General features: G+C 46.9%; 8 protein-coding genes, 1 long non-coding RNA gene and 2 other non-coding genes across 22 annotated transcripts; 6 read left to right on the forward strand and 5 right to left on the reverse strand.

The window, feature by feature from the left end:
• Positions 1-4,343: 4,343 nt before the first annotated feature.
• Dnal4 (dynein axonemal light chain 4) lies at positions 4,344-24,872 on the forward strand. Of its 5 annotated transcripts, XR_013440254.1 has the most exons (7): positions 4,344-4,463; positions 11,591-11,772; positions 13,253-13,336; positions 14,590-14,688; positions 22,101-22,184; positions 23,669-24,363; positions 24,662-24,872. XR_013440254.1 is itself a non-coding variant. In XM_021724412.3 (5 exons), the coding sequence occupies exons 2-5, from the start codon at positions 11,704-11,706 to the stop codon at positions 19,280-19,282; spliced, it is 288 nt and encodes a 95-aa protein (XP_021580087.1). In that variant the 5' UTR covers positions 4,344-4,463; positions 11,591-11,703; the 3' UTR covers positions 19,283-20,305. The 5 variants fall into 5 exon arrangements, 3 of the variants coding, with proteins under 3 accessions (XP_021580087.1, XP_005322302.1, XP_077908850.1); XR_013440253.1 differs by having other exon boundaries at positions 22,101-24,363; XM_021724412.3 differs by lacking the exons at positions 22,101-22,184; positions 23,669-24,363; positions 24,662-24,872 and adding an exon at positions 19,247-20,305.
• Positions 24,873-34,437: 9,565 nt separating this feature from the next.
• Sun2 (Sad1 and UNC84 domain containing 2) lies at positions 34,438-51,557 on the forward strand. 5 transcript variants are annotated; one of them, XM_013357310.4, is made up of 18 exons: positions 34,438-34,722; positions 37,277-37,472; positions 38,260-38,450; positions 38,603-38,740; positions 39,496-39,591; positions 39,839-39,944; positions 40,894-40,964; positions 42,617-42,744; positions 44,758-45,012; positions 45,588-45,665; positions 46,063-46,106; positions 46,501-46,666; positions 46,998-47,219; positions 47,503-47,587; positions 47,936-48,051; positions 48,153-48,320; positions 48,658-48,750; positions 50,205-51,557. In XM_013357310.4, the coding sequence occupies exons 2-18, from the start codon at positions 37,351-37,353 to the stop codon at positions 50,316-50,318; spliced, it is 2,193 nt and encodes a 730-aa protein (XP_013212764.1). In that variant the 5' UTR covers positions 34,438-34,722; positions 37,277-37,350; the 3' UTR covers positions 50,319-51,557. The 5 variants fall into 5 exon arrangements, with proteins under 5 accessions (XP_013212764.1, XP_077908845.1, XP_013212765.1 ...); XM_078052719.1 differs by having other exon boundaries at positions 37,282-37,472; XM_013357311.4 differs by having other exon boundaries at positions 37,317-37,472.
• Trnaa-cgc (transfer RNA alanine (anticodon CGC)) lies at positions 43,528-43,601 on the reverse strand. The gene has a single exon. It is a non-coding gene; the product is annotated as a tRNA-Ala (tRNA).
• A 1,330-nt stretch (positions 51,558-52,887) lies between the features above and the next one.
• Gtpbp1 (GTP binding protein 1) lies at positions 52,888-76,059 on the reverse strand. Of its 3 annotated transcripts, none has more exons than XM_078052721.1 (12): positions 75,837-76,059; positions 73,056-73,167; positions 66,432-66,612; positions 65,549-65,897; positions 62,046-62,169; positions 60,986-61,100; positions 58,637-58,781; positions 58,337-58,519; positions 57,496-57,631; positions 56,693-56,871; positions 55,237-55,437; positions 52,888-54,451 (listed from the first exon to the last, which is right to left on the reverse strand). In XM_078052721.1, exons 1-12 carry the CDS (start codon positions 76,026-76,028, stop codon positions 54,359-54,361), a joined length of 2,010 nt encoding a protein of 669 aa, XP_077908847.1. In that variant the 5' UTR covers positions 76,029-76,059; the 3' UTR covers positions 52,888-54,358. The 3 variants fall into 3 exon arrangements, with proteins under 3 accessions (XP_077908847.1, XP_013212777.3, XP_077908848.1); XM_013357323.4 differs by lacking the exon at positions 75,837-76,059 and adding an exon at positions 75,444-75,465; XM_078052722.1 differs by lacking the exon at positions 73,056-73,167 and having other exon boundaries at positions 75,837-75,976.
• A 5,139-nt stretch (positions 76,060-81,198) lies between these two features.
• Josd1 (Josephin domain containing 1) lies at positions 81,199-94,477 on the forward strand. 2 transcript variants are annotated; one of them, XM_005322248.5, is made up of 5 exons: positions 81,199-81,339; positions 81,593-82,406; positions 91,359-91,487; positions 91,610-91,804; positions 92,421-94,477. In XM_005322248.5, exons 2-5 carry the CDS (start codon positions 82,222-82,224, stop codon positions 92,518-92,520), a joined length of 609 nt encoding a protein of 202 aa, XP_005322305.1. In that variant the 5' UTR covers positions 81,199-81,339; positions 81,593-82,221; the 3' UTR covers positions 92,521-94,477. The 2 variants fall into 2 exon arrangements, with proteins under 2 accessions (XP_005322305.1, XP_021580088.1); XM_021724413.3 differs by having other exon boundaries at positions 81,219-81,357.
• Positions 94,478-95,418: 941 nt separating this feature from the next.
• Tomm22 (translocase of outer mitochondrial membrane 22) lies at positions 95,419-97,412 on the reverse strand. The gene is made up of 4 exons (XM_005322249.5): positions 97,254-97,412; positions 96,910-97,028; positions 96,368-96,485; positions 95,419-96,148 (listed from the first exon to the last, which is right to left on the reverse strand). Exons 1-4 carry the CDS (start codon positions 97,371-97,373, stop codon positions 96,074-96,076), a joined length of 432 nt encoding a protein of 143 aa, XP_005322306.1. The 5' UTR covers positions 97,374-97,412; the 3' UTR covers positions 95,419-96,073.
• LOC144378513 (uncharacterized) lies at positions 97,381-105,006 on the forward strand. Its single transcript, XR_013440255.1, has 2 exons — positions 97,381-97,836; positions 104,735-105,006. It is a non-coding gene; the product is annotated as an uncharacterized LOC144378513 (long non-coding RNA).
• On the reverse strand, positions 102,433-111,383 carry Cby1 (chibby 1, beta catenin antagonist). Its single transcript, XM_078052725.1, has 5 exons — positions 111,259-111,383; positions 106,303-106,418; positions 104,331-104,436; positions 104,127-104,245; positions 102,433-103,116 (listed from the first exon to the last, which is right to left on the reverse strand). The coding sequence occupies exons 2-5, from the start codon at positions 106,378-106,380 to the stop codon at positions 103,036-103,038; spliced, it is 384 nt and encodes a 127-aa protein (XP_077908851.1). The 5' UTR covers positions 106,381-106,418; positions 111,259-111,383; the 3' UTR covers positions 102,433-103,035.
• Trnap-agg (transfer RNA proline (anticodon AGG)) lies at positions 108,392-108,463 on the reverse strand. Its single transcript has one exon. It is a non-coding gene; the product is annotated as a tRNA-Pro (tRNA).
• Positions 111,384-111,479: 96 nt separating the features above from the next.
• Fam227a (family with sequence similarity 227 member A) lies at positions 111,480-167,170 on the forward strand. The gene is made up of 18 exons (XM_078052727.1): positions 111,480-111,909; positions 115,419-115,654; positions 118,288-118,370; positions 126,208-126,283; positions 126,852-126,928; positions 130,554-130,700; positions 132,960-133,061; positions 133,532-133,636; positions 135,908-136,031; positions 138,353-138,460; positions 140,143-140,207; positions 147,227-147,314; positions 150,263-150,354; positions 153,173-153,330; positions 154,868-155,020; positions 155,980-156,117; positions 160,908-161,027; positions 164,470-167,170. The coding sequence occupies exons 2-18, from the start codon at positions 115,513-115,515 to the stop codon at positions 164,597-164,599; spliced, it is 1,908 nt and encodes a 635-aa protein (XP_077908853.1). The 5' UTR covers positions 111,480-111,909; positions 115,419-115,512; the 3' UTR covers positions 164,600-167,170.
• An 11,726-nt stretch (positions 167,171-178,896) lies between these two features.
• Positions 178,897-214,840, forward strand: Dmc1 (DNA meiotic recombinase 1). The gene is made up of 14 exons (XM_021724371.3): positions 178,897-179,095; positions 180,449-180,511; positions 181,227-181,271; positions 182,806-182,952; positions 184,817-184,899; positions 190,283-190,335; positions 191,781-191,822; positions 193,358-193,430; positions 195,222-195,313; positions 196,278-196,351; positions 196,479-196,593; positions 197,240-197,300; positions 208,690-208,806; positions 213,546-214,840. The coding sequence occupies exons 2-14, from the start codon at positions 180,461-180,463 to the stop codon at positions 213,613-213,615; spliced, it is 1,023 nt and encodes a 340-aa protein (XP_021580046.1). The 5' UTR covers positions 178,897-179,095; positions 180,449-180,460; the 3' UTR covers positions 213,616-214,840.
• Positions 214,841-227,146: the final 12,306 nt, after the last annotated feature.

A 227,146-nucleotide genomic window follows, 5' to 3' on the forward strand; every position in this document is an offset into this window, starting at 1 on the left:
TCCTTTGCAATTTCACAGGGAAAATTTACTGATTATGACAGGACAAAATAATACCTCCTTCCCAAAGAGCACCACACCCTAATCCCCAGAGACTGTCACTATGTCACAAGGCATCTGGGTTTGGATATTAATCGTCCCCCGAAAGGCTGATGTGTTGAAGACTTGGTGTCCAGCTGAGGGTACTATTGGGAGCTGCGGGAGAGGTGGAGGAAGGAGGGCATTGGGGGCGCATCCTTGAAGGGTGCTTCTTGTCCCCAATCCCTTCTGCAGCTCTCTCTGTTTCCTGGCCACCCTGAGGTGAGCAGTTCCGCCATGTTGCTTCTGCCTCACCACAGACCTAAGAGCAATGCAGTCAGATGACCATGGGCTGAAACTTCTGAAACCAAAATAAAGCTTTCTCTTTACATAGTTTTTCTCAGAAATTTTGTCACGGAATGGAAAGCTTAGTGACAGGCAATGGCAAAGGAAATTAAGGCTGCAGATGGAATTACTGTGGCTAATCAGAGGAAACAGGATCCTGGATTGTCCAGATGGCCCCAACGTCATCACGCGTGTGCTTAGACACGGAGGAGGAAGGCGGAAGAGCCCGTGTCAGAGAGAGGCAATTGGAGACTCAACCAGTGGTTGCTGGCTTTGAGATGGATGGCGCCATGACCCAAGAAGGAACCCCTGGAAGCTGGAAAAGCAAGGAAACAAGAGTCTCTCTTAGGAGGGATGCAGCCCTGGGGACACTGATTGTGGCTCAACAGGACCATCACAGACGACAAGTTTGTGTGGAGTCACTAAGTCTGCTATAATTTGTGTGGCAGCAGCAGGAAGCTAAGGCACAGCTGATTGTATGCCAGATGAAAGCAAGTTTCAATAAACTCTAGAGAATGAAAGCACACGGGGTGCGAAGCCAGATATCAATAATAGAAGAAGCTACATGACGCCCAGATGTTCACAAACGAAGCCAAACACAAATGACTCACCGATCCATGAATGTGGATCAAGGAAGGGACCTCCTTGATTAGACCATTTGAGCCAGATGACAACGAAAATATGGAATACCAAAACGTGTGCGATGCAGAGGGAAATTTTTATGCTGAGAGGGAAATTTTTAGCCTAGAAAGTGTATGTTGGGAAACAGGAAAACAAACAAAAAGAAGGAAATAATAAAGATAATAGCAGAAACCAATAAAATAGAAAATGAAAAAATACTATAAAGAGAATAACATCAAAAGTTGGCTCTTTAGAAACAAGGAATCAGAATGGTTAAATTTCAGTGAACAGGGCAGGAGGAACAGGCAGGGAGAAAGTTCTGGGACCATGAAGTAGGCTACTTAGGGGGCTGAGCCAGATTGGGAGCCACCAAGAATGAGCCCCAGGGAGTTGTGACACAGATTTGTCACAGCTAGCATGGAGCCAGCTCTGCTCTGGGAAAGGACACAAGCCATGAGCTGAGTCACACGTCCCACCATGAAGCATAAAGGGGCCTCGAGAGCCTGCTGTCTGTTGGGTCCTGTGAGGAACACAGGGTGGAAAGATGAAGAGGACTAGGTCCTGCTCTCCTGAGGAGGAGGCAGAATTAAACCACAGGGAACAGAGGGGAAGGACAGTGACAGAAACATGCACCACATCAGGCGGGAACACAAAGGGCTCTTCTGGTTACACATGATGGGATCCCAACGTGGCAAAAGCTTATGAACTCCTCGAACAAAAGGAGGGTGAAGGAGGAGCAGGGGCAGGGTGTAAGCAGGGAGGTGAGAACAGCCTGGAGGGTGGGGAGAGGAGGGAGAGTCGGCGTCTGGGGCACAAAGCTCACAGGACAGAGCAGCAAGAGGAGATACAGCAACCAAGAGAATGAGAAGGTAAACTCCACTTCATATGATGTGTCAAGACGCATTCCACTGTCCTGTATGACTAATTAGAACAAATGAAAAAGAGAGAGATGTGGGTACCACGGCCCACACGAGGGGCCTTGACTGCCAGGTCACGGCTCGTGGATGTCACTTAGCAAGCGCTGGGGCTCTGTGGAGGAGGGAAGTTGTTAAACAGGTGGGACTGGTATGGAGAATGATTAGACAGAGCACAGCCAGGATCGTGGTGTGGTGCCTGTGGGGAGGGCCCCGAGTGTGGCCAGGAGGGCCTGTACTGGGAGACAGGAGTCAGACCTAGCAGATGTGACTGGCCAGAGGTGGGCTATGTTTATCAGCTTTGGGCTGTGACAAAATACCTGACAAGAAGAGCTTAGAAGAGGAAAAGTTCATTTTGGCTCATGGTCTCAGAGGTTCAATCAATGGTCAATTGATTCCATTGCTCTGGGCCCAGCTGAGGCGGACATCAAGGAGGAAGGGTGTGGCAGAGGTGCGCTGCCCACCACGTGGTGGCCAGGAAGCAGGGATGGAGGGGAAAGGACCAGAGGAAAGACCCACACTTCCAGGGCCCACCCCTAGTGACTCACCTCCTCCAGCTAAATCCCACCTGCTTACAGGTACCACTCAATCCGTCCATTCAAATCAGGATGACTGGGGAATGAGATGGAAGGAAACCCTGCTATCGAGGAGTAGGTGATTCGAGGTAGCAAGAGATTTGAGAGCGCTGGTGAAGCACAGAGGGCAAAGGAAGAAAAGCCCCAGAAAGGGGCCAAAGGGAGGGAGGTCTGTGGAGATGCAGGAGAGGGTGTCAGGATGGAGCAGCAACTCTCAACCGTGGGTGTGCACCCATGTGCCTGGGAAGGTCCATGTTCCTGCCCCTCACCATTCTGGTGCAGTGGGGCCTGGAATCTGCACTGTAGAGTTCTACAGGCGCTGCCTCCATGCTAGAGCTGCCTGAGAGGGTCATGGAGAGCAGATTCCAGCCTACAGGGTGATGGAGGCAGGAACGTAAAGCTGGAAAGTGGGGCTTTCAGATCCCACGGCTCAGGAGGTCACTGGCAACTGTGAAAGAGGCAATTTGGGTGGTGTTGTGGGAGTGGAAGCCAGATTGCAACAGGCTGAAGACTGAAGGGGAGGTGAGAACGAAGACAGCAGATGTGGACCCCCTGCCGGAGGAGTCTGGGTGAGAGGCGGAAGTGAGAGCATCATCTCACTCAAAGGCCACCTTCCATCTCCCAGAGCGAGCTGGCAAAGAGGACTAAGGAGGCTGAGTGACACATTCCATGGACCCTCACAACGTGCCAGGGCTGCAAGCTGGGAACAGCAAGGACCTAGTGCACTTCAAGCTGCCAAGTCTCAAAACCAAAATCATTGTAGCTGCCTTCTGTCTACACCCTCCAAATTTAGCCCACTGTCCTCACCACCCAAGTACTCTTCTTGGATCTTAAATAAGACTTGTTACTGCCCTGCCTGAAATCCTCCAACAGCCAATATCCCCCTCACTTGGGGGAGGACTGGAGTTCCTGAACCCAGCATCTGAACACCTTCTGTCTACTCCTACTTCCTTCTGGATCCTCACTCCCCTGGCCTCCCACCTGCACTACATTTGCTCTACATCCAAGCTTCACGGGAGCCTCCAATAGTCCCCCATGAACTATTCTGTCTCTTGGGCTGAGGATATGGCTCAGTTGGTGGAGTGCACGCCTCACATGCACAAGGCCCTGGGTTCAAGCCCCAGCCCCACACTAGCAAAAGAAAGAATTGTTCTGTCCCTACTGATCTGTGCCTTTGGTGGAATCAAGGTGCTCATCTTGCTCCTCTCTGAATCACTAACACCTGGCCATGGCTGAGCTCCCAGTAACTGCCAGGGACAATAGGGGTTCAACCCCAAAGTAAGCATGAAGTAAATGTTTAAAATTATGGAGTCCCTCACGCACCCTTTGATCCGCCCAATGTAATCTGCAATGTAATCTTCTGGCTCTTCCTCCTCCCCTTCTCCTAATTTTCGTTAATTGTCCTCCCGAGAGAGCGACCAGGACTGGGCGACCTTGGAGGAGGGTGTGGCGCGATGGAAAGAGCACCTGGGTTCTTCTCCAGCGTCATTATCTTGTTTCGTTTAAGTGGTTCCTTAGCTTCACTTTAGTTCGGGAGGGAACGTGGATCCTACCACCTGAAAGTACTGAGGTGAGAACTGAGTAGGCTTCTGAGAGCCTAATAAAGTAGCAGCTCAGTGTCACGACGCCAACAAAATTTGCATTTGTTATTTCAAATATCGAAAAAAGCCCAAGGTAATACCGCTTCTCCCAGTTCGTCCGAACCGAGAACTTCTGTCTGTCCCTGGCTCCTCGGGCACACTTAAGACGACTATAAGCGAAGCCCCGCCTCCCTAGCCTGTAAGTCACGCCCCCTTCCGTGCAAACCCGTGCGTCGTAGGTCCCTTCCACATGATTGACACTTTTATACGCCAATAACAAGTGAAATTCCTGTCAACGTCCGGTGAGGGGGCAGGACTTCCTTGCTGGTTGCTAAGACACTCTTGTTTGCTCCTTGACAACCCTGGCGGGGGTGCGCTGGCTGCGGCCCCGGCTCCGGCCCCCGCGGGAGCAGGTGAGGCCCCGGGGCGCGGCGGGCAGCCAGGCGGGGAGGGCTGGCCTGGAGGGAGGGCGGGAGGCAACGCGGGGCGGACGAGGCCTCGCCCACCGCCGAGGCCCCACCTCAGTCTCCTGCCTGCTGTTCCCCAGCCCCAGGACCTCCCCCCTCCTCCCCGCAAACCCACCAGGGGGACCTGCGTGCTGGGTCGCGACAGATTCGCCGTCGCGACTGTGCAGGCCGCCTCTCCCCACTACCCGGCGCCCCGTCCAGCTTTGGGCTCGCTCAGCCTCTCTGATCCGACTCCCCCAGCACCGCGATTCCCCAACCTTTCGCGAAGTAATCCACCTTCCGCGTCTGGGCTGATGGTCACCTTCGCCTCGGCCCAAGACTGCTTGGCTTGGAGAGTTGGCAACTAGTGGGACTCTGGACTGGTCATTACTCTTTTGGGGACGCAGTCTCCCCATCTGTAAATGAGAACTGGGTTTGAATGATCTCGAAAGGCCTCTTGGACTTGGCGTCCAAGGATATTATTCTTAGACCCCGCTGTAGGTTTTCCTGAGGATGCTTTCTCCGCGGGAGGTAGTGTGTGTGATGCGGAGAACTGGCCAACCTACTTTAGATTCCTACTTGCAGGACCCTTGCAAGTTACCTAACCTCCCTGGGCACCAGTCTGTGCATATATAAAGCCAGCGCATCTCCTTTGGGAATTCTGAGGATATGAATTGAAGTACAGAGTCCCGCCCAATGTAGAGTCAGTATTTGTTTCTCTTCCCTCCCCACATTTCCCCCGCTCGGGGAAGTATGAACCAATTTCCAACAGCATCAGCTGTCATTTCTCCAGTTGATTCTCGGATCCGCATCTCCAGTTTTGATCGTTTGCCTGTGCTTTGCAGTTAGGGATACGGATGAGGAGGCAGGAAGCAATTAATACAGTGATGCACCGGGTGGGACTCAGTGGCTTCCCTTCTGCCTCTGGTCATCCACGATTCAGCGATTTCCTACTCGTGACTAGATTCTGCCATTTGCACATCTTGTCAGCGACTTAAACCTAATATTCTAAAATCAAGCTGGACTGCTCTCCCATCCCTCTGCTGGTTTCCCTGGTGTCTGTCAGTAGCGTACTCATCCTTCTAGGGCATCCGCAGTCACTCTACTGTGCCCATGCCACTTGGGCAATTCTCAGGTTATTCTGAACCTGTCATCCTCTCCATTCCTTAAGCCACCACCCTGGCTCAGGTCTTTAATGTCTGCCACCTGGGCTTCCTGACTGCTGTCACTAACTCCTCTCTCCACAGATGAGATGGTGACAGCAACACACAACCCACCAAAACACACAGCCCTGACACCAACCACCAAGGACACTCTAAAGGGCTTCCCATTACCCGCCAAAAAAAAAAAAAAAAAAAAAAGCTATTTCTTAAGCCTGGGTTTTAGGGTCTTTTACATTTCCACAACCCAACCCTAGCCTATTTCTTTCTTTTTGGCCAAATTCTATACTGCAGTCAAATTGGACTATTGCATTTCCCCAGAAAATGCTTTGCACTTTCTGCCTAGGTGCCACTGTTCGGTCCTCTCACTGCCTGGAAGGCTTCTCACCTGCCCACCTGTCAGGATCTCACTTACCTTTGAAGACCTGACTCCAGTGCTGCCACTGCCCCCATCCCCAAGCTTTTCTTGCTGTCCTCTCTTAGCCTCCTTCTCCCCCTCCAGAATTTTCTTCCCTCTTCTCTACATCTGTCTGGTGGCCCTTTCTGGAACAGTGAGCCATAACTCCTTGAGGCATGCATGTTGGTCTGTTCGACTTTAAACTCCTTGAAGGAAGGGGCTCTCTTGCTTAAAGTAGCTGAAGTCATATATACCTGGGTTGGAATCCCAACTCCTCCATTTATCATCTGGGTAAAGGATCTCCTTTACTCAGGCTCTGTGCTCCTCAGTAGAATAGGAATAATGGTGCCTGCCAGGTAGTTCCTGAGGGAATAAGAGATCCTGTGTGTAGAATGCCCCTCCTGGTACCTGGCTTAAGGTCAGTTTCCTTAAATGTGATTGGATAGCTTTGATAGGTCCTCTCCCTTCTCAGAGGCTAATGAAATATAATTTTTGTGTGTGTGGTGCTAGGGATTGAATCCAGGCCCTTTTGCAAGTGAGGCAAGCACTCTACCAAGTGAACTATATCCCCAGCTCCTGAAATATAATGTAATTTCAATATTCATATTTCTTGGACTTCTGCCATGTGGTCTTTGTGCTCTGGGACATCTAGAAGAGACCAGATGATGTCCCTCAGCCTCAGGGAACTGTCTGGACTCACGAGGCTTGGCCAAGTCGTGATTGGTTGTGAGATGTCACCGGCAATTAGCAATTGTGAATGAGTTTTTAAGAAATAAATCAGTGCTGGCTGAGTCCAATTTCTTTCTGTGATAATGTCATTCTTAGTCCCTTGCGTTCAAATCTGTTCCACCAAGTGGGAAGGACGAGGGGCGGGGGAACTGCCGCCTGCACGCAGCTGCTCTCGCTCGGCGCTGGTGGCTGCATGGCCGTGACTTTCTGTATCTTGACAAAAGTGTTTGGGATTTCATCCAAATTTGGGTATGTCCACGAGGAGGTACCACCCCAGTCAGTGTCATTTATCACATGGTGTTAGACACAATAGCTGTGGGAACTGAACCTCTACTAGTCGACAGATGTCCCCTCCCTCCCCCACCTCTCACCCCGCTTCTTTCCCTTATTCTCTTCCTCCTCCCTCTCATGTCTAAGGCACATGCAGTTTTCACTGGACCTCAGTAAAGTGAGAAAACTGAAGGACAGTGTTAACAAAACAAGACAGAACAGCCTGTGTGTGTGAGAAAGGTGGCGTCTTTCCTCGAGAGGAGCTGACCTTCCTTCTGCAGTCGACTCCTTCTTCCCCTCACATCTCCGTCTTGTGCGGCAGGCGACGTGCTTAATGCTCTTACTTAGCAAAATGAAGACTGGCCCCCTGGGTTTGCCCCCACTCAGCTGGTCTGAGAGCCCCAGGCCTCTGGGAAGCTCAGCCTTTCACCCTGACCTGCTGTGGCCCTTCCTCCTCACCTCCCAGCTTTGTTTGTTTGCTAGAAGGCGCAGCACAGGTGAGTCAGGAAAAGGATGTGCGTGACCAAGGTGCACATGTGTGCATCCAGGCCAAGGCTGGGAGCAGGAGGCAGGCCTACACAGATGGCAGCACCCGTGGCTGCCGATACCAGAATGACAAGGGAGAAAACAGAGAAGGAAGTAGTCAGAAAATAGATCCTGGCTCGGCCCTTGCTGACCGTGTACCTTGGGCCAGCCACAGCCTCCGAGCCCAGGTGCCTGGTCTGAGAGTCGGGTGCTCATACTTTGCTCGTACTTCCCTCGTAGGCCTCACGAGGTGGAAGGGAGAAAATGTGTGTAAAGGCACAAAGTGACCACACCCTGCCACCTGGGCCTGCACCTTGTGACCTTCCTCCTCCAACACTAACACGGTGGTTTGCACACAGTAGGAACTTGGGAAATGTTGGTTTGCTGGGCTGAATGTTTCGAAGTGTGAGTGCTAGTCTATGAAGAAGGATATGGAAGGTTCCCATCAGTGACGGAGCTGCTCCCTCTGGGAGGGAGAGGCCCCTCTTACTCCTGGTCCCAGCTGAGAGCACCAAGGCCGGGAGCAGTGGGCAGTTGTCTGACCTTCCTTCTGCAGATCCGAGATGTGAATCAGACCTGCCCTGGAGGCTGCTCTCGGAACCACCATGACAAGCTGGTGGCCTGCGGTCTCTCAGATGCATTGTAGGCCTTAGATCGTGGAAAGCTATGATTAAGGCCGGGAGTGACTGGGCTCCCCCGCCCATCGAGCCGGCAGATACATTTGGCCTATTTCCCAGAGCCCACTCATTTCCCCACCCCTCCCACGCACCCTGGCCCTCTTATGTGTTCTCCATAAAGGCTTCAGAAGCAAAATAAAAAATGGTGACTGAGGTCAGTGCCACACAAGAACAGGCTTGGTGACGCGGGGGAGCCCTGCCTGCGCCTCTAGGCAAGGCCGCGAGAGGAACCTGGGAGAGCAAGGCTGTCCCTGGCTTGGTGTGTCACTTGGGACCAGGTGGCAAGGGGCCGAGCTTCAGCACCTAGCACACTCGAGTCCCATGGCGTGGACACACTTACATTATTAAAAGGCTCTTTCCAGCCTGACATGACTTCTCTCAGGCACGTGCTCATTCACAGGGGAGATTGATAAGGTCATTAAAACGCCTAGTCCTGCTATTTTGGGTAGCATCCTTTCAGCAGGGTTCTCCAACCATGGCTGAATGACTGCAGCTGGACTATCATAATACAGTGTCATAAAAAATCCTCGTGCCTTTCTGTACTTGAAAACACAGGCTCTCCAACCACACATTTTAACCCTGTAAGTCCCATCCCTTGTACACAATAGAAGTATATGTAGTATAGGAAAAGGCTATTTAAAATAATAAATCACAGTCCTTAATAAAGTTGAGCGAGACTTGGCCAGTAATAAGGTGGTGATCACAGAGAACAGGCCAAGAGCAGCGCAGAGAGCTTGAACGTCTATAATCTCCTGCACACGAGGTGGACCTGCATCAGCTTTCTGAACATGAGAAGGCGGGAATCAGTTTCCTGTTTCACAGAGCAGACCAAGGCCTAGGTAAATTACTTGCCGAAGGTCAGAGAGCCAGGAAGTGGGAAGAATTGGACTTCCTGGAGGGCTTGCCTAACATGCACAAGGCCCTGGGTTCAATCCCCAGCACCACAGGAAAAAAAAAAAAGAATTGGACTTCCCTTCTGGAACCGGCTTCCAGACCTCCATGTTCTGACTTGTGGGCCAAAGCAGTCCTCTCCTCTGGGCCCGGCCCCACACCTGTCCTGGGGCTTTTCCCTCTTTGGTTCCTGAAGAGTGGGCTCAGGTAGGCCCCTGAGATCCCGTGGGCTTCCGCAGGACTCTGTAGGTAGAACAGGATGTGAGCAGCTGCCCAGACCCTGCCCACCTGGGTTGGCGCGCACAGTGGCTCTCAAGTCCCTCCGGCCTCCTGCTTCTGGCACTTTAGCTCCAAGGATGAATTGAACTGAATTGAAATGTTTAGGTGGAAGATGCCTCAGAAGCTGCTTCCACATTTGAAATCATTCCCACTTGAACTTCCCAGAGAGCCCTGGGACACTTTCATTATCAAAGTAGCCACCGGCTCTGTCACCCCTTGAGGAGGGTGGAGGAGGGGGCAATACAATGGCCATCCTAAAACTGCCAGGACAGGGCGGGACTGGAGAAGGGCCTTAGCGTGATGAGCAAAGGTAAACCTGACCAGAAAGTCCAACGGGATGGAGCTGGTGATCTGCCAGCAATGCAGAGACAAAGACTGCTAATATCAGAGTGGCTCAAATGCCCAGAATTATGAGATAAGAGGAGCCATCTGTCCCCTGGGAATCAGAAAATACCAGTGTAGTGGGGCGGCAGAGCTGGTGCCAGGCTGCCAGCCTCGCCTAGGAAAGCCAAGGGAGGTGCTGTGGGCTTCGGAAGCATCAGAGAGCCCAGCCCAGAAGGGAAAGCATGCCCAGGAAACTGTGCTTGGCACCCAAGGGTCACGGTCACCTTAGAATGCTGGACACTGAAAGGGAAGATCAGAAACTCACATCACTGTGGGACACTTGAGCTACACTAGTGGCCAGGCGCGAGCGTGCTAAAAATGCCACGGCTTGTGAAGCCAGGAGGCCCAAAGAATAAAGCTGCAGAGTGCTCGTGCCAGGGTAGCACCTGGATGCCATCCTGCCTCTGCTGCTGCCCAGCTGGCTGGCCTCAGCGGCATGTGAGGCCTCCTGCCTCCATTCACCCAGGCCCTGACTTCCGGGTCATCATCGTGATGAGCTGCATAAATGCACGTGGAGCACTTGGCACGGTGGCTGGAACACAGCACATCACCTGTGACTATCTACCTGTTAGCCAGGCATAATAGCACCCACCTACAGTCCCAGCTACTCAGGAGGCTGAGGCAGGAGGTCCCTTGAGTCCAGGAGTCTAGGGCCAACCTGAGCAAGATGAGGCCCTGACTTAAAAAAATGTTTTTTAATAAAATATTTACACCTACCAGTTAGCCTGTGGCAGGCATCTCTGAGTTGAGTAGCGGTGCAGTAAAAGTAAATTTATTTGGGAAAGTGAGACATGCTGTAATGTTGTTTGGCTGGATTTGTTCAATATAGATTATTAAAATAGTTCCACTGTCTCAGTGATCTGTGCTCGTGTGTCGGTACCGCTTCTGGGATTACAAAGCCCTTTGAATTGATACATTGATAAGGATAAATCAAAACATCCAGACATGCAGCAGTGCGCCCGGTCATTTCGGACTCAGGCCCATCTCTTTAGGAAAGGCCCCTTCTGTTATTGATACTAGATTTGGTGGGGGCCCTGCGTGGGTATAAGTTTTATAACTTCCTGTCATTCCCAGTCTCTCCCTTGGTCTCCCTGGGAAGCAGGTGGAGAGAATGACACATACCGCCACGTGCCTGGCGTTGCTTTCTGTGCCTTGTCTCACTGAGTTCTCGTGGTGGCCCCTTTCTCATTGTGAGTGAGACGTGACTGGCCCTGGGTTGCTGATGGGGAATCTGAAGCCCAGGCTACTCTGCTGGTCAGTGCAAACCATCACCAGCACCCAGTCTGCCCAATTCTGGGCCAGCCAGAGAGGACTCAGTGACCTGAGAGGGACAGCCAGGGACGGCAATGGACCTGGTGTGCCAGGGAAGGTACTGCGTGGCACTGTCCAGGTCCTCACAGATCAGGCCCTGCAGGGAGGACCCCTCACTTGGCAGTAATCCTAGATTGACAGTTGTCACCTGAACATTTAACTTCCTGCCCACGTCTGCTGGAAAGAAAAGCCGGTGTGTCGTGGGCACAAGGAGAAGCCGCGTTTGTTGATTGCTAGCTTGAGGCTCCATCCTGGGCCTGGCCCGCAGTCAGCATCTATCTTGACAATGACAGTGTGTTCTTACAGCATCTCACGTTGACTCACCCTCCGTCTGCAGACTTGCTGGCCATTTGGGAAAGGATGTGGGGGAGTTAAGATGGGGAGGTGTCAAATTGTTACTGAGACGTTTCTAATTTGTGATGTGTGGTTCTAAAGCCAAGTCTCCTCTCCTGGTTTTCCTGTTTTCTACAGCACCCCTTGGGGAAAGACAAGTTGGCAGGGCGTGCTTCCTGAGTCTCCTAGGCGTCCTCGTTGCCAGTGCCGGCACCTTCTGAGAGCCCCACTCTCTCCTCCCGGGAAGGATCATGGGAGAAACAGAAGGGAAGAAGGATGAGGCGGACTATAAGCGCCTGCAGACCTTCCCTCTGGTCAGGGTAAGCCCTGCGGGAGGGAGACACAGCCCAGGGCCCTTGCAGCCTGGAGAGAGGTGGGTGGAGCGCGTCCCCTGCAGGATGGCAGTGCCAAGAGGAGGAGGCTCTGCTGGCTCAATCTAAACATCCAGGGGGCAACAGTGATTCATCCTTTCATTCATTCATTCATTTGCCAAGTATATATTTAGGCCTCTTGCTATATGCCGGACATGGTTCTGGGCACTGTGGAGAGGGTGGTATGTGAGACAGATGTCCCTGGCCCACATGAAAGGAATGTTTAAAGGACACGGTTGTAGACAGTAAGTGCTACAAAGGAACACAGAGCCGGTGTGCAGGGCGAGCAGGCAGAGGCCAGCATTTTTGGAGAAGCTCCTCCATCGGAGACCAGAATGGAGTTAGAGAGTAGGCCTCGCAGAGTTGCGGGGGAGGACATTCCCAGCAGAGAAACAGCAGGCCCAGGAGGCCCAGGAGGCCCAGGTGGGATGGGCACAGCGTCCTGGAGCAGCAGAGGAAAAGGCCCCATGGCTGGCCCGGCGGGCAGGACATCAGGACATGGGGGTCAGTGTGACGGAGGAGCAGACTGGACAGGCCTGGCGGGGCTGCAGGAAGGACTGCGGCTAGGCATGCGGGTGCGTCCTGAGGTCAGGGAAGCAGGAGAGGGCCTAAGCCGAGGTGTGATGGGATCGCTTTTTAAGATTACTCGAGCTGTGGCAAGAACGTGGGCTTGGGACGCCAGGAGGCAGCGGGAAAGCAGGGAGGCCCAGACAGAGCAGCAGCTGGGCAGGGCCTGGAGGAGGCCTGGAGGCAGCAGGGCTCATGGGGGAGGGGCCCGAGTGAGGGGAGGAGGGTTGAGGACTGTTCCCAGAGTGACCAAGGAAGGGAAGATGTAGGAAGAGTAGGTTTGTGGGGAAAAGTGACTTTTCAGACATCTAAATGAGGTTGTCAAAGGGACAGTTGGACATGGGAATCCAGAGCCCAAGGAAGAGGTTAGCGCTGGGGAAGAAGGTGCGGAAAGCCTCTCCCTGTATAGAGGACACAGACGAAGTCCCCGGGAGGAGAGAGTGGGCACGGCCAGCCTTCCTGCAGCTGGGAGGAGGAGGCCAGCAAGCTAATTAAGAGAGCAGCCGGAGAGGCGCGGGAGGCACAGGAGCCCTCGGAGTGGCCAGGCTGTGCCTTCTGGCTCTGAGATGTCTGATGGGAAGTCACACCACCGCTGCCCCCAGGCCCGGCCCGCCTTCTCCCCTTGTCCTGGCTGGGCCTAGGCACCTCGCAGGGCACCTAGGCTCCAGAGCACCTGGACTCCACTCTATGCCACACCCCTTGGCCTCAACTGCAGGCCTGTCAGGAGTTGAGTCCCCTGCCGGAGGCTGTGCCAGGGAAGTCACCTGGTGTCCGTGCCTTAAGCATGAAACGGAGAGGCCAGCCAGGGAGGCCAGGCCGTGGGCTAAGAAGCCTCTCTTTGTTTGTCCCCTGCCCTCTCTAGCACTCGGACATGCCAGAGGAGATGCGAGTGGAAACCATGGAGCTGTGTGTCACAGCCTGTGAGAAATTCTCCAACAACAACGAGGTACTGCCACCAGCACAGGCGGCCCCTCGTGTCTCTGCTGACCCTGCGTGTGAACAGAGTGGCCCCCGACCCCTGTAGCCAGCGCCAAAGGGTCCTGCTAAGACTAGGCCCAAGGCTTCCTGGGATTCAGTCAGTCTGGAGGCCAGGGAGAGAAGAGGCTGCTGCTGCCCGGGCACCGAGGGTCACGCCCAGCCTAGAGGGAGAGAAGCCGGAGGGTCTCTGCAGCCCTGCCCCAGGCCCTCAGGTGGCTGGCCCGGGCAGTCCCCAGGGCTCCATCTCAGTGGCCAGCGGAGGCTCGCCCAGACATTCATCCACGCATCCATTCATCCATCCAGAGGAGCGAGGGCCCTCTCCATTGCCAGGGACTGTCACCGTGGCCAGGATGTAACCAGTGGGCTTGTTTCCAGGGGTGGTGGGAAGGAGCCCGTGTCGCACAGTGGTGGGAGGCAGACCCTGGGCACGTGGCTCTGGCCGAGCAGGCCAAGTCCCTGTCCCATCTCGGCCCCTCCTGCTCCCTACTCTCAGGCCGCCCTTTCTCATCTCTGAGCCCAGCGACCTCGTCTGTTAGTTCAGGACGGTGGCCACGGCTCCTTACTGGGCAGCCTTGGTTTACTTACTGAGCTATGGGGACAGAGGGCTCGGCGTGCGCCTGTCACGGTGGTGGGTGATCCTGGTACACAGCGATGCCGGAGCATGGGCCGCACCCTGCAAGACGGGTGCTCTGCCCCTCGCCAGACCTGCTCTTCCTGCTGGGGAAGCTTCCCGAGACAGCCTGCACTGAAGGCAGTGGGCTGCCACCTTGACTAGGACAAGCAGTCTGGCCTCTCCCTGAGCCCCGTTAGGGAAAAGCCTGTCACCCAGGCCCCACGGGACAATGACAATCCCTTACAGTCTGCAAACTGCTCTCATGTCTGCCATTTCACGTGGTCCCAAGATCAGCTTTGTGCCCCATCCTGTCAGCTCACAGCCGAGGACTTGGTGGCCTGGCCCAGGAGCCAGCCCTGAGCACAGAGGCTGACTCAGCCCGGGGGCTGCCCTCAGCCCGAGCCCTCCCCCGCCCTCGCTGGTTCCCTCCTGGCAGGTGAGGGAGCGTCTGGCTTTGCTGTGTGATGGCCCTGGCAGGAGGTGGCCTGTGGGGAGGCCCTTCCTGACGGTTCTAGGAGCAGGAGAGCAGCAGAAATGGTGCCCCAGGACCGTAGTGCCAGCTGATGCCTGCCCCCGCTGCCCCCTCACGAGCTCCCTCTCCCTTCCAGAGCGCCGCCAAGATGATCAAAGAGACCATGGACAAGAAGTTCGGCTCCTCCTGGCACGTGGTGATCGGCGAGGGCTTCGGGTTTGAGATCACTCACGAGGTGAAGAACCTCCTCTACCTGTACTTCGGGGGCACGCTGGCCGTGTGTGTCTGGAAGTGCTCCTGACACTCTGTCCCCTGCAGGGCTTTGTCCTGCCCCTGCTCTGGGATGGGGAGCAGCTCCAGGCAGGTCCTGGCTTTTTCCAAGGAGTCTGGGGTCTTTTATTTTCGTCCTGTGTACCAGTGTCTTGAGCCACGCCCAGTGTGTGAATTTGCTGACGTCGCCACTCCCGGCTCTCAGCCCTCCCCCGTCCCAAGCTACCGGTGGGGCTGAGGCAGCCCTCTCCCTGTAGGGAGGGGGGCAGTGACGGTGGCAGGGTAGGGAGTGGGTTTCTCCACAGGACACGCCATCCTACCTTTCTCCAGGATGGCTGTCCCCTGGCATCCCTGGAGCCCGCTGCCTTCCATCCCTGTGCTACTGGGAAATGCCCACTGTCCTTGTCAGTAGTGGCCATATGAAAGTGGCCCCAAGAAGGAGCCTGTCCTCTCAAGGGACACGGGCAGCTTCTTGTCCTCTGGGGAAGTGGTGACCACCCCCCATGAAGAAGCCCCTTCCCAGCTGGACCCCAGGTGCACAAGCCACCACATCCCACTGGACCTGCTCTCCTGGCCCGGCCTTGGCTGAGGACCAAGCAGTCCTCCCATCCTCCCCTCCCCGCCCCAGGCTGCATGACCCTTGTATGCTGCCTCCACCAACCGCGCAGTCGCAGTCGAGAGCGGGGCCTCGAGGTGTCACTGAGCCTCGGGTGAGACGCCTGGGCCAGGAGTGCTCTCACCGCAAGGCCGCTTTAGCAGGGAACCTGGCCTGCAGTGGCTTTCATCAGGGACCGCATGCTGATTTGTACTTCGTATCTCTGCTGGGTTTTCTATATTCTTTCTGAGTGTGGGGAGAAGGGTTTAGTAGAAGGGACGAATCATATTTTACACAGCGGTCTTATTTATATGAATGTTTTGGTTTTTACAATTAAAATGACCAAAAACTGACCCTGGTCTGCAGCCTCTTAAGGTTAGATGGGATCCGTGTCTTCAGGCTTGGCAGGTCCCGGGGGCCTAGGGAAGGTTCTGGCTAAATGCAAAGCCCTGTGCCACGCTCGGCCACTCACCTTGGCCCTGCCCTTCTCACCCATACTTCGTGTTCAGGGGTGGTCAGGGGCGAAGGCTGTTGGGTGGAGCCAGACCAAGCTCTGAAAGGACGTTTCCAGGCCACATAATGGCGCTCAGCTCAACGGTTGTGTATTCAAAAGCCGTAGGTGCCAGGCCCCGGGAGTTGGGGCTGCAAAGATGGAGACCCTCTGGCAGGGCGAGGCCTGAAGCCTACCTGATCCACCAGGGTGAGGGCTACAGCGCGGTGGGGGACAGCGGAGTAAACCCACGGACAAGGAGCGGTTGGGAACGGGAGCCACGTTTCAGAGCCAGGAAGTCCCTTCAGTCCAGGACCAGAGAACACCAGGCATGGCAGCCTGTCTTCCCCTTGCCCACAGGTGCCCCCGAGATGGTGCAGCCAAACGCAAGCCCGGAGCCTAGGGCCTTGGCCGGGTCCTGCCCTTCTCAGGCCATGTGTCCAGTTGTAGCAAGATCTGTCACCAGATCTGGCAGATAGCATCGCAAGGAAGACCAGTGGAATGAGGAGGGACCTTGCGGCTGTGCTGGGTCCTGAGCTGAGTGCAGAGGGACAGCCAGGAGCAGGAAGGAGGAGCAGGAGTTGCTGCCTCAAGGCCAACCCTCCTGCCAGGGGCTTGCCATCCTGGGGGCTTGCCTAACTCCGCAGGCCCTGGCCCTCCAGACTTGGTGGTGGGCAGCTTCTCGACCCAGGCAGCTCACTGGCAGGCTGGATTCCTGGGCCTCACCAGGTGCTGCTGGAGAGATGGGCACGTGTGCAGATGGCAATAGAGGAGTGAGGCAGGGGTGGCGCCGGGGGTGGGAGGGGGCCGCGGCCTGGAATAGCCGCGGATCCACCGCCTGCTTTGCATCTGTTCTGCTGCATGTGGGAGCCCGCAAGTGAGGCTGGCTCAGCCTGGCAGGGTGGCGGGTGGCGCGGTGGCCCCAGGAGTGTAGACCCAACCTCCCCAGGTCTGGCCGGGCTCAGCCTTGCTCCTAGGGCTTCCGCGCCTCCCCTGTGGCCTGTGGAGTGGAACGGGAAGCGCCTGCCTCCCAAGCCCTAACCCGCAGTGGGCTGTGGCTGCTGGGCACTCCTGCCAGCCCCCAGGACTGGGCCGAGCTCACGAGATGGGGCTTGTGCAGTGCCCCTCCCTCGCAACAGAGCAGTGGTGCCACTGGTGGGAAGCCCCCCCGACCAGTCACATCCCTCTGCGGCAGACCCTCCTGCTCCCAGGGCGGCATGGCCACTGTTACATAAGTGACCAGGGCCCATGGCAGCTGCGTTCCCATGGAGGCCTATGACAGCCAGTTGCCCTGGCCTCCCCCACAGGCTGCTGGAAGAGGGAGGGACATGACCACAAGGAAGCAGCCATTTTGCTGGCTGATGGCCCACAGTCTAGTGAGGGAAGGGACCTAGGGACGGAAGGGCAGCGCACAGCCTCTCAGGAAAGTGAGGCAGGAGGATGGTGGGTTCGCAGCCGGCCTCGGCAACCTAGTGAGACCCTTCTCAGAATAAACAGAAAGGGCTGGGGTGGGGAGGTGACTCCGAGGCAGAGCGCCCCTGGGGGGGGCGGGGAGCCCGCCGAAGTAACTTTTTAGTAGAGAGCAGGTGGGGTTCAGGGAGTCCTGGGCTCCGGGAAGGGAGGAGGCCGATCATTAGAGGCTGGGGAGGCTTCCCCAGGGAGGTGGTGTGGAAAGAGGCCTCGGCATTTCCTGGGGCAGGTGAGCAGGGGGGTCCCCACCACTGGAGGAGAGGGGCTCCCCTGGGGCTGGAGGAGGGGGGCAATCTGGCACAGGGTCCAGCTGGGAGGCACCTCCACAGCTGTCCACCTCGCAGCAGCCGCTGCCCCTCTCAGAGCACAGGGCCGTCCTGGGTCTGCCTGACACCAGGTCCCCACGCCTGGTGCGCCCCGTCCACGTGAGGGCCCTGACGCCTCCCTTGAGTAGCCGCGTGCGCCAGGACACTGAGGCCAGGACATTGAGGCCGCCAGCGTGAGGAGACGAAGGGCCAGGACTTGGGGACCAAGAGGTGGCCTGCTGCCTGCCCCGAGGTGGGGACCACCTTTGAAGCTCGTGGGGCTGGTGGGAATCTCGGGGAGACGTTTAGTGTCGCCGTGGAAGTGCACAGAGCAACCCAGCATCTCATTCAACCCCCCTGCAGCCTCTCCAGAGGACTGGCCCAGCAGGCAGCCGTGTCTGGGGGTTGTGGGTGCCAGCCTGGCCACTGTCACCACCCTGCTCCCAGGGTCCTCCGCTGAGCAGACTCCTTCCTAGCTCTGCGCCCTGGGTCTGGGAGGGGAGGGTGGCTTGGCCACAGCAGCACCCAGTCCCATTTTCCTTTGTTCTACTATTTAAGGCAGCCTCCTCCCACCGCCAGCTGCCGCTTCAATCCCTGGAAAGGCGGCGGGGGCGGCAGGGGCGGGAGATGGGAGTATTAATAACGTCCCCAGACGGCGCTGCCCCCGCCAGGCGGCACCCATTGATCCGCCCTGTCGGGTTTACTTCTGTCCCTTTGGTGAGGATGCCACTGTGTCCCCTCTTCAGGTGAGTGGAAGGGATTTGGTGGCAGAGCCGGGTTCACTGGGGGCCGGCACCTGAGCCCCCTTCAAAGCCTCTCAGCAGGCTGCCCGCTGGCTGGGACAGGCCACCTTGCTCCTCTGCGCCCAGAGTCCCACCTGCAAAGTAGGACCCACAGCTCCGCCTGCCTCCCCCCAGGGTTGACTGTAGGGCCCGGGGGGACGGGCGGTGGCCATGAATGTGCCAGTGCCTTGAAGTTGCCAGGGCTGGTGGAAGACTGGGGTCAGGGCCAGGGTGCAAACCACCCCCTGGTCCTGGGGTGAGGCGTGGGCTCTGGAAGGCTGGGCTGAGGGACAGGTAGGGCACTGCTTCCCGGCCCCTGGGCCCCCCCAGAGCCACAGCAGGGGAGCCGGTGGCCACATGGGCACACCCAGTGACCAGCACCCACACGACTGGGACCAGATGATGATGTTCATTCTGAGCAGGAGAGTCCCAACAGCAAGCGCACCTGGGGACCGTGCTGTGACCAAGCAGTGGCCCTACCGTGTGTGCTTCCAGCCTCTCCAGGACACCAGCCCCATGGCACCCCAGACATGCATCCAGTCATTTGTGTCACTACTGGGCTGTGTCCGGTGTCCACCCCTGCTGCCCCTCAGAAACTCAGTGGCTGGGACTGTGTCCTGTCTACCTGTGCTTCCCCACGGCCTGGCACAGCCCTTTCTAGAGCCTCCCCTGACCACCGTGGGCACAGAACCTCCCTGCTTTTGGCTGCTCTGGAGGTCTGGGGCCTGTAGGAGCAGAGGGGCCTGGCAAGCTCCTCTGTGGCACTTAGCTCAGGGTTGCGTACACTTCTGGCGCTCAATAAATGGTTATTGAGTGACCGTCCTTGTCATCCATCATCAGAACTTCCTGCCAATTTTTTTTTTTTTTTTTTTTTTTGCCAGATTCTGCTGGGACCAGGGACACAGGACCCAGGGTAACATGACAGTTACCCTGTGTACTACAGTCAGGCCTCTGGGGGAGCCAACAGGGTCACGAGTGTCCCGGGGGGCAGGCACCAAGGAGGCACCTTGAACGGCATCTATTTTATTTATTTTGGTGCTGGGGATGGAACTCAGAGATGCTCTACCGCTGAGGTCCATCCCCAGCCTTCTTAAGACAGGGTCTCACTAAGTTGCCGAGGGTCTTGCTAAGTAGCTGAAGCTGGCCTCCAACTTGCAATCCCCCTGCCTCAGCCTCCCAAGTTGCTGGGATTACATCAAATGTGCCTAAGAGGCAGGAGAAAGGCTTAAAACAGGCACAAAGGAAATTTGGGCCCCCTGTGGTTCAGGTCTCCGTGGAGCAGGGCTGAGAAACTACAGGCACAAGCCAGGCCATCCAGGTCAGGTAGACCTGTGTTCGCAGAAAAACAGTGGGACGTGTGTTGCCTCTACCCAGACCCCCACCAAACAGAGGCACTGATCAGGCAACCTGATGGGACCAAAGGGCACGCCTCCGATGACTGATGACATCGAGCACCTTCTCAGTGTGAAGTGTGTGAAGAGCTCCGACACTGAGGGCCTCACCCAGCACCGGGCTGGGGGCTAGCTTCCTTAACCCTGTAGATTCACATGAGCCCCGGGCGAGAGGCCACTCTCCGGGATCCCTGTCTTGGGGTCTTGCGACCTCCCACCGCCCCTTTGGGAGCTATGCTTTCTATTACTTTGGTTTTTTAATATTCTTTTTCTTGTTTATTATTATTATTATTATTATTATTATTGGTACCAGGGATTGAACCCAAGGATGCTTAAAAACTGAGCCATGTCCCCAGAACTTTTCATTTTTTATTTTTGATACCAGATCTCGCTAGGTTGCTCAGGCTCTCACTAAGTTGCTTAGGGCCTTTCTAAATTGCTGAGGCTGGCCTTGAACTTGTGATCCTCCTGCCTCAGCCTCCCAAGTCGTTGTGCCACCGCACCCGGCCTTTTCCTATTACTCTAATAAATCCTGTCACTTTGCTGTCACCCTGTGTCTATGGAGTTCATTCTTCACAAGACAGAGACCCCAACCCTGTGCTCCGTCCTGCACCACTGCGCCTGCTGTGAACTGCCTCTTCAGGAAGGACGTGGAGCTGAACCCAGAGGGGGCCTGAGGCAGAGCAGGAGTGCGGGCACAGTAAGGAGGACGACAGAGCAGGGCAGTTTCCAAGGACAAGGCCTGGGCACAGCCAGAGTGAGGGGGCCCAGTGGGTGACAGTGAGAGGGCTCTGGGGAAGCTGGCAGGGGGGGATTTTGTGGGCCTCATTCGCTGAGGTGAGTAGAAATGTGGTAGTGAAGGGGGTGATGGTGTCCATGGCAGGTCTGGCTGCCACACAGGGGGAGGTGACAGTGTGCTCCACTGAACGTTGGAAGCCAGGTGTGGGGAGAGGGCCTGGGGACACCTGATGGTCCGGCTCTCTCGACGCCCCACCCTGGGCTCAGGGGCCTGTGGAAGGGGCCAGTGCCGCCCTGGAGATGCAGCAGTATCTTGAGGCTTGTCCAGGGCGGATGGGCCTCTGTCACCGAGCAACTGGAGCCGGCCCTGCCTTCTCCAGCCCGGTCCTGCAGGTCAGAAGCAGGATGCGGCTGTGTGCTGGGGAGAGGCCCGTCCCTCCGCCTCCCCATCAGAGTGAGCTCGGACCCTCGGGACTCCAGGACAGGCCCCGGCTGGTTCTCTAGGCCCTCTGGGCCTCTCTGACCCACGCTCCGTCCTCCCTCCCCCTCCATTCCTCTCACCAGGAGCTTCATGTGCTGTGGGCCCTGCCATTGAGCAGCACTGCCTACTGCCAAGGTCTTGGACAAACCTGGCTAGAGGGGTGGTGGTTCCCGTGGGCTGGAGGTGCGGGGAGCCCCGAGGAGGGGGGCCTCAAGGCCAGTACTGGCCTGCAGACTTCTGAGAGGAGGTGTCTGAGCTGGGCCTGGAAAGGATTTCAGAAGGTGGCCCGGGAAGGTGCGGGAGGGCAGGGAGGGGCTCACTGGAGAGGGGGGGCTCGCCCATATTACTGGACCAGTGTCAGGAGCCGGGCAGGCGGCCTGTGGGACCGTCACACCACAGATCAGGGCCTTAGAAACTCAGGCCTCTTCTCCCAGCTCTGAGCCAAGGGCATCCTCTAGCCCAGGACAGAGCTGGGCCTCGAGCTACACCACAGGCACAGGAAAGCAGTGGCCTCCTCCCAGTCCCACTCCGTCTCACCCGCAGTCAGCAGAGCGCCATGTTGTAAGCTCGGCTCAAACTCACTGCCCCTGGACGACACTGAAATCTTGAACCTGTCCTCAGGGTCCAACCCGTCCTGGTCCCACCACCTCTCGCTAGGGCCGGTGTGCTGGACATCCAGAGATTGGGTCTGCAGGCCCAGGGTCAGCGAGGTCCAAGCCAACTGGGCCATGTGGTACCTCAGGAAGAGCCAGTTTCACCCCCATGCCCACACCCCACGATCCTCCCCAGCCTGCCCTCTCCAATCTCATCTGCACCGTGCTGCAGCCTAAAATCCAGGGCAACCCCCCTCAAGCTCCTCGTGTGTGCCCCAACCATGGGAAGACCCTGTACAAGGCAGGAGGTGAGGACCTGGGCGGGAACACACTCTCTGCTCCACCGCAAGGTAGCTGTGTGTTCTTGGGGCCAGCCATACCCTCTCTGGACCTATCTCTCCTTTGTGTTCCAAGGGCCCCGTTTTCAAAATGCCGGTCAGTTGACACCATCCCCGACCCGGGGCTCATGCAGCCCTGACCTCCAGAGAGTCAATTCTCCATCCTTACCCAGTTCATCCTGCTTTTTCCACAGGATGAGCTCCTTCCTCTGATCCCTGTGCAAGGCTTGTCTAGCTGCTGCTGACAGTGCGGGGCGACCTCTTGTGGTCACGTGTGGGTATGGCATGGTTCACCTGCTCCTGCCCTGGTGGTGGCATGGTGGGGGGGCCGTGCTGGGGGCAGGAGAGGATAGGACAGGCTGGAGGGCAAAACGGCCCTCGAAGATCGACCTCCACACCACACTGCCACTTCCTCCAAAGAGTCATTCCCAGGTTCCTGCCTAGGATCCAAACCCCAATCCCTGAGCGCCTCCCTCCACACCGGGCACCTCCCTGGAGCTCCGGGGGAGGTGCAGTGACCCAGACTCCCCCCAGAGGACCAGGTACGCAGCTGGTTGAGATGCTTGTAATAAGGGTCCTTGTGCAGATCGGGGGCCATCCCAGAATTTCCTTTCTCAGCCCTTCTGGGCTTTTCTGAGGTTTGCCTGCTGGTCTACCTAGGGGACAGACACTGCTCTTTAGCCACCCACCGGCAACCTGGGACGGCCACCCTCAGCCCCAGAGGAAATGCAGGCAGGGCCAGTCCCCTCAGCCAGCTCAGTCTTCCCGAAAGTCAGCAGACACCCTAGGAGCACCTCACCCTGTGGCCTGCCTCCCCAGCTTACAGTCTCCCTGGGAACAGCTCCTCGCCCTGTTCTGCACGCCCAAAATAACCCCTTCCCAGAGCGTTCCTCCTCCACCCCCGCTCACATCTGTGAGGACAAGGTGAGGAACCTGAAGCCCAGAGAAGTTCAGTGCCCTGACCCGGGTCACACAGCCTAGGGAGGCTGTGCCAAGCAGTGTTCTTGAGAGACCCACTTTCCTGGACCTCTGCCCTTGATTCTGGAATGGCTAGCCCAGGACTGTATGGAAGGGAGCCAGATAGGAGGGGAGGGTTCCTTTAAGTTCAAGGCCTTCTAATTCCATCCTTCCCAGAGTCCTTCGAGGCAGATGTCATCATCCCACTTTTAACAGTTGCAGAAACCAAGGCCCAGGGAGGCGAGGCCACGCCCTGGTCACCTGGCTGCCTCCCAAGTGGGGGAGAGAGGCCGGGGCTGCTCCCTCCACCAGGACCAGCCGTGGCCGCCTCTGGGCTAGCGTGGCACTCCCCAGGCATCCCCAGTTCCCGGGACCGTGGGGTGGAGGGCCCCTAGGGAATGGGCCGTGCGCCTAAGTGGGTGACCAGTTCCGGGCAGAGGGAGGGCAAGAGCGAGGCCAAGGCAGACAAGGTGGAAGGACCTCCCGCTGCTGGAGAGATCCAGGAAGCAGCCCTCTCCCCGCGGAGGAGGCTGAGCCAATCCTTCCCTGAGTGAAAGGAGCAGGTTGAGCCCAGGTCCAAGTCTGCTGGGACCCCCGCGGCCCTTTCCATGACGCCCCAAGCCCGTCAGGCAGTGCCTCCCTCCTGGGCGGCCTGGCCTGGCCATCGCGCCTTGCTGGGGCAGCAGGGGCCAGACTTGCCCTCCCTTGCCTGGCACGGCTCAGCCGGGAGATGCACCCGGACGAGGGGGCCTGGGCCCAGCGCTCCGCCTGCTCAGCCTCACTGACACGACAGTCCTCGACTCAGGTACCAGCCCTGCGGCCAGGTCAGTTCTCTTCATCGTCACCACTGTCATCGCCGATGTCATCTCAGCAGAATACTCATCTTCAAATACTTGCTCAGGGAATCCCCGGGGTCAAGCCAACAGAGAGGAGCAGCTGTCGTTGCAGTGGGACAGTGGACAGGGAGCCTCTCCTCAGATCTTGGGAACATTCTAGCAAACTGTTGCATGGGCCGAGGTCACAGCAGCTGCTCAGCTTGGGTGGCACCCAGGCCCACCTGCTCTTGGTGGGGAGCGGGTAGGGCTGCTCTGGAACTCGGTCAAGGCCAGACTGCTGAGTCCCTCCTTAGTGGTGGACCCTGAAGACTACAGCCTCCCCATTCCTGAGCACCCACGGGCCCCACCATTGTTCCTTATGGCCCCTCACTGGGGCTTGGAGGGCTTTCCTGGACCTGGGCATCCCCAGGGTGGCAGTGGCTTCAAGGGTTAAGTGGGCAACCCTACACCCTTGTACCCCGTGTGTCCTAGGGGAGCCCCTTCCCCCGAGCCTGCCTACCTTGTCCCCAGGGTCCCCTTGGGGCCTTACCACATCCTTCATCTCTTCCCTCCCATTTCTTACCCCAGGGACCTGGATCAGCATCAGAACACGTTCAAAAGTCTGGTAATGAAGGTGGTGCTCGCCTGCAATCCCAGCAACTCAGGAGGTTGAGGCAAGAGGAAGGCAAGTCCAAGGCAACCTCAGCAACTTAGTGGGACCCTGTCTCAAAAAGTGGGGGTGTAGCTCAGTGGTAGAGTGCCTCTGGGTTCCGTCCCCAGTATGGAAAAAAGAAAAAGTCTGGCCATGGCACCTCCCTACTCCACCTGGAGAGCAGGTGGGGGCGGCCAGGACCCACAGGGTGACTATGTGTTGTCCATGTTTCCTTGCAACTTTGTGTGTCTCTGTGCCTGTCTGTCTCTGCGGCCTTGTGTGCCCATGTGTCTGTATGCCTGAGTGTCTTGAACCTGCTTCATCTCTCCAGGTGCTGACAGAGCAGTGAAGGCCACCCAGGCTGTTTGCCTGTCACTTCTGTGACCCAGCACAAGTGAGGCTCCCTGGACTTCAGGCCGAGCCTGGACCTGGGCACCCAGGGCCCCAGTCCTTCCTGATCTAAAATGTGCAGCCCAGATTCATTAATTAATTCATATTAGATTATTTTTAATGATTAAAAAAATCATTTGAAATTAAAATCACTTCATTTGACCCTTGCAATAACCATACAAAATATCATCGTCCTCTGAGATGGGAGGTGTCTGACAAGGTCTCACAATGACTAAGGTGGGGCACCTGAGGCCTGGCGGGTGGGCTCGGCCACCACCTCACCCAGGGATGGTTGCCTTTTGGTCCTCACTAGAATAAGGGGTCCTGAGGGTGAGCCCAGGGTAGCTCCATTTCCAGCCTTGGTGACCCCGCCTCCCTCCTGGGTTGGGACAGCAGTGACTGTCGCAAGGGCTGGAGGACCGGGGCATTTCTAACAGGCAAAGCCAGAGTGTGTTCCAGCCCCTCCCTGGCTGCCCAGTCGGTGTCTTTGCCATCAGCACAAGAGTGTGGTAGGAGGGGGTGTCCCTGGCCCCTGTCCAGCAGGGAGTGTTGTCACCTAGATGTGGGCCAGACCAGGTCTTCTGCCAGCTGCCACCAGCCTGACACAGGCGTACCTCACTGCGATGGCGGGGGCCTCCCACCACACCGTGCCAAAGAGAAGCGGTCGTTCACAGCACGCTCAAGAGGCTTGAAGCCCAGAGGCTGCAGAAGACAGGAGGACCTCAGCTCCTCTGGAGATGCTTTCAAGGAATGGCCCCAGTGACACGGATTCTCGTGTCTCACTAACCCAGGCCTGAGCCCACCTGGGCAGCTCGTGAGCACCCAGCCGCGTGGGCTCAGTGGCCAGGCTCAGACTCGCGAAGGTCCCCAGCCGCCATCCCATTTGCGCCCCCCAAGCCCTCCTCCCTCTGGTGGGCTTTGATTTCTGCAGGCTGCTGACAGAACAGGGACAAGTTCTCCATCCTGGTCCCCACCCCCAGAGATCCCTGCCAAGAGACCCCAGGAATCAGGGCAGGGATCCCCCAACCCTGGTACATCTCGACCCTGGAATCCCTGCAGCAGTGATAAAATGTCTCTGCCAAGTGTGCAGATGCCCCTGAGCCTTCTCCAACGGGCAGCTCTGGCAAAGTCCCACTGCCTGAGTCACGTCAGGTGGAGCCTCTGACCCCCCAGGCCCTGGAGACCCCGGGCCGGCAGCTGCCCGCGCTGCTGGACAGGATGCACAGGTGTGCAGACGGGACCCTCAGTTGCTGGCCAAGGGGCGCCACAGCCTGGCAGGGCCGAGCAGATGGGCACCTTAGCCTCCGCAGCCCTGCCCCGCCCCACTGCGTGCCACTAAGGCCGGCCACCCGCCTCCCCACACCTGAAGGGTGGCCAGCAACAAGTAATGTCCCTAAAAAAATGGGCAGTGGGAGAGGAAGAAAGGAGAACTGAGTGAACCAGGGCCCAGATCAAGATGCTGTCGGCAACCGGGTGCAGCAGCGCAGACCTGTAATCCCAGGGACCCCGCAGAGGGAGGCAGGAGAGGGTTCAAGGTCAGCCTGGGGGACTCAGCAAGACCCTGCCTCAAAATACAAAATAATAAAGGGCTGGGGATGGAGCTCAGTGGTAAGGAGCCTGGGTTCCATCCTTAGTACCATAAAAAAAAAAATTTAAAAGGATGCACCCAGCCATGGTCAAGGGCCCACCTGCTGGACAGCCTCCGTGGGGACTCAGCAGGACACCCCTGGGTGCTCAGTGCTGCTCCCTCTGATGCCCACGCCTGCCCTGGAAAGCGGCCACGCCCCAATTACATTGCTGCCCGAGGCAAGAAGCATCAGCTCCCTGGGTCCTTCTCCCCGGCCCTGGAGGACTTCAGCCTTGCCTCCTCCTCTGACCCCACAGCCACCGGGTGGGGAAGGGGAGGGGACGATTACTCTCCCCTTTCTGCAGGCGGGAAGCCGTGGCTGAGTGAAGGGGCGTGCTGCAGCCCCAGAGGAGGAGCTGGAGGAGCTGGAGGCTGGCACCGGGGTATCTGGATTGCTCCCGGCCGCCCAGCTCTGCCCAGAGGCAGAGGCGACAGTTCCAGGTTGCAGTGGGCCTGTCCATCGGGCAGCCGCCCGTGAGCTGGGCAACTCCCTGCTGTTTCCCGTCGGTTCTTCTAGCCCTGGGATGGTTTCCTCTGGCCGCTTCTCTGATTCCCCGAGCAGGTAGGACAGTCGGGGCAGCTCAACTCTCCATAACACACAGGAGCTCTGCCAGGGCCCAGGAACTTTTAGAGACCAGTGGAAATGTTGTGATTATTATTTCTTACCAGAAGGAAAAAATGAATCCCATCAGGCCCAAATTATGTTTGCCTTTATACTAACACAGCTGCAGATTATAATTTTTAATATCTTTATGGTAGGAGGGAAACTTTTTCAAAAAAAAAAATTGTGGCATGAAAACATACGGAATCCCTGGTCACACGGGGGATCCTTAGGACTCTGCATCCCCCCGGGGCCTGTGTCTCACCTGGGTCCGGGTCCAAGCTCCTATGAGGCAGACATGTTAATGTCCCCATTTTACAGACGAGGACATTGAGGCTGTGAAAGGTTAATCACCTGCCAAGTTGTTCACCAGGACTGTCCGAGTCTCAAACCTGTCTGCACCACTAGCCCAGAAATGTCCCCAGAGAAGTGGAGTCTCTGGTGAATGTGTCAAGAGATAGTGACAGTTTCCAGGAGGGGTGGCCTCTCACAGGGGCGTCAGGCAAGCTGGCCATGCAGCCCCTGAGTTCTGACCTGCAGCTCCTTCAGAGGCCCAGCCCTGCCCCCTTTCTTTTGAGGGCTCAACCCACCCAGGCCATTCCTCCCTGTGGCCACAGAGCCAGGCATTGTCTGGGGTGGCAGTTTAATCCCTGTGACGTCCTCTGGGTCTGTAGACAAGTACTCTTTTTCCTTTCCCCTACCCCCTCTGGTGCTCCACAACTGAGCTCTTTTGTTTTTCATTTTGAGACAGGATCTCACTAAGTTGCTGGGGCTGGCCTCAAACTTTCGATCCTCCTACCTCAGCCTCCTGAGTTGCTGGGATAGCAGCATCTGGCTCGTGGACATGGATTCTTCCCATCCTAGGGGACAGATGGTGGGGAACTGAGGCAGATGTCCGTGTGGATCAAAGCCTAGAACTTGGGCTAGGAAACCTCAGGGAAGAAGAGACACGGAGCCTGTCCCCGAATGGTTAGCAGGACTTCATCAGGCAGAGAAACGGAGAAGGGCTCTGCAGGCCATGAGGCACCCTGACCAAGGGCTCTGTGGTAACAGAGGCCATAGGCGGGGCCCTGGGAGGGAAGGAGGCCAGCAGGAGGTCTGCACCTGAAGCCACCTGGAGGCCACACCTGGGGTCAGGTAATTGAAGCCTGGGACTGCACACCGTGGAGCATTTCTTAGGAGCCAGGCCCTGTACTCGGCATGGCGGGGGATGGCGGTGACTAAGGCATAGTCATCCGTGAGTCGGGGCCATCTCTGTGCCCTGTGGTCACGGACCCACACTGTCGCTGGCGCACCAGCTGACCCAGTGACCGGGAGGCTGCCCCTCCTTGGGCAGGACCTCCTCCATAAAACAAGCTGAGCAGAGCTGGCCTCCTGGGGACGGGCTCCTTGAGCTCTCCATGAAAGAGTCTATAAATCCGCCCCTAGCAGACCGGGCAGCTAGAGGAGCAAGCCCACATCAATCCTGGGGAGGCAGAGGAACAGCCCCTGGGAGCTGGGGCCACCAGGCTCCTCTGAGGTTACCGCCCACTGAGAGCTGCTGCCAGGAGCCTGACATGAAAGTCCCCGCCCCCGCCAGGGCCTCCCGTGATGGCGAAATGACAGACGCCAACATCCCGGCTGCTGACTGACGCTGAGAGCGAGCGGGGAGGGGAAGTGGAGGTGACTCTGGTTGCTGCAGGAGGTGGCTGGAGACTCTCACAGCATGCCAGGCACCGACTGTGGACCTGCCATGTGTCCCTGGGGGAGGCAGAGAGGAACTGCCACCGGGGAGGGGGGGGGGACAGGGAGGCCCTGTCTCCAGAAGCACAGAGAATCCACTTGACCTTGACTATGGGTCCAGAACACACCAGGAGCCTCATCTCCCTCCTCACACCCAAGACCACGCGTGTAGGTGGGCAGTAATTGGACGTCTATGTCCCTTTCCTCACTTGAACTCACACCTGAGAAAATGCAGGCCAGAGAATCCGGTTGGCTTGTCCAAGATCACAGAGCCAACTGGTGTGGCAGGCAGATAGGACAGCTGTGATTATTAGTTAGTTGCATTTTCTGAATAAGGAAAACGGCTCAGAGAGGTTAAGTAACTCAGCCACAGTCACAGAGTGAGCAAGTAGCGCACTTGGCCTACATCAGGGCTGTGGGTTCCTTGTCCTCAAGTGCATTCACAGCCTCCCTGGAGTGGGACCTCCTTGCTGTGCTCATGATTGTGCCAGGGCCCTCCCTGTCTCGTGACCATCCTCACTGACACCCCCATCAGACTTCCTCTGGACACTCAGACCCACCTCCCACCCTCCTGCCCCTCTTCCCTCCTGGTCCACACGCTCGGCATCTGCTCCCCCAGGCTCTTCTCTCTGCCCTACAGTCTGCTTCGCACCGTCCTAACAGGAGCCACGGTGCTTGGGTGGCCTCTGCAGGCAGTGGCTGGAGAGGGAGCGATTGGGGCCCACTGCCAACCTTTCTCCTGGGCGTGGCACCTGAGCTTTAGGGGCCCACGAAATATTTTCATCTTGATTTCTTGTACACCAGGAGAACCGAGCATGGCGCACACCTGTAATCCCAAGCAACTTGGGAGCCTGAATCGGGATGACCTGGAGTGCAAGATGAGCCCGGGCAGCTGAGAGCCCCCAACTCAAAACCAACCAAGAAGCATTTTTCCCAAGAGCACAAATCCATTTTAGTTTATTTGGCATTAATTGAAATCCTTGAAGGGACAGCATGACACAGACTCTGCATCGCATGGCCTTAGCAGAAAAGTTGCTTCCTCATGGGGCTTGAACTGTCCACTGTTTCCATGGACACGAGTCACCTTCCCCCAGATTACTCGGGTTTGGCTTGCCACCAGGAGTCACTGTGCTGTTTTTTGCTTTGTACACAGAAGCACAACTGTGGGAGGCCGCCTGCCCACGAGCTAAGCACCCCCTCAGCCCTGAGTAAAGGGGCTGTCCGCCTGGCACCGCAGCGCTGTGCGAAGCCAGTGGCCTTCACCTTGGCTGGGCAAAGAAGTATGCTTCAGCTCTGGTCTTGGGCGTTACCCAGTGGGATTGGACAACCCCCTTTGAAACCTTATCACCTGCCTTATTTGGTGAAGAACATTCTGTTGAAACTCCTTTGTGTGTCCCCCCTGTAAAAATAGAGTCCAGGTGCACGCACTCTTTTGCAGCACCTTCCAGCGTGAAGCTGATCCTTAAGGTCGCAGAGCCATCCCACCCTGGATACGAGGACTACTTCTGTGTCCTGTGCTTTCTTTTCTTAGCTGAATGCTGTGGCCAGCTCTTTTGAACCCAGCTCATCTCGTCAGCACAGGTCTCTGGTGAGACACATCTGTGCCCAGGTAGAATGAGTTCTATCTCTGACATCAATGCCTTCAACTTTAAGGGGGGCTGTGTGTGTTCCCTTTGGCTCCAGAGACCTCTCCCACAGCCAGCTAACTTGGCCCTGCATCCCGCCTGCTGACAGGTTGCCTTCTGAACGTCCTATTCCCAGCAGGCTCCACAGGCTCCAAGTAAAATTTAAAAAATGGACTGGGGATGTAGCTCAGTGGTAGAGCACTGGCTTGGTATGCACAAGCCCTGGGTCCAATCCTCAGTTAAAAAAAAAAGAAAGAGAAATATTAAATATAATGGAACTAGGGTTGTGGCTCAGTGGTAGTGCGCTCGCCTAGCACACAGTGTTTGATTCTCAGCACCACATAAAAATGAAATAAAGATACTGTGTCCACCTACGACTAAAAAATAAAGTATCAAGTTTAGGGCATAGCCATCTTTGTACCAATATAACTTTAAATTATATATTTATTTTTTGGTACTGAGATGGAACCCAAGGTCCTGTGCATGCTGAGCACCTGCTCTACTACTGAGCTACACCCCCAGTCCCTAATTCTGTCCTTTTGTTCTTTTGGTTTTTGTTTTGTTTTAATGAAGGAAGGGGCCAGAAAGGTCTAATGCCGAGCAACCAGGCAAGTTATCATGTGGTTCTGCTCTGAGGAGCACAGTTGTCACTGATATCCTGCTCTGGTTGGGGCAAAGCTGTCCCCTCCCCACCACGGTTTATGAAATCATGATGAGAGAAAAATGGAGCAAGAACAGAGCAAACGGGAGAGGAAAAGGGCCGCAGAGAGAAGAGCCTGGAAGGGAAGAGACGCTGAGTTTGCAGAGGAGGGGAGGCATGTGATGAACCCAGCCTGATTCCATCTTCAGATTGGGAGCCATCTCGTCACAAGTGATGAAAAGTTCATTTCTGTTTTATTATAAAATACTATGATTTCTATTTGTCCTGACAACCTGATGTTTAAACTTGTTTGAAATTCCTGCCCGGGCTCCAAACTCACCCATGCCTGGCTCTCCCTGACCAGATAACAACCCTCCCTAAACCTCAGTGGCACCTCAAAATTATGAAGTTGGAATCTCAATTTACTCCCTACCTTAAAATGTTACGCCATGTACATCATTACCCTGCTCTCTGCCTCCGTATTATGCTTGCCAGAATCCTGTTAGCTGTACGTTCCCAAGACACCCCCCCCCCTTTTAACTTTTCATGCTATAAAGCCTTTTACCTGGAGAGCTGGGGCTGATCTCTAGCCCGGCTTTGGGAGAGACAGTCGCGGTCCTGCTTTTGTGTACACAGTACAACCTTGCTTTCATTTGATTTAAAATTGGAGTTGGTGGTCTTTTTTTTGCTTCCTGGTTCAACTCATGAGGTGGGAGGGGTCAGGAGACAAAGAGTGGTGTCCTGCAGGAAGTCCAATGGGAGTGTCAAGTGAGGATGGTCAGGACAAGGGGAAGGTCCTGGCACAATTATGAGAACCTTGAATGCCAAGGCCAAGAATTTTCCAAGGGCCATTTGTCTTCTGTAGATTTGCTTTTACAAATCTCCACAAATTTGGTGACTTAAAGCAACAGAAATGTATTCTCGCACAGTTCTAGAGACCAGAATTGGAAATAGGTAGCATAAGGTCACAAACAACGTGTCCTCTTCTCTGTGTCCCTATAAAAAGAATGTTTGGAATTGCATTAGGGCCCGCCCTGATCATCCGGGGTAATCTCTCCCTTCAAACCTTAATCTCATCTGCAAAGACTTTCCATTCAGGTGACAGTCACAGATTCCAGGATTAGTACCTGACAATCTGTGGGGACCACTATTCCACATACTGAAGGTTCACAGAGGCAGCCTGTGGCCCGAGCCTGGCATTCACAAACCAGGACCCTCTGGGGAGCAGTTCACTCTGCCCAGGCCGTTGGTATAGAGGGGAGCAGGTTCTGCAGTGGGGGGGTGGGAGTGTGGGGAGGAAAGCACTGGGGAGCACCCTGGTGATGGGGAGTTGAGAGGGCCCCTCTCCTACTTGGATGCCGTGGCTAATCTGAGTTCTCACTTTATTTTTTTTAATCCATTAGTTCCAGGTGGAGTTTATTTAAGAAATGTAGTCCACTTCAACATCAGTAACTTAATAATCCACTATATGATAATAGACATTCAGAATAAACAAAAATCACTTTTCATTTTAAATGCACTTGATAACATTTAACATGGATTAAAAGTAAGGATGCTGCAATAATCAGAGGTCTAAAGAAATTACATAAAAGAAATAAAAGGCTACTCCAAATTCTAGAAATAACATACCAGCCCTGATGAACAACTAAAGAATATTAAGTAAATATTAAGTGAATAACATTATTATATAATATTAAGTGAATAACAATGGCTATTATTACTCTAGTACTTATCATTGACTTAACATTTTTTATTTGATAAAAAATTAGCAGGAAAATTACAAGATAAGCTTAGAAAAGAAGTGAAACTGTACTTTTGCTGTTATTAATGTTGTTATATAACTTAAAAGCGTAAAAACTTACTTAAGTAATATACTTTGATATAAGTGTAATAAAGAATAGCTTTTCCTCTAGATTAGCAATAACTACCCAGAAATACAAAACGAAAAATTTATAGTAGAAATATTAAATACAAAATAATTAAAAGGAGGAAAGACTATCAATACATGAAATGAAATTACTATAACATTTTCAGTTTACAGAATATTAATATATCGAGTTCTCCCTTTAATCTGCTGTTCAGTACATAATCAGAGAGCAGCCAGCCCTGATCCTCAGCAAGCTCCAGGTCTAAGCCCAGGAGCAACAATGGCATTGTCCTAAGGTACCCTAAGGGCAGATGACACCACCCTTTTCAGGTGGGACAATGGAAGCCCAGAAAGGGGGGCTGCTTTTATCCAGAGTTGGGCTGGAGCCAACTCAGCAGGAGACCCTCAGTTTCCTCTGTTCCCTACCCCAGCACCTTCCTGCACCAACAATTGGTCCACAATTTGGTCATCTGTCTTGTTTCCTCTCTGCATTTCAAAAAAAGTGAAATAGCAGCACTCAGTTTCATCTTAAAAGAGCTTGTACAGGGGCTGGGGTTGTGGCTCAGTGGCAGAGCACTCATCCAGTATGTGGCAGGCCCTGGGTTCCACCCTCAGCACCACATAAAAATAAATAAATAAAATAAAGATATATATTAAAAAAAAAAAAAAAAGAGCTTGTACAGGAAGTGTCTGTCCCCAGTTGTGGTATCTGTAGAGCTGGCAGGTGGGACCCAAGAGGAAAGACCCCTGGAATCAGAGGGCACTGTTGCTCATTCAGTATCAAGCACTCATTCCAGGTTGGAGAAAGGTGGAACAGATACCAGCTCTGCCCTCTGGGGCACCAACCGTGGCAAGCTCCTTCCTTAAAACAGAAGAGCTGCTGTGAAACTCTGGGGCTCTGAAAGATGGGGAGCCTCCTGCTAGGCCTGGGATCCCAAAGCCAACGCTGAAACGGAAAAACAAAACAATAAAATGGGCTTGGACGTGGAGGGACCTTCTAGTCTCAAATTTGCTTCTTTCTGTGTGGTTTTATGCAAGAAACTCAATACCTCTATTAGCCTATTTCCTTGTCTTTAAAATGGGTGTAGAAACAGCTGGCGTTAAAATGGGTGTAGAAATAGCTGGCGAAGAGGACAATTACTCAAGTGCCCTGGCGTTTAGCAAGCCTTCCCTGACGATCTTTACATGGAACCTGCTCTGAGCTAACAGCGCCAGCTCCCAGGGCGGGCCCGGAGCCAGGGTCTTCGGCCCCCACCACTCCCGCGGGCCATCTTCCCGGGCCTGTGCCTCTCCAAACCTAACGTCCCTAGGGCCCGGGCACCGCAGACAGGGAGGTGTTCGTGGAGTGAGGCGCACTCGGCGCGATCTCTGGCATCCTGGGCCACCAGACCGCGACTTCCGTCCACAGACACCCGGGTGAGCCCCAGCCCCAGAGCGGGCTCCCACCGCCGGCTACCCAGGCCTGGTTTGCACCTGCCGGTGCCTCCCACGCGCGAACTGAGGGGCTGAGCGCGCAGAGCGGCCCGGCCCACGCGGAGGGCGGGGCGAGCCGGGGCCTTTGTGTTCAAACCGGCCAATGGGTGGCGACGGTGGGCGGAGACGGCCGGCGGAGTCTGACCAATGAGCTTCGGCCTGTCAGCGTTGACTGACGGGCGCACACATACACACTCGGCCACGCGCGCGCCGCCCGGCCCCACTCGCGCAGCGCGGGCCTCCGCCGGCCGCATTGTCCGCTTGCCTGCCGGTCACGGTCCGGCCCCGCGACACTGCTCCGTACCCGCCGAAGCCCCGGGCCCCGCCGCTGTGTCGGACCTGCGCGGGGCGCCGCCCGCGAGATCCCGACGCAGGAAAGGGGCGCGCCCCGGCGGCGCGACGGGCCTCGGACGCCCGCGGCCCGGTACGGAGCAACCGCGGCAGCAGGTAACCAGGGTGGTGGGTCCGCCTACCCTCGGCCCTGGGCAGGGCTGACCGCCGAGCCACGGCCGGGTCGCTCCCGCCCGGGCAGAGCTGCCAGGCCTGCTTCTTCCTCTCGGGGCCGAGCTGGGCCAGGCTCCAACCCCGCCGGGCGCACGCCCCTGGGCTGTCGGGCAGGGCCGGCGTGGAGCCAAGGCCAGCGCCCTGACTCATCCTGCCCGCCGGCCCCCGCCCCCAGGGCTGGCCGCCCCACTGGTCAGCCGGGAGGGCGGTGTCTCCGGGCGGGACTTCCCCGCGCAGCGTCCCGGGAGGAGGAGAGCAGAGACCCGGCGGCCCCAAACCGGCCCAGGGCAGTGCCAGAGAGGCCAGGTCCAGGGACTGGCAGTTCCCGGCCTGTGACGCCTGTCAGAACTCTGGGAATAGGAAGGAGGCCGGTAGTGCTCGGTTCTAAAACAAAAACAAAACAGCCAGTGTGGGGGGCGGGGGCGGGGGCGGGGCGGGGTGTGACTTCAGTGAGCCCACCTTCTTCCCTGGTGCGGGCTGGGCGTGTGGGGCGTGAAGGCAGACGACAGTGAGCGCCCCGAGCGCCTTGCGTCCCAGTGTAAATGGAGTGTGAATAAACAGGGGAGTGAAAACGTCAGGTGCAAGATGTCCCAGATCTAGGTTAAATCTCAAGATCGGATGGATATTGCCTTTTACATTTGTGATGGGGGCAGAACTGAGAAAAGAATGTAATTCTGCTCAGAAGTGTGGAATGGAGTTTTATTTGAGGGCTTCTTAACTGGTTGTATATGAGGGGAGTGTTGATAGGTAAAAGATTTGGACTCCTAGAGGCTCACCTCTCCTTTGGGAGGATGGGGTCTTGACCTTTTCTATCTTGTGAAATCCAAACTGAAGGGTAGAGTGTTCGGTGATGGCAGGAAAGGCTTGCAGTTTTTAGCTTTTAAGCGTGCCCCTTGCCTGGCAGTCAGAATGTGAAGATTCTTGCCAAGCGAGTCTGGGTACTATATAAACATGTGGTTTTGTGTCTGCCCCCGAGCTGGAGGCTTCACCCTGCAGCAGAGCAGGGGTTAAGAGGAGGAGCTCCTGTGAGCTGTCAGGTGGGGGAGGGCACTGTGGGGTGGAACTACCTTATAAGGAGTGGAATACAGCCCAGGACCCAGGCCAGCTTCCTGCTTTGGCTACAACCAGTTGGTTACTTTACCAACACCAGCCAAAGCCAGGGATGGTGCCAGATGGGCATCCCATCTGGGAAGATGCCCATTAGCCCAGACAGGAAGCTGCTTGTTTTTCAAAAGAGGAGGTCCTAACTGGACAGACCTGATCTTCTGGTTTACACAGTCAGAGTTGGGGTGTGTTAGTGTATGCCCACCATGTGGCCCAGAGAACTAGTGATTTTGGTGTGAACCAGGAACATCAGAAGTGACAAAATGTCACAAGTACTATGAGCTGTCCAGTGGGTTTGGGATATTAACAGTTACTTTGTAGTCCTGCCTGCCAAGAGGCTATGTTGGAACTCCTCACTTCAGTAATCCAAGATTTGGAATCTGGGTGTCCAGAGCTGAGAGCCTTAATCTTGCTCATGTGGTGGAATGCCCTCTGGCCAGCCTTGCCACTTTGACCTCTTTTGTCCTCATTATCAGCTTCTGAGCCTTGCTTTCAGCCTCACATGGCCCGAAAACTGGGACTGAATGTAATGCCATCCTGTGGTGCCACTTCCCCCTGTGTCGTTAGTTTGAATATTTGTTGTGTAATCATGCAGTTTACAGCCTGTTCTGAGTGTATATGGGGCTATGGAAGATTCTAGTTGGAAGACACAAAACATTCTTAAAATAACCTGCAAACTTTTTGGTGGAGTAGAAAGACCCAGGCCCTATGACCTGTCAGGTCTAGCTCAGATCTTCTCTGTCACTTGTAAGCTGGGTGACTGGGGCAAGTTACCCATCATCTTAGCGTCCCAGGTTCCCCCCTTGATAGGTGGGAGTGATGATACCCACCTCCCTTGTGGGATCACAAAGGGAGACTGGTGCTGAGGAGGCATTTTTCAAAAAATCTTATCGTGTCACATCAGGAAGAGGGGCATGTCATGCCTGGAGAGGTGGAGCGTGAGCAGTCGCAATGGGAGGCTCTACTGGAGTGGGCTTTTTGGAGTCAGGAATGACCAGCGACTCAATAGTGTGGCTAAGGGGGAGCCCCCTCTGGAGGGAATCAGTGAGCCTGAAGCCAGACCCGCTCCAGGGAGAGGGGGCAGCTGGGCTGGAAGCGCCAGGGAGCCCAGCACCTGGCTGGTGCCTGCCCTGTGCCAAGTTCTCTGCTGCATGTCGGAGGCTGAGGAGGCCCAGTTCTGGCTGTGTTCTGCCGAGCGTCAAGGAGGATCAAGGGAAACTGTACAAAGGCATAAAGCCCTGTGGAAGTTACGGGGGAGGCCCCAGGACGGCCCAGGGAGCCCCGAGGCAGGGCACAGTGACCACTGTGTCTTGGCCACACTGCAGGGCCTTCGCCTGAATGCAGGAGGCTCTGTCCTTCATGGTGAGACAGCACCTGTTTCTCTTCCCCCAAGGACAGCCCTGAGTGTCACGTGCCATCCTTTCTTTCCCAAGACTTCTTCAAGGGACAGGCACATCCCCCCTCGCCATGTCCCGACGAAGCCAGCGCCTCACTCGCTACTCCCAGGGCGATGACGATGGCAGCAGCAGCAGTGGAGGGAGCTCGGTGGCAGGGAGCCGGAGTGCCCTGTTTAGGGACGGTCCTCTCAGGTAGGGCGCAAAGGGCTGCACGGCCCTGTCCAGGGCATGGCCCCCAGAGCAGGCAGCTCTTCCTGCTGCAGCCTTCAGGGTGGCAGATGCCCATGTGTGTGTCAGGGGTTCTGCCCTCTCCACCCATGTGAGAGGTGCTGCTGCCCCGCTGGCTAGTAACAGGAAGTGGGGAGAGGCAGCTTCAAGCATAAGCCAGGCCGGAAACCCCAAAAGTGCAGGCAGGGCTCACGGCACCCCTCCACCCTGGAAGGGTGTGGCAGGCTGGCCATCCTTCTCGCACCCACACCCACGCGTCTCGCCACCTGCAGGGCCTCAGCAGCTGCCTGACAACTCAGGAGCAATGACTGCCTGCCTTGTCCTGCCCCTTACCATCAGGGCCCCGAGGCTCTGGGCTGCTCTAGGAGGCCGGGCGGGGCCTGTCGGGTTTGGGGCGGGCTCGGGAAAGAACTTTGACTTTGAAGTTAGAGATCTGGCTCCGTTCTCACTGATGCACTTGCCTGTCTCCTGTGAAATTCAGAGCTAACAGGAGCAAAGACAGTACCTAGGGTTGGGGGTGTGGTGGCTCCGTGGTAGAGTGCTTGCCCAACATGTAGGCCCAGGTTCTAGCCCCCATTGCCAAAAAAAAACCAGGTGACAAAGACGGAAGGAAAAGACAACACTCGAGTGAGTCAGCTGCCCCCGAACAAGGCTGCCCTGGGGAGAGGAGGCGCCAGGGTTGTGGCTTCGTCTGGAGTTCTGGCTGGGCTCACCACCCTGCTCCCTGCTTTCCCCTCATGGTTGTCCCCAGGACCGTGAAGAGGAAATCCAGCAACATGAAGCGCCTGTCCCCAGCACCACAGCTGGGCCCCTCCTCTGACGCCCACACCTCCTACTACAGCGAGTCCGTGGTCCGGGAGTCCTACATCGGCAGCCCCCGGGCGGCCTCCCTGGCCAGGAGCGCCCTTCTTGACGACCACCTGCACAGTGAGCCCTACTGGAGTGAGTGTCCCAAACCTTCCTCCTGGGGCTTTGCTTCCTCCCAGCTCCCCCCTAGTGTCCCCACATGGGACACGCTTGTTGAAGCACCCTCTGCGCAGCCCAACGTGCTAAGGCACTGCGAGGCCTAGAAGAGCCCATTCCTCCCTGGGCAGGTGGGGACCTGCGGGTGAGGAGGAGGAGAGGCACCGGAGGCACCGAGAGCAGCCAAGTCAACGGGCTGGCAGAGAGCAAGGTCTCTGAGGACTTCCTGGGCTCCTCCTCCGGCTACTCCTCTGAGGACGATTTTGTGGGTAGGTGGGGCCTCCAAAGGAAGCTGGGCAGGGGACACCCTGACAGCACGAGGGGGTGTGGTGTGGGGCACCCCTCTTGCGCCCAGCACTCCCTGAACCTGTCTGGGGTGGCCCCTCATGCGCTGGGCCATGCACTTTGTCCCACCCCCACTGCTGTGTGAGCAACCCAAGGCCAACGGCTCTGTGTTGTGCCCGTGTCAGCAGTTCAGTGTGAGCCCTGCACATAGTGGGTACTTCATAATATTTGTTAGATGCATGAGTGTCCCTTTTGTCTAGTTCTGAACAACAGAGTGAGGGATTGTGGGTGAGGAGAGGCCGCCAATCAGAAAGCTCTGGTGGGAGAGAAATGTCAGAAGCCTCCCATGCCACTCCTCCCACAAGCATTTCCCCACCTACTGTGAGCAGGCCCGTGTGATGCTCTGGGGATGTGAAGGAGATGGCTCAAGTAGATGGTCAGGCTCCATATCCCCAGAGGAGGCTCTTAAAAGGGCCCAGGAGCTGGGCAAGATGGTACATTCCTGTAATCCCAGCAGCTCAGGAGGCTGAGGCCAGAGAATTGTGAGTTTAAAGCCAGCCTCAGCAATTTAGCAAGGCCCTGAGCAACTAACTTAGCAAGATTCTGTCTCTAAATAAAATGTTTAAAAAGGGCTGGGGATGTGGCTCAGTGGTTAAGCTCCCCTGGGTTCAATCCCTGGCACCAAGGGGAAAAAAAGTGCCCAGGAGCTGAGCTGGTTTCCTCCTGTGTTCCCCTGCAGGCTACTCGGACACAGACCAGCATAGTTCGGGGTCTCGGTTGAGGAGTGCTATCTCTCAGGCCGGCTCCTTTGTCTGGACAGTGGTCACTTTTCCAGGTGGGTGCCAGCTGAGTGTGCTCAGCGCCTCCTGCTCTCCACGGCAGTGACTTCATGCTGGGCACCAGGCCCGACAGAGACAGGTCATTCTAGGATAGTTACTGGGGGCCAAAAGACCTTGGGACAGGGGGTGTGGAGCAGCAGCAAAGCAGAAGAGGGTGCACTAGTATGGGGTGTGGGGGCGGCAGGGGACCACAGACAGAAAGGGTGAAGTGCCGCACACGGCCTCAAGTCTTAGGCTCCGTAGCTGCTTTTTTAGGCCGGATCTTCGGACTTCTCTACTGGTGGGTTGGCACCACCTGGTACCGCCTGACGACAGCTGCGTCCCTCCTCGATGTCTTCGTTTTAACCAGGTGAGCGAGTCTCCAGCCTTGACAGTGAATCAGAATGCCCTGGGACTGAAGGAGCAATGCCCCATCTTAACCCAGGCCTGGCGATCCCCCAGTTTACCTGTAGCTTTCATCTGGGAGCAGGAAGTGCCCCCCAGAGCCCAGGACTGCCAGAAATGGATGGTGCACAGAGGCAGGTTTTGTTCCTTCGGGACAAAACTGTAAAACACAGATTCTTGTATCCTGGACACGTCCTACTAAGTGGCACCCCTCCAGCCGCTTCTGATATATTTGTTAGATGCACGAGTGAGTCCTGAGAAGGCTTGTGCTGGTGATGCCTTGAGGCGCTAGCTCAGCCGTGAGGTTCCCAGATAGTCCAGCTCCCCTTTGGGGCCTCTGACAGTCCAGACAGGTTGGCCTGCGAGTGTTCAGAAGCCACAAAGAGATGGTGCCTGAGGATGCTGTGGGTCCTCCCTCAAGTTGCCAGACCAGCAGGACCACGGTTTGGAAACTTGTCCCCCTTGGCAGAGGAAAGAAAATTGGACCAGAATCAGGATCCTTCTGTCCATGATCAGGTCAGGGCAGGCAGCCAGCAATGCCAGAAGAGGGCCAAGGACTGGTGCATGTCACCAATAAAGGTTCCTTGTTCTAGAAGAAAATATTTTTGTATAGGGAGTTACATATTATTTTCTATATTTGCTTGCTTACAGGGTCTCCCTTTACAAAAATGTTTATAGATGTCTCAGACCCACACTATTTATTGTCGGTAACATCCATAAGATTCCTAGAGTCAAAATTGTCCTCATCATCATGACCAGTGGATAAGGCTGGTGTCCAGTCTGACCCTGACCCCATGAGAAGCTCACGGGTTGCTCACCTCAACCCTAGTTCAGGGTTCAGAAAGCCTCCGGGCTGTCTGGGGGTCGGAGGCCCACTCCTAATGCTTCCCTCCGTCTGCCTGCCCACCGCCCAGGCGCTTCTCCTCCCTGAGGACTTTCCTCTGGTTCCTGCTGCTGCTGCTGCTCCTGACAGGCCTGACCTATGGTGAGTCAGGGTGGCAAGTGCCAGGGGGCGGGGCAGAGCATGGCAGATGCTGGGCTAGTGGCCAGTGTGCCAGGCAGGGACTGGGCAGAGCTCTGGGCCTGAGACCCTTCTCTCCCGGCCTCCACCATGTCCTCCACTGACCCGTGCTGCCCCTTCGTGGGGTGTCCCAGGCAAAGGGAAGAGGCCCAGTCTACTGATCTTGCGCTAAATTGGGACAGCTACATGGCAGCTCAGGGTGCCTTGAGAACATCGCCCTTGGCAGAACACACCCAGGACAGCTGTGCTTGGGTGCAGCAGGAGCTCGGGGCTTTTATTATTAGCAGTCACTGCTCCTCCTGTCCGGGCAGGACAGAGCCATGCAAGCAGACCCTTCTCACAAGACCAGGCTAGGGCTTTAGCTATCCTGAAGGTAAGAACAAAGCAGTACACTGTGGTGTAGCCACTTGGTCACTTACGTGGGACTCTGCAGGTTCCAGTCTTGGCCATGGGACTGTCCCATTCACGTTGCATTTTGTGTGGGCAATTTTACCTGAGTTTCCTGATTTCACAGGACTTACCTATGTGGTCTGAGACTCACTTTTTTTTTAGTTGTAGATGGACACAACACCTTTATTCTTATGTGGTGCTGAGGATCCAACCCAGCGCCCTCCACTGAGGCGAGCTCTCCACCACTGAGCCCCAGCCCCAGCCCGAGACTCACTCTTAATGACTGTGTCAACTTCTAAATATTTTTTAGAGTTGGTTTGATAGGTTTAGCATCTATTCAACTTGTCTTTCTTTTATTAATATCAGGCAGAACATTTTCCCACCATGTTTTCTCTTTGCTTCCTGTTGCAAGAACAGCTTGGGCATACCCAGTGGGGCCTGGGCATTACCCTAAAAATAACCATGGTCCTTGGTAATCGCGTACCACTTTACCTGGAGAACCTTTCCCCAGACACCATCTCCCTGTCACGTGGAGATGCAGGTGGAGAGGGGCGCATGTCTGAGTGACACATGTCCACCTGGGACTTCAAGCCAAGAGGTCATGTGCTTCCTCTCAGCCGCTCGCAGCTGATGACTGAGCTGCCAGCGTGGACTGACCAGGTCGGACACTTCTCAGCCACTGACATCTTCAGGCTCACACTCCCCACCCAGCCCCCACTACTCAGGAGTCAACACGTCACAGAGAGGCCACCCCCAAAGTCAGCAGGTGTTTCTGTGGCTGCAGCTGTGTGAGCAGCTGATGCCTCCTGTCCTCCTAGTGTCGTGGTGCCCAGCCTGACAGCCTGGTCACCTGGGGAGCTTCTCAAACATACCCTCCCGGGGCCCTGACAGCAGCTAACTCCCCCTGGAGGGGGCAGCCAGGTGCTGGGTGTTTGAAGGCTCCTGGGTGATGAGGCTGTTGGGCCAGACCCAGAACCACTGTCAGGCTCTACCCTGGATCCTCCCTAACTGGCCAGAGCCATTTTGAGTTTTGCTATCGACAGAATAGATGAAGGACCTCTGAGGAGGCCGCGAAGATGAGGATGAGCCTCATGCTGAGGCTCGAGGAGGAAGTGCAGCCTCCAGCAGAGCAGGGCTCCCTCGAGTAACACAGGTCACCATGCCCAAGGTGAGGCCGCCTCTTGCTGCTGGCCCCAGCCTGGGTGACCGTCTTCGCCCTGTGCCAGGTGCTTGGTATTTCTACCCCTACGGGCTGCAGACGTTCCACCCCGCTGTGGTTTCCTGGTGGGCAGCGAAGGACAGCAGGAGGCAGCCTGAGGTGTGGGACTCCAGAGGCTCTTCCCCACAGTTCCAGGTGAGTGCGGGGCTGCGCAGACCTCCCCCACCTGCCTCTGCACTTGACCTCGCCCCACGCCCCTCTGTGTTCTGACCCCCCTTTCCCTGCTGTCTGGGGCACAGGTGTTAGGGTGGGGTGGCCTGCACACCAGTATGACTCAAAAGTGTCCAAAATGTAGTTGCAGCCTAAGGACAGAAAACAGAAGGAAAAGTAACCAGCAAATTGCCACCTGTCTTATTCCTTTTCAATACAATGCCACCGTGTTGCCTGCTCAAAGGAGCGGCAGCAGACTGGTCTGCAATGGCGACTGGCTGGCCTCAGCCCTTGCGGGGAAGGCCATCCCACTGCACCTTGCTGGCTGTCCCAGGCTTGCTCTCTCAGTAGCTGGGCAGGGTTCCAAGGATGCTGGCCAGACTGCAGGGACCTGTCGGAGGCCACACACTGTCACTTCCATTCTTTTGGTGATGCAGAGCTCAGGGACAGTCCAGATTCAAGGAGACAGAAGAGGAAGACTCTTGACGGAGAAGTAGCAGGGTGCGCTGTAGAGGGCAGGCCCAGGGAGAAGCGAGGGTTTGTTGCCAGTTTTATAATTGCCAGTGTATGAAGATGGACAGGCCCAGGCTGTGCCCTCAGTCTGCAGTCAGTCAACGGGGACAGGAGGATGTGCAGCCAGAACATGGTGTGAGCGTGGGTTGCTTAGGATTCTCTGTCCCCATTGGTTGCTGTGGCACTTGCCCACAGTCCCAGTGATAGGAGGCTGAGGCAGGAGGATCCGAAGTTTTTTTTTTTTTTTTTTTTTTAATGTGATGCTGGGGATTGAACCCAGGGCCTTGTGCAAGCGAGGCAAACACTCTACCAACTGAGCTACACCCCCAGCCCCAGGATCCCAAGTTTAAGGCCAGCCTGGGCAACTCAGTGAGACCCTGTCCCAAAAAGAAAAGGGCTGAGATGTAGCTCAGTAGTTGAGCTGCGGGTTCAGTCTCTAGTACCAAAACAAAACAACACGGTCCCCACTATAGTTACTCAAACTTTGCTTACACCTCGCTGACTTTATTTTATATCACATTTTAATCATATATATCCATGGACACTGCTTTCCTCAACATAATTTATTAATTTATAAAATGATGACATATTCTGTCATCTATGACTTCCTTTTTAATTATCAAAGATCACTTTTTCTGCAAAAAGGGGAAGTGAAGCTTGAACACAGCTTCACCTTTGCTTATATTTGAACAAAGACAGCAGATGGGGCCGGACGGGCGGCCAGGCCGGGCAGGCGGGGAGAGCTCTGCTTTTATTGGTTTTTTTGAGGCCCATGAACACGCTGCTATGTAAGATGGAACTTCTAAAAGTCAGAAGCTCTTCCACCCGTCTGTGAGCCTCTTGCCATTTAACTGATGTTTGACAGATTGCATTTCATAATCTCTCTTGCAAAGATTTTGTTTTGTCAACAATATTCTCAAAATTTGTAACACACTATCAAATGCCACCCTCTGGCCCAAATGACCATTACTCCGCCTTCAGCTTCCCAGTGGGACACCCAGCTAAAGAGGAGAAGGGAAGGGCTCACTCCCTGGTAGCTAGGGGAGCGGTGGCGCTGAGCACCACTGTGGCTGGAGCTTGCAGTGCTCATCTCTCCCACCTACACACCTGCCTGGCGGAGGGGACCGGGCAGTGGGCCCAGCAGGTCACTCAGGCCACCCCACCCACACTGACGCCTACCACAGCTTCCCATCCTTTATTTGGACCAACCCTACTCTCTAGTCCCCTCCCCTGCCCCCTGCACCTCCTTGGGCTCTGATTCCTGCAGCTCTCCCTGGGGCCCGCCCTGGGGACCCCCGCCTTCCTATCTGGGAACACCTGCCTCTCCCTGGCATGTACCCCAGCCACAGTCCCAGCCTGAGCTTGGTCACAGTCTTCCTGGGGCTCTCTTCCCTCTCCGCTGGTCACAGTAGCGTGTGCAGGAAGTGTCCTTGTGGGTGCTCCTGGGTCCCTCACCTCTGTTCCTGCCCTGCCCCGCCCCACCAGGCGGAGCAGCGCATCCTGTCCCAGGTGCACTCCCTGGAGCGGCGGCTGGAGGCTCTTGCTGCTGAGTTTTCCTCCAACTGGCAGAAGGAGGCCATAAGGCTGGAGCGCCTGGAGCTGCGGCAGGGTACCACTGGCCAGGGGGGCAGCAGTGGCCTGAGCCACGAGGACACCCTGGCACTCCTGGAGGGGCTGGTGAGCCGCCGAGAGGCCGCCCTGAAGGAGGACATCCGCAGGGATACCGCCACTCTCCTCCAGGTGGGGAGCAGAGCTGCCCAAGGGTGGGAACTCGGGACCGTGGGCATTTGGGGTGGAGGGGCCCCTGCAGGGTGAGAGAATGAGCACTGATAGGGTCAGCCAGCTCTGCCACTTGGCAGCTTCTCTGTCTAAGCCTCAGTCACAAATAGAAACTGTCCTGGTGGAGGCACCTGGAGCACCAGCCCCTCAGGAGACCTGTCTCAAAGTAAATAGTTCAAAAGGCGGGGGTGCAGCTCAGTGAGGGGGCGCCCCGGGTTCCATTCCCAGGACAGCAAAACACATTTTAAAATATTGCTTTAAAGAGAAACATGCAGACGCCTGTCTTCTCTTCCCCCAAGCTGTGAGGGGTGTGATGTGGAGCGTGGCCCGGTGCCTGACGCCACAGGTGTGGTGTGCCGTAGAGATCAGGCGGGACTCTTGCCTGTTTCAGAGAAGCACGGTGGCCTATGGCCAAGAGCCGAAGCCCGGGAACCAGAGCCCTGGTTCGAATCCCGGTTAGAACACCTCCTAGTGGCAAGCGCCCCTCCAGCGCTGCTGTCCAATCTTCAGTCCTCCCCTCGTGTCTGATCTGACAGGAAGAACTGGTCACTCTGAGGGCAGAACATCACCAAGACTCGGAAGACCTCTTCAAGAAGATTGTCCAGGCCTCCCAGGTTGGTGGGCCGGGGCACGTGGGCCTCTGCTGGGGTCCTGACCAGTTCCACAGCTCTTCTTGATCTGAGAGACTCTTGGGACCCCTGGTCCTTGCAGGGACACTGCTGGGTGTACGTGGGAAGCACGAGGTCTCCTGCCTTACCTGTGTGAGCGGAACTCACCCTCCACGGGGAGCACGCTCAGGACCAGGACGGCTGTCCCTGGTTGTGCCCGTGCCGAGGGCATGGGGACGTGGAAATAGGAGGGTGTGTCAGATGTGGGCGAGACTCTCAGGACTCTGGCCAAGTGGCCAGTTTGACCTTTGCTGTGAGGAACCCTGGGGCAGAGATGTGGTCAAGTAGGTGCCCAGTGGAGGCCACGCTCCTCTCTGAGCTCACTGTTTCTTGTGTCCCTCAGGAGTCGGAGGCTCACATCCAGCAGCTGAGGTCAGAGTGGCAAAGGTAAAGTCCCAGCCATCTGCTCCCCTCCCGCCCAGCCCCAGGTCAGGACCTCTGTGTGCAGCCTGTCTGAGGGGCGGTGCTTAGTAGGGGCTGCTCATGGTGAGAGGTGCCTCTGCAGCAGGACCAAGGTGTGTGGGCTGCCTGCAGCCAGCGTCCTTTCTGCCTCGCGCAGGCCGCCGCCTCACAGCCCACCGTCCACAGTTGGCGAGGCGAGAGGCTGCACCAGAGGGGTCATGGGATCAGATCTGAATTAGCTCTGGGACAGGGATGCCACCCTCTGGCTTCTGGGCTGTGTCCTGCGAGCCACTCTCTAAGAGCAGGCCCTGCTTAGTGGGCACCACCGTATGACAGAAGCCGACCAAGGGTTGCTCTTTCTTCCTCTCTCTGGGACTAGGATGACCCAGGAGGCCTTCCAGGAGAAGGCGATGAAGGAGCTGGGGCGGCTGGAGGCCCAGTTAGCCAGCCTGAGGCAGGAGCTGGCCGCTATGTCCCTGAAGCAGAGCATTGTGGCAGATGAAGTGGACCTGCTGCCCCAGAAGATTCAGGCTGCACGCGACGACGTGAGTTGGAACCATCTGAGGGCCCTGCCAAGCACCCTCTGCTCTGAGTCCATCTGCCCTGGGGTCTGCACAGCAGGAGCCTCCTGTCCCGGCCTGTTATCTCCAGGGTACCACTGCAGAGCTGGACTCGGCACAGGCCTGGGCCTGCCTGGCCCGAGTGCCTGCTTCTCCTGGATGCCCAGGGATTGTGGTTCATCAGCCTTTCCTCCAAGGGCCTCCCTCCCGCCCAGCCCTGCTCCCCAGCTAACTACCACCCCGCCTGGCCTGGCTTTGCCACAGCAGCCTCTGCTACTCCTGCAAGCCTCTTAGTAACACCATGTTTTGTCCCTAGGTGGAATCTCAGTTCCCTGCCTGGGTCAGTCAGTTCCTTCTCCGAGGTGGAGGCACCCGCGCTGGCCTCCTCCAGAGAGAGGAGATGCAAGTTCAGCTGCAGGAGCTGGAGAGCAAGATCCTCTCCCACATGGCGGAGATGCAGGGCAAGTCAGCCCGGGAAGCCGTGGCCTCCCTGGGACTGACGCTGCAGAAGGAAGGCATGGTCGGGGTCACAGAGGAGGTGAGGAGCAGGCACCCCATAGACACACTGCTGTTCTCACTGGGAGCTGGAGGACTGGGAGGTCTCAGACCCCAGCTCCTCACTTCCAGGACATAAGTGGCATGAGGAAGCTCCGACATTTGCCTTGGGCCCAGTGGAGGTGGGTGGAGATAGCACCCATACCTGCCTGAGTGCCAGCATGGCACAAGCCTAGAGGGTCAGTCCACAGTGCCCAGCCTATGGCAGCAGGATGGGGCAGGCTCATCTCCTTCGCATGGTGACTGTGTCCTGGGCCGTGCTTTAGCAGGTGCACCGGATCGTGAAGCAGGCCCTGCAGCGCTACAGCGAGGATCGCATTGGGATGGTGGACTACGCCCTGGAATCAGGAGGTGTGTGCGCCACCTCCTCCACGTTCCTTGTCATGGTCCCCACCCACAATAGCTGGGCCCCAAATCAGCACATGTCACCCAACACAGACTCTTCACCAAGGAAGGGATGGCCCAGGGAAGCAGGAGGTACCCAGGCAGCAGAGGGGCGGTATCTCAGCTGCTCCCTGGGTCTGGGCTAGGGCAAAGCCTGGGCCTAGGCACCTTCCCTGTCCTCAGTGAGGAGACAGGCAGTGGCAGCCTCTCCTGGCGGCTCCAGCCTTCATGCCAGGCTCCTGTGGCTGGCAGCCTGAGCTGGTCGTCTGGGTCTTCCCCTCCAGACACCCACCCTGTCCTTCTTTCCTGTTTCAGGGGCCAGTGTCATCAGCACCCGATGCTCCGAGACCTATGAGACCAAGACAGCCCTCCTCAGCCTCTTCGGCATCCCCCTGTGGTACCACTCCCAGTCACCCCGTGTCATTCTTCAGGTAGGCAACAGGGCTCAGGGCACGTTGGGACATGGCCCGCTTCTCCAGTCAGCCAAATTAGACTTGGGGCCTCATACTGATTTATCTTCTCTCCACTCCAGCCAGATGTGCACCCCGGTAACTGCTGGGCCTTCCAGGGGCCCCAGGGCTTTGCCGTGGTCCGCCTCTCTGCACGCATCCGTCCCACAGCTGTTACCTTAGAGCATGTACCCAAGGCACTGTCACCCAATAGCACCATCTCCAGTGCCCCCAAGGACTTTGCCATCTTCGTGAGTATCAACCAGTGTGGGGCTGGAAGGGTTGTAGGAGTGTCCTGTGGGTATCTGCCGAGATTCCAGCTGGGGTCACCGGCTGGGAGGCAGGGAGTGGACTTGGAAGAAGTGGAGCCAGGGACGGCACGTCAGTCCCAGTTATCTCAGGCTAGAGGAAGAAACCATGGCATGTGCTATTAAGTGATCATCACTGGTTACAGAGAAGTCCTGTGGTAGCCATTTCCAGTGCCCAGGCCCCTTGCAGCTCCTGGGGGATCCTGTCTGACCTGCAGAGTGGGAGGGAGTCACACTCTCACTCCCTGCCTCTCCCCTCCATCCTGTCACCCTCTTGCAGGGGTTTGATGAAGATCTGCAGCAAGAGGGGACGCTTCTGGGCACATTCACCTATGACCAGGATGGGGAGCCCATTCAGACCTTCTACTTCCAGGTACAGACCCATGAACTAGTGGGTGCAGCAGATGTCTCCCTGGCACTTACTCTGCCAGGCATAGGGTTCAGAGAGAGATGCAGTCCCTGTTCTGTCCTCCTCAGATCAGGCAGCAGAAGTGGAGAAGACCAACTTTGTAGATGGCATAGGGGAGGGTCCCCTCTGGAAGGGCACGTCAGGGAAGCTTCCTGAAACGGGGCACTAATGAGGCAAGTTTATGAAAGAAAGATTGGGTTGCCAGGAAAGACAACTGAAGGGCATTCTAGGAGAGAGCAGGGCATGGCCAGCTAGGCTCAGACAGGACCTGTGTCTTAAACTCAAGTGAGCATCAGATCTCCCAGGACCCTTAGGAACAGATTCCAGCCTCCACCCCAGCAGTCTGATTTCTTAGGGCTGATGGGCCCCAGGGACCCAAGTTCAAACACAGCATCCAGTGAATTCAAGAAAAGTGAAGAATTAGGTGGGTGAGGGATTGTGAGAGGGGAGAGAGGGGTAAGAGGCAGGAAGAATGGCCTCAGAGAGGCCCTCAGGGCCAGGGGGTGGGTGAGGATGGCATTGCTGTAGTAACAGTATGATGTGCATTTTTGTTAAGGTCTAAATAGTGACTCCAAGGAAGGCCAGCCTGGAGCCAGGGATCTAATTCAGGAAGTGGTGGTGGGGAACATGCCAGAACTGATCAGGTCTGCACAGGGTGTCGGGGTGAGGATGAGGCAGTGGGAAGGCCCCCAAGCTCAGGCTGGGGGAGAACAGGGGGCAGAGGCAGAGCAGGGGACAATTTACAGGTTACCAGCATTAAGGGTCTAGGAGCTGGTACCCAGAGGGGCTAATGCAGAGTGGGGAGTGGGTTTGCCTACTGTTTTCCCAGTTGCTGTTGAAGGACTAGATGTGAGATGGTTGTCATCAGTTTGGGGATGATGATGGGGTCTTTGCAGGGGCTGGGTTTCTCAGGGTACGGGAGAGGCCAGGGAGAGGATGGGCAGAAGGCACCACACCTGTGGCATCAGGCAGGCGAGATATGCTACAGATGCTGCCTCAAACATTGTGGCTTTGAAGCACAAAGACAGGCTGATGGGCACTTGAGAAGGCCCACACCATCATGCACCAGGGTCTCCACGATGGGACAAAGCAACTGCAGAACTCATCCAGCTCTTGACTGAACTGTGCTGTTCCTCAGCACCAAGACCACTTATATGTGGTCTGAGGGCAGGGCTTAGTGCAGCTCACATGGGTCAGTTGATGGCCAGTGTAGAATCTTGGTGTCCCAGAGGGCCCTTGGCCCTTGGCCCTTGGGCTGCACTCTGTGCCAGGAGGCTGAAGACAGGCACATAAGAAGCCAGAGACTCAGGGGAGAGGAGGGGTCTCTGGTCCTAAGGGTGATCATGCCCCCTACCTACCCTCTGTCAGTGAGGTCTCAACAGACTCTCTGACACCATCAACCCTTCCTCTCTACCCAGGCTACTAAAATGGCCACCTACCAGGTGGTGGAGCTGCGGATCCTTACCAACTGGGGCCATCCCGAGTACACCTGCATCTACCGCTTCCGGGTGCACGGGGAGCCTGCTCACTAGCCCTGTGAAGCTTCTCATGCCTGCTGCCAGCCATCTGGGAGGCTTGCCCCTCCCACATGCACCCCTACTCTAGGAGTGCGTGTGCAGCACCCCACCTCCAACCCCACAAGCTTGATCAGCGCTCTGACTTCCAGGAGCAAGAAAGAAGAGCCCTGGCCCTGGGGAGATGAGAAAGAATGTGCAGGGTTTTGCCAGGCAGCGGGCAGCCCACAGTGGCCAGCAGGTTCCAGTGCTTCCAGCACCCTTCCTTCTCCAGACTGGGCTGGCACCATGGGGTGTACATAGCATACCAGGGGGGTGGGGAGGCAGGAGGCAGGGCCACCACCCAGAGAGCTCCTGGTGGGGGTAAAGCAGGTGGGAAGCGGTGGTGGGCCCCGCCTGACCCGGGGGAGGAGGTTGCTCAGTATCCAACTGCTGTGCTCTGCCCGCGAGGCTAGTGTCACTGATTGGCCCACGGGGATCCCAAGGGGCTTCTTCAGAGGCTTATTTTATCTTAGGTAGAGGTGGGCCACGGGCTTCTTACACCCTGGCAGGGACTGCTCCTGTGCACCTCTTAAGGCTACTGCCTGTGCCACCTGTGCCAGCCTGTTGGAGTCCCCTGTGCTGGAGGCAACCACGGCTTTTTCTCCCCTGATGCCAGGGCAAAGCTTGCTCTGCCCCCCATTCCTGCTAGGGCCCGCCTGTGTCCCAGAGCAAGCTTCCCACATTCTCCAGCTGCAGGGGCCTAGGTCTACCTTTGGGGTCATTAGCATTTGGGGTTACCTAAGAGGGAGGGGACAGGAGACCTCCTTGTCCAGTGGTAATGACCGTGACAGTGCCATATGACCCAACAGTGCCATTCAGGGTGTCAGGTGGGAGGAGGGCTGTCTGCAATGAGGAGAGGGGCTTTAGACCCACGGACGGCCCTGCTGAACAATGTATATATTTTTCAAGGTCTGTTTTTTTAACTTCAAAGCTAAGGGCTTGATTCCTAGCCCCGTTCTGTGGGGCATTGGGTGGTTCTCAGTGGGGCTTGGTCCTGGCCTGTGGGGAGAGGGCAGGACCTGACTTGGCTCTGAGGCTCAGGTGACGATGAAGTAGTGGCCCCTGCACAGCCCTGCCCCTGCCCCGAGACAACCAAGTCTCGTTCTGCGCTCTCCTGTCACAGATGCTGCACTGTTGGTTTTTAATTTTTTTATCTTCAGATTCTAATTTATGGCTATGCAAAAATAAATAAATAAAAGGATGCCAGGATCAGCAGAGCGTGGCTTTTCTCTGGCTGCCGCCCAGGCAGCTACTCTTGGGGAAATGGGGCAATGAATTCTTTGTCACATCAGTGTCCCCGAAGGCTTACTCCTGAAATCTGGAAACCCAGGGCATTTGGTCAAAACCCAGTTGTGACGGGGTTGGGACACAAGGCAAGATCCTCTCCAGTGTTTCTGGGCTCAAGGGCTGTCAGGAGAAAAAAAAAATGGCTTCAGGAGCCGTCACTAATACTCCATGCAGAAGAGGCCTTTCCTGTCTGTCCCGCTGGGATAGGCTCCTGCTGCTTCACCTCTAAGGTGTCAGTGAGCAGGTGGACCCATCTACAAAGTGGTCATCTAGCCATCTCCATCCACATGCCATCCTAGGACCTTGCTCCTGGTAAAGATCCCACAAATACCTGCTCAACTACAGAAGGGTCAGGCCACTGATTTGAGATCAATGGATCAACAACTTTATTCTTCATCAACTACAAATGGGCTGGTGTTCTGTTCCAAAGGGACACATGGGAAGGCTAAGACCTGAAGAGACCTGTCAATGACAGTAAACACTGAATTCAGTTAACTCCCTGCTGGCAGGTGTGGGACTGGGGACCAGAGCCACCCTCCCAAGTGAAGGCAGGGGCCAGGGTCATAGCTAGAGCTCCTGAGCACACAGAATGGCTTTGGCATCCACCACTGCTTATAGGGGCAAAGAGGTTAAAAAAAGAAAGTTTGGCCATGGCTAGAGCCCTGCCCTGCCTGGCCCGCCCCAGAGCCTCATCAAGAAGGCACCAGGCCAGAGCCAGCAAAGCTGATGGGAATCAGCAACACACAGAGATGGCAAGAGCCCAAGGACAAGCCAGGCAGCCAGTGGGGAGAGCCGCAGGGCAGTCGCTGGTGCAGGCCGTACTCAACATCCACCGTGCTCACCCCCACCAGCTTGTTTCCTCAACTAGGAAACCAGAGCTAACAATGTCTACCTCAGAGACGGTAGCCATGTATATCCACGGCCATGTGCATGTGAACCCACCTGGCAGTCCTGGCCACTCAGCAGACACCCCAGTGCCATGCTTCTCTCCAGCTGCCCAAGGCGCCGGGACTCACGCATGCACTCAACCCACATAACCCCTGATGCAAGATCTGCTGCTTGCAGATGAGGAAACAAAACAAGGGTAGAAACGTCCCGTGTGACAGAGTTGGCTAAGGAGCCTCACCTGCCTGGAGGGAAGCAGGGTTCTTGGTGGCCAGCCCTGCTGGGCTGCCACCAGGCACTGAGGAACAGGCAGATCCACAGTGTCCCTGTGGCAGCATCTCCACACAAGGGCCAGACAGGGAACAGGACACTGTCAAGTTGGAACAAACTTTTATTGTGAATGCTGGTCTGGTCAGTCCAGGGCCACGGGGCAGTGGTAACTAGAAACAGCTAGGAGGGAGGAAAGGACAGGAGAGGGCTGGGGACAGGAAAGAGGCAAGGCTGAAGGACCTAGCCCACCGGGTGTCTGCCCTGGCTAGAAAAGACCCCTTGTCCTTCTTACCCTAAATGAAGGGCTATAGAACAGCTCAGTGCTGGCAGGACGGGGCCATGGCACTGTCTGGTCTGGGCAGCCTTACTTCCCAATGCTTCGCAAGGGCAAAATGCTCTGTGCTGGGCCTGACAGTCCTTCTCACTGCCCCACATGCCCTCCCTGTGCCCTAACTGGGGTTCAAACCCTGGGGCTCAAGCCCTTCACTGCTGTGCTCCAGGAGCTGCCCTGCTGGGTAGACACGGCGGGACGGGGGAGTTCCAGTCCTAGTCCCACTTACAGCAATGCCCCTTTCCCCAACAACAGGCGGCGCTAGAAAATGGGATCCTGAGCAGGTCCAGACCCAGCCTTGTACCAGTGCCCAAAGGCCAAAGTCCAAGCAGGAGGTGGCTCTGTGGGCAAGAGACCCTCCAGACTGGGCAGACTGGCAAAAGCCAGGAACAGCCGGGCCAGCCCAGGCAAGCACAGGATTGTCTCCAAGGGGAAGCCATCAGGTCTTTGGATCCACGGCAAGGGCCAGAGTTAGGGGAGAGTCCTACAGTCCAGTCGCCATTCCTTCTACACGTCACAAGTATGACTGAAGAGTTTTTGTCATTACCTGTTTGAGGGCTTAAGGGGAAAAAGAGGGACAGAAAAGGGAAACCACTACTTTCTCCCTGTTAAAATCCCCAGGATTGAGGATGCCCTGCTCTGGCAATGGAAGACACCAAATCCCAGAAGCCCCTGCCCTGAGGTCAGTCTGGTGGAGAGGCTGCCAGTGCCCAGAGGAGCAGTGAGCTGAGGCTGTGGTGGCTCCGTGACTCCTGCCATCCCCTAAAGGCTCTGAGGCTCTCACCAAGACAGACACGTGGATGGAGGGACAGATGGTTAGTCTGGCAGCCAGCTCCTGGAGGCTGGTGGCCAGCCTCGGAGGAGAAAAGGGGAGAGACTGACAAGGCCCTGGTGGGCCTCACTCCTGCAAAACACACACACGCATACTCACACACACTCACACACACACACACAATCACTGAGAGAGATATAATAAAAAGAATAAAAACTAAGGGCCAGATGTACAAAAGACACATGAGTGAGGAAGGAGGCAGGGAAGGGCAGGAGACGGTCAGTCCTCAGGAAGCCTGGCCACCTTCCTCAGCTTATAAATTACAACCCCCTGGAAAACAGGGGTGGGCAGCGAGGAGGCTCTGGCTGGGGCCTGGGGTGGGCGGGTGGCGATCAGAGCTGCTGTGCCCAGCTGGTGAGCAGTGGCCAGAGAGTGAGAATCCCTGGGTGGTAGGAATGAGCCAGGGAAGATTCAGCAGCCGCTGGCAGGAGTCACACAGGCCCCCTGGGACTTCACCTTGTGGCGCTGGCCCCCTCGTCGCCGACCCCCACTGCCGGGCTTGGGCTGAAAGAGAGAAGAAGAATTTGAGAAGCACTGGTCCCTCAGGAACAGGGCAGCAGAGGGGCAGTGGGCAGGCCAGGGAGCCTAGCCCCAGCCTAGCCAGGAGTTTATGAGGTGACCATGCACAGGACCTCCTGTCTGTAAAATGGAGCTATTTAGAGAAACAGTCAAACACGAGTGGACATTTACCACCTCTGAGATGGTGACAGGTGGACAGGGACAGAAAAGAAGGAATAAGAGAGGCTCAATGAGGAGCGGGGGGTGTGAAAGCATGGGGGGCACACAGACCCAGGAGAAGCCTCCTCTGCTGGTCAGAGGAGAAAGACACTAGAGAGGTGTACAAGGGTGCCCGTCCTGGCGGCACACACAGCTTCTGAAGAGGCAGCCACAAGCAGGTGCCAGCACCTGCTACACAGAACATCCAAGGCCACCTCCCCTCACTCTGGCAAGGGACAAAGGAGGACCTCTAAGGCAGCATTCCTCAAACTTGCTGGACTGCTGTACACACACATCACCCACACAAGGAATATTCACTCTTACAATGAACCTAAACCCTGCCCTCGGTCCACTCTATTTCATTAAAACCAAATGCTAGTCAGGACCAATTAAATTGGCTTTCTGAGGGCCAGCCATGTCTCTCAGTTTGGAAAACAACTTTGATGTTACCCATATGCCAGGAGCTGTGGAAGTGCTCCTCTCCGTGCATGGGCTCTCCTGTGGTCCCCCTCTACCCAATCAGCCACACCCTTTCCTGCCACCCTGCCCAAGGCCACAAGAGGCCCGCTCACCTGTGGCTGGAGACTGCTGGCTGCGGCTGCCTGCCCCGTGGCTAGAGAGGTAGCCTCATCTCCAGGCAGGGCTGCCCCTACTGCCAGCCCACCAGATGGGCCCCCTTCTTCTCGTTTGGTCAGAGGTCCTTTTTTTGTTGACTGCATTTTAATCTGCTGGGGCTTGGAGTTCATTGGCGAGTTGTTAGTGGTCTGGAGGAGCTGTGAGAGACATGGGAATGAGGGTGAGGCCAGAGCTGAAGGGCAGCATAAGTTTAGCAGCCTGTACCATGTCCCTGTCCCTGCTCCATTCTAAGGGACTTCTCATGGCTTGGCTAGCTTGGCTGGTCCCAAACAAGGCCGATGATAGAAGGACCATGCCAGGAGGTGGAGTCAACAGATCTTTCCATCCTTATTCTACTATGGACTACTATAACCTCAGGACTGTCATGTCATCTCCTGCCTCTGTGCACCCAGAAAACTCCCAGTCCAGCTGTCATTCCTGCAGAGAACTTTCTGAACCTCTTTGCCACCTTGTACTCAATCAGCTCCTTGGCTGGAATCTAGCCTGGTCAGTCTGCTCTGGGCCAAATTTTAACTTCAAGCCTCCCAAAGAGGCCAAGTGGATTCCTTATCAGCTGGAAATATTTGCAGCATATCAGAAATTGTAAAAGCTACCACCCTGACACAGAAGCTTCCCCTGTGACCAAGTTCAATCTCAAAAATAGCAGGGAAGAAGCCTACTAAGTCCCAGAGAGTACTACATGTATGCTGTAGTCTCTGCCAAACTCTCAGATAGCCCCAGAGGCAAGCAGGCCTTTAAGGAAAAGAAGCCCCAAAGTCCCCATGGAGGGCCTGAGGAAGGCCATTTGGGAGGAAGGGCTAGTCTGGCTGATTCCAAGATCTTGGATTTGTGGAGACCACTTCTTCCTCTGAATAAACAGGGGTCAAACTCTTCATCAAATGTCCATGGCCATGGGTAAGGTCTGCAGAGGGCAAAAGGTGGGCTCTGAGACACACGAACAGCTCCTGCCCCAAGGGACTGCACACCCATGTACCCTGAGCTGTTCAGCACTCATTCCAATAGGACTTGCTACCCTTGTCCCTCAGGTATAGCCCCAACCAGGCCAAGAGATACTCTGCCCACTGTTGCCCACAGGAGAACATCATGCCTTAAGGCCAGCTCCTCTTCTCCAATGTCATCACCAAAGCCTGGGATGGGAAGCCAGAGACACTTCTTATGGGAGCGAGAACCCTGGGCACCCCCAGGGTTCTTAAAAGGATCCTGTGGGGGCTGGGGCTGTGAATCAGCTGTAGCGTGCTCACCTAGCGCGTGCGAGGCCATGGGTTTGATCCTCAGCACCATATAAAAATAAATAAGTAAAAACAAAAGTATTGTGTCCAAAAAAAAAAAGGGATCTTGTGGTGCTCACAATCACTAAGCTGGAGTGGCAGGCCAGGTCTGCCTCAGGCGTACCTTGGTGATGGTGCCCACGGCCTTGGTACGGCCTTCCCGGAACACCAGCCGCTGGTCTATGTGTAGATACTCAGGAGTCTTAATGAAGCGGAAGTGGACAGTGGCCTTGTCCCCAGTGCGCAGGCAGTCCTTGTCCATGCTCAGTATGGTGGCTGTCTGCCTGATGCTCCCACAGTGCACTGCCAAGGGAGCCAGGAGGTCAGGATAGGTTGGAGGCACCCTGGGGCCTCAGGACAGGGAGGCAGTAAGCGAAGGCATGAGACACACCTGAGTTCAGCATGAGGGGTGGGGCTGAGTCAAGGGCATCGGATGCCTGGAAGCTGAGTGCACCAGGGCAGGCTGGAGGTCACCTCCGCCTCCCTCACCCACACTCTTCTCACCTCCCCTGTGGTTAACCACCTGCCCCCACCTAGGCCCGCACAGCCAGGGGCCCCAAGCTCCTGGGATTCTATGGACTGTGAGCGCCTGGAGGGATGGGCCCTCGCTGGTGCCTCTGTGGTCCTAGCCCCTCAGCAACACCACTGGGCACAGCAGCAGCACTCAGCAGTCATGCATTTAGGGAGGAACATAAGGTCCTCACAGACAGGTCTGGAAGCCCCCAAGTCCCCATGGAGGGGACTTCAGTGAGCCTCTGCAGGACCTGTAAATGAGGTAGGTGGCTCAAAGGTAGGACTAAGGGAATGGCTTCTTAGGACAGGATGGAAACCTGTTAGAGCTGGAATAATGGGGCCTGGGTCAGCAGAACACCTCTTGTGGGGAACTGGAGTGGGGCCTCCTAGGCTGGCAGAGCATTAGACACCTACCCATGGCCTGGTAGCGTGGGCTAATCGTAGTAGGATGGTGAAGTACAAGAATCTCGGCCTCAAATTCCCAGGAAGCTTGGGGATTCAAGCGTGGGGAAACCATCACCATGCCCTTCCGGATAGATGAGCGCTTGATCTGAAAGAAAGGAAGAACCGCAGATCTTAGGGATGATGGGGGCTCGGGTTCTAGTCCCGGGTCTTAGAGAATCAGGAATCTAAGTATAGAATCACCCACCCAGCCCTGCCCATCATCACCTTCTGGGGGGACAGCACATGGCAGGCTTATTGCCATATGGGAAGCTAAGCATCGTTCTGTCGGGTCAAGAAAGGCTCCATGCAGGAGCCGAGATTTCAGTTAGCGGCCTGGGAGGAAGGCGAGAAAGGACAGGCGAGCACTTAGGTGAAAGGAAGAGAGTGAGCATGACTCGACCACTGGAGAGAAAAGGCAAAGGGCCAATCTTTCTGGTTAATTTGATTGGTGGGAAAAGTAGGTGACCCCAGAGCTGGCAGGCACTCCAAATCCCAGGAGTCAGAACACCAAAGGGGAAGAGGTCTGGCCTAGGGACGCTCCTGTCTGACTTCATCATTAGCTTGTGGCACCTGCTCAGGCACCAGGAGGACCAAGAGGCAGGCAGACCTGGGATCAAGTCCTGGTTCTGGATTTTACTGGTTTTGTGTCTTGGGCAAGTCATTGGGGTCTGAGCCTCAGTTTCTTCATCTATGAAAATAAGGTTGGTAATCCCCACCTTGCAGAGCAGACAGAGGGCCAGAAATGGGAGGTAAGCACCTGGCTTATCTGTGACACAGCCCATGGGGAGATTTTGGAACTACCCACACTCACCTTCTTCAGTGCAAAGGAGGCTGTCTGGCCCCCCCGCACCTCCTTGACAGGCATGCGCTTGCGATGAATCGACTTGACGGCAATGGAGAGGAAGTTGCCCAGGGGATCTGGGCCCAGCAACAGCGTGTCATTCAGCTTAATCAGACCCCTCAGTGTTGTCCCTGACACCACTGTCCCCACACCCTGCCAAGGAAAGACCCAAATTAGTGAGTTCATCCCCATCACAGAACCATTCCCTGATGCCCCTGGAGGAAATGCCCACCAGCCACCCTCCTGCCCAGTCCACCTGAGGCCGCTCACCGGAACAGAGTATGTGTCATCAATCTGGAACTCAGCAGGCTCCTCCTCCCTGTAGCTGGTGCGAGGGGACAAGAGGTTGAGGAACATCTTCAGGAGATCCAGGTTCTCACCTGTAACGTTGGAGATCTGGAATATCGGGCACATCCTAAGTGGAGGGGGAGGAGAAGGAAGAAGGGACACAGAGCTCAGGTGGCAGCTCCTGCCTTGCCGACTAATGGCCACCTCTGCCTCATCCGCCTCCAGAGGCTCAACCCTTCTACCCTCAGTCTAGTAACTCCTAGCCCCTGCAGCCCCAAGGCCTTTTCTGATTTATTTTGTCTCCGAAACCTATCCCCTCCTGCCCACTGCTGGCCCATGTTGGAACCTCACACCTGCCTCTTCTTCCTCCAGCATATGTGCTTGCTTAAAATCCCTAACCCTCATCAGCCAAGCACCTTCTCCCAGCACTCACAGCCCCTCATGCTCGGGCTTGTTGCCACCTCTGCAGATTCACTTCACCCAGGATCCTATATTACAGCCAGACCATAGGACCATCCCTTCTTCTAAAGCTGGCTACTTCCTGGTCCCACAGATATGCTCACTCTGACCCTCCTTCCCGAGTTCCTGCCCTCTTATCAATTTACCAGACTCTTCACATCCTCCAGAGTTCATTTCAAATACCACTTCCTCCTTGAAACCCTTCCTGGACAGACACTCTTCAACTTCCCGAGGCTCTGAGAGAGCTTTTGGTGTCTGTCATTCATGATGACATCTGATTTCCCATCGTAGTCATCTAAATGGCTGCTATCTCCTATTCAGGGAAAATTAAGCTCCCTGAGATCATGAATTACATATTCCCCAAAGCTCCTGCAATAGTGTCTACACAGACTAGAAAAAACCAAAATGAATGGGGTGGAGCTGGGTTCCCTGAAACGTGCCCCCTCTACTGGCCAACTGGTGACACTGAAGACAGCACCAGGCTGGAGGAAAAGGAAAAAGCCCTGGCTGCTCAGGGTCCTTTATATAGACCAAGCCAGGAGATAGACGGCTCCCAAGAAGGCCCAAGGCTCTGGACTGAGTTAACCAAGTTCACTGTTACCAAGAAAGTATCTCCAACCAAGAAGCTGAACGCCTTGAGGATCACGCTCAACCATCTCTGAATCCTTAATGTCTGGATGAAGAGCCTGAGAACAAACATCTAATAAATATGGTTTTGTTTTTTTGCCCTGTGGCACTGGGGATCAAATCCAAGGGGCCCCGTACCATTGAGCTATGTCCCCAGCCCTTTTTTTATTTTGAGACAGATTCTTACTAAGCTGCTTAAGACCCACCTATCTCAGCTTCCCGAGTAGATGGGATTAAAGGCATGTGTACCACTATGCCTGGCTCCAATAAATATTTATGGAATGAAAGGATACAGTAAGGAGGAATTGCCAAAAACCAATCTGTGATTAGAGAGCTTTTGAGAAACAGTATAAAAAAGAAAGCTGGGCATGGTGGGCAGGCGTAATCCCAACTTCTCAGGATGCTGAGGCAGGAGGCTAACAAATTCAAGGCCAGCCTGGGCAACTTAGTGAGAACCTGTCTCAAAATAAAATTTTTTTAAAAAGAGCTGGAACACTGAAGTCAGTGGCATATGCCTGTAATCCCAGTGACTTAGGAAGCTGAGATAAGATTGCAAATTCAAAGCCAGCCTCAGAAAAAAGCGAGGCACTAGGCAACTCAGTGAGACCCTGTCTGTAAGTAAATTATAAAATAGGGCTGAGGATGTGGCTCAGTGGTCGAGTGCCCCTTAGTTCAGCCCCTGGTACCCCACATCAAAAGAGGAGGGCTGGAGCTGTAATTCTAGAGACTTGGGAGGCTAAGGCAGGAGGATCACAAGTTTGAGGCTAGCTGTGGCAATCTGGTAAGATCCCATCTCAAATAAAAAATAAAAGGGGTAGGATATAGCTCAGAGGTAGAGTAACACTGGGTCTAATCCCCAGTATTGCAAAAATAAATAAATAATCAAAAAATAAGATACAAAACAATCATAAAAATGGTTGTATATCTATCATACACCAAGCCAGACCCAGAGCTAAGTGCCTTACATATACATCACTTCCAACACTCACAAGAGTTCTGTGAGGAAGCTAATATTGTTCCCATTTCACAGCTAAGAACAATGAAGTCTCAGCTGGGATTTCAACCTAAATGAGGCCAACATTTCAGAATCTGAGCCACACTGGTCATGGGAGCTATACAGCAACCTTCTGTTTCCTCCCATCTCTGAATAACAAGTGTCTATGAGACCTTATGCCTGGACAGACTGCCATTTCAGGCCTGCTGCTCCCCATGGCCCTGCAGACACACACACTCCCCACCCATTACCTCTCAGAGCTGAAGTTGGAGGCAGTAACAATCACGTCATCCTTGCTCTGCACCAGCACAGGGATCTTCCGGCAGCCTGGTGACTTCAGCAGGCGCTGCAATAGCTTCAGGGTTTCTTAAAGAGTAAAATGGAACAAAATTAAGGGATATACCCATCTCTTTGGCCAGGCTTCCAGGGCAGAAAGGTCCATCATTACTGATGCAAGGAGACAGACAGACAGATGAACCAGTGTTAAGTGCCTCATGCCTGAAGATACAAAAAGAAGGATCAAAACTTTGGGTGGGTACATTTTTACTTATGTAGAAAGGGCACAGATGGAGTCTCTTCTAGACTGAGTCTAAAACCTGGCAGATTTCTCCAGTCTCTTAGAAGATCCACATCCCACAGACAAGTGATTCGGGAAACCCCAAAGACAATGTTCTCCCCAGAATGTTCTGATTCCTAGATAAAAATCTCATCTGACCAAAGGATCTCCTGGTCATTCAGAATTCTGCAGAGACCATTATTAAGCGGCTTTCTAACAAGACAGAGTCTACTTATCTTTCTAAAATTTGTAAGTGAGGAAAAGGTGCACAGAGAACTCGTCCTGCAAACCTGGTTGGACACTTTGATGGTAAAAAGCCACCAGGCCCTCTGTTCAGATTCCTCCATATATATTCAGCACTGATGGCAGAGCCCAATACCTGCTGCCAAGGGTCTTATGAAAAAAGGAGCCAGATGAGGGACCTTAAAAATCTGGGGCTGGGGATTTAGTTTAGTTGGTAGAGTGCTGGCCTCGCATGCATAAGGCCATGGGATCAATCCCTAGCACCACACACACACACACACACAAAAAGAATTCTGCAACTGGAACCAAAAGTGACAAAGAGAGGAAAAATCTAGGCTGTGCTCAGATCAAGAGCTAAATAGAGGAGGAATAAGCAAAAAGGTTCTGGGCTGATAGAAATTCAGGTTAAGGTCTGAGCACATATAAGGAAACAGAAGATTCTGGGCTGAAGTCCTGGTAGCAGAGGTACAGTTGGTGAGAGGCTACCACCAGCTGGAGGAGACTTCACTTACCTTGTAGGATGTTGGCAGGACACATGTCAATTTTGGTGACTACTACAAAGACGGGTACATTGAGTGCCAATGCCAAGCCCAGATGCTCCTTGGTCATTCCCACAATGCCAGCATTGCTGCCCACCTGCCCCAACACAGAAAGAAACTGTCAGGACAAGGAAGACAGAAGATGCCCTGGGTGGGCACGGGGGCTCAAAGAAGGCTATCAGTCCTCAAATTGGATCTGGCTTAACATCTCCAGCCCTCTGTTTTTCTTGGTTACAATAACAGTAGATTACCCATACTTTTATAAGTTATATGCTCAAGTATTTGAGGTAAAGAGTCACTGTCTTCAAGATACTTTCAAATGATTAAGTCAAAAAAGGAAAAAAAAAATACATGTACCCATATGTATCTATCACATTAATTATTACTGAATCTAAATGGTGGGTTTATAATATTCATTTTACTGCTCTTTCAACTTTGCTCAATGTTTGAAATTAGAGGGAGAGAATATATACATATTTGCTAATATAAATATAAAGTGTCTCTGGCAAGTTCACAAAAGAACTAGAAACACTGGTTGCTTCTGGTAGGAAAGTGGAGAGGGGAGGAAGAGACTCCTCCCATCCCCTCACAGCCTCACACATACTGGGCAAGCACTCTGCCATTGAGCTGCACCTCCAGCCTGGAGACTTGTCACCATAAGCATTTTGGTGCCCTTAACTTTTGTACCACATGAACGTATTACTCACTGAAACAAAATTAGGAGAGCAGCTGCCATGATGTGTCTGCTTGGTGCTTTGCACACTCCCAGGTGTCCTCTCTACCAGGCCCTGGTAAAATACCCCTGCTTGAGGGGACGTCGCCACCCACTGCTGCACGGGGCCTGACTGTTCCTTTCCCCTTTATCAGGTCACTTCCAAGTCTTCTTCCTGATTGTCCCATCCCCTTTGCAATCCAACTCAGACTTTGTTCTTCTCAAGCTGGATTAGGAAGTATTCTATCACTCTATTATTGATATATTTTAAGTGTTTTTCTTTCCCCTAAGAAACCATTGCCATTGAACCGTTATGAAGTATTTCACTGTTCTCTATAGAAGTTTTAATATTTGAAACATGGCCTAAAAGCCAGACATGAACATTCCATCTGGGGTGAAAATAACTCCATCCACTGTCTTTCTGTAGCTTAGTTAGAAAAGCTTATTTTTATTTTATGAAGAATTAAAAGAGGAAGTCTCCAAACAAAGAAATGATGAGGGCTGGGGAAACAGCTCAGGGGTGGAATGTTTGCCTCACCTCTGCAAAGCCCTGCATTTAATCCTTAGCACCACAAAAGAGGAGGAGGAAATGGTAAGGAGAAGGAAATGCTAATTACCTGATTTCATGGGTACACATTTTACACATGTATTGAAATACCATACTACGCCGGGCATGGTGGCGTATGCCTATAATCCCAGCAGCTCAGGAGGCTGAGACAGGAGAATCACAAGTTCAAAGTCAGCCTCAGCAACAGCAAGGTACTAAGCAACTCAGTGAGTCCCTGTCTCTAAATAAAAATAGGGCTGGGGATGTGGCTCAGTGGTCAAGTATCCCTGAGTTCAATCTCTTATACCTGCCCCCCTATAAAAAGAAACACCACACTACTCTACCTCCATAAATTTGTACAATTATTACATAGTCATCAAAAATTTTAAAAAGAGGGGCTAGGGGGCTGGGGATATGGCTTAAGCAGTAGCGCGCTCCCCTGGCATGCGTGTGGCCCGGGTTTGATCCTCAGCACCACATACAAACAAAGATGTTGTGTCCACTGAAAACTAAAAAATAAATATTAAAATTCTCTCTCTCTCTCTCTCTCAAAAAAAAGGGGGGGGGCTAGGGTTGTGGCTCAGTGGTAAAGCTCTTGCCTAGCATGTGTGAGGCACTGGGTTCGATTCTCAGCACCACATATAAATAAGTAAAGGTCCATCAACAACTAATAGAATTTTTTTTGAGAGAGAGAGAGAATTTTTTAATATTTATTTTTTAGTTTTCGGTGGACACAACATCTTTATTTTTATGTGGTGCTGAGGATCAAACCCAGCGTCCCCTGTAGGCCAGGCGAGCGTGCTACCGCTTGAGCCACATCCCCAGCCCCTAATAGAATATATATATATATTTTTTAAAAGCTATTTTTAAAAAATTTTTAAACAAAAACAAAAATGTGGGTTTTTTGGTGGTGCTAGACATCAAACCCAGGGTCTTGGACTTACCTCTGAGTAACATCCCAGTCCAATTTTTTTTTTTTTTTTTTTGTGTGTGTGTGTGTGTGTGTGAGGGTAGGCATTGAACCTAGGGGTGCTCTATACCCCAAGCCCTTTCTATTTTTTGAGTCAAGTTCTTGCTAAGTGGCCCTGCTGGCCTTGAGAATTTGCAATCCTCCCTCAAACTCCTGTGTAGCTGGGATTACAGGCATTCACCACCATGCCTGGCTCCAGTGCTTATTCTAAACTGTTTTTTATACACGCCTTAATAGCAGCTGCCTCAAATATGCTCTATGGATCTTCCACTGGGATCTCTTCCTCTAGCAGCTTTTCTTACCCAGTCAAGACAGTTGGTGATGGTCCTTTGCAATGTTCAAAGAAATGAGAGATGAAATCACGTTGAGATCCCAAGAACCTCAGGCACAGAGCCGACTAGTGTTCACACAACATGCTCCACCTCTCTACTCCTCTCCAGTTTGTGGAGTTGGCCTGAGAACCTGTGTTTGTGGGGCAACTTCAGCAAGCTTGCCAGGAGCAGATGCTTGTGTTTACCACACTTATTAACACACACAGCTGAGGAACTGGGAATGGGGAAGGACTCTGGAAGGACTTGCCAAAGGGAACCTTGCTCGCTCATGTGCTCACACGCATTCCTCCCTCTCCCTCTGTGAAGACCAAAGCTGTGCACAGGTTGCAGTCCTTAGCACCTCCACCCCATCCAGGGAGGAAGCTCAGGGGTCATACACACAGCATGGTGATAAGATTCAACTTGGGGCCCTCTTCTCTCTCTCCTTTTCAGTGAATCTACATAATGAGTTGCTCAAAAATCAATCATGCCACACTAAGCTCTCTGGGAGCCCAGGATAGCCTGTCACTGGGCGGCGAGCACAGTGTCAGGCACACACTCCTCCCTGCTAGGCCTCCTCATGTGAGGCACTCCCCTCTACCCTGCCTAAGCCTCCCCTCTTTGAGGGAGCCACCCAGAACACCTACTCAAAGTATCCCATGCTTTGAAGAAAACATTACTGAAGGCAATCAAGAAAGCTCAGGAGACCCCTAGGCCCCTCTAAAAAATAAGAGACATCAAATGACACCATTTCTTAACCAAGAAGACCCCTCCTGATCTAACATAGAGGAGATCAAGGTCCACCCCTTGAGAAGACTATAGAGCTTGCCAAACTTACCAACCTTACCCATCAGAGCCCCAAATCAACAGGCCTTCTAAACTCTTGCACATGACCCCCAGCACCCCAGAAGCCCCTCCTGAGCACATCACACTTACCATGAGCATGCAGAAGTCAGGCAAGTGGCCAGTCATGCCAAACACAGTGGTCTTCAGGTACTTCTCATGGCCAGCCAAGTCAATGAAGGTGATCACCTTAGTGGATTTCTCACAAATCTTTGTCCACTCCAGGCTGCCACCGTGGCTGTCAGGCTTGTTCACCACATTGCCTTCACTGTCAAAACCCAGAATGTCATTGCCCACACTGCTGGTGCGACCAGATTCAATCTCATGTTTGTGGCGGAAAAGCTTCTGGCGGGCAAAGCCACGGCCATTGTCCAGTTCCCCATGTGTCAGGACCCCCAGGAGCGTGCTTTTGCCGGCATCCACGTTGCCCACGACTGCTACCCTGTGTACACAAACCCACACAGCATGCGAGAATCAGTTAAGAGAAAACTCAGAGCCCAGAAACTTGATCCCTGAGACCAGACTTGCCCCATGCCCCTTGAGTTCAGAGCTTTTCCTGTTCCTGGATAGGCATGAGCTAAATTCAGGGAGTAAAAAGTTACCAGAAGGTCCTGGGCTCCCTCAACAGCTATTTCCCCAAACTTCTACCACTGGGAAGAGCCCCAAAGCTACCAGAGGCACAAAATGCTCTCCTGCAACTTGGGCTTCTAGCATCTCAGACTGATGGAGCAGCTACAGGAGGCATGGCTGGGCCCCGCCCACTCTCCCCATATGGAAATATTTAGGGATGGGAAGTACAGAAATCAGGTAGAGCTCTCATGACCCTGGGCATTCTTTCCTTGCCTCAGGAAAGGACAGGAGGGAATGAGCAGAGCCAACACATCAAGTGTCACAGGCTCCATCACTGTTCTCTGCAAAGTCCTAGCCCCCAAGGTCTTGCAGGATGGACCTCTGCACTGTATTGAGGCCTCCTCACCTGACCTCCAGGAAGTCATTGTCTCCTACTCGTTTTCGGACCAGATAATCACGCACACGGCCACCAGCTTCCTGACGCTCCCGCAGGAGGATGACATCAGCTTCTATCTGTTCCGCCATGCTCTTCACAGTGGCGTAGGAGGCCTCCATGTCAGCTTCACTCAGCCCATACTCAGACCCATCTGAAGACAAGAGCCCAGACATCAGCAGGAGAGGGAGTCCTGACCAAGCAGCCTCCTAACCAGCTAGCCAGTCTAGCACACCTAACAAAGGCCCCGCCAGGCACTGGGAGGACACGTACCCTACCCCAAAGAAAACTCAGGCACACAAAGAGTTAAGGTGTGACAGTGCCCAGGGCTCTCCCACCAAGCAGAGCAGTAGGTAACTCATTCAAGACAATCACTGAGACTCTCCTAGGATTTATGCCAAGCCTCCTGCTGGGTGCTGGGAATACATGTGCCCTTAGTGAGCTCACAGGCCTGCAGGAGAAACAGACAGGAAATTAATTAATGGCAAGATACTTCAGTGCTGTGCTGAAGAGCTGGACAGAGAGAAGTCAAGCCCAGCCTAGGAAGCAGAGGGCAGCTGTGCAGGTGCCAACCCCAAGCTGGGTCTCCAAGGCTGGGAACTGAGCCCACACAGAAAAGAGGAAGGATGTTCTGCCAGAGGAGCAAAGCATGGAGCATGGTATGTCATGGCACACTCAGGGACCAAGAAGTTGCTACGTGTTAGGGAACAGAACAGGGACATAGGATGGCAGAACACATGAGAGGAAGAAGTTGATACAGCAGACGTCCACAAAATAACTTTTGTACCAGATCACAGGGAACCTGGGGGTCACGCAGGGGAGTAACATGATCAGATCAAGGTAGGTTGGAAGATCTCCTGGGCAGCAAGTGAGGGTCTAGAAAGGGGAGCATAGTAAGGAAGAAATTCTAACAATCAAGGCAAGTGATGAGGACAGGAAGATGGGGAAACGGGAGAGATTTGGGGATCGCTGTAGATATAGATTTTTAACTGAGCTAAATGTGTGACAAACAGCTGGAACAGACAGGGGAGGGGGAGGAAGGGAGGCAGATAGCAGGGATAGGCCAAATCAACCACTTGTCACTGAGCACCTATGTGACAACAGCTGTAGTTGATTTTAATTCCCACCATCGCTGCCTCAGTTGGTCAGGAGGGAGGGCAGAGCCAACACATCAAGTGTTGCATGGCTGAGAACCCTCTAGTAGGGCAGCTTCTCTTTCACCACTGAAAAAAACCCTTGCTGCACCAAGCATGCTCCTCTCTCCTTCTCTCCTCCACCCTGTGCCTTTGTCCCCTACAAACTAGCCTCTGACCCCTAAACTAAGAAAAGAAAATCACCCTTTTCCCTTACCCTTGTCCATCTCCTGAGCTACCATCTCCCGTTCTTCCTTGACCACCAAACAGCTGAAAATAGTCAACCCTTGCTGACTGTCCCCACTTCCTCTGAATCAACCCTTCCTGAAGAACTGCAGTTTTCAAATGTCTTCAATGGCTTTCCAGCTCTTCAATACCCCATGCCCTTCTCTTGACACCTAGAGCACTCACTGCCTGTCCTTCTGGATGTCCCTCTTTCCCTGGCTGCCAATCCCCTGACCTCTCTTGATGTCCTCCCTACCCTTTCTCCCCTGCTCCTGTCCCCTGAAAGTCAGTCTTTTCTCATTCTATGGCTTCAGTTATCACTTTGAAACACTCATTTCTAGCACTGCTGCTTCCCTGAGCTCCATACTGCATTTCCAATGGTCTGGAAGCTAACTCCTAGAAGTCTGAAGTCCAAACTCAAGCTCCAGCTACCCTCCTCTTTTATTTATTTATTTGCAGGTCTAAGGCTTCAACCCAGGATGGCCTACCACTGAACTACATCCACAGCTCTTTCATTTTGAGGATAAGGTCTCACTAAATTGCCCAGGTTGGCTTCAAACTTGCAATCTTCTTGCATTAGCCTCCCAAGAATTACAGGCATATGTCACTCACTATACCTGGCAAATATCATATTTTATTATTTATTTATTTAATATTTTTAGTTTTAGATGGACACAATATCTTTATTTTAATGTGGTGCTGAGAATTGAACCAGGTGTCTCATACATGCTAGGCCAGTGCTCTATTACTGGCTACAACCCCAGCCCAAATATCACACTTTAAAATAATCAGCATTCATAAAGCTCGGGGTCTTCACTATAGACCCAGGAAGTAAGTATTTTTGCTCCTTTTTTTTTTTTTCTTTTTTTGCTACTGGGATTGAACCCAAGAATGTTTTAACCAGTAAACTACACTGCCAGTCCTTTTTAAATTTTTGTGAATTTTGAGACATGGTCTCACTAAGTTGCTAAGTGGCTGAGGCTGTCCTTGAACTTGTGATCCTCCTGCCTCAGCCTCCCGAGTTGCTGGGATTACAGGCTGTAACATCACCCCCCCACCCCATCCCCCACCCCCCCTTTCCCTGTTCTAATGATGACAATACCATCCTTCCAGTCACCCAAGTTTAACACTCATCGGTCCAGGCCAGTTGATCCAAGTTCTTTATCTTGCCTTTCATCCTCTGCTTACCCTTTGGCCAATCCACTGCCACCAGCCTGATTCCTTATTTTACCCAAATCACCACAATACACTCCAACTGATCTTAGCAAATTGGGACTCTATTCCTTCCGTCCATCCTGCATAGACCCACACATTTAAGCTAAATAAACCACAGCTCTGAGATTGTCACTTCCAGATTAAAATCTCTGGCTTTCCAGACCCAGCAGCATTTCATCCTAATTCCCTAAGAGCCTCCCCAACTTATTTTATACCCCCTCCTCTGTCTACCCTGCAAGTTCTGTCCCAGCGCAAGTGGCCCAGTCACCAGTTCTCATGGGTTCCCGTGTGTCCAGCTCTATGTCTTTGCTCGTGGATTTTCTTTCCCAGACAGTTAAATCAGTACACCTCCTTCTGCAAGATTTGAACCAGTCTACTCAGAGGCCCCACAAACAGCTGTCTTCTCTATAGCATTTGCCGTGTACTACCCTGTGCAGTGCTGTCTTAGGACACACCTTCCCCTCCCCATGCATCTTAAGGATAGGGATCACATCTCAACCATTCTCTGATGCCCTACAAGCAGTATTCATTTTACATTTTACAAACATTTGTCAAGTCTTCAAATGTCTGTAAAATGTAAAACAAATAAACCAAGAGAGCACAGCTGTGACAAAGAGTTTCTAAATGCATGGGCAAGTGAGCCCAAAACCCCTTCTGGGTTAGAGAAGGGCTTGGAGCAAGTGTTACTAAGGGGAGGCTGCTGAACTCTGCCATTCTCACTGGACTCCAATTCTATCCAGCTTTCCCTGCCTCCATATAATTAATAGTAGTGCTTTCAGGTCCTGTTTTATACCAGGAGCCACCACCAATGTCACCTTGTCCATCAGGGCTTTCAGTAGGTCACATTACTACTCTCCAGCATGCATCACATTCCCCACCCTGGAGTGGAGACAAAGGCCAAGGAGAAAAGCCACAGAGGACCAATTACTAAAGGCCACTTAGTCAGCCATGCCCGACCCTAATCAGATTTCTGTCCTGCCAGCTTATTGACCTTTCCTATAAGCATTCTTCTGCTCAATGTGCTGCAGTGCTTTCCAGACTTTTGGGAGAGTAACCTCTACGGCATGGCATTCAAGAATCCTCAGGACTGGGCCCTGCCTACCTGTGTGGCCTCCCCTCCTGACCTCACACCATCGACTCCAACCTCACTAGATTATTTCTGGTCCACTGAACAGTGGTCTCTGGTGCCTCCAGGCCTCAGGGTATGTGGTACCTTTGCCCACTTGTCACTCTTCCCTTTACCTGGACAATTCCTGCTCATTCTCAAGAAGCGGCTCCTCTGTGTGGCCTTTCCAGACTCCCCACGAACACCTACAACACGTCTATATCCCTTGTATTCTCAATACAGCACAAGGCTCTTTTGTCAGACTTAGTATCTGATAAGCAAATAAGTTTTTTTTGTTTGTTTCTTGCAATGCCAATCGAACCTAGGGCCTTGCACAAGCTAGAAGAGTTCTCTACCACTGAGCTACAAGCCCTGCTCCACAAAGTTGTTTTTGAAAGAAATCTCATAGTCAATCAATAGCATAGGATCTTGAAAATATTACTACTGCAACTACTAATAATTATTTTCATTTAATGCTCACTATTTCACCACGTGATAGGTTTTATTATTATTCATATTTTAAGAGAAGGAAAATTATTATTCATATTTTAAGAGAACCCAGACTCGATTAGAAATTTTTTCTTTCTTTTCTTTCTTTTTTTTTTTGGCGGGTATGTACTGGATTGAACCCAGGGGCATCTCTACCACTGAGCCACATCCCCAGCCCTATTCTGTATTTTATTTAGAGACAGGGTCTTACTGAGTTACTTAGCGGCTCGTCATTGGTAATGCTGGCTTTGAACTCATGATTCTCCTGTCTCAGCCTCCCAAGTCATTGGGATTAAGGTGTATGCCACCCCACCTAGCCCTTTTTAAATTTTGACACAAGGTCTTGCTAAATTGTCAAGGCTGGCCTTGAACTTGCAATACTGCGCCTTGGCCTCCTGAGTGGTTAGGATTACAGGCGTCACCCACGCCCAGCTTCATTAGAATTTTTTAATGTCTAATCTATCCATACAAAATTTCTTGGAGGTTGGGTAGGGAAGGTGTCATTACCCCCACTTAACAGATGACCGATGTGATAAACATGTGAAGCACCTAGGACACCCAAGAAGAAATGATGAGGCCGACCGACGCCTGGAGGCCATGCATCTGGCTTAGTCCTCTAATGTTCAACTTGTTTAACTAGTTCTAACTCCTTCTGCCTCTAAAGAAGTCCAGCAGGAAGGAGTCACTATGAATCTAATAGCATCCAATTGATCGATGCAAGGATGATGCTCGGGCTGATGATTGTTTGACATCTTCTCACGCTTTGCCATGGGAGGGTTACTTAGTTGTGAACTGTCAAGGCCTGGTGAAATTCAGAGTCCACATTAAAGGACAAGAGGAAAGAGGGGGTCTTAAGAATCTAGGTCTTTGAAGACCAATCCCAACACATGTCAAATTGACCTTTGTGTGGTTTCTGAAATTTCATAAGCATGAAGTGATCTTTGAGTAGTTCATCTTACTGAAGCAGGTCAGATGTGCATCTGACAAGCTTTCAAAAGGCTATCAATGATTTCTTAGTCACCAAGTTAAATGGCCTTTTCTGAACCTGGCATGATCAGCTGCCTACGTACAATTAGACAATGCTGTCCAACTCCCTCCATCTCTTGATATGCATCCTGTTGGTTGCCTATCTTTCTGACCATGCCTCCTTTCAGGTGATAAGACCCACAACTGGGGAGGTGGCAGTAAAAAATGGAAAGGAAAGATAGGAGAGACGTTTCAAAATAAGGCACAGCAGTATTTGGAGATCAAATTTTTCTTTTAGTCACTCTTGTAGCATTTCAGAACACTGCTTTATACCAAAGGTATTTGTGTACAAACCATCTTTGCTCCTTGGGGCAGGAACAAGATTTTTGGTTTTTTTCCTCTGCAGTTCTGGGGATCAAGCCCAGGTACTTGCACAAGCTAAGCAAGCACTCTAGCACTGAGCTACATCCCCAACCCGGGGAACAGATTTTAAGTATCCAAAAGAGTTTTGTAACAGTATCAAGCCTTAGAAGATATTTGATAGATATGTCAAATAGTTAAAGAATGATTTTGAGATCTCAATCTGAAACTCAGACTATAAAAAAATTATCACCTGCCTTTAAAAGCCTACATTGAGTCAAGGGAACTGTTCCCTTAATAATGTATCCAGGCCCATTCTGGGCATCCTGCAGATAACAGAGACAAGTGCTGGTACAGGTTGAATTCATAATCCTCAACAACAGCAGCTGTCATTTCAGGAAAGATGTCATAGTGAAGATGAAGGTAAGAAGGCCTTGTATTGAGGGTATAAACTGGGAGTGACCAGGAAAATAAAAACCCACAATACAATCTGGAATTCTGTACTGGGGGCTGACTTCCTCCAAAACAGAGATCTCATTTCAATGAATAAGCAGGTTGAAGGACAATAACCAGAATGAATCACAAGTTTACTGTCTGACAAGATCTAGTGGGGAGAGAAGGGACCTCTGTTATTATAGCTATCGAAACTGAATGGTCAGTGTTCTAGGCCAAGGCAGGGAATATTGGGCATTTCCTCACTGACATCAAGAAGAATCACAGAGGTTCTCAGCTTAGCAGGAAATGGATAGCAATGGGATCCACATACAGGGTTTGGAGGGGGAAGATCTGATGCTAGCCCGGACAGGCTTAATTCTAGACCTAACCATGACTTGCTCCACTACCTTAGACCAGAAGTTTCCTTGCTTTGTGTTTCATTTTCTCTTATGCAAGTGGGAGTACTGAGGTACAAAGGAAGCATCTATAGAACGCTTGGAAAGGGAATTTTAGAGCCAAGTACGATGTGACCACTAAAGTGGGAATTGCCCTCCTAACAGTTTTGCAGCTACTAAAGCATCAATGCAACCAAGACACATGAGCAGTTAACAAAGAGGGAAAATGTGCTCTAAATAATTGTTGAAAATAAATGAAAGGAAAACTGCTCACCTGATCCCTGCCCAATGACATATATGGTCTCTCCGCATCCCTCGTCCATCCTCTCCCACATCTGCCGAAGTAGGCTGTCATACTGCTCTGATGTAGGGCTCACTAGAACCAGCTAGAAGAGAAACCAACAGCCTTAGGACCACACTTGCTAGAGAGCACCACAGCCAAAGCCAATCGACAAACAGCCTAACCAAAGACACTGACTGAACCCCACAGTGTCCTAATCGAAAATAGCTACACACTCCCCACATGCCCTGTCTCCTCGGATAGCATTATATGACCCAGATGATGTACTACAATGACTCTGAGCCACAGCTTGGAATCATCAGAAACTGTACAGAGGGCATGGCACCTGCCTCCTGCTGCTCCCCAGGAGTGGCAGGACCCAACCAACCGAGAGTTGGGTCCCTTAATAATGTATCCAGGCCCATCCTGGATACAGTGCTCTACACCTAGATGCCAGCCTCCTACCTGCAGTTTGCATCCGGAAATCAAGGACCGGGATCTCATACTGCCATGCCCTCCACCCAGAGGCCAATGACTCCCAAAATGGCAAAATAATTCTGTCCACCTTGTCGTATCTTAATTATTTGGGAAACAACAGTGAAAATTGCTTACAATACTCATTTTCATCAACAGAACACCCCCAACACTAAGGCGAGTATCAGCACCACCACTGTGCAAATTTCTGTCAGTAACATTAAAGTATCAACTCTTATTTGGGGAGGCCATTCATCAATAAACATGTCAGACTTCATTCTGAAACCATTCCTGTGTGACCTTGGACAAAGAATTTAACCTCTCTGAATCTCAGTTTTTTCAATCTGTAAAATAGAAATAATACTACCTTGTATCTTAAGACCACTGTAAAGGCCAAATATAATAACATGTAAAGCATCTAGTTCACAGCTCAATAAATGGTCATAACAAAGTTTTCTCCACTTGGTCATTTCTAAAAAAAAAAAAAAAAAAAAAAAACTTGAGGAAACTCAGCCACCACTGTTCACTAATTGTTTCTCCCTTTGTAAACTCTTAGAGCCTTAAATCTTCAAAGTCAATTGTAGTAATGAAATAGATGTCTAGTGTCATCTTTTCAGGATTCAAATCTATTCAACCCAACCCTTTTCTCCTCCACATTGTGTTTTTCTCTTTTCAATATCATCAATATTTACATACATATAGCTTTTCAACTTCAAAATCATGAGACTTTCCCCAGCTACTTCAGTAATGAAGTGACACTTCCCTAACCATGAACTTTAAATAAGCTGGTCAGGAAATAAGGCAATGTCTTCTTGGCAACTTCCTACTGTGTTTTCAGGTTTCTTCAGCACCTTGACTGTCTAATGACACCCAACTTGTCCAGTTTTGAGTCAGGTGCCTATCATACAACTTCCTGAGTTGACTCATCAGAGGTTGTAATCGTAACCTGAATGGTACCTGGGTCACACTGCCTGATACATTCTCTCTATCTCTCCCAGAGCTTGGCCACCCTCATTATGGCATTAGAGATACCATAGGGGACTACTGTAACAAACAAAAACTAGCTGGTTTCCAAGTGCTCAACTGAGACAAGAAGAAGAAGGAACAGTTGAAAAATTGCTTCTTTGGGCTGAAGGGAAAGTTCTCTCTAGTTTAGGGCCAAGTTTCAAGCACTTTTGCCACTGTAAGCTATGCCAAAGATACAAACATTTTCAAAGATTGATAAAAATCTCTACTGTAACTATCCTACAACCAGTAGGAAGTGTGTTGGTGTTCTATCTTCCATCAGCTGCTATTTAAGCTGCACAGGGAATTATGGGACACAATCACTGAGTCTCTAGTATGGATCCAACACTATACTAGACATCTTAACATACACTTTAAATTTTTGCAGTGTATCTGACTTTCTTAAGATGAGGTAGCCACAACACGGAGAGGTTAAGAAACTCTTCCAAGGTCACAGGGTCTTTCCAATGGCAGAGCAGGAAAGGGAAGCCAGCCCCCTTTGATTCCCAAGTTGGCATTCTTTTAGCGATGCTAAGCACCTTAGAAACAACAGTCACATCTAACACTTTATTTTCCACAATGCTAAGCAGATGGTGAGCCCTTAATTCCTGCCTATCTTCTCAACAACTCAGAAAACACTATTTAAAACGCCCTCCATTATTCCACTCATACAAGATGAGGATCCACTCCCAGATGGCGAGATTCTGGGTCATGCCCATCTTTGGGTCATGCCCATTTTGTTTTGGTGGACTCGAAAGTGGATATTCCTCTCCCTGCCTGAGCGGCTACTTTCTGTTTCCTCTACCGAGACCAGGAAAGGAGCGAGACCAGGAAGGGAGCGGGGGCCACCCCTGCCTCCCCTCGGGCTACCTGTCTGCGCACCCCGCCCCCTGCCCGAGCCACCTGGACCCTCAGCGTCCTGGACGTTCCGGGTCCCCTCACAGGTGCGAGAAGAGGGGTTGGCGGCGCCGCACGGGGACCCGCGTCGCGCAGAGCGCTTCAGGCGCCGGGGCATCGGGGCACCGCGTTCCACGTGGCGGAGCCGGGGGCTGCGATCTCGGCGGGAGCCCCGAGCGCGGGAGGCCAGGTCCGCGCAGCCGGGGAACCGAGGCTGCTTCCAGGGACCGGGAATGGCCCCGGCCCGCGCACGTCCCGGGGACCGGCAGGTGGCGGGTTCCGGCCCCTCCCCGCGTCCCTGCCGCCCCGCGACTGGACGGCCGGCTGCCCGTCGTCGCCTCGGAGACGGCTCGGCCCTCCAGGGTCCCCTCAGCGCCCGCCGCCGCCGCCCGGGCCTACCTTGCTGGTGAGGTCCAGCTCCGGCTCACCGTTGAGCGCCTCGCCGTCCTCGCTGCAGTCCGACTCGAAGCCGCCATGGAGGCGGGCGGCGGCCGCCGCGGCCCTGACCGCCCCCGGGGAGCTGGGCTCGGGGGCAAACATAGAGGCCGGCACCGGCGAGTCCATCGGGGAGCGACTCCGCTCCGCCGCCATCTTTAATAACTTAGGCTAATTCGCAGCCGGCTGCCCTCCCTCCCCGGCTCATTTGACTAATCTATGCGTGGCCCCGCCCCCACCTTATCGGAATAATTTATGCGAAGCCTCTCCCGCCGCGCAGAGAGTGACACGTATCTCTAGCTAAGACACAATCGACCAGGCCTCGCAGCCACCAATCGCTGCAGCCCTTTCAAGTACCTAATGAATAATTAATGAGACCAAAACCCCAACAACAAATGTCTGGGACGTCAGGCGCCCGGGAGGGAACAGCACCGTGTCCACACTACCTGCCTGGAGCCTTCCCGCCAACAGAAGCAGTACAGGGTATGACTGATTCGGCAGCCAACCAATGAGGAGAGAAATTCAAAGAGCATTTCCCGCGCACCGCCCCTTCACTCCTGCTTTCCAGAGGCGGGGCTCAGCTCCCAAATCTTACTGCAAAACAGTCGCGGCAAAGAGCTTTCCAGTGATAGACAGGGACCAGACCCAATCCAGTCCTCCGTAGGTCCCGCGCCTCCGGCTGCCTCTCACAGATAGTAAACTGCAAAACGAGCCTCCCACTCTATCCAGTGACTGAGGCGGTCGCTGGAACGCCGAGTCTGACGTGCTGGCATGCTCCAGGCAGTTTAATAGTAGGATCGATGCTGTATATCCCAAGAGTTGTAATACTATAGTAGCCGGGGGAAGGCGATTAATTCAACGCTGACCTTGCTGGGCACCGCGGCGTTCGCTTATCATTTCAGCGATTCGGGAGACTGAAGCAAGTTCGAGGCCAGCCTCAGCAATTTAGCGGGACCCTGTCTCAAAACAAAGATCGGGGAAAAAAAAAAAGTCCTGGGATTTGGCTCAGCTGTTGAGCGCCTGTAGGTTCAATTCCTAGTACCACCCAAAGGGCGGGGTGCGCGGGGTGGGGGGGAGGACACGCAGACCTTCAGGAAAATTCTGCATTCACTGCCTCTGCGTAGAGAGCAGTTTACACGAACAAAAGGAAGCAGAAAAATATAGTCAAAACACCCTCCCACATTTCATTTCTGGTGAATAATTATGTCAAGATTTAAGGTCTGTTAAAGCAAATTGCAAGTTCGAGGCCAGCCTTGGCAATTAATTTAAGGAGCCCCTGTCTCATTAAAAAATAAATAAATAAAAAAGGACTGGGGATGCAATTTAGTGGCAGAGCGTCCCTGGGTTCAATCTCCAGTACCACTGAAATAAATAAATAAAACGCTGACCTTAGGGAGAATTTTCCATTCATTGCCTCTGCTGAGAGGGCAACTATACAAACAAAAACAAAGGCCAGTAGCGGAAAGATAAGCCAAAAAGCATAGGAGCGCGCGCGCGCGCGCACACACACACACACACGCACACACACACACACACACACACACACACACTCTCTCTCTCTCTTCTGGTGAACAGCTACCCCAAAATCTAGGGTCTGTTAAGGTAGTTTCCTTCAGATTTTTTTTCCCTACTGTCATCAGCTGTGGAAAGCCCCAATCCAAAATGTCATCCAAAATGCACCAATTTTAATGTCTTAAGTTTCCATTTCAAACATCAGAAAAACCTTAGAATTTTACTGGTAGGTGAAAAGAAGGATTAACCCAAGATCTAATGCTGGCTGGCCTTGGCCACTCATCCTAAGCAGTAGGTGAGAAAGGACAATCATTTGAGAAGTTATTCCAGTTTTAGGGTTTGAATTGCAAGATTTAATGAGCAACAGACAGGGTTAAATACATAACTGAGCATAGTGTGCTGGTGCAAGCCTGTAATCCCAGAGGCAAGGGGTTGAGACAGGAGGATCACAAGTTCAAAGCCGGCCATAGCAAAGGCAAGGCACTAAGCAACCTGGTGAGCCCCTGTCTCTAAAACAAAATAGGACTGGGGATGTGACTCAGTGGTCAAGTGCCCCTCAGTTCAATCCCTGGTACCAAAAAAAAAAAAAAAAAAAAAAAAAAAAAGGCCTTGTTAGTCGCAGGGATCTATCTACCTGAAAGAGTCTCATCTTGTTTCTGTTTTAAAGTAGGAAAGTAGGTATCATCAAGTCTTGTTTGTACAAACACAGCTGGGCAGCTGGGAATCTGGAACAAGAAGTCATTAAACTGCAATGGTCGTGATAATAGTTCCTTTGATATGTTTTTTTCTTCTTCCTGGCCAAATTGTTCACCAGCATCCTACAACCCTATCTGGTCCCAAAATACTAAAATCTTAGTTAGCAAAGCTAAATACTGTCAGGCATGGTGGTGAATGCCTGTATTCCCAGTGATTCAGGAGGTGAGGCAGAAGTATCCCAAGTTTGAGGCTAGCCTGGGTAATTTAAGTTTGACCCTGTGTCAAATTAAAAAATAAAAAGCATTGGTAGTATAGTTCAGTGGCCAATCCCAGGACCACAAGACATACAAAAACTGAATATTAAGACACTATATTCTACAATAATTTGTGCCTATGTTAAATGGCATAATTATTCAGTCTTCATTGCAATTCCTGTTATGAAGTTTCTAAATCATTGGCATCTCCCAAGTGATTGATGCTTTTTTGTTTTTTTATCATACTGATTGGACACAGGTGCACTTAATCACTGAGCCACAACCCCAGGCCTCTTTATTTTTGAGTCAGGGTCTCAATAAATTGCCAAGACTAGCCTCAAACTTGCAATCCTCCTGCCTCAGCTTCCTGAGTCTCTGGGATTATAGGTGTGCACCACAGCAACTGGCAGTGACCAATGTTTTCTTGTATACTAGTAAATCAACTGACAGAGACTGGTTACAGAAAGACAAAAATCAAGGGTTGAGAGTTCAGGCCTATCCCCCAATTACTGGGGATCAAAGAAGAACTGAAGTTTAAGTTGATTATTAATGACGAATTATTTAATCAAGTCTATATGATTAAGTTTCCATGAAACCAGAAAAAGACCAAGTCTGGGGGTCTTCCAGAGACATGAATGTCTCTGAAGGCTTGTACATGCCCTCTGCATGGCAGCTCCATGCCCTTCCCACACACCTTGGTGCAAGTCTTTTCCATCTAGCTGTTCATCTACATCCTCTGCAGTATCCTCTATAATAAACTGTCAAACTTAAAGAGTTTGCCAGAGTTCTCTGAGCTGCTCTAGCAGATTAATCAGACCAAAGAGGGACTCATGGGAACCCTGATTAATAGAGTTGGTCTGCCAAAGTTCCAGAGGTCCAGACTTGCATCCAGCATCTGAAAATGAGAGGCAGTCTTGTAGAACTCCGCCCTTAACCTGTGGATCTGATGCTCTCCCTAGGTAGTCAGAGTCCAACTGAATTGTCAGGTACAGTGGCACATGCCCATAATCCCAGTGACTCAGGAGGCTGGGGCAGGAGGATGGAGGATTCAAAGCCAACTTTAGAAACTTGGCAAGGCCCTAAGCAACTCAGCAAGACACTGTCTCTAGAGAGAATTTTTTTGTTAATATTTATTTTTTAGTTCTTGGTGGACACAACATCTTTGTTTGTATGTGGTGCTGAGGGTCGAACCCTGGGCCGCACGCATGCCAGGCAAGCGCGCTACCCCTTGAGCCACATCCCCAACCCCAAGACACTGTCTCTAAATAAAAATAAAAATAAAGGCTGAGGATGTGGCTCAGAAGTTAAATGCCTGGGGGTTCAATCTCCAATACAAAAAAAAAAAAATCCAACTGAATTAAAGGAAATTCACCTGGTGTCTACTGCAGAACTGATTGGTTTCTTGGCAGGGGGTGCAGGGGGGTGCGGTCCACATTTTGGTGACCAAAAGTGCTGTGTTGTATTAACTCCATTGCTCAGACCAACATTTAACATCTTAACAATTGGGTCTTCAGAAAGAGTTCAAGTTTGAAATGTGCTGACACCTGATAGCAGACTAAACAATATGCTTTTCCCACTATAGGACTTTGCCTAGAAAAGATACTCTCAGAGCAGATGCTTCATGAATTGAATGGGAAAGTCTAAAGCAACATTTTAGAGGGAATTCCCTACCCATCTTATATCCTCTTTCTGAAGACAGGCTAGCCTCCGTTCAAATCCTGAATCCAAGACAGACTTAGGTGACTTCCAGTACTTACTTAACTTCTTTGTGCGGCAGTTTTCTCCTAAGTCAGAGGGATCTAATAGGATAACTGGCAGTAAATATGTTAATATACGTAAAGCACTTAGGACAGTGCCATGCACAGCAAGCCTTTTAAGTACACCATTATCCCGTAGGCCGCTTTCAAACGACAAAAGTTTAAGATAATTTAAAAGTAGTCTGAATAGAGGACCACACTCAAAATCTTCAGTCGAATTGAAGCATGGTCAAAAAACAAAACAAAACAAAACAAAACAATCAAACCAAAACAAAACAAAAAAAAAACTGAATTAGAGGTGTGACTTATTTTTTATTGTTTTACCCATTTTCTTAACAAAAAATTCAAAAGGCGAGCAGCCAAGGTGGATAACGACGCCTTTCACAGCCCCAGGAGTAAAGGGAGGAAAAGCTAAGCCCACTTGGGTCTGCAAGTAGTTTGCTTCTGACACACACAATCACTCAGCTGGGCCCTGAGAAAGCACCAAAGAGCCCGTGGACACTGTTAGTGTGGAGAGAACCGAAATACGACACCACGGAGCTGGAAGAAGATCCCACTTTTCACTTGAAATGTGACCCCCGGTGAGGCGCACACCCTCTATGCTCCTGGTAAAGCTCGAGGCGGTCGGGCTCTGTAACCAAGAGATTTGCGCGCGACCGCGTCCGTAAGGTGTGTTAAGACCACCTGGTGAAAGGCGCACTAGGCAAACAAAAAAAACGGTCAGCGCAGGAATCGCAGTCCAGGTTCGAGAAAGCACTTTGCCCAGAGACGGGAGGGGTGGGCAGGGCCGCACGCAGCGGCTGGCAGGGTCGCCGCCCCGGAACGGTGGCGCCGCGGCCGCCTGAAGGAGGAACGGGCGTCGAGGCGGGACTCCCCGCCTGGAGCGGGGCCGCCGAAGCCAGACGACCGCCCTACACATCCAGTGCCCTGCGTTCCCGCACCCAGCGACACGCGAGCCTAGCAAACCCCCAGACAGCTCCGCGCGGCCGGACTCTCGCCAAGGCGCCGCGTCCGCGGCTCCACAGCTGGCGCCGCTGACGTCAGGCTGACGTCAGGCATGACGCCGCGGCGGGGAGGGCGGGGACGGCGCGGGAGGGCGTTTCCGGAGCGCGCGCCGGTTGAGGGGCGCTGACGTCGGGCTCAGGTGCGCGCGCCCGTCCGTGCGCGGCCCAGGTGGCGGCTAGCAGCTCTAGGTGGCGATCCGCGGCGGAGAGGGGGCGACCCACGGCGCGAATCCAAGCTGTCCCGGTGCGGCCGGGAGCCGGGGTAGGGGGCGCGGCGGGAGGGCGCCCGGGCTTGCACGTGACGGGCGGGGAGGTCAGGGCCGAGGCGGCGAGCCGGGTGGCCCGGGGCCCCGGAGGGTGAGGCGAGTGTCCGGCCCCACCCCTCCGGGCCTGCCCGGCGCCGCGCAGGACCGTCCCGCGGGCAGGGGCCCGGCCCGCCGCGCCCCTTCCCCAGCCCGCCCGCCGGGCGGAGCTGACCAGAGCTGTCTCCTCCGCAGGGCCGCGGCGGGAGGACGAGAGCCCGCGCTTCCCGAGGAGCTGTGCCCGCCTCGCCACCGTGCTCGGGAGGATGGAGGGCTGCCCCCGAGGCCCCAGCGCGACCCGCGATCCCACGCTGGCCGGCCCTCGCTAGCTGCTCCGGTTGTGCGTTTTATCCACCACCCAGGCCTTGTCTCCTGAATCTGTGGCGTCGTGATTCGAAAGAAATGGAAGAAAAGGAACGATGTGACCGATTGTTTTTGGTCTTCCTGCTTTGAGGCCTGGTGGCATTTTCAGCGAGGAAAGAAAATACTGCAAGGAAATTGTGTCTTTTAGGAGCAGGGAGGGCGGGGAGGGTGGGAAAAGGGCAACAGGATCTTACATTTTATATGAGTTTTTAAAAATTCTGCACTTTGACAGTGATGGTGAAATAAACTAATCCAAAAGCTATTTTTCTATTGAGAAGAGAGAAGAGGTGGCTTTTCCCCACTTTTGATTTCAACCTTTTCTCCCAGTGTCAAAGCATAAATCATGGACACCAGAGAATAAAGTGGACCTCAGGAATCCTGGAAAGACTGAGAAGTTTACATCTTCCTCAGGAGGGAATTGTGGCTGTTTTCAACCCTCTTTGGAACCTCAAACGAAAAACATGAGTTGCATGCCATGGAAAGGAGACAAGGCCAAATCTGAATCCTTGGAGCTGCCCCAGGCAGCACCCCCACAAATCTACCATGAGAAACAACGCAGGGAGCTTTGTGCCCTCCATGCCCTCAATAATGTCTTCCAGGACAGTAACGCCTTCACGCGGGAAACGCTGCAAGAGATTTTCCAGAGGTAGGGCACCTCTTCTTGGCATCCTGATACTCACTGGTATTTCTGAATTTGAGTGGGTAAGGCGTCTCAGGTGCTTAAGCCTTCAAACCTACAGGTATTAGCTAGATGCTGTCAGTGGGTATAAGAGATGCAGGAATGAGAAAGAGAATCACTATCATGTATGTGCTACCTACTCTGGAATAGCCTTAGTTGTATTATTTCAAGTGATCTGCTCAACAGTGCTGTGGAATCCATGTTATATCTGTTGTTATTTCCATTTTACGGATAAAGACAGCTCAGTGAAGTTCAATGATGTGACCACTGTAGCGTAGTAAGCACTGGAGCCAAGGTTGAAGTTAGGTTTCTATCCTGCTGTTAACTACTGGGTTAGAATGGTGCCTCCTCAAGTCCTGCCACCAAGGAGTTTACAATGTAGAAGGGGGACAAGATGTGTCTACATTCATTCAGTCACCTGTCATCAAAGGTAGAATGTGGCAGGTACCACAAGAAAGTTGTGCATACTGTGCTCCAGCTTCTCTTTGAGGCCATGTGCCAGCATTGATGCTTTTCATGCATTGTTTTGTGTGGCTACTTCTGAACAGTTTGTTTTACTGATAGAGAAACAGGAAGAAAGGTCAGGTAATTTGTCCAAGTAGCTTCTAAGTAGCAAAGCTAACATTTGAAGCTGATTCCAGATCCCTCCCCTTTCTGCTTTATTCTAGGTGGCTGGCCTTCCTTCCTTCCTTCCTTCCTTCGCTCCCTCCTTCCTTCCTTCCTTCCTATACCAGCTATTGAACCCAGGAGCACTTAACCACTGAGCCACATCCCCAGCCCTTTTATTTTTATTTAGAGACAGGGTTTTGCTAAGTTGCTTAGGGCCTTGCTAAGTTGTTGAGGCTGGCTTTGAACTTGCCATCCTCCTGCCTCAGCCTCCCAAGTCACTGGGATTACTGGTGTGCACCACTGCACCGGACCTAGATGGCCTTTCTTACCTACTAAAGCAAATGCCACGAGTGGGTAGAAGTTCAACTTGTTCTTTGCTTTGATTTTCTGAATTATTTTGCCAGAGGGTTTGAGAATTAGTTCTGTAGTGTCTAGGTAGAGATAGCAGCACGTCTGCAGTCCATTGGCGGTGAGCCTATCTGATCACTCAGAGAGGGTTGGTTAGCCTTACTTAATTCTCAGTGCAGGGAAAGCTTAAGAATTCTGTTCTATTCTCTCTCTCTCTCTCATCACTCAGAGAAGGTTGGTTAGCCTTACTTAATTCTCAGTGCAGGGAAAGCTTAAGAATTCTGTTCTATTCTCTCTCTCTCTCTCATCACTCAGAGAGGGTTGGTTAGCCTTACTTAATTCTCAGTGCAGGGAAAGCTTAAGAATTCTATTCTCTCTCTCTCTCTCTCTCTCTTTTTTTTTTTTTTTTTTTTGTGCTGGGGATTGAACTCAGGGTCATTAAACCATTAAGCTTTGTCCCAAGTTGTTTTTATTTTGAGGCAGGGTCTTGCTAAGTTGCTGAGGGTATTGCTGAGTTATTGAGGCTGGCATCCAACTTGCAGTCCTTCTACCTCAGCTTCCTTAGTTGTTGGAATCACAGGTGTGTACCACCATGCCTGGCAGCTCAAGAATTCTTCCAGCAATGTATATTCAGCATAGTTCCAGAGGACCCTTTTTTGATTCCCTTCACTTAAATAGGAAATTACTGAGCATTGGAACCTGAATAATAGCTAAAATCAACCAGTTTGCAGTGATATGTGGATCATTTACTCTGAGAGAACCATAGGCATTCTCTTAAAAGAATGTTAATCCAAGTATACTAACAGAAGTATAATGAGAATAATTGTTTTCCAATTCCAATAATATACAAAGTAGTGCCTTTACCTTAACAGACCAGATGTGTCTGCATCATGACCATTGTCTGGCAGCAAGAAGATTTCACCTGGGAAGTAAGATAATGTGTCTCCTGTCACCAAGTCATGTGACATAAAGGAAGACCCAGTTCACTGAATTGATTTCTTTTGGCCAGCCATTGATATTTCTTATTTTCCTACTTAGATTATCTGCAAATTGTTTTCTAATCCAGAATTAGAAGGAAGATTCACAGTGATTACCTGAATATGCTTGATGCTTTATGATATATATTGGCAATCCCAAAACGACTGAATAGCAGTGGTCCTAGGAAACTAGAACTCAGTGTAGGAATTTGCCCAGTATTACCCACTAGTAAATATCAGATATAAAATTCTGCGAATGTGGGCTGGGGTTATGGCTCAGCGTAGAGTGCTTGCCTAGCACATGTGAGGCACTGGGTGTGATCCTCGGTACCACATAAAAATCAATCAATCAATAAATAAAGTTATTGTGTCCATCTACAACTAAAAATTAAAAAAATTCTATGAATGTAGTCATATTAGGTTAGAAAACATTTTACTTCTGTAAATTTGACTTTTGGTTGGACAAGAGGTGTAATCATGATGAGATCACTAACATGTGAACAGTGCTATTCTGAGGGCTTCCCTGGGGCTAGTTCAGTCCTCACACTGAGCTTGGGAGGTAGACTTTATTTTCCATTTTTCTAGATGAGGAAATTGGCACAGATAGTTTACAAAGATATTAATGGCAGGATTTGGACCCAAGCTTTGTGGCTCCAGGGCTTGCCTCCTAATTGCTTCAGCTGCTTGCTTCATCCTGGCAAGATTTGTCAGAGCTGTCCTAGCTCCAGAGCTATTCCCCCTGCTAGTAAGTGGGACTGTGGATCTGGACTGTGATCAACAAGAGTTTGTGGCTATAGCAGTCTTTCAGCTGTGTTTTCCCTGAGTAGAAGAATGCTGGATGCTTGCTAAACACCTTCATGGAACCAGGGTCCTCTTTTTTTTTTTTTTTGAAGATTTTGCAAATTATATAGTGCTTCTCAGTTCCCTATTAGCACAGTATAAAAATCCACCTTAAAAAAAAAAAAAAAAAGTCAACCTAAGATCCACCTCAGTAAAAGCAAATCAGTACATAAAAGAGAAGTCCAGTAGTGGAATTCTGTATGGAGCATTTTAAATGGAAAGATTCTATCAGGATACATAGAAACAAAAGAAGTATGGAAAGAATCCAGAGAAAAAGCAAAGAGAGAAAAGGTGAAGGAGAGTAGATGGAATTTTTAAAACAAACACTAACCAGCTGCTGCAGTGTGCCAGGCACCGCAAGCCTCCTTGGAGAACACAGCTGGACAGGACATCTTGGGGCTGTACCGAGCATGCCTTGAGAACATATTGAAGTGAGAACCATAGAATTCACAGCAATTTGAAAGTGAAAAGGTGATCACCTTATATCTTGAAGCGAAGGAGAGGAATTCTGGCAGGTTTAACTAGGTAACTTTAAGTTCTCAGATCTAAAGTTCTTTGCTGGTTTGAAGATATAACTGATGAGTGGTAGAAATGGGAGAAAAATGTCAGTAAGTGCTATTTGTTGAGAGGGTTTATCCTAACAGTTGAATTTTAGCCAGATAAAAGAGAAGAAATACAAAAATAGCAGGGTGGAGTTTGAATAGAGTTGAGCCACATGCCCACCCCTTTTTATGAAATGACTCATGCTTGGAATACAAATGAATAGGAATGTGGAACTGAGCTAATGGCTGGTCAGCAACAAGGGGCCAAGGAAGAGAAAAGTCGGGTGTAACTGAGGTTTGTGCCTAGAGAGAAGGCCAGAGACAGTGGGCAAATGTCCATCAACTTGTATCTATGTAGATGAGGGGTTTGACCTTATATAGTGTATCCAGGCTTTGAAAAAGAAGGGTCAGAGAAGACAAACAGAAAGTGCTCAGACTTCAGACATTTTCATTAGATTCATCCCAATTTTTCAGAGATCAAATGTTCTTGCAGCTAGCAATACATTCCTCTTTCAAATAGAATTGCTGTTCAAGTGTAACTGGATGAAAATTTGCTTGATGGAGGAAAACTAAAGAAAATTGGAAGGAACAAAGAGAATAGGGATAGTGGTAAACAACCAGTATTCTCTACCACAAAGGACAAGCACTCCAACTTCTCCATTAGAAGATCCCTGAGCAGGTAGAAAGGGCCACATTTAAAAATGAGTCAGTTGCTGGCACTGTGGCCCCACTTGCAATTCCGGTGACTTAAGAAGTAAGGCAGGAGGATTGCAAATTTGAGACCAGCCTCAGCAACTTAGTGAAGCCCTGAGCAATTGAGTGAGACCCTCAGGAACTTAGTGAGACTCTGTCTCAAAAAATAAAAAGGGGTGGGCATGTGGCTCAGTGGTACAATTTCCCTGGGGTTACCTCCCTGCACTCACCACCCCTCCCCTACCCCCCCCCCAAAAAAAAAAAAGCTTCCATGGAAGAGAGGGTGTGAACTTGAGCTTGAAGAAGTTATGGGATTTGGGGTTGGGGATGTGGCTCAAGCGGTAGTACGCTCACCTGGCATGCGTGCGTCCCAGGTTCAATCCTCAGCACCACATACAAACAAAGAAATGTTGTGTCCGCCGATAACTAAGAAATAAATATTAAAATTCCCTCTCTCTCTCTCTCTCTCTCTCCTCTCTCTCCTCTCCTCTCTCCTCTCTCTCCTCTCTCTCTCTTTCTCTCTCTCTCTCTTAAAAAAAAAAAAAAGTTATGGGATTTGGCTTAGAACCAGAAGTAGGAGAAAAGAATAGAGGCCACATAGTCATGGTACTGGAAGTGTACTAAGCTTCATGAAAAGGGAACAGCAGGTGGAATAGGGCTGGAGGATTTGGAGGTGGCCGCTCAGGCAGTTGGCTCCACTATCAGTTCGTATGTAATATTGTGGGTTTTTTCTTTTTCTTTTTTTTGGTACCAGGGATTGAACTCAGGGACACTTAACCACTGACCCACATCCCCAGTTCTTTTTATTTTGAGACAGAGTCTTGCTAAATTGCTTAGAGGCTTGTTAAGTTGCTAAGGCTGGCCTCAAACTTGGGATACTCCTCCCTCAGCCTGAGCCAGCAGAGTTGCTGGGATTACAGGTGTGCGTCACCATGCCAGCCTAGTTCATTTGTAAGGGAGGGAAATGACAACTTGGTGAATGTGGCAGGAATATATAAGCTAAATCAGTGGAAGGAGTGTTTATAAGTAAGGAGATGAGTTTGGGGAACCTATTTCAAAAGTCCTGGTTTTAGTCTCTGTAGTGGCTCACACCTGGAGTCCCAGCTGCTGGAGAATCACAAGTGTGAGGCCAGCCTAGGCAGTTTAGTGAAAATCCTGTCGTACACAAAAGGAAGGAAGATGTAGCTCGGTGGAAGAGCGCTTGCCTAGCATTATGATTAGCAGGTCATCCTAGTACTGAAGAGGAAAAAAAATCCAGGTCTATAGTGAAGGGAGAGATAGAGGAAGTGGACAGGAAAGAAATCTGAGAGAGAGAAGATGAAGGCTGAGGAAGAGAGATCCTTAGAACACGAAATCTGAAAGGTATACCTTAGAACAAATGTCTGTGGGGGTCAACTCTGGGAACTGAAGCATATTATGTAATCCTCTTCTGGAGGTTCAAGGTGAAGACTGGCATAGGGAGACTCCCAGGAACCCTATTTACTCCCTTGGTTCATTCATTTACTGTACAGAAGTATCCCATATCTTCAGGATCCTCCAGTTATGAGTCTGGAACTAGGATCACCAGACGCATGCTCAAGAACTCACTGCCCTGCTGGGAGCCTGCCAGAAGCAGACAGCAGCATCAGCCCTGGGGGAACCTTCATCCCTGGGTGGAGGGAAGGGAGCCTGCTGGAGCTCAATACCTGGGACCTGACGGGTGCTCTGTCCTGTTGAGCTGTGTTGCAGCCCCAGGCTTTGGGGACTCAGCTGACCTTTCCTTTCACAACCCTGCACCACCTCCCACTCTGACTCTTGGGTCACTGCTGTAAGACAGCAAGCTCAACTGCAAATTATTCTCTCTCTTTTTTTTTTTTTGGTACTGGGTATTGAACCCAGGGACGCCAAACTACTGAGCCACATCCTCACCCCTCTTTTTTTATTTTATTAGAGACAGGGTCTTGCTGAGTTGCTTAGGTCCTCACCATGTTGCTAAAGCTGGCTTTGAACTCAGTCTTCCTGCGTCAGCCTCCCAAGCTGCTGGGATTACAAGGCATGTGCCACCACACCCAGCTACAACTGCAACTTCTAATGAACACATTTTTTAATAATTGTATCACTTGTAAGTGTTCATTGTCAAATCAATTAAAACTATCAGACTTTGAATTTGTTTTTACAATACCGAGGATTGAATCTGTGGGTGCTCTACTGAGCTACATTCCTTTTTTTTTTTTTTAATACAGCGTCTTGTTAAGTTGCTCAGGACATTGTTCAGTTGCTGAGGCTGGCCTTGAACTTGTGATCCTCCTGCCTCAGCCTAATCCCCCTGATTCTCTGGGATTATAGGCATGTGCCACAACACCTGACCCCAGATCTTTTTATTTTTTACTGTGAGACACTCTCTTGGCAAGTTGCCCAGAGTAGCCTCAAAATTGCCATCCTCCTACCTCAGTCTTCTGAATTGTTGGGGCAAGCATATGCCACCATGCCTGCCTTAGACTTCATGCTTTTACTTATAAAATATAAATAATTCATCCCTCATAGTTTCCTATCTTAGTGCTTAGAGTGGGTGTTGAGTACGTGGGAATTGTACTACAGGTCAAGTGTTCGGTTACAGAATGGAGTTTGGTGTTCTTGGATTTCCCCATCTTTGCTAGCTCTGAAAGTAAGCAATAAGCCCTTTTATTTTAAAGTCTACTAGTATTTAGAGCAGAAGATAAAGAAATAATAACAGAAATAAGCAGAACATTTCAACAAACTCCTTGAGTGTGTTGCCTGTGCCCTGTAGGTCCTGGGTGTGCGGTGTTGACTGGATGGTCAAGGCTCCGGCTGCACTCTAGAACAGAGGAATAGGCACTGTGTTCTGTACTGATGGAGGGCTAGAAGTGAACCAGAGCAGCCAGAAGATGAATGAACTGGGAGAAACTTACAGTGGGATGGTCAGAAAGGCCTTTCTGTGACAGTTACATTTAAGACCAAGTAATAAGGAGCAAAACCAATGAAGAGCTCAGGGAAGAGCATTGCAATCGGCAGGGACATCGAGTGAGTGCCATGTGAGGAAGAGCCTTGAGTCTTTAAGAAACAGAAAAAGGTCTTGTAACAGGAGGTGAGAACAGAGGTCAGCAGGATCCTGAGGGCCTTGCCAGCCAAGGTAGTTCGGGTTGTATTTATGTGCTGTGGGCATGGTTGGAGGGGTTTAAGTTAGTGGAAGCAGTGTGTTTTATGTTTGGACAAAGTATCAGTAAGGGGTTAGTGGTGTAGCTCTGTGGGACTGCTTGTCCAGCATGTGTCAGGCCCTGGGTTTGATCCCCGGCAACACAAAAAAATGGGGGTGGGATGGGCGTGGGATTCAGTGTGGTTGCTGTGTATGCAGGAGAGTTGACATTTTTGACTGAAGTCTGGATTCTATTCTGGAGATGGCACTTGGCAACCTCCTGGGTATCTCTCCTCTGCCCCTGTCCTGAGGAATTCACCACATTACCCTCCTTCCCCTTCTTAGGAAAGTTGAGGGAATGCAGACCCTCCTTCAAAATGTCCTTTTCTGAGCCCAGCATGGTGTGCACATGTGTAATACCAGCAATTTGGTAGGCTGAGGCAGGGAGATTGCCAGTTTCAAGCCTCGGCAACTTAGCGAGCAAGACCCTGTTTCAAAATAAAAACTGGGGGTGTGGCTCAATGGTAGAGCACCCATGGGTTCCATCCCCAGCACAGGGAAAAAAAAATTTTTGTGCGCGGTCCAGAATGCTTTTAGGCCATGCATCCCAGGTTAGCATGCACCTCACTGCTTTTTATTGCTTCACATCTGGCTCCAGCTCATGTATTTATGCATAGGGACCCCTGTGTGCCTGTGTGTGCTGGTGGTGGGGAGAACTGAGGATTGAACCCCGGGCACTCTGCCACTGGCTGGGTGACATCCTCAGCCCTTTTTAAAAATTTGAAACAGGGTTTTGCTAAGTTGCTGAGGCTGGCCTCAAACTTGTGATCCTCAGCTTCCTGAGTTGTTGGGGTTACAGGTGTGCATCCCCCTGTCTTGGTCCCTGTATACCTTTAGGTATTTAATGATTGCCAAGTGTGAAAGCCTTAAGTAGAAAGTATTTAAGTTATAAAAAGCAGGAGTGATAATTACTGCCATGCAAATGAAAACATCACCTATTTTTTTTTTTTTACTGTCTTTAAAAAAAAAAGTTATATCAGGCTGGGGTTGTGGCTCAGTGGTAGAGCACTTGCCTAGCCTGTGTGAAACCCTGTGTTTGATACCCAGCACTGCACAAGAACATAAAAAAGTTGTGTCAGGGCAGGAAGATAAACAAGAGGAAGACTGTAGAAAGACTGCAGTAGGCTGGGGATTTCATGAATGAGACTCATTCATGGAATATTCTTTGTATCCATTGACTTCACTAGACACACTTCCCCCACATAGAGCCCAGAGGCCTCTACAACTGAGCTACATCCCCAGCCCTTTTTATTTTGAGACAAGGCCTCACTGGCTGGCCTCAGACTTGTGATCCTCCTGCCTCAGCCTCCTAGGTCACTGCGATCACAGGTGTGCACCACTGTAACAGTCTGTAGACACAGTTTCTAAATGGCAGGTAGATAGGTCTCATCTGACTTGTTTGGCAGAAAAAGCAAGGTGAGGGCTGGGTTTTGTGGCTTAGTGGCAGAGTACTTGCCCAGCATGTGTGAGACACTGGGTTCGATTCTCAGCACCACATATTAATAAATAAAATTAACGTCCATTGACAACTAAAAAAATATTAAGAAAAAAGAAAGGTGATCCCTAGAGCACCAGGATCCCAGGGAACAGAATACTTAAGTAGAAATTGGGGAAATTATACTTGATTGGGTGGGGGAGGGTAACCAGCTTCCAGTGGTATGGCCAGGGGGCATTAGGCAGACCAACAAGTCTCAACATCATCTTTTCACATTCATAGGTTGTCTCCAAACACCATGGTGACACCCCACAAGAAGAGCATGCTGGGAAATGGGAATTATGATGTGAACGTCATTATGGCAGCTCTTCAGACCAAAGGCTATGAAGCTGTTTGGTGGGACAAGCGCAGGTAATGTGATGGGGAACAGCAGGTTGTGGTGCAGGCCTTGGTCAGGGATTCCTGGCATGAGGGAACTGCCTGGGACCTTAAGGCTGGCTGCCTCAGAGCCTGACACGGTTTCTCTTCTGCAGGGATGTTGGTGTTATTGCTCTCACGAATGTCATGGGGTTCATCATGAATCTGCCCTCCAGCCTGTGCTGGGGTCCACTCAAGTTGCCTCTCAAAAGGCAGCACTGGATCTGTGTTCGAGAAGTAGGCGGGGCCTACTACAACCTCGACTCCAAGCTCAAGATGCCTGAGTGGATTGGAGGCGAGAGCGAGCTCAGGTGAGTCCCAGTGTGGCTCAGCTGCTGGGCTTCTGGTTTGCTGTGTTGAGGGAAGTCAAGCTCATCTTTGGTTATTTGACAGAGGAAATGAAATTCTTATGTGCTCAGAGCCTCTCCCTGCCTTACTTGGAATCATGGGGTCTCAGACTGGAAAGGCCTTAACAAGGAATTTTGTCCCTTTGGTAAGCAGGGTCCACAGCCTGGGGTATTGGCCTTCTGGTCTGGTGGGGCTGGTGAGGTAACGTTCTTTCCACCTGCACCACCGGCACAGTGTTGTTACCAGTTCAGAGAAAGGAAGATACACATTCAGCCAGAGGGTTAAATTGCCCTAAGATGAAAGTAGTTGGTTTTTTTAAACAGAAGCACTTCAGAGTACTTTGAGCTTCTGTTCATCACAGAACCAGTTCCTCTCAGCAGTAACGTGAGGATGAGCAAAGATTCAGATTGGGATTTGAACTGGACAGACTTAGGGGTAACTCTAGAAGAACCTACTAGAACATGTTAGGATTGCCAAGGGCATAAAGGATCAGGTGTCTGGTGACTTGTGGCCCTGAGACTGGAATTTGCAGTTCACCAGCATTTCGTTTTCTCTCACCTCCCCTTCCTTTTTCCCTAGGAAATTTCTAAAACATCATTTGCGAGGAAAGAACTGTGAGCTTCTGCTGGTGGTAGCAGAGGAGGTGGAGGCCCATCAGAGTTGGAGAGCTGACGTGTAGCGCCGCTAGGTCCAACCCATCCCTGCCTCGGTCCTCCAGCCCTCGTGATGCGCTGTGGCCTCTGCAGTGGGTCCGCCCGGCCACCTCCCCAAACATCTCATCGGGTTTCCCCTTCAGACTTGCCAGTGCAATAGGACGGACGTGTGGACTGTTACAAGAACCCCCGGCATTGTCTGTGCCTGGGGAAGGCAGGCGGGAGCTCTGAGGGCTTAGGGCAAGCCACTGAAGGCCTTCGTTTTATTTTGGAGAAGAGAAGGAAAGGTGGGTCCGAGCTTATTTTCCCCTTTCTATGAGGACCTGACACAGGTTTTCTTGGAGTCTTCACTGCTGCTCCAGGCTCACCAGAGAGATGCTGCCTCCACTTTCGTCTCCTGTGGCACCCGTGTCTGAAGACATAGTAGTGCACGCAAAGCCCAGTGACTGACTGAAGAACCCAGAGCATAAGCGTCTCTCAGGAAACCATCTCCAGAACCCCAGCAGCAGTGCTGCGTGCTGTCTGCAGTCCTAATGCCACCCCTCCCCCCACTTTTGAGGGTGGTTTATGGACAGCCTTGGAGTTTTATAATGAAAACTTCTTGAATATCCCAAGCCAGGTGGTTGAGTCCCCCAAGTCTAGCAAGACAGTGGTAAGATAGACATCTAAGAGGATGTGGCTAAGCCAAACTGGGTAAAGCATGGGGTGGCTTTCTTCACTCCAGTTTTGTCCCCACCATTTCACTACATTGATTTAGGAAGCTCTGGGGCAAAACATAAGGAAAAGGGGCAGTTTCCCCAGTTGGCCCACTCTGGCAAAGTCAGAAGAAACATCTACCCTTGACAGTTTGGGTCAGCCAAAATCACGTGAAGAGTTTAAGAGCAGCTGGAATTGGTAGCTGGCCTGGGCTTGAGGCCTGTCACTGTAGTGACAAGCAACAGCCCTCAAATTAGGTGGTCATGTGCATTTTGTTATAGGACCTAGGTTTGTCGTCATCTTGTAGTTTCCTTTAAAAATCAGAGGATTGACCTGCCTCCTACCTCTTGAAATAGTTGTAGGCTACTTTTCTCTTGTAACTTTGGAAAACAAGAGGGGAAATAAATAATACCACACGTGTCACCAAAGTGGCTGTGGTTGCCTCAAGACAGGAGGGCAGGCAGGGGTAACCTGGCCAGTTCTTACTGATCACTGGTCTTGGCAGGTCTGAGAGCTGCCCCATTGGCCAGACTTCTCTCCACCAGAAGAGCCAGCCTGGGGCTTGCATGTGGATCCTAAGCAAGTGTAATGGGGAGGCTGAGGCGCTCTCCCCACTGTGACTGGAGTGCATGTTTACACCAGCACTTTTCTGCACACGTATCTTCAATCCAACAAGGCCGTTTTTTAAGCCAAGTAAGAGGCCCCAAGCGGCTACTGCACATTATGCCCTCAACAACTGGCCGTGGTCTCTTCTGCACCATTTTCTACACCAGACCTGCTTGGCACCACAGGGAGCTCTCTACCCCTGCACAATGACATTCCAGCTAACACCAGCCAGAAGTTACAGCCAATCTTGCTGATTAATCGTCACAAGCAGGACCTTGGGTCCATTGGCACTGTTGGTGATTGTAAGCCATTTCCTGGGAAGAGGAGAAAACTTCCCACAAATCTGCTTGGGCCTGTGCAAATGGCACTTCAAAGTAGTCCCATGCACACGGAGTCCATGAGCCAATGGGATATGCAAAGACGCTTCGACTTTTCAGGGCTGGTTTCTCTGTTCATATCCAATTCTGGTGCTTAGGAACAGGGACCCATGCTGATGCCCAAGGGCAAAAAGCCCCACTTTTAAAGAAGGGAGCAGGCCTGACCCTGATGCCCCACAAGGGGCAACCCTAGGCTTTTTCTTGCTTTTATCCCCCCTCCTTTTTTTTTTCTGTTGGCCTTGTGCTGGGTTTGTTTACAAAAGATGTATTTTGTTTAACCAAATATTAAAAATGGTAAACTCCATACACGAATCTCCTTGTCTGCCTAATATAATTATATGAAGGGGGGGAAAAAAAAAAAAAACCAAAACTTTAGTATGATGCAGCTTTAAAAGGAATTCCTTACCATCATCTCTCCATTTAGAGATATAATAGTTTGATCAAACTTCACCAAAAAATACAAAATATTCTCTTAAGTGGGATTTATTTCAAAAGTTACCATTGAAGCATTTTTCAGTTTAATGTTAGGATTGCCAATTTGAAGAACTAATATACAAAACACAGCTTGTACCTCACTGACCAGCTTCTGCACTAGTGAAGCAAAATATGCATCCAAGCCAAGGACATGTCTAGAATGTGTAGCAGGATTCAATAGTCAGGAGGCTGGATTTGAATCCAGATCCAGCACTTATTATGAGGCCTGTGGATATTAATCTTTCCATGGCTGTTTCCTCCTTTGCAAAACAGGAATACTACTACCTCCAAAACTGCCTAGTACTGAGAAAAAGATTCACATCAAAGACTCTGTTTTATGCTCAAAATTTTTTTTGTTAAATGGAAAAACTGCAAAGTTCAAATACGGGGCTACAACTGACTTCATCATCAGTTTCTCCAATCACTAAAGTAGGCACAAAAATGTTCTTTTCCCCAACACTAGAAATCAGTACTTCCTATAAGTTTATAACTGTGAAATGTCTATAACTACAAAAACACTGGCCTGACCCTTTGCTTAGGTTGGTGGAACTGAATTGATTACTTTAATTCAGTGCAAAGTTGTCATTAAGAGGTTCTGGGCAAATAGTGCATTTTCTTTTCAAAATTTAACTAACTTTAGGCCTTGAAATTATCAGTGGAGATGGAGATGCCAGCTTAGATGAGAGGAAATGTGAGGCATTGTATATCTTTGACCTTCAAAAAATGGTACAAGTAACTTTTAAGTACTTATTACAGACACATGGATGACACTTTGAGTTGGAATCATTTTTAATATTTAAATACAAAAAGTGAGCACTGACTTTTTTTTACACACAGGTCTAATAGCCAAAATGTGCAGAGTAAACGAGCCTCTGCTCTGTCCTCCATACTCACTGTCCCCATTTTGTGGCTGAAGCTATAAAACAGCCTCCCTTCAGTATACATGGGGCTTCCTGGTGCTTTACAAGACAGCCACAGTGCACTTTGTCAGTTTTAATATTAATATGTGCATGTTCCTTCCCAACATCTCCTTAAAAAAAAAAAAAAAAAGAAAGAAAAGTCATTAATGGTCAGGAATCCTTCCCTCCCATTGTGGGGCATCATTTCTACCCCATAATGAGATAGACAGTGAGGAGATCTTCCAGTTAGGAGCAATGTACTAGAAGGGGTAAGGTGGCCAGAGCTGGAATAACCGTCTGCATAGCTGCATTCTGGAATCAGAGCGAGGCAGAAGAAACATTGAGGACAGCGTGGAGGGTACAGTTGAAAGTTGGGAGTCTCTGTGAGACAATGAGGGGAGAATTCTTCCCACCAGATTTGGATCAGTGTGCCACAGTTAACCCCTCCCCCCAAATAATCAGCAGTTCAAACATAATTGAGTTTCAAATTTCTCCCATTGAGACAGCTCAAATATAGCAGTAACAATCTAGATCTTTCCAGGAAGTGAAGGCAGAGCCCCTGGCATTCCTCCTGACAGCCCTGTGTTAGGCCCTAGAAGTATCTGAAAAAGAAAAGGAGAGATGTAAGGCATTGTACAGGCCTAGATGTCATTTTCATGGTACCTGATGAGGCAGACAAAAACAATGCTGAGCACAGGCATCTAAAAGGGCCTGGGCCTAATCCCAATCCCCACCCACACAGTAACTGCCAATCTGCTGGTGCTGGAGAAATAAATAACTAGTGTCTCCCCCCTGGCAAAAAGTCAAGAGTTTGGGTTCACCTGCCGCTGTTGCAGTTGCTGCTGTTGCTCCATTTGTAATTTCTCAGTCTCAAAGACAACAGGAAGAACCAGTATCATAAAGGAAGTGGTCCCAATCCACAAGGCTGCCCTGGAAAACCTGCAGAGGGTGGGCAAGCAGAGAGAGATGCAAATAGGCAATAGATTAAGAACAAAGCAGTAACCAAACCTCTTTCATTACATACTCCAGTGCTTTTAATGTGTATTCTACCCACTCCTTGCATCATACTCCTCCTACCAGGGGCAGGAGGAGATTTTTCTGGGAGTTAGCTATAGCTGCTTAACAATCTTCTGAGTTCTTATAAAGCTACTTATACATCAATCATCTCAGATAAACTAACAACCTTGTCAAGTAAGAACCCCGCCTTTACAGAAGAGAAAATTAGAACTCAGAAAGGTTAGGGTAAAAGCAGTCCAAGGTCACTGGAACCCAGGTCTGCTGCTTCCGAAGTCGGTATCTCTTTTCTCATAGGTTCAGACATCCCATGCACACCCCCCAATGTCTTTGCCCTCTTGTCCCTTACCTGTACATTTTTTGAGCCACGAAGAGGGAGAGATCAAAAGTGGCTCCGGCCGCGGACCGGACCCTCTCCGGGAACATCTCCGTCAGACCCCAGAGTCTCTCAGACAGGGTCTCATCTAGCTGTGGTGAAGGAGGTGCGGGTATTGGCCGAAGTAAGGGCATGCACCTGCGGCCCGCTGCGACGTGGTAAGACGCGGAGGCCGGCAGAGCTGGAGCATTCCCGGCCCAGCAGGGCCCCTAACCCCGCCTCCCGAGAAGCCGCCTTCGCGGGGATCCCGCAGCACGCGGATCCCACACCCCGGGGCGGGCCCGCTCCTTGCCCCGCACCCCGCAGGGCCCTAGTACCTCGTCGTCATCGTCCTCTTCCAACTCTTCCTCAGTTTTCTCCGCGTCGCCTTTCGGGAGCAATTCATCGGGGGACAGCGGCTCCCCAGCGCCGGCAGCAGCAGCGGCGGCGGCAGCCATGGTGTAGGGGACACCGGAAGCGGAAGGGAGCAGTCGAGCTGGGCCCCGGGATGGACAGAGCGGCCCTTCCGGGAACGAGCAGCGTGGGGTCGGGAGAGAGCGGCACGGTCTGGCTGGTAGTTTTTCTGACTCGGCTCCGGGTGCTGCTGCGGCGGCGTTCCCAAAGCGTCTCTTGCCTTATCCTGGGGGTTCTGACTTCAGAGGGCCGAAAAAAACGCTCGGAAACTTTAGAAAAGCAGCTCCAGGTACTTCCGCAGTAATTTTGCGCAGTGATTGGGAGTGGACCCAGAAACCTGCGAGTGGACCCAGTTTAGCAAGCCTCCCTAGGATCACACTTCGAGAAACACCAGCCCGGTTTCATTTTCCTTGGGGGTATGCTTTTTTTGATAGGAATAAGCGACTTGGAGGTTTGTTGGTCTTTGGGGAAACCATCAATTAAACCGTTTCAAGGTACCAAACAAAGGTAAGAGGGAAGGTAGAGGCGCCAGGTTCTGCGCGCGCATGCGTGCTCCTTCGCCACCATTGAGTTAGGCGCTGTAATCTCAGTTTTTAAAACGGAGGAACTCGGGGTTGGGGCAGTGTTAGCATACTTATTAGAGTGCATCTGTAGCATAGATGAGGCCCTGGACTCAACCTCCAACACTGCAAAGAAAATTTTAAAAAAAGAAGGCGGGAGAAGGTGCAGATTGCAGTAGTGGGGTGCTGCAAAGATTTCTAGAGGATGGGTTTCTAGAATTGGGCTTGCTGGCCAGAGCGTATATATATTGAAGTTTTGCTAAGTATTAGTAACTACCCTCCAAAGAACTATATCCTATACATTCAAAACAGTAACAGGAGAGGCTGGTGGGGCTCAAGCCTGTAATCCCAGAGGCTCCAGCTCAGCGGCTGAGGCAGGAGGTAAGAAAGTTCAAAGCCAGCCTTAGCATTTAGCTAGGCTCTAAGCAGTTTAGCGAGACCTGTCTCAAAAAAACAAAACAAAACAAAAAATTTAAAAGGGCTGGGGATGTGGATCAGTGGTTAAGCACCCCTGGATTCAATCCCCGGTACAAAACCAAAAAGTAAACGGAAGTGTCCTATTTCCCACACCCTCCCTAGCATTAAATATTATCCATGTTTTCTTTTTGTGTTGTGGGGGGCGTGGGGGGGTGTGGATACTAGGGATGGAACCCAGAGGCCCTTTACCACTGAACTACAGGGTCTAACTAAGTTGCTTAGAGCCTGACTTAGTTGCTGAAACTGGCCTTGAATTTATTGTCCTGCCTCAGCTTCCTAAGCAGCAGGGATTACAGGCATACCATATTTTAATTTTTTGCCTCTACCATAAAGGTAAATGCTTCTTTTTATAATGTGCCCCCACAAATTATTAATACAAGGATTATTTATATATATTTAGCCAACTGACCTAAATCACAGACTCTGAAGTTTGAGTAGCCCAGATCCTTATCTGATCCATGAAAACGTAGTAATGAGTCTTTGTTGTATGCTTACATACTTTGGTGGGGCTTGGAGGCTGGCAATACCTCCTGATACAGTCCTCAGGCTTTTCATCCTTGGAAGGGTATTTCTGAGTAAGGTTTTTCTTTTCTTTTTTGGTACCAGGATTGAACCCAGAGGGGCTTAACCATCGAGCCACATTCCCAGCCCTTTATATTTTGTTTAGCAACAGGGTCTCTCTAAGTTGCTTAGGGCCTTGCTAAAATGCTGAGTCTGTCTTTGAACTTGTGATCCTCCTGCCTCGGGAAACACCTAAGCCACTAGGATTACAGATATGTGCTGACTATAAGGTATTCGTGTCACACCTATGAGAAGTCAGAATCTTGATTCCTGTTGAGAGGATAATATTTGGGAAAGGCAGGAGTGTAGCTTCTGGCAGTTGGGAAGTTTCCGTTTCTTGAACTGGGTGATTGGTACATTGGTATGTTCATTTTGGGTAATTCATTAAGCTGTACACTTAAGAATTATGCTCTAGTATGTGTGTTAAATTTTTTTTTAAAGTAGGCTAGCTATATAATTTTGAGGGCAGCTTAATAGCTCGGTGCCCGTGGTTTTTTAACTCTTTTAAGGGTTCTTTTAAGAAATGCTAGCGCTAGGAGTAGCTCAGCATGCATGAGGCTGTGGGTTTGATCCCCAGTATTTCAAGAAAAAAAAAAAGAGAAAATGCTAGATCAACACTGTTAAAGGTAAAGCAGGCAGTCTTGTGTGAAAGGCACAGAACATGGATGATTTCAATTACAAAGTCATTCACAAAGCTAATGTGAAGAAGTTTCAGGAAAACCAGTTAATTTTGTTGATATTTACAAAAAGCAGTACATGGTTTTTTAAAATATTTGTTTTTTAGTTGTAAGTGGACACAATAAACTTTATTTTATTTTTATGTGGTGCTGAGGATCCAACCAGTGCCTCACGTGTGCTAGGCTAGCGCTCTACTGCTGAGCCAAAACCCCAGCCCACAATACATGGTTTTTTTTAGGTGGTACCAGAGATTGGACCTAGCTGTGCTCTACCACTGAATTACATTCTCTGTCTCTTTTTATTTTGAGACAAGAGTCTTTCCAAATAAGTAGTTTTAAGTCCAAAATAGCTCTTTCAGTTATAAAATTGCCAAGGGTTAAGAAGACATTGGGAATCATGCAGCTCAGTGCTTAGCCCTCTGGGCGGAAATGAGATGATGCATGAAATGAGAGAAAGCAGAATAATACAGAGGACAGAGCGCTGTGGAAGAAATAGTGAAAGGCTGGCATGGGGAGGACACGGGGAATGTGACATTGCTGAAGATTCCCAGGAGAAATGCTCAGCAGCAGATGCCACATTTGGTGAGACTGTTGCCAGTTAGAGGTCACGTCAATGGACAAAGGAACAGTAAGGGTGCTTGCAAGCAATGGGTGATGCCCCATGCTGGAGCCAAGGGAATGCAGCCATGGTGGGGTGTCCTAGAACCCTGGGTTCCCTGGCTCTTCTATCCCCCAACCCTCAAGCCCATGGTTTACACCTTTCCTGTTTCTGTCCTGCTGAAATTTGAAACTGGTGATATGATAGTTCTTAGTAAGGGTAAGGGGTGGGTTTACAGTCCTTTTGAAAAATTTTTATTATTTTTTGGGGGGTACTGGGGATTGAGCTCAGGGGCACTGGACCACTGAGCCACATCCCCAGCCCTATTTTGTATTTTATTGAGAGACAGGGTCTCACTGAGTTGCTTAGTGCCTCAGTTTTTGTTGAGGCTGGCTTTGAACTTGTGATCCTCCAGCCTCAGTCTCCCCAGCCACTGGAATTATAGGTGTGTGCCATGGTGCCAGGCCCTTTTGAAATTTTTATAAAAGTTGTACGCCCCTCTCATAAATATGCATGTTAGGCCTGGGATGTACCTCAATGGTCGTGTGCTTGTCTAGCATGCATGAGGCCCTGGGTTCAATCCCCAGTATCAAAAAAAAGAAAAAGCACATTAGCTTGTATCTCCATAATCATGCATATGGACTGACTTCTAGGACTCACACTGTAAGATTTCCTCTAATTATTCCTCTAATACTGCACTCACTGCTCATGACCGCAGAACTTCCTATTTAGCTCTTCAATGACAGTCCTTCCCTAATTCAGTTCACACAAATTCACAAAATTGTTACAGTAATTAAAGTGGCAGTGTCAAGGAGCTAGCACTATTTTACTTGGGTTCCCCATAACTGCTAGATTTGGTTAAGAAAGGCTCTAAAGGGGAAGAATTTTAGCCAGAACCTGAAGGACTTGACTACAAAGGTAAGATCTTGGAAAAATATAATGTCTCAAAAGGGGGAAAAAAAAATTCCTGAAGGAAACAGTTCTGGGTGATGAGATGTGGGTGGTTTTTTTATTTTAACAGGATCATCCTTGACATCACACTCTAACTCCCATCAGCAAACACTTGGCTTCACTGCAGGTCCTATCTAGAATCTGACTGTGTCACCTCCTCTATGGCCACCTTGCTGGTCCCAACCTGGCCCCCTCTTAGCACACAACAGCCAGAGAGATACCAGTTGGATCATAGCATTCCTCACTCAACCTAAGGCCTTCAATGCCCCACATACCACAGGGAGTTCTGAAGTCCCTGGATTAGCTCCTAAGGTGCTGCAGGTGATGCTGCTAGAAGGACCCACAGCACCATGATGACCAAGTAGGCCCCAGGATTCCATAACTTTCAGTTCTGCTCCATCCCTTCTAGCTGTGTCACTTTGCTAGGCTGGTTTCTTTATCTAAAAAATAAGGAGATGTGCTGGGCAGTGATATTAGCAAAACCATATTGTTTTATTGTGTGCAGGTCCAAATATGTAAAAACAAGTCCTGTAATGCACCATTAAAAAATGCAAAAAAAAAAAAAACTGATAAATTTGAATAATGAATGGTTAAAAGAATGAGAAAAAGATGTCTGTGATGGAGGGTGCCCATTGAAAGGCTGCCCAAGATCCAGGACTGGACCCACACAATCTCAATTCCTCCTATAATCTATACTTGAAAACATACACCCTGTGTGTGTGTGGATCCATCTCTAATAAACTCTCTCTCCTGTATCAGGAAGTGAGGTTAGGCTAGAGCTAGAAACCATCCTCTTCTGTCCACCCACCGCACTCTGCTGGCTAGAGCGTGCCAGCAGTCCTTGCTTCACAGGCTGAGGGGAGATGAGACAGTGTGCTGAACCCAGGGCCAGGAGTGTGACGGTCCAGATCTGCCGACCTCAGCCCCAGGTGTAAGCCCCTGCTCTGCACCCCCCCTGTTGCCGACTGCTTCACTTCAGGAGCTGATTCCCCTCCACAAGTCCAGCTCAGGCCGACACACTAATTCTTGTGTTAAACACCAGTCCCTGCCTTGTCCCAGCCAGTCCCATTTCTCCAAGGCAAAATGGCCAAGAGGGCAGTTTGAGCAGAGAGAGACCATTTCTCCAGGTTAGCCTCCACCCGGGCCTAGGAAAACTGGAACGCTGCCATTTCCCCACGCCCTGAAAATTTCGTCTTTCAGTGGAACAAGATTAGACTCCAGGCTCATGTACTTCTTGCGGAACAGAGGCTGCTTTTTTCAGTCATTTTGGCCACAGAGACATTATTTAACACTATTTAATAAAAAGAAGTAGTGTAGACAGGAAGATAGCACAAAAATAGTGTTGCCATGAGGACTAGCTCTTGATGCTGGGAAGCTGAAGCCAGAGGAGACCATGGGTTGGGGAATGAGCGTTCTTTGAAGGCAGGTGGCCTGCAGGCCAGAGAACCAAGTGAGCTGCTCATCCCAGGCCCCTGGATATCGGGTTGAAACTGGTGAGTATAAGGGGATGAGATGTTGAAATCCAGCTGCTGCTCCCCAAAGTGTCTGTCCAACAGAATGACTGGGATGCAGGTAGCTGTACGCTCACGTGTGGAGGGCACCCAAAGGCTTGTCCTGCCCTCAGAGCTCCCCGGGTCTGCTTGTGGTGTGGCATCCCTAGGCAGTGTGCCTGGTGGGCCTTCCCAGCATCTGCCCTGGCCTGGCATCTTGGCTTCCTCCATGCACCACCTTCCTTCTGCCAGCCCAGGAGTGCCAGTGCCTGCTCATGCTCTCATCCAGGACCAAACCCATTGGTTTGGCTAAAAAAACAAACTACTCAGCCACACCCTCTCCCCTGGTCAGTGGGATTCTCCCCGGTCTCCTGACACATGTCTCTGGGTCTTCATTTCCTCCTTCGGCTGATGCTCTTCAATTCATCCAATTCTTTCTCCATTAAGTGGGATTCAGCAGTGGTCTCAGAGAGCTGGAAGTCAAGCAGCAGCAGTTACAAACAAGTTTCTGGACCATATTTGGGGTCTGAAAGGCCACTCTGCACTGAGGAAGGGCTTCCTGGCATTCCTCTAACACTGCTGGCCTCTGTGGTGGGAAGCCCTTGGCAACTGGGCAGATATAATCCCAATGACCCAGGACCCACAAGAAGAATATTCACAGTCCACTTTTTTTGGGTAGTGGTGGGTACAGGGGATTGAACTCAGGGCACTCAACCACTGAGCCACATCCCCAGCCCTAGTTTGTAATTTTTTTTTTTAGGTGTTGATGGATCTTTATTCATTTATTCATATGTGGTACTGAGAATTGAACCTAGTGCCTCACATATGCTAGGCAGGTGCTCTACCACTGAGCCAAACCCTGCCCCCTACTTTGTATTTGAAACAGGGTTGCATTGAGTTGCTTAGCACCTCATTTTTGCTGAGGCTGGCTTTGAACATGCCATCCTCCTGCCTCAGCCTCCCCAGCTGCTAGGATTATGGGCATGTGCCACCAAATCTAGTAGTCAGTGGGTTTTAATAGTCACAGGAAACCAATGCTAATGCAATGTGTGTCCCTCAGCAGGTCTGTTTTGGGTGCTGGTTAATGCCTACTTAGTATAGGACACCCTCCAAGCCGTGGGCAGACTGGTCTCTCTTCCTGGCATGCCCTCATCCCAACCTGCATTCCTACCATCACCCTTCAGCATTAAGCTCAAATATCCTTTCCTCCATGGAGCTCTCCTGACTTGACAGAATACTTCCTCTCATGTGCTGACAACATCAGACACACAAGACTATGTCACCCATACCACAAAGCAGTGTAATTGTGTGTACTGTCTATCCCTGTTAGACCTTGAAGGTAGGACCGTGTCTCATTTGTGTGTTTAGATGCAAGCAATGTACCTGGGCTCACAGGCACGATGAGATAGACTGGATGCATTGATGAGGGTGGGGCCTCCCTGATGGGAAAACCTAGGCATCCCTTCCCGGTCACCTTCCTCACCATGTCCAGGAGGATGTCCACTTTCAGCCGCAAGAGATTGTTCTCTTCCTCCAACTGCTGGTTCCGCCTGCGGAGGCGCTGAGCCTCCCTCCGGTCCACACCCGCACTGATCCCTGTCTCTGGCAGAAGGACAGAACCCGCAGTTAAAAGGGAGGTTTCCTTCTACAATCTTGTTTGAAAAAAATGTCAGGAAACACAGCCCACCTGTTATCCAATGGCCATTTTCAAACTTCAGGCTTTGCCCCGTCAGGTTCATAGTGGGGGTTCCATAGTCGAGGCCCAGCTCCACCTCCCGGGTTGAACGATCCAACTGTGGGTGAGAGACCACACATGGGCTTCAGGAAGCCGTAAATCAGCACCCTCATCCCAGTTCTTCCACTAATTCCAGACTAACAATCTGTTTCTATCCTCTAATCATTACCTGCCACCTTTAATAATTTTTAAAGGCCCAAAAATCAAATGATGTATAACAAAAAATTTAACTATAAAAGAGAAATGTCCTGCTTTAAACGGGACATTTCCCCAAAAAGCTACATATGCTGAAATTTGTAAATTAAATTATTTTACACTTAACAGCTTAAGGAATATACTCTTTTTTTCTCCTGCAGGGCTGCAGGTTGACCTCATGGTCTTGCATATATCAGGGAAGCACTCTACCACTGAGCTATGTCCGCAGCTACAGAAATGAATTCCACTGTAAATTTTTTTTTAATATTTATTTTTTAGTTCTCGACGGACACAACATCTTTGTTTTTTTGTATGTGGTGCTGAGGATCGAACCCGGGCCCCACAGCATGCCAGGCGAGCGCGCTACCGCTTGAGCCACATCCCCAGCCCCACTGTAAATTTTTAATAAAATATTTTCAAAATGTATTATAAATTATCATTTGCTTAATATGGAGCTACATACATCACAGAAAAAGCATAAAATTATAAAACTCAATTAATATTAGCAGAAGCCATGTAAGCAGGCTGCTGCTTTTACCATGTGGCCAGGATGTGGGATGTCCCAGGTGCACTGCATCTTTGACAAAGGATTGGGAAGCTCATGGCTTGTAGGCATCAGGAACAGATCCCAGAATGCCTAGCCCTGGTCACAGCGGGGCTCCCCTAGTCTGATTTTAATTGGGGCAAGGAGGCAATGGATTCAAAGACCCAAAAGCTGGGCGAAGCCTCAGCCTTAACAGCCTTGCTGCCCTACCATACTAGCCTGGGAAGGACTGGCTACCCTGCACGATCAGTTCTGTAGGAAAAAGTCAGAGAAACTAGAATACATCATTCCTGGTGTGTTATATCAGCTATGGCAGACAGAATTTTGATGGGGATGAACCCAGTACCTGGTTGTGGATACCAGAAGACTTCAGGAGAGATGACAATGACTGTATGCGTGGGATCTATGTGTATTTATGTGCTGAAGGCAGAATAGAGACAGTTGGGAATGGAAGTAGATTTCCACGTGTTCTGACTTCCTGTTATATAATTCTTTTTAAACTCAGCTTATACGTTCAAATGGGTAGTATGTTACTTCAGAAAGGTATCATTTATTCCAATGACACTGTTATTGACATATTTACAGATATTTTAGAAAATCTCATTTTGACCATCACTAAGGAAATCATCATCCTTGAGATTAAATATGATGATTTCCTTGAGATTAAATTTGATTCTTAAACATGACTGATTCTAGCTGAGCCTTGGGAATAAAGTAGGAGCCAAATTGAATAGTATTGTTTGAAGCATGTCATAATGCGATTGTCTTCTCTAGAGTTGGTTCTATTTTTTTTTTTTTTAACCAAGGGCACTTAACCACTGAGTCACATCCCCAGCCCTTTTTTTTGTATTTTATTTAGAGACAGGGTCTCACTGAGTTGCTTAGAGCCTTGCTAAGTTGCTGAGGCTGGCTGTGAACTTGCAATCCTCCTGCCTCAGTCTCCCAAGCTGCTGGGTCTACAGGCATGCACCACCATACCTAGCTCTTTTTAGGTTCTTGAATAAACTATGACAATAATTCCCAAGTAGGAGTTCAAAAATGGTTTTGGCAATAGCAATAATATGAATCAAAAGGATGCCTTCCAATGATGATGCCTCCTCTGGAGGTCCATACTCTCCACTTGGAGACCACACTGGGCACTCCAGTTACACTGCACACCAGGCTGACCCCAGTCCCCACACTCACGGAACGTAGGTTGGAGAGGGAAGCAGATTTCCGAGGAGGTGTCTTCTTTGGACTGAATATATTCCCAAAGAGAGGCATCTCTGGCCTGATAAAGGAAAGGCCTACTCTCCCTTCTCCTAGGGTCAGAAAAAAGTCAAGATAGTTGGATCAGTGATTTTGCGCCACTGCTCTCATATATCATAAAAACATATTTTCTCCACAGCTACTAACAGCCTGGTAACAGTTCCCATGTATTGAATGTTCTCTATGTGCCACGCAGTATGCTAAGATCTCTGCAAGAAATATTTAACTTACAACCTCCATTTGACAAGCTGCTTATCTGCCCCAATTGACAGCTGACATTTAGAAAGCTAAGGTTTGAGTGGGAGTGAGTGGTGTAAGTGGCTCTACAGTTACATTAACCACAGGCAGGTCCATCACAAGTTGACATCATCAACTATTATGGCTTGGATGGGAGGTGTTCCCCCAAAGCTCATGGGTGAGACAATGCAAGAAGGTTCAGAGAAATGATTGGGTTGTGAGAACCTTGACTCAGTCAGTGGATTAATCACCTGATGAGATTAACTCTGTGGTAACTGAAAACGGGTGGGGTATGGCTGGAGGAGGTGGGGCACTGGCATCATGGCTTTGGGGTATATATCTGTATCTGGCAAGTGGAGAGCACGCTCTATGCTTCCTGATATTTGTGTGAGCCCTGTTCCTCTGCCACACTCTTCTGCCATGATGTTCGGCTTCACCTTGAGCCCCAAGGAATGAAGCTACTATCTATGGATGGAGACCACTAAAACTGTTGGCCCCCAAATAAATTGTTATTCCTCTACAATTGTTCTAGTTGGGTCCTTTACTCACCACAGTGAAAAAGCTGACTAAAACACCAACTTCACAGTTAAGAGCAAAGAATGTCATCTCTGCTGTTCAGGTCACTGTTAAGAACTGCGTTGGGAATAAAAATATGCTCCATTTTGAAGAAACAAGGTTATACTTATATTTCACCCCCAGGATGATAAGAGAGCCACTTGGTCCACATGGCAAAAGGTCCATGTGCCCTATATAAGGTGAGGACGAAGGAAAGAGGAAAACATAACAGGCAGAGCTGACGTTGCCACCCACCATACATCAGCTTTCAGAAGCCTTTGACCTACCTAGAACAATTCACACAGGCCCAGTGAAGTAGATTTACTGTCACCCAAGTTTGGGGGAGGAAGAGAGCAGAGGTAAATTTTTTATTTAAGTATAACATATAGACAGGTCTAAAATCATAGTTTAAAGTTTCATGAGTTTTTACTACACACACATGACCATCTTGCAGATCAGGGTACACAGCTTTCAGCACCCAGGACACATCCATCAACTTCATATCCACAAATTGCTATAGAAAGTTTCCTTTTGCACCTGGCTTTTTTTTTGGGGGGGGGGAGGTATCTTTTTTCTTTTTTGTACCAAGGACTGAACCCAAGGGCGCTTAACCACCAGAACACATTCCCAGCCCTTTTTATATTTTATTTTGAGACATGGTCTCCTTAGGTTGCTTACACTCTTACTAAGTTGCTGCAATCCTCCTGCCCCAGCCTCCTGAGCTGCTGAGACAGGGGTGTCCCACCATGCCCAGCAGCACCTGGCTTCTTACACTCAACATCATGTTTATGAGATTTATCCACATTGTTGTACATGTTAGTTTGTTCACTTGCATGGGTGTATATATTCTACTGCAAGAGCATATCAAAAGTTATTTGCCCATTTTATAGATGGTGGACATTTCCCATTTTGGCTATCAAAAATAGTGCTGCTAAGAACACACTTGGGGAGCTGGGGTTGTGACTCTGTGGTAGGGCACTTCCATGTGTGAGGCACTGGGGTCGATCCTCAGTACCACATAAAAATAAATAAAGGTACTGTGTCCATCTACAACTAAGAAAAATATTTTTTAAAAAAAGAACTCACTTGGACATGTACCTCCATACACCTATGAACACTTTTCTGTTTCTTTACTTCAGGGTAATATTGTTGAATATAGATATTGGGGGTTGAACCCAGAGCCCTGTGCACTGAGCTACATCCACAGTCTTTTTTTTATTTTTTATTTATTTTTTGGTGCTACTGGGGATTGAACCCAGGGCCTCATGAATCCTAGGCCAGCACTCTACCACTGAGCTATAACCCCAGCCCCACCCCCAATCCTTTTTAAATTCTATTTTGAGACAGGGTCTCACTAAGTTTCCTGGTCTTGAACTTGTGATCTTCTGCCTCAGCCTCCTAAGTAGATGGAATTACAGATGTATGCCATCACATCCTGCTATATCTGTAGGGTTTTGTTTGTGGGGGTTTTGTTGTTTTTCAGTGCTGGGGATCAAACTCAGGGTCTCATGCATGCTAGGCAAGTGCATGCATGACTGAGCAGCAACCCTAGTCATATATCTTTAGTTTTAATAGGTACCGCCAAATAGTTTTCCAAGGTTTCTGTACCAATCTACACTCCTAACTGCAGTGTTATGAAGGACCCTTATGAACATTTTCTGTCTTTCATTTTAACCATTTTGCTAAGTATGGAGGGATGCTGCATTGTTTAATTTGTTTTTCCACAATAATTAAGTTGAGTATCTTTTTTGGACATATGGATACACTCTCTTGTGATATGCCTGTTGGAATCTTCTGCAATCTTTCTATTGGGTTGTCTGTCATCTTCTTGTTGAGTTACAAAGGTGCTTTATATATGCTAGATACTGGTCCTTTGTTATATATCTGTATAGTACTGAAAATATCTTTTCTCAATTTGTGACTTGCCTTTTTGCTTTCTTATTGATTTCTTTTGATTAAAAATGTTCTTAATTTTAATTATTATTCAATGATAATAAATTTTTTATTCAGTTTAAGAAATTTTTGTTATCCTAAGGTCAAGATAAACTTTATGTCTTGGGCTGGGATTGTGGCTCAGTGGCTGAACACTTGCCTCACACATGTGACGCACTGGGTTTGATCCTCAGCACCACAAAAAAAAATAAGTAAACAAAATAAAGATATTGTGTCCATACATAACTAAAAAAATTTTTAAAAACTCTGTCTTGCTTTTTCTTTTTTGTTATTTTTTTATGATAATTAAAAAAATTTTTTTTAAATTTTAATATCTATCTCTTTTTTTAGTTTTCGGTGGACACAACATCTTTGTTTGTATGTGGTGCTGAGGATTGAACCTGGCCGCACACATGCCAGGTGAGCGCGCTACCGCTTGAGCCACATACCCAGCCCTTTTATGATAATTTTTAAACTTCTAAGATTTTATTCTTTTACTTTTTATATTTGGAATTATAGTTCATTAAATGGGAATTAATGGTCTATGCCCACTGGAGACATTTAAAGAAGGAAAAGCAAGCCAGGTTGTTCTTGCCAAACCCCTCAATTAAGCTAAGGACACTACATCTGAGTGCAAGAGAACCAGCTACAGGCCTAACTGTGCTCCTCAATTGATTGGTAAACCACAACATGTTGCTTAATTTCTCAGGTTTTAACTAAGGCACCTACCTCATTCATTCTCAAAGCCTTTAACCTATTATCTGTCAACCATACAGTCATGCACAACATAACAATGTTTCAGTCAACAATGCACCACATATACAAGATTGGTCCTGTAATACAATGGAAATGAAAAATCCCTACGACTTAATGACATCATGGCCAGTCGTATAACAGTACAGCACATACATTTACGTATGGCATATAATAATAAACAACTACTGGTTTGTGTATTTGCTATAATTTTATCATTAGAGTACAGTGCTTCTATTTATAAAATATAGTGTAAAACAGCATGCCATGTTATGCCAATAGTAGCCTCAGACATTTCATTTCCCTGTCTCTTGACTGTATCATTTTCTCTTCTGCTTGATTTAATGCCCTGTTTTGTTCATTATGGCCCTAGGAGTAATAGGTTGTAATGTAAAGATGCCATCTATATGCTAGGTATATAATACAATACCTAGCACATAGCCTAGGTGTATGCTAGGCTATACCACACAGGTTCATGAAAGAACACTTTCTCATGTCTGCACAACAATGAACCCCCCACCACCACCACCAATGACACATTTCTCAGAATGTGTCTCTGTTATTAAGCAACCTGATGACTGTATTGCAGATGAGGGAAAGGAAGGGTCTTTCTTTTAAGTCAGCTCTAATAATCTATAAACAACTATGGAAAGTTTCTGGGATTCTGGGCCAGTGGAGTAGCCCTGGGATATAAGCTGTCCCTTGGCCCAGGGCAGCCTTCCTTCCTTCTAGTGAAACTCCTTGGGGGAGAGGGCACAGCACAAAGGAAGTGAAGAGAGGGCGCTTAGCTTCTAACATCCCCCTGCTGCTAACCCTCAGCGGGGATCCCCGCATTCATCCCCCTTGGGCCTGGCTTCTTTATTTGTAATCAGGAATAATAACAGAATCTAGATCACACACTGTTAAGAGTGTATTATTTGTAAGACATTGTAGCATTTGGTCCTACAATGACCTTGGAATAGGATGAAGTGTGTTCCCATCTATAGATGATAATACTGTTAATCAAAATGCAAAGCTTAGTTTCCAACAGCTCATAAAATCTATTATCTTATTTTAATTCTAATAAGAAGGCAATGGAGAAATTTTCGGCTTTCATCGGCTTCTCAAAGGGAAACGTGTCCCCCAAAGACTTAAAGCCAGGTACTGGTCTCGCAGACACCCGGGCCTCCAGTGCTGTTGGACTCCAGTAACGGTTGTGAGCAAACCTTCAGACGCACGATTTATCTGACCACCTCCAGGCCGAGTTACGGGGAGGAACCCCCGCCCCGGTCGGTTCCCCGTTTGGGAAACCCTGGGGCCCGGCGGAGACGCCCCAGCGCACCGCCTCCCGGCCCGACGCCCTCCCAGGGGCGGCCCGCGTATCCCGCCCGCCTCGGGCGAACTAGACCTCGCTGCCCGCGGGGCTCAGAGACGTACCTGATGCGTCCCCAAAGTCGGCGTTCAAACCAGAAGCCTCGCGCGGCGACCCCTCTCCGGCCCCTGTCACAAGCTGCGGCAGCTGGGGCTGGTCGCCCCACTCTCAGCCGCGCGCATGCGCATCTCTGTCCCGGACTCTACCACAGCGGAAAGAGGGGGCAGCGGCGCGGAGGAGACCCGACGCGTGCCTACGAGAGGCACCGGAAACTTTTGGTGGTCTCCCTTTGGTTTATCAAGTGGATGATAGAAAGGAAATGTCTTACGGAGCTGTAAGGCGCCTGTGTCATACGACAAAGAGGAACAGCACTCACCCTCCCCACAAACACATTGGTCTGGTCGTCCGCGGGCGTCGCCTTGGTAACGGCGTCTCGCCGACTCCCGGGAGGCTCCAGGCGGTTCCATTGTTGTGGAAAAGGTGAAAGTAAGGACCGCGCCCGGTGTTGCCTGGAGAACGCCGAGACTCACAGTAGCAAAATGGGCCTCTCCCCGACTCCCTTCCACCCACTGCTCCCCACGGCCACAAAGCAAAGAGCGCCCCTTCTTGGTGGATGTAGGGCCGCGGTGCTGGGCCAGGCACAACTTTGCTGGGTCCTTTGAGGGACCCGCGGGGAAACCCGCCCCAAGTTCCTTGGATTCCTCGGAAGCTTTTAGGTAAGACAATGGACAGGTGCACTGCGGCAGCCTCTCCCTGCTCCCTGACTCTCCTGGGCGGCCTCGGGTAAAGGGCACTGAGGCCCAGGGACCGCCTCGGAGTCTCCCAGCGAGCAAGGGGCAGAGAATTCGACAACTCCTCATCTCCAGGAGTCCTAACAGCATTTATTTATTGGCGCCATTTGGTAAATGAAAAAACTCGGGTCATTCAAGGAATATTTATTGGCTGCTTAGTGGATGTACCAGGTCATCCATGCAACTAGGGGACATGATCCAGAGGTGCAGTTCTCCTCCAATTATGCCACGCTGCATTACAGAGCGGAGAGTTCTATGCCCTGGCACCAAAATCTGCACTGTTCAGACCAGAACTGTTCATTAAAAACATAGCAGGCCACATATATAATTTTAAAATTTTAGTAATTACATTTTATAAAGTCAAAACAAGACCCCCCCAAAAAAAACAAGTAAAATTAATGTGAATATTTCAACCCCTTATGTCCATGATATTCTCATTGCAAATATAATCAATATTTTAAACTTTACACTGCTTTATTTTTGTTTTTATTTTGGTCCAGGGATGGAACCCTGAGTCACTCAACCACTGAGCCACACTCCCTGCCCTTTTTTGTATTTTATTTAGAGACATGGTCTCACTGAGTTGCTTAGGGCCTCGCTTTTGCTGAGGCTGGCTATGAACTCGCAATCCTCTTGTCTGAGCCTTTCAAGCCACTGGAGTTACAGGTGTTTGCCACTGTACCCAGCTAGTTTTTTAATTTAAATTAATTAAAATTAAAATTTAGGGGCTAGGGATGTGGCTCAAGCGGTAGCGTGCTCCCCTGGCATGCTGCGGCCCGGGTTCGATCCTCAGCACCACATACAAAAACAAAAGATGTTATGTCCGCCGAGAACTGGAAAATAAATATTAAAAAATTCTCTCTCCCTCTCTCTCTCTCTCTCTGTCTCTCTCTCTCTCTCAAAAAAAAAATTTAACTAGGCATGATGGTACATGCCTGTAATTTTAATGGTTTGGAAGGCTGAGGCAGGAGGATGGCAAGTTGCAGGCCAGCCTTGGAAATTTTGTGAGACTCTGTCTCAAAAATAAATAAATAAATAAATAAATAAAAGGGCTGGAGATGTAACTCAGTGATACCAAAAAAAATTAATTAAATTAAAAAAATTTTTTGAATTTTTTTTAATATTTATTTTTTTTTTTAGTTCTCGGTGGACACAACATCTTTGTATGTGGTGCTGAGGATCAAACCCGGGCCACACACATGACAGGCGAGTGTGCTACCACTTGAGCCACATCCCCAGCCCAATTAAATTAAAATTTAACTTTTAGTCACACCAACCAAATTAAGGGCTCAACTGTCACATGTGACTAGAGGCTACTGTATTGAGTAGCCTTTCCAACCTTGCTACCCTATGTTTGGATGACAATTTCCTCTCCCTGTTATCTAATTAACTCCAGTTTCTTCTTTTGACAACTTGACTTCCTTGATTAGATCAAAACACTATTTAAGTCCTCTAGCACTGTGCAGTGCCCTTCTAAGCAATAGTGACAGTTGTAATTCATTTTAATTCATAATTATTTTTCATACATTATAATTAATTATGTAATCATTTGATTTTTACAAGTCTTCCCCAGTAGATATAACCCCCATTAGGATAGGGTTCAAGTCTGCTTTAGTTTCACCATTCTCTCCCCAGTAGGAGCACTCTACTGGCTTTTGGCAGAATTGAGTAATTGAATGACTAAAAGTTAAAGTGAACAGGTCCAAGGTCAGCATTGTTTTTACATGCTAGAACATGTTAAATTTAAGTGGGATATTCACGTCTCAGTGGCCAAGATGCACTGCTGCCTGGGGATAGAGCCTTTGACAGTGCTGGCCCTAGGACAGCTACTTAGTGAATCTAGATTTATTCCTCCTTCTCCTCCCCAAGTAGCAGGAAGCAAGAAAAGCTGGGAAAAGAGTGTGTATCTTAAACATTTCTCTAAGCAGCATGCTCTTCAATCCTCCCATTAGGCATGAGTGATAAGGTTAAGCTAAAGCAAGAGGCCTGTGTATGTACGTACTGTGTATGTGTGTACTGTGTATGTATGTATTGTGTGTGTGTGTGTGTGTGTATTGTCTGGAGATAGAACCCAGAACCTTAAAAAGGCTAGGCAAGCACTGTACCACTGGGCCACATCCCCAGCCCCAAAGCAGAAGGCTTTTTGACAGTGTCACCTAAGTCTGGCTTCTCTGAGAAGATGTTGCCATTTTCTAGTCCTGCTGGGGGATGGGTGGGAGGCAACTGAGAAACCCTACAATTTGGGTATCTCCTCTCACCCCTCTCCTCTTGGCCTGTATGGCTAAAGGCTGGGACCAGGAGGGAGCAACTATATTGTCCAGGGCCTGAGCTGGCCTTTCCACAGTCCTAGTGACTTGGGGCAGCCAAGACGGGTAGCCTTTTTACACCAGAGAGAAGTGTGGGCATGAGTCTAAAAGAAATCAAACACTGCATGAACTGAACCACTAAGGCGTAATTGGCCTGACGGAGAAAGATGTAGAAGCAAATCATTCCCATCCAACGTTCTAAGTGCTGTCATAAAGGATGAAAGTAGAAACCTGAGGGTCTCAAAGGAGATATGGTACTCGTGTCACCTGGGATGAGTCCAGTATGGAACAGCATATGCAGAAGCAGAGAGGCACAGAGGGTGCAGCATGCATGACCAGGGACCAGAAAGGTGGCCAGTGGGCTGGGCGTATAGGATGCGTCACAGCTGGGGAGAAGCAGACGGCCTGAACCAGGAGAGAGGGAAGGAGAGTGTGGAAAGGCATCCAGGTTTATTTTCCCAACATACTTGACCTTTTCTCCCTAGTTCCATCTGTATGTTCTGCTTGAGGACAGGGTCTAAGTCTTGGGCTTCATTATAACCAGGTCTGTAACACTAGGCTCTGGATATGGAGGGCCCACAAATGGTGGTGATAGCCCCTTGGCCAAGAAACAAGGACTCAGGAGAGCAGGCAGCCTGGAAGAGTAGTGAGGAGACTAGTTTTCTGAGAGGGAGCAGAAAGCCCCAGGTAGATGGAGAGTCTGGTGCTGAGGAAATGGACCCAGTATCCTAGAATCACAGCATCTGAGATCTGGAAAGGGTGTTAGAGCCACTTAATTCAAATCTCCTCCTTTTTCAGTTGAGTCTCAGAGAGGCAAAGAGATTCAATTTCATTTCTGGTTTGGAAACCAACTTGCCTGGTGATCTGGAGCGCTAAACTTTTTAGTGTTCTAGGCTTTTTATTTTAAGTGGAGAGAAGCACGGGCCTCAGCAGGTAAAAAGAACAATTGGGTGTACCTGGAGGTCCTCAGTGAAGAGGGGCTTCCCGGACAGGCCTCCCCCACCCCCCACCCCGTACACTTGTGTGGCGAGCCTGGCCAGCCGCCCTGCTGAGCAGGTGAGTGGGTCCGTCTCCTCCTCCTGTGTTTTCTAAGATGGTTGTATGCTATTTGCGATTTGTGATTTCCAGGAGGATGACTGAACCAACAGCAAGATTGGAGTGGGAAATGACAAGCTTTTAAAAGTGAAAACTCTTTGATAGCCAATTTACAAGAAATTGGACAATGGATTGTTCCAAGAAGATGGAGGTCATCAATGTCATCGCCTTACCCATGATACCAGTGGATGAGAAGCTGGTGGTTTCGCTCAGTGCACGGAGTGCAAGGGAGAGGGCTGGGAGGAAGGACATTCAGGAGCACCGCCCCTGTATCCTCTGGTGGATCACCAGCAATCAGACCAGATGCACCCGAGTGCCACCACTGAGGAACAGTGTTACAGTCTTGGCATTCATCACTCACTAGTCCATGCTAGTAACATCCGTTAGGTCATTAATTCTTTTTCTTTTCTTTTTTTCGGGGGGCGGGGTACTGGGGATTGGACCCAGGGGTGCTTTACCACTGAGCCTCGTCCCCAGCCCCTTTAGTTTTTATTTAGAGAAAGGGTTTCGCTAAATTGTTTAGGGCCTCACTAAGATACTGAGGGTGGCTTTAAGTTTGCAATCCTCTGCCTCAGCCTCCCAAGCTGCTGGGATTATAGTGGGGCGCCGCACCCAGCAATTCATTAATTCTTAAGCCCTACCTAGCCTCTAAAACAAGATGAGACTGTGAAGGGTTGTTTGACCTGTGAGGTTGTTGTTGTTGTTGTTGTTTTGTTTTTGTTCTTTTGAGGTAGTGGGGATTGAACCCAGGGGTGCTCTAGATATCTCCCCAGCCTTTTTTATTTTTCATTTTGAGACATAGTTTTGCTAAATTGCTGAGGCTGGCCTTGAACTTGCAATCTTCCTACCTTAGCCTCTCAAATAGCTGGCATTACAGGTGTGCACCACTGCACCTGTCTTGACTTGAAATGAAGGAAGGGTCCTGGATGTATTTGTTGAAAGAATAAGGAAGAAGAGGGAAAAGTCTAATTTTTCCCAGGGTCTCCTTTCCCTCTGTCTTCTAAGAAATAGTAGGCCAACCCTCCGTCCTCAGACAAGTGACCTTTGGCCCAGCTTTCTGCCTCAGGTTGCCTTCACCTCTTCTCACCCACCAGCCCTTCTGCCTTGGCTCCACATCTGCCCCTCTGGCATCCTCCAGGGTCTGCCAGCACCCATCTTCCCTGGTCCTGTCTTCCTTGATCCTCATCTCACTCCTGAACTGAGGCATCGCAGAACCCCCTCTTCTGGAGGACCACAGAGCCCATCCAGCAACTAGACCCTTCAGAGATTATAAATAACCCCCAGACTTTCCCACTCATACCTTCGAGTGCTGCGCGTGTCATCCCGCACCCCTCCCCTTCCAGCCCTCTCCAAAGCTCCTCAAGACGCAGCAGCAAGGCGGGAGCCCATGTGAATCTGCCCCCGGGTCTTGCTTTGCTGGGCCTCTTTCGAATTCCCCTTCTTTCTTCTTATCCCACACTCATCTCAACCTGAGCAATCCATTTCACTTATGGTTTGTCCTCTCCCTTCTTGGCATCTGCATTTTTCAATTGTTCTCTGATTGGTAAGAGCACTTGAGGGTAAAGGAGGTAAGAGAGCTTTGTATGAGAGGAGAGAGAGGAGTGTGGCACTTTTCCAAAGGCTATCTCCTACACCAGCAGAGGCTCAGACAGGAAGAAATGCAAGAGTTAAGAGCGTAAGGAGGGGGCCGTAGAACTGAGCATATTTTAACTGTGATAAACAAGGTCAAGATACTCTGACCCAGTCATCCCTCACCTGAAAAATCCCTCTTAAATATTCCAAGATATAGAAACGCTCTCTGCATGGCCCTGTGGCCTCGCAGCGTTAGTTACTGATGTGGGAAAGAAGAGGCTGGACCCCTGAGGAATTTTCAGGAAGCAGGTTTATTGACTGCAGAGTCCAGAGAGGCTAAAACATTCTCTGGACCAAGGATTTGGAAAGTCTTTGAACTTTATACCCAGTGGGAGGAGGGGCTCCAAGATTTACATTTTTGTAGGAGTCTACATGACTGTATTATATTTTTTTTCTTGAGTTCACAGAAAGTGCTTTTGTCCCACCTTTTAGATTAGTCAGAGGTTTTACAACAAAAGCAGAAGTGATATCATCGAGTCTGTGGCCAAACTTAGTTTTTGCAAGCAGAATAACTTAGTCCTCACAAGAAATAGGAAGTCCTGTCCCACGCTGAATTTTTTTTTTGGTAGAAATTTTTGCTAATGTTCTATTATAAAGCTCTCCAACAAGAAGAGGAATTTATATGTTACAAATATCATGGGGGTTTCTGCTTAATTACGGTAAGGTTCTTCTGGGTGAGTGGGGTCTCTGGTCTGCTTCATTGTAACTGCAATAAGTTGTAAATAGCTTAAATATTCAATAGCTTAAATGTATTAAGGTGCAACCTTTAAGAGGATTAGTATATTATTGAACATTCCAAGATATAGAAACCGCTATATCTGTACGGTAATGAAGATTACCATACAGAAAATGCCCCTAATAATAGCCGGAAAAGTCAGAGCAGTAAAACAGGCATCCACTGAGATTGCAATTATGTATGTAAAAAATAATGGAAGGAAATCTCCCCTGAGTCTAACAGAATCGTTAGCCTGGTGGCATTACAAATGGTTCTTTGCTCTTTTTTGGTATTTCCCAAGGTGTCTGCAATATGATCAGCTTTCATTTATACTCAGAAAGCAATTCCCTTAAGATGAAAAGGTGAGATGGGGCTTGGGGTGTAGCTCATACTTACCTAGCATGTGCAAAATCTAGATTCCATCCCCCAGGAAAAGTGTGCATATTTGCAGAGAAAATAACTGGAGTGACAGGGCCGCCCTCTTTGCCAGGCAAGCCCCACCTTCTTGTGGGTGATTACTGCCTGGAGACTTTCCTTAGCTGCCTCACCTCCCAGCCTGCCTAATTGGCTCCATGCTCCAGGTGCATCAGAAGATTGGGAATATGGACCTAGAGCACAGCCCGATGACTGACAGTCTGGTGAGTTTAGGTCCTAGAGCTGAGGCAAGTATTGGGGGGCGGGGGGTCATCAAGATGTTGCAGTGCCCTGCATGCTCCTCCACATTTTTGAAAATATGTGAATATTTGAAAGTTTGTTTTGCAAAAATTTTTAAATTTAATAGAACCAGACACGGGGTGGCACATTCCTGTAATCCCAGCAGCTCAGGAGGCTGAGGCAGAGGAGGATCAAGAGTTCAAAGCCAGCCTCAGCAATTTAGTGAGGTTGTACATAACCTAATGAGACCATGTCTCGAAATAAAAAAAATAAAAAGGTCTGAGGATGTGGCTCAGTGGTTAAGTGCCCCTGGGTTCAATCCCTGGTATAATAATAATAATAATAATAATAATAATAATAATAATAATAATAATAATAGACTTTCTAAACAAAGTTTGACATTCACAGAAAATTTGAATGGAAAGTAGTTTCTCCATATACCCCCAATCCCCAGCATACAACCTCCCTGAGGATTCCACACCTCAGTTGTTACAATCCATGAACCTGCATTGACACACTGTTACCACTCAGCATCCCTGGTTGACACGGGGTTCATTCTGGGGCTGCACATTCTGTGGGTTTGGACACATATGACCTGCATTTCCCATTGTACCTGTAGAATAGTTTCACTGGCCTAAAACTCCTCTGGGCTCTGTGTGTTCATGTCTCCCTACCCTTAATCTGGCTACCACTGATTTTTTTACTGTCTTTGTAGTTGTACTTTTCTTTTTTTAATTTTAATTTTTTAGAGTTTTAATTTTTTTAATTTGTTCTAATTAGTTATTATGACAGAAGAATGCATTTTTGACACATTGACACAACGGAGCACAACTTCTTATTCTTCTGGCTGTACATGGTACAGAGTCACTCCAGAAGTGTAATCATACATGTATATAGGATAATAATGCCTGTCTCATTCTACCATCCTTCATGTATCCACAGCCCTTCCTTTCCCCTCACTCCCCTCTACACAATCCATTGGTTCCTTCATTCTTCCCTACACCTTCCTCTCCATGGATCAGCATCGGCTTATCAGAGAAAACATTTGGGCTTTGTTTTTTTGGGATTAGCTTATTTCACTTAGCATGATATTCTCTAGTTCCATCCATTTACCTGCAAATGCCATAATTTGATTCTTCTTTAAGGCTGAGTAATATTCCATTGTGTATATGTACCACATTTTCTTTATCCATTCATCTGTTGACAGTCATCTAGGTTGGTTCCATAGTTTAGCTATTGTGAATTAAGCTGCCAAAAACGTTGATGTAGTATGTTGTCTTTAAATCCTTTAGCTATAAACCGGTGAGTGGGATGACTGGGTCAAATGGTGGTCCCATTCCAAGTTTTCTGAGTAATCTCCATATTGCTTTCCATAGTGATTGCACCAGTTTTTTAATCCCACTAGCAATGTATGAGTGTACCCTTTCCCCCCACATCCTCACCAACACTTATTATTGCTTATAATTTTTTTAAATTCTTTTTTTTTAAAGAGAGAGTGAGAGAGGAGAGAGAGAGAATTTTTAATATTTATTTTTCAGTTCTCGGCGGACACAACATCTTTGTTGGTATGTGGTGCTGAGGATCGAAACCGGGCCGCATGCATGCCAGGCGAGCGCGCTACTGCTTGAGCCACATCCCCAGCCCCAATTGCTTATAATTTTGATAATTGCCATTCTAACTGGAGTGAGGTGAAATCTCAGTGTAGTTTTGATTTGCTTTTCTCTAATTGCTAGAGATAATGAACAATTATCATGTTTTTTTTCATGTTGGTTGATTGATTGCATTTCTTCTTCTGTGAAATGTCTGTTCAGTTCCTCAGCCCATTTATTGATTTGTAGTTTTACTTTTTCCAGAATGTCATAGAATTGGGATCATACAATATATAGCTTTTTCAGATGGGCTTTCCTCACTTAGTAACATGAATTTGAATTTCTCTTCTTGTCTTTTCATGGTTTGGTAGCTTATTTCTTTAGTGTTCAGTAATATTCAATTGGTTGGGTATACCATAGTTTATTTATTCACTCACTTACTTGGGGCATCTTAATTGCTTCAAAGCTTTGGCAATTGTGAATAAAGCTCTTAAAAACAGCCCTGTCTAGGGTTTTATGGAGGTGGATATCAGTTTTCAGCTTCTTTGGTAAATACCAAGGAGCAGAATAGCTGGATCTTGTGGTAAGAGAATGTTTACTTTTGTTAGAAACTACCAAACTCTCTTCCAAAGTGATTGTACTATTTTGTCCTCCCACCACTGATTAGTGAGAGTTCTTGTTGCTCCGTCTACTCACCAACATTTGATGGTGTCAGTGTCCTGGATTTTGGCCATTCAAATTGGTATGTTTTAATTTGCATTTCTTTGATGACATGTGATGTGGATCATATGCTTGTTAACCTTCTGTTTATCTTCTTTGATGAGGCATCTATTAAGGTCTTAGGTCCAATTTTTAATGGAGTTATTTGTTTTCTTAACCACTGAGTTTTAAGAGCTTTTTGTGTATTTTGATCAACAGTTCTTTATTAGACATGTCTTTTGCAAATATTTTCTTCCAGTCTGTGACTTGTCACTTCATTGTCTTAACAGAGTCTTTGGCAGAGCAGAAATTTTTGATTTTAATGAAGTCCAGCTTTCCTCCTTTCATGGATTGTGCCTTTGGTATTATATCTAAAAAGTCATCACCAGGACCAAGGTCAGGTTTTCTCCTGTGTTATTCTTTAAGGGCTTTACAGATTTGCATTTTACATTTAGGATTGTGATTCACTTGGAGTTAATTTTTGTGACATCTGGAGTTCTTAACTCAAGAGTTGTGCACACTGAATCTTCAGCAATTCATCAATGGTAGGCTAGGTTTTTCAGCTGGTTCATGTGGAAGTTTCTGCTCCTGGGTTATGATTATCTGCATCTGCTTGTCACCCTCCCAACCGAGGAGGGTGCCCTGTGACTTTGATTCTCTGATAGGTCTAAGAAAAGTCGACTTTTCAGCTTTCTACTTATGAGGATATAGTGGTAGTTTCTGAGCTCCTTAAGTGTTGGACCATAAACTGGAAGTCTGAGGGTTAATTTTGATGCATTTTTATCAAAAAAAGTAAAACAAGCCCTCCAATAATTCCCTGTCTGTGTGTCTGTGTGTCTGTCTCTCTCATTCTCTCTGTCTCACACAGCTTGTGGGAGGCAGGCATTTGAAGGTTCGCTGCGCAGCCGGGTGCGGCTGAGCCCCTGTGAGAGGAAGAACACAGGCTTGAGTCCCCTGCCCGTGCCTTTTGGCTGTCTTTCGATTTGGTACCAGTATGTGTTTGATTTTTATTTTCAAATGAACTTAAGAACTCTGGGGCTTATGAAGAGTATTTGAAAATGAGAGTAACAAAGCAGCGTCACCTGTCGGAGTTGTACCCAGGACCTGCCCCTCCGCGGAGTGGGGTGTGTCATCCAGGGCTGCCCGGATTGTTCATGGGCCTCCCTGGGCACCTGCGGCGACGAGGAGGGGGTTGGGAGCGATGAAGACTTACTTTGGGGGCGCGGGATGCTGCGGGCAAGTCCTCGCTCTAACTGCAGGATTCCCGTCCACACGGAGGTCACTCACCCGCAGTCTGGGCCCCCGCCTGGGCTTCCCTGTTTTCATTGTTCTGCACCAGGGGCCAGGGGCCTCAAGGTCAGTCCTGCGCTGGCCGAGCAGAGCGCGCCCTCTCTGGTGGCCTGTGTCCTGCTGCTCCCTATTCTTCGCACAGGTCTATTTGGCCTGCTTTCCAGTGTCTCCGGGCTCAGTGAGAGGGACTCCACGTGAAAGCCCAGGCCATCTGTTGGTAGTGCCCTTCTGTAGTTCAAGAGGAGAAGCTCTGTATGTCCTGGTCCTCACTGGGGCCCCGGTGCTGTCCCTGGCCTTCCACCTCCCCCTCCCCCTCCTCCCCCGACTGGCCTTCTTCCCTCCTCCTCCTCCCCCTCCTCCTCCCCCTGGCCTTCTTCCTCCTCCTCCTCCCCCTCCTCCTCCCCCTGGCCTTCTTCCTCCTCCTCCTCCCCCTCCTCCTCCCCCTGGCCTTCTTCCTCCTCCTCCTCCCCCTCCTCCTCCCCCTGGCCTTATTCCTCCTCCTCCTCCCCCTCCTCCTCCCCCTGGCCTTCTTCCTCCTCCTCCTCCCCCTCCTCCTCCCCCTGGCCTTCTTCCTCCTCCTCCTCCCCCTCCTCCTCCCCCTGGCCTTCTTCCTCCTCCTCCTCCCCCTCCTCCTCCCCCTGGCCTTCTTCCTCCTCCTCCTCCCCCTCCTCCTCCCCCTGGCCTTCTTCCTCCTCCTCCTCCCCCTCCTCCTCCCCCTGGCCTTCTTCCTCCTCCTCCTCCCCCTCCTCCTCCCCCTGGCCTTATTCCTCCTCCTCCTCCCCCTCCTCCTCCCCCTGGCCTTCTTCCTCCTCCTCCTCCCCCTCCTCCTCCCCCTGGCCTTCTTCCTCCTCCTCCTCCCCCTCCTCCTCCCCCTGGCCTTCTCCCTCTTCCTCCTCCCCCTCCTCCTCCCCTCCTCCTCCCCCTCCTCCTCCCCCTGGCCTTCTTCCTCCTCCTCCTCCACCTCCTCCTCCCCCTGGCCTTCTTCCTCTTCCTCCTCCCCCTCCTCCTCCCCCTCCTCCTCCCCCTGGCCTTCTTCCTCCTCCTCCTCCCCCTGGCCTTCTTCCTCCTCCTCCTCTTCCTCCTCCTCCCCTGGCCTTCTTCCTCCTCCTCCTCCCCCTCCTCCTCCCCCTGGCCTTCTTCCTCCTCCTCCTCCCCCTGGCCTTCTTCCTCCTCCTCCTCCTCCTCCTCCCCTGGCCTTCTTCCTCCTCCTCCTCCCCCTCCTCCTCCCCCTGGCCTTCTTCCTCCTCCTCCTCCTCCCCCTCCTCCTCCCCTGGCCTTCTTCCTCCTCCTCCTCCTCCTCCCCCTCCTCCTCCCCTGGCCTTCTTCCTCCTCCTCCTCCCCCTCCCCCTCCTCCTCCCCCTGGCCTTCTTCCTCCTCCCCCTCCCCCTCCTCCTCCCCCTGGCCTTCTTCCTCCTCCTCCTCCCCCTCCTCCTCCCCCTGGCCTTCTTCCTCCTCCTCCTCCCCCTCCTCCTCCCCCTGGCCTTCTTCCTCCTCCTCCTCCCCCTCCTCCTCCCCCTGGCCTTCTTCCTCCTCCTCCTCCCCCTCCTCCTCCCCCTGGCCTTCTTCCTCCTCCTGTCCATCACCCCCCTCTGCTGCTCTGGCCGTCTTAACCCTACTCCTTCATTTCCTGCCAGTTCTCCACCTTACCTTTCTCACCCCTCCCACCCTGCATCTTGCTTCCCACCAAGTTCTCTGCCCCATATCCTGGCCTGACGATTCCTCCACCATTTTAGTTTCCTCCTCACCCAGCTTGTCCAGTACTGATTTGGAGGGTCAGTTAAACTCTTGGGTCAATCTTTTTGTCACACTTTTAACAATTTAAATAGCAATGTGATGCATACTATTTCTAAATTTTCAAACCAACTACAAGTATACAAGAATTAAAGTCACAGGGCAAGTCACAGCCCCCATTTCCCTCATTCACCCTAAGGATTGCTAATCCCAGCTGCGTGTATCCTTTTGGAACTTTTATTTTCCATCCTGGAGATTGAACCCAGGGGCACTTTTCCCCTGAGCTACATCTTCTAGTCCTTTTAATTTTTTTAAATTTTGAGGCAGAGTCTCACTACGCTGCCCAGGCTGGCCTTGAACTTGTGATCCTTCCACCTCAGCTCCTGAGATGCTGGAATTACAGGCGGGCTCCGCCCTTTCAGATCTTCTTTAGGTTATTATTTTCATAGGTATTACATAATTTGGGGTTATTGTTTTCTATTTTTGACAAAGCCATGACTGTTACTTTGTAACCTGTGTTTGTTTTCTCTTATTCCTTTTCTCATTTATTTTTAGCATAGATACTTCTTAGAGATTTTATAAGTCAGTACTACTGACCTGCCCTATCTTTCAGTGGCTGTGTAATATTCTGTAGGTTGAAAATGGCATAATTTATTTAATTCATCCTTAATGCTAAATGTTTCAGTGGCACTTTGATGATACACATTTGAATATTTTTGTGCACGTACCTTAGTGATCATTTGCAAGTATTTCTACAGAGTAGAGCCTTATAAATAAATTTATAAAGTCAAATTGTTTTTCATAGTGGTGAAGCCATTGACAGGAGAGAGACCAATAGCATTAGTCTCTCTACCCCATTCTTGAGTAAAGCTTCAAATTAAATAGTGGGTAAAAGTAAAGCAAAGTGCACACATACACACACACACACACACACACACACACACACACACACACACACTGTTTGGAATGATTCCCCGTAAGGTGAAAAGTACACTCTCTGTGTTGCTATGTAGTCATCTGTGGGAGAAAGCGTATGCTTTTGAGGAGAACTGTCAAAGTTTAAATTTCTGCTTTACTGTTCCCTCAAATCCTGACATTGGGGAAATGGGTCTCAATTTCCTGTAAAACATGGCAGTAACGTATCTACCTTATAGGGTGCTACAGTACTTAGCTCAGGACACAGAAGTTCACCTGACTCTCAGCAGAAGTGTTTTATGTGTATAAATGCGTAGGAAATAAATCTGGAGGAATCTACACCAAATGGTTACACAGGGTTAGCTCTGCAAAGAGGAGGGGATCCAAAGGATATGAACTCTTTTACTATTACATTAGATTCTTCTATAATGTTAGGATATTTTAAAACAATAAGCATATGTCACTTCCTATGATTTTTTTTAATAATAATTTTTGAAACCAGGAAGAAGAATGAAGTTACCTTCCCAGAAGCAGGCTCTGGTGGGGGACTAGGGAGCATGAACATAGCTCCTGGGTGTTCTTTTTTTTTTTTAATATTTATTTTTTAGTTTTCGGCAGACATAACATCTTTGTTGGTATGTGGTGCTGAGGATCGAACCCGGGCCGCATGCATGCCAGGCAACATCCCCAGCCCTCCTGGGTGTTCTTGATTGCAGGCAGAACCTACAGGTGGGGTAGTGGGACTGCAGGAGCAACTTTGAGTGCCCATGTGACCTGGAGGAAGGAAGGGACCCCTTGCCTCTCCTCCTTGCCGCTCTGCCCAGGCAGCTCACAACTGCTGCTGAATCAGAACCATCCCTGGCCACCTTGGCCACCCTGGCCACCTTTTTGGGTCATGGTTTGCCATGCCCTTTATGCACTAGGCAGTGGCTGACTCAGCTCCTGCTGCCAGATGGCTTCCCCAGCCTCTGTTCCATCTGGTAGACGGCAGGCACCTGGCACGGGATGACTGCTGTCCTAACGCAGTGCTGGGCTTTTGGTTGATGATCAGTGCAACTTGTGGGTCACTGACGTTCATTTTTCTTTCTTTCCTTTCCTAAGGGGCAGGAGTGGAGAGTCAGAGTGATCAAGAGACGACTCTTGTGAGGTCAGGGGTGTCATGATTAATAACAATAGTGGTTTCCCCTTAGTGAGCAGCCCTATCTGCTAGCCTTTGTGAGAGTATTTTAAAGTGCATAAGATACTTTATCTCTGATCCTTGTAAGGACCTTCATGAAGGTGGGTATTGTTATCCCCTTTTACAGAGAAATTCAACTGGAGCTTATAACCTGTGAGGCTGTGATTGGAACCCTGTTCCAAATCCTGTCCTCAGAGGGGCAGTGTGAGAGGACTGTGGTGTGGAAGACAGATTGATGACACTTGGGGAGGATTCAGTGACACTGAGGGGCACAGATGGTGCCGCCTGGGGGAAGACAGGAAGTGTTGGCCACAGACTTCTCCAAGCCTTTTGGGTACCAACAAGGAAGAAGCCTTGGTCCCCAGGATTTGCATTAATCCCTAATGCCCCATTTTTTTTCTTCCTGTTTTTTTTTTTAAGGCAATTGAGAAATTTGAATTGGAGAAGAAGGCTTTAAGAGAGAAAAGCCACAGTCACGTCAGCGCAGGAGACAGAGGCAAAATCCCTTCTCATAGCCTTGATGGGGTTGTCGTGGATTTGATTTTTTTAGTTGGATATTTTAAGCTTTGGTTTGCTTTTCTGCATGCTGGGGACTGAACCCAAGGCCTTGCTAGAAGCAAGCACTGCACCATCCTGTCCCAGCCTCACCCCTGAGTTTTCAGTTTTGGAAACATAATTGGGTAGGAAATTGGAGTTGCAGGTGAGGAGACTCAAATCTGACTTCCTCATGTTGGGCAAGGACAGAGGGAAGAGGGTACCATTTAGGGACCAGCTAACTATGTGACACAGGACTCTAGGTGCTTTCACTCTGGGTCCTTTTAAAAACATTTTGTGGAAGAGGAAACAGGGCTAGGGAGAGGGGAGCAACTTGCCTAAGGCCACATAGTTGTCCCCTCTTGGTCTAATCTGATAGGGAGGGGGATCTTGGTCGTCAGACCCAAGGGACCTAGTGAGATCAGCAGGATGAGCGTCATTGGGCAGCGCAGGTTGAGTGACGAGTCCCACCCAGCAGTGCACACCACCTGTGGCTTCTCATTTCTGATCTCTTTTCCTCGGTTCTGCAGTCAAGAAACAGCAAAGAACACCGTATATATGCCAAGGCTCCGAATTCAAGAGTGCCAAGTCTTCCTTTGTGAAAAAGGTAAGGAACTGATTGCTGTGTCTGTTTTGGATTGGTTTCTATTAGGCAAGAAATAGGTTTTACTCCGGGAGAGGGGAATTTGGTGACTGGGTGGAGATTGAGTGGAAAACACAGAGTTCTCTTTTTCAAAGAAGATCTTAAAATACTTTGACAACTTTGGAATTTCTCATGACACCCTCAAAAGGGCAGAGATGACCCCAACCCCCGAGGAGGGGCATTGCAGAGCCGTGTGTGCTATTTTTAGAACTGAGAATGTATTTCTCCTTAGAAACAAAGCCTTTGGGTCTTGCTGAGGTGCCACAGGGCCTTCCTGGACTGTCCACACAGCAGGTTTCTGAGGGGCTGCTCTGACTCTCAGGAGAGGCTAGTTACGGAGATCATTGCTGATGCCCCTGGAAATGGGATTCAGGATTAAAGTTAGGTGATGTGTCCAGGGTCCTGCAGCTCATCCATGGAAGGGCTCTGTTTCCCGTTTAGTCCTCTGACCTGCATTCAGGCCCCCTCTACTGGCCCTCGGCAGCAATCTGGCTCCGTCTCACAGCCACCCACTTAAGAATCTCCCTGGGGACTAGAGGTTCCATCCCCAGCACCAAAAAAAAAAAAAAAAGATTTTTCTCTGCTTGTTCTTTAAACTACCCAAGAGATAAGCATTCAAAGCTTTAAGTGCTTTGGCTGGAATAAAAGAGAATAAAATCATAGCATTTGCAGGTAAATGGATGGCGCTAGAGAAGATAATGCTAAGTGGAGTCAGCCAATCTCTAAAAAGCACATGCCAAACGTTTTCTCTGATATAAGGAGGCTGATTTATAGTGGGGTATGAAGAGGGAGCACAGGAGGAATAGACAAACTCTAAATAGGGCAGAGGGGTGGGAGGGGAAGGGAGAGGGCGGGGGTTAGTAAGAATGGTGGAATGTGATGGACATCATTATCCAAAGTACATGTATGAAGACATGAATTAGTATGAACATACTTTATATACAACCAGAGATATGAAAAATTGTGCTGTATATGTGTAATAAGAATTGTAATGCATTCTGCTGTCATTTGTTTTTAAAAGATCAATTAAAAAAGAACCCCTAACTTGAAATTACTTTTTTTCACATATAAATTGTATTTAAATACTTAGCTGTGTTATGTGATCACTGTGATCTGTCCATTGCTTTTATTTTTTGCTATTTCATCTCATATCACAATTTCCTTCCTCCGATCACACTAATACCCTTGAAGATGCTCTGTATGTGGGAACCAGAATGCTACCTAAGTCTAACCATAGGTGTGTATCTTGCATTTGACTTAATTAAATTTAATTGCATTTATATAGAAAATTGGTATGATGTATAGTTCAAACATGAAGAAAAAAGATCATTTTGGAATTCTCTCAAGTGTTGCTGTGGTAGAAGAAGAGTCAGGCAGATGCTCTTTTTATACCACTATTTAGGTTTAATCTAAGCAAGTGAAATTTACCTTTATTATGAATGTTAAAGCTTAATGTAAAGTCTTTGTTGATCTATTTGAATGCACATGTAATTTTTTCTTATAATCTTTGGCTATTCTATGTTTTTTTGCTGTTTTGCATTAAAGTAATCACATTTCAAAAAATATATAAATAAATAAATGCTTGTGCTGGGGTTATGGCTCAGTGGTAGAAACTTGCCATGCATGTGTGAGGCACTGGTTTTGATTCTCAGCTCTGCATATGAATAAAATAAAGATCCATCAACAACTAAAAAAAAAAAGCTTTAAATGATGGACAGTGTGAAACACTATGCTATTTTGTTAGTTGTCAACGGTCCTTTATTATTATTATTATTATTATTTTAATTTATAGGTGGTGCTTAGAATTGAACCCAGTGCCTCACACATACTAGGCAAGTGCTCTACCACTGAGCCACAGCCTCAGCCCACTATTTTTCTATATTTTAGACCAGAAAATTCCAAAACAGCAAGAAGACTCATGGTTGAGGCTGCATTGAAATTGTGTTACTCACCATTGGTGGTGGCTGAGCAGGTATAAGTGTCCTGCCCAAGGTGGCCCAGCTAGTAAATGGCAGAGCTGTCATCTGACTCAGGGTTGATGCAGCAGATCACCAAGCTGCTCTCCCACTGCCAGTACCACAGCTCAGTTAGAAAGTAGTTCCATTACTGGGCACAGTGGCACAGGCCTGTGATCCCAGCAGCTCGGCAGGCTGAGGGTAGGCAGAAGGATCACACGTTTGAGGCCAGCTACAGAAAAATAGTGAGGCCCTAACCAACTTAGTGAGACTGAGACCCTGTCTCAAAATAAAAAATCAAAAAAAGGTCTGGGGATGTGGCTCAGTGGAAAAGTACCAAAAAAGGGGGGAAATATGTAGTTCAGTCTTACAGAAAGTTTCTAGTGGGTGCCTTTGGGTGAGGAGAATCAACTCCCTCTTTCTACTTTTCTATGTTTTAATATTTTTATCATCATCACGTTTTCATTTTGTTAAAAAATGGTAGTGGTAGTACAGCACCTGCCTAGCATGTGTGAGACACTGGGTTCAATTCTAAGTACCACATATAAATAAATACAATAAAGGTCCATCAACAACTAAAAAAAATATTTTAAAAAATCAATTGAATGGTATATATTAAATACTATAAAGATGATCACAGCCTTTGATTTAATATTACCATTTTAAGGAATTTATGCAAAATAAGTGACCCAAGGGGGAGTAGAACCACATGCTCCAAGATATTAATGACAGCAGTGTTTATTGGAAGTAGTTGGTGAGTAAATTAAATTGTAGTGTTTTATTTGTTGTTGTTGTCATTTTGTGTATGTGAATTGAACCTTTACTGGTTTACTTTACTGCTTTACTGATGAGCCACATCCCCATCTCTTTTAATTTTTTTTGAGACAGGGTCTCACTAAATTACTGAGGCTAGCCTTGAACTTGTGACACTCCTGATTCAATCTCCTGAATTGCTGGGATCACAGGCCTGAACCGCTGTGCATGGTTAAATTATAGCATTTAAAAAAATTTTTTTAGTTGTAGATGAACACAATACCTTTATTTTATTTTTAGGTGGTGCTGAGGATTGAATCCAGTGCCTTCCACATGTGAGGCGAGCACTCCACCAAGGAGCTACAGCCCCAGCCCTAAATTATAGCTTTTTAACTAATAATTTCGGGGACAATGCAACTAGATTTAAAAAAAAAACTCAAGTAGATAAAGCAGGATGTAAAAGTGTGTGTGATGGGCTGGGGATGTGGCTCAAGCGGTAGCGCGCTCGCCTGGCATGCGTGCAGCCCGGGTTCGATCCTCAGCACCACATACCAACAAAGATGTTGTGTCCACCGAGAACTAAAAAAAGTAAATATTAAAAATTCTCTCTCTCTCTCTCCTCTCTCACTCTCTCTTTAAAAAAAAAGTGTGTGTGATGATTAAAGGTACATAAATATATTTGGATACATTTGCTCAAAGCCTTAAAGGAGAATAGAAATCATATGAATAGGTAAGGGGTTTGGTTAAAGGGTACTGGGTCTTGAACACCCTCTCATTTTCTGTGTCTATACTGTCTTCATAATAAAAAGAGGAAAGTATTCTACTATTTTAAACTGTCAAAACAGTGGTCCCCATTTTCACATTCCATTCTTTTGCTTCAGAAAATAGCAGAAAAGAATCTTCTGGCCGAGCTATACCAGCCTCCCAAATTTAACGACTCTGGGCCCAACAACCTTCCCAATGGAGTGGACTTCTGCGACATGGTGGGCAACGTGATTCGGGCAGAGAAAAACACCTTGAGTGGCAAGGTAAGGAAAGAGAGCTGGCAGCCCACCCAGCCAAGGGCCAACTCTGGGCTATGGGAGGGGTGGCAGGGGGTGGGCAGGCACAGTTGTCCCCCTTTCACAGCCTAGGAGGGACTGAGGATTCTGCTCAGGGCCACATGCTCCAGGGAACTAAGCTGAGTGAGTAACCACAACCCAAGTTCACTCCAAAACCTAGATGCCTGGTCTCCAGGGGGTCTTGATGATCCTCCGATTGCCAAAACATCTGGAGTACGCACCTTCATAGGTACATGTCTTTTTTATAATTCTATACATGTTCCTCTGACAGCTACTCCATTGCATATTGGTGAGGTGAACTTTTTTCCTTAATCACACATTAGCTGTAATATTTTCTTCCTGCCCCTCCTGGTGAGTACAGTACCATGAGAGCTTGCTCTAGAGCCTGCTGGTACCTCAGGAGGGGAGGATGCCAAGCCCAGGGGACCCACGTGCTCATGCTGATGGGAGAGAACAGGAAAGAGGCCAGCAGAGGAGGACACCAGGAAGTAGCCCCAGCAGCTATACAGCTCGGCCTCTTCCTCCATCACAATTGCTTAACTCCTGTGTCCCCAGAGCAGCTCTGGTCATTGACCCCTCAGTTCTTAACTAGTTGCCCTGCCTTTCCTGGGACCCAGCATCTTGGACCATCTCTTCTACCTTTACTTCTCCACCCACCCTCCCCTCTCTCTCTCTCTTTTCCTCCTCTCCTCCCCGCCACTCTCCTTCCTGCTCTTCTTCCTGACCTCTTCCTACTGCTTGGCTGTGGCCATGTCTGAATCACTCCCATCCAAGTGAGAGGAGAAATGAAGGTACACAGCCCGGTGGCAGACACCAAGGAAGCATCCAATAAATGTTGTGTGTTATATTCTGACAGTGGCAGCTTCAGATCAAGGGCAGGTTTCAGATCAGTTACATAAGAATGAAAGCTAAATTTTCTGCTGCCCTGAGCTCATAGATAATTTTTTAAAAATTTTAGAATTCCATGCCCTTCCTTCCTTCCTTCCTTCCTTCCTTCCTTCCTTCCTTCCTTCCTTCCTTCCTTCCTTCCTTCCTTCCTTTCTTTCTTTCTTTCTTTCTTTCTTTCTTTCTTCCCTCCCTCCCTCCCTTCCTTTCACAGTGCTGGGGATAAAACCCAGGACCTCATGCATGCCAAGCAGGCACTCTACCACTGAGCCACATCCCCAGTTCCCGTATGTTTATTATTAACTCAGAAGAATCTGATGATCCAAGTGGTGAAAGCTGCTAACACAGACACAAAAGCCTAACTCAGTGAAGCACCAGGAATACACAGACAACACTGGCTCGCAACTTAGTGTGAATTGTTGATATTCAGGACCAAAAGATGATTTATATAAAAAAATGTTTCTGTGGGGGGGGACTGGGGTTGTGGCTCAGTGGTAGAGCACTCGCCTAGCATATAGGAGGCCCTGGGTTCCATCCTCAGCACCACATAAAGATAAATAAATAAAATAAAGGTATCCAATTACAACTAAAAAATAAATATTTTTTTTTTAAAAAAAGAAAAAATGTTTTGGAAGCCTGAGAGCTATATAAACAATAGTTCTGAAAACAGAAAGGAGTAGAGAGGAATTTTCTGGTCCAGTCTTTTCCGTTTGTATGATATCTTCGTGGGTTGCTGAAGGTTGTTGTTAGTTGGCCTTGGGGGTGAGAGCTGGAACAGCTGGCATGGAATCCCGACTAGAGTTAGTGTTCCAGTCCTGGCTTGGCCACTTGCTGGCCGTGTTACTCTCAGCTCGTCAGTCCTCAGTCTCCTGACTTCTCTAGCCTCTCATTTCCTAGTCCGTGATGGTGGATGTGTATCATAAGATTATTGAGGGTTAAATGGGAATACATAAAACACCTGGCTTAAGGCCAGGAAAATTGTGGGCACATACTACAAGATTAAGTGGCTTTTTTTCTTTCTTTTTTTTTTTAATATTCTTTAGATGCTGATAAACCTTTATTTTATTCATTTATTTATATGTGGTGCTGAGAATTGAACTTGCTAGGCAAGTGCTCTACCACTGAGCCACGACCCCAGCCCTGAGCAGCATTTTTGATGACTCCAAAATTATGGACTCCAAAGATGACTGGCAGGAGATGGTGCTCTTTGTAACAATAGCAAACCACCACGGCACGGGCGGAAAGGCAGGTTTTGAGTGAAGACAATTATGAATCTGGTTGTGGTTCAAGGTGAATTTAAAAAATAAAAATAATATAGGTTTTGTGTTTTTCTTCCCCAAGTCTTTCTGTTCAGAGAGTGAATTAGAGAAGTTTCTCTCTTCTCCTTCTCCCAGAACCTTGTGGCTGGATAGCTTTTGGTGGATGTTTCATGAAAGGTACCAGGTAAATGAGGAACTGATTGTTTCTTTGGTTTGCTTACTTTTCTTTAGAACAAGTTCCAACCTCTTTAACCTGAGCTACCAGCTCCTTGGATCCCGTGGATCATCCCTGCAGGCTCTGTGTCACTCTGTCTCCTCCCTACTCAGGTCTTACCTGTGGACCCCGTACATCATCCATCACCCAATGTCCTCTGGCTCCCCCAAGCTTTAGGAACTAGTCCATGTTAGGTGACTGGCCCAGGGCAGTGCTGAGAATAGAACTCAGGACCCATGACCCAGAGTTGGTGTGCCTCCTTCAACAGCACACTGCCTCTGGGCACATGCTTTGTGACTCTGATGCCAAAGATGAGTTGGTTATTTCATAAAGCATGTGAGGTTCATTAGCTGGAGAAGAGGATCCCTGAAACTGAGAGTCATGCTTGGCTGTCTCAACAAGGGACTCAATAATTCCTTCCCCATTTCTGTTCCCGGCAGCCAAACAAGGAGGTCCAGAACAGGCTTCTCGACAGGATAGCCTGGCACTATGCCTCCCTCTTGTTTCATCAACCCAGATCACATTTCGTGGAGGCACTCTTGAAAGTGAGTATCGTCCACTGCCTAGGAAAACATGATGTTGGGATTCTGTTCCCCTCTAGTGTCGAAGGATGCCCTAAGCATCCTTTACATAAAGCAGTAAGTAGAAAGTTGTGGTATCGTCGCCTTCTTCACAACTAAAATACTCAGGGTTTCACTCCAGGTGAACTGGGCTGCACAAAATAATCACACAGAGACAGAGATAGCTTTTTCTTTGGGTCCTCTGACCTTAAGGCGGGGGTGGGGGGATAGGGTGGTGGAGAGAGAAAGTGGGAGGGGCAGATGCTGAACCCTTCCATTGAGGAGAAGCCATTCAAAGGAGGCAAGGGGTCAGGTTTCAGGGGGTTGAGTCTAGCTTTGTGATGTCTGCTGACAGCAGGTGACTGACATCTAGGAAGGCCACACCCAAAGGCAGAGCAAGAGAAGGGGACATACAAAGGGCATTTCCATGGAACATTCTATCCTAAACAGGGCAAAGGAGTAGCATTACAAAGGAACAGGTGAATGTAGCTCCTGAAGACACTCCTTCTACTTCCTGGGCTGGGACAACACCCAAGTCACCATGAAATGCAATGACTGGTCAGAGCCTCTTGCTTCAGGATGGAAGGTGTGGGTTACTCAGAGTGGCTCCCCACATGATATCTCTGAAACCACTTATAATGTAGCAGCTATGAAAATATAATAGAATTCTACATACCCACAAGGAGAGCTATAATCATATATTTTAAGTGAAAAAGCAATTCATACAACTCTATGTTCAAATATATACACAGTCATGCACCACAAGTGACAGTTTGGTCAACAGTGGATTGCATGTTATGGCTGTGACATGAGATTATATTTCCCAGGGACATCACAGCAGTCTTAGTTTATGTAAGTACACTCTGTGGTGTTCATTCAGTGACAAAGTGAATCAATAATGCACTTCTTATAACACAGCCCCATTGCTGGGTGGCACTTGACTGTATGTGTACGTGCCAAAGAAGAGAAGAAACTTTGAAAAAATATTTACCAAACTCTTAACAATATTTATCTCTGAGGACTGCAGTTATGAGAGTCTTTCCTTTTCTATTTTATATATTTCTGTGAGATTTAAGTAAGCCTGGAATGTTAAAATTAAAAGTGTGAACATACATATGTACTTTTTAGATGTGTGTGAACATAAGTACTGAAGGGATTGCTAGGAGAAAACATGACTGTATACTTTACATGACTGGGGTGAGGGAGGGCTTTCTAAATATGACTTGGAGGAAACAAGGGAAAAGACCAATAGTTTATATAATTTTTAAAAATTAATACAGATAAAATTAAGAGGCAAATGACACACTGCAAAAATCCTGATGGCACACATGTTACACGATATAAAGGCCCATTACCGCCTTGGCCAATGGTAACAGGGGGATGTATCTCTTGCCATCTTGTTGATGCACTTTGGCCAAGCTGCAGAAGGGGCTAACGGCTCACATAAAGGGGCTCCAGGGAGGGAGGAGGCTGTTGGCCAAACATAACTTGATGGGTGAGGAGCAACCCTCTTATAGGATAAGGAGATATGGAGGCAGCAGAAGACAGACTTACTTCCCTTAAGAACAGGAAGTGGGGCTAGGGATGTAGCTCAGTGGTCAAGCGCTTGCCTAGCATGTGCAAGGCCCTGGATTTAATCCCCAGGGCTGCAAAAACAAGAAACAAACAAACAAACAACAACAACAAAAAAAAAACAGTCAGGGCTGTCCCCAGCACATCTTGGTGGCACATGCCTGTAATCCCAGTAGGAGACTGAGGTGGTAGGAAAGAGTTCAAAGCCAGCCTCAGCAATTTAGTGAGGCCCTAAGCAACTCAGCCAGACATTGTCTCTAAATAAAATATAAAAAAGGACTGGGAATGTGGCTCACTGGTTTAGTGCCCCCTTGGATTCAATCTCCCGTGCCTAAAAAGGAAGGAAAAAAAAATAGGACTGTGGCACAGTGGTACTCGCCTATAATCCTGTGAGTCCAGGTTGGGGCAGGAGGATTGCAAATTCAAAGCCAGACCCTCAGTAATTTAGCAAGACTCTGTCTCAAAATGAAACATAAAAAGGACAGGGGATATAGCTTAGTGGTAAAGCACCATGGGTCCAATCCCTAGTACTGGGGCGGTGGGGGGGGGGAGGAGAAAAGAGAAAAAAGAAAAAAACAGCAGGAAGGCAGCTTCTCCATGGAAAAGAATTTTAGTGCAGGTCCTTTCTGAATTCAGGGCTCTGACCTGTCGAGAAGGTTGCCTGAGCTCTGCTTGTCCCCCTAGAGGTTGCCGTCACTTTTGAGCAAAGCCCTGTACACCAGCTTCTGCTGCTGCTTCCCACAGTCCTGGTTCAACACCCACGAATTCAAGTCGGACATCTGCGACACCATCAACCTGTGGATGACAGGTGAGAGCTGGCTGCTGCTCCCGGGGGCTGCAGTTCCGGAAGGATGCTGTCCACCAGAGCCTAGGTGATTCTCATGGGCCATCATGCCTTCATCAGGGCCATCTTCCTTTCCTTTCCTAAATACCAACGAGAGTACAGTGTCTGGTGAGAGCCCCCAGGAGCATGAGTTTTCCTGCTGCCTCAAGGCAGTCCCAAGAAACCCCTTCTAATCCAGGTTTGGGCCCAGCTACATCTACAGGGAGCTTGGGAGCCTCTCTTAACACATACCCAAGTTTCAGCTCAACCCTGATAGTTAGCCACGTGCCATGGGTTGAAGGACTCAAAAGCAGTAGCTGGTTAGATAATCCCAGCTTTCTACCCTCCATGTGACCAAGGGGCCCACCATGGCCTCTCCATCCAGCACCCACAGCCACCCTTCAGTGCCCTTCCCCACTGCCCCAGCTCAGCCTAGACATTGCCTAAGGTCATTGAAAACTTCTATTTATTGCAAGGTTCCTTTGTGCCAGATTCTGTGCCAAGTAAGCACTTTTAACCTGTCCTCTTGTGCTGGGGTTCCCAAAGTCTCCCCACACACATTAGAAGAATTCATGGGTCTCAGCACACAGCTGAAGTCACGGCTGAGCTTTATGAATAAGGATGCAGTAAGGATACTCGGCTGGATCCCAGGGTGAAAGACAGGCTCCTTTGTGCTGTCCCCCTCCCACAAAAAGTCCCACGCAGCCACTCTTCCTCCTGCCATGAAAATGTAGCAACTTGTATGTGATCTCGCTGCCCATTAAAGATGCAGTGGACAAAGTTTCATCAGTACTTCTCACAGTTCTAGAAAAGAAGGTGTGTGGCATAAGCCACACCATGCAATCTGGGCACAGTGAGCCCTCTTGGTATCAGAGAAAGTTTTGTATCAATGTAAGGAACTGTTTACCCGTCAACTTCCCAGCCACCAGCCAAGAGCCAGTCTAGCAGGCTTTTCTAAGGCCTCTCTAAGGCCAGCAGTCTCAGACCTGCTGTGCTAATGTTTTTCTTTTCTTTTCTCTCTTTCTTTCTCTCTCTCTTCCTTCCCTCCCTCCCTCTCTCCTTTCTTTCTTTCTTTCTCCTTCCTTCCTTCCTTCCTCCCTCCCTCCCTCCCTCCCTCCCTCCTTCCTTCCTTCCTTCCTTCCTTCCTTTCTTTCCCAGGACCTCACGCGTACTAGGCGAGCACTCTACTCTGAGTCACAACCTCAGCCCCCACTAATGCTTTTCTTTTTTTTAATTAATTTTTTAATTTATATATGACAGCAGAATGCATTACAATTCTTATTACACATATAGAGCACAATTTTTCATATCTCTGGTTGTGTACAAAGTATACACCAATTCATGTCTTCATTCATGTACTTTGGATAATGATGTCCATCACATTCCACCATCATGGTTTTCTGAAACCCATTTAATCCTCTTAACATGGAAGATCAATGAAGTTCAACAGCAAAGGAGGGGCAGGGATTAGTTCCAGGGCTGGTCCCTCCCAAGCTAGGCCTCTGACCACTGTGACATTCTGCCTCCCGTTCTCTGACCCTCGCCTCGCTCTTCCTTTTTCCCAGTCTTTTGCCCAAGGCTTTATCTTCTTCCAACTCATCCTCAGTAATCAAGGATTCCATTGGCTTTGTCCAAGGAACCACGGCTTTGCTCAGGGGCCCAAGTGTCTTAAGGATCCTTAGAAGCGTCACCGTTCCTGAGAACCCATTTCTGACACTTAACTGAAAGTGTCATAACACGTTTAACAACCCTTTTTTTTTTTTTTCTCATTTCTTTTCCTTGTAGTGCTGGGGACAGAACCCAGGGTCTTGCACATGCTAGGCAAGCCCTACCTCTGAGCTATATCCCCAGCTCCTGCTTAACATTTGCTCGCTACTACCTATTATGCACCAGGCCCAGCAGGAAACCCTGGAGGCCAAAGATGACTAAGATCCAGCCCAGGCCACCAGAGAGCTCATGGTCCAGCAAATCAGGGACGGTGGGGGGAATGAGAACTGTAGCGCCTTCACATTTACACAGCACGGGAGAGTCACACACCTGTCATCTGACCCCAACCCAGCCATCCATTTGGCAGGGAAGACAGGGGAGGCAGGTGGCATCAGGCCCCATTTTCCAGACGAAGATCCAAAGTCCTCTAGAGAGGAAGTGACACCTCCAAGGCCACAGGCCAGCCTGGGGTTGAGTGGTACTGGAAGCCCCTCCGCCCCAGAACTGGCAGGGCCTCAGAGACTCTGTCTTCCTCTGTCCTGGGTGGTCTGCCTCCGTTCTTTTTGGCTAGTGCCCTTTCTGGCTCTCCACTCCCTTAGGGACATATCCACGCCCCCAGAGCTATAAGAGCTGGGACTACTCGGAACTGGATCCAGAGAGATTCCGGAGAGAAGAATTAATTTTACAGAGAAAACGACTGGCAAAGGGTAAGATACCAGTTATGGGTCCCTCTGCCACACCCAGTACCATTTATGGAGACAGAGGGAGTCAGGCCATTGATGTCCCCAGGCCAGATTCTCTCTTAGGGACTCTCAAACCGACTGAAATGTCAGTGCCTATGAGCTGCGGTTAGAGTTCATGCAGCACATTTGTGGGCTGGGAGGAAAGGGTTTGATTTTCAAATAGCAGATTCCTGTGAACGGGTGTCCACGGTAGGCCAGCACTGGGCCGGGCGCACTCTCTGTTTTATTTCGTCCTCTTGACAACCTGCTGCCACACTGTCCACCTCACACCACAGCCAGGAAACTTGTTTTTATTTCACTCAACAGTCACATCACAGGCCCTGTGCTAACCACCAAGGGGCACAGTGGTGGAGGCAAGCCAGGGCCCTGTCACCATCCATAATCACGGCACAGTGGCTTGGGTACTGTAATGAGGGGCACAGGATGCAGAGGCAGCACCCAGAGGCACGCCCAGACAGCCCCCCATGGTCAACGAATGCTCCTGACTGAGGTCTGAGGGTCTCAGGCAGGGGAAGGGGAGGACTCGTGTGGTAGGAGGACCAGCAGCAACGTCTCAGGAGACAGAGTGAGTCAGATTTGCTGCATTGTCCAAGTCCGCAGTGCAGCTGGGGTAGCCCAACCTGGGCACAGGGAAGAGAAAACTGCGACCCTCGGCACGGAGCAGGGCACGGCTGTTGTCTGGAGAAGCTGGCACAGCCACCGCTTATTCAAGCTAGACACACTCATCTGTCAGCTTCCTGAGCCGTCACAATTACTTGCCCACTTAGCAGACAGGCTTCCCAGGGGGCTTCCTGCCTCTTCTTTCCCAGCAGTCCCCAGGGCAGACCCACAGCCTGGCCATCACCTGACTTTTCTGCATACTCACACACAGGTATTTTTCTTTTTTCTTTTTTTTTAAACACATTAGTTGTAGTTGGACTCAATATCTTTATTTATTTATTCCTATGTAGTGCTGAGGATCGAACCCAGGGCCTTGACTGTGCTAGGCAAGTGCTCTACCGCTGAGCCACCACACCAGCCCCAGGGATATTTTTCAATGTGGAAAAAAAAAAAACCTAATTTTAATTGTCTTCATTTAAAAAAATTCCAGTGTTGCCTATATTCAAATTTAATGACATTTTAATGAATATTAAGTTTAACAGGTTATGGGCTTAATAGTTAACATTTTTTGTGGTACTGGGGGTGGAACCCCAGGGCCTAAGCACGCACAGCCCTAGATTTTCTTTTATAAGGAAATTCATTCATTTCACCCCACATTTACTCATTGTGATTTTGTAGGGTTCCAGGTTGTTTTTCTTTGGGAACCAGTCCTTTTTTTTTTTTTTTTCCCATGAGAGCTGCATGCTTGCCTGCACACCGCAATCTCCAATCCCCGGATGATATTGCCTTAATTAGCTGGACAGCCCTTCATGATAGACAGTATTCAAGCTCAGGATCTGAGAGGTGAGGTGACTTGCTGAGGTCACTCAGCAGGTGGAAGGCACAGAGAGGCTCCAGATTACCTGAGACTGTGCTCAGGGGAGAGTTTGGTGGGGGTGGCTTGTGGAGTCCCTGGTGGCAGGAAGGGACTGTCTCCAAACTCCTGACTTCAATCTTGGCATCCCATGGCCAGAAGGGACTAAAGAACAGCTTCTTTCCTTCCTTAGGAAGATATTTCTCTTTCTTCACTCCTAAGAAGACGTTCCAGGGCAGGAGATCCTACCGCCCTCAGGTAAAGGGGGAGGCCTAGACCGGGACCCCTGGAAGCTCCAAGCTGCAGACACCTTGGATCCTCTAGAGCATCAGTGGCCTCTTGTCAACAGCACATCTCTGTGCCCCTGCCCTGGTTCTACCTCATCTTTTCAGTGAGGGGTCCTGTAGGCCGCAATGGCCCGTGGATGATGGAGCACTGAGGGGCCACCACAGAAGCACAGCAGCAGGCCAAGCACAGTGACACACCCTGCGATCCAGCTGCTCAGGAGGCTGAGGCAGGAGGATCGCAGGTTTGAGGCCAGCCTGGGCAACTTAGCAAGACCCCGTCTCAAAAAAAAAGGACTGGGGTGTAGCTCATTGGTAGAGTGTCCCTGGGTTCAATCCCCAGGAGCACAAAAAATAAAATTAGATAAATAAAAAAAGAAGAAAGGAAGGAAGGCAGTCAGCAGTGGGGGAGCAGCAGCCCAGCCTTCTGCCCCGGCTGCCATGCCAGGGGGCTTCCTGCCTCTTCTTCCCCAGCAGTCCCCAGGGCAGACCTACAGCCTGGCCATCACCTTGACCCCTGCTCTTCCTCTGCCCTTCCTCAGTGTCCCTCCTATAGGTGCTGTATTCTCGCCTTTTCAGTCCTGCTACCCTGCTCACTGTGTCTCCTGTGGCAGCTGCCCTGTCCCCCCACCCTGAACGCCTCCTTACAGCCCAAACAAAACACCTGTCACATTGAGGAAGCGTCCTCTCACTGTTGGTGGGGACTTTCCTGCAAGGTCTTGTCTGGGCTGGTCCAACCCATCTGTACCCACGGGCTCTAGGGGCTTCTGCCACGGGCCTCTTCCAGTTCCTGTGGGCACTCCACGGGCTCTAGGGGCTTCTGCCACGGGCCTCTTCCAGTTCCTGTGGGCACTCCACTCTCTGCCCAAACGCGGCCTGGATCATGCTGGTGTCCTGGGTGAGTTACCATCTCACCTGCTCTTGTTAGCATTTTTCCTAGAAAAGTCACATGGGTAGCATGCGATTAATCAAATGCCACAAATCATAGCTTTTTTTTTTTTTTCTGGAGAGCTGGAAAAAACAAATGTCCAAGGCATAGTCTGATGAGATGAATGAAGCCTTTCCCTGCTTTTGTAAACAGAATTATTGTACACTGCCAAGCCCACTTATTTACTATCTCTGTACTGAAATAGTGGAGTTGAATATAGTGATTATTGAGAACCTGTGACTGGCAGAGATAAATATTATTATCTGTCTTTTTTTTTCTTAGAAGAAAAAAATTTGCCAATTCCAGGTCTTTCTTTCATCTTCTTATTCTCCTCCTCCTTCCTCTCTTTCTTTTGTTTTTGAAACCAGAGGCAATCTATCACTGTACCTCATCCCCAGCCATTTCTATTTATTTTGAGACAGGGTCTCACTAAGTTGCCTAGTTTGGCCTCAAACTTGCCATTCTCCTGCCTCAGCCTCCCAAGTCGCTGGGATTACATGTGCCCCTGTGCCTGACCCCACCCCAGGACTTCTTAAAAGACTTATCTGTCCCCACATCTCCTTTCCCCACCTTGCAAGTGTGCCTCCAAATGGGGCCCTAACCACGCTGGCCATTGGGCCACTCTTGCCACCTGGAGGGTCAGTCCTACAGAGGGTTTCACAGGACAGGGCATGCCCACTGTCTTTTTTAAAATTACATTTTTAAATTAACACATAATTGTCGTACATATCAGTGAAGTACAGTGATGTATTAACACCTGCATACAGGGTTCTCACATCCGAGTGATCAGCTTTCTGTTTCCTTATTATTTCTCTAGTGTGGAGCCTTCGAGTCCCTCTCTTCTAGATCTTCAGGAAATGGGCTCTTGTGAACAACCCCATTGTGCTGCACGATGCCTTCCTTCTAACTCTCCTGCTACCAGTTATCCAACCTCTGTCCCACTGCCTGGCCTTGCCTGGCTTCTAGGAATCACTCTCCTGCATTCAGATGGACCTTTCTTTTCTTTACTATTCTTTCTTTCTCTTTTTTCTTTCTTTATTTTTTTTTAGCTCCCACATGTAAGGGAGAACCTGCTTTTCTTTCTTTTTCTGGCTTCTTTCCCTTGTGTATCCAGTTCCATCCATTTTGCTGCAAACGACAGGATTCCATTCCTCTTCCTGGCTGAATGGTACTGCCGTGTTGTACACATCCTGTTTTCTTACCCACTCGTCCCTAGATGGCCACCTAGGTTGATTCCATGTCTCAGCTATTGGGGATAGTGTTTCAAGAAACCCGGGAGGGTGGGCACCTCTTTGATGTCCAGATTTTGCTTCCGTTGGTTATGTACCCAGAAGTGGGGCGGCTGGATCATATGGTAGATCCAGTTTTAGTTTCTTGTCTTTTCTTTTTGTGGTACTGGAGCTTGAACCCAGATCACTCTTTCTCTCTGAGCTACATCCCCAGCCTTATTTTTACTTTTTTAAAGACCCCCTCCCCGACCTATTGTTTTCCACAGTGGTTGGACCAGTGCTGTCCCTTGTTCTCCTGGTCACACAGCTCAGCAGTCCTGAACATGCATAAGGCCTGGGTTGGATCCCCAGAAATGTAAAAAAAAAGTTTCTTGATTTCTTGATTCTGTGTTGTCACACAGTTGCCAGACCTTCCTTTGTTGCTCGCTGCCCATTCTCAGTCATCTCTGGTGGCTCCCTATCCTGCTGATCCAATCTGTCCTGGGTCCCCTTCCCTGCTGTATTGATTTGTTCTCCCTTAGTGACCTCAGAAGGTTTGGTGGCTTCAAACGCTATCCATATGCTAGTTCCCCCCAGACCTTCCCCTCCCTGGCCTCTCTCAGAACTCTCTGTGGGCTCTCAGCTGCCCTGGGCCTCACCAGGGGTGCCTCACATCTCCCTGCTGGCTCTAGGAGCCGCCACCTGGGCTCCTTTTATCTGTAGCCCCAGCCTAGTGTCCACACAGGAACCAGAAGGACTTTTGCAGACAGACATTAGGCAGGGCCATTCTGTGCTTAAAACCTCCAACAGCTTCTCATTGCCCTTGGAAGAAGATCTGGTCTCGTTCCACGGCGTGAAATGCCCTGCAGAACTGGCCACCATGGCCTTCCCTCCCTTGATACCTGACCATCAGCCCACTGGACGTCCCTGTGCCCCTTGGACACCCAGACATATGCCCAATGGGCCTTCGTGCCCCTTGTCATCTTTTCTGGAAGATGCTTTCCTCTGGCTTCTGAGGGATGTCTGGTTCCTCCTGTGCTTCCGACTCCAGCTCCACTGCCCAGGCTGCCCCGACGCCCTGCCCCTCACTGCCCCTCAGCCCACTCCCTTCCTCTGTCCCGTGCTTGTCCTCTTCCACACGTCCAAGGGTTCAGGTATTGTTTAGGACGCCCACACCTTAAAATGTAGATACGCAGGCTCTCCGCGTCCTCCGTCTCCTCGCCTCGTGGTCTCTGAGGACAGGCCCAGCACAGAGGGCACCGAGCAAAGCTTTCTGGCCTTCATGAATGAGGTCACATACTCACCTACGAAGCTCTGGGCTGCGCTTAGCATGTGATGGGGCTCTACAAATGTCAGCTCCCAAAAGTACAGACGGAACAGGTGCTGTGGAGGGACACTTGTCACTCAGAGACCAAGATCAAAATATTCTTCAGTGTTTGGGTGCTGCCTGTCACAAGTGCCAGAAACAAATGCATTGCTTTGTACTGAGATATGTAAAGCCTTCTGGCGGTTATTTCAGCAGCTCATTGAAGAGATTCAATTTTCTGCCCCCAGAAACACAAAAGATAGAACACTCTGGAACCTTGAAAACAGCTGAAGCTTTAGTGGCCAACCAGGATGGAGGGGGTGACTCCTGTGGGAGGCAGAGCTTCTCTGAAGGGGAACTTGGAACTGCTGTGAGGCAGCAGAAAAACTCACTCACTGTCCTGTCTGCTCAATGGAGCAGCTGGTGGTGTTCAAAATATGCTTTTCAGTGGCCACAGACAGTCTAAGGGTTCATAATTCAGAGGTGTGTGTTCCAGTTTCTCTAGGACTGACCTGCGGTCTGCCCTTGGAGTGTTGGGGATTTGCCAGGAGTGAGAAATTATCTGCCAATCTGGTTCCTTCCGTGAGGCTCAGCTGTAAATTAGGGCTCCTACCTGTTGGAGACTGAGTCATTCAATTGTTTAGTGAATCTTAGAGAAGGCAGTGAAAGGTGGGTGGTCTCTGTAAGGAGGAATCAGGGGTATAGGGGTTCTAAGGGGTTCTAATACCCCTCAGGAAGTGCTTGCTACTCCTGAACTATTCAAATTGGTAGGAAAATAGGTTTTATTCAAGGTCAACTTTGAAGGAAGATGGAAGAAACTTAATTATTTCAAAAGTTCCCTCTTCACAATCCTGGAAGGTGAGCAGGATCTTAGAGAAGAGGCAGGACAGGAAGTGAGACAAGAGGCAGGAGATGCACGTATGCAGGTTTAGTTAGTCCTGCTGCACGGGCCCCAGCGGGCAGCTCAGCTCCCAGCTGCTTTGGTGCCTTGTCTGCTGCAGAGGAAGGGTGAAGAGCCTCCGTGTTCTCATCAGCAAACTGAGCCTCACAACTGGTATCACCTCTTACAGATTCTATCTGGGGATAAATAACATCCCATAAATTGTTGTATAATCATGTCCTGTGAGAATGTCTCTTGATTCCACCCCCACCCGGGATGGGGACTGAATCCAGGGGTGCTTTACCATCGAGCCACATCCCCATCCCTTTTTATTTTTTATTTTGAGACAGGGTCTCACTAAGTTACTGAGGCTGACTTTGAACTTGCAATCCTCCTGCCTCACCCTTCTGAATTGCTGGGATCACAGGCCTGCACCACTGTGCCCATCTTGTTTTAGAATTTTAACCAGAATTTTCCCAAGTTCCAGAGCGTGATCATTAACAATAATGACCTAAATTCCTCCAGCTCCTTCTCATACCTGCTAGCACTGGCTCTGTGCAGCCCACTCCTTTCCCTGGCACCTGTAGGCATCCCAGATTGTATCTCGTGGTCGCTCCAAACAGGCTCCCCCTGCTCCTCTGTCCCCATCACCTGAGCCCTCAGCCAGGTGACCAAGTGAGGTGAATCAGCCCTGTCTTCTCTGTGCCAGGTGAGGGCAGTCTTCCTTTACCTTGATCCTAACCATGGTCACCTTGCCTCACCCACACGTGTGGCAGCTGGTCACAGCCTGAGAGAATGGGTGGGAAAGTGCTTTACTTGCTAGTGGAAGGGTGTGGTCATCAGGAGAGTCCACTGCTGCGGGTTTCTTTGCACAGGCCTAGCCTCTGCCAAAGCCATAGCCTCCTGGTCCTTACAACAGCCCACGAGGAGGGTAATTAGTAACTGCTACCTTTATGCGAGAAAGGAAGAAACAGACCCGAGAGGTGAGTGACTTGTCCCAGGTCACTGCGCGTTTGTACATCATCCTGCTGCTTCTCCCCCAGTGGGAGGAGGATCCACTACCTTGTGCTCAAGCTCGCCTCCTTGCACTGTTCTCTCCTCTGCTGGAGATTATTACAGGCCTCTTAAGAATGAGTGTTGAGCCGGGTGCCGTGGCGTACTCCCAGCAGCTTGGGAGGCCAAGACAGGAGGGTCGCGAGTTCAAAGCCAGCCTCAGCAATTCAGCAAGGTCCTAAGCAACTCAGTGAGACCCTGTCTCTAAATAAAATATTTAAAAGGGCTGAGGATGTGTGGCTCAGTGTTTGGGTCCAATCCCCAGTACCAAAAAAAAAAAAAAATGAGTGTCAATGTCTCACTGAGCCCTGGGAGTACTTCTTACAAACCCCGGCCACAACCTCAACACCTCGAGCACTGGACACGCAGCTGCGTGACTTTCTCCTGCCCACTCAGATACCACATTTATTTAACACCAAAGCGCTGTGGTCAGTCCTGGTGGACTGCTTGTGCGCCACTTGGTGGGCCATCTGTCAGTCACCACCAAACTCCTACTCGTCCTCAAGGACAGAAAGCGAGTGTCTCCTCTCTTGGAAGCCCTCCAGCACCCTCACACAGCCCAGAGTCCCCCGCTCGGACTCCACGGTCCTCTCAGCGCTGTGTCAGAGGAGCCATGGCTCCCCGACATCTGCTGTCCTCTTCATCTATCAAGGAGCATCTCTGTCTTTTAACTGGGCATGTGCATGGCCAGAATAAAGATGGTGCTTCCTACATACACGTATAGCCATGTAACCACCTCAGTGAGATGTAGGCAGAGGTACCATGTGGCAGTTTCTGGAAAACTTTCTTTAAAATCTAACTTGTATAAACCCTTCATCTCTGTGTTCTTTACATCCTGCTGCCTGCAGTGGGAAAGTGGTAACTGGCACTCTAGCTGCCATCTTGGACCCTGAGAATGAAAGTCCCATCTTAGGAAAAATAGAGCAGTGAGCTGGAAGAAGTCAGAGTCCCCGAGGGTCAGCACAGCAGAAGTCCCACTCGAGGCCAGGACTTTTATGGAGGAGATCAATTTCTACCTAGTTTGACCCATTATAATTCTGAGTCTCTGTCACTCATGTCCCAAACATGATCCTAATTTATTTCCCCTAAGGAATATGGGCTACCTTCTATGCTTAGTGTACTTTTCGACCTTCTCTAATCTCTGCTGCTAGACTGGGAGACATTCTGGGCAGGGACGAGGTTTATTGATGAGGTTTCAGTGACTGCCTGGTGCTAGGCTCGTGAGCAGTGGCTCAAAGAAAAGCTGAGGGAAGGAGGCAGGTTGCAAGACTGCTAGGCCAGGGGTCAGTGCCCTGGGAGCCCCTCTGCCAGCCAGCGAGTGCTCCGTCTGAGTGACCTGGCTGAATCCTATGGAAACACCCACCACAGAGAGGCTCAAGGACTGTCCCAAGATCGGCAGTCTCCGAGCTGGGTCTGGAAGTCCACTCGCCCCGTCCCCACCCCGTGTGCTCTCTGCCAGGCCTCTTCTCTCTGCCAGGATCGCCTGGATTGTCAAACTGGGCCTGAATGGTCCTCTTCTGTGTGTTCCTTGCTGAGAAAGATAAGGAGTAGCTAAGAAGTCGCATTGTTCCCCTTGCTACCAGTTTCCTAATGACGTTTTCTCTGTTCTCTCCTGGAGTCTTCTATCATACCTTCAGCCAACAACAGAGTCTCCATGGCCAGGCTGAATTCAGGAGAGACCCTGCGAGCCCAGAGTGCCACGAGAGGTACGCGGACTTCCACAAAGAGAAATGGTGGCTTTTGACTTGGTTCTTATCTCCCAAACCCTAGTTTCTTGGGTCATTTTGAACACAGTTTGCTCTACCCTTGTGGCTCTAGCCTGGGCCTTGGCACCAAGCAGCCTTCATGAGAAGATATGGTTGTCTTTTTGGTTCAGTGAGCACTGATCAAGGAAAATGGTCAATCATATTTATTTTGTGTGGCCAGATAATTCCAGTTTCTGTTGCTTTTTCTTCAATCCTGAAGACCCAGGTTTTCCTGAGCTCTCATTTTCCTCCCGTGTGAAAATAAAACTTCCACGAGAATTTCATTTAAAATAGGCCTCTTACCGTGGCCTGCCGTCCCTTACTTTTCTTCCGTCTGAAAATGTCTTTTTTACACCTTCATTCTTGAAGATGTTTTCCTGGATGTGGAATTAAGGGTTGAGAGTTCTTTTCCCTTAGCACTTGGAGTTGTTGGTCCGGCTGGGGGCTTGGCACGAGGACCTTGGCATGAGCAAGGCCCTGAGCTCATTCCCCACCCGCCCCCCGAGATGTGGGTCGCAGCCTTGCAGACCCTGAGGTTCCTGATGAGAAATCCAGCCGTCGGCTCTTGTCCGCTTTGGAGCGATGTCCCTCTCTCTCTGTCCTCAGGACCCGCATGGTCTTTCAGCAGACTGATCAGGATGAAACCCTGTTCACATGACAGCACAGCTTCTTTGGGGCTTACTGAGTTTCTTTTTCTTTTCTTTTTAAGTTGTAGACGGACAGCATACCTTTGTTTTATTGGCTTATTTTTATGCGACGCTGAGGATCCATCCCAGTTCCTCAGGTGGGCCCGACGCGCACTCTGCCCTGAGCTACAGCCCCAGCCCCATTACTGAGTTTCTTAAATCTATGTGTTTTACCCAATTGGGGACTTTTTCAGCTATTATTTTTCATTTTTTTTTCTTTCTTCTTTCACTTTGGGACTCTGGTGACACAAACTCTGGACCTTTTCATAGTGTCCCATAGGTCCCTGAGACTCTACTTTTTTTTTCTCTAATTTTTCCTTTAGATTGTTGGGATTGTGTGGCATAATGATAAACTCAATTCCTGGCACAGAGCCCCTTAAGCCTTTGTAATTTCCAGAGTGAAAGAAGAGACTTGTTCATAATGGGTCTTTTTAAACCACACTGAACGCAGGCCAAATCTTAGGGTGCAGCCCCTAGGGAGCGTGAGGAAGGCCACTGGTCACCAGAAAGACAAATACGTCCGTCCTGGCCCCATCCCCAGCCTTCCAGGAGGAGAGGTCTGCCAGAAGTGGATCACAACAGCTCCAGGACCACAGCGTTGGACAGCTCCAGGCTGTGTGTGTGTGTGTGAGAGAGAGAGAGAGAGAGAGAGAGAGAGAGAGAGAGAGAGAGAGAGAGAGAGAGTGTGTGTGTGTGTGTGTGTGTGTGTGTGTGCAGGGCAGCGGGCAGAAGAGGGCAGAGGAGCCCTGCGCTTCCAGCCCTGAGATGCCTCTGAGCTGGGAGATATGAAGGAGAAACAGATCCTTGTGGAACCAGGTTTGCATCTGGATTTCCTTCCGGTTTACCTGCTACTGTGCCTTTTTCAGAGTCCTCAGACAGCCGGGCTGGGCGTTCTGCGCAGGGCTTTTAGCTGCATTCACTGAGGAACAGAGTGGAATGCGCTTATTTCATCTTAACCTAAACCAGATTCTTAATTTTTTTCATTCTATTTTTCTTACTCCGTTTTATTCTGTTTTTTTTGTTTTTTTTTTTTTTTTGAAAGTTCTGTATTCTGTTTACATTCTTCATTGCAGTGGATTTCAAACAGAGACAGTTCCCCCCCAAGGAAAATTTAACAGGGTCTGGATATAGTCTTGGTTTCTGCCTCTCAGGGGCAAGGGGCTACTGGCATTTAGTGATTAGAGGTCAGGAATACTGATGACCATCCTCCAGTGACAGGACCTTCCCCACGACAGACAGCCCTCTGGCCCATGAGGTCAGTAGTGTTGAGGGTGAGGAAGTTGCTTTATTGTGAGCCTGTGAAATCCTAGCATGCATTTAACTTTATTCAAAGTAAAATAATGACTTAGCCCAGCCCCTTTCCTGAACCAAACAAAGACCTCAGAGCCATGTAACCCCACCCCTTCCCCACAGGCTGAATGCATTATCGTCCCCAACTCTCCTTCAGTGCTTTGGTCATTTTGCTCGACTCTTTTCCAGTTCCATTGCTATTGCTGAGAACTCTGCAGTTGTTCTGATCACCTATTTAGAGATGATCTATTGTTTCTCTACTTATCTTTGAGATATTCTCTGTTCACCTTCTGTGCAAGAAAGCATAGTTTTGTGCCAAGGTTGGACCTTTTTTCTTCTTCCTCTTGCTATTTAACTTTTTTTTCCCTTCTCATTTTATTCTAGTACTAGAGATTGAACCCAGATCCTTGTGCTTGCCAGGCAAGCTCTCTGCCACTGAGCTACATCCCCCAATCACTGCCTACCATTTTTTAAAGACTTGAGACCTGTCCTTCTTTATTCTGTGGCCACACAGTATCCTGTAGAGAATTCTATCATGACACCTGAGTTAGTGTTACATTGATTATTTACATGTCTTTTTTCCCCCTCACTAAACTGGGAGATCCTTGAAGATAATCTATTTCTGGCACCCAGAAAGTGCCTGGTGCATACATAATAGGTATTCAATAAATACTTTCTGGATGGACGGATGGATGAAAGAATGGACAGATATTAGATGAGTAAAGGGATAAACACATGGCCTGCAGGTGTATATCTGGCTAAAAAGCAAGTCACACACAAAACGCATTCACTATAGCTGCATCCACCAGAGTCTCTTTAATGATCCGAATCCCCAGGCATATCCCCTTTACAGGGAAGCTGAGACCTAGTCCACGCTCTGCATCGGAGGCGGCAAGCTTCAGTGATCATTCTTTTGCTGTATCACATTGACAGAGCATCGTCCCACCCTGGTCTTGAGGAAAGCCACACCACTGGTCAAGAGGATATCAGAAGCAAGAGAAAGTGCAAATCTGCTCACTAAAGAGGTAAGCAACCTGACTGGCAGAGTGATTTAAAAAGGGGGTCAGAGATGGGCTAGAACACCTAGCTTTATGACATTGTCAGGCTAAGAACTGGGGTAGTTCTGATTTTAACTCACGTGCTACGTTCAGGAAATCTCCCAAGGGCAATTCCAACATTGACAGAGCATTTTTTGTTTGGATTTCTTAGGGATTCAAACTCAGGAACCTGTGTATAGTGGAAGGAGAGCACTGAGCCCCAGTTTCCTACTTTACAAAAAGGGACACCCACTCAGAGAGATCCTGGTGTTCTTATGAGGCTTACCTGCGGTCATGATGACAATTAATATTTAATGAACACTTATTGTGTGTTGGGCACTATGCTAAGTCTTAAAGGCATAGTGTATTTTATTTTGCTGTGACTGTCCCCTGAGATAGTCACTACTACAGTAACTAGCAGTGTGGAAAAAAATGCCGAAAGAGGATACAAATGTGACCAAGATCACAAAGCAAAAAAGTGATACGACTTAGACTTGTCTGTCAAGAAATGTCAACATTTTTAAAAATAGACAAATTTGAATATTTTGTTGCTATTTTGCTTTTTCAACTTAAAATATAATAGGTAAAATTCATTGAGCATTGACTGTGTGCCAGATATTATTCTAATCGCATTACATATATATATATATATATATAAATTCATTTGATCCTCTCACAGCCCTAATAAGTTTTATTTGTTGTCTCCATTGTATAGATGAGGAAAGTGGAGCTCAAAAAGAGTAAATACTTTGCCCAAATTCAAATAGCTAGGAAGTGGTAGAGCCAAGATTTTTAAAAGATGCAGTTCATATGCCAAAAAGTCCAGAATTTGAATGAATGAATGAATGAATGAATGAATGAATGAATTTCTGCAGTGCTGGGGATCAAACCCAGGGCCTCACATGTGCCAGGCAAATGCTCCACCACTAAGTCATACCCCAAGCAGTGTATAAGGGGTGGTTCATTCACAGAATTGGGCAGTCATCACCACTAATTCCAGAACATTTTATCACCCAAAAAAGAAACCTCACACTCCTTAGCAGTCATATCCTAGTCCTCTCCCCAGCCCCCAGAAACCCACCAATTCACTTTGGTCTTGTGGATTTGCCCATTCTGGACATTCCATATAAATGAAATTATGTAATATGTGGCCTCTCGGGACTGGCTTCTCACCCTCTGGTTTGTCTGTGCTGTAGTATGAAAGTACTTCATTTCTTTTTATGCTAAACTGTTTCACTACATGAGAACACCTCATTTTGTTTATTCATTTACCAATTGATGGACATCACTTCACTTTTGGCTCGTGGATAATGCTGTGTCTGTGAACACTCATGGAGTTGTTATGTGGACAGGTCTTCTGTTTTCTCTGGTGTACACCTAGAAGGGGGGTTGCTATGTCTGTGTCTAACTTTTTGAGCTCTGTCTGTTTTCCGTAGCATTCTGCCATTCTCCATTCCTACCCGGAGTGAGCATGCTGGTTTCTCCACATTCTCACCAATGTTTATTTCATTTATTTGATTGTGATTGGTCTCTCATTTGACTAGCTTTGCTCAATGACTGATGGTATAGAGCTCCTTCTGTGCTTATCAGCCACTTGTGCATCACTTTTGGAGAAATGTCCATTCAAATCCTTTTCCCTTTTCTTAAAACTATTTTTTAGTTGCAGTTGGACACAGTATCTTTATTTTATTTATTTTTATATGGTGCTGAGGATCGAACCCAGGGCCTTGAACTTGCTAGGCAAGTGCTCTACCGCCAAGCCACAATCCCAGCCCCTCGTCCCTGTTCTTAACTCCTGCTCCACTTGGGCTGCACAGCTGCACCTGGCTCACATCCGCTTCAGGGTTCTCTGCCTAGAGTGTCCAGGATCCTCCCCCAGCTCCCTGCTAGGATCTGACCCGGAGGCAGCCCTCCCTGACACCCCCTGGAAAGTGGTCCCCTCAGCCTCCACTCTTTTTTTTTTTTTTTAAATATTTATTTACTTATTTAGTTACTTAGTTAGTCTTCGGCGGACACAACATCTTTGTTGGTATGTGGTGCTGAGGATCGAACCCGGGCCGCACGCATGCCAGGCGAGCGCGCTACCGCTTGAGCCATATCCCTAGCCCTCAGCCTCCACTCTTCACCCCTTGACCTCCTTGTTGCTCTTGGGCACAGCCATGTTGTCCTTCTAGTTGTTGGTTTAGCCTTTGTTTTCCTAGGATTTGTCTTGTTCTCTGCTGAGTCTCCAGTGCCTAAAGTGATGTGCAGACCTAGCAGTCAGTCAATAAATATTTGCTAAATGAATTGTTCACATTTTGGTAAATATCTTTCCAGTATCATCCATCTTTTATTTTTACTGATTTATTTAATATAATTATATTTATTATAATTATATTTATTATCCTGTTTTGCATCTCAGTTTTAAAAATTTTACTGTTATACCTGAAATACTTTAGGTTATCAACTCTTCATAAACTTTTTTTTCCTTTTTATAGTGCTTAGGATGCAACCCAGAACCTCACATGCTAGGCACGCACTCTACCTTAACCTAGGTCCCAGCCCCATAAGCATTTTAAAAGTGATCTGCTGCTCCTTTGGGTGGAGATATCACCTTCTTCTCCTTAAACATTTAGCCTATTCTGAAATGTCTGCTGTGTTTGGTGACCATCTCTGCAGCAGACATCTTAGTGCCTGAAGCTTTTCTCTTTACCTTGGTTATTTCCTTAGGCTGCATTTTAAAGCTGGAGTTATGGGATGGGAGGATGGGAGTGCCTTCACGTTTCTTAATATGTGCTTTATCTTTCCCTCTTTCTTTCCCCCTCAGTCTCACCCTGCCTGCAGAAAGCCCGAGCCGTCGGCAAACCTCTTCAACGTCTACGGGAAGAGCCCCCTGATCGTCTACTTCATCCACCGCTACCTCACCCTGCCGCAGGCGGGCCAGGACGTGTTCGTAGTGAGGAGGGAAAATACCACGGTCATCCCATATCCTTATGGCTGTAGGCAGGGCACAGGTTGCTCCAGGCAACCTCTTCCAGGAAGTAGGGGTCAGCAAGAAGTCCTCAGACTGTCACTCAGAGCCTGGCACAAGGTGGGTGCTGGCCAGGGGTAGCATGACAGGAGCCTCAGTCTCAGGGTCCCCCTCATCCTAATTCCAGGTCTGGAGCCACCTCCTGAGCTGGCAGGGTAACCCCAAGCAAGCTGAACTTCCCTGTGTGCAAGATCTTTCTTTTTCCCACTTACCGGAATGAATAGGCTGATAATCCTTATTTTCGGAAGCTTAGTTTAGGAAGCTCAATGTCTTAATCTACTCATTCCTAAACTAAGTATAGTTATACCAAACTGATAGTGTCATGATTAAATGGCACATGGGCCGTTTAGAATTGGTTCCAGAGACCAGGTCTGTTTGGACCAATAGACCTATGTCATTCCAAACAGAACCCAAGTTCTGATCCCCATGGTAAACTGCCAAGACTCAGCACCCCAACACATGCCATACCTGTTTTCTTGAGATCTGAAATTTTTACCAAATCTTTAGGATAAATAGAAAAAGGGCCAGGAATTTGTTGGTGGCCTTGGGGAAAGCGTAGGTATGTTAGATGAAACCCTCACACCGACACCAAAATTGCTGGTCCTAACCCTCATCATAACCCTCATCATTATTATTAACATCATCTAGAGAAGGTATTATTATCCCTATTTTACAGCTTAGGAAATGGAGACATAGGGGATGACTTTTAGTTTGTCTGAGGCTTGTGACAAGCATAGCTTAGATTCCGTCCAATCAAGAAGAGGTGGAGCCTGTAACCCCAGCAGCTCGGGAGGCTGAGACAGGAGAATCAAGAGTTCAAAGCCAGCCTCAGCAAAAAGCAAAGCCCTAAGCAACTCAGTGAGACCCTGTCTCTAAATAAAATACGGAACAGGGAGTTCAATCCCCAGTACCAAAAAAAAAAAAAAAAAGAGGTGTGGAGGGCTGGGCGTGTGGCTCGGCAGGAGAGTACCTGAACGTGCAGGACACCTCCCATCCCCAACACGGCCCCCACACCCCCAAAAAAAGAAGAAGGAGGGGTGGAGGAGGGCTGGGGACGAGCCCTGGGTTTAATCCTCAACGTCACAGAAAAGAGTGGGCCTGGAGGGCATGTGGAGCACAGAGGCTCTTCAGCATGCCACAGGAGGTGGAGCATGGAGCCTGGCCAGAGGGAGAGGAAGGCCTGAGCCCTTCCTGTCCACCTGATGAGCACATTAAGGATCCCAGGTGGCCTAAGAGGTGCTGCCTCCCCCCTTTCTTCAACAGGGCAGAGAGGACTGGCTCCAAGGAGAGGGCTGAGGAGAGCCTCTTCCTTCCGAGTGGACTATGGCCGCAAGTCCTCTGCTCAGAGGCCAGCTGTCCTGTCCAGAGCCCAGGTGTTCCCGGCTCTGCCATCCCAGCTGCCTCACCCCACACATCAGGCTCAAACCTCTAAAAATGCAAGACACAAACACAGTCCAACAGCACGGGGTGTTCCTTGACCATAAAAACCACTGAGTCCACCCCGACGTACGCCGATGTCATCAACTTGACTCTGAAAAACATGAAGACCCGAAAGGAAAAACTCAGCAAGCTGATCGCGTTTCACGTGAAGGAATGGAATTCTTTCGATAGTTACCTAAATGAACTGCAGGACAACTTCTTGAGGTACTGCAGGGGCTTCTGGGCGGCTCACGGGTCCAACCCTTGTCCCTTGCAGCACATCATGTTTTCCCGGGGGCAGGGCTGGCTTTCTCCCCGGTGAGCCTCCCCAGCTCTCCTGGGGTGGAATGGGAACTCCTCAGCTGCAGAGACTGACTTGGACTTTGAAAAGTTTTCCTGGGGCTTGGCGCAGACGCACTTAATCATGACAGGCTGGTGACAGACATCCCCTGTCGTGCTGAGTTCAGAAGTCTCAAGCCTTAGGCTTTAGGTCCAGCAGGTGCTCACTGGCTCAGACCGCGGTGACCAGGTGGGAACAAGGCAGGCTTCCCTGGCGTGGAGTGGACGACCGGCTGAGGAGAGGTGGCAGGGAGAAGTCGCGGCTCTCAGCAGGGTAGCGTTTGGAGCTGTGAGGATCACGCAGAGGACGGGGAAGGATGACAAGTGATGGGACGGCAGGTCCTCAGCAGGCTCTCCAGTGCACCCTTGTTTCTGCGGGCTGAATCCCTGCTCATCAGCATTTCAGCGTTAACTACCCCTGCTCTTTGTTGGATAAGGTGTAGCTCAGGATGAAGCCCAGTGCGCTTTGTGTTGATAAAGTGATGCTCAAAGTTTTGCCTGCAGATACACAGTGGTCACCTTAAAACACATCTGTGTCACTAGACTCAGGGCACAGTGACCCTTGGGGGGGCTTGGGGAAGATCCCCATTGTTGGAATTGCCACTGGTTTAGGCCAAGTTCCATGCGAGCTTCTTAATACCAGCCTATGCTTGAGCCTTATGGTCCTTGGGTACTGGACCCCTTCTTCCCCCTGGAGCCCGGGGTCTGGTACCGGTGACTGGGTCACTGCTGTGCTCAACCCGGTTTCAGCCGATGTTCCTGGCAGGCCAAGGAGCTTGTAAACATTTGCCCAAAGACCACACGCCTGTTTCCCCTCAGCCATGTGTGTGGTTATTTCCCTGCAGGGAGGTGGCAAACATTGATAAAAAAGAAGCGGATAAGAAAAAGGCCTCCGCCTTCCTCCCACCTGCGCCCGGCTGCCGCCCCGAGGAGCCGCGGAGGAGACTCGGGAGCGTTTTCAAGGAAGACGAGTTTCTTTTAAGGTTTGTTCAAACGAAAACTGTGGGGAAAGTGCAGGAATTCTCAGTGAGGGAAAGAGCACATAAAAGTTCACTTTCTTTTATGTTTTATTCACTCAAGAGTGATTTTTTTTTTTTTTTTTTTTTTAGTGGTAGTAGTGATGGTAAAGCTACCAATGGTTTTGCGTTTCTGTGTCGAGCACTGGCTGTTTACTTTATGAACTGCTTTCTTGTTCTTTTTTCCTGCACTGGGGGCGGAATCCAGGTGTGTTCTAGGACACCAGCCTTTTTACATTGAGACAGGACCTTGTTCAATTGCTGAGTCTGGCCTCAGACATGATCCTCCTGCCTCAGCCTCCTCAGTTGCTGGGGTGGCAGTGTGCACTGCTGTGCCTGGTTTTGTACTTTATGAACTGTGTGGATCAGAGCTCTTTGGTCACAAATGCCAGGAAGCCGGCTCCAAGCAGCCTACACAGCACATTCCCCTTGGTGCTCCGTCCTCGACTCTCTCGGCCTCCTCCCTCTGTGTGCTGACTTCTTTTTCAAGCTGCCTCTGACAGGCACCAGGCCCCTGGACCTCCTGACAGCGCCTGGCCCACAGTGAGGAGAGCCATCCTCTTGGCCTCACAGGCCGAGCCTCACTGAGGTCTGAGGCCCTGCACATCCCTTTGGAAAGCAGTGCTATAATTAGCCCCACCTGCTGTCCCTGTGACCCAGAGTGCAGTGCACAGTCAATGTCACAGGGTAGAATGGGTGACCAAGACAACTTGCCCATTTTATTTTACTTATAGCTCCTCAAAATGCTATTTGATGCTATCACCCCCATTTTACTGAATAGGACATTGAGGCCCAGAGAAGCCAAGAAAAACTTCAGGGAGGACCAGCATGCCAGGTTCCAAGGATACAAAGACATAAATAAGTTCAAGTCCTTGACCTCAAGGGCTCCCATTCTAGAAGGGGGCGCAAAGCTGTGAATAATTAACATGAGGTACAAATGCGAAAGTCCCAGGCAGTCCCAGGAAGCCCCAGGAAGTCCTAGGCAGTCCCAGGAAGTCCCAGGAAGTCCCAGGAAGTCCCAGGTCTTCTGCACAGAGTGGGCGGGGCGGATCTTTGCTCATCAGGGGGCAGTTTGAGGAGCTCGCCCCTGGGTGTGGCTGATGGAAGGACAGGAGGGAAGGAAGGGCAGCACGAGGTGACCTAGGCCACACCCTCTGGAGTCCCCCTGCCTGGAGCCCCAGGTCACCTTCCAAGAGCTCTATCAGGAGCAGCAGTCAGATCAACATTTTGTTTTTGTCAAATTAATACGTGCAGGTGGACTCTAAGAATCAAGCAATCCTGTCCAGCTTCTGAGGCCCACAGCAGCCCCTGCCCTCCCCTTCCCGCCACCCTCCCCACCGTGACTTCCACCCCCTTGGCTGCTTTTCTGGGATTCACCTCTGTTGTCTAAATAACATGCTTACACATGTAGTTTGTGTTTCCTTTGTCATTTTAGGCCTTATCTCTAGATATTTTTTGTATTGCTAAAAGCTATCAAAAGCCAAGCAAGGTTATTTTCCGTATTCTCAAACGCATCCTGTATGCCACAGGTTTGTTCCTTGATTCAGCTGGTCCCACAGTTCTCTCTCAGGTCCTGACCTCCTCCAGGCGGCCTGTGGCTGCAGGTGAACTCCAGCCCACCACTGGGGACTTTTCTCTCCCTCACCTGCCACTCCCCCCCACCCCCATCAATTTGACCTGTTGGCGTCACTGTTTTCAGGTCCCATGTCTGTCTAGTAGCTCCTGAAGAAAAAGTGTGCCATTTTCCCAGTCTCTCAAGTCCAATGTGTGTTTTTTCCTTAATTAATAATTGTTAACGGGCTGGGGTGGTGGCTCAGCTGTAGAGCGCTCGCCTGGCACGCATGAGACCCTGGGCCGGATCCTCAGCACCACATAAAAATAAATAAAGGCCTTGTGTCCAACTATGACTAAATAAAAAAATAAAATAAAATATTAAAAAATAATTGTTAACTGTTTTGCTGGGAATAAAATTCTAAAATACAAATCTACTTGCCACAGAATTTTGACCTTTCTTCCCACCTCCTACTTGTGCTGTTGGGAAGTCTGACGCCATTCTGATTCTTATGGATTTTATGTCACCTCCCCACCCCCGAGGGAGCTCTGAGGATGTGTCTCTATCCCTGGCAGGTGAGGTTTCACAGTGACCAGACCTGGCACGAACCTCTTCCTTGGTGTTCCAGTGGGGTTCTGGAAGGTTGTGTCCTTCAAGTCTGTGAAATTTTCTTTTATCATTTCTTTGATAGTGTCCTTCCCTTCATTTTTCTAGTTCTGTTTTTCTGGAACTAAGCAGGATTCATGAAATGGGTTCTGAAGTACTTCTCTTCTATTTTTTGAAAATTGGTGTTAATTCGTCTCTGGTAGAATCCACCAGTGAAGTCACATGATCCTGGACTTTTCTTTTTTGGAAGGTTTTGTTACCGGTTCAATCCTCTTTCTTATAACTCTATTCAGAATTTTTATTTTTTTCTTGAGTCACTTTTGGAAGTTTGTATGTTTCTGGGAATTTTTCATTTCATTTGAGTGTACTTATTAACATTCATATTCTCCTATAAACTGATTTATTTTTGTAAGATCAGAGTAATGTTCCTCTTTTTATTTCTGAATTTTCTAATTCCTTCACCTCCTCCTCCTTTTTTGTAGTCAGTTGAACCAAAGGTTTGTTAATTCTGTTGGTCTTTGAAAATAACTAGCATTTTGTTTAATCAACCCTATTTTTTGAGGGGGGTACTTGGGATTGGACTCAGGGGCACTGGACCACTGAGCCACATCCCCAGCCCTGTTGTGTATTTTATTTAGAGACAGGGTCTCACTGAGTTGCTTGAGCTCACAATCCTCCTGCCTCAGCCTCCTGAGCCCCTGGGATCACAGGCATGCACCACATAGTACAATACATACTATTTTTTTAATTCTCTATTCACCTTCTTGGCACTACTCTTTATCAGCTCCTTCCTTCTGGTAGCTTTGGGTTTGGTTTACTCTTCTTTTCTAGTCCTTGAATGAAGTTGTTGTTGAGATCTCTCTATTTCACAAAATGTGGCTATGAATTTCCCTCCAACTCTTCCCTCCAACTTGACCATCCTTCAGCCATTTCTTCACCTGGTCCTCAAACCAGCTGAGCCACCAGCACTGTTTTTGCTTCAGGCCATAAATTTTGTTGTGTTGTGTTGTTTTCAACTCAAAATACTTTTAAATTTGTTTTGTGATTTCTCTTTTGAGTCTCAGCATGTTCTGTAGAAAGGAGGGCAGTGAGCCCAGTAAGAAGAGCGGTGCTTTTGTCAACTACTAAAGGCAGGCCTTCAGGGCTCCTGGGGACAGTCCCCATCCTGTAGCCCAGCAAGTAACATTCTGAAGATCCACACCTGGAGCTGCAGGGTGGATGCAGAGCGGCAGCAAGCAGTACAGGTTTTCAGCTGCACCAGCGCATGTCACCGACAACAGGTGCAGGACCCGCCCCTGGCTGTGGCTGGGGCAGCTTTCCCATCCCCTCAGAGAGGTGCCTCCTGCCCATTCAGTCAGTCTCTGTCACTGCCTCCGTCCCTGGGACCCTCCTTAGAGATACCAGGTAACATCACCACTTCGTTCCAGTGGCCAGCAGTCAGTCACGTGGTGATAGCTGCAAGAGAGGCTGGAAAAGTAGGGTTTTTGTTTTAGGGTTTTTTTTTTCCCAGCTTAAAAAAAAATCTGGACCCATTGCCATCTCAAAAACTGCCTTGTTTGCTAAAAAAAAGAGGGAGAGTGAGCTGGTGCACACCTGATTCCAGTTACTTTGGGAGGCCCAGGCAGGAGGATCACAAATTCTAGGCCAGTCTGTGCAACTTAGTAAGACTATGTCTCAAAGTAAAGTTTAAAAAGGGGCTGGGGATGTGGCTCAGTGGTTGAGCACCTCTGGTTCAATCTGTAGTACCATAAAACAGAAGAGAAAAGAAAGAGAAAGGGGAGTCTGGCCAGTGGGTTGGTAACCATCTCTGTCACCAGTAGATGGTATTATACTGTCCGTTTTTGAGATGAAGAATCAAAACTTAACAGAGTTAAAAATCTTGCCCATGGAAACCTTCTAATCCTAAACCTTCCATTTTTTTTTCCTCTGAACTGAGCAAAGACCACAATTTTTTCTTTATTAGAGTAGGTTAACTTGAGTCAAGGAATCTTACAGGGTTGCCAGTGGATCATTAAAAACAGATCTTCTGGGACTGGGGACATATCTCAGTAGGTAGGGTGCTTACCTTGCATGCACAAGGCCCTGGGTTCAACCTCCAGCAGCACACACACACACACACAAACAGACTTTCTATTATCCCTTTTAGATTCTCGGAAACAGAAAAATCAACTAATTCACCAATATTATTGCTCTTCCCTCCAACTTGACCATCCTTCAGCCATTTCTTCACCTGGCCCTCAAACCAGCTGAGCCACCCCCTCCTCCGGGAAGTTCCCTGACCACCCACTCGGTGGCCCATTATATCCCCTGTGCTCTCCTGAAATGTTCTGCTCTAGTCATAGATTTGCTCTCCCACCTCTTGTGGGATTGTCATTAAGGTCAGGAACCTCGTCCTGGATGCCTCTGTCTCTCCAGGGCCTAGGCCAGGGCCTGGCACTCCCAGAAGCAGGACGAGGGGCGCTGGGCATTGCTCAGAGCCACCATCATTGACAGATCTGCAAACTTTTTCTCTCAACACTATCAAGATTCCAGCGAACCCTTTGGAGAAGTCACAGTGAATTTCTTAACCAGTTTTTGTCGATGTCTTGTTTTCCCACAGGAGGGAAAGAGAAGAGAAGCTGAAGTTTAACCACTCTCCTCTCTTATTTCCGAGTCCTGAGGACCCGTATCCCCTGGAAGTAGGACATCCCTACAGTGCCCAAGATATTTCTGCTAACAGGTGGGTTGGAGCGTGAGGAAGAAGACTCCGTGCCCAAAGACTGAGAAATGGAAATCCCTGCCCTCCACATTGTAGTTTTTCCTGGGCCAAGAGGAGAGCAAAAGGGGGCATTGGATGCACGGGGCACCGCGTTTATTCAAATATTCACTTTCACTCATTATTTTATTTAAAATGTTACATGTGACAGTGTCCCTCAGAGGGCGCCAGGCTGGGTGTAGCTCAGGGGTAGAGCGCTTGCCCAGCCCGCCCGGCCTGGGAGTCCCTGGGTTCAACCTCCAGATGAAAACAGCCCCACAGGGTGTGATGACCCCAGCTCCTTTATCATTTTCCAAGCCGGCAGCCTGGTGCGGACACACCTGTGTGGAGGTGGACCTCTCCTGAGGCAGGTGGCGTCCAGGCACTTCCCGCAGCACAAACCCAGGCTGAGAGGGGTCCTGCAGGTTCCCTGCTGTAGACAGTGGGGACTAGGGAGCGGTTAAGGTCATTCTGCTCCCCAGGGGCTGGTGGCGGGAAGGCAGGTGTATCAACAAGTGAAAGGCCAAGGACCCAGGCAGGGAGGCAGCGGTGGGCAGCCGGGAACAGAGCAGAGGCCCAGGAGCCAAGCAGAAGCCATTGAAGGGGTGATGTCTAGGACACAGGGAAGGTGTGGGTGGGGCTGAAGGAGAGCCTGAGGGAAGGGGGCGGGCAGAGCAGGGCAGGGGGCAGCTGGGAGGAGGCCAGCTCCTGTGTGAGGAACTGCCAGGGGGCATGGCCATGAGGGTTTCCAAGCGTGGGGAGCCTCTGGAAGGAGACAAGTGGGAATCTTGTGGTCAGATTTAGCTTTTTGTTGTTACTGGGGATTGAACCAGGGGCATTTAACCACTGAGCCACATGCCCAGCCCCATTATTATTATTATTATTATTATTATTATTTTGAGACAGAGTTTCACTGAATTGCTTAGGGCCTCACGAACTTGCTGAAGCTGGCTTTGAACTCACGATCCTCCCATCTCAGTCTCCTGAGTCCCTGGGACAAGTCTGGCTTTTGGAAAGTCCTGAAGGTAACTGGGCATGGTGGTGCACACCTATGATCCCAGCCCCTCAGGAGGCTGAGGCAGGAAGGTTGCTAGCCTCAGTAATTTAACAAAGCCCTAAGCAACTTGCCAAGACCCGGTCTCTAAACAATTTTAAATGCTGGGGATGTGGCCCAGTGGTTAAGTGTCTCTGGGTTCAGTCCCTGGAACTCTCCCCTCTCCCCGCCAAAAAAAGGATGCTGAAGGGGGGAGTTCATATGTATGTTTTGGGAACTTGTAAAATCTCCCACAATATTTACCTTCATGGGTGGGATACCTGGTCTGTGTCTCTCAGTCAGGAATACTCAGGCTTTCTTGCTCTTGTGTCCCTCAGTCCCTAAATATATTAATTATTAAGAGAGCGTATACCGGGGTTGGGACGGTAGTTTAGTGGTAGAGCACTTGCCTAGCACCTATGAGGTACTTAGCACCACATAAAAAAATAAACACACAAAGGTAGTGTCCATTATAAAAAAATTTTAACAGAGAGCATATACAATTATTTCTGTACTAATACACTGTGTATGCTATAAAACATACAGAAATTTAGAAAATTAAAAGGGTGATTTAAAAATAGGCAAGGAAAAGGGTCAGTTTCTTCCCCCAACAACTCAATGGCTCCACCTTGTGGGTGGAGCGGCTGCTCTGCCTGAGCCCCAGTTAAAACAAGCAGGGAAAGGGCTTCCTTTTGGATTCTCCCACAGAAAAAGGTGGAGCTGAGGAAGCTTTGACTCTAAAAGGTTCTAAGGCTTGACTCCCTGCCCCACCCTTTATTTGCCCCATGACTTGAGGACAAATTTTCAGTTTTTTGTTAGGACTTGTTTCCTGTGGATAGAGTCTCACCTAGGCCTGGCAATGACAAGCATTACATGACTGTTTTTATTTTCAAAGTCTTTGCAAAGCCTCTTATATCCCTTCTTCCAGGAATCCCTGGGTGTGTGGTTGAGGGCCCCGCCCAGAACTCTGATTCTCTGGGACCAGGAACTAGCGCCTCCTCTGCTCCCGGGGCACAGCTTGCTGCCAACCCAGTGCTGGGCCCAGAAAGGTGAAATGTCAGAAGATGCACAAACTCTCACCCACAGGGAAGAGCCCTCCACGCGTCTCGGATTAACATTTAGACAAGGCACAGAATGGATCCAAAAATGTTCCTCTGGACCCCTTCCAGAAGTCACTGAGGACTGGTGACCAGACCTTTTGTAGGAAGTTAGAGTCCAGCGTCTGCTCCTCGCACAGTGAATACTGGGGGGAAACTGAAGGGAAGCGACCCTTGCCCTGAGCTGCTGAACTCCCAGAAGGGGCCTGGGAGGCGAGTCTGTCTTCTCCTCTCCGCGTCTCAGGGGATCTGGTCCAGACCCAGGCTCCTCATAGGTCTCCCAGGGTCCAAAGAGGTCCTCCCAAAATGCCCATCTCAGCCTGGGCAGTACACGCTGTAGCCCCAGCCACTGGGAGGTTGAGGCAGGAGGATCGCTGGAGCCCAATTCAGAGCCAGACCCCAAGACCCTTCTCTCAAAAGCAAGGAAACAAAAACAAACCAAAATCCATATCTAATACCTCTACTCCTCTACTTAAAACCCAGTCTGTCCCCATTCCTCTCAGGACCCTAATGACAAAATCCACACTCTTCCTGAGGGGGCCCCTGCCCTCCTCTCCTTCCTCGCCTCAGCTGTCTCTGCCCAGGGCCTCTGGGCCTGCAGCTCCTGCTGCTTCAGAGAGTGCTGAGGTCTCCCCCCAGGTGACCGTCCCTGACAGGTGCCGGACCTCCTCTGAGCTCCCAGGAGTCCTTGCTCCTTCCCCTCCCTTGACTGACTCCTTCCCAATGCTGGAAGCCCAGCTCAGGCAACACCTCCTCCAGGAAGCCCATCCAGACGCCCGTTCTGTGCTCTGCATTTCCTGCACTTGCCCCACAGAGTATATCTGACTGCAGTTGTGGAGTTGTCTGTCCCCTCTCTGTATAGTGAGTCTCTCAACCTCTGGGACTTGGTCTCATCCCAGGTCAAGTCCCCGATGCCCACTTCTGTGGCTGGTACCCAGAAGGGATCCAGGAATTCTTAGTGAAGAAATTATCAGTCGCTGTGTGCTTAGCCTTCCACCTCCTTTAATTGCTTATAGAAAAAAAAAATGTTACATTTTAGAATGTTGCCTCTCTGTACTTACGTGTGAAGTTAGGAATAAATCCTCTTAAAAGATCACACTGATTTTTAAATTTTTAAAGTTTATTTTTAAAAATATTTTTATTAGTTGGTGGACTGTTATTTTACTTATTTATATGCAGTGCTGAGTATCCAACCCAGTGCCTCACACATGCTAGGCAAGTGCTGTACCACTGAGCCATACCCCAACCCTCATTCTGGCTTTTTAATCCATTTGTCTGTCTTTATGTTCCTCTACAGAGAGGCAGAAATCCCCAAGAGGTCAAAAACAGTGCAGAAAAATGAACTAGTCATCCTCAGCCTCTCTCCTTACAGTTCAAGGGAATCGAGCCTAAGAATGGAGAAAATCTTTACGGGTGAAGGCTGCTGAATTCCGTCTAGACAAGAAACGGCGAAACAGAAACTAGTACTGTGATTTGGGACACGTCAATCATTCCCAATCCACCAAAGAATAACATTAAAGTTCACTCCTACTGTGGGCTGACGTCAGGATTTAAGTGGAAGTTAATTCACCTCCTTCATTTAGACGTGTATTTACTACTGCTTTCATTTATCTATGTTTTAATCATAGTTGAAGGAACAGGTGTTATCACATAACAGGAAGAGTAAGTGAGCACCGCCCCCTGCCCAGTGCTCTGTAAACATTCTCTCAGTCTCCCCTCCTGGCAGCACTCCTAGGAGGGTGCTGCGACCTCTCCCCCCCTCCCAGGAGGAACCGGGGCTTGGAGGGCTTGAGGCAGTGCGCTAAGTGTCTGTCCTGTGCCCTCCCTGCACTGGGCCCTGGGAATACTGAGGAAGAGAGGCGCAGTCCAGCTGCAGAGTGCTGCCAATCAGGAGGAGGACGAAGGATGTGAAAGCCAATAAATACATAATGCTTTCAGAGAGAGAAAAATAAAGATAAAATAGGATGGGAGGCAGGGAAAGAGGGGAGAAGTACTAGGGAATGACAGTGGCCAAATTATATTGTGTGCGCTTAACGAATATGTAACACCAAATCCCATCGTTGGGCACAACTATAATGCACCAACAAAAATGTGTAGGGGAAAAAAGAAAAAGCTCTTGCCTAAAAAATGGGGCTCAAAAGGGAAGGGATAAGCACAGCCTAATTCCCCCTTAAGATTGGGAGCCATCTCGCCACAAAGGCATAAAAAGCTAATTTCAGCTTTACTATAAATTACTGCGATTTCTGCACTTGCTCGGAATGCCTGCCCGGGCCTTGGACTCACCCGTGCCTGGCTCTCCCTGACCAGATAGCAACCCTCTCCGAAACTCTAATGACCCCATAAATTTTGATGTCAGGGACAGCTAAAATATCAACTAGCCTTTGTGCTATGCTTGTCAAAATTTTGTTATCTAAGTTCTCAAACCCCCTGTGTGTAACTTTCTGGGGTATAAAGCTGTGCTCCTGGAGGGCTGCAGGGCTGTCTTCTGTTCCCGTGGTTTTCAGGAGAGGCAGCCCGGCCGGTCGGAATACAAGCTTGCTTTAATTTGATTTCAGTTGGAGTCGGTGGTCTTTTCTTTGCATCGTGGTCTAACAGAGGATGGAAGGGATTACAGAGAGATCTAGGGGAACTTGGGGTGAGGGAGACGCCCCATCACAGTGAAGGCTCTTGGACTTATATACCCCGTGTACTTTAAGTGCTTTCTCATATATAAATTATACTTCAATAACGATGTTGTTTTCCTGTCTCCCTCTCGTACACACCGTAGTTCCCAAGTCTCTCCATTGAAATGGCCTAGAAATAAAGAGTGAGCCAGCTGTAGTGACCCGGCCTGTCGTCTTGTAAAACCATCCACACTCAAAGGATCCCAAGATCCTTGAGGGAATGATGGCTCCTCATCCAGGACAGGAGGGTCATGGGATGAACCTGGAAGTCTTACCACACTGGACTCTGACAAAGACTCCTGTCAGAAATCTGCAGGAGCCATTTTAAAGAGGGTCCCATGTGCTAAATGGTGGCACCATTTAGGCACTAGTATTACTACGACTAGCCATAGACTGAAGTACATCAAACATGTTTCACAAAGTTTATGTTGTTGCCTTAAAGAAACTAATATAGGTCACCATTGAAGGATATTAGGAAATCAAATTGTTATTTTGAAAACTGGTAACTACAGGGAACGTGTGAGCATTTATCATGCCAGTACCACATAAACCACGTCACCAGGTAACCAGAGAGAGGGCGAGGGAAAGTTTTCTCTTTAGAAACATTCCAGTTAATAAATTGAGAAAGAATGATAGAAGTAAAATATCATCATTTTGTAACCTACTGGGTTAATGGATCTAGGCTGGTCGTTAATGGCTGCTAATATCCCCAAAAAATAAGCAGCTACCGAGCGCCTCCTGCTGGTAGACCCAGGACCACCTTGATCTGACCTGGACTCCAGATCCAGAAGGAAGTATAGAGGACAGAAGTGCAAATCTGCAAAGCTGGGTTGTAGAAAACTCCAGGGGAGGTGACTCCCTTCTTTTTAACAAACTTCCAGAGAAAATAGAGGATATATAGACTAAAAGAGGTTTAAGGGCTGTGGATATTGCTCAGTGTAGAATGCTTGCCTAGCATGGATGTGGTCTTGGGTCAATCCTCAGTATAAAATAATAATAATAATAATAATATTTAAAAGGCAATCAGGCATGGTGGGATGTACCCCTATAATTTTAGCTGCCCTTATAATCTTAGTGACTTGGGAGCCTCAGGCAAGGAATCCAAGTTCAAGGCCAGCCTGAGCAATTTAGGGCTCAAAGTATTGCTCAGGGATCCTGGGTTCAATCTCCAGAGCCACTAAACAAACAAACATCAGTCCATTGTAATTTGTGGCCATTATCTAGATCTTGGTTGGGAAAATCTTTTGAAAATATATGATACTTCTGAGACAATTGGATATTTGAGCGCTGCCTGGGCATCTGATATTAAAAATTATTAACTTTTAAGTGTGATAATGGTATTCTGATTGTGTTTTTAAAAAGAGTCCTTCTCTTTTAGAGATACAAACTGAGATACTTACAGAGGAAATGAGATGAAGTATGGGATTCACATCCAGATAATATGGGAGGAAGAGAACGGAGGCATCAGGTGAAATAAGATTGAGCCTAGAAATTGTTGCAGTTGACTGACGGGGTTATCTATTCTCTTACTTTTGTATATATTTGAAATGATCCATAATTTTTAAAATGAGAGGCATTTATGAGAGAGACGTCTATGCCTATTTGAGGCCTTATTTCATTGCCTTTCCACTACAGCCCTGTGAGTGAAGTACAGTTTTCCCTGTAGTCCGTGGCTGAAGCCACCCTGGCTTTGACTTTCACAGTATCCTCTTATTACTCTCCTGCTCCCTGTGCCCCCCCAGCCCATTCTCCACACAGCAGCCCAAATGCTTTGACTCCCATGACAACTCAACTCTAGGTTTCTCTTGCTTTTCAGAGGAGGAAATGAGGCACACAGCGATTAGATCATTTTCCCAGAGCTCACAGTTAGTAAATGGCTGGAGGGCTGGGGTGGGGAGCTCAGTAGGAGCAAGCTTGCTGAGCAGGAGGCCCTGGGCTCGATTTCCAGTGCAGCAAGAAGAATCATGCAAACAGGTGAGGTTGCTGTCACTCTGGCTTGGGGGCCTTTTGCATGTGCACATTGCTATAAACAGAAAATAAAATCACATGTGAAGACACAGAGCCCATTGTTGAGTGGCTCAGAGAGCAGACATGGAGCCAAACCCTGAGCCTGGGTCACTCTGTGCCTGAGTTCCACCATGTGTAAAGGAGGAGTAAAAATAGTCCCCACCCATGGTGTCTTTGTGAGGAGTGGGTCACTCAGATGTGCAGAGCTGTGCCGACACCTGGCAGTGCTCTTTGTTGTCATCGTCACCAGGTGTGTGGGGAGTGAACAATGCCAGTAACATACACCAAAACATCTGTGTCAGAATTACCTGAATAACAAAAAATTCACAGGCTACACTTCTTTCAGCAGTGGCAGGTCACCAAGTACTCATGGGTCACATGGGAGTCATAAGCACAGCAATCACAAGTTCTTTCATTCCAATCATAATGACATATGACATAATTCCAATCATAAAAACATTCAAGTCACACATCACTCTCTCACACACACACATCACACACACATACACACACACACACACACACACACACACCACAGAGGGTTACGGCACTGTGGGCTCAGGGGGCTGAACTGAGAGCCAAGGCAGAGAGCCTGGCCTTGCAGAGTCACTGTAGGTGGTCAGAGCTGCAAAGTGCAGAACTTGTTCTAGGCCAGAGTCTGACAGGCTGAGGTCTCAGAGTGTCAGCTTGGAGTGTCAGCTTGACACCTTGGTTTGGAGTAGGCCATTCGTGGTCTTTGTGGACGTGAGAAACCATGCTGTGCTGAGGCCAGGAGGGACAGAACCAGAGGTTTGTTGCTATGGTGACTTTCCTGAACAAGGTTAGTGATGAGTGACCAGCGATGGGGTTCGAGTGCCATCGTGTCCAGTATCGCGATGGTGCTCCTCCTCTTACGGCCCTTGAGCGAGGGGGTTGCTTCATGCAGGGCTCTGGTGTGTTTGATAAGCTCCTGGGCCTGATGTTTCCAATGTGGAGTTGATATACCCGTGCAACCATATGCTTCTGATTAAGTTAATAAGTTCACAGGTGGTTATTTTTATTAGCATGATTAATTTATCAGCTTCTGCTTTATGGTTGTGCTAGGTAGATGGTGGTTGTTTACTTACACAAACGAGGTACAGCGTGGTTTCTACCTTGGCACTAGTACTCAAAATGGAGTAACTCATGGCAAACTACTGTTTTATGAAAATGGAGTAACTCACCGGGCATGGTGGTGGCTCAGAGGATGAGGATTAAGAGTTCAAAGCCAGCCTCAGCAACTTAGCAAGGCAATAAGCAACTCAGTGAGACCCTGTTTGTAAATAAAGTATAAAAATAACTGGGGATGTGGCTCAGAGGTTAAGCGCCCCTGGGTTCAATTCCTGGCACCAAAAAAAAAAAAGTAACTCAGGGTTAGGGAGAGCTTGAACACTGCTGCTCCATCCATCATGAACTGTGTTCCGCAAACGCATGTTCTCTCTTGGCCTCTTGGCCTCTCCTCTCTGATTCTGAGAGCTCCATTCTCACAGTGTCTGACTCTGCAGAAACACTTGCAGCTCCCAGAATGAGCCTCTTCATTCCTTTGTCCTTCCCACCATGCCCAGCTGGTCTTCCTACCCAGGTTGAGTCCCTCCCCCGTGGGGCTCTCAGGAGGGAGCACTCTACTTGATTTGCAGGGGCCTGTCAGTCCCTCTTATTCCGCCCCAAGGCATTGATCACCTGTTTCCGGCTTCTCTGCAGCCTGTTGCTTTTTGAGGACAAGGACCTGTATTTATCTTGAAATCCAGTGGAGAGCTGAGACTGAGCAGTGTTTAATAAATGTTTATGAAATAAATAGTCACAGGTGTGCCTCTCTGGCAGGTTGGAAGTTTTTCAAATTTGGAAATAAACCTGAATAAATGAGAAACCACCAAATATATTAGGTGTCATTCATATTATATAAATCTATAAATAACTATATAAAACATTTGTATATGTCATGTATGAATGTGTCTAATAAAACATGTTTTGTACTAGAGATATATATATATACACACACATATATCGAGATATAATACATTTTTTTAATATTTTGTTTTAGTTGTAGTTTGAGACAATACCTTCACTTTTTTATTTTTATGTGGTGCTGAAGATTGAACCCAGAGTCCCTGCACATGCTAGGCGAGCGCTCTACCACTGAGCCCCAGCCCAAGCCCCCATATATATATATTTATATTTATATTTATATTTATATTTATATTTATATTTATATTTATATTTATATTTAGAGACAGGGTCTCACTGCGTTTCTCAGGGCCTTACTAAGTTGCTGAGACCAGTCTTGAACTCACAATCCTCCTGCCTCAGCCTCCCAAGCCACTGGGATTACAGGTGTGCCCTACTGCACCTGGCCCAAGACGTGTTTTTATACATAACAATTATTTGAGCTTCTCATTTATATTAAATTATACATATATTATACATATTTTTTAATATTATTTTTTAGTTGACAATGGTTTTATTTTGTTTATTTTTATATGGTGCTGAAGATTGAATCCAGGGCCTTGAATGTGCTAGGCAAGCACTCTACCACTGAGCTACTGTTTTATAAAAATGGAGTAACTCACTAGGTGCTGTGGTAACTCTCAATCCTCCTGCCTCAGCCTCCGAACCACCACAGCACGTGGTGTTACTCCATTTTTACCCCAGCCCTATTACACATATTGTAATGTGTCAAAAGTTTATTCAAGTGGTTATTTATAAAGCAAGTTTAAGCTAAACCAGAAATTCATTGGTGCCTAGATATTTGAACTTCTTTAAAGCTTGTTTCAAATAAACATCCTCCTTTAAAGATTATATGCACATGAAAATATTTGCTATTTAATTTCTGTATATAAAGTTATCATGATTTGTCTTTAAAGTTTTGTTTTAACTGGTTCCCTTTCTTCTGTGTAACCCCTGGAACTTCAATTACACACGGCAGGGAAGCTGTCCTAACTCGTTCGGTTGCGCTCCTTGCAATTTCTGCAAGTCGTGGTTTTGCCTTAACTTTTCATTTATCTAGAACTTGGTTGGAGTCTGAATTTTTCTCAAAACAACACTAACAGTGAGTTGAAATTAATATTATGTGAGCAAAAAAAAAAGGCATCTACCCACCTCGATACAGCATATTGGAGCACGGTGAAGTGTTTATGAAAATCAAAAGGCAACGAATTAAAAGGCAAAAAATAAAAGATGAAGAAAAACAAGTGCTACCTAAAACTGCAGGAAATGCCACATGTGGATCGTGTCACTTAGGTTTGAATGGCTTGTTGGTGGGGCTGCTCTCCCAGGAACTGTGGCGTCACCTTTGTGTCCAGTGCTCAGCTCACTGTGGACTCTTTGCCTTCAGCGTGCTTTGTTCCTATAGTTCTTGGCATAATTATTTTTATAAAGTCTGTCTTCCCTGATGGACTGCAGGCTCTCTGGGGGGAATTGGTACAACAAATATTTTCTACAAGCTTTGAAATTTTATCAAGATCCTTAGAGCGGTCTATGCCCTTTGAATCAGTTATCACACTTCTGGAAATTTATCCTAAGAAAAGTAATCCTGTGGGCACAGTGGCTCACGCCTGTGATCCCAGCGACTGGGAGGCTGAGGCAGGAGGAGTGTGAGTTCAAAGCCAGCTTCAGCAACTTAACAGGGCCCTAAACAACTCAGCGAGACCTTGTCTCTAAATAAAATATGAAAAAAGGGTTGAGGAGGTGGCTGGGTGATTAAGTGCCCCTGGGTTCTATTCCCTGTATCAAAACAAACAAAAAGGAAAGAAAGAAAAGTAATCCTAACTATGAAAAAAAAATATGCAAAAAGAGCTTACATTAATTTGTAATGTCTGATGTTAAGGAAACTGAGTTTATCAAACACAGCCATGCTAAGGAATATGATGTATTGTGCAGCTGTTTAAAATTATGCTTAGTGGGGCTGGGGATGTGGCTCAAGCGGTAGCGCGCTCACCTGGCATGCGTGCGGCCCGGGTTCCATCCTCAGCACCACATACAAACAAAGATGTTGTGTCGGCTGAAAACTGAAAAATAAATATTTAAAAAAAAAAGAAAATTCTGCTTAGTGGCAGGATGCTTGCCTAGCACGCCTGAGCCATGGGTTCTATCCCCAGAACTGCAACCAAACACAAAACAAACCAAAGATATGGAGAATGTTTACTAGAAAATAAAAAGGTAGGAACTGAATACATGTGAATTATATATAATGTAAGAATTTTTTATTAATCAGTGCTTTGAACAAAGAAACTTTTTGGTTTACACTTTTAGAAATTTTTTTTAGTTGATATGAACACAATACCTTTATTTATTTATTTATTTTAAATTTTAAAGTTGTAGGTGGATATGATATCTTTATTGGTTTATTTTTATGTGGTGCTGAGGATCAAACCCAGGGCCTCATGCATGCAAGGCACTGCTCTACCACTAAGCACAACCCAGCCCTTTGGTTTGCATTTTTGTTTTTAGTTTGTAAACCAATAAATTATTTTTTTTCCTGCCTAACCCAGAAAGTACTTTTTGAAACAAACAGAATAAAACATTGAATGGGCCAGTGAGGCTGCACACACCTGTAATCTCAGTTACTGAGGAGGTTGAGGCAGGAGGATCAAAAGTTCCAGGCCAGCCTCACCAATTGAGCAAGACCCTATCTAAAATTCAAAATAAAAAAAGGGACTGGAGAGATAGCTCAGTGGTAAAGCACCATGATATGGTTCATTCCCCAGTATCTAAATAAATAAATAAACCAATGGGTGATTTTTTTTCTTTCTAATTTCTATTTTTCTTCCTTAAATCCGTAGGAAGCCCCCTTAGGTTAATACAAATGCACACATTGTAGAATGGTTATTATCTCTCAGAAAATTTCCTCCCCTGCCAGAAACAATAAGCACAATATTTGAAATAGCTATATAAACTGGAAGTAGAAGGAAAATGGGCATGACAAAATGGATGAATCTAAAATACCAAGAGGAAAAAATAAAAAAGGTATTTGAATGTTCAGAGAATACCAGAGGTGTTCTGTAGCCATGCATTCTACAAAAAAAGTATTGAGCTTCAGTAAGCACCCTCTCCTGAGTCAGTTCCTCTTCTTACTGCCTGACTAACCAGTCACTCAAGAGCCTCAGCCTCAGCTTCTCCACCCACCAAATTCCCAGAACTCTATCAATTCTTACAACTGGAGGAGAATAAGGGAAGACTCTGGCTTAAGATTTTAACCAACACTGTACAAACAGCAGTCACTCCAAACCTTCTACGTGTAGTCCTAAGAGCAGCCACTGAGAGGCATAGGGCTCAGCATAGGCTCCGGGGGTCTCAATCTTGGAGGTGCATGATTTGAACATGGAGATGGAGCAATGGGGCATGGCTTTTCATAATATTAGGAGTACTGGCTTCATTGCATGAGGGATGGCCCACAACAGAGGAAGTGAGGACAATATTTTTCTCTTATGGGCTTGGACTGTATCATTTGAGAAATAATGTTTGTCTTTAAGAAACCCAGGGCCCGGGTAGGGCAGTATTTAACAATTTCTTGCTAAATACTTAGGGGAATATATTTCACATTGGTAGAGGATCTCAAGGGGAACAAAGCTGGTGAGCCCCCAGCTTCCCTGCACCAGAGCAAGAATCATGAATGCTAGCTTCTGCCTACTCCCAAGACTATTCTAGGCCCTCAGATACCACCAGCCATCAGTGAGTATTATCCCAAAGGCTCCTCCTGGGGGCTTACTCAGCACCTGGAATAGTAACTGGCACAAAGTAGGAGCTCAATAAACATTTGCTGAATAAAGTTGCTGTAAGTAGAATATTACCTTGGGTACAATTACTCAAACCTGAGTAGCACACCCTGTGGGGTGGAGAGGAATGTATCCTGCTAAAAAAGACCAACCTCATTTTAAACATGGGCGAAAGTACCCAAAGCTAAGTAGAGATTTACAAGGCAGAGAAAGAAAACAGGTTTCAGGAGGGAAGTTAGTGGAAGGCGAAGAACCAGGTTAGAAACTAGACTGTCTCCATGAGAAAACCCTCCCTGTTCAGAATTTAATTTCTTAAAAAGATTTCCCCTTGGACTGTGGGAAAATGTACATTTGGTAAACAATTTAAAATCCTAGCACACTCAAAAAGTCCTTCTGAACTAACATCGCCAAAGATTTCATGTCCTGATTGTGGGAGGCCAACCTTACACGTTACTGAGTTACACTCCCTGGCTGGGTGCTGAGGCTCTCAGTCACAGAAATGTGGCACCCTTCTTGAGTGTGAGGCTCGGTGTCTCCAGCATGGGTGTGTCTTGCTACAGCCCCATGGGTGAAGCTATGCTCACCTGTTTCTTTGTAATATAACCCTTTGCCCTGTTTAGGATAGAATCTTCCATGGAAGTGCCTTGTGTGGTGTCCCCTTCTCTTACTGTGCCCTTGGGTGTGGCCTACCCAGGTGTCAGTCAACCTGCTGACAGTGGACATCATGAAGATACTCAGCCCCCTGAAACCTGACCCCTTGCCTCATTTGAATAGCTTCTCCTCAATAAAAGGGGTCAGCGCTGTGCTCTAGCTCTCTCTCTCTTTCTGCGGACCCTTAAGGTCAGAGGAACCGTCACAGTGACCCCAAAGAAAAAGGTATTTGTGTCTCTTGTGTGGTTATTTCGTGCAGCCAAGTTAGCCCACTTAGCCCAGTTTAACTGGAGTGACCCCTGAACCTTTTAGTCGCGAGAACAGAAACCCGGCGCCTGACTGCTCTGGTCAGTTTGGTTGGTAGGTCCAGTTGTGGGGACCAGTAATTTGAAAATGTAAACCAGTTCTTTATGGGTAAGGTGGAAGTTCAGAATTAGACAGGATAAAGTGATTCGTGCCAGCTAGAAATAATCTGTATATTTATATTTAAAGTGATTATATTGGTTTAAATGATTTATTAAATGTGAGATCTCCAGATCATTCTGATTCCAAATTAAAACATATTAATTGGGTTTAGATTAGTTATTTTTAGTTGAAAGGGGTAAGATAATTTTGCAAAGTTATGGAATATTTATGAGGACTTGAGAGTTGCTCTCTTAGACTTCAGTGGAGTGGTTTAATTGGTATGAAAGTTTTCGATCAGACCAAGCAATGGAAGAAATTCAAATATACTAAAGTGAATACTACTATTTAATTTTTTTTTTAATTTTAAAATCTCTCCCACCAGCAATCTCATTTTACATGTTAACTTAGACTTATTAAAGCATCAGCTGGCACTAGCTGTGCTCTGAGGTTGTTTTTGTTTGTTTGTCTTGTTTTTTTAAGAGAGAATTTTTTAGTATTTATTTTTTAGTTTTCAGTGGACACAACGTCTTTGTTTGTATGTGGTGCTGAGGACTGAACCTGGGCCGCATGCATGCCAGGCGAGTGCGCTAGAGCCACATCCCCAGCCCCTATTTAAATTTCTTAATATAATTTGGATATGATGGTGTATGCCTGCCATCCCAGGCATATGGGAGGCTGAGGCAGGAAGATCACAAGCTTAAGTCTGGAAAAAAAAAAAAAGAATGTAATTTAAGTTGATATAAATAGAACCATTCATTTGAAGGAGTTTGGTCTGTTAAATTTGAGTTGATTAAATGTTAATCAAAGTTCCCCTTAGAAATAATTATTAAAATGTATTAGATTTATCAATTAAATATTATTGAAGGCTTAAGAAGAACTAAAGTTTTTATTTTCAGAAAATTGAATGTTAACTTTTAAAAACTGCCTTGAACTTACCTATATTTTAATTTACTGCAATGCTTTCAGTAAAATTTCATGTAATGAGACAGCTGTTCTTCTGTGCATGTGTGGAATGAAAAATCCCCAAATGGGGCTGGGGATGTGGCTCAAGCGGTAGCGCGCTCATCTGGCATGTGTGCGGCCCGGGTTCGATCCTCAGCACCACATACCAACAAAGATGTTGTGTCCGCCGAGAACTAAAAAAAAAAAAAAATATTAAAAATTCTCTCTCTCTCTCTCTCTCTCTCTCTCTCTCTCTCTCTCTCTCCTCTCTCATTCGCTCTTTAAAAAAAAAAGAAAAAGAAAAATCCCCAAATGTAAGAAGTGGAGTTCAATAGGGGCAGCTAGTATTTCTGCCCCTCTGGAGAGAGATGGGGCTGGAAATTTTTACCTCTTTAATATAAAAGGAAATATTCATGGAAAATTAATGATCAATGGACAGAAGAGAGGTCCACTCTGAGGGTAAGCCATGACAGTAGCACTTCCTGTGATTGCCTCTGTACTTGTCTGTGGTCCTTTCTAGGGCTGGCATCTTGTTATTTAAACCTAGCACCCAATGCCTAGCACAATGCCTGACAAATACATATCAATATATATCTTCTGAATGAATTAAACATGTTTAAGAAAAGATCTACCAAGTGACACTTAGTGTATAACAATCTCTGCTTCCTCCCCCCGCCCTTCTCTCTTTCTTTCTTTTGTACCAGGGATTGGTATGAAAGAAATAATCTGTATAGATTATTTCTATACAGAAATTATATATTATTTGTATACAGAGGCGCTGAGCCACATCCCCACATATTTTCAAAAATATATTTTCAAAAAAATATATTTATTTAGAAACAGAATCTTGCTGAGTTGCTGAGACTGGCTTTGAATTCATGATCTTCCTGCCTCAGCTTCCAACCTTCTGGGATTACAGGCAGGTGCGACCATGTCCTGCTCCTCCTTTAGCTCTCTATCAAAGCATTTTTGAAATTTCACCTCTTGAAACTCCAAGAATGTAAATCCACAGGCAACAGTTTGAGGGAGACTAACTATACCCACTGGAATCATGTGCCTTTATTGGTTATAAGGTGATTGTCCACAGAGGGGCAGTAAAGTGTAATGGTTTAAAATTCAGGCACTGATGATTATCCCCACTGCCTCCTTTCTTTTCTTTCTTTCTTTCTTTTTTTTTTTTGGGGGGGGGGTGTTGGTTACTGGGGATTGAACTCAGGGGCATTCCACCACATCCCCAGCCCTATTTTATATTTTATTTAGAGACAGGGTCTCACTGAGTTGCTTAGCGCCTCATTTTTGCTGAGGCTAGTTTGAATTTGTGATCCTCATGCCTCAGCTTTCCATGCTGCTGGGATTACAGGCATGTGCCACCATACCTGGCCTGTTTTATTTTTAGAATACAAAAATGACACAGAATTGGAGAAATTGGGGTTCCCTGAAGGATTTTTAAAAATTAGGTGAACTATATTATCTAGTTACTACTTAACATGAAAGCTCTCACTTGCCATGCTCCATATCTTGGGTAGGAAAGTTGCATTTTGCCATGAAGGATTTAAATATATATGTATATATGGTATATGATAAATACATGGTTATTTATCAATATCTTTATGGTTTCAGAGTTTTGGGATAAAGAGATTTTTTGTGTGCTATGAAATAATAAACTTCCCTATGTTTTCTTCTAGTACATTTATTAATATATTGTTCAGATTAGATTTTTTGATCCATCTGGAATTTATTTTGATATAAGGTGTGAAATATGGTTCCAATTTTATTTTCCTTCCAGATGGCTACCTAGTCATTCCAACACCATTCACTGAATTCATCATTTCCCCACTAATTTGAAAGGCCACCTACATCATTTTCAGAATTTTTGTATGATATGAAAGACTCATGTATTTTTGGCCCTGATTTGACTGAAAAGGACTTCCCATGCACTTTTTAACTCCTCCAGGGCTTGTCATTGTTTTAAAATATTTTAAAAGTTGTATATAGCCATCAATATGATACCCCAACAAGATTCTATCCCCACTTCATGAATTTGTCATTACCAAGCTCATTTCAGTTTCTTTCTTTAAGTGTACTACACACAACCTTCAAATATTATGAACATTTCTCTCTCCCAGCTGTCACTACACCAAACTACATATGTTAGATTTCCCTAAATCATCTTGCTGTGCTCTTTACAGCTCTTCCGTAGTCTGTTGATGTCTTCATCTCACAAGTTGCTCAAAACTTACTATAATTATTTTAGGTGAGGACTCCAGAGTGAAAGCCTATCATAACCAGTTCCTTCCAAAATGGGCATTAATTTCCATATAACAGGGACAGGTTGTATTTCTGGAAAATAACAGATTTTGAAAAGCAACGGCAGTTATTTAAACAATCCACCTGGGAGGGAGTTCAAAATGCCAGCTGCAATTGTGGGAATTGCTTGCTATTTATTTCATCAAAATGATTCAGAAAAAAAAAGGCCGCCCTCTACCAGGTCTTGAACCCAAAGAACTGTTTGCACAGATACTCGTCCAAGATTCTATGCAACCTTTACCTCAGCAGATGCTTTTTCAAATGTTTCTTGACGCTCCTCCAGTTAGTCCCCATAAGGGGAGAAGAAAGAGGCCGCAGGAGCTGGCTGTGCTGGCACGAAGGCAGGCCTAAATTTTCTATTTAAAGGCAGAATCAAAATATGTTTGTCTTCTCTGATCTATTTAAAACTTCAAGCCAGGACAAAGAAAAAGCACGCTCCATCTTGAATGGGCCTTTGGCGTGTCAATCGCAGAGAAGAGTGGCACGTGCTGAGAGTTAGGGAATTGAGGAACACGGAGGTACGAAGCCAGGTATGGGACGCTTGGAGTGAAGAAAGCCGTGGCCCGTGGGGAACGGACCACCACATCCGACCTCCCAGCCCAAGGTCCCCATTATGGTAGACATCGATGGGTCACCTCTCGCTCACACCAGCCACCTGGCTCTGCCACCTGGCTCAGCAACCCCGGCCCCGATCCCAAGGGCCGCCATCCCCGAGCCTGCTTCAGCTCAAGGGGCGCCCAGCGCTCTCCTCCCACCAAGACCCCTCCTCAGCACTCTTCCTTCACGTCGCCCCAGCCTCATCCCAGCGCGACAACCCCAGCAGGCTACTCTAGCGCTAGCCCCGGCTCCCCGCCCCTTGCCCTGGCTCCGCCCCCGCTCTCCGCCCGCCCCTTTCCCCGCCCAGTGGTCCTTTCCACGCCCCCTACTCAGCCCTCTGACCCGCCCACTGTGGGCCACGCCCTCTGCGCCCCGCCCCGCGCTCCTCGCCCCGCCCACGCCGAGCGCGCGCCGCCCCCTCTCCCCAGTTGGCGCTAAACCTTTGGGTCAGCTACGCGCGGGTCGTCAGCCTGGCGTTCTGGGTCGGAGTTAAAATTCTGAGCTGAAGGCGGGAAACCTAAGCTGGGGGGCTCACCGTCAAAACCTCGTGGAGACTGTGGGTTTGGGGGGCGTCGAGTGACAGAAGGGGAAAGCGTGTGGAGAATCTGAGGGGAAACGCAAGGTGTGCGGAAAGCGCGCCTCTTTGAGGGCCTTCCCTGGCGGTCGTTGCCGGGTCCTGGGCCGACGACGGGGTCCCGCCCCACGCCCGGGAGGGAACCTGGGTCTTGAGGGGCTTCCAGTTGCGTTTCGAGTCGAGTCGGGCCGAGTTGCACGGGCCTCCTGGCGGGCCCGGGGCGGGAGGCGGCCAGGAAGCCAGCGGGGACCTCGGTCCTGGGCCCTTTGTCCGTGAGATGGGAGGAACGGGGGTGTGTGGGTGTCCCTCGGTGGAGACGGTCCGTGGCGTCCTGGGAGTCGCGACAGCCAGCCCAAGGTCCCGCTCGCATTTTCCCTCGTTCGCCCCGTGGCCGCGGGTCCGCTTTGAGCTGCCTCCAGCCCCCGACTTTGCCGTTCATCGAGGAAATGGAAGAGACCTGGAAAAATGATACTCGGGGCAGGTTTTATTGTAGAGAACCTGATAATTAAAAAAAAAAAAATCTGCAGTGTTAAACTGGAGGCTATTTACTGCCTACCAGTCCCCCCACCTAGAACTTGCCATCCTCCTAACTCACAGGTGTGCCCACTACACCTGCAGCCCTAACCTTATATGGGGTATCCACTTATACAGAATCATGAGACTAGTCAATACTGCAAAGCAAAATATAGCAAATGATTTATGAAAGTCACCAGAGTTCCTATTCACTACCATTAAGCAGGAAGGCATTCATTATATATGAGAAAAACAAAACCTGTTTATCGAGCGTATTCTTAAGTTTGAGGTAGTGAGGAATACAAAGAAGAAAGACACAATATTGAGGTTCTTAAGGTGTTGTTAAACATAAGCCTAAAAAGTTAAAAGTAATAATTTTGGCGGGCGTGGTGGCACTTGCCTGTAATTGCAGCGACCTAGGAGGCTGAAGCAGGAGGATGGTGAGTTCAAAGCCAGCCTCAGAAACTTAGCAAGGCCCCAAGCAACTTAAAGGGTTACAGATGTGGCTCAGAGTTTCCCAGAATCAGTCTTGGTTTAATCCTTGGTACCAAATAATAATAAAGTAATAAGCAATTCTAAATCACATTCCAAGTAAACAATAAAGATATCCTCAGTCATTAACTGCAATAGAAAATCGGAAGACAATAAATAGTGAACAGTGCTAAGGAAAGAAGAAACTAAGCTTCCACAATGCTCCCCCCACCATACAAAATGATGCCATAAGCCCAGTAGAAAAGATAGATCAGCCTAGTTTTTCCAAAGCATTTCTTTTATTGTCCTGGTCTTTGGTGACTTTGAAATGAAATCAAAGAGTCTTCTAAGCAGAGGATTTTTTTTTAACTTTATGAACTATAATTACTTCTTTAAAAATATTTCTTATTTTCCCAGAATTGACTCAATATGAAAGAGGATCAAGTTGTACAGGAAGAACCAGGATTCCAAGATGAAGAGGTATAACAAATATGTTGAAAGTTACACAGATATTCAGTCTTTCACATACACACACACACACACACACACACAATGAAGTTCCTTGTCTCTTAGCTACTATATTTGGAAACAGTAGAAATAAGACATAGTTATGCATTACAAATATGAACAGTTTGATTGGCAAGGGATGTTAACATTAACTACTTAGCATCTGGCTTGAAAGGGTTTTTGTTTGTTTTGTTTTTGCAGTTCTGGGCTAGACCCCAGGCCCTCATGCATGCTAAGCAAGGGCTCTACCACTGAGATACACATCCAGCCTGCTGTACAAAAGTATTTCAGTAACTTAACTGGTATGGCCATGCTGGTGCCTAAGCACATTGGTACTGAATAGCTGTCTGGTCCTAGAAGGAGAACAAAATTTGGAGGGGAAGAATGTTGCAAAAACATTTAAAATGGGTCAAATGTCCCACTGCTTTTGGTAAAGGTTTTAAAATTTTAGGGAAGCCGTGGCAAAGGTTATTGGCTTTGCAGACCTTTCAAAGTTGGTGCCTCTTCTAAATATGTAATGATGTGTTTGAAAAAACGTTATCAATACCACCACAATCTGCCTAAAAAAGTGGAATTTGAGACATTTGGGGATAGGTCTAATATTCAATTAGCTCTTTAAAAAATATGTAACATTTGGATACAAAGAATCAAAACTCTATTTTTTTCTTTTCTGTTCCATTTCCTTTAGGAATCTTTGTTTCAAGACATTGACCTATTACAGAAACATGGAATTGTAAGTAGTTTTTCAATGCCATGTTGAATTGTCCAATTCAGAGTTTCCCAGAATCAGCCTTATAAACATTTGGATGATTCTTTGTGTATTTGGGGGCAAGGGGCTGTCCTGTGCTTTGTAGGGTGTTGAGCAACAAGCTTGGTATTCCAGAACAACCTGGTCCCAGTGTGACACCCAAGGTGCCATGAGATCCTAGCAAAGAGGTGGGCAGATCCAGGATTGCTAAGTGCAATATACTGGGGGAATTACTGACAAAAACACAAGTAGATATCTGTAATTTAGGTTAGAAGGAGGGTATTTACTTGGTTAGAATGAAAGTGACTTCATGCAAACTGTAATGTTTCTGGCTTAGCTTTAATATCAAAAAGTCAGACACATTCCAGGGTCCAGTTGTAAAGCTCTACATATCACCCTAATGGTTTGTTCTATTTATGGTAAGCTGGGAAATTACGCAGAAAAAAAAAAACAACTGATATTATTCTGGAGAGTTTATGTTGCATATGGCTGTGGTCATGTAATGTCCAGATGACTCCATAAAAATGGCCTCTACTTACTCATTTCATGCCAATAGCAGTCCTGCAGCTGTGACACCAGACACTATCATATGTACCCAGGAATCAGAATTGTCCCTCATTCAGAACCACTAATCCAATTGGAGGTATTAAGAACTTGCTCTAAAATCATTATAAATCTTCTTATCTATCTAGATTTATTCTATCCATTAACACAAAATTTAATTCTGTTTGTCAGGTGGCTGGCTTAAAACTAGATGGATTTCAGCAGTAATTATTGATAGTAAAACTCTGCTGATGTTATCTGTTGAGAGCCTTCTATCTAAAGTCTTTTTTTAATATTTATTTTTTTAGTTGTAGTTGGACACAATACCTTTATTTTATTTATTTACATGTGGTGCTGAGGATCAAACTCAGGGCCTCGCATGTGCTAGGCAAGCGTTCTACTGCTGAGCCACAACCCCAGCCCTCTAAATCTTTATATTTTAGAAAATAGAAGCAAGAAAAAAAAATCCTGTCTTTTGGTGATCTTCTTATTTGCATTCTCCTGGGGCAGAAGAAAAAAAAATCTTTAAAAAATTTAGAACATTTTAATAATGAAGTTCTGTAGAAGGAAGGAACTGAACTGAGGGGGTGGATGTGTGATAAATTTGTTAGTTTTTCCACCAACAGACTTTTCTTTTGAGTTCCCTGTTACATTGCCATGGTCTCACTAACATTCTTGGGAAATCAGGGCACAGCCAGAACATTTGGCAGCCTGGTGGGTATGTTCTACTCAGATATTTCCAGAACATTTGGAAATATTTTTTACCATCCTCCTTCTTACTTTTGTCTTGTCTTCTGAAATATACCTAAGGCTCTTGCAAAGCACTCAGTATCAAAGCAGTATTCCACCTGGTTGCTTGTATAAAAATGGCATCATGATGGAAGGAGATGGACAGAAAAGCACATGACATACATAGTATGGGAACCTTTTAGGCTGGCATTTTATAAATCTGTTGTACCCATTCTTCCATTTACAGAACGTGGCTGACATTAAGAAACTGAAGTCAGTAGGAATCTGTACCATTAAAGGGATACAGATGACAACAAGAAGAGCCCTATGCAATGTCAAAGGGCTTTCAGAAGCCAAAGTGGACAAGATTAAAGAGGCTGCCAACAAACTCATCGTAAGCAAAATCCACTCTTGCTGTTTTAGTTTAGAAGGACTTCATGAGCCTTTCTCATTATGTGAGAATTCTGAATTTCTGTAGATCATAATATGTGATTATCCCTAAGTTAATGTTTTAATCATTTTGGTTCCAAAGCAATATCAATCAATTTCTGAAAGATTGTGGTAGGGAATTAAGAGACCTGGAACACTAATTAAGGTAATTATTTTTACCAAAACTTTTCTTTTTGTCTCCCTTTATGCTACTTCTGACTTTCTGTTTCTCTGCCTTTCTTTCTCTCATTTATTTTTTTTACAACCTCCTTCTTACTTTTATCTTGTCTTCTGAAACATACCTAAGGCTGTTGCAAAGCACTCAGTATCAAAGCAGTGATCCTCTTCTGGTATAATAGGCCAGTTGATGAGCACATTGGTGAGCAAAAGGCTAGCAGTGATTAGTTCCACATGTGTGTGACTGATAGAAATGACCATGATGATGCCACTGATGATGCTCAAGTACCCATACTCTCCAACTGGGCCCATGGACTGTGAATGGCCTATGAGCTGTCAGGCAAAAGCATATATGCCTTTGACCCAAGCTTTTGTGTAGAGCTCTTAGGGACCAATAGGGGTACCAGCTCTGGAACTAGGAATGTACCAAAAGTAGTCACCAAGTGTCCCTTTCTGCAGAAGATCAAGCCTCTCCATTTGTATGTGTGGGTCTCAATCCAGTCAAGTCCAGAAGTTCTCTTTACCAACAGTCGTTTGGTTTCCTTCTTTGGAGACAGGCAGGACTGAAGAGAGATACAAGTAGCATTGTGGTCTTTAACTTGGAGAAGACCCAGCTGAACTCTGAATCCTCCCAGTTGCTGTAGCTTCAGGTCCACTCTGGCAGTATATCCACAGTTCAATTCCATAATTGCCAGCATGTCTAAGGAAGCCCTAAAGCGGTATCCAGGAAACAGTTTGAGAAACTATTACTTAATAGCTCTTAGATATTAGTCTTCTTTGGAACTTAAATTTCATCATCAAAGAAAAGAACTCCTCTTTTTCTGCACCCAAAGTCTTATCCTTTCATAGTGAAAGCTAGGTCTGGGCTTGTTCCTCCATCTCCTAAGTTCTTCAAAGTTTGAGAACCATTATCACCATATGGAATAACAAAGGGAAACATATTCAACAACACAGGGATCCACTTTCACCACTGCACTGTGCAGTTCCACCACTGTAAAGTTGTAGCTCATTAATTAGCAAATATGTACTAAATCTACCATGTGAAAAATGTTGTCATATATTCATGGAAACAGGTATTTCTGTTCTCCTTGAAACTTCTAGAGCTGGAAAAAAAATGATAATGTAGAATAAAATCATCTGAACCATTCAGAAAAATACCATTCTGCTTTGTGCCATGATTATATTTTATTTAATGTTCATAGCTATCATATGAGACACTATTATTATCGCCACTTGACCCAAAAGTGAAAACTGATTTACAGCAATATTAAGTAATTTATCCCATATCATATAACTAGTAAGGACCAGAGATACAATTTGAACCTAGGAAGGATGGTTCAAAGTTAGTGTTTTTAACCATGATCTGGTCTACCTTCAAAGATGTCAGAATTGTAGCTCATACCAAATGATGACCTTGATAATTGAGCATATAGTTTTGAGTAGCATTTGAAAAATTAAAAAAATTGTTGTAGTTGTATAGAATGCCTTTATTTTATTTGTTTATTTATTTATTATGTGGTATTAAGGATTGAACCCAGTGCCTCACACATGCTAGGCAAGCACTCTGCCACTGAGCAACAGCACCCCCAGCATTTGAAATTGAAACCATTATCTTATACCCTTTTTGAATCTGTCTTTTTATCTTTCTATAGGAACCAGGATTCTTGACTGCATTTGAATATAGTGAGAAGAGGAAGATGGTTTTCCATATCACCACTGGGAGCCAAGAATTTGAGTGTGTATCTCAACATTTTTTATAACCTCTAAGTACAATCTTTGGAATACCATGTTTCTTTTCTTTCATCTGGTTGTTATTTCTACTATAATCAGTAGAAATAGCTTCTTTTTTTGGAGTAGCTTGTTGGTTTTTTTCCCCAAAAAATACAAACCAAAGAAATTGCAGACTGCTTATAGGAATAGGATTAAATTTATTCCAAGAAATTCAGACCCAAAATATAAGTGATTTCTGAATCAGTCTATATTAATCTATAAACTATTTTTAAAAATCAGTTTAACTTTTCATTTCCTTTCCTTCTCCACTGATGAAGAAAGTTTCATTTCACCTTTTGAGCTTACTTAAAAATCAGTTGTTAGCCAGGCACAGTGGTGCATGCCCATAATCCTAGCAGCTCAGGAGGCTGTGACAAGAGAGTCACAAGTTCAAAACCAGCCTTGTCAATTTAGCAAGGCTCTGAGAAATTTAGCGAGATCTGTATCAAAATAAAAAATAAAAAGGAATGGGGATGGGCTGGAATTGTGGCTCAGTGGTAGAGCGCTCGCCTAGCATGGGCGGGGCCCAGGTTCAATCCTTAACACCACATTAAAAAAAATAAAGGCATTGTGTTGTGTCCATCTACATCTAAAAAATAAATATTTTTTTTAAAAAAAGGAATGGGGATGTTCTCAGTTGTTGAGTGCGCCTGGGTTTCTTTCCTTATAAACCCACCTTCAAAAAAAAAAAAAAAAATCAGTTGTTAGGAGCCAGATGTGGTGGTACATGCATGTAATTCCACACTCGGGAGACTGAAACAGGAGGATAACAAGCTCAAGGCCAGCCTCAGCAACTTAGTGAGACCATTAGCAAATCAATGAGACCCTGTCTCAAAATATAATAATAATAACAACAACAAACAACAGTGACTGTGGATGTAGGTCAGTGTCAAAGCAACCCTGGCTTTAATCCCCAGTAACCAAAAAAGAAAAAAAATCACTTATTCGATTGAATATTTTAGAATAATACAGGATTGGTTTTGCATTTCAGCAGGGACAATTTTAATCTTATTCCTATAATTTTATTCCTTTTTGTTTACTATTTTATGATTTCTAAGACATATTATCTTCCCAAACCCATGCAAATTGATTAGAATGGGCTCTTTGCCTACCTTACTAGGCAGAATTAGTCTTTAAGTTAGAGTAGTGTTCAGGAGCAATTACAACAAAAGCAGTATTAAAGTATTCCTGAAAACTCTGGCTTTATAAGAAAGGGCAAGAAAAAAGGATTTCATAGTCAAATATACCACCATTTTGAATGTTTAGTGAGCAACTCAGGCTTCACAGATTCAAAACCAAACTTTTGCTCTTTGCCCTATATCTGCTCCTCCTGCAGGTCCCTCATCTGAGATCTTTTTAGTGATCTTCAGACCTAAAATCTTGGTGTCATTTTTGGTATCTTCTCCCCCACCTCCCACACTACCTATAATCTATTAACAAATCCTGCCTTCTAACTAACCTGTTTCTTTCAGACCTTTCCCCTACTGTTTATGCTTGATACAAGAACCAGAATAATCTTTTTACTTAAGTATGTATTTTTTGGTACCAGGGATTGAAACTAGGGGTGCTTAACCACTAGGCAACATCCCCAGCACTTTTTTTTCTTTTTTTTGAGATAGGATCTCACTAAATTGCTTAGGGCCATGCTAAATTGTCAAGAATGGCTTTGAAGTGCAATCCTCCTGCCTCAGTTTCCCAGACCACTTGGATTACAGGCATGCACCACCTGCTCCATCCTTTTAAAATGTAGATCAGAATGTGACACTCTACTCAAAACACTCCAATGACTTCCCATTTTAGCTAGAGAAAAAGCCAAAGTCTTCCCCAATCCCTAATCAAATCTCATCTTTTATTCTTCTGGTTTACTGTGTACCTGAAACACTGGCCTGTTTGCATTGCCTAGAATGTATCAGATACATACCTGCATCATGGCCTTTGCATTCAGTGTCCCCTCTGCCTGGAATACTCTGTCCTTGTATATCTCCTTTACTAAAATGTCACATCTCAAGAAGGCCTTCTCTGATCACTTTATTTGAAAATGTAAGCTCCCCTCCTTTAAATTCTGTAATATTTATCCCATTTCTCATCTTATTTTTAATCATACCATTTAATAATGTCTGACATGCTACTTATGTTTCTTAATTAATTAAATTTTTGAGGTGCCTCATATATACTAAGCCAAGTGCTCTATCACTGAGCTATCTCCCCAGCCCTTTACTTTTATTTTCTGACCTCCCTCTAGAATGTAAGATCCATGAGGCAAAGGATTTCAGTATTTTTTGTTCTTTGCTTTATTCACCAAAGGTAAAGTGGTTCTCAATAAATATTTGTTGAATGACTAAATAAACACATAATGAATAAAATAAGTTTACGAAGTCCAATCTACTCTATATTCTTCTTGAAGATTCACCATGCCTTCTGGCTTAATAAAGGATCTGTGAAATCCTTCAGTAAGACAAAACACCTTTTTAACCCAGCACTGCCCCACAGAACCTCCTCTCCAACTCCCATGGAAGAGTCTTTGGGAAATCCTGCCCCAAGGCAAATTGTTGAAAATCAAGTTGATCAATAAAACATTTGATTCCAGTGACAATCTGACATCCCCCAGTTACTCTGCCTGGTGGCTTATGAACCTTTGGGCTATATAAATTAATATTGAGTTTTCATTGATGTTTGCTTTTGAGCACAGAAAAGATCACTCGGGAGCTAAGTTTTTTAAAATTAATATTTGATTCATTAAAATTTTTCTTAAACTTTTAAGTTCTTTTATAAATCTAGTAAATTTAAAGAGGGTTTTTTATGATATGGTTAACTAAATTTCCTCAAGCATTTGAAGTTGTACATTTAGTATATTGTATTTCATCAGTCTAAAAATAAATGGAGAGACAGGCGCTCCAAAATAAATGAATTTATTTGGGAATAGTAGAGAATTGCAATTTGGAGTACACAAGCTATGGCAGGCCACAGGTGTATCCAGGAGGGTGGGTGAAAGAAAAAGAAACCAAAATTTACAAAGATCAAAAGTCACAGGAGACTGTTACTGTAGTTGGTGTTAGCTTATTGGCTGAGACAGCCATTGCTAGGCATGTATCCTTGTACAAGCACTCCATCTAGAACATTGCAGTCTTGAAGTTCTCCCAATAAGTTCTATTACTGGTCTACTGAGGAATGTTTTTTAATAGGTCTTGTTTGAATCATGTATGTGTGAGAACTTCTATTCTGTGGACTTGTCAGGTTCTGTTTTGTTAGTTTGACATAAGTGACTTCATTTTGGTACTGGTAGCTCTCATAATTTCCTTTAAGAACTTTGTCTAATTATTAACAAGCAAGATCTTCCCAATTACCTAAATATCTTTTGAAAACCAATGAACTTATAAATATAGTGGGACTTTGGCACTCATAAATGTTCAGATACTGTTTATGAACTTAGTTATCAACTTAAAAAATCATAGTTCTATATCATTTAATTATCCAGAGACTATTCTGCTATTATAAAAAGACCAAATTTCCTTACATTTTAAAAGTTCTCAAAGAACAAATATAAAATCATCATGAAAATTACTTATCATCATGAAAATAGTAAGTTGTGGGTTTTAAGTTTTATCTCTATTTTAAAATCTTCTTAGATATAAAACATTATTTCTACATCTAATTCTGTATTTTCCTGAGTTTCACAAATGAAATAATTATATTACCCCAAATAATCTGGGGTACACTCCTAGACAAATTTTGGGGTTACCTTTGCAGCCTGATTGTATTACATATCAACCAGAAATTGTGTCTGGTATTTTTCAGAGCTATAGCCTTTCAGGGTGATTCTTTTACAAGATGAGGAGAGGCAAGTAAAGCTCTCTTTTAGTAGTTGCCTGACCTGTTACATCTCCAAGGGCGAAGCCTCCAAATGGGGTGATTGCTCAGCTTACATGTCCTTTAGATTCAAGCTACACAGGTCAGTATCTAGATTTTTGTGTTCTTCATTGAAGTCTGTATCCCTCACTAAGTTTGTTTGTAACTTCCAACATTGCTTCAATTTACATTTAAATTGCTCTCTTAAACTAGTAAATTCTCTATTATTCCCAAATTCCCAAACTACATCCATAACTCCTAAGGCTTTGTCTGATCAGTGATCATATCTCCAAAGACTTGCTAATAGAAACTACAAGGTTTTTTAAGTGTTCCTACCAGGTATTAACACAGTTAACACAATGTTAGTTGTATTTGATGAATGAATGAAATCATAACTTAAATTTAGTTCTTTTCATATCAAGAACATTAAATGCCTGAAACATTGGGTTACCAAATAAATATATGCTATCAAAACCTGGCAGTTATTCTTCTGACTGCTAATATTACCTATAACATCTTTAAGCATTTTCTATTCTGACATGTTGTCCTTAAAATTTGGTTTATGTGAAATAAGCCAAACATGATGACAATCTCTGGATTCTCCTAATATCTGCTTTTTGTGTTTCTTTTTTTTCTTTCTTTCTTTTTTTTTTTTTTTTTTTTTGGTACCAGGGTTTGAACTCAAGGGTACTCAACAGCTGAGCCACATCCCTAGACCTATTTTTTTATATTTTATTTAGACACAGGGTCTCACTGAGTTGCTTAGCACCTCACCATTACTGAGGCTGGTTTTAAACTCACGGTCCTCCTGTCTCAGCCTCCTTAGCTGCTGGGATTGCAGACATGGGCCACCATGCCCGGAGATTGCTTTTTGTGTTTCTCATTGTATTAAAAAATTGAATAGTCAGTTGACTTTTAGAAACATTGTCCCTGCACAATTTGAAAAACCCAATTAATAACTAAGATCATTGGGCTGGGGATGTAGCTCAGTGGCAGAACACTTCCCTACAATGCACAAGACCCTAGCTGTGTTCAAACCCCAGCACTGTAAAACAATAACAAACAAAGACCCTACATTTTAATTGCAATTCAATTTAAAAGAATAGTGGAGCGCCTGTAATCACAGCTACTCAGGAGGCTGAGGCAAAAGGATTACAAATTATTATAAGCCAGCATGGGCAACTTGGCAAGACCTTGTCACAAAATAAAAAAATAAAATAAATTGGGATTGGGGCTCAGTGGTTAAGTGCTCCTGTGTTCAATCCCATATGCAAAAAAAAAAAAAAATTGCTTTGTTGATCCACCTGCCCATACACAATATTGAACCTATGAACTAAACAGGTAGAGTGCCATTTATTCAGACTAGAATTCCTGTGCATGTTTATAAAAATAGATGGGTGAGATAGATGGATGGATGACAGGTAACTAATATACAAATTCTTTCTCCTTTCTTGAAATCCCTATTTCTATGCCTATTACTAATGCTTTCTTTCTATTTCCAGTAAGTTGCTAGGAGGTGGAATTGAAAGCATGGCAATCACAGAAGCTTTTGGAGGTAGGTGGAACCTTAATATTTTGTTATATGAAATATATATTTATGCATATCTTTGTATACACACATATAATTAAACAAACAACAGGGGCAGGGTTGTGGCTCACTCAGTAGTGGAACACTTGCCTAGGTTGTGTGAGGTACTGGGTTTGATTACTCAGTACCACATATAAATAAGTAAATAAAATAAAATAAAAACGTATTTTAAAAATAATGATAATTAAACAACAAATAGACAAATAATTTCCTATTTTTTAACATTATGAAATCTCAATTATGATACAAGATCATTTGGGGCTGCAAATCCATCCATTAACAGATGGTTCTTGGGGCTGGGGATGTGGCTCAAATGGTAGTGCGCTTGCCTAGCATGTGTGAGGCACAGGGTTCGATTCTCAGCACCACATAAAAATAAAATAAAGATATTGTGTCCACTTAAAACTAAAAAATAATTTTTTTTAAAAACAGATGGTTCTTATTGATATTTTTCATCCTTTTATCTCTGATTACTAGAGAAGGGAGTAAATTTTTTTCTCTTATTCCTTCAAAAGATAATTGAATAATGAGGTTGATCTTACATCTAGGCAATGCGTGTTCCATGAACAAAGAGATTTGTTTCTCTCTTCCCTGATTATATTCTCTCATTTTAAAGACAGTTCATGCATAGCACATTAAATACCATGTTTGATAATTCAGTATTTGCTCTCCTTGAGGAACTAAATCAGTTTTGTTGTTTTTGTTGACTTGGGGAACCAAATCTGGTTTTTGTTATTTCTATTGACCCAGGCCTAGTGACTTATCCTATTCTGCATTTACTGATATTTGTGAGTTTATTGTTTAATTTTAATTTATGAGAATTCAATGGACCTAAATTGGCAGATAGGAAATATAGAGGGAATTTGCTTCTACTGGTTACTAGGGGTTGCCACCAGTTTGAGATCTCTTCAGTTCCTTCAGTTCAGTGGGAGAACCCCAGGTTTTCCTTTCCTTTCCTTTGGCTCCTAAACTTTCATTATGTAAGTATTCCCATGGAAATGGAATAAATTAAATTTAAATTAATTTTTATTTAAAAGACAGTTCTGTGGGAAAAAAATCTTATTCTTGTAACTATTGGTATTCATATGCGCAGAATCCACGTATGAATTGATACAAGAGGTATTTTTTCCTGTTTTTTTTTTTTTTTTTTTGGTTGTAGATGGACACAATACCTTTATTTTATTTTATTTTATTTATTTCTATGTGGTGCTAAGGATCAAACCCAGGGCCTCACATGCTAGGTGAGCAGTCTACCACTGAGCCACAACTCCAGCCCACAAGAAGTACTTTTGGAGTGAGATTTGACAGTTGGGAAATAGAACAATAATATCTTGAGTCTGTGTTTGATTTTTTAATGAAAATATCTAAAAACTAACTCTGCATGTTTTTACTACCATTTCTATATTTCACAGAATTTCGTACTGGAAAAACTCAGCTCTCTCATACCCTTTGTGGTAAGGACACATGACAACAACATAATCGCAGTAATAATCATAGCATTCAATTATTCAGCATTTATGTTCCTGACACTTTACATAATCTTATAATCTGAACAAATTTGTAAGAAAACTGAAGCTCAGAGAGATCAAGTCAACTGCCTACAGTTGCCCAGATACCAGAGCTGGTTTTTGAATATGAAATGCTTGAGATACTGCACCAGGAATACCTGAATGGAAATTTTAAAAAAGGCAAATTGGTATATGAATGTGTTGGAAAGGGGAGGCATCCACTGTCTCAATTTCCCCATTCCATCTTTTCTATGTCATTTTATAAAATGACACAAAATCTGTTGACATCTAGAATCCTTTGCTTTCTGTGAAGTAAGGTTGGCCCTAAGAGAGACTTAAAAACAATTTTCCTAAGACAAAATAAGCAAAATATCTCCTTTTTCACAAAGACACTACTTTGCATTTCTTTGACTTACTTAGCAAAAACTGGAATCAAAATGTCTGACTCCAGTGTTGGCTTTACCATTAATACCTGTGTGACCTTGGGCAAATTGCTTTGCCTCTCTAATAATGATAGTGCCAAATCTTTAAAAAGAAATAAATAAATTTCATTTATTTTAAAATGAAATAATGCACATACCTGTACAAAATAACTCGCTAGTGTTAATTATTGCAGTGTGAAAAACAAATTCATCTTAAATTTTTGTCATACATTAATTGAAAGTAACTTAAATGAGTTATAGAGCATAAATTATATTTGTCATTATTTCTTATAAAAAAGAAAATTAGTAGCCAGATGCATTGGTGCATGCTTATAATCCCAGCTACTAGGGAGGTTAAGACAGGAGAATTGCAAGTTCAGGAGCAGTCTGAGCAATTTAGCCAGATCCTGTCCCAAAGTTAAATTTAAAAATGACTAGGGATATAGCTCAATGGTAGAGTTCTTGCCTAGCATTTGTGAGGAAGCCCTTAGGTTCAAACTCTAATATTGCCCTCCCCCTCCAAAAAAAAAAAAAAATTGAATTCTACTTCCATTTCTTTGGAACAACTAAATTGTATGAGTATTTTCCATAGTGAAAAATGTTGAAATTCTTTATTGAATTAATTTATCCCACAGAATACTTATTATTTCACCACTGATTAATAAAATGAAAAATACCGCATACTTTTTAGAAACTAAAGGATCATTTTTTGTTTGTTTGTTTTTTTGGGAGGGGGTACTAGGGTTTGAACTCAGGAGCACTAGGCCACTGAGCCACATCCCCAGCCCTATTTTGTTTTTATTTAGAAACAGGATCTCACTGAGTTGCTTAGTGCCTTGCTGTTGTTGAGGCTGGCTTTGAACTCTCCTGCCTCAACCTCCCCAGCCACTGGGATTCCAGGCTCCAGGCGTGCGCCACTGCACCTGGAAAGGATCATTTTTTTCTTTATCAAATTTACTAAAGAATTGCAACCAGCATAAATTCAATGTGTATTTATATATTCATTAGTACAAAGTTTATTTACTCCTATTAATATTGACTTTTTAAATTGCCCCCTAGTGACGGCTCAACTTCCAGGAGCAGGTGGCTACTCAGGAGGAAAAATTATCTTCATTGATACAGAAAATACTTTGTAACCATTTTATTTAAACAAGATGCTAACACAGTATGATATAGTAATGTAACTAACAGAGAGTTTGTTTGAAATACGTAATTTTTGTAATCATTCCATAAACCAGCAATAATGAGAAAAGCCAAAGGGAAAAACAATTACTGGTCAACTTCTCAAATCAATTTTTAGTTAGATTTTCATTTTCCACGTGGGATTGGTGTAAAACTGACAAAAAAAAAGTGGTAGAGCATTCATATAGCACGTGCAAAGTGCTGAGTTCTATCCTTAGCACCACATAAAAATAAATATTTAAAATAAAGGTATTGTGTTCAACTACAATGAGAGGGGGGAGGGAATTATATCTTATTCATTTTAATCCTCTTCTCCAAAGAAATTTGCTCATAGAAGATAGAAGGATTATTAATTCATTCAAACTATGGCCTCAAAGGGGAAATATGGAGAGAAAGAACACAAAAGGAAGAAGGGCAGAAGCTGTTTGAGTCACAGAAAGAACTTCAGCTTAATAGAAGTGTGAAGTAGTCCAGAATACAAGGCGGGGCTGGAAAGGTTAGCCACAAAAGGCTTGGAAACCACACTGAGGGCATAAACTGCATACTTTTGCAAAAATCTAGGCAAGTAATGAGCAATTGATCTAAGTGGAAGAGTGACAAAAAGAAAAAAAAGAGAAAAATAAAAGGACAAGAAACAGAAGGAAAATGACAGGATTTAATGATTGTATTTTTGGATAAAAAAGTTTTGAGAAACCACTTGCAGGGATTTTGTTTAGATATTGGGAGAATAATGAGGCTAACAATAGAATTGGGAAGATTATGTTTCAGAGAAAAGTGATGTTCCATTTCTAAAAATATTTTTATTTGTGAATTGACCTTTATTTAATTAATTTATTTATACGTGGTGCTGAGAATCAAATCCAGTGCCTCACGCGTACCAGGCAAGTGCTCTACCACTGAGCCCAGCCCTGATGTTTCATCTTAATGAGCTTAATGTGAGGTACAGGAGGATATACAAATGGCAGTTGGAAGTACTGAACTCAGCTTGAGGAAGGGTGGGACCAGAAATATAGATTAATTAACCAAAGCAGGAAGAGAACTTGGAAGAGGAAAGAGAACTAAGAACACAACTTTGAGGTGTGGCTAAAATGAGGAACTTACAGAGGTAGAGGAGTAAGATGCAATCTGGTTGTTGAAGCCAAGCAAAGGAAAATTTCAAGAAGAAGAGAATAATCAATAATAGTATACAGAGAGGGAGAGAGAGGTTTTGGAAATACAGACTGTAAACTGAAAAACATCACTGATATTGGTCATCACGAGTTCAAGGGTTAGGTTGCAGTAGGGCTTCTTGCAAATAAATACTAAGGGGAGTGAGACACATGTAATTGCCCAGTGGATAAAAGAAGAAATACAGTAGTTGGAAGAGGTATTAGGTTCTTTTTAAAAATATTTTTTAGTTGTAAATATCTTTGTTTATTAATTTATTTTATATGTGGAGTTTAGGATTGAACCAGTGCCTCACACATGCTAGGCAAGTGCTCTGCCACTGAGCTACAGTCCAAGCCCCACCTCCTCACCATTTCTTTGATGGTTATCACACTATATAAGGTAAATTCAGGCACTTGTGAAAAATAAAATATGGTACAGAATTTAAGTGGTTAATAGGATCCTTCAGAATACTTTTGCATGTACACAGTTTTGGCTCTGTTACTTTACTTATTTAAGGTGTTATATTTTGTAGTTGTTGTGTAACTTTTTTTTGGAATTGATTTATTGGATCCTTAATCATGGCAAACTCCAGCCGTCCAGATCGCCTTCGGGACATTGCTGATCGCTTCAATGTAGACCATGATGCAGTACTAGACAATGTGCTGTATGCGCGTGCATATACCAGTAAGAGCCCCTGCAATTGGATGTTTGGATTATTATAAGTTGGCAGGACTCAGAGGCCCTGGTTGAGTCATGCCCTGATTCCTGGCCCATAGAAATTGTGAGACAATAAATGTGTTTTGTTTTAATCTACTAAATTTGTGGTAAACTGTAATGTAATGACAGATCATTAATACAATCCTTATTTCTGGTCAAAAATGTCTGAGATTGGGGCTGGGGTTGTAACTCAGAGGTAGAGTGCTTGCCTAGCATGCGTGAGGCACTGGATTTGATCCTCAGCACCACAAATAAAAATAAAATAAAGATATTGTGTCAACTTACGTAAAAATTAACAAATAAAATAACTAAAACGTAAATATTTTTTAAAATCTGTGATTTAAAATTATCCACTAAAATAGAGTTTCTAGGGATAAATTTTATAGTTTAATACTTTTAAATACATATCATTCTTTTTTAAAAATTTAAAAAAGTTGACATCACTGATTTACAATTGAGTGACACAAAATTTGGACTGTTTTTCCTTGTTTTATTAACTTTTCTTCAAATTAATTTTCCCACAAATTTTATCATCTGCTAAGTCCTCAGGTACTAAAATGCCCTCAAATAATTTCTTATTCTTTGTCTTTGAAATACAGAGGGGTGTGTGTGTGTGTGTGTGTGTGTGTGTGTGTGTGTGTGTGTTGGTGTGTGTGTTGCTGGGTATTGAATCCAGGACCTCATGCAAATATGTGAGGTATGAGCTCTACCACTGAGCTCTGCCCCCAGCCCCCAGAGCAACATTCTTTTTGGATAAAGTAGCATTTGCCATGCATGCTAAGGCAGGATATGCAATCATGTTTAGTAAAGCCATAAATAATTAAGAGAATCCTTCAAGGACTCTTTGTTGCCTGGTTCCCAGGGACACAAATGATCTTAGCCTGTGCTGCTCCTACCTTTTCTAACGTTTTCTCACTGCATTTTCTATTAGGTGAACATCAGATGGAGCTACTTGATTATGTAGCAGCAAAGTTCCATGAAGAAGCTGGCATCTTCAAGCTACTGGTACAAGCTTTTAAATATTGCTCACTCACAGAGCTATTTACCATATTTTTCTATTAATTCCTATATTTTAATGGACTTATTCCTCCTATTTTTGAATGTATATTTATTTTACATTAATCCTGTGCAGATCATTGATTCAATAATGGCACTTTTTCGAGTGGATTTCAGTGGTCGTGGAGAGTTGGCTGAACGACAACAAAAATTGGCCCAGATGTTGTCTCGACTCCAAAAAATCTCAGAAGGTAAATCTTTTTTTTTAATATTTATTTTTTAGTTGTAGTTGGACACAATACCTTTATTTTATTTGTTTATTTTTATGTGGTGCTGAGGATCGAACTCAGGGCCTTGCATGTGCTAGGCAAGCACTCTATTGCTGAGCCACAACCCCAGCTCTAAGAAGGTAGATCTTTAAAATAAAATGGCACTATCCAAATTACTATATGTTTTGCAGAGAAGCTCAGAATAATGTCAGGAGGTAATATTTTTTACCATCATGGAAATACAACTCTTTAATAAATAAAAAAAGGAAAAAAAAATTTTTTTAAAGAAATACAACTCATGGGCTGGGGATATAGCTCAGCTGGTAGAGTGCTTGCCTTGCATTCACTAGGCCCTGGGTTCAATTCCCCAGCACCACAAAAAAAAAAAAAAAAAAGAAAGAAAGAGAAAGAAATACAACTCTTAAAATTAAAATATTGATTCTGACTTTGATAATAATAACAAAAACTTTAAATAAAATAATTTCTGTTATCAATGAAAAATGGGAATATGATCTTGTTTATAAAATAAATTCATGTATAATATTCCTAAGCTCTGAAATCTAAATGATGAACTTTTTATCTTCTTATTATCCTTCTCTAAGTTTCTTAATTTAATATCTTTATGCAGAATATAATGTGGCTATTTTTGTGACCAATCAAATGACTGCTGATCCAGGAGCAACTATGACGTAAGCCCCAATATTCTGCTTTTGTACTTTACAGGTTAATATCAAGAGGTTTAGAGTGTAGAATAAAATAATTTCAAAATAATTACCCTTGATGTGAGTACAAATATATCACAAGTCACTTTATTGCAGAATGCATAGTATTTCATAATTGCAAATATTATGTATTATCTGGAATCTTGTTTTTCTCTAATTCTTTATAAACTAAAGCAAGTGTTTATTTAGCAGTACTGCAGTCTACACTTTGATCTACGACTAAAGGCAAAATGAAAGACAGTAAGAAAAAAAAAATCCTAAGGAAATAAAAGCTTTTATTCCAGATACACAAATGGTTTCTATTACCTTGATAAATTGTTAGCCTAAAAACTAAAAAGCAGGCTTCCTTCAGGATATTCATGAGATATCTTTTTAAAAGGCCCTAGAGAGAAGCCTCCTGCTTCGAGAAACAATTTCAGTCTATATGAGTGAATTTGTGGCCTGCTTCGAGAAACAATTTCAGTCTACATGAGTGAATTTGTTGAAGTATTTATGCACATAACAGAACTACTAATGGCTCTGTGTGGAAGATGGCAGGGAACAGAAGGATAAGGAAAAATCAAATAGGATAGTAAAAGCAGAAAATATAAAGAAAAGTTTATTGTCACTATCTAAAATTTTGAGCATTATGGATCTGAATAGACAGTCAAAATAACCCTAAATTTGTGATATTAAATGATTTTAAAGAACATTTTCTTTAGAAATTTTTTAACTGGAGGAAAGGTGCAAGATATATATATGTATGTGTGTGTGTGTGTGTGTGTGTGTGTGTGTGTGTGTGTGCACGCGCGCGCGCTCATATATATGTATACAATGTACCAGGTTCATCAATTAACATTTTATTTCATTTTTTCTCCTTTGTGTATGTGTATGTGTTGGTATGTATGTATCTATAAAATCTCTTTGTCCATACACACAAACATACTCATACATACACATGCACATACATATGTATTATTATTTTGATGTGTGAATGATTGTAAGGAGTTACTTTATTTCCTCTGATCACTGAGAATTATTTGCCGACACCATTAATCTTTACCTCTTAGAACTGCAGTCTATCTCTTCTAAGAACAAGAATATTCACTTACATAACTACAATATAATTATCATAATCAGGATATTTAAGATTGGCATAGTAGTGTTATCTAATATACAGTGTCTTGCTGGGTATGAGGATGCCTGTCTGTAATCCCAGCAACTTGGGAGGCTGAGGCAGGAGGATTGCAGATTCAAGGGCAGCCTCTGCAACTTAGCAAGACCCTGTCTCAAAATAAAAAGGTCTGGAGATGTAGCCCTGTGGTAAAGTGCCCCTTGGTTTAATCCCCAACAACAAAGATAATATATATTAAAGTTGTCTCCAGTTATTATAATAATGTTCTTTATAGTTGTTTGTATGTAAACCATTTTAAAGGAGTTTGTTTTGTTTTTTTACCTTCAGTTTAGGATCAGTTGAAGATCATGTATTGCACGTAGTTGTCATATCTCTTTAGTCTTCTTTAGTCAGAACAGCTTCTCAACCTTTGTTCAATTTTTATGGCACTGACATTTTTTAAGAGCAATTTTGCAACATCCTCAATTTGGAGTTGATTTTTTTGTTGTTGTTATTTAAAATGCTAAGGCTGGGGATGTAACTTAGTGGTAGCATGCATCAAGCTCTTGGTTTGATCCCCAGCACCACAATAAATAAATACATAAATAAATAAGTGAAATGTTAAACATTTTGGGCAGAAAAACTCTATAAGTGATACACCTACCTTCTTAGTATATCATGTCAGGAGGCACATGATGGCAGTTTGTGACATTTTTAGGATGTTTGATCATGTGATTAAGATGGAATTCATGAGATTTCTTCAGTGTAAAAGATAAAAATTTCTTTTCATAAAAAGTAATTTATTGGGTGAGAATCTGAAGCTTTGTAAATATCTTCTTCTGCAATAGCTTTCACTATTTATTTTAGTATCTCATGCCTAAATCAGTTATTGTTTTAATGGTTGCAATACGAAGTGGTATTACTTTGAAACCAAGGCAACCTATTATATAGTAGCAGATGTATATGTTAGAAGATATTTGATATGCTAATGTAAATTCTATAAATTGTACTGAAATGAATGTCTCTTTTTAGGCTTTTTCTAAAAAGTATTGTTGCATCTTCTGCAGTTTAATACATTTCTCATTTTCAATACCTTTTATGAGTATTTTCTACTTAATTACAAGAGATTTCAACATGATAATTATTAACTATCCAAATGTTATTAAGAAAGTTAAAAGAGATGAGGAAGGGAACTGAGGTTCTAGCTCAGTGGTACAGTGCATGCTTAGGGAGACCTTTGTTCAATCCTTAGCACCAAAAAAAAAAAAAAAAAAAGATTGAGGAGGATAAAATCAATCATTTTTTAATTCAACATATATTTATTGAAAATCTATGTAATTGAGATTCTGGGAAATAATTCACTAGTGAATCAAGAGGCAAAACCCCTTAGTCAGGCCTAGAGGTACACACTTTAATTCTGGTTACTTGGGAGATTGAGATAGGAGGATCGTAAGTTCAAGGACTGTGCAACTTTGCAAAAACCCTGCCTCAAAAAGAAAATTTAAAAATCTGGAAAGTAGCTCAGTGGTACATCTTGCTTGCCTAGCACATGTGAGCTCCTGGGTTCAATCCCCAGTACTGCAAAACAAAATAAAACAAAATTGTAAACATTTGCCTCCATAAAGAATAATAAAAAGAAGAAGAAGGATAAGTGTTGTCCATCTAATCCGACATTTTAAACTCTTGGTACATTGTACATTGTCAGTAGTATAATCCTTGAGTGCCTAAAGCAACCTTCATAAAGTACTTCACAAAAAGAATAATTTTAAACCTAAGAGAAATGGAAGATTTTTAAAGGCTTGCTTTAAAAAGAAAAAATGACTCATTTGCTCAGAGGGAGGAAGTGGGTTGCATTCAAATAAAACAGCACAAGTTAAAGAGCAATGTTCTGTCTTCAGGTGTGGGGAGGGAACATTGAAGAGGCCAAAACTGTCATTCTGGAGTTGGAAGGCAAAGGAAATTCGTAGAAATTAGGTCAGATAGGGGTGCTTTTTCTTATATTTGTAGAAAGTTTCAAAAAGAGTAAAACCATTTTGAATTAACTCTTAAAGATGATGAAAGGAGAAATCAAGAAATGATAGAAAGTTAATAATTGAAGAATGAGTTGGAAAGAGGAGGAGATTTGTAGTGAAGAGAGCTAAGTAGCAGTCAAAGAAGGTAACAAAGGCTAGTATTTTTGCTGGATAGGTCTGCTGTGAAACATCTCCTCCACCTAGCTGAGTTGTAAGGAAACAAGGTTCACTATAATTAGTATGTTCTAAAGTATATTAAATTATAACAGTACAGATTAAATACATGTCTTCCTATAAAGCACAAAATTACTACATCTAAATGAAAAAAGCCAGGACAGTTTTAAACTAAAGAATTTCAAATGCTACTAAAAAACCTCCCATAAAGAAAATATCTTTGTTTCTCTGTGTTGAGGAACTCCAAGCTGCAGCTCGCCTGGAGCCTGTCAGAGAAATATCACTATAATTGGTATGAGTCCCTAAGTACACTGACAATAATTGAGGCTTATATCCCATGCATTATACTTGATTGCACATCGTATTAAAAAGGAACAAAATTATAGAGGCGTGGAGCTGCCATACCATAGAGCGAGCAGCAGCTCCTAGACAAGGCTCACAGATACAGACTTTAGAACTGAAATGATCCAACTGATGAAGGCCTGGGAAATAACAAGTCAGTTGCAGCCTGGTAAGCTGCACTTCGGGGCAAATAATGTCATGCACAACAAATAAGACCATGAAGTTGCCACCTACTTCTGTTATGTATGTTTTCCTAAAACAAAAAGTCACCTCAGAACATTTGCAGGCTTACAAATGCACAGTTTATTCCCCATGCATGTCACCTACTGATTCACATCCTTAGCATAAATCAAGAGGTGATATGTTTAGAGAGAAAAAAAAAATATTAAACCAGGGTCACTAGTAAAGTGACTCTTTATAAAGCATTTAAACTATTTGAACTTCTTCTCCCCCCAAAATGATTTTTTGCTAGGTACTTATCTTATATGTGACCACAGTGTATCTCAGCCTCCATGGGTCTCTCTTGTCTTTTCTGTGAACCCAATTTCAATATGTGGCTACATTCCTTCCACCCAACAAAAAACTAGAATTCCATCTTCAAATTTTTGGGAAAAAATGTAAGTTTTTTTTGAGGGGGGGGAGTTGTTTGTGTGTTTCACATATTTTAGGGAGCAAACAGAGAGAAGTGTTACTTAACAAACTTCTTAAACATAACACTCTTTTTAAAAATGCATCTCTTTATCCCCCAAATTCTTCTCTTTTGACAGTCCTATTTTTTCTCCATGTTCCCTTAATCTCAAAGCCTCCTCCTTCTTGGGCTAGTTCATTCAGCCCTCCTCTCCTCTATGGACCTGTTCTCAAAAATTCCATCTATAAACTTGACCCTTACAAGTCAAAAGCACCAGTGCCTGTTGTCCTCAGGCTTGCCCTAGCCTCTGTCTCTCAGGGTCCATACTCCAACCAAAATATGAGAAGGTATTATGAGTATTCCTCACTTATAAAAGTGGGAATGGAGGCTCAGAGTATTTAATACTTCTCAGTCACACAGTTTAAAAAAGAAAAATTAGGAAAGCCAGGATTTGCACCCAGGTGTCTGATGTTGATGTTCTTTCAGTCTCACCATGAAGCCTCCCATCTCACCCCATCTATAACTCTGTACCTCATGACCCCAGCGTCTTAATTTGAAGTTGGTAAACCAGAATGTTCTGGGTCAACACAGAACTACCCTCAATGATATAATATTCTGTATTCTGTTCAACCAGAGTGGGAGAAATGAATAATCTCTCTCAGTCCCTCTTTATCTCTAATATCCACCCGTCTCTTCCTCCTCCTCATTGTACTTGCTGTTTTCTGAGAAAATGAGGAAAGTAAGTAAGGGAAAAGAAAACATTAAAGAAGAGAAAATAGAGAATAGGGTAATGAAGGGATGTGGGTGGTTTTCTGGTGCTGTTTTAAATTGGTCAGAAATAGAAGTAAATTAAAGCCCTCTAAAGAATGTGAAATGCTATTACACCTTCTTGTACTTCACCTCAATACTTAGCTGCTAGAATACTCAAGAAGGTCAAAGACACATGAAGAAAAATTTCTTAGTCTACATTTCATTGGAAAAGTGAGTGTTTAAACTGAATCATTTAATTAAATTATGATAGTTTTCATTTATGGAGGATCTCTTATGTGCCAGGATTGCTGTGAGGTTAAAGCTAATGTGTATAAATGACCAGGTATAGTTCCTGGCACATAGTAGGCTCCCAATGGATCATATTAAACATATCTTGAATTTTTACCACGTCCCTAAAAGGTAAGATCTTTTTATTCCCATTTCACCATGAAAGAAACTGAGGTTCTAAAAGTAAGTAACTAACCCAAGATAAATAGGTAATCAGGATGGGGTAAGGATTAGGAAAGTAGATAATAATATCAAGTGTAGTCACTGGTCTACTGCTTTACCTCAATTATTTTAATAACTGTCCTATCAGGTACAGTTATTATTGCCTATATAAAATGAAGAAACAGAATAGCTGAATAATTTTTTTCTGAGGTCACATAGCTGACAAATCAGAATTTGAACTCAGGACAAATCCAAAGCTTATATGCCATACAGTACAGTAGGGTTGTACCTGTCAAAGGGAAGGCAGGCATCCTGTCACCTGAGAGGCTTTGCAGGGACATATCCACTACTCTGGTTACCTGACTATGATTTAGGACCTTCAGCCTTGCTGCCAGAGATTTTATTAAGTCAGTCTACTGAGAACTAATGCATTTCTCCAGAGCAGACTCACATTAATTAAGTTCATGAAACTCAATGAAAAAACCAGAAAACCAGTTTGTTGATAATGAAAAATGTAACTACATTTGAAGTTCATGTGACCAGTAAGCATGTAGGTAGACTTTTATCAGAATCCAAATTTTAATCTGTAATTATTTACTAAATACAGAGCCCAAGCAAAGGGAAATAAATTAGATGATTTAAATAATGTCTGTCACATAGTGAGGACTCAGTAACTCTTGGTTATCATTATGATTAATATTCATGTACACCAGAGGGGAGGTTCATGAATCTTCTAAACTTAAATGAAAATTTTATGTGTGTGCATATATACATTTTTCTGGAGGAGAATCCAGCTCTTTTTTATTAAATTATCAAAGTATTGATGACCTGTAATAAACATTAAAAGCCGTAAATTCTACACAGAATCCTAAATACCCTACCATGATAGAGCAAACAAAATTGAATTGACTCGAAATTCTCTCAAGTCTAAGGTTTTTATGCTGTATCACAGTCTATTTTGATTAACATCTCAGTTTATCATTTTTGATAACTTTTTATCCCTATAATATCTTTTCTATAGCTTTCCTTAGCCCTTTTGCAAATCCTATAATTTATTTCCCCATACAGTCCATCTCCCTTAGAGATAACCTTCTTAATGTTCAGGCTTTCACCTGTAATAATCGGTGACAAGCAGCAGCACCTATTCTCTTCTGTGCATAGGGCATCACACTAGTAACAGCTGACAGTAGTTCACATAGAAAAAACCACAGAACATCTACAAGCTCCAGCTTCATGCTCTTCTTTAAGTTATTTGTCATGACCAGGGAATGGAGAATTACCTTAATGGTGGTGGGGGATCAGTCTCCTTTTATATTTACCTTTCTGTCAGAGTACCTTTCAAAAGTTCCATGATTTAAAGCTTCTTTGAAGAGATGTCACAAATGTGTCCAGAAAGACCTAGATCAAGGAGAGCCAAATTATCTTCTCTGAATTTATTCCACAATGTTAAAGGAGGACATTCTATGTAATAGGCACTTTTTTAGACACTGGAGTTATGAAGATGAACAAGGATTGAGAGTATAATAATGGAGTATGCTTTAAAAGAGAAATACACACTGTGCCAGAAGACCACACAGGGGACAGAAGATCAGGCAAGGGTCCCTAGAAGGAATGGCCCTTGAAGGATGAGTAGGAGCTGCTTGAGCAAACCCAGTAGAACAAGATTTTCATTTTAGAGAGAACAGTGTGTGCAAAGGCACTGAGATATAAGAAGACTTGCTTAAATAAGAAACTTTTTAAAAAAGAAATTTGAGAGGTAAGGAGGGAAAAATGAGTGCAAATGTAAATGAGTACATAGGCCGAATATTAGCTTTCCATTACTATAACAAATACCTAAGACAATCAACTTAAAATAGAAAAATTTTATTTTAGCTCACAGTTTTAGAGGTTCTAGTCCATGATCAAGCAGACCCATTGCTTTTAGGCCTCTGGTGGGTATGTCAGATGTCAATGGCAGGGAGTTTACAGCAAAGCAAAACCACACCTTATCACTAGAAAGAAAATGAGAAAAAGGCATGCCCCCAGGAACCCAAATCCTCTGACTATGCCCCACCTCTTAAAGGCTTCACAACCTCCCATGATGCCACTTTGGGAATCAATCCCTTATTAACATATGGGTCTCTGGGAGACATTTAAGATTCAACTTATAGCAGTGATGGGTGTGAGAAACACACTCACATGTCCAACTCAAAGAATGGACTCAGGGACAAAGGAAAGGAGAAAGTGAGGATTTAATTTAATGATGGTCTTGGAAGATTGTTACACCTAGAGTTGTTACAATCAGTATTTTATCCCCTAAAGCACAATACCCCTACCAGGTCCTCATTGGCTGAGTACTATGGGATGCACAATCTTCCCAAACCTTGCCTAAGTTATTTAAAGAAATATATCTTTAGTTATTCCAACCTATTTTGTTCTCTTGTGGTGGGAAGGCCTTTCTGGGATTGAGTGCATTTTGGCATGTATGACATTTATCTTTGTTGGTCAGGAAGGCCCTTTCCCCTCCCCTCCTGTAGTCAGGGGGCTGTGAATCTGTCACAATCAGATGCTAACTGCTGGTAACCATTTGTTCTATTTCTTCTTACACTGATTTTCTTATATCCTCAGTAATTTTATATTTAAGGCTAAAAACCGTATTCTGAAATTGGACCACCACTTTCTATTTCTCACAGTGAGTAGTAAGAAGAGGAAGTTGAGGGAGCTTCCCTCTGAGGGCCTTTATTTTCTTTATGAAGTAGCAGGCAGTGTCATCCTAGGTGAAGGGATAAGAATGAAAAGGGGGCTTAAGGAGATAACTGTGGAAAGAGAAGTGAAACTAACCATGGAGGAGAATCACTGAGTAGTATTGAGACAGCCTGTGAGAAGCAATAACATAGCTGTTGCAATTTAGGAAGCTGAGGCAGGAGGAAAGCCATTTATTTTGAGGCCAGCCTCAGCAACTTAGCAAGATGCTGTCTCAAAATAAAAAATAAAAAGGGCTGGGGATGTAGTTCAATGGTAAAGTAATCCTGAGTTCAATCCCCAGTACCCAAAAACAAACAAACAAACAAATTAATTAAATAAAGACCTCTTTCTGCCCATTTGCCCTTTTAGCTAACCCTAACCCTGACTATTTTCTCTTATCTCCTCAAATGGAACTTTCTAACTGGTCTCAATTTTAATTTTTATTTATTTACTGTGAAAGCACTAATTTTTTCTGAAGTAATATTCAAATATTCTTAGAATTTCTGTAGATTTGATATCTTAGGCTCAGAAAACATTTGTGAGCACCAACCTTGTAGCTGGTTGCTAACACACTAAATGCAATGTGGTTTGCTCTTAAGAAACTTAGTGATAGACAGTAAGAGAGGGAGCAAAAAGGAATATAAGAAGTAAGTGAATAACAGTACTAAAAACAGAATATGAACAGTACATTACAGAAGCATAAATCATTATATTGTTTGCAGGTTCAGTGTCCAGAGCCCAACTGAGAATACCATCAGGGCCTAAAACAGCCCATCGTTTTAGAACACAGGCTCTATTTCTTTCTCTCTCTCTCTCTCTCTTTTTTTTTTTTTTTTTTTTTTTTTTTGATACCAGAGAGTGAACTCAGGGACACTCAACACTAAGCCACATCCCCAGCCCATTTTGTATTTTATTGAGAGACAGGGTCTCACTGAGTTGCTGAGCGCCTTACCATTGCTGAGGCTGGCTTTGAACTTTCGATTCTCCTGACTCAGCCTCCCGAGCTGCTGGGATTGATTTTTTTTTACTTGTGGGTGGACATATAATACCTTTATTTTATTTATTTATTTTTATGTGGTACTGAGAATGGAACCCAGTGCCTCACATATAGGAGGCAAGCGCTCCATCACTGAGCTACAACCCCAGCTCTTGCAGGGTTCTTTTTTTTTTTTTTTTTTTTGTGGTGCTGGGGTTTGAACCCAGGGTCTTGTGCATGCTAGGCAAGCACTCTACCAATTGAGCTATATCCCCAGCCCTTACAGGGTTCTTTTAAGACCATGAAGAACCACCCACAGGAAAGAGTGACCCAGAAAGCTGAGAGCCACTCCACTAGAAAAAGTGACATCGATCTGTAAGCATATGGAAACAACCCACTTCCTCATTTCTTTCATCCTCCTGTGATACTTGATTGCTTTCATGAACCTGCAGCTGCTGGAAAAGCAGCCCAGCCTTCTGATTCCTCACTGCCTGGCTTTGCTTTCTTTTCTTTCTTTCTTTCTTTATTTTTTTTTAATTTTTTAGTTGAACATGGACACAGTACTTTGTATTAGTTATTTATTTATTTTATGTGGTGCTGAGGATCAAACCCAGTGCCTCACATGTGCAAGGCAAGCGCTCTACCAATGAGCCACAACCTCAGCCCCTTCTTTTCTTTATTTTTTAAAAATATTTTTAGTTGTAGATGAACACAATACCCTTATTTGTTTGTTTGTTTGTTTATATGCAGTTCTGAGGATCAAACCCAGTGCCCCAAAGTGCTATGTAAGCGCTCTACCATTGAAACACAACCCCAGTCCCTGAATTTACTTTCTTGATAGTGTTTCACTTAAAATTAACTGTTCTTGTTCATATTTTATATTTGATGAATCTTAACCAATTTCATCCATCCCAGCCAGGAATTTTCTGGTCTTAACCTCTGAGCCATTTAATCAAACAGTAGTTTATGTCAGCAGACTCCTTTACCCAAGAACAACTTCTTCCACCAACCTACAACCTACATATTTAACCTCATGCCAATCAGCCACATTCTCACTACACCAAGCCTCAAGCTTAGAGTAACAAGAATCTTGAACATCATGGAGCAAGCACAATTTGAGTTAACTTAAAACTACATTTTCCCAGAGCTAAAGCTATTATACTATTTTAATCATAGTTTATTTTGGTCAAGTATAGCTAGTTAGTTTACACTCAGTTCTCTTTATTAATGATTTCTAGGTTTTCTTCTACAGCAGTTGAGCTGATCATATTAGTTTCTGCCCCCTCCACATTTTAGTAATATGATGAATTACTAATTACTTGTGTTGAACCATCCTTGCATTCCTGGGATATATTCTGCATTATCATGGTGTATACTCCTTTTGATATACTGCTGGATCCAATTTGCTAGTACTTTGTTGAGGATATTTGCAACTAGGCTTTTTAAAAAGATTTACCATTAGAGTCATTAAGAAACTCATTTCTTGCCATGTAATAGTCCCTTATGATTATGTTTCTCAAGATAAGTTCAATGGTATTTATAACTTCCTTCATTATAATGTTTTTTGAATTCTTGAATCATAAAGCTTATTTCTTAAATATCCTTATTTAGAGAAATAAACTTTAGGCAACAATAATAAAGACAAAAGATACTCCAAACATCATTCTCAAATGCATGACCAGCACAGCACTGAAGGGTTCCATCACACAGTTATTGAACAAAAGAGGTTCTCAATCTGCTTTCACGTACACAGCTTAACAGAGACAGCTTGGGTAGTTCTTGTCCATTACACTAGAATAGTTCCTGACACTTAATGGGCTATTAAGAAATATTTTTGATATTAATAAAGGAATAAATAAATACAGTCTTTGTATTTTGTAAAGAATAAAATTTCTTAATCTCAAGTTTATCCTGACAGTGAATAATGTTTTATTTGTGCTTTTTCAATAGTATTTTCTTCTTAAAAAGTCAAACAAAACATGAGCTATTTGTCTTAAGAATCTCTGGAATCTGAACTAGATGGTAATAGGGTAGATAGTAGCTCCACCCCCGCCCCATAGCACTGTTTATGAACAGGCCTCTACTTGTTTAGAATACACATCTACTCCATCTCCTACCACACTCCACAGACAGGTGGCCTTGTAATTGCAAATACTCATGTGTATAGTTCATGTCATGAAGACTGAATAGAGGTTTTATTAATTCAGCTTTCAGGCAGACCCAAAAAAACCCATTGGGGGACACATTCTGGCTCATGCTTCAACAACAAGAATAAGTTTGCGCAAAGGAAGAGGAGAACTGAGAATTGCCAAGATTTATGACAGGTAAATATTTTCTTATTCTTCATCAGATTTTTGTGCATATAGTTTTAAACAGAATTGTTGCTCCTGAGAGGCTATAATTATTCTGCTGGCAGATGCTACATATTTGAGTTTCCTTTCAAAAAATTATGCAATGATTGGGAAGTTATACTGTGTGCTAGGTCCTAGGGATCCAGGGATTCTGTTGACACATATATTTGGTCTCTGACCTCTCAAAGTGAAGTAAAGAATGAAATTACATCAATTCAAATTAAAAGGTGCACGGTGCCAGCGAAGTAGAGTATGGGAAAATATTCTCTCCTTTCTCTTTGTACATTAATGTTTCAGTAAATATCACTTTCTCAGAGATCCTTTCCCTAATCCTCGTGATACAGGATATACTAAATATGATATCCTTTATTTTCCACTGTACTTTAATTAAGAATTATAGGCTGGTTGATGTGCTCAGTGGTAGAGCACTTACTTTTCATCACATGTCCCTATAAAAGACCAAAATACATACAGCTATGTTCTAGGGAGCTTCCAGCATCTCTAAAAATTTACTGTAAATACAGGACATGATGGTGTAAACTTGTAATCCAGTGTCTTGGGAGCCTGAGACAGGAAGATCTCAAGTTTGAAGTCAGCCTCAGCAGCTTAGCAAGGCTCTCAGCGACTGAGTAAGAGCCTGTCTTGAAACAAGAATTATAAAGGGCTGGGGATATAGCTCAGTGGTAAAGCACCTCTGGGTTAAATCCCCAGCACCAAAATAAATAAATAAATAAATAAATAAATAAAAATCACTGCAAATATGGGTGTAGCTCAGTGGTAGCACTTGTGTTTAGCAAGCACAAGGCCCTTGGTTTAAGCTTTAGCACAAAAAATATATATATTTAAATATGGCAAATGTTCTTTGTTGAATTCAATAGACAGTTCCATCTTGTTACAGAAATTTCTTGGTCTATTTCATGGACAGAATACTATGCCTAGAACTTTCCCAAACACTTTTCACTCACTGTTCACTGTATATCTCCCTTACAACAGGGACTGAGTCTGATTCACTAATGTCCAAGAACCTAGCCTGGGACTAGGTATATTATAGACACTCATGAGCTATTTGTTGAATTTACAAATGAATAAACTTGAGCTAAATGTTCAGTCATTTGTATGATCAGCTTTTGGAAGTTCTAGGAAGCTGTTTGGGCTCTACAAATTCAACAAAAAATAGTTATAGTAAATTATCATAGAGATTAGTTATGTCTAAGTTCCCATAAACTTGATTCAAATCAGCAAAACCAGATCAGAGCTTAAAATATCAAAACTCAGCTATGTATCATGTATTCATTTCTTGTTGGCCCCTATCAATTTCTTATGATGAATTCTCTTTGAATTCTTTGAATAGAGAAGATGATAACACTAATAATGATATCTAACATTTAGTGGCTACTATGTGCTAGGCCAGGTGATTTTTATATTTTATTTCATCATTTATAACAACCACCCTAAGAGGTAGTAATTATTATCCCCATTTTATACCTGAAGTAACCAAGGTCACAAGAAGTTAAACAGTACTCCTTTCCAGTCTATTTTAAACACAGAAGCCAGAGTGAACCTTTGTAAAACTGTTGGATCATATCTGTCCTGTGTTTAAAACCCCATCAGTAACTTCCTATCTCCACTCAAAACAAAAGCCCAAGTCTTAGGGAGTCTGCATAGCAATCTGTGGATGGCCCTGTTCCTCTCCATCTCCCACTAGCTCACTGTGCTTCATCCTCAGTGGACAGGCACTCTAAGCATGCCAACAACTGTTGAACCTTAGAGTCTTTGTACTTGTTCCTTCTGCCTGGATAATGTCACCCTCATAGTCCCCTCTCTGCTTATCTCCTTCATCTACTTCAAGGGTTTGATCAAATGTTGCCTTTTCAACAAGGCCTGTCTTAACCTACTGATCAAAACTGCAACTGAGGGGCTGGGATTGTGGCTCAGCGGTAGAGTGCTCACCTAGCATGGGCGGGACCCGGGTTCAATCCTCAGCACCACATTAAAAAATAATAATAATAAAAGTATTGTGTCCATCTACAACTGAAAAGTAAATATAAAAATTAATTCCCACATTTTTTTAAAGAAAGAGAATTTTTTAATATTTATTTGTTAGTTTTCAGTGGACTCAATTATTTTTATGTAGTGCTGAGGATTGAACCTAGTGCCTAGCTCATGCCAGGCGAGCACGCTACTGCTTGAGCCACATCCCCAGCCCTAATTCCCACATTTCTAATCTCCCTTACTCAACTCTATTTTTCTTTACCTATAGCATTTATTTTCTAACATAGCACACCTGTGCCATTATTTATTATCTGTCTCAACCCTCCCCAAATATAAGTTCCATAAAGGCAGAGATCTTTCTCTATTCTTTTCTTCACTTACAGATCTCAAGTGCCTACCACAGGGATATAATAGGTACTTGATAAATATTTTCTTACTGAAAAAAATTAATGTATTCATGCCATATCACACAACAAATTAAAGATAGAACCAGGATTAGAATCTATGCTGTCTGAATATCTATGCATTTTAAGTCATTACACTATTTCTTAGCTAACTGAGAAATAGTATAATAGAAGTAGCTATTTAGACTAGTTATAGTTAATCTACTATAGTTACTCTTATGGCTTCAACTACTACTTTTAAATAGATATAAAATAAAAATTCTTTCTTTTCTTTTTTGTTGGGGGGAGTGATACTGGAGATTTTCAGGGGTAACACTGAGCTATACTCTCAGACCTTTTTATGTTATATTTTTAAATAGGGTCTCACTAAGTTCTGAGACTGGTAACCCTCCTGCCTCAGTCTCTCCAGCATTTCTTACTTAACAAGAAAAAGAATCTCCAAGAATTGGGCAGAAAAGGGTTCTCAGAAGAATTTCCAGATGTGCAGGAGTTAACCCAATCTGGGCTATGAGTTTGGCTCAGTGGGAAAAGCACTTACCTAGCATGCCCCAGATCATGAGTTCAATCCCCAGCACCACATTAAAAAAAAGAAAGAAAGAGAAAGGAAAAAGAATTAACCCAATCCTCCTTTCTCTTGAATATCACTATAGTTTCTGCTGTAGCTCTTCTGCCCCTCAATTATACATTTTTTTCTTTCAAACTTTTTTTAACATTTATCTTTTAGTTGTAGTTGGGCACAATACCTTTATTTTATTTATTTATTTTTATGTGGTGCTGAGGGTCGAACCCAGGGCCTTACAGGTGCTAGGAGAGTGCTCTACCGCTGAGCCCCAACCCCAGCCCTCTTTCAGACTTTAAATGAGCAAATAAAAACCCCACTTTTCTTTCTTTTCTTTTTTTTTAGAGGGGGGGCTGATACTGGAGATTTTCAGGGGTAACACTGAGCTATTCTGTCAGACCTTTTTTATGTTATATTTTTAAATAGGGTCTCACTAAGTTCTGAGACTGGTTTAAACTTGTAACCCTCCTGCCTCAGTCTCTCCAGTCACTAGGATAACAGGCATAATCCACTACACCCTGCAAAAGCTCCACTTATTTTAATCCATTTAGCATACTTGAGATAATAAACTTTAAAAACAAATCTATTGAATTCAAAGTAAGAACAAAGTTTTTTTTTAAAAAAAAAACTACAATAAAATAAAAAGGTATACAGATGGTCAAGTTTCTGAAGTATTTGATTCTGATTCTATTTTAAGAACAAAAAAAATCAATCCTAGTTTAACTATTTTGTGTGGCTTCTTTCTTTTTTAGCTCCTTGTCTTTAAAGAGAACTTCCATTTAACATTCTGCCATTTCTAAGTAGCTGATTGAGTGGTTTTCAATCAAATCCAAAAAGTTATTTTGTGTTTGGCACAGTGGTGCATACCTGTGATCCCAGCTATTTGAGAGGGCTAAGACAGGAGGATCCCAAGTTCAAGGTCAGCTTGAGAAATTTAGTGAGATCCTCAGCAACTTAGCAAGGCCTCAAACTAAAATAAAAAATGGTCTGGGGATGTAGCTCATTGGTAGAGTACCCCTGGGTTGAATACCAGTACTACCAAAAAAAGAAAAGAACAAAAAGCTCAAAACTCATTGCAGCAACTTAGTGAGTCCCAGTCTCAAAATAAAATTTAAAGGGCTGGGGATATAGCTCAGTGGTAGAGCACTTTCTTAGTATGCATCAGTCCCTGTGGATTCATCCCCAGCACTGGAAAAAATTTTTTTATTTTGTAAGACCACTTAGGTCTTCTTACTCAACTTCAGTTTTAGTCCAGCAAGACCTACCTTATCTGTGGCAATCTTCAGAGGAGACACTTCTGCTATTTCCTAAGGGAAATAACCTCATCCATTGCTCAAAACTACACTGCCTATTCTCTACCCTTCAAACAAAACAAAACAAAAACATTTCAAAGTCTTTTACAGTTTTCCCCTACATTAGTCTAATCAGTAAATGGTACATACTCACTCCTATAGAATCAGGCCCCTCAGGCCCATCTAGGCAATGCCTGACTCTACACTGAAAGAACACTCAGTTACCCCTTTTGCTTATTTCCAAGTTTGGGGTAATTTTTCAGAACCTTACGCGTAGAAGTTGGTTAACAAATGTTTGTGAAGGTGGATAATACTTTTAGGTAAATTCTGTAGTCCACATTTAGCTGTACTGACTGTGAAGTCTCAGGAGACTCAGACTGATAGGAGCAGGATGCCTGTGACATGAATATAGTATTTATAGAAGTAAAGCTTTTTATAAACTTCTGTTCCCTTGTATTCTGTTAGCCCTGAGATGCCTGAAAATGAAGCCACCTTCGCAATAACTGCTGGAGGAATTGGGGATGCCAAGGAGTAGGTGGTGAATTGATGCAAATTGCTTCTCAGTGCTTATTAGGAGCTGAAGAGATGGAAAAGCAGTCTTGCATTTCAGATCTTGAAATAAGAATTTAGTTTTTTCATATGTTATTAAAGGAAAGTCAGCAAAAGAATTACATTTTATATTTATCTTAAAAGTCTCTGATATATAGCTATACATTGCATGTCATTTCAAGAATATACACATATATTCCTGAATTGTTTATACTAGGTGCATGTGTGTGTGTTTATCTACTTAACAGAAACTAGTTGGGGAAGGGATGCCACATTGCTTCACTTTCATTTTTCCAAGTGAACCACTAAGCAAAGTGAAGGTCTGGGAGCTCAAAAAGCCCCTTCTCCTGCAGACTTCCCCTCAGTACTCTACCACTGAGCTACATCCCTAGCCCATTTTTTATTTTAATTTGAGACATTAGCCTTGCTAAGTTGCTGAGGCTCTCACTAAATTTCCCAAGCTGATCTTGAACTTGGGATCCTCCTGTCTTAGCCTCCCAAATAGCTGGGATCACAGGTATGTACCACTATGCCCAACACAAAATAACTTTTTGGACTTGATTGAAAACTACTCAGTCAGCTACTTAGAAATGGCAGAAAGTTAAATGGAAGTTCTCTCTAAAGAAGACAAGGAGCTAAAAAAGAAAGAAGCCACATAAAGTAGTTGAACTAGGATTGATTTGTTTTGTTCTTAAAATAGAATCAGAAGCAACTACTGTGGGGAAGTACTGGGGCACAGTACTGCTGACTTACAGAGCTTGATGCTCTTCTGCAGTAGGAAGATGGTTAAGCAGACAATGTTTATAGATACCAAAAAAAAAAAAAAAGCTTTTTAAATTTACACTATCAAACTATGTAGTCACCTTAATAGCAACAGAAAAAACAACAACATTAAATTATTCAAATTTTAAATCATTTGACCTTTTGACAAGATGAAATTATTTTTAAAATGTATTTCTGATGCATGCATATTCTCTTGGGAAGGTAAAAAAGTAATTAGAAAATTTATGATATTGGATAATAAAGGTAATATGATTTTTATATTTTAAGTTTTGGGTAGAGAATTAAAAATATTTTTTAAGGGCTGGGGATGTGGCTCAAGCGGTAGCGCGCTCGCCTGGCATGCGAGCGGCCCGGGTTCGATCCTCAGCACCACATACCAACAAAGATGTTGTGTCCGCCGAGAACTAAAAAATAAATATTAAAAATTCTCTCTCTCTCTCTCCTCTCTCACTCTCTTTTAAAAAAAAAATATTTTTTAAATGTTAAAGTTAAATTTAAAATTTCTAAATAGTAATTTTAGAAATGTATAAAAGACTATTGTTGTTTTTAATTGTTAAACAAATAAAATCTAGCTTTCAAAATATTTATATGATGAAATATTTAAAATTAAAAGATTAATGATATATATAAGAACAATCTTTATAGACTTCAGACTTTATCTTTCATGTTGCATTAACTTATATGAAAATTCAAGTATTAAAAGCACTTTTTTATAAAACTTATTTGATTATCCATTAAATCTCTTGCTCACTAGTTGTTTCTGAATGCTAAGTGCTGAGGACAATACAAAGAAAGATGATTCCTGCTTCAAAGTTTGTACACTAGTTAGAAGACTAATTTTTATAAAAATAAGAAAGCAAATTACTATATAATTATTTTGTCAGTTGCATGGTCTTGAATTGACCCTTAAAAGAAAAGTAGAAATCCAAAAGTGGCAGAGAAAAGATATCAGAGAGCACTTACAAAGGTACAGAGGCTGGGAACCAAAAACGAAGACCAGCCTGGAGAGCAGAGACTGCTCACAGTGCAGTAATGGAGAAGCAGAGCCTTTTCTTCCTTCTACTGTTTTTAAACCACAGAAGCTACTTCTCGGAGTAAAGCAGAAATAAAAACATGAAGGAGCAAAGTTTTTGTATTCTGTAAAATTACTTTAGTGGATACTTCTGATATGCACATTGTAAGGCATGCTTTTGTCCTGCAAGGAAGGGAAGGTTTTGTTACTTGATGCTTTGTTTATATTTTTTATTTTCTGTATATTTTGATTTATCTCAAAAAGTCTTTCTGGCCAAAAAAGAAACTGCTCCTCCTGGGGCTAGCCAATTTATAGGAATAGGAGAGGGCCTTTGATATACAAACAAACCAGTCTGCATCAGCCCTCCTGTAGGTGCTATTCCTCAATCATCCCAGGCCCTAGTACCAGCCCATTCCTGTAGTTTAGAGCCCATGGAGTTTATTCCAACTGGCCAATCCTAAACCAGCTACCCAACCCTGTCCTGCCCTGCCTTGCCTTTCCCTCAGAAATTTCAATGAAGGTCATGGTCCAGGCTCTTCCTTCATTCCAGTCTTTACCTTGGTGTTGTCTCCCATGCCCCCAAATGGCATGTGGTAACCCCCTTTCTAAAATCAGTAAGTATAAACTTTCTTTTCTATGAACCTTTCCTATGTTTTCTCCTGTGGCCACGCTGACTGACCATCCTGTGCATACACAATTTGAACAGTCTTTAACAACATTCTTAATAAAAACTGAACATCTTGAGGTCAGGCATGCCTGTTATCCCAGCAGTGCAGGAGGCTGAGGCAAGAGTATCACGAGTTCAAAGCCAGCCTCAGCAATTTAGCAAGGCTCTAAGCAATTCAGGGAGACCCTATCTCTAAATAAAATACAAAAAGGGGGGCTAGGGATGTGGCTCCGTGGTTGAGTGCCCCTGAGTTCAATCCCCAGTACCCCCAAAAAAGAAAAAGAAAAACCTGAACATCTCCTCGAGATTCTCAGGTATGGACAGCCCTGAAGAGGGAATAGACCAATTGGTCTAGAAACCCAGAGCCCTTTGGGAAGGAAGAAAACAAAACTCCCAAGATTGGAAAATCAGAACTTTTTCTGGGTGATAAGGAGTACCCTGACAATGGTGAATTTACCAAAAGATGGGCATTAAGGTTGGAAACCAGGGTCAACAGATGGGTCTGTAGTTCTATGAGGAGGGCTGGTTTCAATATGGTATGATGCCAAGGCAGGAAACTTGTCAGGTCCAGCCACTCTGTCATGTCCTGCTTTGGAAAACAGTGGCTGAGCATGCAAATGTGAACTAAAAAGCTGTAATTTCAGACCTAACTTTGGGTTACTGCTGCAAATCGCACAAGTGCCTGGGCCAGCAAGAGCATCGCCCACTGAATTTCTGTAGGCCAGAGTTCACTTTCTCACTTGTTTCCAAAGCATCAATGTTTCCTAATCCTCCATCTCCACCTGAGAGTAAAAGGAGATCTGGCTTCATATTTTAAGGGAAGTGAGGGTGTGGGGCCTAGGTGTGGAGCATTCAGAAAGAGAGTTTATTGCCCGGCACAGTGGTGCATGCCTGTAATCCCAGTGGCTGGGGAGGCTGAAGCAGGAGGATTGAGAAGTCAAAGCCAGTCTCAGCAACGGCAAGGCACTAAGCAACTCATGAGACCCTGTTTCTAAATAAAATACAAAATAGGGATGGAAGTGTAGCTCAGTGGTTAGGTGTCCCCGAGTTCAATCCCTGGTACCAGAAAAAAAGAAAAAAAGAGGGAGAGAGAGAGAGAGTTTATTGGTTAGGGTTCTTTTAGTTGCAAGCCACATAAATGAGCATGTTCAAGACAAGGATTCATTGGCTTAAGAGACTGAAAACTGGGCTAGGGATGTGGCTCAAGCGGTAGCACGCTTGCCTGGCATGCGTGCAGCCCGGGTTCGATCCTCAGCACCACATACAAAGATCTTGCATCCGCCGAAAACTATAAATATTAAAATTCTCTTTCTTAAAAAAAAAGAGAGAGAGAGACTGAAAACCCAGAGGAAGAGCTCATTTCAGTCTCAGGTGGAGCTGAGATTTTAAACTACTCGTCCTTGCTGTCTCTGCCTCCTACTTCGCTTGTTTCTTTGCTGCCATTGTTATTGGAAAGGCTACCCCAGGACAGTAGCCGTGGCAGCTCTAGGCTACCATTCCACTACGTTAGAAACCCACTAGAAAAAGTATATCTTTTTCATCATAGATTATTCATTCTGTGAAGATAAACAAAAACCACCCAAATGAGAACAGACAGAGGCCAGGCTCAGTGGCACTTGCCTGTAATCCCAGCTACTTTGGAGGCTGAGGCAGGAGGATTGAAAGTTTGAGGCCAGTCTCAGCCACTTAGCAAGACTGTGTCTCAAAAAAATAAGAACGACTGGAGATTTCATTCAGTGGTAAAGTGCCCCTTAACTGAATTGCTGGGTTCAATCCCCAGCGTCTGATGCCCAGAGGCTATTTATTCAGAGCTTGCTATAGCAAATGAGTCTGTGGCCATCATTTGCTTTCAGTAGAGCCAAAGACAGGTGAAGGAATGGGAACGAGTTGGAGCAAAAAATGGGAAGGTTTCCGGCATGCTCTGAGTGGAGTGAGAGAGATTTCCAAACAATCCTTAAGATCTGGAGTAAAGTAGACTATAACAAGGAAGAGCAGGTTCAAAGTCCTGCTGCAGCCCACCAGAGAGGATTATGATTCATGAAGAGGAATAAAGAAGAGTAAAAAATCAGGGCTTTTACCTGAGAGGGCTATCATCTGAGCTTGCTAAGACTGCCATAACAAAGTGCTGCACACTGCCAGTAAACAATAGAAATGTATTGTCTCACAGTTGTGGAAGCTGGAAGTTCAAGATCAAAGTTGATTCTCTGGGGGCTGTGAAGAAGAATTGGTTTTATGCTTTTTCCCTAGCTTCTGGAGGTCATTCCTGGGCTTGTAGAAGAATCATCGGGATCTCTGCCTTCATTTTTCACATGATGTTCTCCCTGTGTGCACATCTTTATGTCCAAATTCCCCTTCTTATAAGGACATCACTCATACTAGAATAAAGTGATATCCTAATCCAGTATGAACTCACCTTAACTCATGTGCAAAGACCTTACTTCCAAATAAGGTTGCATTTTGAAGTTTGGGAGTGAAGGACTTCAACATGAATGTTGGTAAGGCACAGTTAAGCCTAAAATATTAAGAATCATGTATAACTGAGGGTTAAACACAAGGATAAACAAGACATAATCTGAAGTTAATACTGACTAGAGTCCTAAACATGCAAATCAAGGGCTGGTGGTGTAGCTCAGTGACAGAGCACTTGCCTAGCCAAGTGCATGAGGCCCTGGGTTCCATCACCAGATGAAAGGAAAAGAAGAAAAAAAAAATAGAAGTCAAGATCTGGAGGAACCTTTACTAGGAAAAACACAGAGGTAGGAATAGATGTTCTCTACCATCCCTCCTAATTTTCCTGCTCAATACTTCTTCAAAGAGCAAAGAAAAAATACGAACAGAAAGTCATGAGATTGGAATAAAAAAGGATCATAAAGGAGACTGAGAGATTAAACGCAAGGGCTAGCTTTCATGGAGAGGAGAGGACTGGACCCTTGACACTGAGCTGCAGCCAGTCCCCTTTCCTGCTGACCTGGGCTTGTTAGATCAGATTCATGTGGCACTTTTGGGTTGTGGTTTCCATTTCTCTATCATAATAACACTCTGGCTCTCTTTTTAAAAGTCACCTCTCCCTAGATCATGTAGTCTCTCCTGAGACACAGGATACTGAATGATAGTGAAGAGCATGAGTGAGATCATTCGGTGACAGCAGGGATGGCAGGGCAAGCAGCAGTAGCAGTGACCTGAGCAGGCTGTTCTTGCTGCTAGGCTGGAGGCTTCCGACTTCCAGACTGCCGAGTTGCTCCCAACCATTCCCAGGCTGGTTCTCTGGCCTCCTGCCAATTCAGAGACCCTGATGTCCATCTAATAAACTTCCCTCCACTTCAGCTAACCAGAGATGGATTCTATTACTTGCCTTCTAGAACTCCAACCAAAGAACCAACCTGCTTACTTCCAAATATTGCTTCAGGGGACTGGAAAGCCAGGAGGACCTGCTTAATCCTTAGGTGGGTGTTCCCCATTATTCATACTCTCCCTATTCTCTTCCCCCCTGGTCTTCACTATTTTAAAAAGAAAGTTGGTTAAGAGACCTTTCATTGGGATTTTACTTAGCTGAATATAGGAGCAAACTCCAAAATAAAAGTGTCTGATGAAAAAATTGAGGTTTATTTTTCTCTCTCTGAAAAGACAGCTGAAGCTAGGCAATCTACAGACGCTGGGGTGGCTCCGCTTGGTCATCAGGACCCCAGGCTTCTGTCTTCTCATCTTAGCTCTTGACTTCCATCTTCAAGGTCAGCTCATGACTCAAGATGGCAGCTGGAACTCTAGCCAGAGAAGCAACGTTGGGAGAAGAAAAATGAAAGGCAGAGGGGAACCATGTTTTTAAAAAGTTCCTTCCAGCTGAGTCAGCTCCTGGGAAGCAGGCGGCCCTCCCACACAGCACTTGGGCTTACGGCTCCTCGGCCATAGTCTCTACAGACAGTAGGAAAATATAGTCTTTTGTTCCAGCAGTAAGAGGCCCAGCTCAGATTTGGAGTTCTGTTACTAAGGAGGGAAGGGATAATGGTTTTGGGGTAAGCAGTCTCTACCACAAAATCTTCTTGTACTTTCTCATCATAAAGAAGGCAGAACACCTTTTCTATTCTATGCAAGGCATTTCAGATTTTGTACTTGTCCTGGAGGAGTTGGTTAATGAATGTATCAGTTAGAATGCCTACAGCTGTAAGTAATTAAAAAAAAAAATCAAAGAACTTAAACAATGAGGAAATATACTACTGCACTGTACGACCAGCTCCAGGGTGGGTTAATTCAGCAGCTTTGTGTCATCAAGGGCCCATAATGTTCTTCTCTTTATTTTTTCATCCTCAGTGTGCTGGTTTTATTCTCCAAAATCTCCCCTTATGGTCAAAAGATAACCATAGAAGTTCTACCTTCACATTCATTAAGAGAAAAACAAGGGAAACATTCTTTCAGAAGGAAGTAAAAAGCTTACTTATGCAGGTGCATTTAGCCAATGGGCTTGCAGGAGGATCTAAGATGGCCTCACCTATGTATCTGGGGTCTTTGCAGAGATGAACTACTCTCCTCATTGTCTCTCACCATCCATTGGCCTCTGCTTGCCTCCCATTGGCCAAAGCAAGTCCTGCCCCAAGCTTAGAGATGGTGTGGAAGGGGACACACACAGGTTTGGATCCCAGGAAGTATGCGTTCTGGGATGTTATCAGAGGAAGTGTATCCTATCACTGTGCCAGGCTCTTTGGGAGTAGGGAGAGTTTATCTTCAAGAGTTTGAAAAATGGTCAGGAACATGAAGCACAAACTCTTGAAAAGTTAAGTAGTAAAAAAAATTTAAAGACTTAAATAACATTTCTAAGACAATGTAATGAAGGTCACCATGGGACAAGAATGCCTTGAGGGACAGAGGTGATATCTTTTCAGCTGGTCGCCACTGAACTCTTCTTGGAGCAGTCACTGGTCTCTTGTAAGTTTCCACAGAAAGTTGTACATCTTGCACGCCATCCTGGGGCACTTTCAGCAACCTACCCACCACCCTGGCACAACTGAGCAGTGGACATCACACGAAGTAAAACATCATCGATGCAATTAAAGACCCCTGAACATCCTTGAGGAGTAAACCACCTTTCCACAGAATTTTTCATTCTTAAAATGTGTTGTCAATGTCCCTGTGCATTTCTTCATTCTTACACCGTGTGTGTGTGTGTGTGTGTGTGTGTGTGTGTAAGTGTAAAATACAGAATTTTGCCTTTCCTTCAGCCAATATTGAGACACCAGGTACAATGGACATAGCTGTAACTAATCCAGACATGCCTGGGACATGGAGTTGCATGAATTGTCACCCAAATAACCAGTCACAATTGCGGTTAAGTGCCTCAAAGCAAGGGTGCACCTGAGCAGGTGCTCTAGGCAGTCACATTGTCTTGATGAGGCATTCTGTACCCACGTAATTCATGAAGGCTGTGTATGATGAACCCAGCCTAATTCCATCTTAAGATTGGGAGCCATCTTGTCACAAAATCATGAAAAGTTAATTTCTGTTTTACTATAAATTACTACAATTTTTAAACTTGTTTGGAATTCCTGTCCATGCCTTGAACTCACCCATGTCTGGCTTTCTCTGACCAGATAACAACCCTCTCTGAAACCTCAGTGGCACCTCATAAATTCTGATATTGTGATCTGAATTAATTCCCTACGTGGGGCTGGGGATGTGGCTCAAGCGGTAGCGCGCTCGCCTGACATGCGTGCGGCCCGGGTTCGATCCTCAGCACCACATACCAACAAAGATGTTGTGTCCGCCGAGAACTAAACAATAAAACATTAAAAATTCTCTCTCTCTCTCTCTCTCTCTCCTCTCTCACTCTCTCTTTAAAAAAAAAAATAAAAAAAAATAAAAAACCTTTAAAAAAAAAAAATCCCTACCTTAAAATATCATGCCATGTAGATCACTAATCTGCTATCTGCCTTTATATTATGCTTGTCAAAATTCTGTTAGCTGTAAGTTCTCAAGACACCTCTCTTTGCAACTTTTTGAGCTATAAATCCTTGTTTCTAGAGAGTTAGGGGACTGGTCTCTAGCCCGAGTTAGGAGAGACAGCTGTTGATCAGCTCTCTTGGTGTGCACAAATACAAGCTTGCTTTAATTTGATTTAAATTTGGAGTTGGTGGTCTTTTCTTTGTGTGGGGGTTCAACAGTGATGTCAACCTCTCCCTTCCCCAAGTGTCTTCCCCATTTCTTGGCAGACAGCAGAAATCCTGTCCTGATGATAAGTACTCCAGAGGCATCGACTTCCTGTTTCCCACTCCAACAGCTGCTCTTTGCCGTGATTCCAGTGGGTAGGGAAGGCAGAGTGCCCGAGTCTGCTGACCCTGACCTGAAGAAGCTGTGTCTGTGTAAAGATCCGGCAGACTGCCTGACCTTGCCTCACTAGAACATGGGGATGCGATCAATTTATTTTTATTTTTATTTTTTTGGTGGAACTGAGGATTGAACCAAAGGCTTCATAGTAAGACCTCTACCACTGAGCCACATTCCCCAGCCCTTTTTTCTATATTGAGACAAGGTCTCACTAAGTTGCCCAACATCAAACTTGTACTGTATTGGCATCAGATCAATATTGGGATCAGATTCACCATTTCAGGTTGGGAGCCATTGCATCTAGAGGCCCCAAAGTTTCGATTCTGAGGCAGTGCTGCTTAACTTCCCATGAGAACACGTCCCTGCGAAACGATCAACCCACCCCAGCTTAAACTCCTAAGCAGCTTATGAAATTCCTTTTGTGGGCCACAAAGCTGCTCTTTGAGTTTCCATATGCCACTGCTCTCCTCGATGGACAACCTTGTCGGTTTGCCTCGCACTACTGACAATAAGTCTCTTGAGTGAGATTCTGGTGTGTGGCATGGTCTTTGGACTTTGTGTAGATTCTGTGAGTGTCCTTTCACAATGCACCTGCCTCCACCTCCCTAGTAGCTGGGATTGCAGGTGTGTATACCACCACATCAGGTTGTGATGCTACAAAATTTTCACCCAAACTAGGTTCTTTTCCCTCTTGGAGTCATGGGATCAATAACAAAATCAAGAGCCTATTATGCAGAAAAAGGAGAAATTGGGAGAAATAACTCTCAGCTCAGTTTCTCCCCACAGTACAATTAATTTACTATAACAAACTTACTAGGACACTTACTTTTCAAGAATAAGGGGCCAGCCACAGGGGCACACGCCTGTAATCCCAGCAACTCAGGGGCCTGAGATAGGATGATCGCAAGTTCAAGGTCTCAGCAATTTAGTAAGATCCTGTCTCAAAATTTAAAAAAAATTCATTAGACATTACCACCCTATGTGCATATATGATTATATGACCTGTGTAATTCTACATCATGTACAACCAGACAAATGAGAAGACTTACTCCATTTAAATATGATGTGTCAAAATGCATTCTACTGTCATGTATGACTATTAGAACAAATAAAAAAATATATTTATAAAAAAAATTTTAAATGATTAAAAAAGGGCTCAGGAGGTGGCTCAGTGATAAAATATCCCTGGGTTAAATCCCCAGCACCAAAATAAATAAATTAAAGACTAAGGGAAGAAAGGGGCATACTTTATTTTAAAAGTAGGGTAATTTTGACTTCTTGGGGAGGGGGCGCTCTTTCGATCCTTATATGGTCCTGTTGCATTCAGGTTCACAAGCTGACCAGATTGCAATGGCCCTGGCAAGTGGGAATTTTATTGGGCCATATATCATGAAGATCTAGGTGGCAGTGCATCTGGGATGAACAGCAGGTCCACTTGGTCCTTTATGTCTGAAACCAACTGGTTTGGCCTAGTTCCATTTTGTACCTGGCTTTACAACAGCAGCCAAGGTCCTGGAAGACTGCACCACTGGCCAGCTGATGTCTAGTCTGGAACAGAACCATGATTAGCAAGAAGGACTGCTTTTCTGGATTTGAGAGGGTGTTAACCTGGTGACAGGGACTGTGGAGAGATGGAATGTTGTAGATCAAGAGCCCAAATTAGGGGCTGGGGATGTGGCTCAAGCAGTAGCACGCTTGCCTGGCATGTGTGAGGCCCGGGTTCGATCCTCAGCACCACATACAAACAAAGATGTTGTGTCCGCAGAGAACTAAAAAATAAATATTAAAAAATTCTCTCTCTCTCTCTCTCTCTCTCTCTCTCCTCCTCCTCCTCCTCCTCCTCTCTCTTTTAAAAAAAAATATGTTTAAAAAAATTTTTAAAAAGCCCAAGCCATTTATCTTCACTTCTGAATATGACCCAACATTCTCAGGACTAAATATAAAGTTTCTTAAAATGTAGGAATGGCTAAGCTTAGCAGACCTCGAGCCTCCACCAACCCTAAAGCTAAACCTGCTATGACATCCAAAACCTGCAGAGAAGATTTCCCAGCCTCCTTGCAGCTGCCTACCTGATGCTCCTAGTGTAATTGGTAAATGTATTGATTTATGACTTTCTCTGTGACTATAAAAGTTCATATAACCTCCTTCATGAACATGGAATATGGAACAAACATGTCATTCATGGTAACTTGAATCATGTTCCCAGGTGATAGTCACTGGTATTTGACTCAGAATAATTATTTCTTATTTCCTTTAAAGCAGAGTCATTATTTTATGTGGACCGACTCACTTACTCTGAGCAATAGCTAGTTCCAGGGGGAACCCCACACCAAAAATACCCCCACAAGTTCTCACACTTGCCTGGAATCATATATACATACAAGAGCAAAGTCCTGCCTTTGACTCTGCCTCATTGCCACCTAATACTAGTCGGAACTGCCCCAGGATCAGGGATGTGAGTGAGTACAGAGGGTGGGTTTGTTTGTCATAGTAGTTCCTTGGAAATAACCCTCCAAATGTGTGCAAACTCTATTTTGCCTTTGTGATCAAAATTTTGTGAATACCAGCACTTTACTTCCTGTGATATAATGCCGCAGTCTGGCTGGGCACAAAATCACGAGCCACTCAAGCAGGAACAAACTTTATTTCCAAAAACTCCTGCGAATGCCATGCACACGGCCTTCTCCAGGGACACACTACACCAACAGGAAATCCCTCCCCCGGAATTCCCTCCTACCGCACTTCCCCAACCAATGGGAACTCTCCGGGAGTCCCTGAAGCTCCAAAGTAGCAGGCCAGGTGGACGGCAGGGGTCTAATCTCCAAGTGAATGCACATCTTAACATAATCATTATCATCTCAATGGCTTGCTGGGGTCACCTTTCAACCAAAAATGCCATGCCTCATTCCTACTTGGCTATGGCTCTCAGCAACATAACATCCTAGAAACACCAGTTGGTGTTTAACCCGTTGATGTTTTGTACTGTCTGTCTTTATGTTCTGATTTTTGGTGCCAGCCTGTCGTTATTCATGTTACAATGGTCTTCCTTTATCCAGTGGTGTCTATTCCAAGACTCCCAGCAGATGCCTGAAACTATGGGTGATACTATTTTTCCTCTAGATACATATACCTATTGAAGCCAGATTTAAAATTAGGTAGTCAGTGTAGTTAGGTAAATCGGGTCTAATACCGAGTGAAATCTAAAATGGAGGCCATGCTGAGAAGGATTCCGGGGAAACACAGGACAACTCATGGAATGTTAATGAAGTCCAAAAAGGCCCTAGGCCAAAGTTCACCTCAAAGAAGTGTTAATGAACAGCCCCCAGCAAACTTGAAGGTGCTGGCTCAGAAGTCCTTCCTGACCAGATGACTTCTCTGGCCCACCTGTGTCCCACCCTTCCGGCCTTCCAACCTACGTTCCATCACCAAAACTATAAAAAGGGGAAACAACCGCACTTCCACGGATTCCACCTCTTGGTCCCCTTCTTCCTCCATAGAAGTCTTTTCTGCTGTCCTTTAATAAACTTCTAATTTCTACTCTGACCTTGCCTCGGCGTGCTCTCTGGTGTTATTCTTCAACATTGGGGAAGCAAGGTCTCTCGTCACCGGCCAACAGCGCTATCACTACTGTGTTAAATATATGTATTTGCACAGTTAATTAACTATACTCCCTGGGGAACACAGAGGAATCCTCTGAAAATTAGGAAACTGCCCTCCTGCTCAGTCACTAAGGAATTGGGTCTCAATTTTAGCCCGTGCCTACCTCCTTCCCTTCCAGGCTGGGAGCAAAGAATCTAAAGAAGGCCTCACCCCTGTGTCTTACAACTTGCTGAACATGTAAGTGTTTCTTCTGTAGGCTGAGAACCCAACTCTAGCTGCATCCCACTGTCCGTGTTCTTGAGTGGAGTCCATCTTGCAGTGGACCCTGGCACTCCAGGGCGTGGTATTTGTGCTACGCAAACCCTGTGGCAAGTACTAGTGAGCAGTACGGATTCCACGGAACAGAAAATCATTACCTCATCACTTCTTCTCCCAACTCTTCCTTGGACAATTTTTTCCCCACTTTTCCTGGCTTCTCAAACTTTGCCCTAGCACCCATCCTTTAACACTATCTTTAAATTTAGTTATACACAGAGTCTTTGTGGACTGAGATCACCAGGACTTAGAAGGCAGCTAGGATGTATAATAATATTTTCTGTCACAAAACAAAGTTTTATCATCCCACCCTAATTAAAGGTCCTTTTGTCCCTGGGCACCATGGTACACGCTTGTCATCCTAGTTACTGAGAAGCTGAGGTAGGAGGATCACAAATTCAAGGGCTGGAGATGTAGCTCAGTGGTAGAAGGGTTCAATCTGGGTTCAACCCTTGTACAAAATTTTTTTTAAAAGGTTCATTTGTTGATGCAAAGGGCAGGGTGGCTGTATCATCCTGTGCTCCTGTGCATGCCAAGAGAGAAACGCCTTGCTTTTGTGTGAGTGTAGGATTTGTCACACCTTTTAATTATAATCCCCCCTTTGATTTAGTCTTTAAGATGTATTAATACTGTTCATCTTCATGCTTGTGAGTCATTCTGTCTTTTTAATTCTGAATATTTCATCCCTAGTGAGCTTAATGTGTAGTCTGAACCTCTTCTTCCTTCCCTTGGTTGTGTGTGTGTGTGTGTGTGTGTGTGTGTGTGTGTGTGTAAGGGTTTCTCAGTTATCTATAATGAGAACTGAAAAAAATACATTGTTTTTGGATG

The sequence above is a fragment of the Ictidomys tridecemlineatus genome, chromosome 6 (assembly GCF_052094955.1).
Source record: "Ictidomys tridecemlineatus isolate mIctTri1 chromosome 6, mIctTri1.hap1, whole genome shotgun sequence".
NCBI classification, from domain to species: Eukaryota; Metazoa; Chordata; class Mammalia; order Rodentia; family Sciuridae; genus Ictidomys; species Ictidomys tridecemlineatus.

Excerpts from the sequence above, each read along its gene's own strand:
- Cby1 (XM_078052725.1), bottom strand. The coding sequence starts at position 106,380 with ATGCCTCTCTTTGGGAATATATTCAGTCCAAAGAAGACACCTCCTCGG. Across the intron at positions 104,437-106,302 it reads CCCTCTCCAACCTACGTTCC|TTGGATCGTTCAACCCGGGA; the intron begins GTGAGTGTGGGG and ends TCTCACCCACAG. Across the intron at positions 104,246-104,330 it reads AAATGGCCATTGGATAACAG|AGACAGGGATCAGTGCGGGT; the intron begins GTGGGCTGTGTT and ends TCCTTCTGCCAG.
- Dmc1 (XM_021724371.3), top strand. The coding sequence starts at position 180,461 with ATGAAAGAGGATCAAGTTGTACAGGAAGAACCAGGATTCCAAGATGAA. Across the intron at positions 181,272-182,805 it reads TATTACAGAAACATGGAATT|AACGTGGCTGACATTAAGAA; the intron begins GTAAGTAGTTTT and ends TTCCATTTACAG. Across the intron at positions 193,431-195,221 it reads ATTGATACAGAAAATACTTT|CCGTCCAGATCGCCTTCGGG; the intron begins GTAACCATTTTA and ends GGCAAACTCCAG.
- Dnal4 (XM_005322245.5), top strand. The coding sequence starts at position 11,704 with ATGGGAGAAACAGAAGGGAAGAAGGATGAGGCGGACTATAAGCGCCTG. Across the intron at positions 11,773-13,252 it reads AGACCTTCCCTCTGGTCAGG|CACTCGGACATGCCAGAGGA; the intron begins GTAAGCCCTGCG and ends TGCCCTCTCTAG. Across the intron at positions 13,337-14,589 it reads AATTCTCCAACAACAACGAG|AGCGCCGCCAAGATGATCAA; the intron begins GTACTGCCACCA and ends TCTCCCTTCCAG.
- Sun2 (XM_013357310.4), top strand. The coding sequence starts at position 37,351 with ATGTCCCGACGAAGCCAGCGCCTCACTCGCTACTCCCAGGGCGATGAC. Across the intron at positions 46,667-46,997 it reads TTCAGGCTGCACGCGACGAC|GTGGAATCTCAGTTCCCTGC; the intron begins GTGAGTTGGAAC and ends TTTTGTCCCTAG. Across the intron at positions 48,321-48,657 it reads CCAAGGACTTTGCCATCTTC|GGGTTTGATGAAGATCTGCA; the intron begins GTGAGTATCAAC and ends ACCCTCTTGCAG.
- Josd1 (XM_005322248.5), top strand. The coding sequence starts at position 82,222 with ATGAGTTGCATGCCATGGAAAGGAGACAAGGCCAAATCTGAATCCTTG. Across the intron at positions 82,407-91,358 it reads CTGCAAGAGATTTTCCAGAG|GTTGTCTCCAAACACCATGG; the intron begins GTAGGGCACCTC and ends TCACATTCATAG. Across the intron at positions 91,488-91,609 it reads GTTTGGTGGGACAAGCGCAG|GGATGTTGGTGTTATTGCTC; the intron begins GTAATGTGATGG and ends TCTCTTCTGCAG.
- Fam227a (XM_078052727.1), top strand. The coding sequence starts at position 115,513 with ATGGATTGTTCCAAGAAGATGGAGGTCATCAATGTCATCGCCTTACCC. Across the intron at positions 136,032-138,352 it reads CATCAACCTGTGGATGACAG|GGACATATCCACGCCCCCAG; the intron begins GTGAGAGCTGGC and ends CCACTCCCTTAG. Across the intron at positions 140,208-147,226 it reads GGAGATCCTACCGCCCTCAG|TCTTCTATCATACCTTCAGC; the intron begins GTAAAGGGGGAG and ends TCTCTCCTGGAG.
- Gtpbp1 (XM_078052721.1), bottom strand. The coding sequence starts at position 76,028 with ATGGCGGCGGAGCGGAGTCGCTCCCCGATGGACTCGCCGGTGCCGGCC. Across the intron at positions 73,168-75,836 it reads AGCTGGACCTCACCAGCAAG|CTGGTTCTAGTGAGCCCTAC; the intron begins GTAGGCCCGGGC and ends TTTCTCTTCTAG. Across the intron at positions 61,101-62,045 it reads TCCTGCCAACATCCTACAAG|AAACCCTGAAGCTATTGCAG; the intron begins GTAAGTGAAGTC and ends TTACTCTTTAAG.
- Tomm22 (XM_005322249.5), bottom strand. The coding sequence starts at position 97,373 with ATGGCTGCCGCCGCCGCTGCTGCTGCCGGCGCTGGGGAGCCGCTGTCC. Across the intron at positions 97,029-97,253 it reads AAGAGGACGATGACGACGAG|CTAGATGAGACCCTGTCTGA; the intron begins GTACTAGGGCCC and ends CCTTCACCACAG. Across the intron at positions 96,486-96,909 it reads GTGGCTCAAAAAATGTACAG|GTTTTCCAGGGCAGCCTTGT; the intron begins GTAAGGGACAAG and ends CACCCTCTGCAG.